General features: G+C 42.4%; 4 protein-coding genes across 6 annotated transcripts; 1 reads left to right on the forward strand and 3 right to left on the reverse strand.

The window, feature by feature from the left end:
* Positions 1 to 23,305: 23,305 nt before the first annotated feature.
* LOC135522607 (phenylalanine--tRNA ligase, mitochondrial-like) lies at positions 23,306 to 148,429 on the reverse strand. 2 transcript variants are annotated; one of them, XM_064949034.1, is made up of 8 exons: positions 148,383 to 148,429; positions 142,154 to 142,275; positions 113,286 to 113,951; positions 112,831 to 112,993; positions 112,462 to 112,593; positions 86,261 to 86,421; positions 71,482 to 71,633; positions 23,306 to 24,287 (listed from the first exon to the last, which is right to left on the reverse strand). In XM_064949034.1, the coding sequence occupies exons 3-8, from the start codon at positions 113,931 to 113,933 to the stop codon at positions 24,149 to 24,151; spliced, it is 1,395 nt and encodes a 464-aa protein (XP_064805106.1). In that variant the 5' UTR covers positions 113,934 to 113,951; positions 142,154 to 142,275; positions 148,383 to 148,429; the 3' UTR covers positions 23,306 to 24,148. The 2 variants fall into 2 exon arrangements, with proteins under 2 accessions (XP_064805106.1, XP_064805105.1); XM_064949033.1 differs by lacking the exon at positions 148,383 to 148,429 and adding an exon at positions 148,098 to 148,125.
* A 183-nt stretch (positions 148,430 to 148,612) lies between these two features.
* LOC135522608 (LYR motif-containing protein 4B) lies at positions 148,613 to 205,908 on the forward strand. Its single transcript, XM_064949035.1, has 3 exons — positions 148,613 to 148,734; positions 167,019 to 167,139; positions 205,108 to 205,908. Exons 1-3 carry the CDS (start codon positions 148,652 to 148,654, stop codon positions 205,156 to 205,158), a joined length of 255 nt encoding a protein of 84 aa, XP_064805107.1. The 5' UTR covers positions 148,613 to 148,651; the 3' UTR covers positions 205,159 to 205,908.
* A 7,150-nt stretch (positions 205,909 to 213,058) lies between these two features.
* LOC135523157 (protein phosphatase 1 regulatory subunit 3G-like) lies at positions 213,059 to 214,264 on the reverse strand. Its single transcript, XM_064949881.1, has one exon. It carries the CDS (start codon positions 214,123 to 214,125, stop codon positions 213,280 to 213,282), a length of 846 nt encoding a protein of 281 aa, XP_064805953.1. The 5' UTR covers positions 214,126 to 214,264; the 3' UTR covers positions 213,059 to 213,279.
* Positions 214,265 to 217,557: 3,293 nt separating this feature from the next.
* Positions 217,558 to 233,307, reverse strand: LOC135522609 (cytochrome b5-like). 2 transcript variants are annotated; one of them, XM_064949036.1, is made up of 5 exons: positions 233,060 to 233,306; positions 224,509 to 224,637; positions 221,412 to 221,441; positions 221,131 to 221,153; positions 217,558 to 220,738 (listed from the first exon to the last, which is right to left on the reverse strand). In XM_064949036.1, exons 1-5 carry the CDS (start codon positions 233,192 to 233,194, stop codon positions 220,657 to 220,659), a joined length of 399 nt encoding a protein of 132 aa, XP_064805108.1. In that variant the 5' UTR covers positions 233,195 to 233,306; the 3' UTR covers positions 217,558 to 220,656. The 2 variants fall into 2 exon arrangements, with proteins under 2 accessions (XP_064805108.1, XP_064805109.1); XM_064949037.1 differs by lacking the exon at positions 217,558 to 220,738 and adding an exon at positions 220,748 to 220,864 and having other exon boundaries at positions 233,060 to 233,307.
* Between the last annotated feature and the right edge of the window lie 55,051 nt (positions 233,308 to 288,358).

Here is a 288,358-nt window from a genome sequence, read left to right on the forward strand (position 1 = left end):
ACAGAGAGGATGAGAGAGGTAGAAGCAGAGAGAGGGAAGCAGCACTAATTGCCTGGGCTCTGGGGGTTCCCGGGCATTTGAATCTGCCACGGATCACCTGCACCCTAGGAGATAAATCACAGTCACGCCACAACCTCGGCACTGCCGGCTAGGAACACCGGAGAGGGAGCAGGGGGACAGGAGGTCAGCACTGCAGCCCTCGGCAGCTATGCAGTTTGTGTGTGTGTGTTTGTCTGTGTAAGAGAGAGTGTGTGTGTGTCAAAAGGATAACTATGTAAGCCTGTGGGTTTGCATTGGCAGCTTTCAAATATGTTGCTTGCTTGCATAGTAGAGGGGTCGTCATGACATGCTTAATAAAACCAACAAGCTCTCCCTTGAAACCCCTATGACTTTCTAATGCCCTATGTGAAATGTAAAGTAGTACCCTACTCTGGGCACAATCAATGGGTCTTTCTACAATAACATCCCCTTCCAACCTCATAGGACCTGTGTCTGGCACTAAGGCTGCTAGACTGCTACCATTGCTCATCTATTTTCAATCTCTTCTTCCTTTCTCTCACCATTCTTAAGGGAATAAGATGTGGGGAGGCTTTTTCAAGTCTGTTGCATCAGCCGCGCACCATGGAAAAACGTCTTCATCGGTATTGGTTAGAAGAGTGCTTTGCTGAGAAACGAGACTTTAGATGCTCCAAGGCAGAACACACTGCCATGTGAAGTGTAATGCTGCTGCCTTCTAAAAATACATGCCCTGAATTGTTAAATGAACACGTGGAAAGCCCCCCATGGGATCACTGAACCGAGAACCCACTGCAGCACGTTCGCACTGGTGTCGCCAGCTCGCGGTCAGCGTTCCTCGTTTTTACGTGGTGGCGCGCTGTAATATTTCATTCTATGGTGGTGCGAAAGAGCTCTCTGGTGATGTATTCCACTGTAAGCTAGCCTCTGTGATTGACGATTCTGCAGAGACGGCGATGAGAGGGGGTGTGAGGAAGAAACACTAAGAAGTGAACCCGATTATTACTCACAGTATTGTCTCTGTAGGCTACTGAAGAATTCATACAAAGCATTCCTTTCTATTCCAACTGTCCGTCTATTTGAACCCCCTCTATTGTCATGCCCTTATCTGTTTCACCTGTCCTTGTGCTTGTCTCCACCCCCCTCCAAGTAACGCCCATCTTCCCCATTATCCCCTTTGTACTTTACCCGTGTTCTCTGTTTGTCTGTTGCCAGTCTGTCTTGTTTGTCAAGTCAACCAGCATTTTGCCTCAGCTCCTGCGTTTTCCCAATCTCTCTTTTTCTCGCCCTCCTGGTTTTGACCCTTGTCTGTCCTGGCTCTGAGCCCGCCTGCCTGACCACTCTGCCTGCCGTCCTGTACCTTTGCCCCTACTCTGGATTACCGACCTCTGCAGGATCTGACCCTGAGCCTGCCTGCCATCCTGTACCGTTGCCCCACTACTCTGGATTATCGACCCCTGCCTGCCTTGACCTGTCGTCTCCAGCCGACCACGTACGCAGACTCAACCCCCAGAGATGTCTGTATTGCGGTACTGCGGGACAATATGTGTCTACCCGTCCCTTCAAGAGGCCTAGCTCATTTGTAAGAATCAGTACTCTGGTGGGTCTTTAGGACAATTTTGCTTCTCCCCTTACTCACCCCCTTTCCATGCCACCCTGCAGAGAGGGGACCAGTCCAAGTCTCTCCAGATACTCATCGACTCGGGGGCCGATATGAGTCTTATGGACGTTACCCTGGCGTCCAAGCTGGGTATCCTCACTCAACCTCTCTCAATTCCCATGGATGTTAGAGCGCTGGATGGGCGCTCTATAGGCCGGGTCACCCACCATACCATCCCCATCAACCTACGAGTGTCAGTGAACCACAGCGAGACAATCCACTTCCTGAAAATTGAGTCTCCGCAGGTTCCAGTGGTATTGGGAATCTCTTGGCTCCAGCGACACAATCCCTCGATTGACTGGTCTACTGGTGCCATCGGGGGCTGGGGCCCGTTGTGCCACACTCATTGCCTGAAATCAGCTCTGCCTGCCCTAGGATGTCTTCCTGGGGGCTTGAAAATTGCCCCGGACCTCTCCGCCAGCCCGGGGGAGTACCAGGATCTCCGGAGGGGTTCAGTAAGGCCCGGGCCACTTCGCTTCCGCAGCACCGACTGGTTTCCAAGAAGGTCAAGCCAGATGTGCTGGTACGCCACTATAGCCCCGCGGCTACAGCCCCTGAAGCCGAGACCTTTCCCCCCCGCTACAAGAATATTAGCCCCTCTGCTGTTCGTCCTCCGTTGCCCCATACCCTCCGCATACTTCCTACCTTTCCTGTGTCAATAATTAAAACCATGTCTCACAGCCCTTTGTCTCCTGTTTCCAGGCCCACCCCTCTCCCCCGTCTCATCGACGGCCAATTGGCGTACAGGGTGAGATGTCGGGGCATGTGATTCCAGTACGTGTTTGAGTGGGAGGGTTATGGCCCGGAGGGAAGGTGCTGGGTCTCTGATCTGTTCACCTGTCCTTGTGCTTGTCTCCACCCCCCTCCAGGTTTCGCCCATCTTCCCCATTATCCCCTGGGTACTTATATCTGTGTTCTCTATTTATCTGTTGCCAGTTTGTCAAGTCAAACAGCATTTTGTCTCAGCTCCTGCTTTTTCCCCAGTCTCTTTTGCTCGCCCTCCTGGTTTTGACCCTTGCAGGCCTGACACTGAGCCCGCATACCTGACCACTCTGCCTGCCCCTGAGCCTGCCCGCCGTCCTGTACCTTTGCCCCACTACTCTGGATGATCGACTCCTGCCTGCCTTGACCTGTCGTTTGCCTGCCCCTGTTGCTGTAATACATATTGTCACTTCAACACAGTCTGCATTTGGGTCTTACCTGAAACCTGATGCTATAGGATATCATATCCGAGAACAATATGGTATAGATATCAACTAGCTGGTGTGACCTCTGAAAGATATAGGTCTCTCACATGCAGCGAGGATATGTTAAATTATATCCAGGATATACAATGCAATAAAATATGTAAAGAGATATCCTTTTAGGTTGCATATTAAGCATCCTAAAAAATCTGATGAAATTCAAAACAACATTTGGGTAACACATACCTCATGCTTTCTTTATGAATGCTGTGCAGCCTTCTGTGGATCCACTCCATCCTCCATATTTTGAATAGAAATGAGACAGACATTAATTATGGTGAGTGAAAAGTTCCTATTACCATGCTCACATAAGTTTGCAGTAATGTTCAAGATAGAACCCTAATCGTATCATTACATTTTGATCATGATATTGAAGGCCATGAGTCGTATTGCTGCTGCATGACATAGATTTCAGATTATGCACAGATATGTTAATATATCTAATACTGTTCCTCGAGCCAAATTAAATCATACAGAAAATGGATATCAAAAGTGTACACTTGTCTGGCAGCGAAACAGTTCATTCAGCCTCATTTACTGCCTTTAAAAAAAACATAGCTGAAATAGCTGACTTGCTTAAACAAATGCGGTCTCTACTGACAATTGAGATGTACAAACTGTGGAATAAGGGGACAACAAGTGGATAAGAGGCAATTCGTAATTTTGATTAAGACAATAAAGATTGAGCTAGGAAGGACATAGTCAATATAATTATTTGTACAGCACTTTTGAAGTGACAGAATTCAGAACATGGGCCATTATTATAGAACCGTAGGATAAATAAAGGGGGCATATAAGCACACAATGAAACTCTTTTACAATATTCAATGATGACATTTCTCTAAAAACTAGAGAGGCTACATGAGGCAGAGGCTACATGTGCACCACCAAGTCTGAACAGTAGGCTAAGTTATTAGGTGAAAAGGGACCAAATTATTAGGGTGAGGCACATGGGCTACTCACAGCTTCCTATACAACATACGCTTAGTATCACTTTCTTAGCTACAGTATACATATCTCCATGGCATATTACATCATTTCTGCAGCAGCGTACAAGCCATTTTTGGACTCACCTTGTGCTGTGCTCACTTGAACAGGAAGGTGACACAATGTTCCTTCGTAGACAAATTTTGTCATCAAACATTGTCATCAAAGTCTGGCATTCCCTGGATTTATGGTACTTACAAGACAACTGGGAACTCTGAAAAATACAAGGTTGAATCATGACATCAGTGATCTTCAGATCAAAGCTTTAGAAAGATGCCAGAGTTCCCGACTTAGAATTCCAAGTTGGATCTCCGTTCAAAGCGTATTTTCCCAGTCTGAGCAATTTTTTTGTTGTTCCAAGTTGTGGTGAACTCACTGAAGTCTGAGATTTTCAGTTATTTTGAACATGGCAGTAGTCGTGCTGTATTGACAGCATGGCCAATGTTGAATGTTTATCCTTTAAAGAATGGAAAAGAGACCCTTAAACCCAGACTTGGACCACACACCCAGTCCACTGAATAGTAGGCTAGTGATTGCTTTGCAATGCTTGCAGTAAGCCACAGACTCCTTCCAAACCAATCATTATTGAATTTGTGACTTCCAACATGTTGTGTAATGCAGGGGCACAACCTTCACTGGGGATGGGAGACATGTCCCACCCACATTCTGAAATTGCATTTTTGATACAAAACAAAAAAAACTGTGTGCTTTAGGAACATGCGGATGCCTCCGAGCGGTTAGGTGGGATTTTTGGAATGTTTATCCAACTGGATTAAAAAATCAAATAAATAAATGAGTGATGTCCCACCCACTTCTAAAACCAAAGTTGCTCACCTGGTGTAATGTTAATGTCCAATGGCCGATGAGCCCCGATACATTTTATGTATAATTTCTCTTCATACTTTCTCTTCATATGACAAGGATTGAAAAGGATTTGCCAGTAGATTGTTGACTTGATCCATGACGATGACTGCTAGCTTGCTAGCTAAGATTTTGAAAGTACAATGTTTACGTGATCAGTCCAATTAAAGCTATGGTAGATACAATGTGATTTGACTTCATTTTATCTGTGTCCAATGACCTTGAGCCTTCTTTTCGAGCTCTCCCTGTAGATTTTTGCAGCGACGTAGTGTCCCCATGAGGGACAGAATACTGAGCCAATCACAGCACAACTGGAGAACATAATCAACCCCTACGCTCCGCATTTTCCACTGGCTGGCCCACCACCACAGATTGGGGCTCCATAGGACGGATCACAATTGGCCCAGCGTCATCCAAGTTTGGCCGGTGTAGGCCATCACTGTAAATAAGAATTTATTCTGAACAGACTTGCCTAGTTAAATAAAGGTTCAATTAAAAAAATATGTTGAAGCGTAATTCATCATTCCGGAGAAAGCATTTACACTGCTCCAGAATCCAATGGCGGTGAGCTTTACACCACTCCAGCCGACACCTCGCATTGCGCATGGTGATCTTAGGCTTGTGTGTGGCTGCTCGGCCATGGAAACCCATTTCAGGAAGCTCCCAATGAACAGTTCTTGTGCTGACATTCCTTCCAGAGGCAGTTTGGAACTCTGTAGTGAGTGTTGCAACCGAGGACAGATTTCTTTTACACGCTACGGGGCTGAGCCATTGTTGCTCCTTGACATTTCCACTTCACAATAACAGCACTTACAGTTGACCAGGGCAGCTTTACCAGGGCAGAAATTTGACAAACTGACTTGTTGGAAAGGTGGCATCCTATGACGGTGCCATGTTAAAAGTCACTGAGCTCTTCAGTAAGGCCATTCTACTGCCAATGTTTGTCTACGGAGATTGCATTGCTTTGTGCTCGATTTTATACACCTGTCAGCAATGGATGTGGCAGAAATAGATGAATCCACTAATTTGAAGGGGTGTCCACATACTTTGTATTTACTGCATGGTGTATCAGCGTAGATGGCACTCTTTTGCTCAGTGCTGAGATGTATTATAGGTAATGAATGTGTAGGGGACTTCTGTGAATGCTACAAACTTTGTGGTGCAGCAGAAAGATCAGCATAACCCAAATCCAGAGGTTGTGAGTTCAAATCCAAGGTGGGGTCATATTGAAAAGTCAGTAGTTAGTGATCATGTAAAATGTAATCATATTGTCATTGATTCAAGAGTTTCACATTTTTAATACACCTTTTATCTCAACAGCGTACCTTAAATCTAGAGTCCTTAATTGAAACAATAAGAAAGCAGTCACCCTGCCTGTGTTTTGATGAAAAGCGGCGGGATGGGCCTGGAGAAACGTAACCACTCTCAAATTCAAAGACAGAGCTATGGATACTATGGACGGACCATCCATGAAAGTTTTAACCATGTTTTTAGGCTATTAGTTTGTTTACATTTACATTTTTTACAAACATTGAAGTAAAACAAGCTTGTATTTTGGGTTCTGATCAGGTATGATAGTTGAACTAAGCTCACGAGGCATTTATAAGTTAGATTCCTCAAGCGTCAATGGGTAAATATCATTAATTGATCTCCCAAAATGGATGTAGCAACTAAGGATTCCAGCTTTAAAACCCCCATAGCATTTCAGTACTTCCCTTACCAAAAAAAGTTATGTGTTCACATGTATTCAATATAGAGTTTACATGTTAACACCCCCATTTCAAGTGTGAGGAGAATAACATGTTTTTACCTCACGTGAAAATAAAACTCTCACATGTGGAATTGCATTTTCACATGTGAAAAACGTGAAAATCAAATATGCACTATCACGTGAAAAACGTTCAAATGTTGTCACGTGTAAGTTCATGGTATCACATTGAAATTTCCCATCCCCATTGTCAAAGTTATTTCACATGAGATCATATTTTCACGTGCTCAAATGTTTTCACATGTATAGATTCATGTTATCACATTGCTTTTACAGGTTGTACCTTTTAATCACGTTAACTTCACATAAGATCACGTGAAATTCATGTTGTTTTTCCGTAAGGGGCACCCGTCTACAAATAAAGCCCCAACTCAGGCACACAGTGTTTTCAATGCAATCAAAGCTATTCCAATATTTGTGTAATACTTAGAAAAAAGGATCTTTACCCATTTCAATCGCAAAGAGTTAGCGCTAGAGAACACAAATTAACACCCCATCCCCATACCCCCCCCCCCCCCGACTGCTATCTGTTCTGGTTTGAGGAGAGCTTTGAGTTGATCGCATTTGAGCCACATGGGACATGCATCAACACATCTCCCCAATGCCTCCAAACCAAGAGGAAGAGGGAGTCCGGAAAACACAAAAGCCAGCTCTGTTAAAAGTCATGGAAACCTGAATATTACAGTATTGATTAATAATAGTCTAGTCATTTTTTAAATACATGTCATTAAATATACTGAACAAACATATACAAGCAACATGTAAAGAGTTGGTCTCACGATCCCAGAAATGTTACATATGCATAAAAAGCTTATTTCTCTCAAATGTTGTGCACAAATGTGTTTATATCCCTGTTAGTGACCATTTCTCCTTTGCCAAGATAATCCATCCACCTGACAGATGTGGCATATCAAGAAGCTGATTATTACAGGTACACCTTGTGCTGGTAACAATACAAGGCTACTCTAAAATGTGCAGTTTTATCACACAACACAATGCCACAGATGTCTCAAGTTGAGGGAGCATGCTGACTGCAGGAATGTCAACCAGAGCTGTTGCCAGATAATTGTATCTTAATTTCTCTACCATAAGCCGCCTCCAACATTGTTTTAGAGAATTTGGCAGTGCGTCCAACCGGCCTCACAAACACAGACCATGTGTATGGCGTCATGTGAGCGAGCGGTTCGCTGATGTCAATGTTTTGAACAGAGTGCCCCATGGTGGCGGTGAGGTTATGGTATGGGAAGGCATAAACTTAGGACAACAAACACAATTGCATTTTAGGGATGGCAATTTGAATGCACAGAGATACCATAACAAGATCCTGAGGCCCATTGTCGTGCCATTAATTCGCCTCCATCATCTCATGTTTGAGCATGATAATGCACAGCCTTATGTCGCAAGGATCTGTACACAATTCTTGGAAGCTTAAAATGCCCAAGTTCTTCCTTGGCCTGCATACTTACCAGACAGGACACCCATTTAGCATGTTTGGGATGCTCTGGATCGAGGTGTACGACATCGTGTTCCAGTTCCCGCCAATACTCAGAAACTTTGCACAGTCATTGAAAAGGAATGGGACAACATTCCACAAGCAACAGCTTGAACAACTATGCGAAGGAAATGTGTCACGCTGCATGAGGCAAATAGTGGTCACACCAGATACTGACTGGTTTTCTGATCTACGCCTCTACCTTAAAAAAAAGTATCTGTGACCAACAGATGTATTCCCAGTCATATGAAATCCATAGATTAAGGCCTAATTATTTTATTTCAATAGACTGATTTTCTTATATGATCTGTAACGTTGCGTTTATATTTTTGTTCAGTACACTTGATTTAGAATTGGAAGATGTTCCCAAATACATTTAAATCAATAAAACTAATAGAGTATTTATTTATTGCTTCCAAAATGCCCAAAAGCCACCGCAACTCAAGAATGACCCTTCATGCATCATCTTAACAATGCCTCTCTACCCAGCACACAGGTGTAGCCCTGGTTATCATGTTATCATTGGTTATCATTGGTTATCATGTTAATGTCTTTCAGAATCGGCTGACACGAATGCTGTTATTAACCCATACCTTGCCTGCACCAGACCTCCCTCCTGGGTGTATAGTAGATAGATATCGGGATACACATCATGATATGTTGTCATTACGTGATAGAAACAGATGAATGGGACGAAAGGAGAAACACGAGACAAATGATGAGTTGATGTTGTGTGCTTCGTGACAGTTGGAAGATGCATTGTCTGATGCATTGGATTTCTGGGTGGGATGTTTGGCAGGGCTCTGTCTGTTTGAGCATGCCAACCTCTGAAGTGTGCGTCCGCCCTAGGACAACAATCAACCAATTATAAAGGTCCTTGATCGGGTGAATATTTATTAAGCACCGTCCTGCTATAAATAGAAGCACAAGGTCTGCAATATTGTAAGCTCACTGAATGTATATGTTCTACTGTGGAAGTCAAGGTACGTTTTAAATATTACACATACTGAGCAATACAATAGGCATGGTCTCCTAGGCTGGCATTCTGCAGATCAATCTGTTTTCATTCAAGAAAGTTGCACTAAGATGTAAAGATACGGGGATGGCACATTTAATGGCACATTTAAAGGAATAGTTTGTGAGATGTTTTCATACCTCAAATAACTACAGGGGTGGTTTCTATACTGCATCTCTACCAATAATGTCTATAGTAAACGTGTATACAGTTCAATAGATGGTTCAACTCTGTCCCTTAAATGATTCATTGGCTGTCCCCATACGAGAACCCTTTGAAAAACAATTTTTGTTTGCAGGTAGAACCCTTTTGTGTTCCATGTAGAACTCAAAAGTGTTCTACCTGGAAGCAAAAAGGGTTCTTCAAAAGGGCAGAACAGCTATGTCCGGTTTGACGAGGGGTGGTGGTGTGTGTCTATTTGTCAATAATAGCTGGTACGCGATGTCTAATATTAAGGAAGTCTCGAGGTATTGCTCGCCTGAGGTAGAGTACCTCATGATAAGCTGTAGACCACACTATCTGCCAAGAGAGTTTTTATCTAGATTTTTCGTAGCCATCTATTTACCACCACAAACTGATGCTGGCACTAAAACCGCACTCAACGAGCTGTATAAGGCCATAAAAGCAAACATGAAAATGCTCATCCAACAGCGGCACTCCTAGTGGCCGGGGACGTTAATGCATGCAAACTTCAATCCGTTTTACCTCATTTCTACCAGCATGTCACGTGCAATCAGAGAAAAAAAAAACTCTAGACCACCTTTATTCCACACACAGGCTAAAGGCTAGAGCTGCCGCTTCAAGGAGCGGGACACTAATCCGGACATTTATAAGAAATACAGCTACGCCCTCAGACGAACCATCAAACAGGCAAAGCGTCAATACAGGACTAAGATTGAATCCTAGTACACCGGCTCTGTTGCTCGTCGGTTATGGCAGGGCTTGCAAACTATTACGGACTACAAAGGGAAACCCAGCCACGAGCTGCCCAGTGAAGCGAGCCTACCAGATGGGCTAAATGCCTTTTATGCTCGCTTTGAGAAAAGCAACACTGAAACATGCATGAGAGCACCAGCTGTTCCGGATGACTGTGTGTTCACACTCTCCGGAGCCGATGTGAGCAAGACCTTTAAACAGGTCAACATTCACAAGGACGCGGGTCCAGACGGATTTCCAGAACGTGTACTCAGAGCATGCACGGACCAACTGGCAAGTGTCTTCACTGACCTTTTCAACCTCTCATTGACTGAGTCTATAATACCTGTGCCCAAGAAAGCGAAGGTAACCTGACTAACGTCGGTAGCCATGAAGTGCTTTGAAAGGCTGTTCATGGCTCACATCAACACCATCATCCCGGAAACCCTAGACCCACTCCTATTCGCATACTGCCCCAACAGATCCACAAATTACGCGATCTCAATCACACTCCACATTGCCCTTACCACCTGGACAAAAGGAACACCGATTTGAGAATGATGTTCATTGACTACAGCTCAGCATTAAACATCATAGTGCCCACAAAGCTCATCACTAAGATAAGGACCCTGGGACTAAACAACCTCCCTCTGCAACTATATCCTGGACTTCCTGACCTCCCCCAGGTGGTAAGGGTAGGCAACAAAACATCTGTCATGCTGATCCTCAACACGAGTGCCCCTCAGAGCTCGTGCTTAGTCCCATCCTGTATTCCATGTTCACCTATGACTGTGTGGCCAAGCACGAATCCAACACCATCATTAAGATTGCTGACAACACAACGGTGGTAGGCCTGATCACCGACAACGATGAGACAGCCTATAGGGAGGAGGTCAGATACATGGCAGTGTGGTGCCAGGACAACAACCTCTCCCTCAATGTGAGAAAGACAAAGGAGATAATCGTGGACTACAGGACAAGCAGGGCCGAACACACCCCTGTTCACATCGATGAGGCTGTACTGGAGCGGATCGAGAGTTTCAAGTTCCTTGGTGCCCACATCACCAACAAACAATTATGGTCCAAACAAACCAAGAAAGCCGTGAAGAGGGCACGAAAATGACTTTTCCCCATCAATTGCCGTAAAAAATTTGGCATGGTTCCCCTGATCCAATTTGCGAGGTGGTCTAAGGCATGGCATCTCAATGCAAGAGGCGTCACCACAGTCCTTGGTTCGAATCCAGGCTGTATCACATCTGGCCATGATTTGGAGTCCCATAGGGCGGCACACAATTGGCCCAGCATCGTCCAGGTTTGGTCAGGGTAGGCCATAATTGTAAATAAGAATTTGTTCTTAACTGACTTGCCTAGTTAAATAAAGGCACTATCAAGAGCATCCTGACTGGTTGCATCACTGCCTGGTATTGCAACTGCTCAGCATCCGACCGTAAGGCACAACAGAGAGTTGTGTGTACAGCCCAGTACATCACTGGGGCCAAGCTTCCTGCCATCCAGGACCTACAGTGCCTTGCAAAAGTATTCATCCCCCTTGGCGTTTTTCCTATTTTGTTGCATTATAACCTGTAATTTAAATACATTTTTATTTGGATTTAATGTAATAGACATACACAAAATAGTCCAAATTGGTGAAATGAAATTACAAAAACTTGTTTAAAAAATGTCTAAAAACACCCCCCGGAAAAGTGGTGCGTGCATATGTATTCACCCCCTTTGCTATGAAGCCCCTAAATAAGATCTGGTGCAACCAATTACATTCAGAAGCCACATAATTTGTTAAATAAAGTCCATCTGTGTGCAATCTAAGTGTCACATGATCTGTCACATGATCTCAGTATATATATACACCTGTTCTGAAAGGCCCCAGAGTCTGCAACACCACTAAGCAAGGCGCACCACCAAGCAAGCAGCACCATGAAGACCAAGGAGCTCTCCAAACACGTCACGGACAAAGTTGTGGAGAAGTACAGATCGGGGTTGGGTTATAAAAACATATCCAAAACTGTGAACATTCCACAGAGCACCATTAAATCCATTCTTAAAAAATTGAAGGAATATGGCACCAGAACAAACCTGCCAAGAGAGGGCCGCCCACCAACACTTACGGACCAGGCATGGAGGGCATTAATCAGAGAGGAAACAAAAGACCATAGATAACCCTGAAGGAGCTGCAAAACTATACAGCGGAGATTGGAGTATCTGTCCATTTTAAGCCGTACACTCCACAGAGCTGGGCTTTATGGAAGAGTGTCCAGAAAATGCCATTGCTTTAAGAAAAAAAAAAGCAAACGCGTTAGGTGTTCGCCAAAAGGCATATGTGGGAGACTCCCCAAACATTTGGAAGAAGGTACTCTGGTCAGGTGAGACTAAAATGAAGCTTTTTGGCCACCAATGAAAAGTTATGCAAAGTTATGCAATAGTTGTGAATAGTTATGTACGCTCAAGTTGTCTTATAATCAAATAAATCAAATGATACAACCCCCCCCCCAAAAAATCTATTTTAATTCCAGGTTGTAAGGCAACAAAATAGGAAAAATGCCAAGGGGGGTGACTACTTTCGCAAGCCACTGTATTTTCTAGGCGGTGTCAGAGGAAGGCCCAAAACAAGACTCCAGTCACCCTAATCATAGAATGTTCTCTCTGCTACCACACGGCAAGCAGTACCGGAGCACCAAGTCTTGGTCCAAAAGGCTCCTTAACAGCTTCTACCCACAAGCCAAATAACAATTAATCAAATGGCTACCCAGACTATTTACATTGACCCCCCCCATTTGTTTTTACACTGCTGCTACTCACAGTTTATTATCTATGCATAGTCACTTTACCCCTATCTACATGTAAAAATTACCTTGACTAATCTGTACCCTCGCAAATGGACTCGGTACCCTGTATATAGCCTCGTTATTGTGTTACTTTTTATTTTATTTTTTACTTAAATATTTTATTAAGTCTATTTCTTGAACTGCATTGTTGGTTAAGTAAGCATTTCATGGTATTGTTGTATCCGGTGCATGTGACAAATAAAATGTAATTTGAAAAGGCTTCTCCTATGGGAACAGCCGAAGAACCCTTTTGGAACCGTATTCTCTAAGAGTTTAGGGTATGTTACGTATCCTGCCATGCCTGCTAATATGATCAACACATGCAAATGGCTCTGAGATACAAATAATATTACCACACAGATTATTCATGTAACGTTAGCTAGCTAGCCAGCGAGCCTGCTAGCGTTAGCTAGCTAGCTAATAGTACACTTTGAACTTGAAATGAAAACAACCTTCTGACAAAATTGGAAACGTGTAATATTTGAAAATCTAGCTAGTTAGACTCTCTTACCCATATACATGGATGGACGTTTTTCCCTCTGTCAGAAATGCCATGGTTCCCTTAGTTTGAAGATGTAATCCGGAGACAGGTGTTTTATAACAATCTTCTGTGTTCTCTTTTCAACTCCGTCTGCATATTTGCAATCAAACAGCAGAACTTTCCTTAGCAAGCAAACTCTAATTCTACTGATTTCAAAACCCGGTCTTCCAGAAAGTGGAGCACAACACTTATGCAGCTTTACTACATGATATCTTTAAAAAAAGCTGCGTTAAAAAGGATTACCTCACATTCTGATCAGCTCATATTATAGACAGAAGCGAGCTACATGGCAGACCAATCCGAACTCATCTCTTGACATGTCCAGCCCACTCATTATCTTAGCCAACCATGGCTAGCGGGAAGGTTGCTGCCTTTTTCCAGGCTAAACCAACTAGGCTCATAATTTAACAATTGTATTCGTATTTACAGATGGCATACACGTTTGTTATTAAGGAACATGAAAGTTCACAATATTCCAGGAGGCATTTCTAACAACAACAAAAAAGTTTATGTTCAAATGGCGCTCCTGTGAAATAATGACCCACGACATACAGTGCCTTGCGAATGTATTCGGCCCCCTTGAACTTTGCAACCTTTTGCCACATTTCAGGCTTCAAACATAAAGATATAAAACTGTATTTCTTTGTGAAGAATCAACAACAAGTGGGACACAATCATGAAGTGGAACGACATTTATTGGATATTTCAAACTTTTTTAACAAATCAAAAACTGAAAAATTGGGCGTGCAAAATTATTCAGCCCCCTTAAGTTAATACTTTGTAGCGCCACCTTTTGCTGCGATTACAGCTGTAAGTTGCTTGGGGTATGTCTCTATCAGTTTTGCAAAACAGCTCAAGCTCAGTGAGGTTGGATGGAGAGCATTTGTGAACAGCAGTTTTCAGTTCTTTCCACAGATTCTCGATTGGATTCAGTTCTGGACTTTGACTTGGCCATTCTAACACCTGGATATGTTTATTTTTGAACCATTCCATTGTAGATTTTGCTTTATGTTTTGGATCATTGTCTTGTTGGAAGACAAATCTCCATCCCAGTCTCAGGTCTTTTGCAGACTCCATCAGGTTTTCTTTTAGAATGGACCTGTATTTGGCTCCATCCATCTTCCCATCAATTTTAACCATCTTCCCTGTCCCTGCTGAAGAAAAGCAGGCCCAAACCATGATGCTGCCACCACCATGTTTGACAGTGGGGATGGTGTGTTCAGAGTGATGAGCTGTGTTGCTTTTACGCCAAACATAACATTTTGCATTGTTGCCAAAAAGTTAAATTTTGGTTTCATCTGACCAGAGCACCTTCTTCCACATGTTTGGTGTGTCTCCCAGGTAGCTTGTGGCAAACTTTCAACGACACTTTTTATGGATATCTTTAAGAAATGTCTTTCTTCTTGCCACTCTTCTATAAAGGCCAGATTTGTGCAATATACAACTGATTGTTGTCCTATGGACAGAGTCTCCCACCTCAGCTGTAGATCTCTGCAGTTCATCCAGAGTGATCATGGGCCTCTTGGCTGCATCTCTGATCAGTCTTCTCCTTGTATGAGCTGAAAGTTTAGAGGGACGGCCAGGTCTTGGTAGATTTGCAGTGGTCTGATACTCCTTCCATTTCAATATTATCGCTTGCACAGTGCTCCTTGGGATGTTTAAAGCTTGGGAAATCTTCTTGTATCCAAATCCGGCTTTAAACTTCTTCACAACAGTATCTCGGACCTGCCTGGTGTGTACCTTGTTCTTCATGATGCTCTCTGCGCTTTTAACGGACCTCTGAGACTATCACAGTGCAGGTGCATTTATACGGAGACTTGATTACACACAGGTGGATTGTATTTATCATCATTATTCATTTAGGTCAACATTGGATTATTCAGAGATCCTCACTGAACTTCTGGAGAGAGTTTGCTGCACTGAAAGTAAAGTGGCTGAATAATTTTGCACGCCCAATTTTTCAGTTTTTGATTTGTTAAAAAAGTTTGAAATATCCAATAAATGTCGTTCCACTTCATGATTGTGTCCCACTTGTTGTTGATTCTTCACAAAAAAATAGTTTTATATCTTTATGTTTGAAGCCTGAAATGTGGCAAAAGGTCGCAAAGTTCAAGGGGGCCGAATACTTTCTCAAGGCACTGTATGCCTAGTTTCCTGAAACAAGTCACATATGAACAACACAAGCCTTCATCTAAATGGGAGAGGATTTGCTAAACAAGATTGATGACTCACAAATGACTGAGACTGCACACACTGATTGTTGCAACTGTCACTCCAACAAACTGCTTCCAACAGTTTAATTCTGCTTTAGAGTTATCAATGTCAACTTACCCGACAAGGGAAATCTCATTCATTTCGAGGGCTCTGATTGGGTGAGACTGGAAGAGGACACATTGACATGGATTGAATAGATGAGGTGCAGAAATATCAGGGTTAAATGTTCATGGAGTACTTGACAGAATTCACGAGTCATTAAGCATACCAGTACAATTATTTGAAATCCCAGTTTAAGCTGTTACTGTATTGTACTGTACCTGATGTTTACATGTAACTAAGAAAATATGTGGGAACAATGGATACTTTCTGGTACCTATTCTAAAGAGAACCGACGCGGTCTCCCAAAAGCTTGGCTGTTGCGTAAAACCCGCAAATTCAGACAAACATAAGGCTGTAAAGCCGAAACATCTGTGTACGTTATCCCTGATGCAGTTAAAAATTTCAAACATTGAATAATGAAGCTTTATGCAACACACTTTTTTTAGTGTGAACCCATTACACCTCTTTGTTTGTCTACTTTTTAGTACTTATCTCAAATAATTTATTTGATAACCACGTAGTAGTACAAAACAGTACATAGTGACGCTTGTGTCAATAAATCTCAAAGAAATCATTTAATTACTATGCTATTATTATGCAATTATTGCGACTTTCAGCATTGCGTATTGCTCTTAATTTTGCAGTATTTTGTTTTTGTATGTACGATTTTTTACATTATTGGCTCAGGAAATGTTTTGTGTCATTACTTACAGTCGGGAAGAACTATTGGATATTAGAGTGGTGGTAACTGCATTACGACCAGGAATACTACTTCCCTGGAGCAGATCCTTTGGTCACTATCCCCAGAGCAATTGAACTTATTCCAGAGGGCGACTCAACAAATCGACGGCGGAGGAGAGGTGCTCAAGGCGGCGTGCTGGTTCGACTTGTGAGGAGCGCACACCACCCACCGCTTCCGAGTATATTACTCGCTAATGTTCAGTCTTTGGATAACAAAGTTGATGAGCTTAGAGCAAGGATTTCTTTCCAGAGAGACATTGTGACCTACTTTGTGTCATGGAAACGTGGCTCTCTCGGGATACTCTGTCAGAGTCCGTAAAGCCAGCAAGATTCTCAGTACATCGCACAGACAGGAATAAATATCTCTCCGGGAAGCAGAATGGTGGAGGGGTGTGTTTCATGATTAACGACTCATGGTGTAATTCTAGGAACATACAGGAACTCAAGTGCTTTTGTTCACCCGACCTAGAATACCTCACAATCAAATAACGATCATATTATCTCCCAATAGAATTCTCCTCCGTCATTGCCACGGCCGTTTACATCCCCCCTCAAGCTGATACCACAATGGCTCTCAAAGAACTTCACTGGACTTTATGCAAACTGGAAACCACATATCCTGAGGCTGCATTTATTGTAGCTGGGGATTTTAACAAAGCAAATTTGAGGACTAGGCTGCTGAAGTTCTATCAACATATCGGCTGTACTACTCGCCCTGCTAAGACTCTCAACCATTGCTTTTCAAACTTCCGGAATGCTGACAAAGCCCTCCCCCTCCCTCCTTTTGGCAAATCTGACCACAACTCTTTTCCCCTTCCTATAGGCATAATATCAAACAGGAAGTACCCGTGCTAAGAACTATTCAACACTGGTCTGACCAACCGGAATTCAAGCTCTAGGATTGTTTTGATCACGTGGACTAGGATATGTTCCGGGTAGCTTGTGAAAATAATGTAGACGCATACACAGATACGGTGACTGAGTTTATGAGGAAGTGTATAGGAGATGTAGTACCCACAGAGAGTATTAAAACCTACACTAATCAGAAACTGTGGATAGATGGTAGCATACGCACGAAACTGAAAGTGCGAACCACCACATTTAACCATGGCAAGGTGACTGGGAATATGACAGACTATAAACAGTGTAGTTAAGGCTACCAAGGACTGTGGGCTCTCCTTATCCATGGCCGATGTGAGTAAAACATTTAAACGTGTTAACCCTCGCAAGGCTGTCAGCCCAGAAGACATCCCTAGCCGTGTCCTCAGAGCATGAACAGACCAGCTGGCTGGTGTGTTTACAGGCATATTCAATCTCGCCCTATCCCAGTCTGCTGTCCCCACATGCTTCAAGATGGCCACCATTGTTCCTGTACCCAAGAAGGCAAAGGTAAATGAACTTAATGACTATCGCCCCGTAGCACTCACTTCCGTCATCATGAAGTTCTTTGTGAGGATAGCAAAGGATCATATCACCTCTACCTTACCTGCCACGATAGACCCACTTCAATTTGCTTACCGTCCCAATAGATCCACAGACGATGCAATCGCCATCGCTCTGCACACAGCCCTATCCCATCTGGACAAGAGGAATAACTATGTAACAATGCTGTTCATTGACTATAGCTCAGCATTCAACACAATAGTACCCTCCAAGCTCAACATTAAGCTCGAGGCCTTAGGTCTGAATCCTGCCCTGTGCAACTGGGTCCTGGTGGTGAAGGTAGGAAACTTCACTTCCACTCAGCTGATCCTCAACACTGGTTCACACACAAAGGTGCAATCAATCAGCCCCCACCTGTTATACCTGTTCACTCATGACTGTGTGGCCAAGCACGCCCTCAACTCAATCATCAAGGTTGCCCACAATTTTTCCAACAATTGTTTACAAACAGATTATTTCAGACATAATTCACTGTATCATGATTCCAGTGGGTCAGAAGTTTACATACACTAAGTTGACTGTGCCTTTAAAGAGCTTGAAAAATTAAAACAAATGATGTCATGGCTTTAGAAGCTTCTGAATTTGAGCCAAGTGGAGGTGCACCTGTGGATGTATTTCAAGGCCTACCTTCAAACTCAGTGCCTCTTTGCTTGACATCATGGGAAAATCAAAATAAATCTATCAAGACCTTAGAAAAACAATTGTAGACCTCCACAAGTCTGGTTCATCCTTGGGAGCAATTTCCAAATGCCTGAAGGTACTACATTCATCTGTACAAACAATAGTATGCAAGTATAAACACAATAGGACCACGCAGCTGTCATACAGCCCAGGAAGGAGACGAGGTTCTGTCTCCTAGAGATGAACGTATTTTGGTGAAAAGTGCAAATCAATCTCAGAACAACAGCAAAGGACTTTTGAAGATGCTGGAGGAAACAGGTACAAAAGTGTCTATATCCACAGTAAAACGAGTCCTATATCGACATAACCTGAAAGGCCACTCAGGAAGGAAGAAGCCACTGCTCCAAAACCGCCATAAAAAAGCCAGACTACGGTTTGCAACTGCACATGGGGACAAAGATCATACTTTTTGGAGAAATGTCCTTTGGTCCGATGAAACAAAAATACAACTGTTTGGCCATAATGACCAACGTTATGTTTGGAGGAAAAAAAGGGGGAGGCTTGCAAACCGAAGAACACCATCCTAACCGTGAAGCACGGGGGTGGCAGCATCATGTTGTGGGGGTGCTTTACTGCAGGAGGGACTGGTGCACTTCACAAAATACATGGTATCATGACGAAGGAAAATTATTTGGATATATTGAAGCAACATCTCAAGACATCAGTCAGGAAGTTAAAGCTTGGTCGCAAATGGGTCTTCCAAATGGACATTGACCCCAAGCATACTTTCAAAGTTGTGGCAAAATGGCTTAAGGACAACAAAGTCAAGATATTGGAGTGGCCATCACAAAGCCCCGACCTCAATCATATGGAAAATATGTGGGCAGAACTGAAAAAGCATGTGCAAGCAAGGAGGCCTGCAAACCTGACTCAGTTACACCAGCTCTGTCAGGAGGAATGGGACAAAATTTACCCATCCTATTGTGAGCAGCTTGTGGAAGGCTATCGAAACGTTTGACCCAAGTTAAACAATTTAAAGGCAATATTACCAAATACTAATTGACTGTATGTCAGCTAAATATATTTGGCTAAGGTGTATGTACATTTCCTTCTTCAACTGTATGTATATAGTCTTAATTCATTCCTACTTAGATTTGTGTGTATTGGGAATATGTTGTGTAATTTGTTAGATATTACTGCACTGTCAGAACTAGAAGCACAAGCATTTCACTGCACCCGCAATAACATCTGCTAAACACATGTATGTGACCAATAACATTTGATTTGATTTACTGATTTAAGTAACAACCTGATTTAAGTAAAGTCACTACCTGGTAAATAGCGGGCTTTAAAATAATGGGTTATTGAAATATCTATAAAACAGTACTGTCCGCAGGATACCTACCACAGACTATTTACTATTTACCACTGATAAATCCACGATAATTGAGAATTTCAATAAGCATTTTTCTACGGCTGGCCATGCTTTCCACCTTGCTACCCCTACACCGGTCAACTGCCCTGCACTCCCCACAGCAACTTGCCCAAGCCTCCCCGATTTCTCCTTCACCCAAATCCAGATAGCTGATGTTCTGAAAAAGCTGCAAAATCTGGACCCCTACAAATCAGCTGGGCTAGACAATCTGGACCCTCTCTTTCTAAAATGACCTGACGAAATTGTCGCAACACCTTTCACTTGCCTGTTCAACCTCTCTTTCATATCAGTCTGAGATTCCCAAAGATTGGAGAGCTGCCGCATACACTCAAAAAGTGTATGTTTTGAGTAAAACAAGCCTATATTTTGGGTTCTGATGGAGTATGGCAGTTGAACTAAGTTCATGAGGCATTTATAATTTACATTCTTCAAGAATCAACAGTTATACATCATTCATTTAAAAGTTGTTTTTTTTTTACCAATCATAGATTGCCCCTTCATGGAATGACACAGTCCACTTTTTATTTTGGAATTCATGCAGGACATTCTTCAGATGACTTCCCGAAAGAAATCAGTGGCAATTAAAAGTACATGTCACAATATGTCGATAAGCTCCCCCATGAAATCCTGTCATCATAAACTACTGATTTCTGCCTTTGCCCAGAGGCAGTTACGCACCGCATTATATCTCAGTCTTTTCCCTAAAGAAAACGATAGATAGTTGTTTACTGTTTTGCCCATCCCCCCAAGCTAATTTCCCCCAATTGATCTGGGCCCTTGTCAGTGGAGTTTGTCTGGGTCTGGGGGTGCTATTGATCTAGCCTGCACCACCACCACACTCAGAGGAAACTAGCAATTGAAGACTATTTCCAAAATGCTCTATCTACTCATTTTTCACATTTTTTCATCAGACATTTTTGCTTATGGGAACCTTCACGTGTGTATAAAATGTTACTGTTATCAGAAAAGCAATTCAATATTAGGAAACTGTTCTTAATGTTTTCTAAAATCTGTGTATATCCACTGTTTAGCTGGAATGGAATGTTTGAATCCTGTATATTTTACTGTGATAGGCACAGACCATTATTCCTTCTCCACTAAACTTTACTATGCATTCGGCGAGGTAGCGTTCTCCTTGGCATCCGCCAAATCCAGATTCGTCCGGACTGCCAGATGGTGAAATGTGATTCATCACTCCAGAGAAGGCATTTCTGCTGCTCCAGATGCTTGGCATTGTGCATGGTGACCTTAAGCTTGTGTGTAGCTGCTCGGCCATGGAAACCCATTTTATGAAGCTCCCGACGAACAGTTCTTGTGGTGACGCTGCTTCCAAAGGCAGTTTGGAACTTGGTGGTGAGTGTTGCAACCGAGGACAGACAATTTTTATGCGCTTCAGCACTTGGCAGTCACGTTCTGTGTACTTGTGTGGCCTACCACTTCGTAGCTGAGCCATTGTTCCTTCTAGACGTTTCCACTTCACAATAACAGCACTTACAGTTGAACGGAGCAGCACTACTTGGGTAGAAATTTGAAGAACTGACTTGTTGGAAAGGTGGCATTCTATGACAGTGGCACGTTGAAAGGCACTGAGCTCTTCAGTAAGGCCCTTCTACTGCCAATGTTTGTCTATGGAGATTGCATGGCTGTGTGCTCAATTTTATACACAACAGGTTTGGCTGAAAAAGCCGAATCCACTAATTTGAAGGGGTGTCCATATACTTTTGTATATATAGTGTGATTGTCTCACCTCACTATCTTAAGATGAATGCACTTTCTGTAAGTTGCTTTGGATAAGAGCATCTGCTAAATGACTGAAATGTCAAATTGACATGTTTTACATACAGATCACATATTACTGTATTGAATAATTTAACAACTTTACAAAAAATGTTGTTGTTTGTTATATGTTATATTTGACAGTGTAAAACCTAGCAGTACTGCTTATTTCTATGAGAGTGAGGCGGATATAAAACATTTAAGAAAACAACATGATTATTGTTTCTCTGAAATGAAACCATCAAATGACAAATTTTAAACAAATAAATATCTGTCATTGAACAACCCCATGCAATGATTAGATAGTGAAAAACACACCAATCTCTTTCATAATTTCTTTAAAACAAAATATAACCTGAAAATAGATATATAGCTTTTTGGAATGAAACATTGCAATTTAGCTAATTAGCAACTTTGCAACTACTTACTACATTTTAGCTACTTAGCATGTTAGCTGACCCTTACCCTAATTCCTAATCCTAACCTTAACCCCCAACCTTAACCCCTAGCTGAGCTAATGTTAGCCACCTAGCTAAAGTTAGTCACAACAAAATGAAATTCGTAACATATCATACAAAGTGGATGATGGGACATCCACAAATTAACTACATACCATACGGAATGTTACATATCATACTAAAATGGAGGGAGCCACTCATCACGTCACAATTTAATTTTCTCTGTTCCTCTCCAGCCAATTCAAAAGAAAAGCAAACAGAAACATTGTCATAAAGAACGGGCCCTTTCTTTGACAGCTCTATTCTGTTGGGTCAGTTTGTCAATCTAGTGCTCTGTATACCCAACGGCAGCAGTGAAACAAGAGAATCCCGAGGATTCTATTGACAAGAGATTGGAGCCAGGGGCTGATGAAGTGTTAATGTTTCTAATGACTTCTTAATGAAGAGGCTTTACAGCACATCAAATAAATATGGGACACAGTCTCATCTGGTATTCACACAGGTTCTTCCAGTCATAAATAGAATAGCGGGCGTAATAGACCGAGTGCAAATGCATAAATACTCTGTTAACAAGACTGATGAGGGCAGAGGTTGGTCCAAAAACCTTGGTGCTCAATCTGCGGTATAACATCATTACTGCAACTCCTCAAATATATGTGTGTGCTCTGCTCAGAAAGAACGATCGCCAGGACTTTAACCAAACGTCACGGTTGATTTGAAATCACCTGTTACGCAAAAGGACATAAAGAACACTCTTTGTACTTTCACCCAGCACTGAGACAATAGTGGGTTTTATTACAATGCTTCTCAGGTAGTGTACCAACACATCCCCTCCTCACTCCTAATAACACATCTTTTGTGAAAATATTACAAATACAAATGTCGATTGAATCATCAACAGGACTGTATTGTGTTTGTTCGTCGGCCTCTCTCGCCAGGCTGGTAAGAAGCCAATGGCATGTAAGGCTTTCCGTGACGTCCATATTAAATCAAACACATTCCACCTCTGGTGATGCGACGCGACGCTGTGAATTGTCTTATTTAAGAGCATCAGCCACTTCACATGAAAGGTTCCTGGAGGCTCTAATGATAAGAGTTGCTTGGTACTGAGGTGGAGTAGAGCCTAGAGTGGATGTGTCGCTTTGTTCAGAAGAATCATTGAATATAAACAATGTCACATAGCCGACACTTTTATTCAAAGAAATGTACAGTACAATGAGAGCATCCATTTTTATTATGTGATCAATGCAGGAATTGAACTACCTTGGCATTGCTAGAGCAGTGCTCTTACAAACTCTACCACTATCTAACAGTCACATTGAAGGACACTTTCAAGGAGGTCTAGTTGTTACCTATAGTCTCGTACCACACCTCTCCTCAGGGACAGCCATCCGTTCCATGTATTTTAACTAACTAACTAACTAACTAACTAACTAACTACACCTGATTCAACTTGACAACTAATGATCAAGCCCTTGACTACTTGAATCAGGTGAGTTAGCTCAGGGCTACAGCAGGAAAATAGTCTTGCAGCAACAGGAAATATGAATTATTATGGTGATTATAATTTCTGGACCTTTCCGTTAGGGGTTTATACATTTTTCGTTGGGGCAAATCAAGTCTGACATTTTAAAGTGGAAATTAAAAACTTCAGAAAAGTTTTTAAACTTTGAATACACTACAAAATTCTCAACAACAAAAGGGTAATCAAATTAAGATCCTACGTCTGTAGGTACTACAACCACTTGCATTATTGTTGTACTACCAAGAGGAACCCCAGGAATGGTCCGTAGGATTCCCCTCGTGTCTCTATGAGAGCCGAGAATAGAGTCAGCCGAAGTCCGTCCGCTTGAAATGTGTAAGTCATGGTTATGTTCAGAAGGACACACAGTGACAAAATTATTGCAAAAGGGAAATTTGAGTTTGGGTAGTGCTTTTCCATTTTGCAAGGTTTTAAACCGATTTTTCCTGTTTACCGCCTACTGAGCATGAACCAGGGTAGGGTGCGGCGGAGGGGGTCTCAGTACCTCCCCTTCACGCCCAGTTCCTGCTCGGCGGTGTGCTCGATGGCGGCGTGGAGAACACGCACCTCCTCCTGGGTCAGGGTCCTCTCCATGTGGCGGTAGGTGATGCGGTAACAGTGGCTGTGCTTCTGCGTCCTGTGGGGAGAGAAGAAGAGAGACAGGGGTTAGGAGGACCGAGAGGGATCAAAAGAGGGTGCTGGTCACAATGGATTTAAAAAAAGAAAAAGAAATGTCCCTTTTTCATGACCCGGTCTTTCAAAGATAATTCGCAAAAATCCAAATAACTTCACAGATCTTCATTGTAAAGGGTTAAATACTGTTTCCCATGCTTGTTCAATGAATCATAAACAATTAATGAACATGCACCTGTGGAACGGGTGTTAATACCCTAACAGCTTACAGATGGTAGGTAATTAAGGTCACAGTTATGAAAATTTAGGACACGAAAGAAGCCTTTTTACTGACTCTGAAAAACACCAAAAGAAAGATGCCCAGGATCCCTGCTCATCTGTGTGAACGTGCCTTAGGCATGCTGCAAGGAGGTATGAGGACTGCAGATGTGGCCAGGGAAATAAATTGCAATGTCCATACTGTGAGACGCCCAAGACAGCGCTACAGGGAGACAGGACGGACAGCTGATTATTCTCACAGTGGCAGACCACGTGTAACAACACCTGCACAGAATCGATACATCTGAACATCACACCTGTGGGAAAGGTATAGGATGGCAACGACAACTGCCCTAGTTACACCAGGAACGCACAATCCCTCCATCAGTGCTCAGACTGTCCGTAACAGGCTGAGAGAGGCTGGTCTGAGGGATTGTAGGCCTGTTGTAAGGTAGGTCCTCACCATACATCACCAGCAACAACGTCGCCTATGAGCACAAACCCACTGTCGCTGGACCAGACAGGAGTGGCAAAAAGTGCTTTTTACTGATAAGTCGCAGTTTTGTCTCACCAGGGGTGATGGTCGGATTCGCATTTACCGTCGAAGGAATGAGCGTTACACCGAGGCCTGTGATCTGGAGCGGGATCGACTTGGAGGTGGAGGGTCCGTCATGGTCTGGGGCGGTGTGTCACAGCATCACCGGACTGAGCTTGTTGTCATTGCAGACAATCTCAACGCTGGGCATGACAGGGAAGACATCCTCCTCTCTCATGTGGTACCCTTCCTGCAGACTCATCCTGACATGACCCTCCAGCATGACAATGTCACCAGCCAAACTGCTCATTCTGTGCGTGATTTCCTGCAAGACAAGAATGTCAGTGTTCTGCCATGGCCAGCCAAGAGCCCGGATCTCAATCCCATTGAGCACGTCTGGGACCTGTTGTGTCGGAGGGTGAGGGCTAGGGCCATTCCCCCCAGAAATATCCGGGAACTTGCAGGTGCCTTGGTGGAAGTGTGGGGTAACATCTCACAGGAAGAATGGGCAAATCTGATGCAGTCCATGAGGAGGAGATGCACTGCAGTACTTAATGCAGCTGGTGGCTACACCAGATACTAACTGTTACTTTGATTTTGACCCCCCTTTGTTCAGGGACACATTATTCCATTTCTGTTAGTCACATGTCTGTGGAACTTGTTCAGTTTATGTCTCAGTTGTTGAATCTTATTATGTTCATACAAATATTTACACATGTTAAGTTTGCTGAAAATAAACACAGTTGACAGTGAGAGGACGTTTATATTTTTGGAGACTAATGAACACAAAAGGTATGTATGACCTCTCTAGTGAGATCCACATGGGCAATCCCAATTAGATCAGACAATATTCATGTTGTCTACAATATTTGTCACATCCCTCCATTCCTAAGGGATATAGAAAGACATTAGGCGAGATATTAGAGCCTACAGTAGTCAAGATAATGGATTATGCATGCACACACCCAAACGCACGTGCCCACACACGCACACATAGTCCCTGTCTCTCTAGGGGACAGTAATGAGGATCTTCAAAGTACAGCGAAGGATGAACATGCACAACGGTAGTATCCGCCACATAAAGCAGTTCGAAAGCTAAGCGTGGCCCTTTTGTCATCTCCATATTGCGGTGCTCATTGAAACCAACGGCTGAGATTTGTATTGTGCCACAAAGCACCTGGCTAAGACAAAATGTCTGAGAGAAGACTTGTGAAAGACAGAGCCTTGGGATTCCATAGCCCAAACCCCATGGGATCCCTGATAAAATCAAAGTCGGCTTCATACCAGCAGACTCCCACTGTCAGGGGGACACATCTGGTGTCTACTGTTGCAGAGATAATAATTCAAACAAGAGAAGTGGTGACAAAAATCACGCAGCGGTATTAGTTCCGCAAACACTGAGGCAGGCTGTGGCGACTGACATCAGAAAGTGTCGACTGTGTTCTGATAACTCCTAATTTCAAGCACATTCCTCACCGGTCCTATTTTCTGTATACACATCACAATATGGGGGTGCATTTTTATAAAACAGTGCAGACGGCTGCTGCAAATGACTGGGAAAACAGAGGCGAACTGTTTTCCCTGACAATGGAGATATCCACCGGAAATGAGAAGCCGCAATTACGACGAGGCGGTGGCGACGCTCAGGCCGAGTTTAGCCACGTTTAATCAGGAAATCCTTTAGGGCCATAAATGGGAGCTCCGCTCTTGCCTTTCATTTCTCTCCAGCTCCGGTAGACAGGAGAATAGATTACATTTCTCCAGCTTTACAGTGTTCTATATGGTGGCGGGGGCTGTGCCATAGGTGTCGGTTTCTTCCCTCCTCTACTCTCTGAAAGGGCAACCTTGTTTTACAGAAAACCACTACTCGTGGGCTGCCACGCTAAGAATAGCTGCAGCCCAGCCCGAGAAAGTGTGATCTCTGGGTAACCTTGTCGGGAGGTGACTGACAGATGAGAAAATATAATTTAGAGCGCATGGCGTGGAAAGAGATAATTGGTTTATTGGACCGACATCCTCGTTAAAGAGAAAAAAAGAGGAGAAAATAAAAATCACACTCTCAGTTAGAGAGCTATTGTGCGCAGCTTCGTAAATACCAGCCCTGACAAATTTATTCCACCACTGATTGCAAATGGGACATTGCATGGCGCTCACACGCAGCTATGTCATTCTATACTTTTTGGGGACCAATCAAAATCCTATTTTCCCTTACTCTTAACCCTAAACCTAACCTTAACTCCACGCCCCCCCCCCCACTACAGCCAAAACCAGCTAATGAGAAAAATGTTTTTTTGAACTTGCACAATGTTCTTCTCTGTATGACAATACATACTGTAGACATGCCAATGATGAGCTAATGGAATTTGCTCCTAACCAGAACTGTGTATTAATGAATAGAGTGCAGACCATAACTATCTGTACAGGAGGGGAGGGGACATTTTCTGAGGCGATTCCGACTTGATAATGGAGAAATTAATTATTCAACGTCCGAGCCCATCAAAAATAATCAATGATTGGCCATGACACCCCGTTAGAAATGGCATTTGTTGTCTCCATTGTCTCCATCCACAGCAGTTGGTTCATGCATAGCTTCCCTCGTTTCCCTCTCTCTCTCTCTCTCTCTCTCTCTCTCTCTCTCCCCACTCCTCCCCCGTCTGTCTTAGCAAAAAGAGTATCTGACATTTCCGCAGAACGCACAGTTGTTCAATAATTCAGTGCGCAGAAGAAGAACAGTGATCCAAACACAAAAAACAATCACTATTTATTGTAGAAGTCTCCATTTTATTGCCCTGCAGAATTTGGTTTACATTCAGCCAGTCGGCTGTTGGTTATTCACACTGGCTTCTTCCAAAGGGACAAAAATAGAGCTGTCCAGGAGCATAGAGGATTTGGCCTCCAAGGCCGGCAGGGCAGATGTGAGAAAACTATCTAACAAAGATAAGGGTGCTGTAATCGGGAATGTACAGGATGTTCAGAAAGAGTTATGTCGTGAAGCAAAGCGAGCTTTGTTGTGGCGGGACAATCGAGTCAGACAGCTGACAACGTCAAAACAAAATGTTGAATAAAATGTGTGGTCAAACAAATACAGTTCTCCTGACACATGTTGTGATTTTGTTGATTACATGTTGTGTACCTCTCCAGGCCACACTTTTCAGGAGTGAGTAGACCTATTTTCAGTGAGTGAAGAGGGTATCCAACAGACCGCTTCACAAAACTGGTTGTGATGTGGTTGTAATCATGACCTCATTATAACCTATTTGGTAAAGGGCTAGGACTTGTTGTGTATCTACAGTCACGAGTGACGGAGCAATGAGATCAGTGATGCTTAGGGGGATGTTTGGAGGAGTTGGACTGGGAGATGGGTCAGTGGCTGGCTGAGGGAAGAGAAGCTGAGAGGAGGAGAGAAGCCCAACACACAGGAAGCAGGAAGTCCACTCTAATAGGTCCCAGTCAGAGAGAAGACTGCTTAGCCTGGGACACTTTCTCTCTCTCACTTTGTCTTTTATGCTCTCCAACACTGACTGACTGACAGACTGTTTGACTGACACACACACACTGCTCCAACATAGACCCGGTGCCAGGATAAAGTGACTAAGGGGGCAGTTGAAATTGGCGTGGGGGATACATTTTTGGGGGTTCTTGCATTGGAATTATATTGAATTCTGCTTATATAATCACGCTATACCAATATAAACAAAGTTCAAATACCGAGACTCCAAGATCATTGAGGGCTTTTAAAATCTGTAGCTTTTCTCTGCTGCGCTGTATTAGCATAATGGACAGCGCGCTACAGCTAGGCGGTTTGGGTAATGAATATAGGCTACAAACAGCCTACGTGAATCTAGCCGTACACACAACTATCTTACCAAAATAATGCAAATCAAATGCTAAATGTAGTAACCTAGTTATTCATGCATGCAAACAAAAATACTGAATAGCAGTTTGGCTTAGATAACCAGCACAACTGAATGCGAATAAACGCAACAGAACAAAACAGTGGTACCAAGTAGGGCCTAGGGTTCTTTCATTGGAATTATATTGAATTCTGCTTATATCAGGTTATACCATAATAAACACAAACGTTTAAAAAAATGCTTTTGACCAAGAATTTACAGGATCAACGGCACAAAATCTCACTGCGCTCCATCAGCACCATGGACAACACCCTGCATACTAAAGCCAGATTTTGATAAAAACTAACCAGCTAGATAGTGGTGGTGCATCAGTGCCACTGGCACTGCACTGTGCCCAAATGGCTTCAAAATTGCTGTCGCACCTCAGCACCACATTGACTCCAGTGTAAAGATCCGTTGCTTTTGCCTGGAGTAATTTGTTTGGAGGATCGAGAAGACTGACGATTCTGTGCATTTATTTTGTATTTATTTCACCTTTATTTTACCAGGTAGGCTAGTTGAGAACAAGTTCTCATTTACAACTGCGACCTGACCAAGATAAAGCAAAGCAGTGAGACAGAAACAACACAGAGTTACACATGGAATAAACAAGAGTACAGTCAACAACACAGAAAAAAGTCTATAGTCTATATACAGTGTGTGCAAATGGCATGAGGTGGTAAGGCAATAAATAGGCCATAGTAGCAAAGTAATTACAATTTAGCAGATTAACACTGGAGTGATAAATGAGCAGATGATGATGAGCAGATGATGGTGTGTAAGTAGTGACACTGGTGTGCAAAAGAGCAGCAAAGTAAATACAAACAATATGGGGGTGAGGTAGGTAGATTGGGTGTGCTATTTACAGATGGACTATGTACAGCTGCAAGAGACCGGTTAGCTGCTCAGATAGCTGATGTTTAAAGTTAGTGAGGGAAATGAAAGTCTCCAGCTTCAGCGATTTTTGCAATTTGTTCCAGTCACTGGCAGCAGAAAACTGGAAGGAAAGGCGGCCAAAGGGGGTTTTGGCTTTGGGGATGACCAGTGAGATATACCTGCTGGAGCACGTGCTACGGGTGGGTGTTGTTATTCTGACCAGTGAGTTGAGAAAAGGCGGAGCTTTAGCATAGCCTTATAGATGACCTGGAGCCAGTGGGTCTGGCGACGAATATGTAGTGAGGGCCAGCTGACTAGAGCATACAGTTCGCAGTGGTGGGTGGTATAAGGCGCTTCGGTAACTAGTGTTGTATGGCATTGAAGCTCATTTGGAGGTTAGTTAACACAGTATCCAAAGAAGGGCCAGATGTATACAGAATGGCGTCGCTTGCGCAGAGGTGGATCAGGGAATCACCCGAAGCAAGAGCGACATCTTTGATATATACAGAGAAAAATGTCGCCGCGAGAATTGAACCCTGTGGTACCACCATAGAGACTGCCAGAGGTCCGGACAACATGCCCTCCGATTTGACACACTGAACTGTGTCTGAGAAGTAGTTGGTGAACCAGGCGAGGCAGTCATTTGAGAAACAAAGGCTATTGAGTCTGCCGATAAGAATACGGTGATTGACAGAGTCGAAAGCCTTGGCCAAGTCGATGAAGACGGCTGCACAGTACTGTCTTTTATCAATGGCGGTTATGATATCGTTTAGTACCTCGTGTGTGGCTGAGGTGCACCAGTGAACAGCTCAGAAACCGGATTGCACAGCAGAGAAGGTATGGTGGGATTCGAAATGGTCAGTGATCTGTTTATTAACTTGGCTTTCAAAGACTAGATTGGTGGCTGTAAACTTAAAGCCGGGGTCCGTCACTGCCTTCAGCAACCCTGTAGCCTCGAGTCTTACTTCTGTGTTGTAGGAACTTGTGTTTTTTCCCTTTTTTATGGAAACCCAAAAGGAGTTATTCCCGCCCGCCCAGTGGCTTTCCATAGCCCCCTGAACACCGCCAAAGTTTACATGACAGGTTGGCGTAAAATAAATCAGTATCTCCGCTCTGCTGTGTCATCCTGTCAATCAGTTCAACTTTTTAGCAAAGGACAAATCTAAAAACTGAGGGAGCAAAAGTTTGAACTTAGCCCCCTAAATTCCTTTTAATCCCCTCGTGTAGCCGGGTAACACCTATATGAGAATGCTGTTCATTGACCACAGTTCAGCATTCAACACTATTCTCTCCTAGCTCAACACCAAGCTCAGAGCCCTGGGTCTGTACAACACCCTCTGCAAAAGGATCCCGGACTTCCTGATGGGCAGACTATAGGCTGTGGGAATTGGCAGCAACACCTCCTCCACACAGGCTCCTAAAACAGCCCCCCCCCCCAGGGGTGTGTCCTCAGCCCTTTGCTGTACTACCTGTTCACCCAGGACTGCTTGGTTTTGCACGACAACAACTCCATCAAGTTTGCTGACAATACCACGGTTGTATGCCTAATAACAAACAACGACGAGTCAGCCTATAGGGAGGGGAAATGGGGTACATCTAATCAGTTGTACAACTGAATGCCTTCAACTGAAATGTGTTTTCCGCATTTAACCCAACCCCTCTGAGTCAGAGAGGTGCGGGGGCCTGCCTTAATCGACATCCACATCTTCAGCGCCCGGGAACAGTAGGTTAACTACCTTGATCAAGGGCAGAACGACAGATTTGTACCTTGTCAGCTCTGGGATTCGATCCAGCAAACTTTCGGTTACTGGTCCAACGCTCTAACCACTAGGTGGTAAGTGAATTGGCATTGTGGTGCTAGTACAACAACCACTCCCTCAACATCAAAAAAACAAGAAGCAGAGGACTTCAAGAAGCAGATGCAACATGCCCCGATCCACATCAACGGAACTGCAGTAGAGTCAGCTGTTTTTAGTTCCTCGGCATCCACGTCACCGAGGACTTGACATGGACCAACTTGTCAAGAGAACGCAACAGCACCTCTCTACATCCTAAGGCGGCTGACGAAATTCGGCATGCCACCCAGGGTCCCCAGACTCCTTAACACGAACTGGACTGATCACATGCTCTGATTCTCTGCACCTTAACACACATGCAGTCACTCACGCACGTACACACCCACACAGACATACAAACATTCACACACACATTCCAACTGCTGCTACCAGACTCTTATTATGATCGCTAAATACTGCACAATAGAAACACTACAAAACACACGTAAATATTGGACTGTAAATTGTATTCCAGTCCAATATATTATACTTACTCTAAAAAGTCTATTCTAATGAGCCATTCACTTTGTTTGTATTCTTATATTTTATTATTTCTTTCTTTCGAGAAGGAACCTGCAAGTAAGCATTTTGTTGGATGGTGTATACCATTGTAAACCCATACAAAGGACTAATAAAAATAAAACTTGAAAACACACACACACACACACACACACACACACACACACACACACACACACACAGACAGGTTACAAAGCATGTAGAGGTCTATCATTTTTTATCATAGGTACACTTCAACTGTGAGAGACGGAATCTAAAACATAAATCCAGAAAATCAAATATACTGTACAGCTATTCAAATTGAGAGCACAGACAAGTTGATTTCCCACCTCCAAACAATTTGTATTTGTTTTAATGTGATTGCAAGTCATCTCATACTAAACATCCTATATTTTCAAGTAATTAATCTAGTCAGGATGGACGTTATCTTATACGCACCAAAGTAATTGAGAAACAATCTGAGTAATTGCAGTCCACAGGAATCTGAACATCCTCTGCATTTGCATACATTTCCATGAATTAATTTGTCATTTCAGTTAGTATTTTTTTCTTAACGCTTTCTTTTCTTTTCTCTTCTCTCCTTGATACTTATGTAACTGGAGGGATACATCTAAGCCATCCTACATTTACCTGTCACAAGTCTTATAAAAAGCATTGATTTTCATGTGGTGCTTGTTGCTTCAGGCCAGGGGATGGGCAGCGAAAAGATGAGTGTAGCGTTTCATTCATGAGAGGGAAACGGAGGAAGGCTGCTTGCTGGGACAACCCCCCCCCCCCCCCGATGGCTGGCATTCAAGATGAGATTCAAGATGAGATTCTGAGAGGAGAGAGGAGCAGACCAGGGACTCTCTCCATGCCATGCTAATGATGCCAAGCAGTAACCAACAAGGCACTGGGATAGTAAAGCGATGCTGGTTCAGGTTTTTTGCACCACTAAAGTGTTTAGGCTTCCTTTGCTTCCTCTGAGATCCTCTGGTATAACACATTGACCAAATATGATAGCAATTAGAGGGTATAGGAGTTGCTACACTGGATAGTGGAAAACGCCTCGGCCGTTCAAGAGAAAATCGCTATTTCTTTTCACTTCAATGACAGGCTCTCCAAGACAGATACTGCTTTGTCATTCACAAATTATGGTTTTGCAATCCAACAAGGTTTTTCATTGTTAAAGGCTGAGGGGGTAGTTCTGACATTGTTGAGGGCTGTCTTCTTGTCTTGGTTGTGAGAGTGAATAAGCGTTGCTATCTATAGTCACACACATAGCCACCCCAATAGTACATGCGATTTCCAAACTAGTGATTTACTGAATAAAAGAGATGACATCACAGTCTGGAAAAGAACACACAAAACTCATAAATTAATTAGACCCAACAGACAGGTAGGGTTACAAAACAACTCGTCTTTGTCTGATGGCAATGCAACAGTTAGTACATTCATCTTAAGATAGCTAGGTGAGATATCACAGTCATAATAAGTACATCCCCAGTAAGGAAGTTATCAGAAATGTCAATGCTAGTAGGAAAATGTAACTGCAAGATATTATTTGTATTATTATTATTTGTTTTTGGAAGGGAGGGCAGGGATTCTGCTGTTCTAGCATCAGGGGGAAGCTGGTTCCACCATTGGGGTGCCAGGAGAGAGAAGAGCTTTGACTGGGCTGAGTGGAGGCTGACCTCCCGTAAGGTTGGGACAGACAAAAGACCAGACGAGGCAGAACAGAGTGCTTGGGTTGGAATGTAGGGTTTTAGCATAGCCTGAAAGTATGGAGGGGCAGTTCCATTTGGTGTGCCGTAGGCAAGTACCATGGTCTTGCAGTGGACGCGAGCTTCAACTGAACGTCAATGGAATGTACGGAGGAGCGGGTTGACACGTGAACTTGGGAAGGTTGAAGAAAGGTCATACTCTACGGATGTTGTAGAGCATGAACCTGCAAGAGCGACTCACTGTTTTGATGTTTGTAGAGAACGACAGGGTGTTGTCCAGGGTCACGCCAAGGTTATTTGCACTCTGGCAGGGGCCACCGTGGAGTTTGTCTTGAAGCCGGGAGGCCTTCCATGGGAGGAAGAACAGCAACGTTGTGTCGAGGTTGTGGTTGAGGTGGTGGGCTGACATCCAAGCTTAGATACCATATCTGTCAGGCACGCAGAGATGCGTGCCACGACCTGGACGTCAGATGGGGAGGGAATGACAAAAGTAGTTGAGTGCCATCTGCATAGCAATGACAGGAGAGACCATGAGAGGATATGACGGAGCCGAGTGACTTGGTGGATAGAGAAAAGAGGAGAAGGCCTAGAACCGAGCCCTTGGAGACACCAGCAGTAAGAGCATGTGTTGCGGACACAGCTCCTCTCCAAGCCACCTGGTAGGAGCGACCTGCCAGGTAAGATGCAATCCAGGAGTGAGCAGCGCCTGAGACGCCCAGCCCTGAGAGGTTGGAGAGGAGGATCTGATGGTTCACGGTGTCAAAGTAAGCTTTGGCAGAGAAGGAGAGCCTCCGCAACACAGAGGACAGCAGTCTCAGTTGAGGGACCCTTCCTGAAGCCTGACTGTTTAGGATCAAGAAGATCGTTCTGAGAGAGTCAGAGACAGAGACAGCACACTAAGGTGGTCAGAGACAGCACACTGAAGTGTTTTGGAAAGAAAAGAAAGAATGCATACTGGTTTGTAGTTATTGACATCAGAGGAGTAGAGTGTTGGTTTCTTGAGGAGGGGAGCGACTCTGGCCATCTTGAAGTCAGAGGGGACACAGCTAGTGGTCAGGGTTGAGTTGATGAGAGAAGTGAGGAATGGGAGAAGCTCCCCAGAGATAGTCTGGAGAAGTGAAGAGGGGATGAGGTCGAGTGGACAGGTTGCAGATTTTCATCTGGCGAGAAAGGGGAGAAAGAGGTCAAGGCATAGGGTAGTTCTGTGCAAGTGGGACCAGTGAACTCAGTAGACAGTGAATGAGGAGCAGATGTCATCAACAGTTTTTTTTAAAGTGGTTGACAAAGTTGTCCATAGGGAGGGAGGAGGTGGAGGGAGAAGGTGGAAAATAGTTTCCCAGGGTTGGAGGCAGAGGCTTTGAATTTCGAGTGATATAAAGTGGCTCCAGCAGCGGATACAGAAAAAGAGAAGGCAGAGAGTGGAAGGATGATAGGTCCTCCGGAAGTTTAGTTTTTCTCCATTTTCACTCAACTGCAAGGGGAGGGTCAAGCCGGCTGGGAGGAGAAGGGACAGTGGGAATGAAAGGAGGCAGAAAGGGAGGAAAATTTATCAGAAGGGAGAAATTATAGGATAGATGGGGAGAGAGTAGGGAGAGAGAAAGAGTGAAGATTGCGACGGTGCATGACCATCTGGGTAGGGGCTGAGTGGGTAGGGTTTGAGAAGAGAAGAGAAAAGTAGTGATCAGAGACCTGGAGGGGGTTGCAGTGGGATTAGTAGGCAAACGTAGGTAAAGATAGTAGGTAAAGATGAGGTCAAGCGTATTGCCTGCCTTGTGAGTGGGAGGGGGCTGGGTAAGGGTGAGGTCAAAAGAGGACAGAAGGGGAAAGAAAGGTGTAAATAATCAAAGTCCGGTGTCGGGAGGTTGAAGTCACCCAGTATGATGAGTGGTGAGCCATCGTTGGGAAATAATCTTATTAAGGTGTCAAGCTCATTAAGGAACTTTTCAAGGGCACCTGGTGGGTGCATAGGTGACAATGTTAAGTTTGAGAGGACAACTGACAGTGACAGCATGGAATTCAAATGAGAAGAAGTACCATTTAGGAGAAATTAGTATCCCTGTGCCACCACCGTGACGGACAGATGCTCTCGGACTATGAGAGAGCAGCTGGAGTAGCAGTGTTCTCTGTGGTAATCCATACTATGAATGTGCATTGTTGCTATCAGTCTTGCCTTACCTGCATGCCTTTCAAATTGACAATAAAAAAGATTTTGTTAAGCCTTGATGTGTCATACTGTAAATTAAGGTAGGAGGTTTCATCAGAAAATCACCAAGCCTTGACTAAAAAAGTGTTGAAACACTGAATCTCATTTAGACATGAACCAGGCGGAACCACCTGGTGCACCAGTCGCTCACATTCCCTGTTAAGTTCAACAGTATCTCTCCCCTATCTGCACTCATGCCCCAGATCTCCAAGACAATGAGTGAAAAATACACATCCCACATGTCAAATTAATGTGCCTAATTAGAGATAAATAAATAAAGAATGAAAGAGGGAGAGTGAAGCGAGAAAGAAAAAGAGGGAGAGCGACAGATAAAAAAGAGAGGGAGAAAGCGAAAGAGAGAGAGAGAGAGAGAGAGAGAAAGAGATCCTCTCACTATGAGAAGAAGAAACTTTTCAAAGGCCCCAAATTAAAATTCAAGCTCAGAAGTCTCCCGGTGGAACAGCAGCGATTTGAATTATTAAGATCTCTGTCACAAATGAGGGGGAACACATTTTGGTGGTGGGCCCATATAAAGAAGGGGTCCCGTAGCGCCAGGCATGCAAGAGGCTGTATGATTATGATCAACGTTCCATAAATGCATCACTGATTGGAACAGAGGGGTAGTGGATTGACGTCAAAGCTAGCTTAACACTGACAAGGTCTCTGTAGAGGGATACACAATTGAAGATGTTGATGTATTTTCATAAACATGTTTACCTACTCAGCTGATGTACAGTGCCTTCAGAAAGCATTCATACCCCTGGACTTATTCTGCATTTTGTTGTTACAGCCTGCATTAAAAATGAATTAAATATATACTTTTTAAAATTATATTTATATTTCAGACAATACCCTATGATACAGTGAAAACATGTTTTTAGAGATTTCAGCAAATGTGTTAAAAATTCTATACAGAAACATTGCATTTACATAAGTATTCACAGCATTGAGCCAATTCATTTTAGAATCACATTTGGAAGCTTTTACAGCTGTGATTCTTTCTGGGTAAGTCTCTAAGAGCTTTGCACACCTGAATTGTACAATATATTAAAGAAGCAATAACACTGGCCTTCTTTAGACTAGTTGAGTATCTGGCCAGTTTGCTCTGTTCTCAGAACAAGAATAGACTGACAAGATTCAGAAGAAAATTATTTGTTTCTGACCATTTTGATCCTGTAATTGAACCCACAAATGCTGATGCTCCAGATATTCAACTAGTCGAAAGAAGGCCAGTTTTTATTGCTTCTTTAAATCAGGACAACCATTTTCAGCTGTGCTAACATAATTGCAAAAGAGTTTTCTAATAATCAATTAGCCTTTTAAAATTATAAACTTGGATTAGCTAACACAACATGCCATTGGAACACAGGAGTGATGGTGGCTGATAATGGGTCTCTGTATGCCTATGTAGATATTCCATAAAAGACTGTCGTTTCCAGCTACAATAGTCATTTACAACATTAACAATGTCTACACTGTATTTCTGATTAATTCGATGTTATTTTAAATGGACAGAAAATGTGCTTTTCTTTCAAAAACAAGGACATTTCTAAGTGACCCCAAACTTTTGAACGGTAGTGTATATTTTTTTAAATTCTTCTTTTTGATCATAGCTAGACAGCCATTTTCAAGTCAAAACTGTAACTAGGCCACTCAGGAACATTTAATGTCACATCAGTTAGTAATTCAATTGTATATTTGGCCTTGTGTTTTAGGTTATTGTCCTGCTGAAAGGTGAATTTGTCTCCCAGTGTCCCTTGGAAAGCAGACTGAACCAGGTTTAGCTCTATTCCATTTATTTTTATTTAAAAAACTCCCATGCCGATGACAAGCATACCATTACATGATGCTTGAAAATATGAAGAGCGGTACTCAGTGGGGTGTTGTGTTGGATTTGCCCCAAACGTAATGTTTTGTATTCAGGAAATAAAGTTAATTTCTTTGCCACATTTTTTACAGTTTATTTTAGTGCATTATTGCAAACAGGATGCATGTTCTGCCCTGAGCGGTTTCATTCTTCTCCGGCAACTGAGTTAGGAAGGGCGTCTGAATCTTTGTAGTGACTGGGTGTATTGATACACCAGCCAAAGTATAATGAATAACTTCGCCATGCTCAAAGGGATATGCAATGCCTGCTTTGTTTAATGTTTTACCCATCTACCAAAACCAATCTGCCCTTTTTATGAGGCATTTTGAAAACCTCCCTGGTCTTTGAATCTGTGTTTGAAATTCACTGCTCGACTGAGGGACCTTACAGATAATTGTATATGTGGGGTACAGAGACGAGGTAGTCATTCAAAAATCATGTTAAATAAACACTATTGCAACACAGTGTGAGTTAATACAACTTATTATGTGACTTGTTAAGCACATTTGTATTCCTGGACTTATTTAGGGTTGCCACAACAAATTGGTTGAATACTTATTGACTCAAGACATTTCAGCTTTTAATTTTTTATGAATTTGTAAAAAATTCTAAAAACCTAATTCCACATTGACATTATGGGGTATTGTGTGTAAGCCAGTGACACAACATGTTAAATTCAGACTGTAAAACACAACAAATTGGGGAAAGATTCCACAGTTGTGAATATTTTCTGAAGGCACTGTATGTATGTGTGTGCGTGTCCCAATAGAATCGGAACACACAAATTTCAGGTCTGCTGTGTGCAAACTTGAACATTGTGAAAATTCTGTCCAACTTCTAGCATACATTTGTTACAGTTTTAAGAGCGGTCATGTAGGGTACAGTGGCTTTTTGATCATAACATAGGCCTACCAGAGTGGCCTACCATGAAAAACAAGAAAATGCATCCCATAACATTTTAACATGGAAACAGATGTTTTATCATTCAGCCTACAGTAGCAGCCAAAGTGTGGTGTTCAATGTAGGCCTACATTCCATGAGACCTTTGGAAAAAAAACATGCAGGGCTCGACATTAACCTGTTTATTCACTTGTCCTTCAGACAAGGAGGTAACTGAAAATGATGTGCTGTTTGATGCAAGAAACCACTTTACAAAATGCATTATTATTCCCATACCATTATTACAGATAATTAGACAAATTATGCTACCCTCTTGCCTATTGGCTACTTAGCTTATTCAAGCCTGTCTCAAAATACAACACTGCCCCTTGAAGACAAAAAAAGGTCCCTACCTGACTTCCTTTTCAAAGATATCTAGAAACGTATATATTCCCCAACTGCTGACTACAAATTATCTATAACTGGGCTAATAACTCACTAACTAGCAAAGGATATGAACAAAATGTGCACACATGGCTACATGCAGCTCTTGCTTTGATCTCAAAACAAGCACTTCTACTCACGACCGCTCATACTGTGAAATATGCCTCTATATAAAAAAATTGGCCAAAACGCTAATAATGACAACAACCATGCAAGCCTATAGATACACTTTCCTACTCATTTATTACTTCTGCAGCGCTTGTTGTAGGGCTGGGTGGAAATAGGAAGAATGCACATTTTATGGCTTATAAATGTGTTGAATAGTGCTGAGTAAGAACTTAAACCTGAATTCACTCATAAAAACAGAAGCTTTTTGCTATATTCATTGACAGTCTCTCTCTAGTCATGGTTTTAAACATTTTGAAATCTCACAGTATCAACTTTGCTGTAGCTTTCTTTTATGCCTGCTACGTTACTGCAGACACGGTCATCTGAGCCATGCGATTGGCCAGCGGTAAGTGCACTTGATTTGCTCTCTGGGCCCACATGGAAGGCAGGGTTTGTACCTTAAACATTAAACCGTTAAAATGGCAACAGTTAGCTAACCTGGCGTGCAAGGCAGCTGAATCAGGTGCCTTGCACCTAAAAAAATTAAAAATAGGAACAAAGCTTTATCATTGTTTTTTTTACAGAAAGGTTTGACGTTCAACTAGGAATGCCTTGGAGATCGACCAGTTGGTGACCACTGCTCTAGAAAATTGCATATAGTTCAATCTTGTGGGCTGATATTTCTGTGCAGCAGTCCTAGGTTCCTGCGTGGCTTAGAGGGAACATTGCTGTGACCCACTAGAATCACATGACACCATTGTGATGATGACATTTCTTTGAAATAATGACCAGATAAAGACCTAACGATGTAAACACTGTTTTAATGACAAAATACTATAATTCTAGTGCTGTCAGCAATCACATGTATTCCATCTCATGTGTTGGTTATGTGGGGGTGTGAGGATTAGGCGGTTTTATTTATTTCACCAGTTCCTCCAGTGATCAAAAGTTGGAAAGAGAGCAGTCACCAACGTTACAACGTAGTGTACAAACTACGGGAGGAAAGTTCAGATGCGTATAAAAGGATCTTAAATTCATTGTTCTTTCTTTTATTTGTTCCTAACTAATAACAGAGACCATGGTCTCTCTCTCTCTCTCTCTCCCCCCCTCTCTCTTTCCCTCCCTCTCTCCCCCTCATAAAATACCTGGTAATGATTGTAAATGTTTCGGAATTTCTCAGACATTTCTTCATTACTGTAACTCAACTAAAGTCTTTTGCATATTGCTATTTATCTTATGGAGTCAGATAAACATTTCAAAAGGCTAATTGCTTAGTCTTATTACAAGTCGCATGTGAGGTATTTATAATATCATATATACATGTCAAATATTACTGCCTACCACACACACATCCACTATTTACCCACACTCAGGTGGATATGGCTTGTTTCATGGGGTCTGGTCTTGGTCTTGGCCTGGATCTCCAGAGTTCCCATCTTGACTTCATCTCTGGTTGGCCTTGAGGAAACGACCAAACGATTCAGACTGCTAGTCTATAGCTAGCTACTGCTATGACAGCCATGTGATGGTAGCTCGAGTAATAAAGCATGTCTACTTTTCTCACCACAGTTACCAAGAACATACTGAAACGTTGTGTGCCAATGTTTACCAGACATGAAGACGTTAACTACCTTTAAGATGCCATCGGTACATGGGGCACTGCTCCGGCACTGTAAATAACTCGAGGCTTGGGTTCGCCGTGGGAGGAGGGCTCCACTGCAGGGATTTTTTTTCTCGATATATGCCTTGACGACCTGAACCTCCGGTGGGGCCTGGAGACCCCGGCTCGGAATATATGAGTAATAAATACTCCCTCCCCTAGAAGCGAGGCCCTGGCCAGTGAGATATTGACAGTTTGGGATAAACCCTGCATGGGCAGCTGGACGGAGCGGCGAGCCTGAGCTCAGTAATAACGTGGCCCTTACTGTCGTCATCATGACAGGCTCCCAAGAAAACGCTTAGGGGGAGAGCGACAGCTGAGATGAATCACTCCATGTTGTACATTACAGCATGGCAGGTGGATTGGGCATTGCTTCTGAGTGCGTTTGCAGCCAGAGTGTGAGTGTGTGAGTAGGTCAGTGAGGGGTTACAAGACATTACGCTTCTCTCTCCATCTGATTGAATTCCCCTGCTAGAGACCGAGACACATCCTTTTCCTCCCACCGTAACGTGAGCAGGCTACACAGACCTAGCCTAAACCCACAAAGGCCCTCTGCTGTACTCTGCATCCACTCCCTTCTCCTTACCTAGACTACAGGGTTCAGTTCTATCAAACTAGATAACTAACTATGCATTGATCATATATGCTGCTAAAGAAAAGCCATCTGCTTTATTGGAATGCTTATGAAAGAATATAGTTGGAGCACTTATCTAGACATCTCTTCTCTAACCATTAGCAATGATAAATCGGCACTCACATACTACAAGTAATAGCCAATGCAAATTATTATTATTATATCCATTACCGATTTAATTGTCCGTAATTGTCACACTGTTGCTTGTTTTGTCAGCTCTGTTGTCTTCAGTTTGCCAAGGATTCTAGATGAACTTCTCATTGGTTCCTTTATTCACAGATCTAAAACCACATTACTACTAATCAGATTGGAGGGAAACTGATACTTCTGTTCATTGTCCATAGTCTTTTTTCTTCTTTCCATAGTAATTTTTCTTCTTGCATGAGTTGTAAATGCCTATTGATAGAGCATCTGATACAGTATAATAGGCATATTACCATGTAGCAATAACCTCTTAAAACTTTGTTTATGAAACCTTCACTGGGAATTGCAAAAAAGTTCGATCAATTGCTTTAATCAACAATATTATACTGTATGTTCAACTTCTAAAAGGTACTATGTTGCTCGTGTTAGTCTGAAGTAAGTGAGATGATTTTGGCATGCTAGTTGGGTCATGCTAACAGAGATCCTACCATTCCTAGTGTTTTGTTCTCAACAAGTAACGAGTGCTAAGCTGTGTTAACTGCTACAGGTTTAGTTTTTTTCCAACAAAATGGGGGCTCGTCTGGGATTTTGGTTACCATTAGTATGGTAATCGCTCTAGTCACCTACTCTGAAGCTCTAGTGTACCCAGATATTTGAGTGTTCAAAATACACTCCTTGCTTTGAAACAACAAAAGCTCAGCTGTGTGATCAACCCAGTCGATATCACATGAATGAGCTCAATGTTTCCATGGATTTTAACTGTTTGTTTCAGTTTGCCATCAGATGCATGGATCTCAGTGGCATGGCATAATATATCAGATGCTTGGATCCTGGTGGCATGGCATAATATACAAATATGAAGGGCAAAAGATGTGCTTATCTATGCAGGCTATGAATGCTCCAGGCAAAATGAGAAATAACCAAAAATAGACCAATAGTTATGTTAATGCATCAGTATAGCAATGCTTATGCTACTGAATAACACATGAATAAAACATGTTTGTCTTAATATATTCTAAGGTCCTGGCGGAAAACAAACCAATCACAAAGAAGAGAGCCCGAGGCGGGAATCTAAATCGATGTTTCACCGGACCCCACATTACCAAAGATGTGGCTGCCCGCGTGGGTGCCCAATGGTAAGAGAGGAGGGTATCCACATTGCTGCATGCTCAATAATTAATTGTTTATGCAAGGTGCATCGGAGTGATGGTGACAGCTTTAATCTATTTCAACCTGGGTGTTGGGAGTACTTGAAGTTGGTGAAATATTCAAGGGAAAAGGGGGGCCAGTGGAGTCAAGTATTTCTCACCATGATGGGCTCTCTAGCTATAGCTTGTGTGCTTCAGATGGAAATCACAAAATCTTGTCAATTACACATCAAAAAGCTGGACAGTGAGATGACATTTGGGGTTGACACAGCTGACGAATTTCTGAAAAGCTGGAGCTGTCATTACACTACCGTTGTCGGATCTAATATTTTGTGGGTGACCGTATAATTTCTCTCATTTCTTTAACAATTATTCTAGGATTGATTGTGAAAATGACCTGTCAACGTCAGTCAACTGCTAGTCCTGATGACATTTGCTCGACGCATTTTGTGAGCATACTCCAGAAGACACATTTTTTTATTGAAAAATCCTCTCAGGTGATGCACCACTGCCCTAGTACTACTGTACATTAGCTCAAAAACAGGCAATCACATCTGTGTACTGTGTAATCCCTAAAGGTATTGTAAACTACAACCATACACTCCCTGAACTTACAGTACAGTAGCGACAGGTGCTTAAGTGTAATTATATTTCTATGGTTCCAACATCAAGGCCAACGTCCCATCGCTTCCCAACAGCAGCCCAGCGGGGATAATGAGTCATTAGGCCAAGTTCACTGGGTTTGTGAACGCATTTGACATTAGCCTGAGCGATTTACCCAGAGATTAACCCTGCTCATTCCCATTATTTCATTGAATTATTTATGCCTTTTTTTAATAGCTGCCAATTCCTGACTCGCATTTCCTCCTAAATTGTTTGTTAAATGTTCTACTTGACCTTCATTGGAAGATAGAGGCGAGATAAAACATTACGCATTCTTTCTTTTAAAACACCACAACTTGCATGAAATCAACATGGGATTGCAGGCCGGCTATCTACTCACTGTCCATTCCCCCAGTGGAGACAACTATATGTAGACTGAAATAGAGTCCCCTAGCCTCTACTGACAACCATCATTCAGGTCAGTGAGACTGTCAAGCATTGTATTGCTCCCAAGATGCAGGCAACAGTGACGTGGCAGCAAGCAGCATCAGCAGTCACCGGCATAAATGTTTAATTCGGCTGTGGCATTCCAGCAGATCAACAATGGCCGACGACTTGAGCATAGATTTATGGGCGATTGCCGAGACAGGGGTGGACCCTGTGCCGTTATTGAGGTCAGGTTTTCACAGTCCGGGTGTTGGAGGAGCCGTGATTGCTTTTGGGCTTGTAAACCCAATGATATCCCCAGTGGTTTTTGCATAAACAGACGAGAGAGCAATCAAACTGAGGCTTTCCAATCCGGCCCACAATTTGAGTATCCAAATTACCCAGCGGGTCAATCATTTCATTTGGCGAGACTGGCATGGCTCACTAATAATGGTTGAATATTTTCCCAGTATTTTACAAATGTTCTATCCCAAGAATAAATCACTTTTCTCCCAGGTAACCCGCTATTTCCCAGAAGTGTCATTCAAAAGCACAATAAAGAGTAAAAATGTCAGGATTTGATTAGAGCTTTGATCAGCATGAAAATTCTAATCTGAGCCTGGTGAGCCATATTTTAAATACATTAAAGACATTTTATGATCCCAAGCCCAAAAAAGCCCAAATGATTGTGCCGTTATACAATACATATGATATACAGTAGGTTACTGTACATTACGCATGACAGAAAAACATAAAAGCCCATAGATGAACCTAGCTACAGTATATGCTCTCTTAGATAAATAAATTAAACTAGTTCCAGTAGGCTAATATTTTTGAGTGTGAACTGTATTACTGTACTGTATTATATGGACTGGAATTACGCACATTGCTCCAACCATGATGAAGCAGAAGAGAACATGCGATTCTAATGCAGCACATACAGCCTACAGAGTTACAAGTATAGGCTAGCAAAATTGATTTTAATTTGGAAATATAATAGGGCCTATTTGTATAATTAGTAGGCTGATGCATATGGGTCAAAGATGTATAAGGATTTCAAAGTAGCAAAAAAAAACAGCAATTACAAATCCCTAAAATACTTTAAATGTTCATTGGAGTGTCACCTATGCCCTTATATTAGTTATATTCAAGAAAAAAGCCAATAAATCATTTTTATTGTGAAACATATGAATGTACCCAAGCAAAATGTCATTCAGTATAACACGGTTTATTATTATTTTAAAATGTGTATTTATCATAATCACAAGGTTATATATCCATGCTTAGACTGGCAGAAATATAACTACCCAGAAAAAATGACATTATTTTATTTTGAATCCCACATATATGATGTGTCACAGGTGGAACATAAAATTTGTTGAAAGTTTTTACAAAACTTCCAGCCTTTCACTGAAAAAAATGCAGAAATCTATGAAAATATCTTTCACTTCATCCTTTGAGATTTGTTTTTGTCTCTCTGTGAGTCAATAAAACAAAGTTATTGTATTTTAATAAAATGCTGGCGTTATACTGTATGACAATATTTTTTTACCCTGAATGACACATATCACTACGGCCCAGAAATATTGATTAAATGTGATTCCTTCAGCAATAACAATAATGATCCTATGAACTATTATTAGTAGCAGCAATAGTAATTTTCCTTTAGCAATTTTTTAAGTTAAAAAAAAATAGGATAAGATGTTTAAAATGTGCAGGCTAGCTGACCTTGGATTGCTTCCATACTAGAGCAAGAGAGAGAAATTACCTATACGCCACACACAAAGAACATGGGTTTTACTATGCAAAATAGTTTAACTGACACATGAGGTACAATATAATTCACGTAGCATTAAATCAGCATTGAACATTTCAAACAAAGCATTCATTAAAAAACATTCCAAAAACGTGAAAAAAACTGTAGTTTTGCTTCATCACGAAACAGTGGATATATTTCTCAGGCATTTGAAAGAAAACACATAAAAAATAATTCCACCAACAACAAAACAAAACATTTCTGAACATCAGAATATTAACCAAATCCATTGTATGAACATCAAATGGAACTCATCAACGTTCTCAAACAGAATTCATCATTCAATATCTTTACAACATGGATTTCTTTTCTATTTTTTTATTTTAATTTCTAGATTGCTTGTGTATGTTGTTTTCTTGTGTAGGCCTATGTAGTATTCTGTAGCCTAACTGGTGTGTAACTTGGAATTTGGAGTAATAAAGCTCTGTAAACTTTTCCCAGTCAGAGTTGCAGTTTTGAATTCCTTCGTTTTGGAGTAAACGGCTCTGGTTCGGATATTACTGCTTGGACATCAGACTTGAAGTAGTATGTGATGTCCTTAACTTGGGGTCATTCAGCATAATGGGTGACACTGGTTTAACATGAAACTTTTGTTGTGCTGAAGGACAAAGGCGTGATACTGAAGGACGGATTTCATACATAAACCTATTTAACAGTTCTTTGGGCACCTGTATAAAGTGAGGACCTTGACCTATACAGATTATCCTTACTTTTCAAATTTAATATAGCTTTTTATAAAATAATAACATGAAAAGTATGTTTTCTGTGTTGTACTGAAGGACATCCGTTTTTGTTATTAGAGTGAAAAGGTGAAATCATCAAATATTTCAGAGAGATTTACTCACCACCTCTAACATTGTTAGAGGGTCTTCAATTGGGCTCCCTTGTGATGTCACACAGTGCTTTAAAATGGCTTTTTAACCTTTGATATACTGAATGACATTGATGAAGCGCAAAAGTCTGGACAAAAGTTATTCAAGTGATACATTATGTCGTCCATTATTCTATATATTGTTGCAAACCCTAACACAATTATGCCATGGGTGTTAATTTATATTTTTGGGATGAATTTCTAAATCTTAAAAACACTTTTGTCATTAAAATTTTAACATGGGCAGTACCACTGAAGAACATTGACACTTTAGAGCTCAATAACTTTCTTAATTTAACCTTTTTGGGATAGGGGGCAGCATTTTCACTTTTGGATGAATAGCATGCCCAGAGTGAACTGCCTCCTACGCTGTCCCAGATGCTAATATATGCATATTATTATTAGTATTGGATAGAAAACACTCTGAAGTTTCTAAAACTGTTGAAAAATCCAACCAGGAAGTGGGAAATCCGAGTTATGTAATTTTTCAAAGCTTGGCTTACTGAATATACAGTGCCTATGGGGTCAAGTTGCACTTCCTACGGCTTCCACTAGATGACAACCGTCTTTAGAAACTTGTTTCAGGCTTCTGCTATAAAGGAGGGGGGAATGGGAGCTCAATGAGTCATAGGTCTGAAAGAGTGTCTCAGGCTTGTGACGCGCGCTCCCGACAGAGTTAGCTCTTGTTACAGTGCTTTTCTTCAGACAATGAAATTCTCCCCGGCTGGAACCTTATTGATGATTTATGTTAAAAACATCCTAAAGATTGATTCCATACATTGTTTGACTTGTTTCTACAACCTGTAATGGAACTTGTTGAGTTTTGTGTGTCGAGTTTTTGAAGTGCTCGCGCTTCATGAAGATGGCTGAACACGCTAGCAACAAGTGGCTATTTGGACATAATGGACTTTAAGGAACAAATCAATCATTTATTGTCGAACTGGGATTCCTGGGAGTGCCTTCTAATGAAGATCAAAGGTAAGTGAATATTTATAGTGTTATTTCTAACTTCTGTTGACTTCAACATGATGGATAATTCTTTGGCTGGATTGGGCTCTGAGCGCCGTACTCAGATTATGCTTTTTCCGTAAAGTTTTTAAAAATCTGACACAGCGGTTGCATTAAGGAGAAGTCTACCTTTAATTCTGTGAATAACACTTGTATCTTTTATCAATGTTTATTATAAGTATTTCTGCAAAATCACTGGATGTTTTGGAATCAAAACATTACTGCACATAACACGCCAATGTAAACTGAGATTTTTGGATATAAATATGCACATTATAGAACAAAACATACATGTATTGTGTAACATTATGTCCTATGAGTGTCATCTGATGAAGATCATCAAAGGTTAGTGATTCATTTGATCAATATTTCTGCTTTTTGTGACTCGTATCTTTGGCTGGAAAAATGGCTGTGTTTTTTTTGACTTGGCTGTAAAGCATTTTTGAAATCGGACACGATGGGTAGATTAACAAGAAGTTTATCTTTCATTTGCTGTATTGGACTTTAACGTGTGAAAGTTACATATTTCAAAAAAATATTTTTGAATTTTGCGCACTGCCTTTTCAGCGGAATGTTGCCAAGGGTTTTCGCTAGCGGAACGCCTGCCCTAGAAAGGTTTTAATAGTTTTCAACACAAATATTTCTGGGTCAAAAGGGTAAGAGTTGAGTTAAATATGTATAAATATAATATTAATTATCTTTTTACGTTAAATGAATGGCCTTCGGACACCACATTTACATCTCGTCTTTGACCCATATATTCCTTTCATAATGTTTTCACGAATGTTATTAGCCTACCTCCACTTTCTCTATTGTTGCTTTCAACAGTTGTCCTTATCTTAAATCATTCTTATGACATCCTTGGATAATATAGGACTAGAATTAGATGCAGAAGGCTTTCACTTCTCTTCACGAAGATTGAATGGTTATGGGTCTGAATAAATAACTTACATCCTACCTGGAGCTCTATTGGCTGCTGGAAAACATTTAACATTCAGCAAAAAAAGAGTGTCCCTCTTCGAATAGTGTATTGGTATAAGAACTGCTATTCTATTCTAGCTTTTCCTGCATGGGACTCCAAGAGCTAAGGAGCATTTTTTAAGGAGAGGCCAGTGGAGCACATGCGCAAGACACATAGGCTATAATTTAGAAGCACATTATGCGTAACCCATCATGAATTATCTAAATATAAGGCTAATACTGCATTGAAAGTATTACCTGAAAGAGGTAGGCCTGGACATCTATAAATAGGGATATACAGTGGGGAGAACAAGTATTTGATACACTGCCGATTTTGCAGGTTTCCCTACTTACAAAGCATGTAGAAGTCTGTAAGTTTCATCATAGGTACACTTCAACTGTGAGAGACGGAATCTAAAACATAAATCCAAAAAATCACATTGTATGATTTCTAAGTAATTAATTTGCATTTTATTGCATGACATAAGAATTTGATCACCTTCCAACCAGTAAGAATTCCGGCTCTCACAGACCTGTTAGTTTTTCTATAAGAAGCCCTCCTGTTCTCCACTCATTACCTGTATTAACTTGCACCCGTATAAAAGACACCTGTCCACACACTCAAACAGACTCCAACCTCTCCACAATGGCCAAGACCAGAGAGCTGTGTAAGGACATCAGGGTTAAATTGTAGACCTGCACAAGGCAGGGATGGGCTACAGGACAATAGGCAAGCAGCTTGGTGAGAAGGCAACAACGGTTGGAGCAATTAAGAAAATGGAGGAAGTTCAAGATGACGGTCAATCACCCTCGGTCTGTGGCTCCATGCAAGATCTCAACTCATGGGGCATCAATGATCATGAGGAAGGTGAGGGATCAGCCCAGAACTACACGGCAGGACCTGGTCAATGACCTGAAGAGAGCTGGGACCACAGTCTCAAAGAAAACCATTAGTAACACAGTATGCCGTCATATATTAAAATCCTGCAGCGCACGCAAGGTCCCCCTGCTCAAGCCAGCGCATGTCCAGGCCCGTCTGAAGTTTGCCAATGACCATCTGGATGATCCAGAGGAGGAATGGGAGAAGGTCATGTGGTCTGATGAGACAACAATAGAGCGTTTTGGTCTAAACTCCACTCGCCGTGTTAGGAGGAAGAAGAGGGATGAGTACAACCCCAAGAACACCATCCCAACCGTGAAGCATGGAGGTGGAAACATTATTATTTGGGGATGCTTTTCTGCAAAGGGGACAGGACGACTGCACCGTTTTGAGGGGAGGATGGATGGGGCCATGTATCGCGAGATCTTGGCCAACAACCTCCTTCCCTCAGTAAGAGCATTGAAGATGGGTCGTGGTTGGGTCTTCCAGCATGACAACGACCCAAAACACACAGCCAGGGCAACTAAGTAGTGGCTCCGTAAGAAGCATCTCAAGGTCCTGGAGTGGCCTAGCCAGTCTCCAGACTTGAACCCAATAGAAAATCTTTGGAAGGAGATGAAAGTCCGTATTGCCCAGCGACAGCCCCAAAACCTGAAGGATCTGGAGAAGTTCTGTATGGAGGAGTGGGCCAAAATCCCTGCTGCAGTGTGTGCAAACCTGGTCAAGAACTACAGGAAACATATGATCTCTGTAATTGCAAACACAGGTTTCTGTACCAAATATTAAGTTCTGCTTTTCTGACATATCAAATACTTATGTCATGCAATAAAATGAAAATTAATTACTTAAAAATCATACAATGTTATTTTCTGGATTTTTGTTTTAGATTCCGTCTCTCACAGTTGAAGTGTACCTATGATAAAAATTACAGACCACTGCATGCTTTGTAAGTAGGAAAACCTGCAAAATCGGCAGTGTATCAAATATACTATTATTATCTATTTTGAAAGCAATTTGAAAGGAGTTTATGGCGAGACAAAGACTACGAGAGTGTGCTCGCTGCGAGAGAGTGCTCTTGCGTGCACTGATTTAAAGCAATGATATTTGAGTGATAAGCGGTTTTAAAACTCTGCAGCAGCAATTAGAAGTTTTAAAAATCCTTACAATTAGAACACAAGGTGACCCCTGAATGCCAGATGGAGATGGGTAAATTAGACACACATATGGGTCTTTATATTACTGTAGCATAGGCTATGCTGCAGCAAATGTAGGCCTATCTGTCACAATAAAAAAAGTTACCATGATGAGATGATAGGTCTACATGCATTGTGAACTGAGCTCCATACAGAGATGGGCTATCTGTCCCCACCCTGTGCGTTGATTCGTAATGCAGAGGCCGTAGAGAAGCCATATTTAGACATTGCAAATCATTTAACAGTTAAATTTCACACCATGCTGTTCTCATATAAATCATTTATTGTAATTTACCGGTTTCTCGCAGTTATTTATCCTGGGAAAAGGGAGTGGTTTTGGACAGTTCCCACCATTCAACCCTACTTCTAAGCTCACAGAGCCATACGTTTCCATGTAATGAAAGTGGTGTCTACAGCACAAACAAGCAGAGGACAGTGTACATAATCATATTTGTTTACGATGAGACATACAACTACTCATACAAGAGTAGAGATACTCACACAAGCTGTAAAGCATGTAACACGAGTCATCATGCTAGTTCAGTTACCAGTACAGGTTAAGTCTTAAAAAAAAAAAAATGTTAGAAGTGGGGGGGAAAGGACAGCCATCATGTCAAATGTAAATCGAACCGGTGTTAATTTCCTACAGTACCACTTGGCCAGAGATGATCAATATCTAAATACTGGTTGATGAGGAAGCTTCAAAATACAAAATGGCTACTACAGTAGCACTGCATACAGAGGTATGCCTTAAGCCAGCCTGACCCTGGCCTCTTGCCAATGCAGAAGTCCAGAAAACCAAGCTCTTTCTAATTAGTGAGCCAGAGTAGCACATTTATGCTGCACTTTCCACTACCTAGTGCCCTGGGGGAGACAGCATGGGGCGCCAGGACTGCACGGTCTGAAACGTTTAACAGTCTCCGAGGCCGTGGATAAGGCCTGGTACTGGCGGCCACAGAAGCATACAGAAGCATTCTACATCTGACTGTAATTTTGAATGTCCTGTGACATGCTAAACACAGGCCTACTCTCATGGAGAGCCACGGGTAAACAAAAGTCCTCAGCTGTAATCTATCCTGTTATGGCAAGATGAACCATCAATCAAGTCTTCACATTTACATGGCAGATGCAAAACTTAATTCGTCTCACTCAGATATCCCTTTAAGACTTTCAAATCTGGATTGCACAGTCTTCCTGGTTTGCAAATGTAATATTAAATATTACATGTACAAGTGTTACATGGCTTAGCGTGACTGACTTTACATCCCTCAGTGGAAGCTTTCCTCTCTGGGCAAATAGTTGGCTGGATGGATCAAGCTCGGTTTGAGCTCCAGTGAGAAACTTGAGTGTGCTAAAATCGGGACTTGGCTTTGTAAAGTACTGTGTGTGTCAGTGCACAGACTGATGCACACGCATCATTGACATGGTAATAGTGTCACAGTGCGTCACAGCATTGCAGTCGGACATTCTAAGTGAGGTTGCGTACAGCATAACAAATACGGATGACTAAGGACAAGAATGAATGTCCCTCTGTAATAACGACACAAGCATGTACTTACAGTGTCCTGGGAAGAGGATCATCTGGGGGAGAGGGAGCATGATCAGAAAATAAAGTCTTAGATCAAATGTTGACGAGGGAATTGACACAAGAGTGCCGAGTTGCTGATGTGTTAGGACTTTGGTTCAATTTGTAATGAAACAATAGGCTAGTTCCGGTTCTCCTAGCTGATTAACTGCCCAATGATATAATTCAAGCCATGACACTGCTCACAAGTGGATACAATGTTCACATGTGTTGGGTGTTTCACCTCTGGTTGACATTGAGGTAGGCAGAATAACACGTTTACAAGCTAAACATTCTGTAATAAGCGTTCTGTATTAGAGAGGTATTACTTTTGTTAGAACAGAACATTTTTCAAACTCTCTGCAGGTTAAATGTGGTAGGATAGTACCTGGCTAGCATCCTTGCTTAGAAACTAAGCAGTGACTGAAAATGTCAGCAGATCTGAAATACTGGTACAACAGGTGCTTTATGCCCTATAATGCCCCTTAGCAGGCCAATATTCCCCAAATATAAAAAAAACACTTATCCATCACCACTTGTATTGCAGAAGACCGAGGAAAAGTCCATTACAGCAAACCAACAGACAAGCATGGTGTGTCAAAGGGTTCTGGCCTTTATAATCACTTAACTCTGACAAACAGTCTGCAAATGCAATTAGAAGCAAACTAACAAGCTATCCTCCTTGCTTGTCATCATATGCCATGGAGTGAGGCATCTCTCTCTAATTATAAGAGGAATCTGGGGGGCAGGGAGGTGCACGATAGGGTTTACAGAGAGGGTGTGGGTGTGGTAGAAGAGCTAAGGGAGGCATAAGAGGGGTGCGGCCCCTATTTACCATCAGCCCCATTGCCTGCACGCAACCTTATTGCCACAAAGACGGCCTCATCGTTACTGTAAAATGGAAAGGGTATTGTCTTCCCGCTTATGTCCACATGGTTCCAAGACCACGGCCACACCTCTCCCTCCCCAATGAAATTAATTGAAACGCTTCTTCCGCGAGCTCCCGGGTAATTTGAGCATATTATGCTGTGGATGGCTACTTGGGAGGAGGTAATCAATAGCTTTAATGCTGGGTTAAGTTAATCCACATTGTGCATTAGAGCGCCTATTCATAAATAGATTTGTGCTAAAAGGACTTGGATCCTGAAACTGGGAAGCAGCAGGTTATGAGAAGGAAACAAAAAGCAGATACCAAAGTGGGGCTTCGTTTTTTTGTTCTTGTTGCATGTATCCTGCACTCAAGCCTCCACACAAGTCCATTACGTGCTATTTGGTAGGACAAAGCGATTGGTTTCCGTTGCCTGCCTCTCCCGAGCCTCAACCCGACATCTCCATTGACAAGGGAGTCGTGGTCCAATATCCATCATTGAGATATTACTATTTTTAGTATCGCCATACTCCTTAGCCACTGCTTCACAAAACAATATAGATCAGCTTACAGTGAAAGCTACACAACAAAACATTCAAGACAGTGTCAAGCAGTTGTACCGCTAGCTTACGGAGAGTTATGGGGCTTGAAGGCGGGTGGATCCGCAGCAGTGGTTCCTATTTACACACACACACACACACACACCCCTGTGGCTCAGTGGCACTGGCGTCTCGGTTAGCTGACTGAGGCGGCCCTGTTTGCGCCCAGAGGGGCTATGAGCTGTTATGAGGAGCCATAAACTGTATTGCATGCTCACAACAAGTTTAATAATCCTCTGCTACCTGTATGCACTGACGAAGGCCAATAGAAGAAGCTGGGATGTACTAGATGGGATGTACTATAAATTCGTTATCTAAATGCACTTCATAGAAGGTGTTATAATAGAAGATAACATTTGCTAAAAAAAAAGTGCGGGGGCCCCAAGGGCAATAGGCAGCACAACTGTACCAAGTGAAAATACTGACTTTGGTTGTGTATTAAATGGATTGTACACTCTTTGAAGCTAGAGCTCATTTCCGACCTGGGGTGTTGTTTCATTCAAACAACTTTTACGTTTGTTAGCTTGTTATCGGTGAAAAACAATTAAAGCTAAAACAATATACATTAACTATCCCTTAAAAAGAGTTGGGTCTATTGTGTTGCTGGTATGTTTTTCATTGGCTGCCTTCAGGGGAAATAAATAGAACTCTGCCAAGCACGATTGAGAATTCACATTTGAATAGGAAATTGCTTTTTTCAATTACAATGAAAGTTTGCTCGAGTGTGGTGTATGACAAAAAGATCCTATAACGGGAATTTGCATTTCCTGCGTGTATTACTCGCTTGTTTTGTTTGGGGGCTGAGGACAATCAGGTGCGCGTCCATGTTTTCCTTTGCAAATTGCTTTCTCCGTCCAGATCTAGCTTACAAACAATTCTCCATAATGAAACAAAATCCTCTTTAATGAAAGCCAGAGACTGCTAAATGATAACAGGTACGAGACAATGCACCCCTGTCACCGAGTGATTGAGTGAGAGAAAAGCCCAAATCACGGTGCAATCAATCTGTCAGCGAGGTATCCCCTCAACAAACACATGCACGCACGCACACACAACTCCCTCCATTGCCCCCCTGAGCGAAAGACGAGGGTTACAGGAACATAACAATGCTGAAAAGGTCAATGTAGCGTCAGCAAGCCTAAATAATGTTGTGAACTCATCCTGACCCATTTCTGTAACTTTAATCTTCTTTCTGTCTGTCTCCAGATTTCCCCTCATTTTTCAATCTATAGGTGCGAAAGAGCTCCATCTCCCATATAGTCTTTTCCATTAGCAAAGGCTGTCGGCTAATCAGCTGGTTAGACTCATTTTCAGCCAGCTCATTTTCCACTTCATATTAACTAGGCTACTTTTCATTTCAAAGTTTCAATTCGCTAGTTCATCGAGCCCTCTCCTACTAGAACAAACATTAGTATGCATCTTCTACCATCTCGTGATGGTCAGTCACAAAGCGAGTGATGACAGGGAAACGCAGCAGAGAGGAAGAGGTGAAGCGAGACAAAGTTTCACTCGCCAAAATCTGTCCCAAAATAAGCCTAATGCGTTTCTATGGGCTTATTTTGGACCTTAGAAAACTATTGGGTCAGTGACACATTTGTGTTTTTTTTGGCTCTGGACTCTAGCATTTTGGATTTCAAATGACACAATGACTACGAGGTTAAAGTACAGACTGTCAGCTTTCACTTGAGGGTATTTTAATCCATCCCAGTTGACCTGTTTAGAAATTAAAGCACTTTATGTACACAACCAAAAGTGGGACAAATTCACTTATCTGTATTAAAGTAGACAAAAGTAGCACGCAATGATTACATCAAGCTGGTTGACTACAACATTGTTGGATGTATTTGCTGTTTGTTTTGGTTGTGTTTCAGATTATTTTGTGCCGAAAAGAAATGAATGGCAAATAATGAAGTGTCATTTTGCAGTCACATATTTATTTATTTACATTTTTTTACTCCCTTTTTTTCCCTCTCCAATTTCATGATATCCAATTGGTAGTTACAGTCTTGTCACATCGCTGCAACTCCCATACAGTCTTGGGAGAGGCGACAGTCAAGAGCCATGCGTCCTCCGAAACACGACCCTTCCAAGCCGCACTCCTTCTTGACACACTGCTCGCTTAACCCGGAAGCCAGCCGCACCAATGTGTCAGAGGAAGCACTGTACGACTGGCGACCGTGTCAGCGTGCATGCGCCCAGTCTGCCACAAGGAGTAGCTAGAGCTCGATGGGACAAGGACATCCCGGCCAGCCAAACCCTCCCCTAACCCAGACGACGCTGGGCCAATTGTGCGCCGCCTCATGGGTCTCCCGGTCCAACCCGGATCTGTAGTGATGTCTCAAGCACTGCGATACAGTGCCTTAGACCGCTGCGCCACTCTGGAGGCCCGTGGAGTCACTTTTATTGTAAATAAGAATAGAATATGATTCTAAAGACTTCTACATTAATGTGGATACTACCTTGATTACAGATAATCCTGAATTAATCGTTAATAATGATAAGTGATGAAGTTAAAGACGCACAAATATCATACCCAAGACATGCTAACCTCTCACCATTACAATAACAGGGGAGGTATACTTCTTACTCATCATTACTCACAATTTAATGAGAATGATCCGAAAATCATGGTAGCATCCACATTAAATGTAGATAGGGCTTAGAAACATATTATATTTTTGTTTACAATAAAAGTGGCTCTGTTCATTTGGCTCCCTAATTTGCATAAGCTACTGGGGCTTTTTGGCGATTATCTGCAGATAAATTATGAAAACATTCGATGAAGAATCATCACTGCAGGAAAAATACTGTAGGTAGTGGAGAGCCTCATTCTGGTCCAAATATTATAGGGCACTCATGGAATCCAGGCATTAAGTATATTGAAAATGTATTCATTTGCCCAAATTCATCATAAAACAAGAACAGAATGTATATCAGTGATTAGTATTTCCTTCAAATTTCCAAAGAGGCAACGAGAATGCAACCGTCTGTGCGGTGTGACTTTAGCGATGATACTAATGAAACCAGTCTTCCTGCAGCTGTCCCAAAAACCATCTCAATTAAATGTTAACAACAAAGTAGTCTATGCTTACCTGCCAGAATGACATCACGATTATTTCCATCAATTCAGTGACTATTTATTAAACAAATTCTACCATCATCTGCATAGCCGTGGGAAGTAGGAGTGCTGAGGGTGCTGCGGCACCCACTGAAAAATTGTAATAAAATATACATACAGTACCAGTTAAAAGTTTGGATGCCCCTACTCATTTTGTTTTACCTTTATTTAACTAGGCAAGTCAGTTAAGAACAATTTCTTATTTTCAATGACGGCCTAGGAACAATGGGTTAACTGTTCAGGGGCAGAACGACAGATTTGTACCTTGTCAGCTCGTGGGTTTGAACTTGCAACCTTCAGGTTACTAGTCCAACGCTCTAACCACTAGGCTATCCTGCCGCCCCGGGTTTTTCTTTATTGTTTTACTATTTTCTACATCGTAGAATAATACTGAAGACATCAAAACTATGAAATAAAACTATGAAATAACACATGTAGTAACCAGAGAAGTGTTAAATCAAAATATATTTTATATCTGATTAAAGTAGCCACCCTTTGCCTTGACAGCTTTGCACACTCTTGGCATTCTCTAAACCAGCTTCATGAGGTAGTCATCTGGAATGCATTTCATATAACAGGTGTGCCTTGTTAAAAGTTAATTTGTGGAATTTTTTTCCTTCTTAATGCGTTTGAGCCAATCAGTTATGTTGTGACAAGGTAGGGGTGGTATGCAGAAGATAACCCTATTTGGTAAAATACCACACCCATATTATGGCAAGAACAGCTCCCATAAGCAAAGAGAAACGACAGTCCATAATTGCCTTAAGACATAAAGGTCAGTCAATCCAAAAAATGTCAAGAACTTTCTTCAAGTACAGTCGCATAAACCATCAAGCACTATGATAAAACTGGCTCTCATGAGGACCGCCACAGGAAAGAAGACCCCCAAAAAAACACTACTAAAGGACACCAATAAGATGAAGAGACTTGCTTGGGCCAAGAAAAAAGAAACACAAGCAATGGACATTAGACCCGTGGAAAATTGTCCTTTGGTCTGATGAGTCCAAATTTGAGATTTTTCATTCCAACTGCCATGTCTTTGTGAGAAGCAGAGTAGGTAAAAGGATGATCTCCGCATGTGTAGTTCCCACTGCGAAGCATGGAGGAGGAAGTGTGATGGTGAGGGGGTGCTTTACTGGTGACTCTGTCAGTGATTTATTTTGAATTCAAGACACACTTAAACAGCAGGGCTACAGCGGGATCTTGCAGCGATACGCCATCCCATCTGGTTTGCGCTTAGTGGGTCTATCATTTGTTTTTCACCAGGACAATGACCCAACACACCAGGTTGTGTAAGGCCTATTTGACCAAGAAGGAGAGTGATGGAGTGCTGCATCAGATGACCTGGCCTGCACAATCACCCGACCTCAACACAATTGAGATGGTTTGGGATGAGTTGGACCACAGAGTGAAGGAAAAGCAGCCAACAAGTGCTCAGCATATTTGGGAACTCCTTCATGACTGTTGGAAATGCATTCCAGGTGAAGCTGGTTGAGATAATGACAAGAGTGTGCAAAGCGCTCATCAAGGCAAAGGGTGGCTACTTTGAGAAATCTAAAATATATTTAGATTTGTTGAACACTTTTTTGTTTACTACATGATTCCATGTGTTATTTCATAGTTTTGTTGACTTCACTATTATTCCACAATGTAGAAAATAGTAAAAAAATAAAAATAAAATAAACTTGAATGAGTAAGTGTTTCCAAACTTTTGACTGGTACTGTATATATGCATTAAAACAAATATTCACAAAAGTAGTGCACTGGGCCTTTAATAGTCCTATATTAGCAAAGCAATAGCCTTCTGCAGAGCGGGCAAAACATTTCTTTCCACCCTCCCCCAGTGTACCCCGACCCCCACCTACTTCCTGCATCTATGATCACATGCAGGGGTGCAACTATCACTGGGGACGGGGGAACATGTCCAGCCCACATTCTGAAATTGCATTGTTGTCCGGCCCAGTTGAATAATTGGAATGTAATACAAGGCAACGGTGTGCTTTAGGACTATGCGGACACCTCCTAGTGGTCGTGTAGGCTGTTTGAAGTGTTTATCCGACTAGATATGTCCCCCCAGTTCAAAAAACTAAGTTGAGCCCCTTATCACATGTGCACTAAAAAAAAACACCACTAAACAACAGCTTGTAGCTACTGTAGATGCACACTTGAATTAGGGGCAACTACACCAAAAACGTCTACATTTCTCAGAATTATTCCAAACTTCAAAAATAGTCTCCTGATGTGATTTAAGCATTGTTGTTGACTTAGAAAAACAGATAAAGTTGATGTTCTATTTAAAAAACTGACTTAAAGAGCGAAAAAAACAGGGAAAAACAGAAACCCGAAGATGAAAAAACAAATATCTAGATAATGTAGGCTATTTACTTAATTTTCTGTTTTAATAAAATATATAATTTTAAGAACTAACATCATTCTGGCAATTCTTATCTTTCAGTAAAACTGTAAATAAGACTTCAATCTCAAGAGAAAACAGGTTAAATGTAAAAAAAAAAGGTTTACTGATCTCTTCCTTAGAAAACAGTTCTGATCATATAGGCTTAGATCAACACAAAACCCAAAACAATTAACAATACACGGAATTCATACATTTTCAGTAATTTATATTGTAATTTAATGTCGTTCTACACAATACATTTTTCCAATCTGGGAGGGAAATAATGAATAATTTGCTGTGTATTTCAGATGGGATCAAGGCATTAGAATGTACCAATAAAGCTCTTTCGGCAAAAAATGTCAAACCCGGGGGTGCCTGGCTGGCTACTTTTTCTATTAGACTTGCTACTTGTGAAAGACAATGCTATATACACACCTCCGGTTCTTCGTATCTTTCACCTCTTCTGATATTTGGTTTATTCTGCTCCATCTTCATTGGAAACACGTTTGTATGTGGGAAGAAAGTGTGTGTGGTGTGTGTGGGGACAAAGTGTATGAATTAATCTCCTCTTCCTGTCCATCATCCTCTCCTCCATTTATTCCTCTTCTCCCACACATTAGCTGTGACCTTTGAGTTTCTTATAGAGTTCTCTCTAACCACCTCTCTGCCTCCCACTCTGTAATTGAACTGGCATAGACATAGGTCTCTTTCGTGTAATGAAGTAATTACCCATTGAACTGGCATAGACATAGATCTCTTTCATGTAATGGAGTAATTACCTTGTGCTCTCCCCTTTTCCTCTCCACTCAGCTGCTCTCCCTTTCTGTTCTCTCCTCCCTGCTCCCCTCCTCGTCTCACCTGTCCCCCCCCCCTCCCTACGCCGGTCGCTTCTTTCCCCTCCTCTCTTCCCTTTCCCTCCCCTCTCCCTCCTTCTCTTCTCCTCTCCTGCTATAGAACTGTCACTCATGATGTGATCTTTGGCCTTTGGACAGTAGACTGCTTTACAAGGCAGGGGACAGTGATGGGTTTATTCAGCTCACTGTCTTCAGAGGATGTAAGGTCGAGGGGGACAGCTGTGGAACTGTGTATGCGTTTGTGTTTCTGTGCGCACACGCCTGGGAATGTTGTTTGTAATGATGATTGCTAAGCAGGGTTATCCCGCAGTCGGTTTTGTTTTCTCTGATGTGGAGAGGGCGAGGCGGCCCCCACAGCCCTCTGTTTATAAGAGCAGAGTAAAGAGTGACATTTAACTTGACCTTCTGCTGGCTACATAAGCCTACTTGACGACCAGCCACTGGCTAGCACTGAAACAGCAAGTGCCAAATTCAACCAGGAAGACTGACCTGTAGATGTCATTACTCTTGTTGACTAGCAACCCGTGAGCACTAACGTGAAGGTTTCAAACAGCCGCTCACTTACGTGCTCTCGGTTGCTGATAAACCCAATATTCAATTGGTTACCTCCAACCCCAGAAAGATGGGGCCAAATGCAACACTTTTTGGTTTTCCATTTCAACACAGCTTCTCAAACTCACTAAGGCCCTTGTGGTTGATGATACACCAAAGATATTAATACACAAAGTCACAAATACACACACGCACACAATCACAAGTCCTGCATTTCAAAAGATCATTCCATGATCCCTCAGGGGGGAGGGGAAATAGATATTCCAGCCTGGCCTCTCGCTTGCCTGCCTTGCCACTGCTCTAATTACTGCATTGATCCAGTTGGCTCTGGCCCTCTCCCCCTCCTTCTCTCCTGACCTGACCGAAGTTCTCCACTGTGACACATCGAAAACAAGGCCCCACGTCATTTCTTAGAAGCAAGCTAAGCGAGAAGCCCTTGTGTAGTAAGGAGTCATGAAAAATAAAATGTGTCCCTTTGCTCAGCAGACAACTGAATCAATTGGCGTGTTTTTGAAACGCTACCTAATAGAAGTGCTTCCCTCGCGGAGTTATTTCACTGGGACGAGGTTAATGGCCGATAGGATAAAAGTCTAAAGTAATGGAGGAAGAAATGCCTTTAGAGTAAAATGTGGCGGGTGGTGGCTGTAGATTGCTCCCATTTATCCTCTTCCAGGGCCCAAAACTAATTACAGAGGCCCCATTTACTCCCCGTACACATCACCCAACCGCATCTTCTGCTAATTAGCAAACACTAAAATTATGGGAAAATTCTGTCGATACCTCCCTTGGATTGTGCCGCTAACCCAGTGAATCAAATCAAATGTATTTATAAAGCCCTTTATACATCAGCAGGTGTCACAAAGTGCTCCTACAGAAACCCAGCCTAAAACCCCAAACAGCAAGCAATGCAGATGTGAATCTCTTTTGCGTCTGTGTCAACCATTCATTTAATTTCCGTGCTATTTGTCAAGGTTTGCGCTCGATTTCCTGTGTGTAAGGCACTTGACATACAAACAAATAAAACAATCACTCGTGGGGGGGGGGGGGGGGGGACATGCTAACTGTGTATATTCAGGCTTCAGTCAAGGTAAACAAATAGTACCCCTGTCTGGGACTAAGATTACTTTCAGATTTTGTTCATTCGGTTGTCGGTGTCACGTTCTGACCATAGTTCTGTTATTTTATTCTTTGTTTTAGTATGGTCAGGGTGTGAGTTGGGGTGGGCAGTCTGTCTTTCTATGTTGGTTTTTGTGTTCAGCCTAGTATGGTTCTCAATCAGAGGCAGGTGTCGTTAGTTGTCTTTGATTGAGGATCATACTTAGGGAGCCTGGGTTTCACTGTTGGTTTGTGGGCGTTTGTTTCCGTGTGAGTGTTTGTCGCCGCACGGTACTGTTTCGGTTTTCGTCACATCGTCTATTGTTTTGTATTTCAGTGTTCAGTTCGTTTTTAATAAATCGTCATGAACACTTACCATGTTGCATCTTGGTCCGATCCTTACTCCTCTACAGACGAAGAAGAAATCTGCCTTTACAGTCGGTCCCCAAGTTAGTTTCCCTATACAATTCCCTATCCTTTTGCCTGCCCATGTCTTGGAACCATCTCACTGTCCTGTCGTGTTCATTGTTCCTTTCATGGGGAGTTCCACTAGAAATCCAAAGTGTCTTTTATTGGGCAACATGCCTAGTCAATAGTCATATTTTTAAGCCTGGCACTGCCATTTCATTGACCCCATGTGGCTGGAGAACAAATCATTCTCCTCGTTCGTTAAGCCAGGAGAGTGGCGGCAACTGGCGGCCAGCGAGAGAGCAAAAGCGAGGACTTGCGGTTAACAAGCACTTTGGCATGTTACATGAAGGAGCACCGGTTTTCATCAGATGGCACAGTACTTCACCAGGGGATAAATCGCCACGGCTAAACTCTCAGGGATCCACTACTAAAGACTGCGACTCGGCACCAAGAGCAATGATTCACCAACAAGCATTTCAAGGGGGCTCTTGTCCAACGGTGGTCTTCATCATAAAAACAACTTTACATGAGCGGTTGGGGATGGGAATGGGATGATTCATAAATGCTGGACCAAGGACAAGAAGCACCTGCCTCGCAGTGCTTAGGAGGACGAGGTTGTTCCGTGGTACGCATGACTTTCCAAACAAATGGCATCTTTCAAAATGGCTGACATCTGTCCCTGAGGCTGTAGACAGAGAGTTCTTGTCCGTATTCTTTATGACAGCTTGGGGGCTTGTGGGGGGGGGGGTGAATTTGATGATTTGGTCAATGTCTTGATGAAATAATAAGAGGGGACAGTGTAGAGGCAGCAATAATTGATGAGTGTCGGTCGTCTAAAGGATCTCGGAGAACTGTCCGACCTTCTGCTCTTAGTCAAAGACGGCCGGGACTCTGCCAGTTTGAGTGGAGCGGTGTCGTTCAACCAATGGGTCGGACGTTCCTAATCAACAATGCTTAGGTGTAACGTTGACGAACAGCGGCTATGACAGGCTGAAACCACAGACTGCTCTCTTTCCAAGTTCGCTTTCTCTCTCTCCCAATCCCTCTCTTGCTCTCCTTCCCTGTCTCTCTCTTTCTTTCTCCAAATTGACAGCTCCATTTGAAGCCTCCCACCCTGACAGAATGGTGCTTACTGTTGAAAACCAACTTGAAGCTGTCTGCCGGGAAAAAGCTCACCTGTGTCTGCAGCGATTAACCGAGGATGCCTGAGCACCGCCAGAGGAAATTAAACCAGCCTTAACTTAACCAAACAAGGGCAAGAACCATAGCAGATGAACTGGCTTATTGGTTATGATGACTAAATGGCACTCTGCCACACATATCAAACTGATCATAGAATAGCATGCATGTAGAGAGAAAACCTACTATGAGGATTTACAGTGCACCACCTTCCCTTCGTCTGTCAAAGGGTCACTATTACAGTGTATTGCAACTGTAGGCTCACCTACAATATGTCAGGAGGCACAACACTATACTGGAAAAGCCTGCATGGAACCAAAACAGTGCAGTGCATTGTGGCAGAACTGTCAGCCTGAGGGGCTCTTCCCCCGTTACCCCCACTCTCAATTACACCCAGATTACCCAGCTGCTCCAGGCTGCTTGGCAGCACCTACAGCATGAATCTGGCCGAGCTCCCATTATGCTCACTTCAGCCTGGTAATGCCATAAAGCACTCTTGTTAGCAAACTGAGGAATACGGTGCACTGTGCGCTAACGCTGTGGGCTAAAAAATACCTAATAACTTGGAATACTGTGTACAAATGGGATATCATGAAGACGTTGGGATTCTATTATGTACAGAAGAGAATGGAGACAGGGATTGTCTTCTTTTCTTTTAATGATTTTAAAGTGTGGAACATTCATTTCATATGGATCCGCCTAAAATCAGATAAATGTAATGTTATGTCAATTAAATGTTATACCTGACAGATCATTTGACGGTAAATGTAATTTCCCTTTTACATATATTTTTTCACCCAATCTACCTGGAACTACCTGGATAATACACATTGTTACAGCATGTGTTTTGGCAAACACTATACCATCCGCAATAGGACTGTAATATGCAGTCTATATGCATATTATTTTCTAACATCTTACATTTGTGAGTGACAAATCATGTGTGATGTAGGGTAATGCACTGTACCGTATTGAAGTGTGCATATTAAACAACGATACATTATTCAAAGGCGTTTCCTGCAGTAGCTCCATTAAACTCAGTCCACTCTCTCTTCTTCCCTTGTCTCACTGCCTCTGCCAGCTCCCTCCTATCACTCTATACTGTCGCTCCCAGGATACCCCCCCCCCACACATTTCCCTCTCTCTGTTATCCCCTTCTCTCTCCCACCCTAGAATTTTCCCTCTCTCTACCAGTTCCTTCTCTCTCTCTCTCTCTAGCACACACAATCCCCACCCCCCGTCTCTCCATCTTCCTCTCTGGTCTCTGTCTTTCTCGCTCTCTCCCACTCTGCCTGCTCTACTATGGCTCGGGGCCGTGCTCGGCATTAGCCTGCTGCTTCGCCTTCTGGAAAGATCCCGGGAGGTTTCCAACAAAGAAGGCTGATTTTTAACAAGTCTGGCTCTCTTCAGCAACCCACTGCCGAAGACGGCCATTTGTCAAACGCACACACACACCTCTCTCTCTCTCTCCATTTATCTCTAAACGTTTCACTGATCCTGGGACACAACACTCTGCATAGCACTCCTCTCTCTCCCTCACACACACACACACACACACACACACACACACACACACACACACACACACACACACACACACACACACACACACACTTCCTCCATGTTCCTGTTGTCTACATATCTCACCTTCCACCCCCTCTCCCCATCTGTTTCTTTCTTCCTGCGCGTGCCAGCAGTAATTGTTAATTTGATCCAAAAGATGGTGGCCGGGTGCTCCCTATTCTGCCTAAGCTGAGAGGGGAGATGTGTACGCCTTGTGAGGGACAGACTGAGGGCTCAGGCCAGGTGTGGAGGAGGTGAGATAGGCTTCAGGTCAGACAGTGTTAACGTTAGCCTCTGAGGACACAAGGCTAGTCTACTATATACACTATACTACTATATACACTAGCATGTACTGTACTATACTAGTATATTAATATGTACTGTATTATACTGCTATATACTATACTATACATTCAGCAGAAGCTTTTCAAATTATATTGGCCATTCTGGTGCCATTTTATGACAGTGGCTTTCAAAAAAATACCTCGCATATTTATAGTTTACAACAAGCAGTGTTGTGGTGGTTTTGTACATACACAGGGATGCACACACACGCACATGATCACACGCACGCGCATACACACACTCTTCCTCATGAACGTCTCACATGGAAAGCATGCCTATGCGAGAAGAGCATGCAGTACAACACAGAGACCAGACGACAGCCTCTCCTCGAAAATACAAACCAGCAAGGGGGGGGGGGGGGGGGGATCAATTGGACTTGCCCCTTCATAAGGTTGTAGAGTTGTAACATATACTGCTCGTTACATAGTGACACCTTTGTAGTGACATGGTAATACAGTTAAGCGGATAAACTATTTTACCATGTCACTTCAAAGATGTTACTATGTAACTACATGTTAATACAATGTTACCAACTGACGGTGCCACTCACTAACTTAGATTATGCTGGTTACTGCCTTCTCTGAGAGGCTGTAACACAGCCTCTGCTGCAGGGCAACATCATCGATGCGGGGCTCAGTGTTACAACTTTCCCACCTCCCTCCCCGCTCGCCCGCATGCCGTTGACTTTCTGTCCAAGCTGCTTGATTGACAGCACCGTTGACTTTACAAATGAATCCGTCCCGATTACATCTGACAGCGTTACGGACCAATAAATGCAGATTTGTGTTCCATTATAGTGCCTATCAGCTTTGATTTGGAGCGCCACGTCCGAGGAATACTAGTGCAGGCCAGTAAAACGTGACTACAGTACGACGCAAAGGCATTCAAATGGAATTCTCCACTTTGAGCTGAGGATTCCACTTTGTAGTGACATTCCCGCCAATGCAACTTGTATTTCGCCACATCGAAATCTTGAGAAAGATGGAATGGTTTGTTTGAATGCCGGGTTCTGTACATCACCTGGAGGAGCTTCTGCAGTGATGTGACAGTTAAAGGCTGCGAGAAAAATCTTTTGATAATAATGGTTAACAATTAATATTTAACTAATAGTATGTGGGGTCGACCAGCCTCATTATTGTAATAATTATTGAATAAAGATGATTGTTTAAAGAAATGACAAAGTCTTCCTCACTTGGCCCTTAATGGAAAAAACACATACTTTTACATGTGAAAATCACCCAAAGATATTTTTCGCAAGATTTCACAGCAAACAAAAATGTGTCATTTCCCATAACGTCACACAAGTTGCAGTTTTTTGAACCTACATATTTTACACACTTTGACATAAATTATTACATTGTGTATGTTTATACAGTGGAAAGAAAAAGTATGTGAATCTTTTTTGAATTACCTGGATTTCTGCACAAATTGGTCATCAAAGTTTATGTGTTCTTCATTTAGGTCACAACAATAGACAGTATAGTCTCCTTAAACTAATAACACACAAACAATTATACATTTTCATGTCTTTATTGAACACACTGTGTAAACATTCACAGTAACTGGTTGACACTCCTTTGGCAGCAATAACCTCAACCAAAATGTTTTCTGTAGTTGCGGATCAGACCTGCACAACGGTCAGGAGGAATTCCTCTATACAAAACTGTTTTAGTTCAGCAATATTCTTGGGATGGCTGGTGTGAACCACTCTCGAGGTCATGCCACAGCATCCCAATCGGGTCAGGACTCTGACCGGGCCACTCCAGAAGGTGTATTTTCTTCTGTTGAAGCCATTGTTGATTTACTTCTGTGTTTTGGGTTGTTGTCCTGTTGCGTCACCCAACTTCTGTTGAGCTTCAATTGGTGGATAGACAGCCTTACATTCTACTGCAAAATATCTTGATAAACTTGGGAATTGATAGCAAGCTGTCCAGGCCCTGAGGCAGCAAAGCAGCCCCAAACCATGACGCTCCCTCCACCATACTTCAAAGTTGGGATGAGGTTTTGATGTTGGTGTGCTGTGCCTTTTTTTCTCCACACATAGTGTTGTGTGTTCCTTCCAAACAACTCAACTTTAGTTTCATCTGTCCACAGAACATTTTGCCAGTAGCGTTGTGGAACATTCAGACATGCTTCAGACATGCAGCAAATGTTTTATTTGGACAGTGGTGGCTTCTTCCATGGTGTCCTTCCATGAACACTATTCTTGTTTAGTGTTTTACGTATCGTAGAGTCGTCAACAGAGATGTTAGCATATCCCAGAGATTTCTGTAAGTCTCTAGCTGACACTCTAGGATTCTTCTTAACCTCATTGAGCATTCTGCACTGTGCTCTTGCAGTCATCTTTGCAGGATGGCCACTCCTAGGGAGAGTAGCAACAGTACTGAACTTTCTCCATTTATAGACAATTTGTCTTTCCGTGGACTGATGAACATCAAGGCTTTTAGAGATACCTTTGTAACCCTTTCCAAGTCAACAATTCTTATTTCTTAGGTCTTCTGAGATGTATTCTGTTCAAGGCATGGTTGACATCAGGCAATGCTTCTTGTGAATAGCAAACTTAAATTTTGTGAGTGTTTTTTATAGGGCAAGGCAGCTCTAACTAACATCTCCAATCTCGTCTCATTGTTCACTCCAGGTTAGCTGAGTCCTGACTCCAATTAGCTTTTGGGAAGTCATTAGCCTAGGGGTTCACATACTTTTTCCAACCTACACTGTGAATGTTTAAATTATGTATTCAATATAGACAAGAAAAATACAATAATTTGTGTGTTATTAGTTTAAGCACACTATGTTTGTCTATTGATGAAGATCAGATCAAATTTGATGACCAATTTATGCAGAAATCCAGGTAATTCAAAAGGGTTCAAATATTTTTTCTTGCCACTGTCATTATATTCAACTTGTTCTCACTTGGGATTTGAACTCACAACCTCATGGTTCATGGCATTCCGATCTTCCTACTATGACACCATGTTTGTGGACTTGAAAGTAAAATCTCAGCTTGATTAAAAATACACTCAAGAAAAACAATTATATTTATCATAGTGATTCAGGAGTAACATTACTCACGTGAAAATCGAACTTGCAGTTCTACTCGTGAATTACGTTCCGATGTGGTCACGTGTAGTTTCTGGTTATGACATGTTGAAATTTAGCATTCATGTTTTCACGTGCTCAAAACGCTTTCACGTGCAGTTTCACATTCTCACATGTTGCTTTTACATGTTGTCACGTTATCACGTAAACTTCACATAAGACCATGTGATCTCATCCTCTTTCTGTCGAGCCTGCGGAAAGTGATCAAATTGCAACCTAGTGTTACGAGTAACACTTGACATCAGTGTTCTTATTGCTGTGCATTTGCTCTTGCAAGTAGAGAGTAACAGGTAGTACAATTACAGCACAGAAGTAACCCTAACTCTAAGTACAACGCAACAATAACTAATTACAATACATGTTGCACTACAATGACTGTGATTTCACCTACTTTAGCTGAATTCACCGATTGTAAGTTGCTCTGGATAAGAGTGCCTGCTAAATAAATTCTGCTAAATGAATTCTTGATTGGTGGCGCCGTGCCCGCTTTTCCCAGGACACAGTGTACATCAAGGGGGAAACACAAGTCTCAGAATACTCCTCCCTGCTTGCGCAGGTTATATATAAATGGCGTACAGACAGAGACAGAAGGGTACGGTCGCCCTCATCAGGAGCAGCTTGCATAATTCCATGAGTCAGCGTTGATGCTAAGCAAAAAAAACAACAACAAAAAAAAAACAATTAGCCAGCCATCTTGTTCATAAAAGTGGCATTCGCAGGGAGGACAGTCTGTAACGTAGCTGGGGTTTAAATGGAGCTTGATATCCCGCGGCAGTAATCGTAAAGTTCGTTGTCTAAGGGAGGCTGCGTAACAATGTGAGCTCGGCCCACCTCAGCTCATCTCTCTCTGGGTAAAAAAAAAGTGTCTCTGGTGAAACTGCGGCACAAATGATCCCAAAATGCTCATGACCTTGAGGACAATCATTGTCACAATAAGCCATCTCAAATTCACAAAAACACATACACCTAAAAAGACAGGAAAGACAACATTTACATATTGTGAATCAGACAATTGTGATACTGTTCTTTTTCACAGTACACACACACACACACACACACACACACACACACACACACACACACACACACACACACACACACACACACACACGTTCGCCCTAATGAAGGGTAGGGAAAAGGTCGCTACTTAAAAAAAGATTAAAAGCAGGGACAGCGATTAATGCGCACAGGTCATTTTACACACCACGGGCCCCTTTCTTCACCATTAAACACACTACACACACTCTCTGTTCGGTAAACCACTAGGATGCGGGGCGGGCATAAGTCCTGCGCCAAGCTGTGTCCACTGCCTGCCCTTTACGCCCTGTATTTAAAAAATTAGACGTCAACGCTGAGGCTCAGGGGTGAACGCTAAGAACAGGATAGTGAGGGAAAAGGAAACAGCTTTGTCACTACAGAGAGGGAGGGTCCCTCAAGGGTGAATCTCAATAAGGAATAAAGTGACTTCCTCTCCTCGTCTCCTTTCCTTGAGCTGCACTGACCTGTGAAAGGGGTGGATTGGTGAAGCAAAGACATCTGCCATGTTGCTTTCAACCATACTGTGTTTTCAGGTTTTATGTAAATTTCAAATGTAAAGACGGGGACGAGCAAGGCAATGCCCTACTAAAAATGTGTTACTGAAACGCATCGACACACATTGTCTGCAACTCTAAATCCTTGATAGGAATGCGATGGAAGTAGTAATCTATTAGCCAGGGCAAAGCTAATCAGTCTCTGTGATTGATCTGTCACTAGGCCATTCCTTGTTTGTTCCTGTCGTTGCTGGGATTAGTCCAAAAGGTTCTGTTTGTTAATTGTGTGTGTGTGTGTGTGTGTGTGTGTGTGTGTGTGCGCGTGAGAGAGAAAGATAATTATGTGTGTGTATGACAGAAAGAGATAGAAATGGAGAGAGAGAGACAGAGAGAGAGAGAGTGGGAGTAGGTGTGAGCGTGAGTGCAAGACAAACAGAGCGAGCCTCATGTCGCCGATGTGAATCGGGTCAAATGAAGATGTGCCATTAACAAACATTGACCCTCGGTCCTTCCTTGTCATTCGACTAAGGGCTCCAATCAACGGAGCAAACAGCACTCGGCTCAGTCGGGCTCCATTATCTTGCATAATAAGGAGCTGTCAGAGTAGAAAAGATAAGCTAGACGCGGAGACATATCCACTATCAAACACCAAACAATCCAATCCCGAGCCCCTCTGATGAATAGAGCATCGCTTAACCTTTTCTCTCCGAGCCCATTTGTCAAGCAGTGGAATAGATCTTACCTCACCCCTAATAGCAAACAACACCGTACAAACCAAATGAAGAGCATTCACCACATCGTTGTATCATTAACATTAGCCAGTAAATTGTTTAACCTGTTAGTTACATTTGAACTAATATGTAATGTATATAGTCACAACATTGTTACACCCAGTGTTAAGTATTTTTTTGTCTCTCACGACAAGCATATTTTTAAGGGGGGCATGAGGGGAAGGGGCAATTGTCTAGGGGGGAGGGGGGGCTGGAAACTGAAAACCTGATTATGGTGGTAGCAATTCAGTGAACAACTAAATAAGTCACACACCAACTTTTCGGTTGTAATGCCCTTATCAGAGTGAGGCAATATGCCCATCCTTGTTCAGTCGTGGCACCCTAGGTATGCCGTTTGAGTACCACTGCTATATCTTCTTGAGGGCGTGATGTCTTACTTTGGATGTGTGGTGGGTGAGAGCAGTGTTTTGAGGACCCCCTGCAATTGCACTTATTTGATCTAAGCCGGTATAAGCACACCTGATTCAACTGCTCAACTAATCATCAAGCACTTGAATCAGGTGTAAGTCAGGTAGTTAAAATCAGATGTGCTAGTTAATACTTTGAAACACTTAAGATTAACCAGTGTCGTATTAACTAGGAACCAAACGGATGTAAACGGACTGAAACGGGGAGGGACTACCTTAACCTTTCCAATAGGAAACACTTGTTTTCCATTACAAAACATTTTGCAAGTGTGCACTAATGAATACGACCCAGGTGTGCTAGCACTAGGAAACACTGTGTTGAGTTCTACAGCTCTGTGTCTTGTGAAGAACATGGAGCCTTACTTTGGATGTTTGAACTGGTCAACCAGGGTGACCTTCTCCACCAAGTCTCCTCCGATGCTCCTCACCAGGTCATAGAAGTCGTTCTCTGTGTAGCCCTCGGCCGGTAGCCAGAAGGAGATGTCGTTGATCAGAGGTGGGTACTTACTGAGGGGCTTGAGGAGGGGAGGAGGAGAGGGAAGCGGGATGGGGAGGAGAGGAGATGGAAGCAGAGAGGAAAGGGGAGAGAACTTTTAGAACAAAGACTAACAATGAGAGACAGCAATGCACGCTTTGCCTGATATGGAGGTCCTGGATGGCAGGGAGCTTGGGCCCAGAGATGTACTGGGCTGTCCACATCACCCTCTGTGGCGCTTTGCTGTCGAGGGTGGTGCATTTGCAATACCAATCGGTGATGCAGCCAGTCAAGATGCTCTCGATGGTGCAGTTGTAGAACTTTTTGAGGATCAAATCTTTTCAACCTCCTGAGGGGGAAAAGGCGCTATTGTGCCCTCTTCAAATCAAATCAAATTGTATTTGTCACATGCGTCGAATACAACGGGTCTTACAGTGAAATGCTTACTTACAAGCCCTTAACTACCAAAGCAGTTTCCAAAAAATAACCTCCCCCCCACAAAACAAAATACAAAATAAAAGTAACAAATAATTAAAGAGCAGCAGTAAATTAGCAGTAGTGAGGCTCTATACAGGGGGTACCGGTACAGAGTCAATGTGTGGGTGTGGCAACACAGTCATCGGTTAACAGGGAGTACAGGAGGGGACTAAGCACACACCCCTGAGGGGACCAGGGTCAGCATGGCAGAGGTGTTGTTGCCTACCCTCACCACCTGGGGCCAGCCCGTCAGGAAGTCCAGGATCCAATGGCAGAGGGAGATGTTCAGTCCCAGTATTCCCAGCTTGGTGATGAGCTTGGAGGGGACTGTGTTGAATGTTGAGCTGTAGTCGATGAACAGCATTCTCACATAGTTATTTACACTCTTGTCCAGGTGGGAGAGGGCAATGTGAAGAGCAATTGAGATTGCGTCATCTTTGGATCTGTTGGGGCGGTATACGAATTGGAGTGTGTCCAGGGTGTCTGGGATGATAATGTAGATGCGTGTCATGACCAGCCTGGTACGTCTATGTGTGCACAGGTGTGCGCTCCCTCAACTTTTAAGAACAAATTATTATTTACAATGATGGTCTACCCGGACAACACTGGGCCAATTGTGCACCGCCCTATGGGACTCCCAATCACGGCCGGATGTGATACAGCCGGGATTCGAACTAGGTACTGTAGTGACGCCTCTTGCACTGAGATGCAGTGCCTTAGACCACTGCGCCACTCGGGAGCATTATCAGGACAGAGAAACCAATGGTCACATGGAGCACTCCAAACAAAAGCCAATGAAAACATTTACAAATCTCACAATTGATGCTTAGTTTATGGTGCTGTCCAGAAGCCAAAAGCAGAATCCTAGTCAAATTAGCAACCCAATCTAGTTGTTGCATCTTTAGACCCCCCCCACTTTTACATGTTCTAACAGATTTTCCTCTCTGTCACATTTGGAACAGCAATCGGGTGGGCTATTTATAATGGTGTTTTCCCAGGTGCTCTGTTTAGAATGGTGTTTTCCTGCTAATTGCATTTTGGCAAATTTTGGCACAACATCATGGCCTTGGGAATCCTCTGTCACTCTTCAGTCCACTGACACAGGGGAAATATGAGACTAATTATACACTCCGTGAATCCCAAATTGAACTAGCCCCTCCTCCCTAGGCACATCTGTAGAGGGCACTTCTGTAAATCTGAAGAGATTGGATACTGTAGGTGTAAGCAATATGGAACATTTCCACAAAGCTTATCTGAAGGCAAGGTGACGCAAGTACCATATTGCTTATACCTATCTTATCCCTTCAGATCTACACGAGTGCCAACGCATTGATTTGGGATTTAGCATAAACCGCTTTTCTCCCTCAAAACACATACAGTAAATTGTATGTCTTTGGTACTACTGAAAATTACAAAATCTTTTAGTAGAGGTTTTCACCCAAAGCAACTTCCATCTAACGCATAAAAATAAGTTGAAATTGACCAAAGTATTTGGTCTCCACAATTCTTTATTTCACTGTTAATATTACAGAACCTTCGTCTTTGATTCAGAACTTAATATAATATAATTAATATATCATTTAAAAACAGAAATGGAATTGAAAAACTATTGACACCCCAGACTTAATATTTGGTAGCACAGTCTTTGGTCAAGTGCTTCCTATAGCCATCGATTTATTTTTTATTTATTTTCCCTTTATTTAACTAGGCAAGTCAGTTAAGAACAAATTCTTATTTTCAATGACGGCCTAGGAACAGTGGGTTAACTGCCTGTTCAGGGGCAGAACGACAGATTTGAGCTTCCTGCAACTCTGTACTGGCAGTTTGGACCACACTTCTTATGCAAACTGCTCCAGTTCTCCCAGATTTGAAGGGTGCCTTCGCCCAACTGCTCTTTTCAGATCTCTCCACAAATGTTCAATGGAATTTAGATCTGGACACTTCAGAACAGTCCAGCGTTTTGTCTTGAACCCTTCCCAGGTGCTTTTTGAAGTGTGTTTGGGGTCAATGTCCTGCTGGAAGACCCATGACCTTCGACAGAGACCCAGCTTTCTGACACTGGGTCCGACATTGCGCTCCAAAATGCCTTGGTATTCTCCTGATTTCATGACGCCATGCACATGTTCAAGGCACCCAGTGCCCGAGACAGCAAAGCTACCCCAAAACATCACTGAACCTCCATGTTTGAGTGTAGGGAAGGTGTTGTTTTCTTTGAAGAATTCCATTTGTTTTCTGTTGACATAGAAAAGGTGTGCTTAATCAAAAAAAACTCTACATTTAGCATAGGATTTTGTCATGTTCAGGTGCGCTTTGGCAAATTGCAGTCGGGCTTTCTTATGTCGCTCTCTCAGCAGTGGGGTCCTCCTGGGTCTCCTACCATATAATCCCCTTTCATTGAGTTGGCGACAGATGGTGCGAGTTGAAATTGTCGTACCTTGTGTCAGAAAGTCAGCTTGAATCTGTGTAGCAGTTGATCGAGGTGCGTTCTCCACCATTCACACGGTCCCTTGCTGCAATCTTCCATCAGGTTCTCAGGGAGGTTGGCTACAGTGCAATAGGTCTTAAACTTCTTGATAACATTACGTACGGTGGAAACAGGAACACCAAGGTCTCTGGAGATGGACTTGTAGCCTTGAGATTGTCCAGGCTCGGCTACAATCTTGTGTCTGACCTCAGATAGTTCTCTGGTTTTCTTTCTTTTCTCCATACTCATTGCGGTACACACCGTCACACAAAACAGGAGAATGAGTCGTTTTCTTTATTAAATTAGTGATTTTTATATTGCAGACACCAAGATCAATTAATTAATCTTAATGGTTGTACAGTCGTCTCAAATAAAACTGAAGGACCTCGGCGTTACTCTGGACCCTGATCTCTCTTTTGAAGAACATATCAAGACTGTTTCAAGGACAGCTTTTTTCCATCTACGTAACATTGCAAAAATCTGAAACTTTCTGTCCAAAAATGATGCAGACAAATTAATCCATGCTTTTGTCACTTCTAGGTTAGACTACTGCAATGCTCTACTTTCCGGCTACCCGGATAAAGCACTAAATAAACTTCAGTTAGTGCTAAATACGGCTGCTAGAATCCTGACTAGAACCAAAAATTTGATCATATTACTCCAGTGCTAGCCTCCCTACACTGGCTTCCTGTCAAAGCAAGGGCTGATTTCAAGGTTTTACTGCTAACCTACAAAGCATTACATGGGCTTGCTCCTACCTATCTCTCTGATTTGGTCCTGCCGTACATACCTACACGTACGCTACGGTCACAAGACGCAGGCCACCTAATTGTCCCTAGAATTTCTAAGCAAACAGCTGGAGGCAGGGCTTTCTCCTATAGAGCTCCATTTTTATGGAGCGGTCTGCCTACCCATGTCAGAGACGCAAACTCGATCTCAACCTTTAAGTCTTTACTGAAGACTCATCTCTTCAGTGGGTCTTATGATTGAGTGTAGTCTGGCCCAGGAGTGGGAAGGTGAACGGAAAGGCTCTGGAGCAACGAACTGCCCTTGCTGTCTCTGCCTGGCCGGTTCCCCTCTTTCCACTGGGATTCTCTGCCTCTAACCCTATTACAGGGGCTGAGTCACTGGCTTGCTGGGGCTCTCTCATGCCGTCCCTGGAAGGGGTGCGTCACCTGAGTGGGTTGATTCACTGATGTGGTCATCCTGTCTGGGTTGGTGCCCCCCCCTTGGGTTGTGCCATGGCGGAGATCTTTGTGGGCTATACTCAGCCTTGTCTCAGGATGGTAAGTTGGTGGTTGAAGATATCCCTCTAGTGGTGTGTGGGGGTTACATCCTTCCTGTTTGGCCCTGTCCGGGGGTGTCCTCGCATGGGGCCACAGTGTCTCCTGACCCCTCCTGTCTCAGCCTCCAGTATTTATGCTGCAGTAGTTTGTGTCGGGGGGCTGGGTCAGTTTGTTATATCTGGAGTACTTCTCCTGTCCAATTCGGTGTCCTGTGTGAATCTAAGTGTACGTTCTCAAATTCTCTCCTCCTTCTCTCTCTCTTTCTCTCTCTCGGAGGACCTGAGCCCTAGGACCATGCCCCAGGACTACCTGACATGATGACTCCTTGCTGTCCCCAGTCCACCTGGCGGTGCTGCAGCTCCAGTTTCAACTGTTCTGCCTTATTATTATTCGAACATGCTGGTCATTTATGAACATTAGAACATCTTGGCCATGTTCTGTTATAATCTCCATCCGGCACAGCCAGAAGAGGACTGGCCACCCCACATAGCCTGGTTCCTCTCTAGGTTTCTTCCTAGGTTTTGGCCTTTCTAGGGAGTTTTTCCTAACCACCGTGCTTCTACACCTGTATTGCTTGCTGTTTGGGGTTTTAGTCTGGGTTTCTGTACAGCACTTTGAGATATCAGCTGATGTACGAAGGGCTATATAAATAAATTTGATTTGATTTTGATTTGATCAATTCCCAAGTATTTGGGCAGTTTCTCCCATTCTTCTCTGCAGATCCTCTCAAGCTCTGTCAGGTTGGATGGGGAGCATTGCTTTGCACAGCTATTTTCAGGTCTCTCCAGAGATGTATTTGGTATTTTATTAGGAACCTCATTAGCTGTTGCAAAAGCAGCAGCGACTGTTCCTGGGGTCCACACAAAACATAAAACAGACTGACATAATACAGAACATCATTAGACAAGAATAGAACTACATACATTTTTAAAAAGGCACACGTAGCCTACATATCAATGCATACACACAAACTATCAAGGTCAAATAGGGGAGAGGCGTTGTGCCGCGAGGTGTTGCTTTCTCTGTTTTTTGAAACCAGGTTTGCTGTTTATTTGAGCAATATGAGATGGAGAGGAGTTCAATGAAATATGGGCTCTATATAATACTGTACATTTTCTTGAATATGTTCTGAATTTGGGGACTATGACAAGACTCCTAGTGGCATGTCTGGTGGGATAAGTGTGTGTGTGTCAGAGCTGTGTGTAAGTTGACTATGCAAACAATTTGGGATTTTCAACACATTAATATTCTTATAAAAAGAAGAAGTGATGCAGTCAGTCTCTCCTCAACTCTTAGCAAAGAGAAACTGGCATGTATAGTATTTATATCAGCCCTCCGACTACAATTAAGAGCAAAACGTGTCGCTCTATTCTGCGCCAGCGGCTGTTCTGGGCCAGCCGCTCTGGCTGGGCCACTCAAGGGTATTCAGAGACTTGTCCCGAAGCCACTCCTGCTTTGTCTTGGCTGTGTGCTTAGTGTCATTGTCCTGTTGGAAGATGAACCTTCTCCCGAGGTCCTGAGCGCTCTGGAGCAGGTTATCATCAAGGATCTCTCTGTACTTTGAGCCGTTCATCTTCTCCTCCATCCTGACTCGTCTCCCAGTCCCTGCCGCTGAAAAACCCAACAGCATGATGTGGCAGCATGATGCAGCATGATGCTGCCACCACCATGCTTCACCGTAGGGATGGTGCCAGTTTTCTTCCAGACGTGATGCTCGGCATTCAGGCCAAAGATTTGAATCTTGTTTCTCATGCATGGCCTGAGAGTCTTAATGAGGTTGGGAGATTGGGAACTTAAATGGACGAGCTAAAGCCAACTTCATAAAATTCCTAGGTGACTAGTAGTATTAGCGAGAAAAAAATAAAACTATATTTTTTATTTTAACAGGACAAATCTGAGGGGGCATGTGCCCCTATGCCCCCTATGAGCATGACGCCTCTGCTTATGAGCATGACTCTTTATGGAACCTTAAAAAAGGTTCTATATAGCACCAAAAAGGTATCCGCTATGGATACAAGCCAAAGAACCCTTATTTGGCGCTAAAAAAATTAAACATTTTTGTGTGTAGGTGTTGAACAAACCTACCGAGGACAATGAAACAAAGTAGTAAAAATAAAAACATACGAGAAATAAAACGCGTACATTCACGTGTTTTTTAATTTCTTGTGTGTTTTTATTTATCTGACCTAGCATTGAATCCATGCTTTAAGATCCTATTCTGGATTTTATTACCAGTGATATTGAACACTGCATTATACAAAACAGTTTGTAAATCAGCATTTCACTGTGCTTTTTACATCTATTGTATCCTGTGCACGCAACAAGTCAACTTTGATTTGATGTGAAAGTCTCATCATGTACCAGTCCAATTAATGATGTGCAATTATCTGCACAGTAAGCACATTCTAATAGGCCCCAACTCTGACCCCCCCAAAAATCTATCAATCCCGGCTAGCTAAAAAGCCATTAAGCTATCTCAGTTTCTGGCCAAATCCTCCAACAACAACGGCTCCCATTAAGTCATTACAGCTGGGCAGCAATAATGACTCGGAGGATCAAAACTATTGATTCAGTCCTTCTCCTTTCTCTGTCTCATTCAGGATGTTTGAAGGAGTACTCGTTAATTTGAGAAAAAAAAAAAAAAAAAAACAGCCATTTGGTTTGCTATAAAGCGCAGGGATGGAGCTGGAGAAGTGAAACCACATTTACATGTGTAGATTTAACAATATTTTGAGGCTAAACATTGTATGTTAACAACATAATTTAGATGCAATAGCGTAAAACAATTTTTGGGGGGTTATTTGATGGGGATAATACAGTTGAAGTCGGAACTCAGTTTTTCACAATTCCTGACGTTTAATCCTAGTAAAAATGATCGGTCAGTTAGGATCACCACTTTACATTAAGAATGTGAAATAATAGTAGAGAGAATGACTAATTTCAGCTTTATGTCTTTCATCACATTCCCAGTGGGTCAGAAGTTTATATGCACTCAATTTGCATTTGGTAGCATTGCCTTTAAATTGATTAACTAGGGTCAAACGTTTCGGGTAGAATTCCACAAGCTTCCCACAATAAGTTGGGTGAATTTTGGCCCATTCCTCCTGATAGAACTGGTGTAACTGAGTCAGGTTTGTGGGCCTCCTTGCTCACACACGATTTTTCAGTTCTGCCCACACATTTTCTATAGGATTGAGGTCAGGGCTTTGTGATGGCCACGCCAATACCTTGACTTTGTTGTCCTTAAGCAATTTTGCCACAACTTTGGAAGTATGTGTCATGTCTTGTTATGTCTGTTCCTGTCCTTTCTCTTCACTCTGTCTCTCTCTGCTGGTCTTTTTAGGTTACCTTCTCTGTCTCTCATTCTTCAGCTGTTCTACATCTCCCCTAACTAGCTCATTCACTCTTTCACACCTGTTCTCTCTTCCCCCTCTGATTAGGTCTCTATTTCTCTCTCTGTTCCTGCTACTTTCAGTGTCTGATTCTTGTTTGTGTTTTTGATGCCTGAAGCAAGCTGTCGTCTCGTTTGCTTCCACCTTGTCCTATCCTGTCGGAGTCTGCCTGGCAGGTGCATCCTGCACTATACTACGTTCTTTTTGTTCCATTGTCAACGTTGGAAGAGGATTTATGCCATTCCTGTTTTTCATTAAAGAACTCTGTTTTCTGTTAAAACCGCTTTTGGGTCTTCACTCAAGTACATAACAGAAGAATCAGAACAAGAATGGACCCAGCGGCTCCGGACCCTTTTCACTCCGCCGTCGAGATCCAGGGAGCGATGCTAGGCAGACACGAGGAGGAATTGTCTGCTGCTCGACATGCCGTTGAGACCCTGGCCGTCCAAGTCTCCGACCTCACAAGACAGGTTCACCAACTCCACCTCGATCCACCGCCCACTTCCAGGGTTTCCGAGTCTCCGGAGCCCAGGATCAACAACCCGCCCTGTTACTCTGGGGAGCCCACTGAGTGCCGCTCATTCCTCACTCAGTGTGATGTGGTGTTCTCTCTCCAGCCCAACACTTACTCCAGGAGCGCAGCCCGCATCACCTACGTCATTTCTCTCCTTACCGGACGGGCGCGTGAGTGGGGCACGGCAATCTGGGAGGCGAGGGCTGAGTGTATTAACCAGTTTCAGGACTTTAAGGAGGAGATGATACGGGTTTTTGACCGTTCTGTTTTTGGGGAGGAGGCTTCCAGGGCCCTGTCTTCCCTATGTCAGGGGAATCGATCCATAACGGATTATTCTATTGAGTTTCGCACTCTCGCTGCCTCTAGTGACTGGAACGAGCCGGCTTTGCTTGCTCGTTTTCTGGAGGGTCTCCTCGTCGAGGTTAAGGATGAGATCCTCTCCCGGGAGGTTCCTTCCAGTCTGGACTCCTTAATAGCCCTCGCTATTCGCATAGAGCGACGGTTTGATCTTCGTCGCCGAGCTCGTGGAAAGGAGCTCGCGTTCTCCATTGCTCCCCTCTCCACATCACTGCCACCTGCCGCATCACTGCCACCCTCCTCCGCCGGCTCGGATGCTGAGCCTATGCAGCTGGGGGTATCCGCATCTCGGCCAAGGAGAAGGAACGGAGAATCACCAATCGCCTCTGTCTCTACTGCGGCTCCGCTGGTCATTTTGTCACCTCATGTCCAGTAAAAGCCAGAGCTCATCAGTAAGGGGAGGGCTACTGGTGAGCGCAACTACTCAGGCCTCTCCTTCTGGATCACGCACTACCTTTCCGGTCCATCTCCGCTGGCCCGGTTCATCTGCTTCCTGCAGTGCCTTGATAGACTCTGGGGCGGAGGGCTGTTTTATGGACGAGACCTGGGCTCGGGAACATGACATTCCTCTCAGACAGTTAGGGGAGCCCACGGCCTTGTTCGCTTTAGATGGTAGTTCTCTCCCCAAGATTCAGCGTGAGACGCTGCCTTTAACCCTCACTGTCTCTGGTAATCATAGCGAAACCATTTATTTTTTAATTTTTCGTTCACCTTTTACACCTGTTGTTTTGGGTCATCCCTGGCTAGTGCACCATAACCCTTCTATTAATTGGTCTAGTAATACTATCCTATCCTGGAATGTTTCTTGTCATGTGACCTGTTTAATGTCTGCTATCCCTCCTGTTTCCTCTGTCTCTTCTTCACAGGAGGAGCCTGGCGATTTGACAGGGGTGCCGGAGGAGTATCACGATCTGCGCACGGTGTTCAGTCGTTCCAAGGCCACTTCTCTCCCTCCACACCGGTCGTATGACTGTAGTATTGATCTCCTTCCGGGAACTACTCCCCCCCGGGGTAGATTATACTCTCTGTCGGCTCCCGAACGTAAGGCTCTCGAGGATTATTTGTCGGTTTCGCTCGACGCCGGTACCATAGTCTCCTCCTCCTCTCCCGCCGGAGCGGGGTTTTTTTTGTTCAGAAGAAGGACGGGTCCCTGCGCCCATGCGTGGATTATCGAGGGCTGAATGACATAACAGTTAAGAATCGTTATCCGCTTCCTCTTATGTCTTCAGCCTTCGAGATCCTGCAGGGAGCCAGGTTTTTCACCAAATTGGACCTTCGTAACGCCTACCATCTCGTGCGCATCAGGGAGGGGGACGAGTGGAAGACTGCGTTTAACACTCCGTTAGGGCACTTTGAATACCGGGTTCTTCCTTTCGGCCTCGTTAACGCTCCAGCTGTCTTTCAGGCACTAGTTAACGACGTCCTGAGAGACATGCTGAACATTTTTGTTTTCGTTTACATGGACGATATCCTGATTTTTTCACCGTCTCTCTCGATTCATGTTCAGCACGTGCGACGCGTCCTCCAGCGCCTTTTGGAGAACTGTCTTTATGTGAAGGCTGAGAAGTGCACTTTTCATGCCGCCTCTGTCCCTTTTCTCGGTTCCGTTATTTCCGCTGAGGGCATTAAGATGGATCCCGCTAAGGTCCAGGCTGTCATTGATTGGCCCGTTCCTAAGTCACGCGTCGAGCTGCAGCGCTTTCTGGGCTTCGCTAATTTCTATCGTCGTTTCATCCGTAATTTCGGTCAGGTGGCAGCTCCCCTCACAGCCCTTACTTCTGTTAAGACGTGCTTTAAGTGGTCCGTTTCCGCCCAGGGAGCTTTTGATCTTCTTAAGAATCGTTTTACATCCGCACCTATTCTTGTTACACCTGACATCTCTAGTCAGTTTGTTGTTGAGGTTGACGCGTCAGAGGTGGGCGTGGGAGCCATTCTTTCTCAGCGCTCTCTGACGGCAAGGTCCATCCTTGCGCGTTTTTCTCTCATCGCTTATCGCCGTCAGAACGTAACTATGATGTTGGTAATCGCGAACTGCTCGCCATCCGCTTAGCCCTAGGCGAATGGCGACAGTGGTTGGAGGGCGACCGTTCCTTTTGTCGTTTGGACTGACCATAGGAACCTTGAGTACATCCGTTCAGCCAAACGACTTAATGCGCGTCAGGCTCGTTGGGCTCTGTTTTTCGCTCGTTTCGAGTTTGTTATTTCTTATCGTCCGGGCTCAAAGAACACCAAGCCTGATGCTTTATCTCGTCTCTTCAGTTCTTCTGAGGTCTCCACCGACCCCGAGGGGATTCTCCCTGAAGGGCGTGTTGTCGGGTTGACTGTCTGGGGAATTGAGAGGCAGGTAAAGCAAGCACTCGCTCACACTCCGTCGCCGCGAGCTTGTCCTAGGAACCTTCTGTTCGTTCCCGTTCCTACTCGTCCGGCCGTTCTTCAGTGAGCCCACTCTGCCAAGTTAGCCGGCCACCCCGGCGTTCGGGGTACGCTCGCTTCCATTCGCCAGCGTTTCTGGTGGCCCACTCGGGAACGTGACGCGCGTCGATTTGTCGCCGCTTGTTCGGTCTGCGCGCAGACTAAATCTGGGAACTCTCCTCCTGCCGGCCGTCTCAGACCGCTTCCCATTCCCTCTCGACCGTGGTCTCACATCGCTTTAGATTTCATCACCGGACTGCCTTCATCAGCGGGGAAGATTCTTACGGTTGTCGATAGATTCTCTAAGGCGGCTCATTTCATTCCTCTCGCTAAGCTCCCTTCTGCTAAGGAGACGGCTCAGATCATTATCGAGAATGTTTTCCGAATTCATGGCCTTCCGTCTGACGTCGTTTCCGACAGAGGCCCGCAGTTCACGTCTCAATTTTGGAGGGAGTTTTGCCGTTTGATTGGGGCTTCCGTCAGTCTCTCGTCCGGCTTTCATCCCCAGTCTAACGGTCAAGCCGAACGGGCCAATCAGACTGTTGGTCGCATTTTACGCAGTCTTTCTTTTCGTAACCCTGCGTCTTGGTCAGAACAGCTCCCCTGGGCAGAGTACGCCCACAACTCGCTTCCCTCGTCTGCTACCGGTCTATCTCCTTTTCAGAGTAGCCTCGGGTACCAGCCTCCGCTGTTCTCATCTCAGCTCGCCGAGTCCTGCGTCCCCTCCGCTCAGGCTTTTGTCCAGCGTTGCGAGCGCACCTGGAAGGGGGTCAGGTCGGCACTTTGCCGTAATAGGGCGCAGACTGTGAGGGCCGCTAATAGCGTAGGACCAAGAGTCCTAGATATTGTTGCGGTCAGAGAGTATGGCTCTCCACTCAGAACCTTCCCCTTAAGACAGCTTCTCGCAAGTTGGCGCCGCGGTTCATTGGTCCGTTCCGTATTTCCCAGGTCATTAATCCTGTCGCAGTGCGACTTCTTCTCCCGCGCTATCTTCGTCGCGTTCACCCGGTCTTCCACGTCTCCTGTGTTAAGCCCGTTCTTCGCGCCCCCGCTCGTCCCCCCCCCCATCCTTGTCGAGGCGCACCCATCTACAGGGTTCGTAAGATTTTGGACATGCGCCCTCGGGGCCGTGGTCATCAGTACCTAGTGGATTGGGAGGGGTACGGTCCTGAGGAGAGGAGTTGGGTTCCCTCTCGGGACGTGCTGGACCGTTCGCTGATCGATGATTTCCTCCGTTGCCGCCAGGTTTCCTCCTCGAGTGCGCCAGGAGGCGCTCGGTGAGTGGGGGGTACTGTCATGTCTTGTTATGTCTGTTCCTGTCCTTTCTCTTCACTCTGTCTCTCTCTGCTGGTCTTTTTAGGTTACCTTCTCTGTCTCTCATTCTTCAGCTGTTCTACATCTCCCCTAACTAGCTCATTCACTCTTTCACACCTGTTCTCTCTTCCCCCTCTGATTAGGTCTCTATTTCTCTCTCTGTTCCTGCTACTTTCAGTGTCTGATTCTTGTTTGTGTTTTTGATGCCTGAAGCAAGCTGTCGTCTCGTTTGCTTCCACCTTGTCCTATCCTGTCGGAGTCTGCCTGGCAGGTGCATCCTGCACTATACTACGTTCTTTTTGTTCCATTGTCAACGTTGGAAGAGGATTTATGCCATTCCTGTTTTTCATTAAAGAACTCTGTTTTCTGTTAAAACCGCTTTTGGGTCTTCACTCAAGTACATAACAGTATGCTTGGGTCATTGTCCATTTGGAAGACCCATTTGCGACCAAGCTTTAACTTCCTGACTGATGTCTTGAGATGTTGCTTCAACATATCCACATAATTGTCCTCCCTCATGATGCCATCTATTTTGTGAAGGGCACCAGTCCCTCCTGCAGCAAAGCACCCCCACAACATGACGCTGCCACCCCCGTGCTTCACAGTTGGGATGGTGTTCTTCGGCCCGCAAGCCTCCCCCTTTTCCTCCAAACATAACGATGGCCATTATGGCCAAACAGTTGTATTGTTGTTTCATCAGACCAGAGGACATTTCTCCAAAAAGTACAAACTATGTCCCCATGTGCAGTTGCAAACCATAGTCTGGCTGTTTCATGGCGCTTTTGGAGCAGTGGCTTCTTCCTTGCTGAGCGGCCTTTCAGGTTAAGTTGATATAGGACTCGTTTTACTGTGGATATAGATACTTTTGTACCCGTTTCCTCCAGAATCTTCACAAGGTCCTTAGCTGTTTTTCTGGGATTGATTTGCACTTTTTGCACCAAAGTACGTTCATCTCTAGGAGACAGAACACGTCTCCTTCCTCAGCAGAATGACGGCTGCGTGGTCCTATGGTGTATATACTTGCGTACTATTGTTTGGACAGATCAACGTGGTACCTTCAGGTGTTTGGAAATTGATCCCAAGGATGAACCAGACTTGTGGAGGTCTACAATTTATTTTCTGAGGTCTTGGCTGATTTTAATTGATTTTCCCATGACGTCAAGCAAAGAGGCACTGAGTTTGAAGGTAGGACTTGAAATACATCCACAGGCACACCACCAATGGACTCAAATGATGCCAATTAGCCTATCAGAAGCTTCTAAAGCCATGACATCATTTTCTGGAATTTTCCAAGCTGTTTAAAAGACACAGTCAACTTGGTGTATGTAAACTTGTGATACAGTGAATTATAAGTGAAATAACCTGTCTGTAAACAATTGTTGGAAAAATGACTCGTGTCATGCACAAAGTAGATGTCCTAACCGACTTCCCAAAACTATATAGTTTGTTAACAATAAATGTGTAGAGTGGTTGAAAAACGAGTTTTAATGACAACCTAAGTGTATGTAAACTTCCGACTTCAACTGTAGTTAAGCCAAGCACATGATGCCTTGAGCTGAGATTCGGGATAAGGTTTAAGAAGCTTTTACATGCAGTTGCCACTCCTTGTGGCAAAAACACATTTTCTGAAAAGACTTAAAGGGACTAGTAAGTTTGTTTGTTATTGTTTTTGGTCCAGGAGCTAAAATGGAAAACAAATCCTGCACACTATGCTTGCAAAGTATTTCTTATTTATGCTAACGTTTTCTAATGTTTCATTATACCTTCTTCATTAAAACAATGGCTGCTTGATATGGTCCGGGAGCATCATAATGGCTTTTGGTTGAAACCAGAGCAATGTATTACGAGAGTTTGGCCAGGTTTTAGAACGGACACCAAGTTAGTAGCCCATTTATTCTAGAAATGTTAGTGATGTAACGTTGGTGCCAACAAATTGCATGGATGCTTTCCCTGGACATCTTCAAAGGTTTTGAAAAATATCAGAAATAAACAGCACAACGCAGAAGCATCAACTATCACCGAGCAACCACTAAGGGGGAGAAAGTGGCGCTCTCGGAACATTCAGACAGAACCCCCATTGGCCTAACTCTCAATATACGACTCTTTATCTATCTTTGCCATTGATCTCTTGGGCAGCACCATTTATTGTAGTCAATTGAAAGTAGTACATTTATTTTTCTTCTACTTCTATGAGTTTATTGGGTTTATTGTTCATAAACAAACTGAAAAGATGCATGGAATGTGTAGTCTGAACAAGCCAAGGTTGGTGAACTACTGCCATCTGCAGTTCTGGAAAGTTTGCTCAGGAGTATAAATCATTGTCTGTTCCTCTCTGAAGTCTCCCCCAGTTGCCTACCTTAAAATGGGCTTTGAAACCTCAACAGCCAAACTCTGCATTAAAAGTGAATAATAGTGGTTGAAAAATAGAATAAATATAACCTAGAGCTTTACTTGGAAGGTGACTGGGTCGTTGATGCTGGGCAGGCAAAACTGCTTCAGGAAGCGGTCGTCCTGGCTCCAGAAGAGGCGGATGTCAGGGATCCCGTACAGCACCATGGCCAGGCGCTCCAGGCCCAGTCCAAATGCCCAGCCCATCTTGTTACTCACTCCCGCTGGAAAAAGGACACAATAGGAGATTAGAGCAGCTGTTCCCAGAACTTTTTGTAGTGGGGGAGGTTTGGTTATTCAACCACTAATTGGCCGACATGGGTTCACTTACTTGAATTCCATTTTTTTTGGTGAGTCAAATGCACTGCTTCTCTAGAGAGAAATTAAATAATTAATGAGTAAAATCTGACAAATCAAGTCAAGAACTATGTGGAACGCTGAGCTGAAGGGTAGTTTTCATTAAGCCAATATTCAACCTAGTTCAGCGCAGAAATGTGTTAATTAACCAGAATGACTATAATCTATTGCACCATTTTCCCCCAGCTCATAGACAGGAAGAGGCGGACACCCGAAGGGCGCAGCGGTCTAAGGAACTGTATCGCAGTGCTAGAGGCGTCACTACAGACCTGGGTTCGATCCCAGACTGTGTCGCAACCGGTCATGATCGGGAGTCCCACAGGGAGGCGCACAATTGGCCCAGCGTGGTCCGGGTTAGGGGAGGGTTTGGCCGGACGGGCTTTACTTGGCTCATCGCGCTTTAGCGACTCCTTGTGGTGGGCCGGGCACCAGCAGACTGGCTTCAGTTGTCAGTTGAACAGTGTTACCTCCGACACATTGGTGCGGCTGGCTTCCGGGTTATGCGGGCAGTTAAGAAGTAAGAAAGAATGTAAGAGGCGATCATTATATACAGATCGCTTGACAGATACACTTTTACGCCTGCTACGCTAGGTGAGATACACACAGACTGCATGAGAGAGGAATGTACACAACACAATGATGAGAGGGAGAGACAGTTTGTGAAAGTATACCTTAACAACTTTGAACAACTAGTAAAATAATTTTGTCAAACAGCTCTGCAGCATACTTAGAAACGCTAGCTAAAAATTATGACTAAAGACTGTACAGCAACATTCCCCAAACTTGATCCTTGGGACGCCAAGCGGTGCACCTTTTGGTGTTTGCCCTAACACCACACAGCTGATTCAAATTATCACAGATTGAAGATTAGTGGATTATTTGAACAGCTGTGTAGTGCTAGGGCAAAAAGCAACACGTGCACCCCCTGCTGTCCCGAGGACAGAGTTTGGGAAACCCTGCAGTACAGTATGGGGAACACAAAATGTTAGATGGCCTGGCCGGTTGACTGATACTGCCTGAGCAGAGATGAGATGATTACTTCAAGGAGTTAAAAATAATAAACTAATCAAATGAAAACTAAGTAATATACACAACTGAAATATTTCATGATTTCATAGTAATTTCCGGTTTTTCTATTGATGTCTACCAAATGTGGACCTGATAGAGACATATGGAATATTTTAAATAGCAATTGGCAATTGAATGTTTTGGGAATTTACATTTAAAAGCTCTAAAATCATTTGCAACGTAATCATTTCATAATCCATTTCATGTTTGAAAATAATTTGCGAAAGAGAAACCGACCTCAAACAGCACTAATCACTCAGCACTCCCTGTGATCCAACAATTATACGACACAGACATAACGAGGCACAAAGTATCAATATCTGAAGTGTTTCGAGCTAATAATCTAGAGAAAATGAGTTCAACTCCAGCCTACACATTTGTATTGCAGAACAAACTATTCAAGGGCTTAATGAATAGTTCTTTATGAGACCCCAGGACATGACTTGAGAAGCCCTGAAGGAACTGGACTAGCAACCAGGTGTTTTCAGGTACAATTCTGGACAGGAAACTGTATCATCTAGTGCATCACCTTAATGGAATGTCAATAAATCAATAACAAGTTGTTTTGATGTCGACTGTTCTTAGAAACCAATTAACATCACAGGCCAACTTAAGCAGCGAACCAACTGTTTTCCAAAATAATAAAATCAGCAAAGACTAGATAACTTATTGTGTATTTACTCATCTTATATATTTACATTAGAGAAACATCCTTTAAAAAAATACAATGGTGCCCTGGGTGAGGATAAATCATTACAGCATTCAGATATGCATTAAAAAAAAACTAAATGTGGTTGCAACACGACCACGGACCCTTCGCCTCAATCACGTTCGGCAGAGCTAACATTCTGTGATTCTCAAACAGAGAATCTGAACTCGTCCAATAGGAATGCTCATATTGTGTATTGTCCTTCATCTAAATATCTCGGCAACCAGTTAGGCTAAATGACCGCAATAGGTTTTTTGACCTGCAATCACATTTCCACAATCGTGTCAATGGTAGAGGGCAGCAGCTGTCTTGTGAGTGACAGGGGATGACTCTAGTTCAGCAGTGAAATCTGTCGCAGGACAGGGCAGGATAGGGGTGTTAGCTTAACTCTGGTTGTAATAATTATTTGCTTGGTGACCCTCGTGACCCATAGATAGATGAAGGGGGTGCAAACGGCAAAGCTCCTCGTTTCTACTCCGATCTCGTACTTTTCCCTCGACTGCGGCGGGATTCTGCTTTATATGGTAATGAGCGAGGGGGAGCATGGCGGGTCAACGCTGACTGAGAAACACACGACTAAATCGTAACTTCATAAGGAGGAATCAAATCAGCCTCTCTCCCTTCCTCCCTCATATACAACGTGAAGGCATTTACATGTAATGAGAATCACAGTCATGGCTAAAAAAAAAATATATTTTTTGTCTCTTTGTGACTGATTTCTACCTCAATCTCGTAGCTACTCCCGTTCGCACACAGTACATATGTAGTCGTGTATTGCTGCAGTGCAATGTACAGGTGTTTAAAAATAATCATTGTGCTCACTGATCCGGGAGTGATAAAATATAAAAGAGGGGCATACAAAAATCGTGACAGCCGCTTGTGTGTGTGGCAGAGTTGAGCTGGCAGTCTTTGGCAGAGAGCGCTAACGCTGCCCACGGTTGCCAAGGATGTCCACAAAAGGATGGCACGATGACATAGAGCACTCAGCTATGACCTCAGCTGAAATACAAGGGGAACAGGGCTGGAGGGGAGCGGGGTGTGTCTTACGAGGCCCAGCCCTCACTCCCCCCCTCACACGCCACCTGCTGTGACACCATCCCCTTTCTCTTAGCCAGTCACAGCGGGTGAGAGGGGTTGTGTTTGTGGTGATGAGAGCGTGGTGTCTGACAGCGCACCCACCTTGTGGTGATATCAGTAGCTGCTGTGGCATCACCGCCTCATCTCCTTTCATCCATTAATTTCTCCATCCTTTAAAAAAATTACAAAAATCTGGGCCACATCGTCTCCCCCCCCCAAAAAAAAACATCACGCCTCTCCAATCTCTCGTCCGCTGTTCTCTCCAATTCTTCTCCCTCGCTCACATTGTTTTACCTCCTCTCCTTTCCTTCCCTGCGGTTCTGCCTCTACATAAATGTTTTTCTTTCTCTAGTCCCATTTCCTGCATCACTTCTTTTGTCTCTCCATTCATTTTCAAACATTTCGTCTCTCACTGAAGCCCAATTTACCCACAACCTCTTCTTCTTCTTCTTCTTCATAAATCCCACTGGCGGTCACGCAACCCATGTTAGTGGGAACAATGGGTAAAACTTTACTTAAAAGTTTCCTGTTAAGTAACGATATAAACATTACAACGTTAATATAATGTTGTTACATAGTGTTTGGAAACTAGATTATAATTGCATAGTGGAGGTGAGTGGTTTCTGTAATTACCCAAGTTTAATATTAGGGACTGTCCCTTAACAGCGACAACTACCACCTCCAATTCAATGCATTTCCAAACCTACAGTATCTGGGTTACTTTGACAAGACAGTACAGAGACCAAGTGAAAATGTATTCACTTAATAAATAATTGGCTTAGATAACATCATTGATCAACAAACCTGATTTACAGGGACAAACAGATCATATTAAACAGTGTTGTTGGAGCAAGACACATGCTGGTCACGCATAATACCATGATTCACCTACCAGGATATTACACATCTATTTAAGAGAGACCTATCCCAAGAAAGCACTGATTAAGGAAAGGGAATGCCTTCAACTGAAATGTGTCTTCCGCATTTAACCCAACCCCTCTGAATCGGAGTGTAGCTGTCAGATTTAAAAAAAACAAGCATGTTCAGGAGGTACCTGTGGCAGTTATGGCATGACCACCCTCAACTCTACCCATAGGACAGTAGGAGATATGGGAAGTGTGTATGTGGGTCTACCAGTCAAATCTTCACACACACACACACACACACACACACACACACACACACACACACACTTACCCCCCTACTGGGTGCGTTTATCCTTGTTTTCTATTCCTCTGGAGAGAAGCAGCACCATCTTTCCTACCATGGATCCATATGTGCATGGCAGCAGAAATGTCAGTTATGGATTAATGCCCCATGTTTCACCATGTGAAATGTTACCTGCAGATTTCAAGGGAGAAGTCGGATTGGGTGATCTAATTGCACTCTTCTAAATTCTGCCTGATAGTGGTAATTACATCTTTCATAATCTCGACTCATTAATGACTCACTGCTGGCTTGGAAAACAGTTAATTTAATACAAATTACCATACAAAGTACGAAACACAACACAGCATGATCAAGAAAGACATACTGGGCCTCCTGAGTGGTGCAGTGGTCTAAGGCACTGCATCACAGTGCTAGCTGTGCCACTAGAGATCCTGGTTCGAGTCCAGGCTCTGTCGCAGCCGGCCGGGAGACCCATGGGGCGGTGCACAATTGGCCCAGCAATGTCCGGGTTAGGGGAGGGTTTGGCCGGCAGGGATTTTCTTGTCCCATTGCGCACTAGCGACTCCTGTGGCAGGCAGGCCGGGCGCAGCGCACGCTGACACGGCCACCAGTTGTTTGTGTGTCAAGAAGCAGTGCGGCTTGGCTGGGTTGTGTTTCAGAGGACGCACGGCTCTCGGCATTCGCCTCTCCCGAGTCCGTACAGGAATCACTGCCTCTCACTCACGCAGCGATGGGACAAGACTGTAACTACCAATTTGATACCACGAAATTGGGGACATACCACCACATGAATGTAGTAGACATGGATACATTTACAATGGCGTGCTGATTTTATTATGTTAAAGCTGAAATATGTAACTTTTTGGACCACCCGACCAAATACGCATAGAAATTCACAGCGGTTTAGATGTGTAGCGGGGTGCGTAATTGGCGGCAGAGAAGACAGGAGCAGGAGAGCAGAACTGGGTGATAACCGGAGATTTATTAGGAAAAACAAGATAAATAGGCACAAAAATAACCCGTCGTGCACTCAAGTGGAACGTGCACAAGCACTATAATAAACAATCCCACACAAAGACATGGGGGGAACAGAGGGTTAAACACACAACAAGTAATTGAGGGAATTGAAACCAGGTGTGAGGAAAAACAAGACAATACACATGGAAAATGAAAAGTGGATTGATGATGGCTAGAGGACCGGCGACGCCGACCGCCGCCCGAACAAGGTGAGGACCAGACTTCGGGCCAAGCTTGTAGTACTCAAAATGGCCCCACATAGCTTCCAGAAAACAGTCACTTTCAAACTATGGATTTCGTGGTTGAGGTAAGATATTTATTCTGCAGGTATGAACAACACATTTACAAACCAGCCCAAAAAAGAAGATTTAAAAAAATACTGACGCAGTTGCCAAAATTCCAGGAAGTCTCTTGTAACGAAAATACCACTCAAAAAATATATATTTTGGTGTTAGTTTCATTAGTCCTCTGTTGATACAGTCCCACAATCTGTAGCATGGGCTCCTGAGTGGCGCAGTGGTGTAAGGCACTGCATCTCAGTGCTAGAGGCGTCACTACAGACTCGATTCCAAGCTGTATCACAACCGGCCGTGACTGGGAGTCCCATAGGGCTGCACACAAGAGTACAGGCATCGGTGTAATGCACATTCCTTCAATGATAAATGCAAATCCGACCATCACCCCTGGTGAGACAAAACCGCGAATTGTCAGTGAAGAGCACTTTTTGCCAGTCCTGTCAGGTCCAGCGACGGTGGGTTTGTGCCTATAGGCAACGTTGTTTCTGGTGATGTCTGGTGAGGACCTGCCTTACAACAGGCTTACAAGCCCTCAGTCCAGCCTCTCTTAGCCTGTTGCGGACAGTCTGTACACTGATGGAGGGATTGTGCATTCCTAGTGTAACTCGGGCAGTTGATGTTGCCATATTGTACCTGTCCCGCAGGTGTGATGTTCAGATCTACCGATCCCGTGCAGGTATTGTTACACGTGGTCTGCCACTGCGAGGATAATCAGCTGTCCGTCCCGTCTCCCTGTAGCGCTGTCTTAGGCGTCTCACAGTATGGACATTGCAATGTATTGCCATGGCTGTAGTCCTCATGCCTTCTTGCAGTATGCCTAAGGCACGTTCATGCAGATGAGCAGGGACCCTGGGCATCTTTCTTTTGGTGCTTTTCAGTGGAAAGGCCTCTTTAGTGTTTTAAGGTTTCATAACTGTGACCTTAATTGCCTACCGTCTGTTAGTTGTTAGTGGCTTAACGACCGTTCCACTGGTGCATGTTCATTAATTGTTTATGGTTCATTGAACAAGCATGGGAAAAAGTGTTTAAAACCTTTACAATGAAGATCTCTGAAGTTATTTGGATTTTTATGAATTATCTTTGAAAGACTGTCCTGAAAATGGACGTTTCTTTTTTGGCTGAGTTTATGAGCTAATTTTGTCTGAAGTCAGAGGACTTTGACTCCAAAGTTTCCTTTAGACAATGAAAGAGAATATTCAATATTCATTATTCATGATGGGGAAAACAACAAGGCTTAACCTCCTTTAAACTCCAAATCAAAGACTAAGCTGTGTCTAGTTCCAGTTTAGGAAATTTCCTCTCTTCACTCCCCTGCCATTGGAATCAAATTCTTTTCAATTGCTTTTCCACGCTCCACATCTGTCATGCCCTGACCTTAGTATTCTTTGTTTTCTTTATTATTTTGGTTAGGTCAGGGTGTGACATGGGTGATGTATGTGTTTTTGTTCCTGTCTAGGTGTTATGTATGTCTACGGGTGTTTACTAGTCTAGGTGTTATGTATGTCTGTCTATGGTTGCCTAGATTGGTTCTCAATTAGAGGTAGCTGTTTATCGTTGTCTCTGATTGGGAACCATATTTAGGCAGCCATATTCGTTGGGTATTTTGTGGGTTATTGTCTATGGTGAGTTGCCTGTGTCTGCACGTGTTTATATATAGCGTCGCTTTTGTATAGTTTGTTTAGTGTTTCTTCGTTAATAAATAGAAGAATGTATTCAGATCACGCTGCGCCTTGGTCTCGTCCATTCAACGAACGTGACAATATCAGATGATTTGTGGATGTATTCGCAAAGATTTTTTTCTTCCAGTCTTCCAAATGAAAAAACAAAACTGCAAAACAAGAAGATTTGTCACAGGTCAAGACATCACTGACCACATTCGAGCCTTTGCAAATACAGTGGTGCAACTCCTATTTATTACTATCCACCCAAATTACAAATGCTCATATTCTTCCCATACTTTGTAACTCTATGGACAGACTGCAATCCACCTTTCGGTAGGTTAAAAAAACCCACTGTCACTAGCCGCTAACTTCCGCATTTACGAACTATCCCTTCATTCACTCAGTGAAATTAGCGTGTCGGGTTATTAATTAAGCCATTACGTCTCAATTAGCTTAACATGGCTGATCAGGGATGGCTGTTAGGTCCCCCCAGGCTGCGGCTGCCAGGGGATGCAGGGCCCATGCTCTCACAGTGACATGTTCATCAACACTCCCTCACTACTCCATATCAGGAAGTCAATTCACAAACAGATTCGTATGGAGCAACAACAACAACAATTCCTCTATGAACATAACACAGCTATTAACTCAGTCTGTCTGGTCTGTTTGACATGTCATTATTTTGTCATCTTTGTATAATTGAGGTTGTAGAGTGCATCTACTCAGGATATTGATCCAGTATGTGGATTCTGGATAGCGCAGAGAAAAATGTTTTTGTCAGGTTCCCTTACTTGTATGCAGAAGTGAGAAAAGGGTGATATCAGTATTTTCTAATCAGCACACTATTTACAACTGGGAAACTAGGCAAGCCCGGCTCATTATTCAACACAAAGCTACAGTTAAGGATGTGCGAGGAAAAAGAGCAGTCGCTGAACACACCGAGAACAGAAATATTGATGAGGGTTAAAACTCCCTTTCCGTTGGAGTGCTGTGAGAGGTAGCCACGTCATATCCACACCCTCACCTTACAAAAGGTTCAATGCAGCCGATTGTTATCTCAATATCAAATCAATTCTGGGTAACAATTAAGTACCGTACTGAGATTGTTTAAACAAAATTAAACAAAAAAATAGGTTCTTTGCAAAGAGCAATTTCTATGCAAGAATTTTGCTTGGACTGTTTGGGAGTAGGGAGGGGGAAAACTGTAAACTAGCTGTTTTTTGGAACTCTTTCATATTGGTCTATAAACAAATTAACTCACACAACAGGCTGAAATGTCAGGCGGTCTATTCAAACGTCTCTCACACTAAAAAGGGCATTATCCTAATTTTCACCATTTCACAGCATTACTCCAACCACACTGCCTGCCCTTCCAGGACACCTACAGCACCTGGTGTCACAAGAAGGTCCAGAAAATCATCAAGGACCTTAGCCATCCCAGCCACTGCCTGTTCACACTGATACCATCTAGAAGGCGGAGACAGTACTGGTGCATCAAAACTGGGACCGAGAGATAGAAGCTGTTTTCCCATCTCCAGGCCAGAAGACTGTTAAAAAGTCACCACTAGCCAGCCATCACCTGGTACTCTACCCTGCACCTTAGAGACAGCTGCCCTATGTACATCATCATTGAACACTGGTCACTTTAATAATGTTTACATTTGGTTTTACCCACTTCATATGTATATACTGTATTTTAGTCATGGCTCATCCTATATAACTACTGCTGTACACACCTTTTCTATTCACACTTACTTATTTTGGGGTATGTGTGTATTGTTTTGTGTTGTAAAGTATTACTGCAAAAATGTGTACGTGTCCAGTAACTTTTGATTCGATTTCATTCCTAGTGTGGACATATATATATAAAACACATAAAAATCACATTTTTGACTGCACCGGGTCTTTAAGTCATGTAGTCAGCCTGGAATGCAACCGTTGGCTTGTAAGTGCAAACAGCTGACCCTCATGAACTCATTAAGGGTGTGGCTAGCAGCTCAATCAGCCACCATTCCATTATCAGCTGCTATTTCCCTCACTCAGAGAGGACTGGAGGCAGTGAGCAGGTAGCTGACACAAAAGGCTCTGCATGAGAAACATAGCCTAGCTTGGTCTGTGGCAGCATCTCCCCAGATGCTGCCACAACGTCTAGACCCCGAATCCTGTATTTTGTCTTGTATTCGCCTTGGTGTAAAAAAAAAGCTGTTTCCTCTGCAATCAGTATGAATTACAATACCTACTTGAACTAAACCCCTCCCCCCCTAGATGTGGCATAATATCTAGCACTGGCTTAAGAGTATCCGTATATCACTTTGATGGAGATGAAGAATCTTAGGATGCAACTTGCCAAACATTGTGAATTAATATACAATTTAAATTCAGAAAGTCTAATACGAGAATGGAAAAATCCCCATTACTTCAATGGGTCTTTAAAATGTGACCCAATGCTGATATTATATGATTATTTAGGCATTCAATAACATTTCCTTTTGGAGTTTATCCCCAGTGGAACAATTGAATAACCCCTTAACCGAACCCCCTCTCTTGCTAGAAGAACACTTGTGATAGTCATCCTGTAAAGTTGTTGTGAGATTATCTTGCCCCGTCCAATCCTCTCCTCCGTGTCACAATATCGATCCCCTTTATCTTTTCTCACTGAACCCTCACGAACGAATCACTCTACATGTTTATGTCTACCTTCTGCTCAGTCTCCCAGGGAGAGAGAGAGAGAGAGAGAGAGAGAGAGCGGGTAATTAACAGATTGTTAATTCAATTAGGTTATTTCATTCAACATCTTGGTTTTGTTGATTTATAAATCTGAAGCTCGGGGTCAACTTGTTTCTGCACATTTGCATGCGACTTAAATTAATATAAATTAATATAAACCATAAACAAGTCTTGATTATTTGATCATAACAAACACTGCTCCTCTGTTTCGTATTATGACCAAAAAATATCATTGTTTTAATTGATGTTGAGATGTCTTAATAAAGAGCTGCCCAACCCTGTTCCTGGAGAGTTACCCTCCTGAAGGTTTTTGCTCCAACCCCAGTAGTAACTAACCTGACTCAGTTTATCAATCCGCTAATTATTAGAATCAGGTGCACTAGATTAGGGTTGGAGAGAAAACCTTCAGGATGGTATCACTCCAGGAACAGGGTTGGCCAGGCCTGTCTTTATACCTTGAGATTGAAGTTGAAATAATTTTAGAGTAAAGCTGAAACTTCAAGAATAAAGTCACTCACAACAGGCTTGGCCAGTGGCTAATTTTACAATAGAATTTTCATATATTTTCATCTATCTCCTAAATGAGACAGAATCGGTTTACCTCTGAAATACAATTGGATGAAGATGGGAGAGATTGACATCATCATCATCATTATAATGTACGTGGAACAACAACTACATGGGACACAGTGATTGACTTTCACTTTGATTGCAATCCTGATTGATTTCCTTTCGGGCTGCAGTGGTGGTACTTGGAGCGGTGGGTTGTAAAACCACCAACATTACTGCACCAAGTAAATGTTAAAGGGACATTACAACCACTGCTTCATAGACACATAATGAATGGTAGTAATGGCTAATGACCAATAGTACTGATCTGAATACTTCCTGCCCCATTCTGATCACCACAACACCAACACATTTAAAAAGTGGTTTAACAAAGTTGAGGGACATATATTTCCAGAATAGTCTGAGATGAGCCAGTGGAAAGGGGGGAAACTAGTGTGTAAATAAACAATCTAAAGTTCCTTTACTCTCCTTGACTTTATACTATCATCTGTGCTGCTGCTGATGTTAAAGAACTGAAAAAGGTATAAAATACAGTCAGAGTCTCTACGTCAATTGTGTTTGAGCTTTTGGTGGGACAGGATTGGAGGGCAAGAGGGGACTTGTTATTAGGGCTCCTATGTGCATAACTCTACATATATGAGATATTTACTCCACAAATGCCCTTTCCAAGCTCCCCTACGGGCCAACTTTTCCTCTGGGCGCAAAGTAACACATGGCTTGGTGGATATTGTTTTAGCTTGATGGGATTTGATAACCAGCTCAGCCTCAATATATTTAGCATGATTCAAATACTACCCAGCTGGCTCAATTTGGCACATGAAGTCTTGACTATGTAATTTCCTGGTTGTGTACAGGTTTCTATGGTTGTGAAGACAATTTCTTTTGGAACATTTTGTGGTTGTGACAACAGGGAAATAAGTCATTTTGGAAGTTTTTCAGGTTGCTAAAAAGATTAAAACATTAAACAGCCCATATACAACCTGACCATGATGTCAGAAAACATGTCATAATGGCGGCATTGTAATCAGTTTGGCCCGCTGGGCACAGTTTATCGCTGTATCATTGAATTCTCACTCTATATCATCTCGCTATCTTTGCCCTCACCTGGGCTTCCGGCAAAATGTCTACGGCCATGTCCCTTCCAGTTGCTGCTGCAGACTTGGTGGAACAACAACACATTTCCCTGCAGAAAAGGCTTTTTACAAATCCCCTAAAATGGATTAACACAGTGACAGCTCTTGTCCCATATCCCCCCTCATTAACGAAAGCCTGGACAAAGGAACAAGCTGCGACGGGCCCGTAGCCGAAAGTGAGCAAGGGAAAAGTGTAGTTGCTGTGGTGTCGTCGCTCCTCCGTTTCTCCTCCTCCTTGTATTTGTTCGCCACCAGTGTTAGAATTTGCATCCTTGTCTCTCACACTCCCACGTGGCTTCCCCGCCCACCGCATCGTGGGGAAAACAAATTAGCATTCATAAACCGATCAATTAATAATGCCATGACAACCACAACACCAGCGGTTTGGCGGACAACAGGCATGCGAGGCCCCCGCACATCTCTTACTCCAGCTTGGTAAAACCACAATGCACAACTGCTGTGTACTCGTTAATATAATTGCTGCACTCATGGATGCATTTGCATGTCTTCATTATGTTGCGTTCCTATCTCGTAGCAAACAAAGTGTTAGTGAAACACACTAACACAGTTTCACTTAGACACACACATCTCCATCACAGTTCGAAGCAGGCTATATGTCTGAATGACTGTCAGATGATACGACACGTTACCATGCAGCAGCACACTGTGCCTTATCAGTGTCTTCTCTTTCTATAGATTCTACCCCTCCCTCCCCCAACTCTCCACATAACAAGCAGTCTTTCCCTGGCTCACCAGTTTCAAAACACAAGTATTTGTTTGCTGAGCAGAGCCTCGTGACTGACACAATTTTTTACAAACAACTTTCTACAAGCCGAGAGCTTGTCTCCTTTCCCAGAGTGCTTTGTTCCCTGTCTGTCGATTCCCTCTGGGATGGACAAGGCCCCATGCTCGTGAGGGGTGCCAGACGCCATCGTTCCTTCAAATGAGCCTCACATCACAAATCTTACTCCATTGAATGCCGAGTCAGCGAAGGACACACACACACACACACACACACACACACACACACACACACACACACACACACACACACACACACACACACACACACACACACACACCTCTCTCTCTTAAAAAACACTCTCTCTCACACACACACACACACAGAAAAAGCAGACAGACAATTTAATGAATGCGTCGTTAAATAACAACAAGTAGGGCAAACTGTGGCAACACGATTTGAAACTGAAAAATAAAATCAGCGTTTATCAATGGAATAGCTCAGGTACCAGTTTTACTTGGTTCCAAAACGTTCTCTCCCGGTTTGTGCCTATATACCTGGCAACCACGCTTGGTCTTCTCAGTCAAAAGGGCTAAACAAATGGATGACCCATTTGTGACCAAACTTCATGACTGATGCCTTGAGATGTTGCTTCAATACAACATAATTGTGCTATTTTGTGAAGTGCACCAGCCCTCCTGCAGCAAAGCACCCCCACAACATGATGCTGCCACACCTGTGGTTCATGGTTGGGATGGTGTTCTTTGACTTGCAAGCCTCCCCCTTTTCCTCCAAACATAACGATGGTCATTATGGCCAAACAGTTGTATTTTTGTTTCATCAGACCAGAGTGCATTTCACCAAAAATTACGATCTTTGTCCCCATGTCCAGTTTCAAACCGTAGTCTGGCTTTTTTATGGAGGGTTTGGAGCAGTGGCTTCTTCCTTGCTGAGCAGCCTTTCAGGTTATGTCGATATAGGACTTGTTTTACTGTGGATATAGATACTTTTGGACCCGTTTCCTCCAGCATCGTCACAAGGTCCTTTGCTGTTGTTCTGGGATTGATTCGCACTTTTTGCACCAAAGTACGATCATCTCTAGGAGACAGAACTCGCCTCCTTCCTGAGCGTTATGACAGCTGCATGGTCCCATGGCGTTTATACTAGCATATTGTTTGTACAGATGAACGCTTTGCCTTCAGGCGTTTGGAAATTGCTCCAAAGGATGAACCAGACTTGTGGAGGTCTACAATTATTTTTCTGAAGTCTTAGCTGATTTCTTTTGACTTTCCCATGATGTCAAGCAGAGACACTGAGTTTGAAGGTAGGACTTGAAATATATCCACAAGTACACCCCCAGTTGACTCAAATTATGTCAAATAGCTTATCAGAAGCTAAAGCCATGACATCATTTTCTGGAATTTTCCAAGCTTTTAAAGGCAGTCAACTTAGTGTATGTAAACTTCTGACCCACTGGAATTGTGATACAGTGAATTAATCTGTCTGTAAACAACTGTTGGAAAAATAATTTGTGTCATACACAAAGTAGACATCCTAACAGACTTGCCAAACTTTTAATTTGTTAATTTAAAAGAAATTTGAGGAGTGGTCGAAAAATGAGTTTTAATGACTCCGACCTAAGTGTATGTAAACTTATGACTTATCTGTATATCCCAAAATATTATGGCAGTTGAATCATGATTACGATTGGCTGAGAAACGCTGCCTGCCCGTCTGTCTCGTCCCGACACGTTCATTACATTACTATGGGATAGCAGGAGATCAAATTTGAATATTGAAACATGTTGCAAATGTCGGAGAGACAGACAGCAAGGTTTATACACATCTCCGCTGTTGAAAACTGAATGTTAGTCTAAAAGAAACGAGATAATGTCTTAATGCTTTTTATAGTGGAGATGAAGTTCATGAGGCAATGAGGCAATGGATTGCACAGTCAGATGGAACTGAGTAAATAGGCATTTGAATGTCATAGATTTAGCCAGCGTCAACTTGTGGAATAAACACAGGCAGGAATGCGGTTTTAACCCATCAGCATTCAAGGTTATACCCACCCATTGTATAATACTCAATAGAAGTCTGTGGCGCTGCTCCGTGACAGAACAACGCTAACTTCAAACGTCAACTGACAAGCTAACTAGTGGCTGCAGGTTAATGAGTGAAAACATGGGCTATTTCTAAATTAAATCGTCTGAATACAAAACTAAATAGAGACTAAATTTAGATTTATTTACAAATTTAGCAGACTGAATTTCAATATCCACCCTCCGAAGACAATCTGTTCCTGTTTCCATTTTGTATTTCTGAATCTTTCCCTTTAAAACGCCATAGAAACAGCCCCTCTCAACGTAGATTGATTGTGATTATAGGCAATGAAAGCCAATGATCTGGAGGTGAAAATGACAAAGGTATCAAGTTGATTTTGATTGGTCCAACCAGCGGAGATGCTTCCAAAATGGTCCAACCTCAATCCCAAATATGGAAGAGACACAACCAAGAGCAGTGTAGTCTAAGCTAGCAACGGCCACAGCAAATTAACGCTCTTATGACATCAACACTATCAAGTACAAGTATAGTTAAGGTTATAATAGAGAACAATGTAATTTACAATAACATAGGGCAAAGAAAACTACGTTTGACATTCATTTTGTAGCTCTTTCTTGAATTGCCCCCTTTTTCTCTACATTGTAGAGAGGTGACCACTCCTGGCTAGCGTTTCCATCCCGGAGCAAGCACCAATTAGTCTGAAGCTAGCCCGGCCAGGGCTCCTGTGCTACCACCGAAGCCACTTCTGGGCTACAATATCCGGACCCCTTCCACTGCCGGTACGGGGCACGGAACCCCACCGATCCTCTGTGACTGGAATACCGACATAATCTGCCTGAGGATTCCAACAGGCCCATCAGGCGCGACGCCGGCTGAAGGCCCATTCTGCAAACCTGCTAGCTACCTAGAGATACTTGGAACCATACTAATTCCACGACTGGTCTATCAACGTCACCGCACGAAGAGGCAAAAACAGACTTACCCCCATCGCAACGTCCACTAAAGGCTAACTTGCTAGCCCCGGTCTGCTAAATGCTAGCTTGCCTTGCTCCGGTCAGCTAACTACTAGCCCCTGCTGACTGCTTGCTTGCTGACCTGGTCTGCTAACTGCTAGCTTGCCAGCCCCAGTCAGCTAACTGCTAGCTTGTTTAGCCACGGCCTACTAACGGTTAGCGTGTTAGCATCGGCCTGCTAACTGTCTGAATCGCCGTGTCTCCAGTCAGCCCAACCACTCACTGGACCCATTTGTTCACTTGGCTACGCATGCCTCTCTCTAATATCAATACGCCTCGTCCATTACAGGCCTGGTTAGTGATTACTGTCTTATTTCACTGTAGCGCCTCTAGCCCTGCTCACGATGTTAGCCATGCTCAGTATGTTAGCCCTGCTCAGTATGTTGATCCCTGTACGGGGATCGCAGCCATAAGAGGTTTAACCAACCATGTTGTCCCACCTCCTACATATGCAATGACATCACCTGGTTTAAACTTCTCTAGAGACTATATCTCTCTCATCATTACTCAATGCCTAGGTTTACCTCCGATGTACTCACATCCTACCTTACCTTTGTCTGTACACTATGCCTTGAATCTATGCTATCGTGCCCAGAAACCTGCTCCTTTTACTCTCTGTTCCGAACGTGCTAGACGGCCAGTTTGTATAGCATTTAGCCGTACTCTTATCCTACTTCTCCTCTGTTCCTCTGGTGATGTAGAGGTTAATCCAGGTCCTGCAGAGCCTAGCTCCACTCCCACTCCCAGGTGCTCTCATTTGTTGACTTCTGTAATCGTAAAAGACTTGGTTTCATGCATTTTAACATTGGAAGCCTACTCCCTACGTTTGTTTTACTCACTGCTTTAGCACACTCTGCCAACCCGGATGTCTTAGCCATGTCTGAATCCTGGCTAAGGAAAACCACCAAAAACCCTGAAATCTCTATCGCTAACTATAACATTTTCCGCCAAGATAGAACTGCCAAAGGGGGTGGTGTTACAATCTACTGCAAAGATAGCATGCAGAGTTGTTCTGTATTACTATCCAAGTCTGTACCCCAACAATTCAAACTTGTACTTCTAAAAATGCACGTTTCCAGAAACACGTCTCTCACTGTTGCCGCTAGCTATAGACCTTCCTCTGCCCCCAGCTGTGCCCTCAATACCATATGTGAATTGATTGCCCCCCACCTATCTTCTGAGCTCGTGCTACTAGGTGACATAAACTGGGACATGCGTAACACCCCGGCCATCCTACAATCCAAGCTTGATGCCCTCAATCTCACACAACTTATCAATGAACCTATCAGGTACAACTCTAAATCCGTAAACACGGGCACCCTCATAGATGTCATCCTAACTAACTCGCCCTCCAAATACACCTCTGCTGTTTTCAATCAAGATCTCAGCGATCACTGCCTCATTGCCTGCATCCGTAATGGGTCTGCGACCAAACGACCACCCCTCATCACTGTCAAACACTCCCTAAAACACTTCTGCGAGCAGGCATTTCTAATTGACCTGGCCGGGGTATCCTGGAATGACATTGACCTCATCCCGTCAGTATGAGGTCTTCCTCACCTTCTTAAATAAGCATGCCCCATTCAAAAAAATGTAGAACTAGGAATAGATATAGTCCAGCACAAAAACATCCTGTGGCATTCTGCATTAGCATCTAATAGCCCCCTTGATAAGCAAAGTTTCAGGGACGTTAGGAACAAATATACACAGGAAAGCTAAGGCTAGCTATTTCAAACAGAAATTTACATCCTATAGTACTAACTCAAAAAAAGTTCTGGGACACTTTAAAGTCCATGGAGCTCCTCCCAGCTGCCCAATGCTCTGATGCTAGGAAACACCGTCACCACTGATAAATCCACTATAATTGAGAATTTCAATAAGCATTTCTCTACGGCTGGCCATGCTTTCCACCTGGCTACCCCTATCCCGGTCACCTGCCCGGCACTCTCCACAGCAAACCGCCAAAGCCCCCACCATTTCTCCGCTCGCCCGTCCAGCATCACTACTCTGGGGGCTCGGACTTAGAATACGTGGACAACTACAAATACTTAGGTGTCTGGTTAGACTGTAGACCCACATTAAGCATCTCCAATCCAAAATAAAATCTAGAATTGGCTTCCTATATCGCAACAAAGCATCCTTCACCCATGCTGCCAAACATACCCTCGTAAAACTGACCATCCTAACGATCCTCGACTTCGGTGATGTCATCTATAAAATAGCCTCCAACACTCAACTCAACAAACTGGATGCAGTCTATCACAGTGCCATCCGTTGTCACCAAAGACCCATACATTACCCACCATTGCGACCTGTACGCTCTCGCTGGTTGGCCCTCGCTTCATACTCGTCGCCAAACCCACTGGCTATAGGTCATCTACAAGTCTCCATAGCAGTACCCACTCGTAGCACGTGCTCCAGCAGGAATATGTCACCGGTCACCCCCAAAGCCAATTTCTCATGTAGTCGTCTTTCCTTCCAGTTCTCTGCTGCCAATGACTGGAACGAACTGCAAAAATCTCTGAAGCTGGAGACTCATATCTCCCTCACTAGCTTTAAGCACCAGCTGTCAGAGCAGCTCACAGATCACTGCACCTGTACATAGCCCATCTGTAAACAGCCCATCTATCTACCTACCTCATCCCCAAACTGTATTTATTTATCTTGCTCCTTTGCACCCCAGTATCTCTCCTTGCACATTCATCTTTTGCACATCTACCATTCCAGTGTTTAATTGCTATATTGTAATTACTTCGCCACCATGGCCTATTTATTGCCTTAACTCCCTTATCTTACCTCATTTGCACTCACTGTATATAGACTTTTTGTTTTCTTTTGTTCTACTGTATTATTGACTCTGTTTTGTTTATTCCATGTGTAACTCTGTTGTTGTATGTGTCGAACTGCTATGCTTAATCTTGGCCAGGTCACAGTTGCAAATGAGAACTTGTTCTCAACTAGCCTACCTGGTTAAATAAAGGTGAAAAAATAAAATAAAAAATTGTACAGCATTGAGTGAACGCCTTACAATATTCTTATGGCTGTAATGAATTATTCACCACAAAAGTCCTGTACACTTTGTTGTGTTAGGCTTTGAACAACATCCACAACGGTCACGATTCCCACTCAGTTTCAATCTGTTGTTGAACTTCGTTCTTCAAATTGATCAATCACAGTAAGGTGAGTTTTAAAAGCAAAATGTTTTAACGACAAGTGTTTGATATGATTTTCGATTGCATTGATGTCAGACTTAGAGGGACAATAGAGCCCTGAGTACCAGGACATTAGCGACCTGATGGTATGTAGCGAGTTGGGTACTACCAATGCATGTGCACAAGAGGACATTTCCGTGGCGGTAATACAGTCACCGCAACAGCGCCATGCCTGGAAACTACAACCATACCCCGTTCAAAGGCTCTTAAATCGTTTGTCTTGCCTATTCACCCTCTGAATGACACAGACACAATCCATGTCTCAATTGTCTCAACGCTTAAAAATCCTTATTTAACAAGTGACATCAATAAGTGATCATAGACTATCCAGGTAAAAGCTAAGTCATGGAAAGAGCAGGTGTTCATAATGTTTTGTACACTCAGTGTATGACGTATTTGCAAAGGTGACCTAAGGCAGTGCATCAATCCAGTGTGTTAATTAGGCTACACTGACTCTCCACTTTCCCCTGTCAATGACATCCTCTCGCCCTCTCTCGGTCCCTCTTCCTCTCCTTTTGTCTGGGTCTTTTTGGCCCATGCGAAGGCAAGCTGGCTCAAATGGAACGCTGCACAAACTACTGTTTTTTTGCAGGCCCTGCAGACTCAGGGGACAGGGAGTGGTAGCTGGCGTGTGTGTGTGCGTGGACCAGCTGTCTCCACCCTCTGTCCCACTAGTGATTGCCTGCAGTGGGACCACTGGGACTGGGGCTAGAGGAGGGGAAGGTGAGGGGAGGGAAGAGGGCCACCTGCCAATTGCTTTGGGGTGAGGGGCCAGAGAGTAGGAGGAGTTACCACCTTAACAAAACATGAGGGGTCACAGCATTAACTGGTTTCTCTCTCTCCCTCCTCCTCTCCCCCCATACACCCTCTCTTTATCCCCCTTTATCTCTCTCCCTTAGTCTACAGCTATTCTGGTTTGTATACTGCAGTCTCTCTCTTTGTCTCTAGATAGAGATACTGATACCTGCTTTTACCAAGATATCAATTGTTGTGATCAACCCTGCCTTCCCTTTCTCAATCTCCATCTTTTCCTAATCACACATCAGCAGTGTTTTCTTTCCCTATCCCTTTTTTCCCTGGGTCCTTTTCCTACGAGGGGGAACTGGCATTAATAATCAAAGAAAAGAAAGGCGTCAGTCAGAGGCCAGGGGGGCGTGGGGTTTAGGGACTGATTAAAATCTTCAACTTGTAAAATAAATAGGAAAAAAAAGGCCATATCTGACAGAAGGTGGTGTAATGAGAATGTAGACATCGAGAGGGGACGGGTCAGAATTGGCACATGATTTATTCAGTGTATAAGGGGAAGGGAGGTGGATTAAGACTTTAGGTGCCACCTGAACCAATGCCCCTCCCCACACCAGCCTATCCCCACGCCTCTCTGCTGTCCCTTGGGAGCTTGTGGCCCTCTGGCACAGGGACTTGAAGGGACGCTAATTGTCAGCCGAACACAATTTTAAATCACATTGGTGGGGTCTACTGTGCCCTCCGGGGCGTGACTAAACTGAGGCGGGGGGGTTCGGGGTAGGGGGGGGGTGACACGTGCCGTCATTAACACCGGGTCCCATATGCGATGGTCAGGTTCTGGGGAGGCCCCTCAGTAGCGCCCCCTCTCCATCACACACACCCTTGCCCACCCTTCAGCTCCCTGTGGAATCAAAGCGTGCCAAGGGATTACACACCGGCGCTCTAATGAATATCTAAGTGGGACCGCCAGCACTAATGGAGACTGGAGACCTCCTCTCCCCCGCATCACTTCCTTCACCCCTCCATCCTCCTTTGATCTGTCCCTTAACCCCAAGCCTGTGGTACACCCCGTCCATGCTCAGAATATGGCTCGTCATGCTTTAAACCCCCCCCCCCGCCGGCAACCCGGCTGCTGGTCCCGTCTGGAGAGAGAACCCCACACATTTAATACTCTCTCTGTATCTTTCCCTCATCCTCTCTGCCATCTTTTTCTTATTGTCTCATTGTTCCTAAGGGAAAGGGTGCATTAGTGAGGGTGGGTGGGTGGGTGTGTGTGTGTATGTGGGGGGGAATGAATGAAGAGTTGCCTTGGTAACAGAAGGCACACTGATCTGCCGCAGTGAAGACATGGGGGGGGGGGACAGAGTTGAGAGAGTAAGAATAAGCATGAGCGGGGAGCTAGTCTGTGAGAGTGTGGGTGTGTGTATCTGTGTGTGTTAGAGTGGGAGGGAGAGAGAGAGTGGCAGGGTGTGGTTAACAAAGTCCCTGCAGTGAAGAGTGAGAGGGAAATGTGGAAATAAAATACAAGTGTGGGTCTGTGTGTGCATATGTGGGCACATGTGGTTTAGTGTGTAGTTTGACAAAGTCATTGAAGAACAACCCTCTCCCGCGGATTAATGTCAAGAGCATTGCAGCAGAGCAATGTTCTTGACAGGGCAGCGGGACACTTCCATTGATATGCAATCAACCCCCACTCCAGTGTGAACTGGTCCCATTAAAGTGACACACACACACACACACACACACACACACACACACACACACACACACACACACACACACACACACACACACACACAGGTGTGTAGCGTAGCAACATCATATGTCACCCCAGTTTTGCATGCCTATTTATTTCTCCAGTGTTAGTGCCTGCAGGTAAGAAGGACAAGGGTTACAGAACCATAAAACAATCTCAATTGTAGTTCTTGCTACAGATCATAGTCTCCGCCTGGCAACAGCCACATGAACGGTGTTGACAGTAGCACCATCAATGGTCAACGCACAAAGGGTCTCAGGTACAGTATCAACTGGTCAGCCAACTGGGTCGTGTTCCAAAGCCACAAAATGGAAGAAAACGTTCCAGAACAGAGAGAAATGAGGACGTACTTGGCTTGGGCGGTATACCGTATACCATCAACACCGTTGAAACTATTTCTTTGACGTTTTTCTTATACATTTTGATATTTGTAGATACTGATGTAAATATTTGCAGTCAACTTGTGCAATACGTCAGGAGATGAAGCAGATCGCATCCTTCATTTCACCTGTCACATTATGAAGCTGACCATAGCTCCTCAGAACAGTTGAGCCAGTCACGTGTTTGTTTGTAAAAAAGCGGGAGCAGGTGAGTCTAAAAAAAGCAGGTGAGTCTAACTGTGAATTCACAGAAGTCACATTTTTTTCTTCTTCAATATATTGATCAGGGATGTGCAACTATAGTTTTGCTTCACATAAAATACTGTACATTAGTGCAATATTCGGCTGAAAAAAGCTTCGTTGTCATCGGATGACAACAGAAGTGTTTGCGTGTGCACTACAGTAGGGTGGCTTTCACACTATCGTGCCAACCCGAACAGTCTTTTGACGCCTTCTGTATATTTCACTGAAGCAAAAGCGTAAGACTACTGATTCAGAGATTCCGTACTATTCCCTCTTCTCGAATGGCTTCAGTAAAAAGTCTAGGGGTGGATGGCTGGCTGGCTGGGAGCTATTGCTGCAGTGTGAGGGGGACATTCCAGGTCCTCTCCCCTGGAACGAGCCTTTGTTTGGGCCGCTGAACCAGCTCCCCTCCCCTGGGGCCCAATAGAGTGTCTTCCTGCCTCACACTCCCCAAATGGGACACTCCCACCACCCCCAAGCTCACCTCTGGCTCTGCCCCCAGTTGCACAACACTGCCATCTGCTGGTGAAGGCAGGAAGTGTGACTGCACTGCAGAATGGCAAAGGACGGAGGAGAAAGGTTTGACCCCAACGACCTTAGCCACAACAGCAAAGGGCCCTCGGTTGGGGGAGAGAGCAAACACTAGAGCTAAACTGGAGTCATGTTGTTTTGGTGTCCATTTAATGTATTATTGATTTCTAGATAAGTGGGATATTTATTGAGGCGCATCAGCACACATATTTGTTCAAGGGCAAAACAGCAAGAGCTATCTCTTAAGTATACAATTATCTAAAGAGTACCGTCTGTTGCTCGCTTGTGTGTACCCTCCGTATGTATTTAGACAGTGAAGCTAAAATGTTACATTTGGCTTTATACTCCAGAATTTTGAATATTTTACCTTTTAGAAATAGCATTGCACTGGGCCTCTTTAAAATAATAACACCATACACACATACAATTAGCATAAGGGCTCTCCATTTGCACTCTGGGAGAGCAATTTGTGAAAATCACCCTGATATGAACATGTCATAATGTTTCACGAATAGGGTTTTAAAGTAGTCAAAAGTGTAGTATTTGGTCCCATACTCCGAGCACACAATGACTACATGAAGCTTGTGACTACACACTTGTTGGATGCATTTGCAATTAGTTTTGGTTGTGTTTTGTGTTGTTTTTTTGCCCAATAGGAACTGAATGGTGAATAATGACTGCAGTACTTTTCTTTCAAAGTGTGTAGATCAGATGTTTGTGAACACTTCTAAATTCATCCTGATAATGCATTGCTAAAGACTAATCATGAATTAATTATGAATAATGATGATTGAAAAAGTTGCAAAAGCTGAACCCCCCCCCCCCAAAAACATGCCAACCTCTCACCATTACCAATAATGGGGAGGATAGTATATATATATACTGGAGGCCACGCACGCCTCCAACTCAATCATCAAGTTTGCGGACGACACAACAGTGGTAGGCTTGATTACCAACAACGACGAGACGGCCTACAGGGAGGAGGTGAGGGCCCTCGGAGTGTGGTGTCAGGAAAATAACCTCACACTCAACGTCAACAAAACTAAGGAGATGATTGTGGACTTCAGGAAACAGCAGAGGGAACACCCCCCTATCCACATCGATGGAACAGTAGTGGAGAGAGTAGCAAGTTTTAAGTTCCTCGGCATACACATCACAGACAAACTGAATTGGTCCACTCACACAGACAGCATCGTGAAGAAGGCGCAGCAGCGCCTCTTCAACCTCAGGAGGCTGAAGAAATTCGGCTTGTCACCAAAAGCACTCACAATCTTCTACAGATGCACAATCGAGAGCATCCTGGCGGGCTGTATCATCGCCTGGTACGGCAACTGCTCTGCCCTCAGCCGTAAGGCTCTCCAGAGGGTAGTGAGGTCTGCACAACGCATCACCGGGGGCAAACTACCTGCCCTCCAGGACACCTACACCACCCGATGTTACAGGAAGGCCATAAAGATCATCAAGGACATCAACCACCCGAGCCACTGCCTGTTCACCCCGCTATCATCCAGAAGGCGAGGTCAGTACAGGTGCATCAAAGCTGGGACCGAGAGACTGAAAAACAGCTTCTATCTCAAGGCCATCAGACTGTTAAACAGCCACCACTAACATTGAGTGGCTGCTGCCAACACACTGACACTGACTCAACTCCAGCCACTTTAATAATGGGAATTGATGGGAAATGATGTAAATATATCACTAGCCACTTTAAACAATGCTACCTTATATAATGTTACTTACCCTACATTATTCATCTCATATGCATACGTATATACTGTACTCTATATCATCGACTGCATCCTTATGTAATACATTATCACTAGCCACTTTAACTATGCCACTTTGTTTACATACTCATCTCATATGTATATACTGTACTCGATACCATCTACTGTATCTTGCCTATGCTGCTCTGTACCATCACTCATTCATATATCCTTATGTATATATTCTTTATCCCCTTACACTGTGTATAAGACAGTAGTTTAGGAATTGTTAGTTAGATTACTTGTTGGTTATTACTGCATTGTCGGAACTAGAAGCACAAGCATTTCGCTACACTCGCATTAACATCTGCTAACCATGTGTATGTGACAAATAAAATTTGATTTGATTTGAGCACCAAGTCTAGGACCAAAAGGCTCCTTAACAGCTTCTACCCCCAAGCCACTGCCGAACAATTAATTAAAATGGCCACCCGACTATTACATTATTACATTGACACCCCCCCATTTGTTTTGTACACTGCTTCCACTCGCTATTTATTATCTATGCTCAATCACTTCACTTTACCTCGAACCTGTACCCCCGCACACTGACTCGGTACCCACTGTATATAGCCTCGTTATTGTTATGTAATTGTGTTACTTTAGTTTATTTGGTAAATAATTTCTTAACACTTCTTGAACTGCACTGTTGGTTAAGGGCTTGTAAGTAAGCATTTCATGGTAAGGTCTACACTTGTTGTATTCACAATCATCACAACTTCTCCTCCATGCTTCACGCTGGGAACTACACATGCAGAGATCATCCGCTCACCTACTCTGCGTCTCACAAAGTTGGAACCAAAAAACTCAAATTTGGACTCATCAGAGCAAAGGACAGATTTCCACCCATCTAAAGTCCATTGCTCGTGTTTCTTGGCCCAAGCAAGTCTCTTCTTCTTATTGGTGTTCTTTAGTATTGGTTTCTTGGCAGAAATTCGACCATGAAGGCCTGATTCACGCAGTCTCCTCTGGACAACTGATGTGACTGTTACTTGGACTCAGTGAGGCATTTATTTGGGCTGCAATTTCTGAGGCTGTAACTCTAATGACCTTATCCTTTGCAGCTGAGGTAACTCTGGCTCTTCCTTTCCTGTGGAGGTCCTCATGAGAGCCAGTTTCATCATAGAGCTTGATGGTTTTTGTGACTGCACTTGAAGAAACGTTCAAAGTTCTTGAAATGTTTCGGATTGACTGACCTTCATGTCTTGAAGTAATGATGGACTGTCATTTCTCTTTGCTTATTTGAGCTGTTCTTGCTATAATATAGACTTGGTATTTTACCAAATAGGGATATATTCTGTATACCAACCCTACTTTGTCACAATACAACTGATTGGCTCAAATGCATTAAGGACGGAAATTAAACAAATTAACTTTTGACAAGGCACACCTGTTCCGACCTGTTAATTGAAATGCATTCCAGGTGACTACCTCATTAAGCTGGTTAAGATAACGTCATCAGGGCTACTTTGAAGAATCTACAATATATTTTGGTTTGTTGAACACTTTTTTGGTTACTACATGGTTCCATGTGTTATTTCATAGTTTTGATGTCGTCACTATTATTCTACAATGTAGAAAATAGTAAAAAATAAAGAAAATGAGCAGGTGTCCAAACTTTGACTGGTACTGTATGTAAATAAGGTATTTCTGTTTCTTATTTTCAATACATTTGCAAAAATGTCTAAAAAAGTAGTTAAAAACTATTTAATCCATTTTAGAATAAGGCTGTAACGTAACAAAATGTGGAAAAGGGGAAGGGGTCTGAATACTTTCCGAATGCACTGTATTTGTATGTGTGAGTGTATGCAAATATACACACTTGGGCAAATACAAACGTATGTCTATGAAAGTGCATTTTCTTGTGAAAGCATGTTTGTGTTCATTTATACAGTAAGTGCATGTGTGTTTGGAAGAGTGAATGAGGGTGTGTCTGTGTTCATGCGTTCGTGTGTGAGTGTTTACGTGTGTGTGTGTGTGTGTGTGTGTGTGTGTGTGTGTGTGTATCTCTCTCAACAGATGTGCTTACCAGAGTGCACCAGCTCCTGCTCCATTACTCCACAGCCCAACACCTCCAGCCAGTCCTCCTGGAAACGCACCTCCATCTCAAAGGAGGGATGGGTAAAGGGGAAGTAACACTCCACCCAGCGGATCTCCAGCTCTGGCACAGAGAAGAGAGGATAATATGAAGGTAGATGGAGGAGAAGAAAGGACAGGTTGAGACAAAAAGGCGAGGGACTGATCCCAAAAGTATTAAAAAAAACATCCTTTCTTTCTAGAGACCATTGGCCTTAAAGGACTATGGGAGAATTTTAATTGCATTTCTTCTCTCTTTCTCAAGACCCATCGGAAGGTAAGATGTCCCTATCAACAAACTTGAACTTGGAATGTTGTTTACCTTCTCCAAACAGGTGTCTGACCATACGGTCGAGGGTCTGTTTCAGATCAAACTCCACCAGCTTAACCGCCTCCAGAGTGTGTGTCTCCTGCTTCTGAGGGGTCCGGTGCCCCCCGCTCTCAAAGAGAGACAGGTCCTCTCCACTCGACACCTTGGCAAACAACTTGGGGGGTAAAAAGGTGAGTTACTGTATGTGAATCTAAGATGACTTATCAATGTCTTTACAGCACTCAACACAGCATATTTAAAATCGATAAAACAGAAGATATTGCCGCTGCGTAACAAGGGCCCACTGTATTCATCACACTTTGTGAGTCCTACTCTTTGACCTTGTTGTGACACTACAGAAAAGGCCTTGACCTTGTGGTTAGGAGTAGAAACTAAATCTATAACACTGGAGCTTCTCATGGCAGTGTTGAGTATAGTACTTTAACTCCACAACCATTTATACTGACCTCGTGGTTGGAGAAGAGGCGTACCCCCTCCATCTGATGGAACACGGGGTAGTGGCTGGCGTCGATCTCGTCCCTTCGGTACACGTCACCCGCCAGCAGGAAGGCGTCCAGCCCCGAGCACACCAGCTCCCTCTGGTGGGCGGACGTGTGAGCTCGCAGCATGGTGCCCCGGTTGAGGTAGTAGTTGTCGCCTCGCTTCCGGCTGGGGTGGTCGGGCGGGATGAGCAGGCTGTCAAAGTTCTGCTCCGTCGTCACCACCGGACTGAGGTTGTCGTGGACCGAGAAAAGCGGGTTGCCAGAGCGCATGATGTAGGCACGGTAGAAGTGGGCTTTGATTCGCTCTTTGATGAGCCAGATAGGATGGTGGGCTTGGTTGTGCAGGTTGCAGCCCACCTTGGCCAGGATCTTGCTGGTCACGTTGGTAAAGTCATCACGAGGGTAGGAGTAGCCCATAACTTTGACCGTTGTATCTTGGCCAACCAGGGGCTGAGAGGAAGGGACATCAGTGGTCAGGTGACAGGAGGAGGGGAAGAGTCTGGGGGCTGTGGTTGGCCTGCCATTGGCTAGGAGGCAGCAAAGCAGCCTATGATGTGCTAGGGGCTTGAGGATAGGGAGGAAGAGGGGAAGGATCCTGCAGTGCAGCCTCATGGTACCTGCTCCATGGACCTATAGAAGACAGGGACATGTGTCAGTTCTGGCGGCCTTTCAAATTCCATAGCAACAAAGTGACACAGGGACTCCAATTTCTCACTTTAAAATGTATGTCAAACAAAAACAAAATGGTTACAAAGTTAAATAACCAAATGGTTACAAAGTAAAAAACCATGCACAATGACGACTTAACAATTTCCACAGAACATTTTATAAAAACATTACATGACAATATAATTGAAACACTTGAGTATATGAAGAATACAAAGTATATTGAAAGCAGGCCCTTCCATACAGGTGTGGTTACTGAGTTAATTAAACAATTAACAACCCATCATGCTATAGGGTCACGTATATAAATGCTGGGATGTACGTACATATCCCAACCAGAAGCCCTGGATTATAGGCAATATCCGCATCGAGCTAATCCGGACGCTTATAAGAAGTCCCGCTATACCCTCAAACGAACCATCAAACAGGCAAAGCGTCAATACAGGATTAAGATTGAATCCTACTACACCGGCTGACGCTCGTAGGATGTGGCAGGGCTTGCAAACTATTTCGGACTACAAAGAGAAACCCAGCCACGAGCTGCCCAGTGATGTGAGCCTACCAGATGAGCTAAATGTCTTTTATGCTCAATTCAAAGCAAGCAACATTAAAGCATGCATAAGAGCACCAGCTGTTCCGGGCAACTGTGTGATCACACTCTCCGTAGCCGATGTGAGCAAGACCTATAAAGCTGTGGTGCCAGATGGCATGTATAGATCAAGAGGTAAGTGTCTTCACTGACATTTTCAACCTCTCCCTGACAAGTGTCTGTAATATCTATATGTTTCAAACAGACCACCATAGTCCCTGTGCCAAAGAGTGAGAAGGTAACCTGCCTAAATGATTACTGCCCCGTAGCACTCACGTCGGTAGCCATGAAATGCATTGAAAGGCTGGTCATGGCTCACAACACCATTACGCTGGAAACACTAGACCCACTCCAATTTTGCATACCGCGCCAACAGATCCACAGATGACGCAATCTCAATCGCACTCCAAACTGCCCATTCCCACCAGGACAAAAGCAATACCTATGTGAGAATGCTGTTCATAGTGCCCACAAAGCTCATCACTAAGCTAAGGACCCTGGGACTAAACACCTCCCTCTGCAACTGGATCCTTGGACTTCCTGACGGGCCGCCCCCAAGTGATAACACACCTGCCACGTTGATCCTCAACAATGTTGTTGGGGTGCGTAGTCCACTCCTGTACTCCCTGTTCACCCACGATTGCGTGGCAAAGCACGACTCCAAAACCATCATTAAGTTTGCAGATGAGACAACAGTGCTAGACCTGATCACCGACAACGATGAGAAAGCCTTTATGGGAGGAGGTCAGAGACCTGGCAGTGTGGTGTCAGGACAACACTCTCCCTCAATGTGAGCAAGACAATGGAGCTGATCATGGACTATAGAAAAACATTTCATTGTGGGGGCTGTTTTGTAATACTTCAGTGCGGCTTTTGACATTCTCGATAATAGTCCACTACTGGAAAAACTGATGTGTTATGGCTTTACACCCCCTAATATATTGTGGATAAAGAGTTACCTTACTAACAGAACACAGAGGGTGTTCATTAATGGAAGCCTCGAACCAAATCCAGCTAGGACTCAGGAATAACCCATTCAACTGTCAAGGCCCCTTACTTTTTTCAATCTTTACTAATGACATCCCACTGGCTTTGAGCAATGACTCAACACTATACACGTCAGCTACCACAGCGACTGAAATGACTGCAACACTTAACAAAGAGCTACAGTTAGTTTCAGAATGGGTGGCAAGGAATAAGTTCATCTTTAATATTTAAAAACTAAAAGCATTGAATTTGGGAAAAATCTTTCACTAAACTCTAAACCTCAACTAAATACGATGTATTTCAATGTGGAAATTGAGCAAGTTGAGGAGACTAAACTGCTTGGAGTAGCCCTGGATTGTAAACTGTCATGGTCTAAACATATTGATACAACAGCAGCTAGGATGGGGAGAAGTCTGTCCATAATACAGTGCTTGTCTGCATTCTTAATAGCACTATCAACAAGACAGGTCCTAAAGGCCTTAGTTATGTCACACCTGGACTACTGTTCAGTCATCTGGTACACATTGGAGGAGAGATTGACTTCATCACTACTTGTATTTGTGAGAGGTAATGACATGTTCAATGCGCCAAGCTGTCTGTTTGAGTTACTAGCACACAGCTCGGACACCAATGCATACCCCACAAGACATGCCACCAGAGGACTCTTCACAGTCCCCAAGTCCAGAACAGACTATGGGAGTAGTACTACATAGAGCCATGACAACATGGAACTCCATTCCACAGCAAGTAACTCATGCCAGCAGTAAAATTTGATTTAAAAAACATATAAATAAACATTATGGAACAGGGGGGACTGTGAAGCAACACAAATATAGGCACAGACACATGCATACAAAACGCATGATAACATAGACACTATACGCACACACGCGTACACATGGTTTGTGTGTTGTAGATATGTGGTAGTAGAGTAGGGGCCTGAGGGCACGCACTTAATATGTTGTGAAATCTGTTGTGAATGTATTGTAACGTTTAAAAAATATATATATAACTGCCTTAATTTTGCTGGACCCCAGGAAGAGTAGCTGCTGTCTTGGCAGCAGCTAATGGGGATCCATAATAAATACAAATACATCCCGCCAAGAGATCCAGACACTTGTAGAATATATTCCATGGCGCATTGAAGCTGATCTGGTTGGTGGTGGCCCACTGTCCTATTGAAGACACTTTATGTGGGTTTTTCCTTTATTATGGCAGCTACCTGTACATTTTAAAGTGAAAAAAATCTGGTCTCAGTGTTTGTGGATTTGACCTATATCACAAATTTGTCTTGAAATTATAGTAGGGCAACGTCTAAAGAACATCTTGAAAATTTGTGCAATCCTTCAGTTGGTCTGATATAAAACCTACACAGAACCATACTACAACTGAAAATGCCTAGAGGGTTGAGAATTTAGTTTAGAAGTCCAAAGAAGAAGAAAAAAAAGACGCTGGACAGAATGTATTCATGTGGGATTGGATTGGTGCTCAAATTAACTTTATGGCCTTCTACATTAAATACTGTCTGTGTTTGAGGTTACGTGAGGCAAACAAATTAAAGGCTGAACACCCTGGCAAGAGGCTAGATGTCGACACAATGCGACCTCATCTAAAATATACACGCCACATAAAATTTATGAGCACAGCTATAATAATGGACTGCAGACAAGCAATGATTTATATGAGAACAAATTAATTTAAAAATCATCCCTGTGTCGCTCTTCCTTTCTCTTCCTCGTTCTTTCCCCTTGTGAACATTTGCCAGGCAGGTTTGCTTCAGCAGAGAAGACTGAATCGAAGCACCTGGGAGGATTGAGTTGTATTTATTTCTGGGCTAACAGTGCAGCTCTATTGGCGCCGCTCAAATATTTGCCCCTCCCCAGCTATTTTTCATGAGCTGAGGAGAACTGAGTTTTTTCTTCCACCTCCCTCTCACTGGCACAATATGGTGAAATAGACACGCACGCACATACACTGAGACTAAGGACACACACACACACACACACACACACACATTCACACACACACATACACACACACACACACACACACACACACGAGAGACTAAGGACAAAGGACGTTGCATTGCAGGGCATTGCAGCAAAGTGGATTACGGTTCTTAATCCGGAAAGCTTTTGCCAGTTTAAGGCTTGTGTTTTACAAGTCTAAATTGTAGGTTTTACAAGGTGAGTCCCACATATGTGCATAATTCACTAGGTGTATGCAAGAACATACAAATAAACTCCACCAAAACACACACACACACACACACGCAAAGTCTCAAATGGGGGCCCATGAAATAAATAATCCCCTTCGTTTTGGTTAATGGTAGGGAGAGAATGAGCCGCCTCGTCCACACAACACTTGACCTGCTTCTGATTCCAACCCCCACGTAGCACATCTACAAATCTAGTCAGTATTCAGCAGTGTCAGAGGGAGAGAGAGAGATTGAGGGTGAGGAGGGAAGGAGTCAGTGTGTGTGAGAGACAGCGTGTCAATGTGTGTAGGGGGAAGGAGGGATGTGTGAGAAGGAAAAAGTGTGTTAGAGTGAAAGCGAGAGAGAGGAGAGCAGGGTAGCAGAAGAAAGTCCACAAACACTGCATAATTCATGGTGAGGGGCACCACTTGATTCACATCACATTTCCCTACAGAGCTTTGAATAAGACCTAAAATAGCTTAGTCCCAGAACCTCGCAGATCAAGCCTTAAAATGCACTAACTTTCTCATTGCAAGAATGAATTAAAAGGACTTTGCTGCTGCTTGTACAGTACGGTATATGTTACACACTGACAGGCTGAGTTCTGTGACAGCAATCAAAACAAAGTAAATAATCCCTTTTTTCCCCCTACACGTTCTCATATATTTGTTTGATCGATGAGCATTTACTAAAAATGCTTGGTTTATGAATGCGTTGGGTGTCTATAGAATAGGTAGGTGTACATGCCAATGGGATTTTATTTGTGTGTGTACATACAGTACCTGTCAAAAGTTTAGACACACCTACTCATTCAAGGGTTTTTATTTTGACTATTTTCTACATTGTAGAATTATAGTGAAGACATCAAAACAAAGAAATAGCACATACTGTATGGAATCATGTAGTAACCAAAAAAAAAACAAGAAGTGTTAAATCCAAATATATTTTATATTTAAGATTCTTCAAAGTAGCCACCCTTTGTCTTGATGATGGCTTTGCATGTGTTTGGCATTCTCTCAACCAGCTTAATGAGGTAATGACCTGGAATGTATTTCAATTAACAAGTGTGCCTTGTTAAAAGTTCATTTGTGGAATTTCTTTCCTTCTTAATGCGTTTGAGCCAATCAGTTCTGATGTGACAAGGTAGGGTTGGTATACGGAAGATAGCCTTAATTGGTAAAAGACCAAGTCCATATTATGGAAAGAACAGCTCAAATAAGCAAAGAGAAACAACAGTCCATCATTACTTTAAGACATTCAGGTCAGAGTCACCCGGGAAAATTAACAACTTTGAACGTTATTCCAAGTGCAGTTACAAAAACCATCAAGCACTATGATGAAACTGGCTCTCATGAGGACAGGAAAGGAAAAGCCAGAATTACCTTTGCTGCAGAGGATAAGTTATTACTTTTCTATTTAACTAGGCAAGACAGTTCAGAACAAATTCTTATTTACAATGATTGCATACCAAAAGGCCTCCTGCAGGGACGGGGCTGGGATAAAAAAAACAAACTCTGAAATTGAAGCCCAAAAAAATACTTCCCAGATTTCAAGTAACAGACACATCTCAACATCAACTGTTCAGAGAAGTGAAACAGGCCTTCATGGTCACATTTCTGCATAGAAACCACTACAAAAGGACACCAATAAGAAGAAGAGACTTGCTTGGGCCAAGAAACATGAGCAATGGACATTAGACCTGTGGAAATATGTCCTTTGGTCTGATGAGTCCAAATTTGAGATTTTTGGTTCCAACTGCCGTGCCTTTGTGAGACGCAGAATAGGTAAACAGATGATCTCTGCATGTGTAGTTCCCACTGTGAAGCATGGAGGAGGAAGTGTGATGGTGTGGGGGTGCTTTGCTGGTGACACTGTCAGTGATTTATTTAGAATTCAAGGCACAATCAATCAGCATGTCTCTCTGGTCTGATGAAACCAAGATTTAACTATTTGGCCTGAATGCCAAGAGTCGCGTCTGGAGGAAACCTGGCACCATCCAAACGGTGAAGCATGGTGGTGGCAGCCTCATGCTGTGGGGATGTTTTTCAGCGACAGGGACTGGGAGACTAGCCAGTATCGAGATAGATGAATGGAGCAAAGTACAGAGAGATATTTGATGAAAACCTGCTCGAGAGCACTCAGGACCTCAGACTGGGGCGAAGGTTCCACTTCCAACAGGACAATGACACTAAGCCCACAGCCAAGACAACGCAGGAGTGGATTCGGGACAAGTCTCTGAATGTCCTTGATGTATTTGATACCATTCCACTTATTCCGCTCCAGCAATTACCACAAGCTCGTACTCATCAATTAAGATGCCACCAACCTCCTGTGAATGGAGACCCTGTACTGCTTTTTATCTTCGAGCCTCCCAAGTTTTAAAATACTTGTGGAGGAACAGGAAAACATGCAGCTGGACAGAGCATTCTCAAGCTGAAGAGCCTATCGGACACAAAGCGGGCCTCCAGGAAGAGGCCACTGAAGAGGTTATGCAGAGTGTGCCCGCGATCCTTGAAGCCCTGCGCTGAGTAAAGCACCATAACCATACTACACCAAAAGACGACCTCTGAAGTCAATGGCCTTCTCTAAAAAAATGACTACATTTGAGTTTACATTTATATTGGTGTTTTGGAACAGTTTACTAAAGAACACTGCGAAAGAGATGGGCTAACAAAATAAAGCAACAACTGAGTTTGCAGAGAGAGCGCGCAAGAGGAAGAGGTTTCATGACGGGGACACAGAGGGCGACCCAATTCCGGAAAGCAGAAGGTGCTTTGAAGTTGAGCGTGAAAAACCCAGCAGCGTTGCAGTACTTGTCACACTCAAACCGGTGCGCCTGGCACCTACTACGTACCATACCCTATTAAAAGGCTTTTAAATCTTTTGTGTTGCCTATTTACCCTCTCAATGGCACACATATACAATCCACGTCTCAATTGTCTCAAGACTTAAAAATCCTTATTGAACCGGTCTCCTACCCTTCATCTACATGGATTGAAGTGGATTTAACAAGTAACATCAATAAGGGATCATAGCTTTCAACTGAATTCACCTGGGTCAGTTAGTCATGGAATGAGCAGGTGTGGTTAATGTTTTGTATACTCAGTGTATACTCTTACATACTTGATGTTTTTGTAGGGCAGTTTGAGATTCGACTTTCCGACTTCAGAAAAATGGCACAACTGTTCTCTGTGCTCAACCCAAAGCGCTTTGAGCACCATGATGCAGAAAGGAATATGCTTGAGCTTTCACATTTCCAAGCCAGAGGAAGTTGTGGATGCATTCCTCTCTTTCTGCACAATGTATTCAAGAGTTAGCCACGGATCTCAACACTGATGCAGTCCTACCATTCCTCACTGCTAACGACATGCACCGAGCATATCCAAATCTGACAATTCTCCATAGAAAATCGACAAAACCATTCCCGTCAGCAGTGCCAAGCAAAGTTTTAGCCGCCCGAAGCTCATCAAGAGCTATTTGTGTGCATGCATGATGAATGAGGGCAGACTTTCCAACCTCCCTTTGCTTTGTATTGTGCGAGAGACATTGACAAAGTGGTTGGCAGGTTTGCCAGCATAAAGGAGGAGGATGACGTTCAAAAATGGGTACTTGATTTGTATATTCTTCACCTTTTGGGACTATAATTTTATTCTATGGAATGCATGAAGGAATAAACAAATGGACTAGACTGCATCAAACGACAAATTTGCTACATTGGCTGAGCAGAGACAACCTATTGAGTGAAACATCCTTTTTTATTGGTCTTTGGTTAATAAGATGAAAGCAGTCAAAATGTTATTACAGAACCTCTTGCTTATCACCTATCGGCAGAAATGTAGTATGATTCGCGGGCCGACTGGCAACATATTTTCTTTTTTGTGTGTCTTTCAAAACATGCATGATGCACTATTTGTAAAAATGTCCAAAAACATAATTTCACATTATGGGGTATCTCAATTGGATCCATTTTAAATTCAGGCTGTCATGCAACAAAATATGGAAAAAGTCTAGGGGTGTGAATATTTTCTGAAGGCACTTGAGTTCTACTGATTTTATCAAAATGTTGACAATGGAGTAGTCAACTGTTGCTTTATGTAAAGCAAAGGCCATGTTTAACACCTGCTTCATTCTGCAATAATACCTGTATTGCAGATAGCTAACAAAATAAATAAAAAAGCCTCTTAAAAGGAAGCTTGATGTCAGCAGTTTCAAATGTAGTTTTTCCTAAAAGTTTTTTCTCTATCAGTGTTTTTTCCTGAAAATTACTGGCTGAAAATACAATCTAGCAGTAGAGTGTATTAACGGCCATCAACAATACAGCTTGTTTGGAGGTGGGGGGGCTGGCAGGCTACATTTTCTATTTGGCTGGCCTATCCATGTGCTTGTGGAAAACACTGACGTGAGTGCACTTGCATCGAATGTGTGTGAGAGGGTGCTTGCGTTGTATGTGTGTGTCAGGCATATAGGTGGAATTGTGCAGAGGTGGCAGAGGCTGATAACTTGCTGACAGCAATCTCCCTGAGCCCTGAATGAAGAGGCTCAAATTCATATGGCCTGTCCACACCAGCTACAGCAGCTAAATGTCTGCTCTAGAACCAACACTTAAATACACTAACCAGCTAGAGTTAGCAACTATCATCAGCAGACAACACTTGTACAGTTGAAGTCGTAAATGTACATACACTTAGGTCAACAAACTATAGTTTTGGCAAGTCGGTTAGGACATCTACTTTGTGAATGTCATTTTTTCCAACAATTGTTTACAGACAGATTATTGCACTTATAATTCACTGTATCACAATTCCAATTGGTCAGACGTTTACATACACTTAAGTTGACTATGTCTTTAATCAGCTTGGAAAATTCCTGAAAATGATGTCACGACTTTATAAACTTCTAATAGGCTAATTGACATCATTTGAGGTGTACCTGTGGATTTATTTCAAGGCCCACCTTCAAACTCAGTGCCTCTTTGCTTGACATCATGGAAAATCTAAAAAAAATCAGCTAAGACCTTAGAAAATAAATGATAGACCTCCACAAGTCTGGTTCATCCTTGGGAGCAATTTCCAAACGCCTGAAGGAACCACGGTCATCTGTACAAACAATAGTAAGCAAGTATAAACAACATGGGACCACACAGCCGTCATATCGCTCAGGAAGGAGAGGCGTTCTGTCTCCTAGAGATGAATGTACTTTGGTGAGAAAAGTGCAAATCAATCACAGAACAACAGCAAAGGACCCTGTGAAGATGCTTGAGGAAAGAGGTACAAAAGTATCTATATCCACAGTAAAACAAGTCCTAAATCGACATAACCTGAAAGGCCGCTCAGCAAGGAAGAAGCCACTGCTCCAAAACAGCCATAAAAAAAGCCAGACTACAGTTTGCAACTGTAAATGGGGACAAAGATGGTACTTTTTGGAGAAATGTCCTCTGGTCTGATGAAACAACAATAGTTGTTTGGCCATAATAACTGTTTGGTCATAATGACCATCATTATGTTTGAAGGGAAAAGGGGGAAGCTTGCAAGCCGAAGAACACCATCCCAACCGTGAAGCATGGGGGTGGCTGCATCATGTTGTGGGGGTGCTTTGCTGAAGGAGGGACTGGTGCACTTCACAAAATAGATAGCATCATGAGGCAGAAAATTGTGTGGATATATTGAAGCAACATCTCAAGACATCAGTCAGGAAGTTTAAGCTTGGTCGCAAATGGGTCTTCCAAATGGACAATGACCCCAAGCATACTTCCAAAGTTGTGGACAACAAAGTCAAGGTATTGGAGTGGCCATCACAAAGCCTTGGCCTCAATCCTATAGAAAATATGTGGGCAGAACTGAAAACGCGTTTGGAGAAAGGAGGCCTATAAACCTGACTCAGTTACACCAGCTCTGTCAGGAAGAATGGGCCAAAATTCACCCAACTGATTGTGGGAAGCTTGTGGAAGGCTACTCGAAACGTTTGACCCAAGTTAAACAATTTAAAGGCAATGCTACCAAATGCTAATTGAGGGTTTGTAATCTTCTGACCCACTGGGAATGTGATGAAAGAAATAAAAGCTGTATTTAATAAATCACTTGACTATTATTTGGACATTTCACATTCTTAAAATAAAGTGGTGATCCTAGCTGACCTGAAACATGGCATTTTTACTAGGATTAAATGTCAGGAATTGTAAAAACTGAGTTTAAATGTATTTGGCTTAGGTGTATGTAAACTCCCGACATTAACTGTACACACTAACCAGCTAGTGTTATCGAGATAGCATCAGTAGCCACAACACACTTCGGGCCTGAATGCAAAAGTAAAAAGAAAATAAGCATTTGTTTGAAATGAAGACCGTAAATGTAAATTCTGGTAGAAAACTGTGCAAATAAGATGCACAATTTGTTTGTTTCCCTATTTTTTTTTTTTAATAACCATTTGGAGGAGGAGTGATGGAAATGGGTAATCCTTCATCGATACAGTACACTGTACAATCTTTGTTATTATCTGATTAATTTTGACATCGTTATCATTAAGATTACCTATACATTAATTGGTATCATATAATGTATTATGATTACATTCAGAGTATTGCATCTTTAACATGGAATACAGTGGGCAGTCAGTGTGATATTTGAAGTAACAAGGTTCTATAAAAAGGTACAAAAAAAATAAATAATATGGTTGGTGAGCTTTAAAACCTCTTGATACTCCCCATCCCGGATCCGGGATCGTGAATAAAGCCTCAGGCTCATTAGCATAACACAACGTTAACGATTTCTGAAAATCGCAAATAAAATGAAAATAATGCGCCTGCTCTCAAGCTTAGCCTTTTCTTAACAACACTGTCATCTCAGATTTTCAAAATATGCTTTTGAACCATAGCAAATCGGATGTTTTCAATGAGGAGACTCTCAGTTACATAGCAAATGTTCAGTTTTTCCTGAAAGAATCTTTGTGTCGGAGAAATCGCTCCGTTTTGTACATCACATTTGGCTACCGAAACGAACCGAAAATTCAGTCACCAAAACGTCAAACTTTTTCCAAATTAACTCCATAATATCGACCGAAACATGGCAAACGTTGTTTAGAATCAATCCTCAAGGTGTTTTTTCACATATCTATTCATTGATATGCAGTTCGTGGAAGCCTGCTTTCCCCTCAGAATCGCATGGAAAAATACCAGCAGCTGAAAATGACGCACCAATTTCGACGGAGGACACCGGGCGGACACCTGGAAATTGTAGTCTCTTATGGTCAATCTTCCAATGATATGCCTACAAATACGTCACAATGCTGCAGACACCTTGGAGAAACGACAGAAAGGGCAGGCTCATTCCTCTCGCATTCACAGCCATATAAGGAGACAATGGAAAACGGAGCCTCAAAAATCCTGCTGATTTCCTGGTTGCCGTTTCATCTTGGTTTTGCCTGTAGCTCCCATTCTAGGGCACCCACAGACAATATCTTTGCAGTTCTGGAAAATTCAGAGTGTTTTCTTTCCAAAGCTATCAATTATATGCATAGTCGAGCATCTTTTTGTGACAAAATATCTTGTTTAAAACGGGAACGTTTTTCATCCAAAAATGAAATTGCGCCCCCAGAGTTTCAAGAGGTTAAAGTCCTTCAGCAAGGAGGTGTCTGTTCAAGCCACAGCGCAGTGTGTGCGAGTTATAAAGTGTAAAGGTCACAAAGCTAATGGTCCCAAAATTAACTCCCAAAGCCGCAACACCCACTCTTTCCCCACTGGCTAAAATTCCATCTCTTTTCCCACTGCACCTTGGCGCCTCCACTCTGGACCCCCCCTATTTCTATGTGTGCCACTACCTCTTTTCAAACAGTCCCTCACACAAGCAGTCCATAACAACATCACAGCATCAGTAAGAAACTAGAACTTGGCTTAGCCGGTGGGAAAGTCGTTGTCCACTGCTCTTCCTTTAAAAAGGGGGGGGTTCAACTAAATTATTTTGATTTTTTTTTAATAAGTTTATACCAAAGATCATCAAACATTATTTGGTTAAAATTTTATTAGGCCTTACTGCTATTAGCCAATATAAACACATTGAATAATAACAGATCGTCCCCAAAAAACATCTAAAAGGAAGTTTGTTCTACAGTGCATTCGGAAAGTATTCAGACCCCTTGACTTTTTCCACATTTTGTTACGTCTGGATGAAAGTCCCCCCCCTCCCCTCATCAATCAACACACAATACCCCATAAAGACAAAACAAGTGCAGGTTATTAGACAAAAGGAAATAATCACGTTGACTTAAGTATTCAGACCCGTTACTCAGTACTTTGTTGAAGCACATTTTGCAGCGATTACAGCCTCGAGTCTTCTTGGGTATGATGCTACAAGCTTGGCACACCTGTATTTGGGAAATTCTTCACATTCTTCTCTGCATATCCTCTCAAGCTCTGTCAGGTTGGATGGGGAGCGTCGCTGCACAGCTATTTTCAGGTCTCTCCAGAGATGTTGAATCGGGTTCAAATCCTGGCTCTAGATGGGCAACTCAAGGTCATTCAGAGACTTGTCCCGAAGCCACTCCTGTGTTGTCTTGGCTGTGCGCTCCGGTTCGTTTTTGCTGTTGGGAGGTGAAACTTCTGAGGTCCTGAGCGCTCTGGAGCAGGTTTTCATCAAAGATCTCTCTGTACTTTGCTCCATTCATATTTCCCTCGATCCTGACTAGTCTCCCAGTCTCTGCCGCTGAAAAACAACCCTACAGCATGATGCTGCCACCAACATGCTTCACCGTAGGGATGGTGCCAGGTTTCCTCCAGACGTGATGTTTGGCATTCAGGCCAAAGAGTTCAACTTTGGTTTCATCAGACCAGACAATGTTGTTTCTCATAGTCAGAGTCCTTTAGGTGCCTTCTGGCATCTTGCCAATATCATAAATGCCTGATTGGTGGAGTGCTGCAGAGATGGTTGTTCTTCTGGAAGGTACTCCCATCTCAATAGAGGAACTCTGGAACTCTGTCAGAGTGACCATCGGGTTCTTGGTCACCTCCATGCCCAATGGCTCTTCTCTCCCGATTGCTCAGTTTGGCCAGACGGCCAGCTCTAGAAAGAGCCTTGGTGGATCCAAACTTCTTCCATTTCAGAATGATCGACGCCTCTGTGTTCTTGGGGACCTTCAATGCATCAGAAATGTTTTGGTACCCTTCCCCAGATCTGTGCCTCAAAACAATCCTGTCTCTGAGCTCTGCGGACAATTCCTTCAACCTCGTGCCTTGGTTTTTGCTTTGACATGCACTGTCAACTGCGGGACCTTATATAAACAGGTGTGTGCCTTTCCAAATCATGTCCAATCAAGTTGTAGAAACATCAAGGAAGATCAATGGAAACAGGATGCACTAGAGGTCAATTTCAAGTCTCATAGCAAAGGGTCTGAATACTTATGTAAATAATGTATTTGTTTAAAAAATATATAAATTAGGAAAAATTTATAAAAACCTGTGTTCACTTTGTCATTGTGGTGTATTGAGTGTAGATTGATGAGAAGAAAACAAATGTAATCCATTTTGAGGCTGTAATGTAACAAAATGTGGAAAAGGGGAAGGGGTCTGAATACATTGTATATCTGAGAATTATAAGACATTTCAGGAAACATGCTAAATACCTGCAAATAAAATAATATCTTATTTTTTGTCACTAAATAGTCTCCATTTATAATTCCATACATTTGTGGAACTGGTACCAGGGGACCTTCAGACAAGTCTTGAGGCCTGTGGGCATCCTAGAGCAAAACAGACCTGTACATATTAGCGTGTAGCCCAAACTGTTCAGACGCTAAAGACAGAAGTCAGATCAGCTGTACGGGCTTCAGATGAGACCAAAGACACTTGTGGGGGGCAAAACTGAGAAAATCATTGTGTTTGTTAGAGACACCTTTCCATAGAGGGGTCATAAAAGTTTGGACGTTACAGATGATTTTGTGAGATGACCGATGATAGGGATGTCTCATGGTCGGACAAACACCACTTTAGCTCTGTCACCTTTCACTGTAGAGGCGGAAGTGTGACATTGGCAGATGTGGTGAATTGAGACGCATCCAATGCAAAAACAGATATCTCTAGCTTAAAAGAACAGATATATATATATATATATATTATGCTAATTGGATTTATGTGGGGGCACAGACATTGACACTGTGGAGATATTATTAAGGCCCATGGTGCGTGGGGAAACACTGGAACTCAAAGCCCTTTTACTCCACTTGGCAGAAGGACTCACTGCTGCAGTCCCTTAATTGATGCCTTGGTTTAGAGAATCGAGCTGCGCTTTTCCCACATCATCGCAGAGGGAGGCTCTCGCAATCGCTCTCCATATGTCTGCTGAGAAAAATAACTGCGGGCAGACTCATTCAGGTGTGCAGCCACTACCAGTCACCTGACAAATAGGATGGAGATCAAAGGAGGTGGTGTTGATGGTGACGGTGGTGACGACAGCGATGGAGGTTATGATGATGATGGTTATGAAGACGACGATGGAATCTATGATGATGAGGAATATCTGATGACAAAGCTGACAATGATTGTGTGAACCCCAGACAGACAGGAAACCAGACAACGTCTGTGGGGGTGTTCTCATCCCTCCCTTCAGCGAGTTGGGGGATTAGGGAGATTCTGCCGACACAGATTCAGTCTAATCATAATGACAATGGTGACTTAAAAAAAAAGCAGTAGAAATACCAGTAGCAATGTCAACAATGCGGCAGAAGCCATGAAGAGGACAAAATAAAGAGGATTTTCAGATGACGGGATGACCTAAGTCACGTCCTCTGAACCTTCCCGTAGGCAACTCTTTACAACCACTCATCATCTCCTTGATGGTAGAGAGACTGACGTAATCAATCATCTTGTCATCAGGCATCAAGTGCTACGAAGGGGAGAATTAGAGGGAAGCAGGGAGGGAGAATGCAAACTGAAAAGGAGATGTAAAGAATAAAAAGGATAAATGAGAACATGACAGGTAGAGAATTGGGTAAGTGAGAGAGATGGTCTGAAAGATGGACGACAGAGCGAACAGAGTAAAACGAAAAAGGAGAGGGGGATGAGAAAAGCGCATCATGTGAAATGGAAACGTTTTGATACAGAGAAAGCGGGATACGGGACTAGAAGAGAGAAAGTCAGAGAGAGAGAGGGAAGAACAAGAGAGAATAATGAAGAGGAGACAGAATGATAGAAAGAGGGAGAGAAAATAAAGAGAAATATATATATATTTTTTAAATCACTCACAGAGGGTCGGTACAGAGAAAAAGCACCAGAGAGGAGGGAGATAAATGTGGTATTTATCGGCTGGCTGCATGCTCTCGTTTACACCCCGGCGCGCCACGGTAAGGCATGTGGGGGCACGCGGATGTGGCTTGTGACTGCAAGAGTAATTGATGGCGAGAATTACGTCGGCCTTTCCTGTGGATGTCTGCTCAATGAGCGGGACCCTGCCGCGGACCCAGCGGAGTCATGTTTCACACCAGCTCTCAGGCCCGGACAGCTATGCGGCTGCTGAAGCACCTACTCCATCACTCGGCACTAGCTGGCGAAAACACAACCGCCAGTGAGGAACCAAACTGTATGAAAGTAGTGCCAAAGCATGTCACTATAATTACAACCGGAGAAGAAGACTGATGAAATATATCTTCCTAATCAATACAGAAGAGCAAAGACCACTTAACATTCCCATCCAATTAGTTATTCATGTACTGGTTCGGGATGAGATGTTCTGGTTAGGGATGTGATTGGAAAACTACACAGTACAGACTGATCCACTCCACTCCAATATTAGTCCATCACGGCCCGTACGTCTAAAGGATCTTACAATATTATTATGTCTTAAATAAATCGAAAAGTAATCATATGCTTAACAGTGCTGGGAGTAATTTTTAGCAACATGGTTACTTCATTGCTAGGAAATCAAATCTGCTTCATGCACACAATTGATTACTTTGACCACTGAGGTGCCGGCTGGGGAGTCACTCATTGTAATACAAGGCTTTGATGCCGCTTCAAATCTTGGAGACATTTGGCAAATGTGTTCAGAATATTTGTGTTCAGAATGTCCTAGTGGGAGCGTGGTATCACTTCTAGGGCTGGAAGGGTATCAGGGCAGTAGTTTACAAGTTGGTTGTGTTCTTTGATTAAGGTGAAGGTCTTCCAACTGCGCTGTAATTTGTTTACACTGGTATGGAGTGCTTGAAGCGTCGCTTCTCCAGATAGTCTATTTTAGCCTGACACGGCTGGCATGGTCGCTGCACCATACGTCTGTTCCCATGGCTGCTTGGCTAATGCACAAGCATTTGGCTTGGCACAGACGTGGCAGAGTAGGCCTGCAGGGAACTAAAAACAGAAAGAGCCAACATGGGTGCAGGAAACACAGATAGGACTTGGTAACACTTTATCTTAAAGCACAATTCAAGCTGGTACTAACATAATATTAACCACGAAACTGGCCTGTATTAGCACTGGGTGCCAAAAGACCGCTCAAAGACTAACCTAACGTAGCAGGCGTAAAAGAAAACACCTGAGCGGAGTTCCCACATCAGGTTTTCAATGGAAAAAGAAGCTTGGTTGAATTTGTTGTATCCCTGAAAACCGGATGCATCCGGTTGATGGCAAATCCACTAAGGGTGTTCAAGGACTAACACATTTGGTAACTGAAGGTGACGCTCTCTGACAGGTCTCTTATTCATTCTTTGAACATACAGTATCTTATCAGTATTTCATTTCATGATTTGGGGCAATGCTGAGGGGATGGATAAACATCTGAACCACTAGAACTAGAACTACAATCCAGCACACTAGGTCCTGCCATGTACAGATATCAGATCAAGAATTTATACTGAACAAAAATATTAAGAAACGCAGCATGTAAAAAGTGTTGGTCCCATGTTGAGATGAAATAAAAAATCCCAAAAATGTTCAGTACAAAAGATAATCCATCCACCGGACAGGTGCGACATATTAAGAAGCTGATTAAACAGCATTATTATTACACGGGTGCACCTTGTTCTGGGGACAATAAAAAGCCACTCTAAAATGTGCAGTCTTGTCACACAACAACAATGCTACAGACGTCTCAAGTCTTGAGGGAGCGTGCAATTGGCATGCTGATTGCAGGAATGTCAACCAGAACTGTTGCCAGAGAATTGAATGTTAATTTCTCTCCAACGTCATTTTGGAGAATTTGGAAATACGTCCAACCGGCCTCACAACCGCAGAGTTTGACAAACTCTATGGAAAGGAGATGTCTCGCGCTACATGAGGAAAATGATGGTCACTCCAGATACTGACTGGTTTTCTGATCCACACCCCTATTTTCTTTTTAAAGGTATCTGTGACCAACATATGCATATGTGTTTTCCCAGTCACGTAAAATTCATAGATTAGGGCCTAATGAATTGATTTTAATTGACTGATTTCCTTATATGAACTGTAATGCAGTAAAATCTTTTAAAATGGTTGCATGTTGTGTTTATATTTTTGTTCAGTGTAGATCGGAAACAACGGAGGTCAAAATTACATTGCACAAAATGTAACGTCGTAAACAAAATCAAGTGCAAAGGCGATCCAATCAATTATGTGGTTCAGAGACTCGCTGGCACCTCGTAGTATTTGGAGGTTGGATTTCACCCTATAAAACTGGTACTCGGGGGACAGTGGCTATAAATCAGCAGCTGCAGTCCGTAGGGGTGGCAAACCATGGCATCATGCCATCCGCCGAGGGCCATGACAGGAATGAATAAGAGACAAAACACCACCCAAGGTCAATGAGGTAATAACTTGTCAATGAGACCATGGCACAGAATGACATGCGTCAAAACCCTGCTGCCCTTCAAAGTCGCTGACGTTGACAGAGACATTATACATGAAAAGTGTTCGATATTACAAAAGAAGTAGCACATAACTCAATGCTAGCTGATAAAAATATCAATGTAGTCAATGGTGCCATGGTGAGACACAGTGACAGAGTCTCACACTAGTATTTAGCTTACCTTACCAAAACAACTGTCTTTTGGTATGGGTTTCATTAGTCCATTGTTGATATGTCAGCAATCAAGTTGAAGAGATATAGCTTTCAAAATACTGAAATAGAAAAAATACCAAAATATCATTTTTGGGTGGAGTGTTCCTTTACCCTCAGCTAAATCCCTTTCTTACCTAGTACTGTTGCCACTACTACACTATTTTTTATTTCAAGTAAAAGTCAGAAATAACAAGGAAGCACTGCTTCTTCCCAACTCAGGTGGCATGTTGGTCGAGCGGGTTAGCCTTAAGCGGCTTTGGGAAAGCAAGAGCAAACTGCCCCATGGTTAATGCCTCCTCAGTGCACACACAGTGAGGACCGTGGTAGACACATGGATGGCGCTCCACCCATGCCATGGCGAGAACACTGCTTCCTGTTCACAATTGGCCCTACGTCGTCCGCGTTAGGGTTTGGCCATGGTAGGCCATCTTCGTAAATAAGAGAATTGTCCTTAACTGACTTGCCGAGTTAAATAAAGGGAGTTCAATGTCACTGTTTCTACGACCTTAACGCAAAGAGAATAAAGCATGTTTTGACTCGTGATATTAGATTAAACCTGCAATACCAGGGATAAAAATGCAATAAAAATGGCCTGTCTTTCCCCTGGAGAAGCGCAGCACACAGCAATTGTCTGAAGCCAGAGTGGGAGTTGTGAGCGACGACAGCACAAACAAGGTGCATTTTTACGGGTGGCAGAGAAATGTGTGGAGGCTGGACTCTTCACTCCCACCACATACATTCAACCCCACACCATCAAAGCCAGTCTCTATCCCACTGGCCCTCGGGGGGCCAAACATATTCTATTTGCATTGGCTCTATTTGTCCAGTCTCCATCAACCGGCAGATCTGATGAAATAACGCTAACATAACGTTAACACAACGGCCACAAAACAATTATCCAGTATGCTTACTACACACTTTCCATATGTGTGGTTCATATATGCAAAGTGCTGTGGAGCCTTTATAAGTGATGGACATTGAATGGTGGTGAGCAAGGTGAGGCCATGTTGCTCTAAGGTGATTGTGTACTGTAGTGGGAATAGAGATTACATTTCCCTGGAGCGTGTCATTGTGGAAGGAAATAGACTAGACTTCTTCCCCAAGACTGCATGTCAGGGTTGACAGAGGCAAACACAACTTGATTCCTCTAGGGACAAAACAAGTGAATTTAAAAAGGGCTGATTCACAAGGCGGCAGGCAGCTCTCCTTTTGAGAAGTCATTTGAGACTCTGCAGGCAGGGTTGGTTTGTAGTCTGCTGCTCAGGGACTATTCCAAGATTCTCAGCTCATTCAACTATGTCACGTACAAGATCAAAGTGTCAGGTAGTTGGTATTGAGGGTCCTCTGCAGGTTTTTTTGTGTGTGAGTTCTATATAAAAACACACAAGCATAAGACAGCACCTAGGCATTTGTTTTTGAATGGAAGTTATGAATTCAGGCGAAATTCTACTCTTAAGGGATATGGAGTAGGGAGGGCGTCCAATCATAAACCTATATGTTAACCAATGGGTGAAGTGAATTGTGTAGATAATCCTCTAAGAAAACCTATGGTCCAAACCTCATGTCTTAGATCATTAAAAAAAATCCTAAGAAAAAAGTTCTTGGAGTTTTTAACCCTTGTAGGATGGCCAAAATTACAGTGACTCAATAAATGGCCAGAGAAAAGAAGTTGTACAAAATAAGGAACATTGCACAGCATCACGTCAGCTATGCTGGATAATGTGCGCTTATAAATGCTACCTGACGGGCTCACTTTCCCGCTGAACTTTCATCCCCAAAGCGCATTTTCACCCACTCTGAGCAGAGTTGGTGGACACCCTATACTGAGCAATCAATTCAATCGAGCACTAATTTCAGTATTTAAAATGTGGGTACAGCACTTTTGGGGTACATTTCCAAATCCTTGCCTGGGAAGCTGACTGAGAAAACACACCAGTTGTGCCATCTGTGAAATACACTGATGGGTTGCATAGACAGAGGAAACACTAAAATAGCAGAAACAGTGAGGGAGATGAAGACCACCTGTGTTGGTGGAAGTGCGTGGGGTGTACTAATAGTAGCAGGGACCGGGATTGGAGGTGTGCAACAACCTTTCAGTGTCAGCATCCAGATGCAGGCGTCAGTGAATTGACGTGTCTGTGATGCCCAAGCCGACACGCCCACACGTTAATTCACTGACACCCGCATCTGCATGCTGTCACTGAAAGGTTGTTGCACACCGCCAACCCTAGAAATTTGAATTGATCACCGGTGAGAAAACATACAGCTTTCTGTTCAGAAATGAATCAAAAAGAGTGGAACAGACCGCCATTGCAAAGAAGGTTGGTATTACAAAGTTTAGGGCTTGGGCAAGTTCAGACACGCCCCACAGGGAGACAGGATATATTGAACTGCCCATTCATCACAGTGCATTGTCTTCAGCTACTGTCATGCAGTAAGATGTTGCGTGTGTGTACAACCCTGCACAAGTTCTAGAGTGAGGCTTTTCATGAGAACCCATCTGTCAATGGTCATGCTTAGGCTTTTTGTTTACTCATTTGGTCCCATTGCAAAAGACAGTTGCAGCCAAATATATTGCACTTTTCTTATAGGGAATTATAATTCTTCTAAAATAGGATGAAATTGAAAGAAAGAAACTTTTGGTCTCCGTCCCAAGTTCTAGCTCTGGGGTGTCCATGCCATGTTTGTTTTCTAAATAAAAAATTGTAATCTTAAGTTTACAAAAATGTAATTGATTCTGCAATGTTGAAAAATCCTATAACAAAGGTGGAGAATAAAAAAAAAAAAATCAATTTCAATTTATTTCAGAAGAAATAGGGAATTATTTAAGGAAAGTGCAAGGGCGCCAATATATTTGTCCGCAACTGTGTATGGAACATACTAGTGGTGGGAAAAGTACCCAATTGTCATACTTGAGTAAAAGTGAAGATACCTTAATAGACAATGACTCAAGTAAAAGTGAAAGTCACCCAGTAAAATACTACTCGAGTAAAAGTCTAAAAGTATTTGGTTTAAATATACTTAAGTAAATGTAATTGCTAAAATAAAATTATGTATCAGAAGTAAAAGTACAAGTAAACATCACTTCAAATTCCTTATACTAAGCAAATCAGACAGCACCGTGTTCTTGTTTTTAAAATGTACGCTCTTTACACCACTGGAACATACTGACAGCCTGCTTTTTAATGCAGAAAAATTGTTAACAATTCTCTGCAGGCTCTAACCAGCGACCGCTTAGCCAACATTTCAACTTCTTACTACAACAACCTTGAGAACCTTTTGTGTGAAAGACCCACTGAACACTACAACGGGAGCCCACACAGCACGGGGATCTGTATTACATCGCCTCTTTTTAATCAAAGTTGGAGCAAAGCTGCAGTTATCCGATGATTCCTTTTAACTCCAAATGCACTTTTCATGACATGAGGATATCTATCGGAAAAGAAAACCTGTCTTTGAAAAACAACCGTGCCCTTAAACTTAAAGTGCTACAGCTCATCCCTTAGTAAGACTCTGATCTTGTATGTGAGCGCTAAAACTTCTCCCTGAAATGAAATGGTGGAAACCAGAGTTTGTCTCCCAGGACTAGAACCCTGCATGGGCTTGGATTTTATGCCCGAGGCCTACCCATGCCTGCGACTTTCAGGGCCTATAGAGCCCCACAGTGGAGGGGTCATAATACCCATAAAACCTAGCGGTCCAACAGGAAAATGGTTCCAATCATTTTTCCACCATTCATTTGTCCATAGGGGATTTTAGAAACACTTCAAATAATGGCTGTGTTTCGTGTAGGCTTATCCTGGCGTGACATTTTGATAATCATGTAAATCTCTCCCGGACAAGGTGACTTTTATCAATATATGCAGCTCCATTTACGCTCAGATTCGAAAATGCTAATTAGCATCAAAGTAGACATCATGCAAAACTACAAATCCCTGCAAGCTCCTGCATATCATCTCTCGCTGACACCTTTGCGAACAGGTATTGTGTCAATTTGTTTATTTTGCACAAGACAGTTCATAGAATTATCTATTTAAAGAAAAGTTGGGAATTTATTAAATACTACATGTAGCTGACATTAGATAGTTAATCCAGAGATTCTTACCTTTGCCTCGATTCGTCAGTCTTGTCCAGATCATCATGGCATTTGTAGTTCTTTATGATTGCAACATTAGCATTTCATTTTGGGGGGAGGTAAATACAGCCGAATATATTGATAAAAGTCACTTTGTCTGAGAGAGATTTACACGGTTGTCAAAATGTCACGCCAGGGTAAGCGTACACGAAACGCAACCCTTTTTTTTAAGCGTTTCTAAAATTACCTATGGAAAAAATGAATGGTGGAACAACGATTGGAACCATTTCCCTGTTTGACCACGAGGTTATGGGTATTATGACTCACACTGTGGTACTCTATGACCTGTTTGGAAGCCAGTTGTCAAAAATGTCCTCAAACTTCATCACTCTCAAAGACGTTCAGGTCAGTCAAATTAAGTCTCAATCCATATCAATCAGGTTTAATCTCAACGTGAATCAGCTAAGACCAGAATTAAGCTATCCTAATATTTATAGGAGCTCCACTGTCATTTACCAGTTACCAAATTACAACAGGTCAGAGTGTGCAATGAGCTAGAATGGATGACTTGGCAAATCACAAAAGCCATTTGCTCAATTAATGGTTAACATGGTCTAATCTAAAAAAAAAGGTAGTAAGACAATTAAGAGTTGATGGTTTCATGAGAGCTTGAGCAGAAACCGTGACAGACAACATAGCATGATCCCTTTAAAGGCTGTAATAGATTGTTGAATCATGTATTTAAGCCAGGATACCATAAACTCTTAATTGTATTACTACCTTTTTCAGATTAGACCATGCTCTCTGGACTGTGCAAGTGTGTGTGTGGCTCTGTTTGCGGGCAAAGGTTTGGTGCTCAGGAAGAGCTTTACTGAGAAAAATGGGGTACACCGACCCGAGACGCCGCCATAGACCAGGGAGAGGAGAGACTTGCTCTTAAGATAATATTACATTTAAGTCATTTAGCATGGCGGTGGCCCGTTCCTGTAGGTTCATGCTCTACAACATCCGCAGAGTACGACCCTGCCTCACACAGGAAGCGGCGCAGGTCCTAATCCAGGCACTTGTCATCTCCCGTCTGGATTACTGCAACTCGCTGTTGGCTGGGCTCCCTGCCTGTGCCATTAAACCCCTACAACTCATCCAGAACGCCGCAGCCCGTCTGGTGTTCAACCTTCCCAAGTTCTCTCACGTCACCCCGCTCCTCCGCTCTCTCCACTGGCTTCCAGTTGAAGCTCGCATCCGCTACAAGACCATGGTGCTTGCCTACGGAGCTGTGAGGGGAACGGCACCGCAGTACCTCCAGGCTCTGATCAGGCCCTACACCCAAACAAGGGCACTGCGTTCATCCACCTCTGGCCTGCTCGCCTCCCTACCACTGAGGAAGTACAGTTCCCGCTCAGCCCAGTCAAAACTGTTCGCTGCTCTGGCCCCCCAATGGTGGAACAAACTCCCTCACGACGCCAGGACAGCGGAGTCAATCACCACCTTCCGGAGACACCTGAAACCCCACCTCTTCAAGGAATACCTAGGATAGGATAAGTAATCCTTCTCACCCCCCCCCTTAAATGATTTAGATGCACTATTGTAAAGTGGCTGTTCCACTGGATGTCAGAAGGTGAATTCACCAATTTGTAAGTCGCTCTGGATAAGAGTGTCTGCTAAATGACTTAAATGTAAATGTAATATAGCGACCGTAAATGATTACAAAAGCATGCTTCTGAGGAATTTGTTCCACATCCCAGGTAATATTAGGTGGGGAAGAAAAGTGTTGCTGTGGCCAAAACAGTAATGTCGCACGGCAACAGAACTGCAACAAACTAGTACAAAACAGGGAACAACCCAGTAGTGGTTTGCTAATTAAAATCTAATGTACTGCAGATGTTGTCTACCACAAGCCAGCAAAATAATACTTTGGAAATCCATTGATCCCTCTGAGAGCAAAACATTGGAAACTGTGCATAGTTTTAGGTTAAGTAACAGTTTGTGGTTTAGGTTCAAATTAAAAGCGAAAGGCCGTAGAACCACAACCTCTAGAGAGCTTGGCCGATCAGCGATCAAGACGTTGAAGCCTACTGCGATAGTATGAGAAGAGACAACGGAGTACATTTAGATTAGTTTAGGCCTACTTTACTGACTAAGGTTTTATTTTCTTCAACTCCTTTTACCACAACTCCCTGACGACCTTGGCAAAAATCAAGGTCCTATTCTCTTACATGTCTTTGCAGAGAATGGGAATTTGCATTACTCTCGATCATGGTGAGCGTCGACAAATTAGCTTAAAATGACTCAGGGATATGACGTAGATTCACAGAGTAAACAGCATAGTGGGTCAATTTCCGCAACAATCTAAGACCATTGAAGAGCAAAGGGTAGACGTCTCCGCTGTTATGGTCCCATACCTAACACGCTGTAACGGCGTGAAGCGAACCTGTGCACATGTGCAGATACTGCGTGTGACAGTGATAGCGAAGTCTCGCATCTTGTTCATCGCATTATCTGCAATGCTGCTTGTTTTATTTCGTTGGCTCCATATTCATGTTCTTAAAAGGTAGACTGTCCTTACTTGGAGTTGGACTGGGCAATTTGAGACACCCCCCCCCCCCCCTTGCCGCAGTGCATCTCTGGCAATTTCCAACAATTATCACAATGGCTAATTTATCTTGGTGACAGCCAAGCAAATTCTACAACCCTGCACACAAGGTCATTACCCGGGGATTGCCAGCTAATGTGTTTACATACGTCTTTCCAAACACTCCCCTCCCCAAAAAGTGATTAAGGTTCTCTGCAACACGGTTACACTCATGGGAATAGCACTCAAAACTGCCTACAGCCCTGTAAAACTGTAATGTACAAAGTATAATTACGTTAGTAGCCCAGGTCTATGGTCCCCATGATGAAAGAGATGTTGCATGGCCTCTGAGGCTTCTGCTACATCGAGGTCCCTTTGGATATGGATTGAAGTGGTAGCCATGGTCATAATGCATGGCTATTGGCTGCCTTCTAAAAACCAATACCCTTAGGTCATACCTAATTTCTAGGATATATCTCCAAAATGCTAATGCCTCACTATCGATTGCTGACAGGAGAGGGCATGTGTTGGTGCATGGTTGCTGAAATGTTGTTTTTAGTAAGCAGCCTAATAATGGTTTTTGCCAGGGGCTGATTTGTTTTGTTTTCCATTTTCCCTGGGAATGAAGTGGTTAGTCCCGTTTTAGCTGTTGTTTGAGTTTGTTTGCTTCCTTTCACAATGACCTCCCTTACCTGAAGGCACTGCGGGCAGGATGTATCAATCCTTATTTGGATGGATTGTATTTCTTCATAAGGAAGCCTATCTGGTTTGTTTTGTACTCTCTCTGTTATTTTTCATTTCCTTGCTTTCCCCCCTCTCATCATTGGACTGGGACAATCTGACTAGTGGCTATGATTTCTTAAAGTGAGGTCCCACGATTCCCAGGGAAAGACATGCTCTCCAGTGATCATCATGTGAGTGAAGATTTATTGGAGGGCAAGACGCTGCCTAATGGCCTGCCAAACAAATGTGGCGTAATAAACATCTCACTGGCAATCTCTTCTTCTCCTCCAATCGGGGCTGACATCAAGCTCATCTGACTGATGCACCGCCAAGGGGCAACGGAGTGAAGATGGACTTGTTCAATTTGTGGTAAGAGACTTGGGTGAACTAATAACCGGATCTCTCTCGGACCTCAAAATAGACTCTAGGCCAGGGCTCTCCAACACTGTAGGTTCTCTCCAACCCTAATCTAGTGCACCTGATTGTAACAATTAGCTGGTTGATGAACTGAAATCAGGTTTGTTACAACTGGGGTTGGAGTGTCCTGCTCTAGGCACTCCTGCTGTAAGCAGGTGAACTGCTTTAAAAAAAGGGAGAGTTCACTCTTTGTTCATGGACATTTTCCACTTAAACACCTTAGATAAGCCTTCATTTAATCTAAAACAGGATTTTAAAGATTGTTGGCTAGTTATTTAGTCATGCCCTGCAGTCACTTCAAATACAACAAAAAACTAGTTTCAAATGCACAGAAATAAACAATTACACAACTGAATAATGCAGCTTGTCTGTAATATTGCATTATATGTGTGCATAAATTATAACTGACCAATGTTGATATTTTGAAATAAATCTCACGATATTGTATTGGGAGAATAGAATTCCACCACAACCATTGTTGGCCTAACATTGGAGCAACTTTGTATTTGTGTTTACATAAAATGTTGTGCCTCTTCCTATCAATGTCCTTTTTGGGGATACTGGAAGTGTAAGAGCACTGAAGGGTCAAGTGAGTAAACTACACATTAAAAAAGGACAATATTTGTTTGCTATACATATTGATTTTTTTTAATAATACAGTGCATTCGGAAAGTGGTCAGACTCCTCGACTTTTTCTTTATTCAAAACAAAAACTATTTTTTCCTCATTAATCCACACAGAATACCCCACAACACTATTTTTTTTTATTTCAAATAAAAAACAGAAATGCCTAATTTACATAAGTATTCAGACCCTTTGCTATGAGACTCGAAATTGAGTTTAAGAAAATCCTGTTTCCATTAATCATCCTTGAGATGTTGCTACAACTTGATTAGAGTCCACCTGGAGTATATTCAATTGATTGGACATGATTTGGAAAGGCACACACACCGGTCTTTATAAAGGTCCCACAGTTGACAGTGCATGTCAGAGCAAAAACCAAGCCATGAGGTTGAAGGAATGGTCCGTAGAGCTCCGAGACAAGATTGTGTCGAGGCACAGATCTCGGGAAAGGTACCAAAACATTTCTGCAGCATTGAAAGTCCCCAAGAACACAGTGGCCTCCATCATTCTTAAATTGAAGAAGTTTGGAACCACCAAGACTCTTCCAAGAGCTGGTCACCTGGCCCAACTGAGCAATAGGGGAGAGGGCCTTGGTCAGGGAAGTGACCAAGAACCCGACGGTCATAGTGACAGAGCTCCAGAGTTCCTCTATGGAACCTTCCAGAAGGACAACCATCTCTGCAGCACTCCATCAATAAGGCCTTTATTGGTAGAGTGAACAGACGGAAGCCACTTCTCAGTAAAAGGCACATGACAACCCGTTTGGAGTTTCCAAAAGGAACCTAAAGACTCTCAGACCATGGGAAACAAGATTCTCTGGTCTGATGAAACCAAGATTGAACTCTTTGGCCTGAATGCTAAGCGTCACGTCTGGAGGAAACCTGGCACCATCCCTACAGTGAAGCATGCTGGTGGCAGCATCATGCTGTAGGAGACTAGTCAGGAGGGAAAGATGAACAGAGCTAAGTACACAGAGATCCTTGATAAAAACCTGCTACAGGGCGCTCAGGACCTCAGACTGGGGCGAAGGTTCACCTTCCAAAAGCACAACGACCCTAAGCAAACAGCCAATACAATGCAGGGGTGGCTTTTGGACAGATCTCTAAATGTCCTTGAGTGGCCCAGCCAGAGCACGGACGTGAACCCGATCTAACATCTCTGGAGAGACCTGATAATAGCTGTGCAGCGATGCTCCCCATCCAGCCTGACAGAACTTGAGAGGATCTGCAGAGAAGAATAGAAGAAACTCCCCAAATACAGGTGTGCCAAGCTGGTAGCGTCATATCCCAAAAGATTAGAGGCTGTAGTCGCTGCCAAATATGCTTCAACAAAGTACTAAGTAAAGGGTCTGGATACTTAAGTAAATGTGATACCTTAAAATATTTGATATGTCGGTTTGGGGTATTGTATGTAGATTGATGAGGGGGAAATATATTTTTAATCAATTTTAGAATGAGACTAACATAACAAAAAGTGGAAAAAGTCACAGGGTCTGAATACTTTCTGAATGCACTGTATACCGATTGATTCTAGGAGAACATAATATATACAACAAACACTTTGATCTTAATTCAACTATCTTAACCCATCAGAATCCCAAATAAGCATATTTTACCCCACTGTTTATAAACAATGTCATTGTAAACAAACACAGTATAGCCTAAAAAAATGGTTTAAACTAAACTTTAGGTCACGTCAATTGGTCAGTCCATCCATAACTCTGTCTATGAATTTGAGAGTGGTTACATTTCTCCAGCCCCATCCCTGAGCTCTTTACCAAAACAGAGGCAGGGTGACCGGCGACCGCTTTGTTTGAACTGCAGATTGCCCCTTTAAGTAATAAAATCATCATTGTGCATCAAGTCACAAGTAAAGTACAAGTAAAGTGCACCAAGTAAAAAAGGAAAACAACAAAACAACGACATCAATACAATGTTCAACACAGGCAAAACACCATGTCAGGTACCTACCTCTCCAGGGTGAATGGTACGGAAGACTTTGGGCTCACGATCTGTGGGATGAGAGGAGCGAGGAAGAGGGTATAGTTGTGTTTCAGTTCTGGTCACCCACTGGCCTGAATCCTTCCGGCTGCCTGCACATGAGACAAAAAATAAACAAACCGATGGATCAAAAGGCCTTGTTTTGTCAGGCGGAGCAGCGAGCGACCACCTCGGTGCTGGGGGGAGGAGACCATGGAGTCACTCCAAAGCCAAGCAACAAGTCCATAATATACTATGCAGGGGAGAGGAGTCAGGCCTAGCATCAGTTTGAGTTTTCAGTTGACTGATTTCACAGTGAGTTCAGCAGGTTAATATAACCATTAAAAGGCAACAAATACATCTTCTATTTTGGAATTAGGAAAACAACATTTCCTACCAATTTCTCTTTTCACTCCTTATTAATTTTACGAGGGAGTGGGATGACCATTTCTCGTGGCTTTTTAGAAAAGAAGCAGTCATTTCCACTCACATACCCAAACCACCCATCCACGCAAACTCCGACGGCGCCACATCTCTTGGTCCGAATCACTCACTAACCGCGAGACCCACCATGTCAGAGGGTAAGAGGGGCCCCATAGGAAATCAATAGGATGAGACTCCACTCCTGAATGACTCGTCTTCTGAAGTGGCTGCAGACCAGCCGTTATGGCTCTCCCATGCGGACAGACTCGATAAGGGGTGGCTTGAGTGATCATCGCTCCCGCTCCACACTAACTGGTGCTCAGCTAGTCAGTCAGCGAGCAAGCAAAGGTGCTACCTGGTACTGAAGAAGGAGAGAGTGGGAGTTTTGGGTGTGTAGTCACAGCAGGCACTCAGCTGCACCGAGTACTCCCATTGACAGGCCTGCTGGCTTTTTTCATATAACCTTTATTTAACTAGTCAAGTCAGTTAAGAAAGAAATTCTAATTTACAATGATGGCCTACCAGGGAACAGTGGGTTAACTACTTTGTTCAGGTGCAAAAGAACAGATTTTTACCTTGTCAGTTCGGGGATTCGATCCAGCGATCTACACCAAATTACTAATTTCCACCAGGTCTAATGTCCACTGCTCGTGTTTCTTGGCCCAAGCAAGTCTCTTCTTCTTATTGGTGTCCTTTCGAAGTTGTTTCTTTGCAGCCATTCAACCATCAATGGATGACAAAGTCGTTTAGCAGAAGGGTGATGTTGCATGAATGAGATATCAATTTCCCTTTATATATGTGGAGTGGCAAAAAAGGTATCCAAATGAAAATAGATATTTTATATGGAAACGTAACATTCAAAACAACCCCTTGTCGTGATACCTAATTGGTAGTTAGTCTTGTCCCATCGCTGCAACTCCTGTACGGACTTGGGAGAGGCGAAGGTCGAGAACCATGCTTTCCCCGAAATACAACCCCACCGAGCTTCTTGACACACAGCTCACTTAGCCAGGAAGCCAGCCGCACCAACATGTTGAAGGGAACATCGTCCAGCCACAAGGAGTCACTAGAGCGCGATGGGACAAGAACATCCCAGCTGGCCAAACCCTCCCTGGACGATTCTGGGCCAATTGTGGGCCCGGGATCGAACCCAGATCTGTAGTGACGCCTCTAGCACTGTGATGCAGTGCCTTAGATCGCTGCGCCACAAACATGAGTGTTTTTAATGAAACAACAATGCATGGAAATGACTACTGAAAATCAATAGCTAAAATATTTGTCATTGAGATCACAATACACATGTAAATTAAAAGAGTGAGTGATTTGGATGTTCGGTAGCATTATCAGTCATTGTTTTCTAGATTGCCTTTTTTCCCCTGCCTGACATCTGAACTCTGGGCTCTTATTTTCCCCCATTCTAATTGGACTTATGAATGATTAATACATTTACTCCATTGGCCCGTTCCACCACTGTGAAACAACAAGGTATAAATCATGAATGCAAAAATGTTTAGGTCTTCTTGCTGAATACCTAGGATTTATTTGTGAGGGAAAACCTGCATTGGTCAAGTTGAATAGAAGAGATGGACAGAACCCAGAAAGCCAACCAAGAGACTTGAGTATGCCACTTTTGTCAGTGTTACTTACACTCTGCGCTCGTAATTGATGCTACTGTCAATGTGATTTGAGGATTTATTTGGTGTCAAACCAAACAATGTGAGTTTCAAAGGCTTAAGCCTTGAGCCAATTAAGTTGTGATATGTCACTTAGTTAAAACAGGGTGATGCTTAGTCTATAGTCATGACAGCAGGATGGCTGGTTGCGTACTTTGAAGGAAGAATTTCTGTATGGATGTTGTTGAAGACAGCTGATATGCTCTGTTCCACCATGGATTCCAAGCTAAAATAAATAATTTTCCAAAAGTAAGAGCCACATCTGCTGTACTACTGGATGTATTGTGCATTAATTAATGTAGTCCATGGACTTAATATAAAAATAGGCCAATGTTGACTCATCTGGTCAGATCCAATGCAGTGTTTTCCAAGGGTACCATGTACTCCTTCTAACCTTACAGACACCGTATGTGTTAGCAGCCACCCTCTGTATGACTTTCACCATCAGAGCTAAAGCCAACAGCAAAAATACAACGGAGCAAGTGCATCTCATGACGTTTTCACATGCAAATAGAAGATGTATGTGCTATACATTCAGTGGCCATTTTATTAGGTACACCAATCGAGTACAAGGCCGAACCCCCATTGCCTTCAGAACGGCCTGAATTATTTGGGGCATGGAAGCTTTGCTCAATTGGTATCAAGGGACATGATGTGTGCCAGGAAAACATTCGAAACACCATTACACTACCGCCACCAGCCTGTAATGTTGACACCAGGCAGGATGGGGCCATGGAGTCATGCTGTTTACATCAAATCCTGACACTGCCATCAGCATGACGCAACAGGAACTGGTATTCGTTGGACTGGGCAATGTTTTTCCACTCCTCAATTGTCCAGTGATGTTTGATCGCGTACCCACTGGAGCCACAACTTCTTGTTTTTAGCTGATGGGAGTGGAATCCGGTGTGGTCGTCTGCTGTAATAATGCATCTGTGACAAGGTTCGATGAGTTGTGCATTCTGAGATGTCGTTCTGCACACCACTGTTGTACTGTGCGAATGATTTGCCTGTTAGCTTGCACGATTCTTGTCCTACTCAACAACCAGCTGCTTTCGCTCACAGGACTGCCGCTGATTTTACTTTTTTTATTGGTAAACCCTAGACACTGTCTGTGAAAAGCCCATGACGTTTTTGAGATACTGTAACATCCGCGCATGGCACCGATGAACATAGTACTCTCAAAGTAATTCGTTTTTCCCATTCTAATGTTCAACTGAACAGTATCTGAATGCATCGATGCCTGTCTGCCTGCTTTATATAGCAAGCCAAGGGGTGGAGTACCTAATAAACTGTCCATGTACTGTAAATGAGATACATGAATAGAAATGTGACATCGTTTGAAACAGAAACATTTTTTTTTCTATTTACATATAACTTACATAAGCTTTACGACGACAAACACATACAGTACAACAAAGTTAATTACCACTTCAGATACAGTTGAAGTCGGATGATTGCATACACTTAGGTTGGAGTCATTAAAAATTGTTTTTCAACCACTCCACAAATTTCTTGTTAACAAACTATAGTTTTGGCAAGTCGGTTAAGACATCTACTTTGTGCATGACACAAGTAATTTTTCCAACAATTGTTTACAGACAGATTATTTCACTTATAATTCGCTATACCATAATTCCAGTGGGTCAGAAGCATACATGCACAGTCAACATAGTGTTTTTAAACAGCTTGGAAAATTCCAGAAAATTATGTAATGGCTTTAGAAGCTTCTGATAGGCTAATTAATATAATTTGAGTCAATTGGAGGTGTACCTGTGCATGTATTTCAAGGCCTACCTTCAAACTCAGTGCGTCTTTGCTTGACATCAATGGGAAAATCAAAAGAAATCAGCCAAGACCTAAGAAAATAAATTGTAGACCTCCACAAGTCTGGATCAACCTTGGGAGCAATTTCAAAACGCCTAAAGGTACTACGTTCATCTGTAAAAACAATAGTATGCAAGTATAAACACCATGGGACCACACAGCCGTCATACCGCTCAGGAAGGAGACGTGTTCTGACTCCTAGAGATGAACGTACTTTGGTGCGAAATGTGCAAATCAATCCCAGAACAACAGCAAAGGACCTTGTGAAATGCTGGAGGAAACAGGTACAAAAGTATCTATATCCACACTAAAACGAGTCCTATATCAACATAACCTGAAGGGCCGCTTAGCAAGGAAGAAGCCACTGCTCCAAAACCACCATAAAAAAGCCGGACCACGATTTGCAACTGCACATGGGGACTTTTTGGAGAAATGTCCTCTGGTCTGATGAACCAAAAATAGAACTGTTTGGCCCTAATGACCAACGCTATGTTTGGAGGAAAAAGAGGGAGGCTTGCAAACCGAAGAACCACCATCCCAACTGGGAAGCGCGGGGGTGGCAGCATCATGAGGAAGGAAAATTATGTAGATATATTGAAGCAACATCCGTCAGAAAGTCAAAGCTTGGTCGCAAATGGGTCTTCCAAATGGACAATGACCCCAAGCATACTTCCAAAGTTGTGGAAAAATTGCTTAAGGACAACAGTCAAGGTGTTGGATTGGCCATCACAAAGCCCTGACCTCAAACCTATAAACATTTGTGGGAAGAACTGAAAAAGCGTGTGCGAGCAAGGAGGCCTGCCAACCTGACACATTTACACCAGCTCTGTCAAGATGAATGGGCCAAAATTCACCAAACCTATTGTGGGAAGCTTGTGGAAGGCTAGCCGAAACGTTTCACCCAAGTTAAACAATTTAAAGGCAATGCTACCAAATACTAATTGAGCGTATGTAAACTTCTGACTCACTGGGAATGTGATGAAATAAATAAAACTACTATTATTCTGACATTTCACATTCTTAAAATAAATTGGTGATCCTAACTGACCTAAGACAGTGAACTTTTACTAGGATCAAATCTCAGGAATTGTGAAACTGAGTTTAAATGTATTTGGCTATGGTGTATGTAATCATCCGACTTCAACTGTATGTGTACCGCTTAGATAGCTAATCAAATTGCTATATTCTTATAATTCAAGGGATAGCCTATTCATTAAATAGGCCTAGTTTAAATGACTTAACCTTAGACTGTGACAGTAAATGAACATGAGATATCAACAGCAGATTGCTTGGGGGTTATTTACATTTCTGACGAAGGCATGAAATGTATAGGCATGGGTCATGCGTTATGACTGGTGCCAATACAACATTGTCTTGTTGAATAACCAGTTCATGGGAAGGTCATGCGTGGCAGAGAGGAAGTGTAAGCCCTATAAAGTACGCCAAATTCATAATAAACATTTACATTAAAGCAGCAATCTGCAGATGAAACGATCAACTCCATCCCTGCCACTGTTTCTGTAAAAAGAAAATCGGTGGGTTGGGGCTGGAGAAATGTAACCACTCTAAAACTAAAAGACAGAGCTAGGGACTGACCAGCCATGAAATTAAAGATTTAACCATGTTTTGAGCCTATACAGCATTTGTTTACATGTACTATGTTTTCAAACATTGGAGTAAAACAAGATAATATCCGTGTTTCTGATGGGATAAGACAGTTGAACTAAGCTCACAAGGCATTGAAAGTTATATTCTTCAAGAATCAATGGGTACATATCATTAATTCGTCCAAAAATGGATGTAGTTAACTGCTAATTGCCCCTTTAAAAGACTATATCCAAATGTAAATGATTACTATCATGAATTTGTCGTACAATATAGGGCTAAGCAAGTGTGTGGTTATCTATTTCAAGAAAACCCATTCCTACTCTACAATACCAGCGTTACAGGTGATCGCTTGCTCTAGTAGGAAGATATGAATGTCTAAAAAGGTTTACAGTTGTCCACTTTACCTGTTCCTGACATGAACAGAAAATGCAATAACATAGACTGGAACTAACTCTAGAAAACGAGTTAGTCTCTTCGTTACAACGGTTTTCGTAAAGCTAACCGCAATGCTAACCATAGAAGCATAGCTATCTGGTTTATGATTGTGAATGGGGTGCCCTGGAAGGTTGAATCATTTGACAATGTACTAAAACTCAGACACGGCAGTGTTGGTCATTTACAAAGAAGAAATGTGTGTGGGGGAAAAAAAACAAGAACATTACAAAAAGCACAGCTGAACGTTAGCTCACCTTTTACCACTGTGGAACGGTGGATTATTTTGAGAAGACCGAAGATATGCCTGCAAAAATTAAGACATATTGACAGTTGTTTTGAAAAAAATGTGTATTATTACTCGTGAAATATAGCCATTTTCGTATCTTTATGATACTTTTTTACGGTCATCAATCTTATAGGTTTTCTAAAACTAAACTGAAAAGAGTGATTTTATACTGGCGCTCACTAACCACATTTAATCGAGGTCCTGAGCACGACCGAAGGTCGGAGCGTTTTTTGCAAGATGGCAGCGTCTACAGCCCAGGTGCTTTCTCTGTATCGCAAGCTTATGAAAGAAAGCAGTAAATTTCCCTCTTATAATTACAGGTAAAAGCTTTGCTGTTTCCTGTTGTGTGTTCTAGCTAGCGATATATATTGTTTAAATAGTCTCATTGCCGGTCAACCATCTGATAGATTGGGTTGTGTAGAAATGAAATTAGACTTAAACAGAACTGGCTTATATTAATAATGTGATTCAATTTCAAATCGTTTAGTCGGGGTTGGGCTGTTTAGCACCTTTAGCCATAACCTGGCTATAGTACTTCAAGAGTTTAGGCTGGTCTCATAGAATAGAGGTGAACAGAAACCACGTTTACATAAACGGTGTTTATGTAAGTAAATGCATCTCATATTTGTTGTCATATACGTCTTTGGTCATACTGTATTAAAAAGTGATGGTAATCGGAAGTTTTGGTAATTTTATAAATGCCGACAGATGATTTGTTGGTTCGACATGGTGACGTTTTTGTGTCGGTAAAATTCAGTATTCGAAAATGGCGGTGGAAACGCTGTTGTGTAAATATTGATGTCATAACCATAATATCGAAGTAAACTTGGAGTCGCGATTATATGGTGTGTGGTCCTCCACTACGACTCGGGAAACCATACAGTTTATTAGGCTACATGTGAAATAATTTGTTATAGGGTGTTTTTATTTTTTACAAGTGATCAGAAAGGGTCGCGGACTAGTCAATGCTAATCCCTAGTCAATAATGGCACCAAATCACCTGTCTGGAATCTTACATTCAACACGTTTTGTCCAATATCTCAAGATAGGGTGGTTTATATTGTTATTATATTTTTAGGGTTGATGTGAAACACAGATGATTCAAATAAAAGTCAAATGTACATAATTTGCGAATAAGGCAGTACAGAATACATAATTAGTCATTTAAGACTAACGTAAACTCGTACATCGCCTTGGTCCGTACAATTGCCCTTATTTTAGCGCCCCATAAACGTAATACTTCCAGATCAACTGTAATGTCAATACCATTGTAAAGCAAAAAATAAAATCTAAAATTTGGACTCATCAGACCAAAGGACAAATTCCCACCGGTCTAATGTTCATTGCTTGTGTTTCTTGGCACAAGTAAGTCTCTACTTCTTATTGGTGTCCTTTAGTTGTGGTTTCTTTGAAACAATTTGACGATGAAGGCCTGATTCATGCAGTGTCCTCTGATCAGTTGATGTTGAACTCTGAAGCATATATTTGGGTCACAATATGAGGTGCAGTTAACTCTAATGAGCTTATCCTTTGCAGCAGAGGTAACTCGGAGTCTTCCTTTCCTGTGACAGTCCTCGAGAGCCAGTTTCATCAATCACATGGTTTTTGCAATTGCACTTCAAGGAACTTATGAAATTCTTGAAGTTTTCTGCATTGACTGACCTTCATGTCTCAAAATAATGATGGGCTGTCATTTCTCTTTGCTTATTTGAGCTCTTCTTGCCATAATATGGACTTGGTCTTTTACCAAATCTTCTGTATACCACCCCTACCTTGTCACAACACAACTCATTGGCTCAAACGCATTAAGAAGGAAAGAAATTAAACCTTCAATAGTGAACATACTAGCAATATGCTGGCTGTTGATAGTCTGCAAAAAGAAAGCATTTGTCTTGGCTAGCCTACTGTAGCCATGTCTATATATTTTGGAACATGTCTTAAAGGGTGAGTGTCCTATTTTCATGTCCTCTCAATGATGTAGTTTCTAAATACAAAATGAATGCAGTTAATACAATGCAATTCTAAAGAATATAGTTATGTCTTGGATTTCAAAGTTATTTTACACAGCTTTTTTTTATAAAGTGCTTTTGGAAGGTATTCAGACCCCTTGACTTTTTCCACATTTTGTTACGTTACAGCCTTTTTCTAAAAATGATTTTTTATTTATTTAATCCATCTAAACACACTACCCCATAATGACAAAGAGAAAACAGCTTTGTATTCAGACCCTTTGCTATGAGACAAGTAGTTGAGCTCCGGTGTATCCTGTTTCCATTGACCATCCGTGAGATATTATACTACTTGATTGGAGACCAGCTGTTGTAAATTCAACTAATTGGACATGATTTGAAAAGGCACACTCCTGTCTATATAAGGTCACACAGTTGACAGTACATGTATATTGAAGGTCCCCAAGAATACAGTGGCCTCCATCATTCTTAAATTGACGACATTTAGGACCAAGGACTAACTAGAGCTGGCTGCCCGGCCAAACTGAGCAATCGGGGGGAGAAGGGCCTTGGTCAGGGACGTAACCAAGAACCCGATGGTCACTGTGACAGAGCTCTAGAGTTCCTCTTGGGAGATGGTTGTTCTTCTGGAAGGTTCTCCCATCTCTGCAGCTCTCCACCAATAAGGCCTTTATGGTAGAGTGGCCAGACTGAATTCATTCCTCAGTAAACCGGGATAAGATAGCTAGATAACTAGGCTAATTGAGGCTGCATGTGCATTCTTGTCCTCCACAGTTACAAACAACTCCATTCAGAATATAAAGTAGCAGCCTGTCTGTTGGCTCCTGGATGTTGTAGCCTATCCTTTAACTTTAAATTCTGTCTTACGTTGATATAAGTTAGATATATCCTAACTTTTGCCCCACACAGAGGCTCGATTACTGTGGGCTATTGTCACTTTGATTACTTATGATTGGCCAACAACAAGCTTACACGTGCCCCTCTCGTGAAATGAGAAGAGCAGCCGCATCAATGATAGGCCTACATTTCTGTCTCTACTGCAGCAGTCTCGTTCGGCTCTATATGGATCCTTATGGAAAAGACAGTTAAAATGACAATCACCTGAGACCCGTGAAATTCATATCAGATCTGACCTAGACCTATGACAATATTTTGGTCCCGGATCGTGTCTTGGGTATTCTGGGAAAGGTGGATCTGTGTGGACCTCTACAGCAAGCTCTTACAGGATTCTTTAACGGCCCAGTGCAGTCAAAATACATTGTTTCCTTTTTGATTTATTATGATTATTATTGTACATTTGATGATACTAACAGTAAAAGTGTGTACACATTTGATCTGTTTTATTTCCTGATAGTTGCTGGCTGTAAATGCAATCTAGCATTAGAATGTACCAGAGGCCACCAAAATAGTGCTAGTTTGTTTGGCAACTCATTCTTAACCAGGGTGGGGGCAAGCCCCCACGGAACTCCCTCAGCCCTGGGGAGCCTGGCTGGCTTCTTATTCAATTTAGCTGGCTACTCCATGTGCTTGTGGAAAACACTGTGGCTGGCAGGGAGCTCGGCCCCAGTGACGCACTGGGCCTTCTGCACCACTCTCTGTAGCACTTTGCCTCCCATGGTGGAGCTGTCACTGGCTGACCACCTTCACCCCATGTTGTGCTTCTGGCACTTCCCTCCCTGGAAAGACGTTGCGCATTTCTGCACTTCCATAAGACATACAAAAACTTGCTCAGTGAATCAGAGCACTTAATGTGACTTATTTTATTGTTTACTTACCAGGCAGAGTTACTGGAAGATGTGGAGAAACAACTGAATTTGGGGACCCTGAATCTCAATCCTTGTGATGATGCTTTATCGCATGTTCGCTGACTGTTAAGCGTTGTGCAAGGAGAACCGTTGAAATCAAGGTATGGGCCTCCCAAGTTGTAGCAATGAGACAAGCTCGAAAATTGGGGATAAATAAATAAGATCAAGGTTACGGTGGCCCTGTAGATCTCGGGTCAGATCAAAGTACATTTGATATTCACCCTGTTGCTTCACCCTATTTGCTTTGCTGAAAAGTATGGCCCATAATAACACCGCCAGCTTAGATGCCATGTCCAGAAACGTACATCTCTTGCCTACAACATATAGATCGGTGTAAGCATTATGAAGGGACATTCCACCTAACTATCAGAGCTTAAAGGAAAACTCCACTCTAAAACTATCTTTTGGGATTTGATTTTTATACACTGTTGATACAGTCCCAATATGCTTTGCATACCAACAAAGTTTTCAAGATATAGGATTTTCAAGGTGCAAAGGGTCACTTGCCACATGATGATGCATTATCATCATGATGTTGTAAAAATGTAAGTGACACTTTGCTTATGAAAGTCCAATATCTTGAAAACTTAACTACAGACATGAAAATAATTTTGGGATTGTTAACCTTTTCAAGCGTGTGTTCCAAATATCTCGAACGGTCACCCCAGCGTGAGTTGTTTTATGCACGTGATGTCAGAATGCACTCACTGTTCCAAAATGTGATTGTTACTGAACAAGACAGTTGACACACGCTGTCTGATAATTATCTATAGGCTGTTTGAACTTGTCAATTTCAAATTATTTTCTAACAACAGTTTGAATTTAGGTGTGTTCCGCCGCCTCATTAATTCACATAGAAGTAGCCCATTTCACTGTTGCGGACAATTTATGTTTGAGACTTTACTGAGGCAGACCAACTTCTCTCTTCAAGGAGAGCCCAAGCACTTCCCAGTGTTTCCGCAGATCAAGTATGCAGACATTTGCGCAGTCTTGCACGAACTGGCACATGTTCTGACTGGCACTCGCATTGCCTTCATTGTTGTTTTCCTCACAAATAATAACTTGTGTGCATTCCTATCAAAGTAAATGCCTTATTTTATGTATATCATGTTGTCGTTTCTACTGTAGCATACAGTATGTATGGAGCATAATGTATTTACAGTTTTATTCATGTTTTCAAGTACTGGTGACAATGCATTCGGATTATTATATTGATTAATGGACACCTATGATGTGTGTGTATAAAATACTTTTTTGAAGCTTGTGTTGATTATGATGAGCTAATGCTAAGCTATTTTCTAGCTACAGTGGGGCACAAAAGTATTTAGTCAGCCACCAATTGTGCAAGTTCTCCCACTTAAAAAGATGAGGCCTGTAATTTTCAACATAGGTACACTTCAACTATGACAGACAAAATGCGAGAGAAAAAATCCAGAAAATCACATTGTAGTATTTTTAATAAAATTATTTGCTAATTATGGTGGAAAATAAGTTTTTGGTCACATACAAACAAGCAAGATTTCTGGTTCTCACAGACCTGTAACGTCTTCTTTAAGAGGCTCCTCTGTCCTCCACTCATTACCTGTATTAATGACACCTGTTTGAACTTGTTATCAGTATAAAAAACACCTGTCCACAACCTCAAACAGTCACACTCCAAACTCCACTATGGCCAAGACCAAGGAGCTGTCAAAGAACACCAGAAACAAAATTGTAGACCTGCACCAGGCTGGGAAGACTGAATCTGCAAAAGGTAAGCAGCTTGGTTTGAAGAAATCAACTGTGGGAGCAATTATTAGGAAATGGAAGACATACAAGACCACTGATAATCTCCCTCGATATGGGGCTCAACGTAAGATCTCACCACGTGGGGTCAAAATGATCACAAGAACAGTGAGCAAAAATCCCAGAACCACACGGGGGGACCTAGTGAATTACCTGCAGAGAGCTGGGACCAAAGTAACAAAGCCTACCATCAGTAACACACTACGCTGCCCGGGACTCAAATCCTGCAGTGCCAGACGTGTCCCCCTGCTTAAGCCAGTACATGTCCAGGCCCGTCTGAAGTTTGCTAGAGAGCATTTGGATGATCCAGAAGAAGATTGGGAGAATGTCATATGGTCAGATGAAAACAAAATAGAGTTTTTTTGGTAAAATCTCAACTCGTCGTGTTTGGAGGACAAAGACTGCTAAGTTGTATCCAAAGAACACCATACCTAATGTGAAGCATGGGGGTGGAAACATCATGTTTTGGGGCTGTTTTTCTGCAATGGGACCAGGAGGACTGATCCATGTAAAGGAAAGAATGAATGGGGCCATGTATCGTGAGATTCTGAGTGAAAACCTCCTTCCATCAGCAAGGGCATTGAAGATGAAACGTGGCTGGGTCTTTCAGCATGACAATGATCCCAAACACACCGCCCGGGCAACGAAGGAGTGGCTTCGTAAGAAGCATTTCAAGGTCCTGGAGTGGCCAAGCCAGTCTCCAGATCTCAACCCCATAGAAAATCTTTGGAGGGAGTTGAAAGTCCATGTTGCCCAGCAACAGCCCCAAAACATCACTGCTCTCGAGGAGATCTGCGTGGAGGAATGGGCCAAAATACCAGCAACAGTGTGTGTGAACCTTGTGAAGACTTACAGAAAACGTTTGACCTCTGTCATTGCCAACAAAGGGTATATAACAAAGTATTGAGATAAAACTTTTGTTATTGACCAAATACTTATTTTCCACCGTAATTTGCAAATAAATTCATTAAAAATCCTACAATGTGATTTTCTGGATTTTCTTCTAATTTTGTCTGTCATAGTTGAAGTGTACCTATGATGAAAATTACAGGACTCGCTCATCTTTTTAAGTGGGAGAACCTGCGCAATTGGTGGCTGACTAAATACTTTTTTGCCCCACAGTATGTGTGGCGCCATGTTCACTCACCTTTCGGGTAAACTTTCAGAAGTGAATGAAGGGATGTGAATGATCGTAGACAACACACCCCCTTCAACTCTCAAACAGACAAAACTTATCTTGTCTTTTATCTTTGGTTGACGTGAAAAAACAAACATGGCACGCATAAGCTACCCATCGTCGGATTACTTCCGATATTATTGAAAGTGTTCTACTCAATTATTTCAATGAATGGTGAGCTCACCAGTGATGTGATTAATTGCAAATAGTAATTGCTATTAGCTAATCCATATTGTGGTTTCTGTCAGATGATAGTTAGCTAAATATGACCGCTTGTGTTACATCAATCTTTCCTCAGTTAGGGCTAGGACTAATGTTGCTTACATTTTCTGGTTTGGATGACTGTGTTATGCTGTCATTACTTCTGGGAATGTCTGTCTGAATATAGCATTGAAAAAATAAACTGGTCACACTCAGGACATAACTTTGGAAGGACTGTTCGTGCAAAAATATTTCTGTGAAAAAAGTGTGGCCAGCTCAAGCGCTGACTGTCGAGTCAATCGTAACGCGACTTTCTAAATAAGCATTCTAATCACACCGGTTTGAGCGCATGTTGCAGGGACCACTGTAGAATGATCACACCTGTTTATTGGCATGTGTCAATGGAGTAATGAGAAAATGCCAAAATAACTATATATTTTTTTGTTGAGGGGGGGGGTCTTTTTAAGTGGAGCTACCATATTTCATATTTTCAGTCCCTATATGGGAGGGGATGGGGCCAATCTTATTTGAGATACGGTCCTTTCCATTTCAGTAAGAGGGGCTGAGTGTGTTTACAGGTAAATAGTCTTTATTGCAGTTGCACTACACTGATTATCTCACAACGGCTTGAGAGGTCTTTAAAATCTCAACCACATTCATATAGGCTAGTCTTGTGCACCTAGATTTGCATCACAACTGCAATTATGAATTACCTTGCTTGCAACTTTCACTACTGCTCTGTGATCTAGCTTACAACTGGTCACCTTTGCAATTGTAGTAAGCCCACTTAGGCTATTATTCTCAATAAGTTAACGTTCAATAAGTTGTTTCTTTAGGTCTATTTATGCAAACTATAAGTAAGTCACTGAGAACATGTATCTTTGACAATGATAAAATAATTGTGAGGTAAGGACAGCCAGTGTTTCCACTCATTGTAGACCTGTTAGAATAATGTTGCATTGTGCAACAAAGCATGATGCTGTCTGTGGCACAGGACAGCCCTGATTAATAATTGAAGGCTTAAAGAGACACTTCTCTCACTCTGCTTAAAGTGAAACTGAGTGTTTTAACAACATATCTAAAAATCTGTTCATATACACCCCTTTTTTTTCTTTTTTTACATTTTCTGACAAGTGAGCACATGGTGACTTTAACATTTTAATACATTCATAGAATACATCATTCTCAAACATTCTAAGGCATTTGTGAAAATTCAATAGCAATATAGAGTGGGAAAATGGCTGTGTGCTTGGACAATTAATAGACACTGCCATAGATAAAAACCTAATAAAAACATCTGTTTTGTCCAGGACCGATGTCTATGCAGACCGTTGTGTCATAGCCAATCAGCGCTACAGTAGGCCTGTATGCAAATAAACTATTTATATCACACGGGCCTGTCATCATTCACATTGAACTGGGCTGTGGACTTTACAGGCAGTAGCAACAGCACTTCAGGTTATTAGATCGCATTCGGCAAATGTCACAATACATCTGAATGGATTTCTGTAAATATGTAATTACCACAGGAGTTCCCTTACATTTGTGAACTTCAGTCCTATTGATCAAACCATGAAAAAGTAGTCTCTCTGTTGCCTATGCACATCAACAAGATCAACAACTAATGCTAGCCAGAGCAAGATGAGCTAAAATATAACGAAGAAACTCTAGCTAGATAAACCCTCTCAAACTTTTCAGCTAGTTGGCTGTCGAAATTGTATTGTTAAACGATGGGGAATGGCAGCCTGCCCGACCTTCTGCAGCTTGCCTGCCAATGCATGCCTGTCCCAACCTACGTAACTGAATGGGAACTTGTCTCCCTGCCTGCCAAATACATTGCCTGTCTGCCAACAAAAAAAAGAGCAAAATAATTGTTGTCCAGCCTTTGCTGCTATGCTTGCAGATTTGCATAATATGCTACGACCTGAATCAAAAAGTTCTGAACTCCAAATGACAAATGTAGCTATAGGTTGTTGTAACGTTTAAACTTAAAACTTGTTTATCCGTTTTTGCATTGCATGGATCACCGGTGCAGTTGAATGCTGCATTGCTGTATGGTGTACTCAATATATTTTAGTTGAGTAGTCACCCTAGGCTACTGCTCAAATGTTGCTGTAATAGGCCTATATGTCTCTCCTTTGCATGGTGTTTTATTTTTTGGTTAATCATTGTCGAGCTTTAAAAACCAAGGCCAGACAGCAACATTTTAGTAGCTTAGCTACTGTGACCTGTCTGTACACTTTCCTTCTGCTGTCCGCTGCAAACAGAACAAAGAAGAGCAGCACAATTTTGAAGTTGAATTCACAGATGCAAGTGCATCATGCTGTAATTTCAGAAAGTAGATTACTTTACTGTTTGGTATTTTATTAGGATCCCCTTTAGCTATTGGAAAAGCAGCAAGCTACTTTTCCTGTGGTCCACACAGAACATGACAATACAGAACATTAATTGACAACAGCTCAAGGACAGAACAACATAAGTTTAAAAAAAAGGCACATGTAGACTACGTATCAATGCATAAACACAAACTATCTAGGTCAAATAGGGGAGAGGCGTTGTGCCGTGAGGTGTTGCTTTATCTGTTCTTTTGAAACCATGTTTGTTGTTTGTTTGAGGTATATGAGATGGATCGGAGTTTTATGCAATAATGGCTCTATACAATACTGTACGCTTTCTTGAATTTGTTCTGGATTTGGTGGACTGTGAAAAGACCCCAGGTGGCATGTCTGATGGGGTCAGTATGTCTCAGAGCAAATCAAATCAATCAATCCTAGAAGAACAGCAAAGGACCTTGTAAAGATACTGGAGGAAATGGGTACAAAAGTGTGTGTGTGTGGTATGTGTGTGTTATTTATATATATTACACACACAGTAAACCGAGTCCTATATCGACATAACCTGAAAGGCCGCTCAGCAAGGAAGAAGCCACTGCTCCAAAACCGCCATTAAAAAAGCCAGACTACGGTTTGAAACTGCACATGGGAACAATATCATACTTTTTGGAGAAATGTCCTCTGGTCTGATGAAACAAAAATAGAACTGTTTGGCCCTAATGACCATCGTTATGTTTGGAGGAAAAAGAGGGAGGCTTGCAAGCCGAAGAACACCATCCCAACCATGAAGCACAGGGGTGGCAGCATCATGTTGTGGGGGTGCTTTGCTGCAGGAGGGACTGGTGCACTTCACAAAATAGACGACATGAGGATGGAAAATTAAGCTGTAGCATTAGCAATGTCTTTCAAAAGGAGAAAACTCACAAATGCGTAAATTCTGGACATTTTTTAAAATCTGAAAGTAAGGAATCAGATTCTGACAGTGACAGCGAGGAGCTGCCATTGAGAACCCTGAATCTGAGGACCCCTTGTCCACTGACAAAGTCCCAGTTCCCTTTGAAGATGATTGAGGCAGACCGATAGTGGGTGAAGTACAGGAGTTCTGTGGTAGTTGGAAGGCTGCCAGCCATTTCACACCTCCTGGCCCTGCTGTTTGCTTTGATGAGTCCCAGTCTGGAGTGCAACACCCCTTGCAATTTCCATCTGAGGCAGAGTGCTTCAAGTTGTTTCTGACAAAGGAGCTGGTGGAAGACAGAGCAATCACTATGCCTTGGAGCTACAATAGAAGAGAGAGCCAGGAGTGAGGGGGAAACTCGCTGAATATGTGACGACCACAATTAGAGAAATGTATACCTTCCTGGCGACCGTCCTTCTCATGGGGATAGTAAAGAAGAACTCCTTAGGATCTGTGCTCCAATATTCTCTTATGTTTGCAACTCCCTTCTTTTCACAAGACTGCTTCCTAGTTCTGCTGCAATGACTGCATTTCAACAACAATGCTACTGCCATCCTAAATGACCCGTTATACAAACTAAGAAATGTCAACAGCTGGCAATAAAGTGGCATGACAAACGAGACATCATGTCCTATCCACTGTCTATACAGTAACCATGTCGGCCACGGCGAAAGTTGACCACCTGACGGAAGAGAGAGAAATCAAACCAGACTGTGTGCTTGACTATAATCTCAAATTGGGAGCAGTGGATAAGGCGGACATGATAAACAGCTTTGTGCAATGCACCCAGAAAATGACCAAGTGGAATAATAGATTATTAACTATGACTGCAATGCAGGCAACAGACGGAAAATGTGAACGTGTCTGCAGACTTGAACTGCACGAACAATTGGGAAGTGTTTGGGGAATTTTGTCTGGGTCAGAAATGTAAAAAAAAAAAATTGATTGGTCCGCAAAAGTAAAAATTTTGACTTATGTGGATGAATGAGGAACACACACACCTCAATTCAAACTTTTCTTAGAAAATAAAAAACATATTAGAAAATTATTTGAAATTGACAAGTTGAAAACCGCCTATGAATAAAAATAGGCTGCGTGCCTTGGTTTGAGGGCAGCGCTGATTAAATGTACTGTTGCGTAACAATCACATTCTGGAAAGGAGAGAACGTTCTAACATCACGTGCATAAAAAAAACTCACTGGGGCAACCGTTAAGAGATATTTGGAACTCACGCATTAAAGGGTTTCGGTGACTTCATTAGCTGTGGTTTCTGATGCTTATATGGTTGACTCATCCAGCGTTCATGGACAAGCATTATTTGTTTAATGCCAGTGGCAGGTCATTAGTAAAAAATTTAAAAGAGTAGAGTGCCTAGAGAGCTGCCCTGCGGTACACCACACTTTACATGTTTGACACGAGAGAAATGTCCATTAAAGAAAACCCATTGAGTTCTATTAGATTTCCATATCATTGATTCAGAGCTGAGGTTGAAAAGCCATAACACACATTCTTTTTCAACAACAGGTTATGGTCAATAATATTAAAGGTTGCACTGAAATCTAACAGTACTGCTCCCACAATTTTCTTCTTATCAATTTCTTTCAACCAATCATCAGTCATTTGTGTCAGTTGACTCGCTTGTGCGTCCTATTCGGCCCGCGGCCCTTGTGCTTGACACACACGCTAGCTCATTAGTCACGTTATGACTGACTTGTGATCATTGCCTTTCCTCGTTTGATTTTGACATTCCCAGCCTTAGTTAGTCATCCATTTTTGTTCAAAATATTTAGTCATTGAAACAAACAGTGCATCCCGAATGTGTAGCGACAGCAAACAATGTATCAGGCCAGCTGTGATTTACAACTTTATAGCAATGTTTTTTGGACTACAAGAACTCTATTGGTGAATTCTATTAATTATGCATTAAACTGCATCCATCTATTCTGCCAACAATGCCTTACTGTATGTCATGGAATTTTGAGTCAAATAGAACCCATTTTTAAAACCTATCTTTTTTGGGTTTTTTAGCATAAACTAGGAATTTTATAGATTTTACTTATGATTGTCCGTTTGTTTCATCTGCAAAGCAGTGAAGACGCTGTCGGTACTACTTTAAAGTGTGTTACGCCTGGTTAGGGATCGTGTAATAGACCTAAAGGTGCTGTTTTTTATTTTATTTTACCTTTACCTGTTTTACCTGTTTTAACTTCATGGTCAAAAAACTTAAGCCAAGTATATCCCCAGACAGTGCTTCAAATTGGCTGCCGCAATATCACTGCATTCACAGGCAAATGTGGAAAATAAACCAGAGGACGCATGAGAGGCTGCTTTTTGATTCTCACCACCGCTCATGCATTACCAATGGTGGAAACTCACTCCAGCCGATGCGTAAGCCATTTCAACGCTTTCAAATCCATGATGGGGAGTGTTGAAGTGCACAATTCTGGGGAAGGGGATGTCGGCGAGCCTTGTGAGAGCCATAGGGAAAGACTGTGTGAGGTGGGCAGAGAAGGAGCGAGTGGGAGAGGGAATAACATGAATGAATAGCAGATGTGCTGAAGTAAGAGAAAATATTAGAGAAAGGGGGTGGGGGGGAGCAGGAAAATCCAAGAGAGTCTCGGAGAGAAAGACTGAGAGGGAAGGTAAGACTGAGATGGGGAGAGATGAGATATTCTGTGAGGGAGAGATGTAGACTTTATTGCAGACACACTGCAGAATATGAACCTTATCAAAGCAATGGCGGACTGGCATAAGTAGGTCTTGCGTTATTTTGAACTTTTCCCCTGTGGCTTCCAGCGCTAACACTGTGCTAGTGTGGAGTCTGTGACGAGTCATGTGCAGCTGTGCGATGGCTCTTATTCATCAAGCAGACAGTCAAGAATTAAAACCTTGAAAAGACGTGGCTAAATAAGTGATCATGGAAAGCCACCCTTGTGCCACATGGAGTGTTATTCTCTGTGAAATCTCTACGCATCTGTCTGAGTTTCCCTGCAGACGTGTTTGAGGGATTTGAGTGCACCCATATTCAGTCATGTTTACAGCGAGAAGGGGGAGAACACATGTTTTCTCTTCAAACAGTACAGACTGATGTATGCCTTGTTTGGCTTTGTCAATTGTTATTGGTTCATATTTAGTAAGTCATTTCAAAGCAAATTTTTTCTCCTTGTTTTCTTTCTCATTCCTCATTAGGGGAGATGTATCTGGAGAACACTAATCACTGCTTCATACTGTAATGTGGAGCCTCCCCCCAATAGTGATGTTGGTTTTGTTGATTTTGTTTCCCAAATGGCCATTTCTGTCAACTCTAACATCAAGAATACTGCACATCGGTCTGAAAAAACTACAACAATGTTAATAATAAACCCTGCCATTTAGGTACCTACAGGACATTTGGAAAGTATTGACCCCTTCACATTTTGGTACGTTCCAGCCTTATTCTAAAATGGATTAAATCAAACATTTTCCTCATTAATCTACACAATATCCCATAATAACAGAGCAAAAACTTTTTTTTTTAAATATTTGCAAATGTAAGTATAAAAACACCTTGTTTACATAAGTATTCAGACCCTTTCCCATGAGACTAAATTTAGCTCATGTGCATCCTATCCCATTGATCATCCTTGATGTTTCTACAACTTGATGGGAGTCCACCTGTGGTAAATTAAATTGATTGGACATGATTTGGATAGGCACACACCTGTCTTTATAAGGTCCCACAGTTGACAGTGCATGTCAAAGCAAAAACCAAGCCATGAGGTTGAAGGAATTGTCCACAGAGCTCCGAGACAGGATTGTGTCAAGGCACAGTTCTGGGGAAGGATACCAAAACATTTCTGCAGCATTGAAGGTCTCCAAGAACACTGTCCTCCATCATTCTTAAATGGAACAATTTTGGAATCACCAAGACTTCCTAGATCTCGTCGCCCGGCCGAGCCGAGAAATCAGGGGAGAAGGGCCTTGGTCAGGGAGGTGACCAAGAACTCGATGGTCACTCTGACGGAGCTCCAGAGATTCTCTGTGGAGATGGGAGAATGTTCCAGAAGGACAACCATCTCTGCAGCACTCCACCAAAAAGGCCTTTATGGTAGCATGGCCAGCGGAAGCTACTCCTCAGTAAAAGGCACATGTCAGCCCGCTTGGAGTTTGTCAAAAGGTACTTAAAAGAACTCTCAGACCATGACAAAAACAAGATTCTCTGGTCTGATGAAACCAAGATTGAGCTCTTTGGCCTGAATGCCAAGCGTCACGTCTGGAGGAAACCTGGCACCATCCCTATGGTGAAGCATGACTGTGGCAGACTCATGCTTTGGGAATGTTTTTCAGTGGCAGGGACTGGGATACTAGTCTAGATAGAGGGAAAAATGAACATAGCAATGTACAGAGATCCTTGATGAAAACCCGCTCCAGTAAGCTTGAGACTGGAGCGAAGGTTCACCTTCCAATAGGACAACGACCCTAAGCACACATCCAAGACAGCGCAGGACTGGCTTCAGAACAAGTCTCTGAATGCCCTTGAGTGCCCCAGCCAGAGCCCGGACTTGAACCCGATCGAACATCTCTGGAGAGACCTGAAAATAGCTGTGCAGCAATGCTCCCCATCCAACCTGACAGAGGTTGAGAGGATCTGCAAAGAAGAATGTCAAACTCCCCAAATACTGGCGCGTCAAGCTTTCCCTCTATCCTGACTAGTCTCCCAGTCCCTGCCACTGAAAAACATCCCCACAACATGATGCTGCCACAATGCTTCACCATAGGGATGGCCAGAGAATCTCGTTTCTCATGGTTTGAGAGTCCTTAGGTCCCTTTTGGCAAACTCTAAGCAGGCTGTCATGTGCCTTTTTACTGAGTGGCTTCTGTCTGGCTACTCTACCATAAAGGCCTGATTGGTGGAGTGCTGCAGATATGGTTGTCCTTCTGGAACGTTCTCCACAGAGGAACTCTAGAGCTCTGTCAGAGTCACCATTAGGTTCTTGGTCACCCCCCTGACCAAGGCCCTTCTCCCCTGATTGCTCAGTGTAACTGGGCGCCCATCTCTAGGAAGAGTCTTTGTGGTCCCAAAATTCTTCAATTTAAATGAGGCACTGTGTTCTTGGGGAACTTCAATGCTGCAGACATTTTTTGGTAGACTTCCCCAGATATCTGCCTTGATGCAATCCTTTATCTTAGCTCTGTGGACAATTCCGTTAAACTCATGGCATGGTTTTTGCTCAGACATGCACTTTCAACTGTGGAACTTTTATATAGACAGTGTACATGATTTGGAAAGGCACAATCAATTGAATTTACCACAGGTCGACTCCAAGTTGTAGAAACATCTCAAGGATGATCAATGGAAACAGGATGGACCGGAGTTCAGGGGTCTGAATACTCATGTAAATTGTTTAATCAAACCTTTTTCTGATATCGGGACATAAAAACTACAATAATTAGCCTAGTGTGCATGTGCGGCCCGAGCTCGTTTTCCCCGTCTAAACTAGCTGGCTAGGAAGGTTGCGAGTTCAAACCCCCGAGCTGACAAGGTACAAATCTGTCGTTCTGCCCCTGAACAGGAAGTTAACCCACTGTTCCCAGGCCATCATTGAAAATAAGAATTTGTTCTTAACTGACTTGCCTGGTTAAATAAAGGTAAAATTAAATGAAATGTAACTAAGAAATTCGCTATAAATAAATATTTTTGTTGTTGAATAGTCTTGACTGGTTCGAGACCTGTCTTAAGACTACGGTGGGAAAGTATATCTTTGCTACTTAACGCGGATCCAAGTTCAGTTTTCAGATCCACTGGGGTCATTGGTGTAGGTTAGCGGCACGTTTCTGACTGGTCTTGGAACTGTGACAGCGGGCAGCCTCTTCCCACTTGGCTTGACAGGATATGTAGTGGTTTTGCCAACACAGTCAGATATTTATACACTCTTGTACCCTTATCCATTTTTTAACTGACTGTGTTTATTGATTAAATGAGACTTTATTACTATAATGAGTAATCAAGGAAAGTTTATTGACACGAGAAAATGTCATCTCTACAGAGAGCAATGACTACAATGGGTCCGTGGTGCTCCTCCTCACCCCTCTAAACTGAGTGTACAAAAGATGAAGACCACGTTCCTAATATTGAGTTGCACCCACCCTTTTTCCCCTCAGAACAGCCTCAATTCATCAGGGCATGGACTCTACAAGGTGGTGAAAGCGTTCCAAAAGGATGCTGGCCCATGTTGACTCCAATGCTTCCCAAAGTTGTGTCAAGTTGGCTGGTTGTCCTTCGGGTGGTGGAGCATTCTTAATACACATGGGAAATTGTTAAGCGTGGAAAAACCCAGCATCATTGTAGTTCTTGACACAAACTGGTATGCCTGGCACCTTCTATTATACCCTGTTCATAGGCACTTAAATCTGGTCCTGCCCATTCGCCCTCTTAATGGCACACATACACACAATCTATCTCAATTCTCAAGTCTTAAAAATCCTCCATTTAAACTGCCTCGTCCCCTTCATCTACACTGATTTTAAGTGGATTTATCAAGTGACATCAATAAGGGATCATAGCTTTCACCTGGTGAGTCTGTCACGGATAGAGCAGGTGTCCTTAATGTTTTGTTCGCTCAGTGTATAAACTGTCAGCTTAGCCTGGGGGGTGTGTTCCAGTGCGCTTTCCTGCCAAAAGCTGACACTCGCTGAATTTCACGCAGCCATTTGAATATGTTAAAGCTTTAAGGCCACATTCATGACCATGATAACTTTTTTTAATGTAACAATTGGGGCATTTTATTCAGTCAAAACTGGTATTCAGACATGTCTGTGGTCTGGGCCTAAAACTAAAGTATCCCTTTGGTGCAGGAAATTGTGTTTGCTTTAGGTTCTCAGCTAATCTGATGATTCACTTTTGATTGTGTGATCCAAGATTACTCACTTGGTAAAGGCATGAAGATGCATTTTCTTCTCTCTAGAACACACGTCATTCTTCCTTCCATAATCTGTCTTGAGCTCCCCGCTCTCCTGTCACAACTGAACGGCAGATGGGGTGATTGCTTCTCCGGCTGTCGTAAAAGGCCCCATCCTCGTATTCTTTTGATTACTCAATTATTCCCACACCATGGACAAAGTGCACACTGTGTAGACTAATTGACCAGCAGTCTTAAGCAGACTTCGCAGTGTGCTTCAAGCTGGTCTGTATGGCATATCAACAAGGCTTGGTAGGTTACTTTCTAAATGTAATTCGTTACACATTACCAGTGAACTTGTAACATAATTTTTGGCTTACGCAAACTAAGTAACTTAATCTGAGCGTTTCAATCACTGCTTATAGCCATTGACGAGAGAGGCTATCGATTTAGTTGGGCCTAGCGATTTTGCAAAAATATGCCTACGAGGATGTTATAAGAATTACGTTAAAGTACCATTTTATTATGAATCATGTCATTGATGTACTCCAGAGAAAAAGGTTTTGCTTTTGTCCTGTTGTGTTATGTTGGTGGTTTGCCATTAGAAGGCTTTGGGCTATTTTTTCCGAAATATGTCTTGGTGACCTGAAAATAGAATAGCTTGATTGGTCATGTTTAAAAATTCAACTATATATATATGTATATAAATGGAGATTCCCATCAGTCTAGGAGAACAACCGCTCTGCTACTTTTTCTTCAGTGGGTAACCAACGCTTTCTTCTTTTGTCAGAACCGTACTGTTAATTATTATTTTTTCAACCAGTTTTTGAAGAACTTCCCTCCCTATACACTTACTCATACTCTTTCGCACTCGCTTGTTCACTTCATACTCATCCTCCGCCTTGTGTTTTGGGAAAAAAAAGATGGGTCCTGGCTGTCAATAAGGAGCTGCTTGTCAGTTCATCTCTCAGCACAGGAGCCTCCCTGGGTGCCAGGATGCCAATTTGATCTTCGCATAACACTTCCTGCCCACTTCACACAGGGCTTCGGCTGCCAGATAAAAGCTAACAGCCACTCGTTTCCAGCCTCTCGCTTTCCAGCGAATGGAGAACCCCATTATCCGCAACCCCTTAACTAGAAGGCTGAATCACACGGCACAGCCCTTCGGCTAACAGTGGTTTCTCTAATCCAATTGCAGGGTGGGGGTATTTCCCTCCATCGGTATAAATGAGTCTTGTAAATGGGGTTCTTGGATTTTTATGTAGCAGACTGAATACTTTGTGGTGCGTTGAATTGGATTGGGCCGGGGTTTCCACATTTTCATTGTGTTACGATGCATCGTTAACGTGTGCCGTTAAATTAGGATTTTCCTCACTTTGACAAGTGCCACGTTAATCGATTGCTTCATTTGTTATTGATGTGTATACTGAATGCCGTATATGTTTTCCTCCAGAGTTTTATGGGTATGTTGATAAGTGTAGAATTTGTGTTTTCATTCAGGACGTACGCCTTGCGCCGGGTGCAAGATGCCTTCAGGGCAAACCGGAGTGTAGAAGACCCTAAGATGGTGGAGCAGCTCTTAAACCAGGGCAGGGACAACCTAGACATGATCCGGAGACAGGTAGGCCTACCACAAACACACGCACACACACACTGGTTCATGTAAGAACAAAGTTATTCCAGCAAGGACTTAAGTATTTTGATGCTCACAGCAAAATCTTATTTTTCCACCACAATCATTTCTCCAAAGAAATGTTTTCCATTAATCGTCCAACTTAACCAAAATATCACCTGGCCGGGATACCTCGGAGTCTGTACTATAGTTTCTAAGGACAGTGGGTGGTTATTTTTTTTCCCCATCCTCTTAGTTGCTCATTCCCCCAGATACATGTTAGTTGAGCACCTGCTTAGTGTCCACCTGTCGACTCTCGCACGGCGCCAGAGTGCTAATCACCACTGATGCCCTGCTGTTGGCCGCTTTGTTCCCATAATGCACCTCCAACCGCCCATCCCATCTCAGGGGACCATGGGGAAGACTCCAGCCCTCGCTCTCTCTTGGTCCCTGTCTTTCTTGGTCTCTTTATTCAGCTATGTCTGTCTCTATCTCTCAATCTCAAGTTTCTCTCTGTTTCTGAGTGTATGATTTCCACGTCATTCTCTTGGGCACCGTCCTCTAACACCTATTCTCGGTTCCCCAAGGCTCTATGTTTTGTGCTGATAACCAGCAGAAATGTATGACTTGGTCAATGACTTATAAAGAAGGCAATTGGCAAAACACAGTAATGTATGCATTGAGATGCATGCAGCTCGTCTCATGATAGACACAAATATTCCGATGTATATATTGTTTATATGGGCTCATCCTACAGGCCTATTCAATGAGAATATAGAATAAAAACAAATACAATTATGCAACATTGCTCTACATCTCACGAGCGTTCTTCGACGTCTAGAGGTAATGTCAAGAGAGACGAGTACCACTAAGATAGTTAGTGTGTTTATGTGAAGCTGTGTGGGTGGCACTGCTCTGCAACTGAGCCGGTGCTAAGCAGCAGAATAGAGCAGCTGCGCGTGTGTGTTTGCATATCCCAGCAGATGCGAAACAGCCTTATGTAGAGGATAAGACCCACGTCTCCCACACACACACACACACACACACCACATGCATATTGATGCTCGAATATACACCCGTATTATATACACACCAAGCGTGTCTTGACAACTTCAACCTTGTGTGCCCAAGCAAGTATAGCACTTTTGGCACACAGAATATTCTTGGCTCTCTGCCTCTCTCTCCAGCGGACACAACAATGTGAGTGCCAACACAGGCGGGCATGAGTGGAACAAGGAGGCGGGTAGTGTGGGGGGGGCACTGCACTGTCACACTATGCCCACCCACCCCCCAACCACACACACACACACGCAAGCCCTCTTGCATACACATGACGCCTTACAGAACCTGTGGATTATGTTGTGTGTTTGAAAATGACAGATGGGTGTCTTTACCACATGCAGTATGTATACGTGGTGCGTTGCTGATGGTACAAGGTTGACTAAACCATTCACTTGCTCACCACGTATTCTCTAGTCCCTGTATACGCAGCCCTCTCCCGCTTCAAAAGAAGAAGCTAGCTCTTTATTCATCCATTTGCCCCAAAATGTGTTATTTGCCGTCAGACAGTATCCAACATGGCACACGCACACAGAACAGATAGGAGCATTAAGTGCCTTGCTGAAGGGTGCAATCACATATTTCCTCGTCAGCCCTGGGACTTGAGCAGGCAACTCTTGGGTTACTCACTCGGCTAGCCGCACAACCCACCGTGTTTATCTTGCTTTGACATTTTAGCTTCTTTTATTTTCAATAGCAGCTGTGGGTTGCGTGTTTAAAAAAAAAATACAGTGCCTTGCGAAAGTATTCGGCCCCCTTGAACTTTGCGACCTTTTGCCACATTTCAGGCTTCAAACATAAAGATATGAAACTGTATTTTTTTGTGAAGAATCAACAACAAGTGGGACACAATCATGAAGTGGAACGGCATTTATTGGATATTTCAAACTTTTTTAACAAATCAAAAACTGAAAAATTGGGCGTGCAAAATGATTCAGCCCCTTTAAGTTAATACTTTGTAGCGCCACTTTTTGCTGCGATTACAGCTGTAAGTCGCTTGGGGTATGTCTCTCAGTTTTGCACATCGAGAGACTGACATTTTTTCCCATTCCTCCTTGCAAAACAGCTCGAGCTCAGTGAGGTTGGATGGAGAGCATTTGTGAACAGCAATTTTTAGTTCTTTCCACAGATTCTCAATTGGATTCAGGTCTGGACTTTGACTTGGCCATTCTAACACCTGGATATGTTTATTTTTGAACCATTCCATTGTAGATTTTGCTTTATGTTTTGGATCATTGTCTTGTTGGAAGACAAATCTCCGTCCCAGTCTCAGGTCTTTTGCAGACTCCATCATGTTTTCTTCCAGAATGGTCCTGTATTTGGCTCCATCCATCTTCCCATCAATTTTAACCATCTTCCCTGTCCCTGCTGAAGAAAGGCAGGCCCAAACCATGATGCTGCCATCATCATGTTTGACAGTGGGGATGGTGTGTTCATTGTGATGAGCTGTGTTGCTTTTACGCCAAACATAACGTTTTGCATTGTTGCCAAAAAGTTCAATTTTGGTTTCATCTGACCAGAGCACCTTCTTCCACATGTTTGGTGTGTCTCCCAGGTGGCTTGTGGCAAACTTTAAACGACACTTTTTATGGATGTCTTTTAAGAAATGGCTTTCTTCTTGCCACTTCCATAAAGGCCAGATTTGTGCAATATACGACTGATTGTTGTCCTATGGACAGAGTCTCCCACCTCAGCTGTAGATCTCTGCAGTTCATCCAGAGTGATCATGGGCCTCTTGGCTGCATCTCTGATCAGTCTTCTCCTTGTATGAGCTGAAAGTTTAGAGGGACAGCCAGGTCTTGGTAGATTTGCAGTGGTCTGATACTCCTTCCATTTCAATATTATCGCTTGCACAGTGCTCCTTGGGATGTTTAAAGCTTGGGAAATCTTTTTGTATCCAAATCCGGCTTTAAACTTCTTCACAACAGTATCTCGGACCTGCCTGGTGTGTTCCTTGTTCTTCATGATGCTCTCTGCGCTTTTAACGGACCTCTGAGACTATCACAGTGCAGGTGCATTTATATGGAGACTTGATTACACACAGGTGGATTGTATTTATCATCATTAGTCATTTAGGTCAACATTGGATCATTCAGAGATTCTCACTGAACTTCTGAAGAGAGTTTGCTGCACTGAAATTAAAGGGGCTGAATAATTATGCACGCCCAATTTTTCAGTTTTTGATTTGTTAAAAAAGTTTGAAATATCCAATAAATGTCGTTCCACTTCATGATTGTGTCCCACTTGTTGTTGATTTTTCACAAAAAAATACAGTTTTATATCTTTGTTTGAAGCCTGAAATGTGGCAAAAGGTCGCAAAGTTCAAGGGGGCCGAATACTTTCACAAGGCACTGTATATTTATTATCGTTCTGTTGCCTGCTCCACCAGGATCCCTACTCCTACACACGGTTACGAAAAAAGCCTGATGGGGCATGAATGTTAATCCAGAGCCCTACCCTTGCGTATGAAGTTGAGGCCCTACCCTATCCAGGCTCAATTGCTTCTGCCAAATTTAAGACCCAACCTGAAATCAGAAATATATTCCTCTGCTAATAAATCCACCCTGAATGCTGCTTGCTCTGCATGTGATTTGATAATGGTGGCTCTGAATAGTATTGTCAGGATTTGATGCCAGATTTTCCTTGGCAAAAATGAACACAAAGCAGATGGAACTCTATGGTCCTTTTTGAAACCTACTTTTGGAAAATATTGTGTGCTATATCTTGAAAAAATATAAAAATGTGACTGGTTGACAACATAATGCATTTTTTTTTCAACATTAAAACTGCTTTCCTCAAGAAATTTAATCCAGTTCATGTTTTGCTTTCTTACTTCCTAGTAACGCGTTACTGTTATCGTGCCAACACGAGCTCTGAGTCTGAGTATCCATAGCAACGGCTCCACTTGGGTTGCTATGCTCAATGACTAGACATGACAGAGCAGTTAGCTACTTTTTGTAACTCTAAACTCCGACAAAATTCAAGCAACATAATTATATATAAATCTCTCCTGTTTTATATAAGCACTTCTGACACCATGTTATGATCTTAGTCATATGACTGTACTGTGCAGCATAGCAGGAGCAAATGGGTCAGCTTCAAAATGTTTGTCAAATTAGTGATGCCCTGCCCCTACCCTAGTTATTGATAAAAACCAGGCACTACCCGGCTCTAAACGATGTATAATGTCAGGGCTCAGGTCGGGTTGCAGAGCTCTAGGATATATACATTATTAATATGCCCCCTCTCTCAAAATACACTTTAGTTAGGGGGTTGCATCAAGAAGCATCAAATCATTGGCTTCAGGTTCAGTAATAGCTCTCACAGCACTAGAATCCCATTCCTATAACGGCGTGCTTGGCAGTGTCCCCACCCCGGATTTGAATTTTAATGTGGAATGTGAGGTAGGCAGCCTAATGAATGTCAGATAATTTTGGCTCACACTAACATTTTTTTGCCTACTCCTCCCTTTCCCCCATTTTAGAAACAATGTCATTGAAGAGCACCTCGCCTAAAAACAGTATATACCCAGCCACAAGCAACAAAGGCATGTTTATTGTATAGCCAGGGCTGCAACCATTTTGTCGCATTTTGCTGCCATTTGTGCGAGAACATTTAAAAAATATATATATATTATTATTGGCCGCATCAGTGCGAGCTGCAAATTCTAAACTCTGCAAAATAAGGAACCATACTTTTTTCAGGACCCTGTCTTTCAAAGATGATTTGTAAAAATCCAAATCATCACATATCCTTAAACACGGTTTCCCATGCTTGTTCAATGAACCATAAACAATTAATGAATATGCACCTGTGGAACGATCGTTAAGACACTAACAGCTTACAGATGGTAGGCCATTAAGGTCACAGTTATGAAAACTTAGGACACTAAAGAGGCCTTTCTACTGACTCTGAAAAACACCAAAAGAAAGAGTCTTAGGGTCCCTGTTCATCTGCGTGAACGTGCCTTAGGCATGCTGCAAAGAGGCATGAGGACTGCAGATGTGGTCGGGGCAATAAATTGCAATGTCCGTACTGTGAGACGCCTAAGACGGCACTACAGGACGGACAGCTGATCATCCTCGCAGTGGCAGACCACGTGTAACAACACCTCCACAAGATCGGTACAACCCTGAACATCACAGCTGCGGGACAGGTATAGGATGACAACAACAACTGCCCTAGTTACACCAGGAACGCACAATCCCTCCATCAGTGCTCAGACTGTCCGCAATAGGCTGAGAGAGGCTGGACTGAGGGCTTGTAGGCCTGTTGTAAGGCAGGTTCTCACCAGATATCACCCGGAAACAACGTCGCCAATGGGCAAAAACACACTGTCGCTGGACCAGACAGGACTGGAAAAAGTGCTCTTCACTGACGAGTTGCGGTTTTGCCTCACCAGGGTTGATGGTCGTATTCGCTTTTATCTTCGAAGGAATGAGCGTTACACCGAGGCCTGTACTCTTGAGCGGGATCGATTTGTAGGTGGAGGGTCCGTCATGATCTGGGGCGGTGCGTCACAGCATCATCGGACTGAGCTTGTCATTGCAGGCAATCTCAACTCTGTGCTTTACAGGGAAGACATCCTTCCCCCTCATGTTGCGAGGGCTAGGGCCATTCCCTCCCCAGAAATGTCCAGGAACTTGCAGGTGCCTTGGTGGAAGAGTGGGATAACATCTCACAGCAAGAACTGGCAAATCTGGTGCAGTCCATGAGGAGGAGATGCACTGCAGTACTTCATGCTGCTGCTGGCCACACCAGATACTGGCTGTTACCCCCCCCTATGTTCAGGGCCACATTCCATTTCTGTTAGTCACGTCTGTCGAACTTGATCAGTTTGTCTGTTGAATCATATGTTCACACAAATATTTACACATGTTAAGTTTGCTGAAAATAAACGCAGTTGACAGTGAGGGGACGTTTCTTTTTTTGCTGAGTTTAGTTGGTCACCTCAGTCAACAAAAAATATTTTTGGGTGTGGCTTAAACAATGATTTTGTCAGATGTTTTTTTTTTTTTTTTGTATTTTCAGCACAGAACATTTATACGAAATGGATGAGCATGCACAATTTTCAGGGACTCGTTTTGTCTAGTGAGCACTACTTTCAAAATTTCTGGATTAAATTATTCAAAACATGCATTGATTTGATTTCTGCCATGAAAGTATCTGCCCTCAACCTGACAGTGCCTATTTTAGCTAGTGGCTGTGATGAGCGAGCCTTTTTCTCTCCCTCTTCCCAATGTGCGCTCTGAGTATATGGAGAGAGAATGCATTCTGATTGTACAACATTTCAAAGTGCAATTGCGGGGGAAAATACTGCTTTGGAAGCAAGTATACTGTTCTTAGTTGAAGAGAGGGGGGCCTCTGCTTTTTCTAGGTATCTAATGTATTGCTGAACTCTCATTATTGAGTGAAATTTCACCAATTTATAACCTACGTTTCTGGCATGACTTTGAGATACGGAGCCGAGGTTGGCCATTTGTGGTGAGTGCATTCTATCAAACCCCCTGGAAAGATTTGCTCAGCTGTATTTCCAAAAGCTGAATGAGTTTCTCTCGGGGCTACACCCATCTGTAAATCTGCACTACATGAAGGGGGCCAGCTTCAATAGGAGAGGGCGATATAACTTCCCATGATAATCCAAATAGAGCCATAGTGTATAGGGGAAAGACGGGCTCTAAATCAGCCGGGCATTTCAGGACGATGCCCTCGGGAAGACCCATTTCACCTCTCAGTGGAGCTCAGACCTGTGTTCAAAAACTATTTGATATCTTTAAAATACTTTGAGCATTTTATTTTTTTTCTAGCCTTCCTGGATTGCTCGATGGGTGGGGTTTGCAGTTTTGGGACTATCCTGTTGATCCATTTAAGCCTGGCATGCTCAATCAAGCACAGACAAAGTATTTGAAATGACTTCAAACAGCATTGGAACCCTGTATGGTGTTACGCACAGATAGGAGTGTAGGAGTTGACAATCTAATGTTAGCATATTCTAATATTGCCATTATTGCTATAATGTAGTCCTTTTCCATAGCAATTTACACTTTTCAAATTCTGTGTCCCTATGTTCCCATCAATTTAGCCATTTGAGCAACTGTAGTGGTAGTTTGTTACATCACAGACATACGTCTGGCATCTGCTTACCAGTCATGGTTAGCTAATCTTTCCTATGGGGCTGGGCTATGGGGGTTTGAAATGTCCCTTGCCTCATGCGAGTCATGTCAGTTACTTGTCTTTCTGCTAGACACCCCTGTTCTAAATGTCCTTTCTTCCATTATCTCTGCCCTTTCTTGGTCCTTTGCTGCAGTAAAGATGTAAGTCGGCTTGTATGTAACTATGATGGATTGCACCTGCAGGATGGTATTTATGTAGGGAACCGCAGGATGATCTTGCCAAAACGAATGTGGCCTTTCTGTTAATGGGAGATCAAATGAAAAAAAGATCCCTTTGTACAAATGCCATTGGTTCTGCTTGAGCGTGTGTGCTTTTTGTTCGCTCTTTTCTATTTCTCTCTCTGTGTGTGTTTGCCTCCATGTGCCCGCGTCCTTGCCAGACATCGTCTGTCAGCCCGTATCGGATCCTTGAGAAATTATATTGCCAGCGAGTGACAATTCTATGATCATGACTTCTATTGCATTCTTGTTTGGTATAAACTATGGATGTGAATTACCTATCCAATGTTCCCGCTAATATTATACCCTGCAGGGCAATCCAGCACAAATGGCTGCTGCTAATGCCACTTGATGTCAAAGTATTTCAACCATTCTGAGGCAATGAAGATGAAAGGTCAGTTTAGTGAATTATATCTGACATGTACTGTGCAGCGACACAAGGCTATGTTGCAGGGCCCAACTAGCCCGCAGGAGGTTTGATTTGTTATGTGTTAAAAAAATACTTCAGTTTTCTCTTGAACATCTAAAACTAGATCGAAAGTAACTCGTCACACTGCACTTATGTTTCATCAGAACTACAAACATGGCTCATTGGAAGTCAGAAGGCAGAGTGCAGCAGGGATTGAGGGATACATGAGTCTGCCATGTACAGAACCAACTGTTTTGTTTTCCTTATCAGGTTTCTCTTAGGTCACTGGTGGAGAAATATTACAGCATCCATCTTTGGAGACCTTGAATATATTACAGTATAACATGTCCTCATCCAACCTTCTCATAGATTGCCAAGCTCTAGATGAAAGAGATGTATTTTGGAAGACAACTTGCATCTCGTTATCTTCATAATGAGCACACAACGTTTTTGTGTGTGTGTGTGCCTTGAACAGAGTGACTGGCATAACCCCGTAAACACATTAACACATCCGTAGGAGGTGAAACCATAAGTCTCCATCACTCCTGATTCAGAGCTAAACGAGCTTTAAATGGCTGTACTTTCACTCTCACTGAGTGGGAAAACAGGGGAGGTGGGGGTTCGGGAGGCAGGCATGTATTCAGAGGATACCTGGATGTCCGCTTTGAGTCATTACCCTTGCTGCCTCGTTGCTCTGGTCGCCTCCCCGGGTCAGATAACCACCCACATTGTCACATTCACACACAACAGTACTGTGTCCTGTGACTGCAATTGAAGATGCTATAACGTTACAAGAGGGGAGCGAGAGAGAGTGTGCATTAGTGGTGCTTAGATAAAGGTGGGAGGGGGGGGTGATTGCTGAGGCGAAGGAGAGACTGGTGCTGTACTGGGAGAAAAAGGAACTGAATGTAAAAGTGCTTGGACAAATGGCAGATAACACGTTTGAAGGGATCAGTTGTTTTAGCAAGCAAGGTGCAAATTCAAATTTTGATCACTGTTATTTGCGTGATTTGTAGATCAGTGATGCTGCACACTAATTGCAATGCAGTTGATCTCAAACATGCACAATATAATGTGTCTCGTAACGAATGGTCAGATGTGGGGTTGTCTTGACCTGATATGCTATTGGTCGCTATGTTCCTTCCCTAACTCCACAACCGAGTCCTGGACTTTGCAATAAAGGTTCGGTGAAGTAAAAAAAAATGTGGCTCACACAACCACTTTTCCATCCAGGTACTTAGAGGAACCCAATGAAAGTTGACCACATTGATCCACCCGTGTTTCTCCTTTTCTTTTTTTTACATAGAGTTTTAACAGCTGGATCTGGACTGCTATCCTCTTAGCCAAGAATGCCTCTGAGCACCTGTGAGGCTATAAAGTGCTCAATAAAAGTGTAATTGTTTGCGGAGAGCCTGGCAGGGGCTGCCAAATACCACTGTGCCAAATATACTGCTGAGCAGGATGGGGGGAGGTAGCTGTATTCCTCCTGAGCTTCCATCACTGAACGTTGCATTCTATTCACCTCCATCTTCTCACCTATATTCCTCCTCTGGCTTCTTCGTCCTCATAACGCTTCTCTCTCCCTTTCTTTTCATCCAGCCACAGAGCTGGATTTTGAATAGTACGTTGTCTCTTACCGTGAATCTGCGTATTAAACGTAATATTTTCTAAACGTTTCTCTTGTTGCTCTTGCAGGCCCACCTTCTCACTAAAATACCGGTCTTCCTGACCGAGGCTACACCTACTGGTTAGGAGGAGTAGTGAAGGTATTTTCTTTGTTCTCTAATGAATGATCTCTTCGGAAGGGTGTGTGTGTGTGTGTGTGTGTGTGTGTGTGTGTGTGTGTGTGTGTGTGAGAGAGGAATTTTGTGTTGGTACCAAAGGAGTACGAATTATTTTATCTTTGAGACAGCACAGGCCTTAACATTAAGCAAAGGAAAAATCAACCAATTCAAAAAGCTGTAGTTGTAGCCTGTAAAAACCCAACCAATAAGATATTACTGCTAAACCCAACCGTGTAGATTAGAATATCACCTTCTACAACTTCACCTATTATGACGTCACGTCTCTGTGACATCAGGCTTTGTAGCATAAAACTCAGTATAGAGTTAGCTGCGATAGTCTGATGGCCTGTTATTACACAGTAGCGGTACCCGGGCGGTAAATCATTGGAAATTAATATTCCCCTGTCATTTATTCCAATGCAAAATCCACAGCTGGTGTGCATGGCCAAGTGCCAATGCCATTTAGCAAACTCCAGGCATTTACATTTGTTGGATGAAATGAAAATGGAGCTCTTTGGCCATGCAGTGGTGGGTTTTGCATCAAAAGAAACATGCATGAGCAGGAAACAGTAGGAGGATTATTTAAGATACTGTTTGAAGAGGTAGGTTTTCAGATATTTTCAGAGGATGAGCCGGGACTCTGATGTCCTAGCTCCAGGGGAAAGCTGGTTCCACCATTGTGATGCCTGGAAAGGGAAGAGCTTGGTCTGGGTTGAGCAGGAGCTGCCCTTCTGTAAAGGTGAGGGGGCCAAGAGACCTGAGGTGATAGAACTTGTGCTCGGCTTGGGGTGTAGGGTTGGAGCATAGCCTAAAGGTAGGGAGGGGCAGTTCCTTTTGCTGTTACGTAGGTAAGCACTGGGGTATTGTAGTGGACGCCAGCTTCGACTGTAAGCCAGTACAGTGTTCGGTGGAGCGGGGTGACGAGAGAACTTGGGAAGATTGAAAACCAGGCGGGCTGCAGCATTCTGAATAAGTTACAGGGGTTTGATTGCGCAAGCGGGGAGCCCAGCTAACAGCGTGTTGTTGTAGTCCAGACAGGAGAGATAAGTGTCTGGATTAGGACTTGCACCGCTTCCTGTGTGATGTAGAGTCATACTCTACGGATGTTGTCGAGCATGAATCTGCAGGAGTGTGTCACTGCTTTGATGTTTGCAAAGAACGACAGGATGTTGTCCAGGGACACGTCAAGGTTATTTGTACCCTGGGAGGGTGACACTGTGGAGGAAGAGCAGCTTGGTCTTGTCGACATTGAGCTTGAGGTGGTGGGACGACATAAGTTGAGATATCTGCCCACCTGGGTGTCAGAAGGGGGAAGGAGAGAAGTAGTGGAATGTCATCTACAAACCAATGATGGGAGAAACCATGTGAGGATATGATGAAGCCGAGTGACTTTATGCATAGAGAGAAGAGGAGAGACCCTAGAACCGAGCCCTGGGGTTACCAGTAGTGAGTGTGGTGCAGACACAGATCCTGTCCACATCACCTGGTAGGAGCAGCCTACAAGGGTAGGATGCAATCCAAGAGTGTGCAGAGCCTGAGATGCCCAGCCCTGAGAGGGTGGAGAGAAGGAGCTGACTGATCTAGGAGGATGGGAACAGAGGAGAGAGAGTCAGCTTTGACAGTGCGGAGAGCCTCCGTGACATAGAAGAGCAGTCTCGGTTTAATGGCCTATCTTGAAGCCTGATTAGTTAGGGTTAAGAAGATGTTTCTGAGAGGGATAACGAGGAGGTTGATCAGAGACCGCACGTTCAAGTGTTTTGGAAAGAAGGATACAGGTCTGTAGTTTATGACGTCAGATAAGTTGAGTGTTGGTTTCTCGAGTAGGGGAGCGACTCGGGCCATTTTGAAGTCAGAGGGGACGCAGCCTGTGGTCAGGAATGAGGTAAGTGAGGAATGGGAGAAGGTCTCCAGAGATGGCCAAGAGGAGGGGATGGGGTCGAGCTGGCAGGTTGTTGGGCGACCAAACCTCACTAGTTGCAGGATGTCATCTGGAGAAAGGGGACAAAGAGGTCAAGGCATAGCGTAGTTCTGTGTGCGTGAGACTCCGTAGGCTGAGTGAATGAGTACTGGATGTCATCAACTTTCTTTTCAAAGTGGTTGATAAGTCATCCGCAGAGAGGGAGGCGGTGGAGGAGAAGGTGGAAAAGAGTTGCCTAGGGTTAGAGGCAGAAGATTGAAATTTAGTGGTAGAAAGTGGATTTAGCAGCAGATACAGAGGAAGAGAACATAGAGTGAAAGGATGATAGGTCCTCCGGAAGTTTAGTTTTACTCCATTTTCACTCAGTTGCTTGTGGGCCAAGCCGGTTGGAGGAAAGGGAGACAGAAAAGGGAAAAAAGTTGTGATCAGAGACCTGGAGGGGGGTTCCAGTGAGGCCAGTAGGTGAGCAGCTTCTAGTAAAGATGAGGTCAAGCTTATTGCCTGCCCTGTGAGTTGGAGGGGATTGGGAAAGGGAGAGGTCAAAAGAGGCAAGGAGGGGAAAGGCAGAAGTCGGGAGGAACAAAGAGCGGTGAACCATCATCGGGAAACGAGCTTATCAAGTTGTCAAGTTCATTGAGGAACTCTCCAAGGGCACCTGGTGGGTGATATGACAAGGTTGAGCTTGAGTGGACAAGTAACAGTGACAGCATGGAATTCAAATGAGGAGATAGACAGGTGAGAAAAGAGAATCTCCACTTAGGAGAGATGAGTACATCTGTGCCATCACCACGATGACCAGATACTACCTCTTGGATGAGCTCTTGCATGAGGCAGAAATAATGCGTTGCGACTCGAGTTTCCGCATCAGCTGGAAGACTGTACTTTTCGGTCACTGTCAGTGGAGGAAAGGGAGAGTGGAGGGATTTGCTGCTCTCCCTCCGCTAAGACTGACCACCAGATGCATGCTCCATCAGCCAAGAAAAATAAAAAGCAAATTATTTCAATGTATGCTCACTTAGCTGTGCTTCACAAGTAATAAAACAACGGATCTATTACCAGTGTGATCATATAGCCTAGATACTTTTTATTTATTTTTATATATACACTGCTCAAAAAAATAAAGGGAACACTACAATAACACATCCTAGGTCTGAATGAATGAAATATTCTTATTAAATACTTTTTTCTTTACATAGTTGAATGTGCTGACAACAATCACACATTAATTATCAATGGAAATCAAATTTATCAACCCATGGAGGTCTGGATTTGGAGGCACACTCAAAATTAAAGTGGAAAATCACACTACAGGCTGATCCAACTTTGATGTAATGTCCTTAAAACAAGTCAAAATTAGGCTCAGTAGTGTGTGTGGCCTCCACGTGCCTGTATGACCTGGGCATGCTCCTGATGAGGTGGCGGATGGTCTCCTGAGGGATCTCCTCCCAGACCTGGACTAAAGCATCCGCCAACTCCTGGACAGTCTGTGGTGCAATGTGGCGTTGGTGGATGGAGCGAGACATGATGTCCCAGATGTGCTCAATTCGATTCAGGTCTGGGGAACGGGCGGGCCAGTCCATAGCATCAATGACACACTTCAGCCACATGAGGTCTAGCATTGTCTAGCATTAGGAGGAACCCAGGGCCAACCGCACCAGCATATGGTCTCACAAGGGGTCTGAGGATCTCATCTCAGTACCTAATGGCAGTCAGGCTACCTCTGGCGAGCACATGGAGGGCTGTGCGACCCCCCCCCCACCCCCAAAGAAATGCTACCCCACACCATGACTGACCCACCACCAAACCAGTCATGCTGGAGGATGTTGCAGACAGCAGAATGTTCTCCACGGCGTCTCCAGACTCTGTCACATCTGTCACGTGCTCAGTGTGAACTTGCTTTCATCTGTGAAGAGCACAGGGTGCCAGTGGCGAATTTGCCAATCTTGGTGGTCTCTGGCAAATGCCAAACGTCCTGCACGGTGTTGGGCTGTAACCACAACCCCCACCTGTGGATGTCGGGCTCTCATATCACCCTCATGGAGTCTCTGACCATTTGAGCAGACACATGCACATTTTGTGGCCTGCTGGAGGTCATTTTGCAGGGCTCTGGCAGTGCTCCTCCTGCTCCTCCTTACACAAAGGCAGAGGTAGCGGTCCTGCTGCTGGGTTGTTGCCCTCCTACGGCCTTCTCCACATCTCCTGATGTACTGGTCTGTCTCCTGGTAGCGCCTCCATGCTCTGGACACTACGCTGACAGACACAGCAAACCTTCTTGCCACATCTCGCATTGATATGTAGATGCCCTTGTTTTGAGATCAAATCAAGAGCCCCGTGCAGCAACGTGTGCACATTTTGTTCATTGATTTTGCAAGTTAGTGAATTATTATCCCAGTTATAGATCATTTGTAGTCAGCAATAGGGGAGGGATTGCTTGTGACGTGGTGTTTTTTTTGTGTTTTTTTCTCCATATATTTGCAAGCCTTAAATGCACATAATTACAATGACACACTGATGCGTTTCAGGCGGCGTTCATTTTGTGGGCCTACTAGACATGTTTTGAATCACAATAATTATGCTATCGGTGTTAGCGTAGCTTCCCAGTAATAACTCTGCAATGGGCCTTACAACGTCCTTAGTTCTGTGTGATTGGACTGTGTTCGGAGTGAGTGATATCGGCACCTGAGGGTCTCGGTAAGAAAACCAATAGTGATTCCCTGCTGAACATTTTTAAAACGGCAGCAACATGTATGACCTAACCTCGATACACACTTCATCACCCTATACGGTTATCAAGACCTTCCTTTATCTGGGCCCAAATAGAATGTGTTACAAGAATATTTAGTGGATTGGACAGCTATTAGTTCCCTTATGGAAAGCTATTTAGGCTGGGCTACTGTTGATAACGAGTGTGCCAGTGAATGAGCTAGGCCAAGCAGTAGTTAATGCCGTATATTATACAGCCTAATACGCCATAAAAGTGAATGATTGTGCTTCTCGGAATTCCATCTACCTGAATACAAATGGACCCATCTGAGTGGAGTGAAATTCCAATGGAATTGACTTCCATGAAGTGTGCTACGGTATATCCATCACTCTAGACAGGGGTGGCTAAATTGGTTGGCTCGATACATTTATTGGTCATGGTTTCAATCCCGTTGGACTGGCTCTTGTCCACATTTATTTTTTGGTCTCCTTTCCTCTTTTCCAATAAAACACAGTTTTAATGTTTCTCATCCATTGACCCAGAGCCTGTTGTTCCCCACACTGATACAAGATTGCAAGTGGAGAAGCACGGAGCAGTTTCGGAATATATTTTTTTACTTGTGTCCTTCTCAAAAGCCTAAAATGTACATTTGGTCACAGGGTGGCAGAATTATGATTCGGAATGAAACCCAGGGTGTTTGTTGTCGACCAAGGATAACAATTTGGCTTGAGCATATTGGACGGCTAGTGCTCTGTTTTACTGCGGTCGGTTGAACACTGCCAGCGTGTGTTGCCGTGGGCCGGCACGTCGCATATGGACCCCCGCCGTGACATGGCACCAGAGGAGAAACTGAGTCACGCATTTCTTCCTCCCTCGCAGCTTGCAACACCTTAGAATCTTCAAATGCAACACCTTATCCATGAGTCACCATTGATTTACTCTCTACCTGTCTATCTGTTCTACCCTCCGATATGCCGATCTGTTTTATCTGCTCTGTCTATCTATTCTAATAATACGTACATTTTATGCCCAGATATGTCACCCTACTCTAATATCACATTGCATACCGACTTCTCAAACTTCTGTACCGAGTATTGTAACACTATTTAATGATATTTTAAACCTAGATCTAGGCTAGAGTTACCCCAAATATTATCATGCTTCTTATTAAGTGAAATGTGCATTTGTGCTGATAAGTTGGGCAGCCCCCCCAAAGTGAATCTTCTTATCAACTGTATGCATGATTTGCCATGTGTTGTCTTAGGAATTCAGCATTCTCTGTGTTGGTCTTCCCAACCCGCATTGTTACATCTCTGAGAAGCAGAGGTTACATCATATAGGTTTGATATCTGATTGGAGGTTAACTTTACAGTAATACTATTTTTCAACAACTCAGATTTTGAATACAAACAACTCGATGCTTATAAAGGGGTCTTAGATTTATTGTTCTTGCTCTTTATTTGTTCCAAATTTGCTGTGGTGTGATTTTCTCTCTCCACCCCATGGATGGACTTTTGGGGCACGGCCTTTCACGCTATGATTTATCTCAATTCAATTTAAGGGCTTTATTGGCCTGAGAAAAATGTTTACATTGCCAAAGCAAGTGAAATGGATAATAAACAAAAGCTAAATAAACAATCTTAACAGTAAACATTACTCATAAAAGTTCCAAAATAATAAATACGTTTCACATGTCATTATGTCTATATACAGTGTTGTCATGATGTGCAAGTAGTTCAAGTACAAAAGGGAAAAATAAACTACAATGGTGTTTTTTCTTCACTGGTTGCCCTTTTCTTGTTGCAACAGGTCACAAATCTTGCTGCTGTGATAGCACACTATGGTATTTTATCCAATAGATATGGGAGTTATCAAAATGAGATTTTATTTTTTCAAATTCTTTGTGGGTCTGTGTAATCTGAGGGATATATGTGTCTCTAATATGGTCATACATTTGGCAGGAGGTTAAGAAGTGCAGCGCAGTTAACACCTCATTTTGAGGACTTGTATGTGAATCCATAAAATGTTTTATTAAATACACTTGTATTTACAATTCCATCCTCAGACATTTCTTCATTCATTCATTACTGTAACTCAACTATAGTCTCTAGCATATTGCTAATTTATCTTTCTGGTAGAGGTCAACCAATCATGATTTTTCAACACGGATAGCGATTATTGGAGGACCAAAAAAAGCCGATACCGATTTTAATTGCCATTAAAAAAAAGTATTTAGTCAGCCACATATTGTGCAGGTTCTCCCACTTAAAATGATGAGAGGCCTGTCATTTTCATCATAGGTACACTTCCACTATGACAGACAAAATGAGGGAAAAAAATCCAGAAAATCACATTGTAGGATTTTTAATGAATTTATTTGCAAATTATGGTGGAAAATATAAGTATTTTGTCTATATATATATGTATGTATGTATGTATATAATTTTTTATTTTACCCCCTTTTCTCATCGCTACAACTTCCGTACGGGCTCGGGAGAGACGAAGGTTGAAAGTCATGCGTCCTCCGATACAAAACCCAACCAAGCCACACTGCTTCTTAACACAGCGCGCATCCAACCCGGAAGCCAGCCGCATCAATGTGTCGGAGGAAACACCGTGCACCTGGCAGCCTTGGCTAGCGCGCAATGCGGAATGCGCTAATTGTGCGTCGCCCCACTGACCTCCCGGTCGCGGCCGGTTGCGACAGAGCCTGGGCGCGAACCCAGAGTCTCTGGTGGCACAGCTGGCACTGCAGTACAGCGCCCTTAACCACTGTGCCACCCGGGAGGCCTAACCAGCTACATTTCTGTTACTGGCCCAATGCTCTTAACGGCTAGGCTACCTGCCGCCCATAGATTCTACAAATGTCTGGAACACTATTGGAGGGATGCAACACCAATTTTAACTTTGTCTTTTGTAGTTTTGTGATATCAGAATTTTTACTTTCATGCCATGTTTAGTATAACTATACTCGATACGGCAACTATACTCGATACCAGAATGATACCACAACAAGAAAAAATCCATATTAGCTTAAGTCACAGAATGGCATTTGAGCCAGACAAACTCAGTTACTGTTCTGTTCTATCATTGGGCATCTTTATCATTGCATTTGACATTTGATGTATGCATTAATGAATCAATTGTAGAATCATACAATTATTTTCATTCAATTTGTTTTTACCAGTCTAACTACATAATGTAATGGTAAAAATATATTAGAATGGCAAATCTCTATTGATAAACTGGGTAAATCAAGATGGATATAGCTAAATGCATGTTCAATAGGAGAGTTATTGAGCTTGTTTTTGCTGATTTCACCTGGCTACAGATGGCAATATATTTTCCTTCATGTTTCCCTTCCATATAGCTCGTGCTATAAGGAGACATTGGCTGCGCTGATAGACAATTCCTCACCTCGCTTTCTCTCGCTCTCTCTCGTTTTCGCTCGCTCTCTCTTCCTTGTTCCACCTCCCTCCTCCTCTCTCCCACTTATCTTGCGCTCTTCTCAAGAGCTGATGTGATATCAGATGGCCATTTGTCTCTGGAGAGAACTAGTTGCCTACGTCTAGCCTGGCCTTGCTGTATAGGCCTTGTCTGCCAGTGGCCCCTAAGTACATATTGATTACGCCACTTACTTGGAGCGCCATCCCTTTAAGTGCTTGGTCCCCTGGAATTCGATCCCAGCTGAGAGTCCAGATCTCTCACTGCAGCAAAACTCCCAAGAAAGACCGACTAAGAAAGACCGTGGGAGAAAAATGAGAGCGTAGCTGGGCTAGCTATTTTTACCCAGCACTTTTTGCTATGCTATGCTGTGTGGTGGACAGAAGTGAAAGATCAGAGCTAGTCTGTGAACAGTGGTTCCCGGGGGAATTCCACACACGGCACTACTGGGTTGTCGTCATCTCTTCAACATCCCCAATTAGAGCGTGTGTTCTCATTGAGGTATGAGCCAGAGACCACTCGGTTCTCCACATACACAAAGTGTACAAAACATTAGAAACACGTGAAAGCTATGAACCCTTATTGCTGTCACCTGTTAAATCCACAAGTTAAAGGCTGTAATCGCTGCCGAAGGTACTGAGTAAAGGGTACTGAGTAAAGGGTCTGAATACTTATGCAAATAAGGTATTTCTGTTTTTTATTTTTAATACATTTGCAAAAATGTCTAAACTGTTTTCGCTTGCTCCTATTTGTTCGCTTTGGGTTACTGTGTGAAGATTGAGTATTTTTTTAAATGTCATCAATTTTAGAATAAGGCTATAACGTAACAAAATGTGGAAAAAGTCAAGGAGTGTGAATACTTCCCGAATGCGCAGTATACCTCATCATTATCTGGGTGTGTTCATACCGGGCAAGAGCTAATCGGATAAGGTGACTTTATTCTAATTATGCATAATTGTATCTCATTAGTTCCCGTCGTTTGATCAGGCAAAGCTAATTGGGCCACAGCTTTTGTGTGTGTGTGTGTGTGGCCTGTTGAGGCTGCCTGTTGAGGCTCACATCGCCCAATTAGACGTCACTCAGACCAGCTAGCTTGTTTAGCTTAGCATCCCTAACTTTTCATGTACATTTTTTTTGGTTGTGATGCCAAATCGTTCGGGAGGAAAAAACATGAAACATGGCCACTAACTGAAAGGTGATCGCCCTTTTTTTCCATGGGGCTGTGGATTAGGTCATTAATACAATCTGCTTTATCACTGCGGCGCTGTGAGCGACGTTGCGGGGGGAATTTAACAGATTCATGTGGCGTACTGCACATCTCGTTAAAAGTTGCTTCAACAGGGGACATACAAAAAAAACACCCTCCATTTTGCCAAACCCCATTGCACTGACAGGCTTTTCGTTTCAGGGGAGAGCTTCCTTCCATATATGTGTAGTCTGGACACGGAACCACCGCTAGCCAGATCTACGTCCCAAATAGCACTCTTCCCTTTACAGTGCACTACATTGGAGCAGGGCCCATAGGACACTATAGATGGAATGGGTTGCCATTAAGGACGCAGCCCAGGTCTTGTAGCTTGAGGCTTTCCAGAGAAAAGCCTTGATTCAGTTTATAAGCCGTGATGCAATAATACCAAACATTAGGAACCAGGTAGCACAGGACGACCCAGGTATTGAATTACACAGGAGGCTGCTGTGATCTGGGCACCGCCATAACAAATCAGGACAAGCCCTCTATTGCTTTCTCAATCTCCTTCTGCCTTTCTCAGACAAAACAAATATTGTTCGCCATTAAGTCACAATGACGGCTGAATCCCTAACACACTCACTGAACAGGGCCACCACTTTGTTGGGGCGTCATAACTCGTCCAACTGAAGGTCGGGATGGAGTCGGCGCTCCCGGGGGGGGGGGGGCAGACCTGAGGACGTGACCTCGTGTTGACCACACAGTCTCACTGAAACTGCCATTGACTTGGACGAAGAGGAAGAAATTGTCATCATTCTTTCATATGCATTGGAACGATCATAATGTATACATAGTGTATGTTTATGACCAGAAAATGTATAGTGTAACCCTGCTCTGACTTCCTAGCATAATTTAAAAAGTTGACATTTTCGGCTCAAAATCCAACCGGAATCACCCTACGTTTCACTATTTATTTTCACTAGGATTCAGAGGCTAGAGGTTTTACGCATAACATCAGTACAAATTGTCCCAAATTGTTCAAATTAGTGTGAAAATTGTCTAAAATAAATGAGTTAATTGATTTTCTTTCAGCATCCAAGTAAACCATAAGGCTTATACATCCTAGATTTCTATTAAGTGAAATTAGGTCTACCAGTCATGCTTTTTTGTAGTGTGTAATAGGCTTGGACGATATACCGGTGTATTTGCAAATGGCCACAAGATGTTTTATTTTGGAGGTTTTATTTATACATTTGAATATTTACCTACAATCAACTTGTGCAATATTTGAGGAGATAAAGAAGATCGGGTTCTTCATTTCACCTGTCACAATTTTACATTATGAAGCTTACCGGTAGTCCCCAGTCATGTGGTGTTTGTTTACAAGCACACGACAACGAGTGACCGGAGCCTTGTGAGTCACTCACTGTTGTGCAGCCAGGTGATCTAGTTACAGTATGGAATTCATAACTAAATGTCTGCTAGCTAGATATCTTAGAACTATTAACTTAACTGTCTAAAATGTTCTGAGTGCTCTGCAGTTGTACATTTGGTTTGCTAATTTAGTAGCTAGCTAAGTGGTTAGCATCTTCCAAAATCAGGTTTTGCTTGGTAACAGCAGAGAATCCCCCTCCTGGGGTCAAGAGGCTTGCTGTCTAATACTTGTTTTGTGCATGCAGCAAACTGTGAGTAGCATTTTTTAGTTACTTGTATAACTTTATAAGCTGGGATGTCTGTCCTGTAAATACTTAAGGTCAGCGACTGGATGAAATGTATATGCAATGCGCTCGTTAGCATTTAGTTAGCATTCTCTATGAGATTTGACATGTACTTGTTAGCATTGCTAACCTTCAAATTAGAAGATCAGTGGGGTTTGAAAATAGCGTCCCTTGTGTTCAGTGCTGGTATTACTGAATATCCCAGTATGACAGTCTGGAAGCCTAGTGTGTAAGTCACTGTTGTATACTGAATTCAAGAGAGCAGCATAGACTCTAGCTATTTAATCTGCAAATGTCAGAGGGTGATTGGTGGATCAATGGGAGGCTTTTCCCTCTGCCGTATAAGCATCGGCTTCTTTGTGTGTGTGTGTGTGTGTGTGTGTGTGTGTGTGTGTGTGTTTTTTACTATTTTCTACATTGCAGAATAATAGTGAAGACATCAAAACTATGAAATAACACACATGGAATCATGCAGTAACCAAAAATGTGAGATTATTCAAAGTAGACACCATTTGCCTTGATGACAGCTTTGCGCATTCTTGGCATTCTCTCAACCAGCTTCATGAGGTAATCGCCTGAAATGCATTTCAATGAACAGATGTGCCTTGTTAAAAGTTAATTTGTGGAATTTCTTCCCTTAATGCGTTTGAGCCAATCAGTTGTTGTGACAAGGTAGGGCTGGTATACATTAAGATAGCCCTATTTGGTAAAAGACCAATACCATATTAAATTATGGCGAGAAAAGCTCAAACTTCATTAGTTACCAGCCTCAGAAATTGCAGTGCAAATTAATGCTTCAGAGTTCAAGTAACAGACACATCTCAACATCAACTGTTCAGAGGAGACTGTGTGAATCAGGCCTTCATGTTGGTAAAAGACCAATACCATATTATATTATGGCGAGAAAAGCTCAAACTTCATTAGTTACCAGCCTCAGAAATTGCAGTGCAAATTAATGCTTCAGAGTTCAAGTAACAGACACATCTCAACATCAACTGTTCAAAGGAGACTGTGTGAATCAGGCCTTCATGGTCGTATTCACTACTGAAGGACAACAATAAGAAGAAAACTTGCTTGTGACAAGAAACACAAGCAATGGACATTAGACTGGTGGAAATCTGTCCTTTGGTCTGATGTGTCCAAATTTGAAATCTTTGGTTCCAACTGCCTTGTCTTTGAGACTCAGAGTGGTGAATGGATTATCTCCGCGTGTGGTCCCCGCCGTGAAGCATGGAGGTGGTGTGATGGTTTGGGGGTGCTTTGCTGCTGACACGGTCTGCGATTTATTTAGAAAATCAAGGCACACTTACCCAGCTTGGCTACCACAGCATTCTGCAACGATATGCCATCCCATCTGGTTTGCGCTTAATGGGACTGTCATTTGTTTTCCAGCAGGACAATAACCCAACACACCTACAGGTTGTGTAAGGGCTATTTGACCAAGAAGGAGAGTGATGGAGTGCTGCATCAGATGACCTGGCCTCAACAATCACCCGACTTCAACCCAATTATGTGGTTTGGAATGAGTTGGACCGCAGAGTGAAAGAAAAGTAGCCAACAAGTGCTCTGCATATGTGGGAACTCCTTCAAGAATGTTGTAAAAGCATTCCAGGTGAAGCTTGTTGAGAGAATGTCAAGAGTGTGAAAAACTGTCATCAAAGCAAAGGGTGGCTACTTTGAAGAATCTCAAATATAAAATCTTTTGATTTGTTTAACACTTTTTTGGTTGCATCATGATTCCATATGTGTTATTTCATATTTTGATGTGTTCACTATTATCGTACAATGTAGAAAATTATTCAAAATAAAGAAAAACCCTTGACTGAGTAGGTGTGTCTAAACTTGACTGGTACTGTACATGTACTGAAATCATCCATCACTACATCCTCTGCTTCCCCTACATTTCAGAACTTTTTGTCAAGAAGATACAGTAACTAATGTAGGGGAGTGGATGGCAGCCATTTTGTGTGCAGTAGAGCTGCAATGCGCTAATGGAAACCTATGAGGGGCAGTGTTACCCGGGGGACAATGAAGGCATCTCTCTCCCCCAGTTTCAAGGGCATGCCTCCACAGTCGATAGTGCCTACAGTAACTGTAGATGAGGGCTGTAATCAAAGATCCCAAAAGCCCACTCCTGGGACGCAGGAGTTAGATAAAAGAAGTGCTGCGTGTGGTGATGATGATCCTCCCCTCTCCTCTTTTGTGGCTCCTGTCCCCCGGTGCTCCAACAAGGAACTCTGGTAGGATCTTGTTGCACTGGCTACTGTAAAGGTGTTGTGCTGCAGAGTTGTGAAAATACTTTGTGGCGTGTGTGTGCACCACAAAGCGTGTGAGAGTGTGTTTTTGAGATATATATATATAAATGGTAAAGATCGGGACTAAGTTACCAGCCTCAGCCAGTAATTTTTTTACTTACAAAAACAAACACAGTATACCTCAACTGGCAGCTTCATTAAATACTACCCACAAAACACCAGTCTCAACGTCAACAGTGAAAGGGTGACTCCGGGATCCTGGCCTTCTAGGCAGAGTTGCAAAGAAAAATCCATATCTCAGACTGGCCAATAAAAAGAAAAGATTAAGATGGGCAAAATAACACACACTAGACAGAAGAACTCTGCCTAAAAGGCCAGCATCCTCGAGTCACCTCTTCAATGTTGACGTTGAGGCTGGTGTTTTGCGGGTACTATTTAATGAAGCTGCCAGTTGTGAGGTGTCTGTTTCTCCAACTAGACACTCTAATGTACTTGTCCTCTTGCTCAATTGTGCACCGGGGCCTCCCAGTGCCAGTTTGCTGTGTTCTGTGAAGGGACGAGTACACAGCGTTGTACGACGTCTTCAGTTTGTTGGCAATTTCTTGCATGGAATAGCCTTCATTTCTCAGAACAAGAATAGACTGATGCGTCTATTGTTTCTGGCCATTTTGAACCTGAAATCGAACCCACAAATGCTGATATTCCAGATACTCAACTAGTCTAAAGAAGGCCAGTTTTATTGCTTCTTTAATCAGAATTTCAGTTTTCAGCTGGGCTAACGTAATTGCAAAAAGGTTTTCTAATGATCAGTTAGCCTTTAAAATTACTTGGATTAGCTAACACAACGTGCCATTGGAACACAGGAGTGATGGTTGCTGATAATGGGCCTCTGTACACGTATGTAGATATTCCATAAAAAAATCTGCCGTTTCCAGCTACAATAGTCATTTACAACATTAACCATGTCTACACTGTATTTCTGATCATTTTGATATTTTAATGGACAAAATGTGCTTTTCTTTAAAAAACAAGGACATTTCCAAGTGACACCAAACTTTCGAATGGTAGAGTGTGTGTGTGTGTGTGCGCGTGCACACACACACACAACAGGCCAAGGTAGGAGAGTCAGACACACGCACATGCAACAACATCACTCCCACTTATTTCTGTATTGGAGTATTTGGTTCTGTGGGTCGGGCTGATTGGGCACCAGCATCCTCTTCCCGAATCCTTGTCACGATGGCTGCAGAAGCTGGGGTCCTTGGAATATTTTGCCTCCTCTGGATTTTAGGTCTTACCAATGCCTTTCCCAGCTTGTCGAGAAACAACCGTATCTGGAGCTTCCCTCTGTTCCAATCTGGGTTCAACGCCATCAAGATTACATTTTGTATGCCAAGATGTTGAAGCGTAGGGTTCTAATTTTGCAGCCATGTCTAGTCACCAGCTTGTCTAAATTGTCCACCCCTCCTTTTGTGGCATTGTAATCCATTAGGATTTCATTAGGATTTCAGTTTTGTTTTTTATGTTCCTAGCCACAGATTCTCCTATCCCTATGCGGCATACTCATGAGTACCACATTTTTGCCTGCCATTGACACGTAGGACACTAGAAACTTGTTGGCCGTGAACACAAATGTAGAGGAATTGTTAGGCCTGTTCCATGTATTCAATAGCTGAGGTGGAAGCTCTGGCTTTTTTGTTTTTTCATTCCTTCTATCGTCAGCTTCCTCTTGAGAAGCTCCTCTAAGTAAAAAAAAGTTAGCGCATGTGGTGTTGTGGCCACAGTGTCACTGTGTCACATCCAGAGCAACCCGCATCCCTTAGTTCTTCTCAGGGGCTCCTCCATCTGGCTTCCCCGTATACACTTGCAAGTTCCACGCATATGATGAAGCAGCATCACAGGCAGCCCAAATCTTGATTCTATATTTTGCGGGTTTAAACGGTATGTACTGCCTGAAGGGGCAGCGGCCCCTAAATGGCATAAGCTGCTCATTAACAGTAACATTGGGCCCAGGGTTGTAAAACAGGGGAAGGCGGTCCACCCACTTGTCCCACACTAACCTGATTGCTGGTAGCCTAGTGGTTAAGGGCGAGAGGTAGCCTAGTGGTTAGAGCGTTGGGCCAGTAAACTAAAGGTTGCTGGATTGAATCCCTGAACTGACAAGGTAAAAAGCTGTTGTTACGCACTTGAGCAAGGCAGTTAACCCACTGTTCCTGTTCAAAATAAGGCTGTCTTTCCTGCACATGAGTAACCGCCATCTGCGTCAGCCCTGGTTGCATCCTTATCACATTCGGAGCAATGCGGGGTGGCTCATTCCTTTGGCAAGAAGACCATTCAATTTCAATTTGACATTCATATTTCTCCTCCTGAAGGCTGCTGATGAGCTGTTTGCTGACGGGCTGGTCCTGGGACTGGCTGCTGACTGGCTGGTCCAGGGGCTGGCTGAGGGTCACTCATCCTCTTCTTCCAACTCACAGTCAGACTCCGAATTGACAGACATTTTTGGAAAATTCGTCTTCCAAAGTGGAAGGCGCTCCTTCCACACTAGCTCTCTGAAAAAATGATTTCTAAGGCCCTATGAGCAGAGATGATTTTTGCCATACTGATTGATTGTGGTAAGGAGTCACACATGCAAAGCTACTTATTTGTTGTGTCCCTCCCCCAATTTGCACCTAGCTGGGGTAGAGCGTGGGGAAATGCTGATTTACATTTTTTTTACATAAAGTATTGTAATAACATTGTGCAGGTTCTTGCAAGACATTGTATAGTTTCACACACTACAAAGGGTAAAGAGTGCAAGAAAAGTGGGAGACAGGCAGGAAGACAGAGGTTATTGGTGCTGTGTTGAAACAGCAGGCCCAGGGAAGAGGAAGGCACACAGCAAACCTTTTTAGTTTAATTTTTACTTGTTTTCTCTTGCACACTTTTCCACACTTTTTTATTACCCTTGGTCCAGTGGACCTGAACACCACATATGTAATATAAATGTGTAGGGGGGTTGCACAGTGTGCACTCAATGAAAATGTGTTATTTTACACGTTCTTCACAGAAAATGAGCCAAGGCCAACGAGTCTCAGGTTGAACAAATAATTCATTGTATTATTTTTCTTTTAGTAAACATTGAAAATGGGTCCCACAGACCCGAACACCTCAGAAGGGTTCAAAAGTAGCTTTACCTTCAGACTTGATTCTACTATGAATTCTGCATGTAAGGTTTTTAAATGACTACTCTCCCATTCAGCATATTACCTTTTTAGAGTCCCTAGTTATATTTAACATTTTAGTCATTTAGCAGGCGCTCTTATCCAGAGCAACTTACAGTAATGACTGCATCCCTTGCTATACTTTTTTTTTTCTACCTGTCCCCGTGGGAATCAAACCCACAACCATGGATATGCAAGCGCCATGTTTTACTATCTGAGCCACACGGGGCCCATACTTGAAACCATAATGCCTTCTTTATGACAAACATTCATACCACAGCTCTATATTAAAATCCCTCTGGTAAAAGTACAATCTATGCTCTTCTAGGTTTTTGTGTATCGTTACTGTAAGATGGAACAATACCATTCACACACCAATACCATCCAGATAGATGGATACTGTTCCCTCTATGTATTTGGAGAGTGAAGATCTGTACTATATCAATTTGGATTTAAGATCAAATGATCAGATGATCAAATGAACCTGTGGCAACTGTAAAGAATGGCACCTTTTTTATTTGAGGGCAGGCGTTGAGGAGGGAGTGTCTCTTATAGAGGGTGATGAGTCATTCCTAGTCGATCATAGCTGACCACATCACCTTTTGGAGCTTCCTGTCAAAAGGGGGAATCCCTCTTCAGGAGAAAGTCCTCGGTGCTCCCCTCCCTCATACCTCCGTCTGACTTCTGCCTCCCTCCTTCAAATCCCACCCTCACACACACCCCCTATCCATGCCTGACATCCAAGACTTGTATCTCGCAATATCTATCAGTATCTTCTCCTCTCATAATAGGATTTGTCTCTGTTCTATCTGCCGAGACCACAACAGTCTTGTTTTAAAGTTACACTGAAGAATGCTGCAAATAAGAACTTTTCTTTGTGGAGTTTGTGCACGTCCGTATGGTGAGATGATCTCAGGGCTCGGTACAGAAGGGTTGTGTGAAAGACCGGGAAGCCCACGTTAACCTTTGCACTTTAAGTTACGTTTGTCTTTGTCTCAAGCTGTGTTTCCCCCATTTATTCCTACCGAGACTTGAGGGAACACTTTTTCAATTTGTCGCTGTGTGTTAGGTTTGGTGTGCGCTTGCGAGTGTGTGAACACAGAGAGAAAGGGGTGCGTCTGTGTGTACTCAAAGGTTCTGTGTCTTCAGTGTCCCTACCTCACACACTGTTTATTTCATGATCATACGTGATCATGGCATGTGTGTTGTGCAATCGCATCACAGGGACGTCTTTAAAGGTATTGTATGTGTGTGTTCAGTTTGCTTAGCTCAGCACACTGTGTGTGTGTGCATATGTTGGGAATCTGCAGTGTGATATCCTTGCTATGAGCCGCCTGCTTGCTACATCCGCAACAATTAACATGCAAGTTAATTGTTGCGGCTACATTCCCTGCCCGTCCCCTCCACCACCACAGTCCACACAGCCCTGTCGGTGGAGAGTGTGTGTGTGTATTGCAGGCGCGGGATGCATCTCACATACTGGTGTACACCCACAAAACGAAAGATGTGTGTGTCAGAGAATGAGACGGACGGAAAGAATGTGAACGACAGAATGAAATGGTAAAAAACCGACACAGACTGGGTCAGGTTAAGTGGGTAGCGGCTTCCCTCTTGTGGTACTGCTGAAAAATGACAACTTCGATCGCACTTATTGAGGGGCCTACAATTCCAGACCTATTTTTAAAACCAAAGAACCAATGACCAGACTAACCCTCTTTTTATATAAATAAAATATTAACTTATTTACAGTTGAAGTCTTTAGTTTACATACAGTTAGGTTGGAGTCATAAAACTTGTTTTTTTCAACCACTCCACAAATGTCTTGTTAACAAACTATAGTTTTGGCAAGTCGGTTAGGACATCTACTTTGTGCATGACACAAGTCATTATTCCAACAATTGTTTACAGACAGATTATTTTATTTATAAGTCACTGTATCACAATTCCAGTGGGTCAAAGGTTTACATACATTAAGTTGACTGCCTTTAAACAGCTTGGAAAATTCCAGAAAATGGTGCCATGGCTTTAGAAGTGTCTGATAGGCTAATTAATATAATTTGAGTCAATTGGTGGTGTACCTGTGGATGTATTTCAAGGCCTACCTTCAAACTCAGTGCCTCTTTACTTGACATCATGGGAAAATCAAAAGAAATCAGCCAAGACCACGGAAAGAAAATTGTAGCCCTCCACAGATCTGGTTCATCCCTGGGGCAATTTCCAAATGTCTGAAGGTAGCACGTTCATCTGTACAAACAATAGCACGAAAGTATAAACACCATGGGACCATGTAACCATCATACCGCTAAGGAAGGAGATGCGTTTTGTCTCCTAGAGATAAACGTACTTTGATGCGAAACGTGCAAATCAATCCCAGAACAACAGCAAAGGACCTTGTGAAGATGCTGGAGGAAACAGGTAAGAAAGGATCTTTATCCACAGTAAAACGAGTTCTGCTCAGCAATGAAGAAGCCACTGCTCCAAAACCGCCATTACAAAAACCGATTACGGTTTGCAACTGCACATGGAGACAAAGATTGTACTTTTTGGAACAATGTCCTCTGGTCTGATGAAACAAAAATAGAACTCTTTGGCCCAAATGACCAACATGTTTGGAGGAAAAAGGGGGAGGCTTGCAAGCCGAAGAACACCATCCCAACGGGGGTGGCAGCATCATGTTGTGGGGGTGCTTTGCTGCAGGAGGGACTGGTGCACTTCACAAAATAGATGGCATCATGAGTAAGGGAAGTTATGTGGATATATTGAAGCAACATCTCAAGACATCAGTCAGGAAGCTAAAGCTTGGTCGCGAATGAGTCTTCCAAATGGACAATGACCCCAAGCATACTTCCAAAGTGGTGGCAAAATGGCTTAAGGACAACAAAGTCAAGGTATTGGAATGGCCATGACAAAGCCCTGACCGCAATCTTATAGAAAATGTGTGGGCAGAACTGAAAAGGCGTGTGAGCAAGGAGGCCTACAAACCTGACTCAGTTACACCAGGAGGAATGGGCCAAAATTCACCCAACTTATTGTGGAAGGCTATCCAAAACGTTTGACCCAAGTAAAACAATTTATAGGCAATGCTACCAAATACTAATTGAGTGTATGTAAACATCTGACCCACTGGGAATGCGATGACAGATATTAAGCTGAAATAAATCATTCTCTCTACTATTATTCTGACATTTCACATTCTTAAAATAAAGTGATGATCCTAACTGACCTAAAGACAGGAATTGTGAAAAACGGAGTTTAAGGCATATGTAAACTTGTGACTTCAACTGTATGTGTATATTTGATTTAATCAGGTCCCATTGAGAGATTGATCTCTTTTTCAATGGGTCCACTGTATACATCAAACACGCATGTTTAAAAAGGCACTGACAACGTGTGTGTGTGTGGGGGTGTGTGTGTGTGTGTGTGTGTGTGTGTGTGTGTGTGTGATGTCGGAGTCTAGCAAGTCTCTTGGCATGACATGTCTTGCCAATTCCATTCTTCAGCACAACCGCCTCCCCTGACTTATAACACCTTTTAGCTGTTAGTTGTCGGCGTGCCAGATACTGAGCCTTGACACATTTTGTAGATTTTTACTTACTACTTCTTCACATAGGCTTCGTCTTGGAATGGTGGCGCTTTGCTACCGGAGGGAATAAAAGATATCCAATGGGTCGAAGAAGAAAACAATGAAGATTGCATTATTGTCTATAGTCACAGGACACAGAGATGTCGTTTTGCTTTATCCCACAAAGAGGTTGAAGAAACGGGTTAGTGCAGAGCCCGCCTGATCCGTGTTAAGGGTAAAGTGCCTTGCTCCCAAGGCACAACAGCATGATATCATGTCATTGTAGAATGCTTTGCCACCAGATGTTAGTCATGCAAGAAACTAATTTAAAAAGAAACATTATCACAGCGACTCACCTCTTTCTAAAGATCTAATTTAACTGTACTGTATACTGTGCATTCAGAAAGTATTCAGACCCTTAATTTTTCAATTTTACTGTAACATAATAATTTAATAATTATTTATTTATTAAGAAGGAAAGAAATTCCACAAATGAACTGAAGGCACATGAAATGCATTCCAGGTGACTACCTCATGAAGCTGGTTGAGAGAATGCCTAGAGTACATGTATGCAAAGTTGTTATCAAAGCAAAGGGTGGCTACTTTGAAGAATCTCAAATATATTTTGATTCAACACCTTTTGTTGTTGAGTTACTCCATATTTCATAGTTTTGATTTCTTCACTATTATTCTGCAATGTAGAAAATAGTTTGTTTTAATATAAAACCTGGAATGAGTAGGTGTCCAAACATTTGTGTGTGTGTATCTCTACCCTTTTTATTTAGAATTGAATGTAAAATCTTATTTTCTTGTCTTACTATTCTTTCTATTTTCCATAGCAAAATAGACTAAATTCACAAAGTAGACTAAATTCTTCGCTACTTTAGAACCCGCTTTATTTTTTTGAAATTTGTATTTAAAGTTTTATTTCATCACGGAATCATACGAAAAGGAGGGGGAGACTATAGCTTGAAAAATTATTTTCCTACATTCGGACTGTTTTCCTCAAGAAAATAAGTCGGTTTCCTTTCCAGCTGAGTATCGCGATACTGCTATCGCGACAATTTCCCAACCCATACCATGTAGGGAGCCATGGAGAACAGGCACACCGAAGTGTTTATTCCACTAATTGAGGTGTGTATTAAAGGCACTGGACTATTAGGGGCAGAGTGTCAGAATCTAGAGGCAACCCTGGACAGGTTGGGAGGAGGAGACAAATAGAATGTCGGCAAGGCACAGAAGTCTGAGAGCCCCATTCCAAAACAACCAAGGGCATCCCTTCCTTCCTTCCTTTAGGAGAGCAATACTGTACAAACCTTCTCAACTTTCCAACTTTGTTAGATGAAGGAATTGGTAGCATAGTGGGGGAGGGAACAATGTATTTTTAAGGTCTTTGAATGGGGCTGAAGGTTGTTTTTTGTGGTATTTTCCAACGTTGGGTGATTGCGCTTTTGAGAACCATCTCCCCCCACAGTTTTCCCTATCTGATACATGGCCAGCTGTTTGCATGTCTTTGAATTCTGCTGGAAACATCTGGCTTCTCACCAGCTGTGAGGAGAATAAATATAGAAGAAGCACTAGAAGGTTGGGAAACAGGTGAATTTAACAAGATAAAGAGTCCCCACGCCTCATCCTAGCCTTAAACACTCCTGTTCTTCAACTCCATGGGGTGGGTAGCAGCATCTGGTACCCACTATATATTTGCTGAAGGACAAGGGCATGCCCATCACAGGTGTTCCCCTGGGGTGCCAGCCACCCAATGCCTTGCTGATGTCAGGGAAAAATAAATCTGCAGTACTACTCCACATTGGCCCCAGGTGCAAGCAGAACTGGCACACTTAGAGGACATGAGGTTGGTAGACTGTATGGATGGCACAGAGCAATGGTAGGAGCATAGAGCAGGGCTGGCGTTATGGTTGGGCCTTAGGGGGCCTGGCCCACCATACTGTACCTCCTTGCCCATCCAACTAAAATACATTGATAATTTATTTGGCCAAGGCTCGGGCCAACAGAAAATGCCTAATCAATCTCAGTTAAAGCATCCGAGCGAGTGAAACCACACACCTCTGTCTCAGTATGTGTAGACCATGCGTAGTTTCTGATGCTGTCTGGACCAAAATAGTATGGCATGTACGTATTTTTATTTAAGTACTTCACACCACTGATTTTACATGTACTGTAGGCCAACGTATTTTACAGGGTTTGCGCTATAATGATCAATGTCATGACTAGGACGGTTGCGGTCATGACATTTTGGCAGCTGGTGATCACGGTAACTGACCGTTAATTAACATAAACACATTTAGCATCTCCTGGCTTCCACGCATAGCCTACAAGCCACTGATGCAGACGTTTTGGAATATCTACATTTTAAAAAGTCTAAATCCATCACAATAAATGGTATGAAGAAAATGTATTCTATTTCATAAGAACAGAATAGCATACTCAGTTGTCCTTATGTTAAGCACTGATCTGACTATGCCATATGGCTGTGGGCTACACTTGTTCATTTAGCAGCCAAGATTTGGTTAGAATTCTGTGGCATTATTTTATAGTATGAAGAATACAATTGAACATAGCTGAATAAAATATCAATTATATTTTCTCCATGGGATTTGAGGGAGTCCGGACATGCAGCTATTCTGTGTTGAACGGTTAACAAAAAAATGTACTCCTATATGCTTAATTTGGAGTTATTTATGTGAAGTTAGTTACAAATGTTGGGCTATATGTTTTGCTACATTGTAAGGCTGAATGATGCGACTAATGATGATTTGAAAAAAGTTGAATGAACGGCATGAGCTCTGCTTTGTTTTTTTGCGCAGGCTGTACACACTTCATCAGTCTCTCATTCAATTTTACAAGAACTTGATAATGCATCAAATATCTCGACTGCATCCGCTTTGTGTGGCCATAACGCACCCTAAAAGAATCCATTCCTTTTGCGGCTAGTGGCCGTTGTGCCCTTGGGTTGAATATAATAATTATAATTCCCTTCTCCTGGCTGCGTGCTGAAGCACCTCACTCACATGACTCTCCATCACGTGATCTACCGTAGAAAAAATGCTTATTGTAGATTTATGTGGTGACAGTGTTTCCTAGCCTCAGTGCAGTGGGCAGCTGGGAGGAGGTGCTCTTATTCTCCATGGACTTTAGTGTCCCAGAACTTTTTTGAGTTTGTGCTACAGGATGCAAATTTCTGTTTGGAAAAAACTAGCCTTTGCTTTCCTAATTGCCTGTGTATATTGGTTCCTAACTTCCTTGAAAAGTTGCATATCGCGGGGGCTATGTGATGCTAGTGCAGTACGCCACAGGATGTTTTTGTGCTGGTCAAGGGCAGTCAAGTCTGGAGTGTACCAAGGCTATATCTGTTCATAATTCATTTTTTTTAATGGGGCATGCTTAAGATGGTGAGGAAAGCACTTTTAAAGAATAACCAGGCATCCTCTACTGATGGAATGAGGTCAATATCCTTCCAGGATACCCGGGCCAGTTTGATTAGAAAGGCCTGCTCGCTGAAGTGTTTTAGGGAGCGTTTGACAGTGATGATAGGTGGTTGGTTGACCGCGGACCCATTACGGACGCAGATAATGAGACAGTGATGACCGAGATCCTGGTTGAAGACAGCAAGGTGTATTTAGAGGGCAGGTTGCCCAGGATGATATCTGAGTGTGCCCGTCATTACGGATTTAGGGTTGAACCTGGTAGGTTCCTTGATAATGTGTGTGAGATTGAGGGCGTCAAGCTTCGATTGTAGGATGGCCGGGGTGTTAATCATATCCCGGTTTAGGTCACCAAACAGTAAAAACTCTGAAGATAATGGGGGGGGCAATTAATTCACATATGGTGTCCAGGCCACAGCTGGGAGCTGTGTGAAAATCAATATTCCAAACATAGCCTGGGACAGTTGTGGGATGCGATAGATTATTGCAACCACTAGCATCAAAAAACCTGTTTTAAGCAATGAGCCTGATGCAACGTATGAGAGCATTTTAACTTAAAAATGTTGATACACTATTAGGCTATTTCTTCACATTATAAGCTCGGCAATGCACACACGGCAGTAGGCTATTAGCGCGAATGTTCCAATAGCAGGAAAACACAATTCTCAAAAGTGACCACAAATGCGATTTATGCATTATGCTAAAGGTGCATTTTTATGGTGAAAATTATCTTACTCAAACTTGAAACTCACACACTGCGTATGTACAGTGCCTTCGGAACGTATTCAGGTCCTTTGACTTTTTCCACATTTTGTTACGTTATTCTAAAATGGATATAAAAAAATATATAAAAAATCCCTCATCAATCTACACACAATACCCTATAATGACAAAGTAAAAACCATATATTTTTTTTTATTTTAGCAAATTTATTAAATAGAACACATACTTTATTTACATAAGTATTCGGACTCTTTGCTATGAGACTCGAAAATTGAGCTCTGGTGCATCCTGTTTACTTTGATCATCCTTGATGTTTCTACAACTTGGAGTCCACTTGTGGTAAATTCAATTGGTTGGACATGATTTGGAGAGGCAGAAACTTGTCTATATATCCCACAGTTGACAGTCCATGTCGGAGCTAAAACCAAGCCTTGAGGTCGAAGGAATTGTCCGAGCCCCGAGACTGGATTGTGTCGGCACAGATCAGGGGAAAGGTACCAACAAATATCTGCAGCATTGAAGGTCCACAAGAACACAGTTACCTCCATCATTCTTAAATGGAAGAACTTTGGACCCACCAAGACTCTTCCTGGAGCTGGCCGCCCAGCCAAACTGAGCAATCAGGGGAGAAGAGGCGTGACTAAATGGTCACGCTGAATTTAACTGTCTAATGACTCTTGACCGCCGGTGTGGTGTTAATACGGTCACAGTGACAGCCCAAGTCATGACACAGGCACAATGAAAGAGCCATAAGCTATAATATAATCATGTTATTATACCAGAATCCAATTGGTAGCATATTACATGGAAAATTCATGATTAATGTATCATTTACAATGTAATGTGTTTACTGGTGATTTCACCATTTTTATTTAGTCAACACATTCACAAATTGTGGCTGTGATCAGTTTTTAGGTTTGGGTTGATTTGAGTTTTATAGCTAGTAAGCAGCCCAAGCAAACATAATTGTGCATATCTTTCTTCACCCATCATCAACAATCTCTGTAATCCTCCTCCATGCCATTCACCTTCTGATTTTTGTCTCCGTATTCTAGCGAAGCGACATCATATAGAGTTGGAAAACCAGACCCAGCAATGATTGACTTTCCTCCGTATGTTTTGGTTTTGCTTGACTGGAACTAATGACCGGTGGAACTATGTTTCATAAACGGAAGAATTTCAAGCAAACATCTGCTCCTCACCGAATTGGGTAATGGCAGCGGAAGCCACGTGCAATTTGCATCAAGTTCTAGCGCTCCGCTGGCAGGGTTCTTGCCGCTCACCTTCCCACAATCCACCGCGCTTTGCTCCACGTTCCCCCATTGAAAATGAATGGGGTCGGAACGTCGTCTGACACATTCAGAAGTGGGGAAAACCCTACACAGCCTACTACAAAATAGCCTATAGAATGGCGCACAGAATACAATCCAAACCAGTATCCTGTTGAAAAGGCTTGGTCTTTGTACAGTTGGACAGGCAACAATGTCTTTCCCAAATACTTTAATGTCCAGGCAGAAAGCAAGACCACCAAAATAACACCAAGGCCTTTGGCATCACTTTTGTTTGTTATAAGCTAGGTAAAGGGAAAGGAGTACACTGCAATATTCCGTGCTTTTTAAAATCCAGCAATATTAACTGGTACAAACTGTAACGCAGTAATGAAGAAGATGGCAAAAAAACAAAAACAGGTGCCTGTTGCGCAGCTCTGGTAGGTTTATAAACCTGCTAAGGTAATGTAGCTCTGCACCTTTTAAACCAGCCATAAGCAGGTGCAAACTAACACAGGCCTTTAACAGGCCTTGTTGGTTTATATATCCACGTCCAGTAGATGGCTGTGCTCCCTGTTCTGGCTGTGGCAGCCGTAGGGGGTTCTGACGGATGGCTTGTGTCAACAGAACACAGGCATATTTACACAGGGGCGGGGGCTCTGCGAAATGGATCTTAATGCTCCTCTTTGCTGAGCCATCCCTTTGAGAAATGAACAGTCACAGCCTGAGCCGACCTTGCATATGTTCGCTCATTTCTCTGTCATTACTGCCTTTCCCGTGAAGGCAGCAAGTTGCCCGCACTTTACTAGACTGGCTTTTAAGATGGCTTCCTTGACTCACTTTGAGGCATCTTTTAATGTTGAAACCATATATTGGATTTAGCCCCAGTGTCAGTCAGTGTTTGGGGAAGGGGATACCTAGTAATTTGCACAACTGAATGCATTCAACCGAAATGTTTTTAACGCATTTAATCAGAGAGGAGGTCTGAATCAGAGAGGTGTGGAGGGCTGCCTTATTCGACGTCCATGTCATCGGCGCCTTGCTTAAAAGGCAGATCTCTCCTCTTTACAGGCTTGGGGAATTGAACCAGCGACCTTTGGGTTACTGGCCCAACGCTCTTAACCTCTAGGCTACTTGCATGAGAAGAGGGAGGAATGAGCAGCTTTGGTTCTGTTGATACAGCAGGTTAGGGTGTGTTTGTGTGTGCGTGCATGTATGTGAACTCAGCAAAAAAAGAGACGTGCCTTTTTCAGGACCCTGTCTTTCAAAGATAATTCGTAAATATCCAAATAACTTCACAGATCTTCATTGTAAAGGGTTTTAAGGTCACAGTTATGAAAACTTAGGACACTATAAAATAGGCCTTTCTACTGACTCTGAAAAACACCAAAAGAAAGATGCCCAGGGTCCCTGCTCATCTTTGTGATCGTGCCTTAGGCATGCTGCAAGGCATGGGCAATAAATTGCAATGTCTGTACTGTGAGACGCCTAAGACAGGGAGACAGGACAGACATCTGATCGTCCTTGCAGCGGCAGACCGCTTGTAACAACACCTGCACAGGACCAGTACAGCCGAACATCACACCTGCGGGACAGGTACAGGATGGCAACAACTGCCCGAGTTACACCAGGAACGCACAATCCCTCCATCAGTGTTCAGACTGTCCGCAATAGGCTGAGAGTGGCTGGACTGAGGGCTTGTAGGCCTGTTGTCTAGTGAGGACCTGCCTTACATCACCGGCAACAACGTCGCCTATGGACACAAACCCACCGTCGCTAGACCAGACAGGACTGGCAAAAAGTGCTCTTCACTGACGAGTCACGGTTTTGTCTCACCGGGGGTGATGGTCGGATTCGCATTTATCGTCGAAGGAATGAGCGTTACGCCGAGGCCTGTACTCTGGAGCGGAATCGAGGTGGAGGGTCCGTCATGGTCTGGGGCAGTGTGTCACAGCAGCATCGGACTGAGCTTGTTGTCATTGCAGGCGTTACAGGGAAGACATCCTCCTTCCTCATGTGGTACCCTTCCTGCAGGCTCATCCTGACATGACCCTCCAGCATGACAATGCCACCAGCCATACTGCTCATTCTGTGCGTGATTTCCTGCAAGACAGGAATGTCCGTGTTCTGCCATGGCCAGTGAAGAGCCCGGATGTCAATCCCATTGAGCACGTCTGGGACCTGTTGGATCGGAGGGTGAGGGCTAGGGCCATTCCCCCCTCCGCCCTTTGTTATATTTACACATGTTAAGTTTTCTGAAAATAAGTGACAGTGAGATGACGTTTCTTTTTTAGCTGAGTTTGTGCTTGTATATACCGTATGTGTATTGAGTGCTGATAAGTTAAAAGCTGTGAATAACTTAAGATGTGGGAATTGTGAGTCATCGCTTGATGTTTGAAGTAGCAGGTGACTGTCAAGAATATGTGCAAATATACAAAGATACCCATAGCAAGGGAAAAGTATGCATTTTAATCTGAGCTGTTGAACTGGTACCACTGTTAAACAGATTGTGCACTCATGAGAAGTCCTGACTCTCTCGATTCCAATTTCACTGCGGACTGTCAGAATAGGTCACCAGACTTTGATACTGTAGGTCAATGTTGTAACTTGCTGTATTGATGAACTGAGCTTTGCTCCCACAGTTCAGTATGGATTTGACAGACATCATCTGCCTACAGTATTCATCTGAACCACTAAAATGGTGTGAGGAAATCTCAACAACTAAGTGTTATTTTCACGCAAATGCTCCCTATATAGTGATGTTTATTTACAAAATCAATCAGTTTTGCAACACATTCGTTGTGATAGCCAACACAACTTACCCTAACAATGTTTATGGACAACATATCAAATAATGGAATTCCGGTGAACTTCCCTTTTAAGTAATTTATTTTCTCCTTTTTCCACAGGTTGCCATAGGCAAGATGTACCCGACCCAGAAGACTATTGTTGAGGGGTAGGGTTCGAAGAGAAACCACCGTTGGGCATTGATGCATTGATGGAGTGTCTCAGAACGAGAGGAAACGATGCCCAAGAGACCATGGGAGACAGAGCACTGAACCTCAACCTCACTTTCCCTTTCACACAGAAGCTTTATTTTCCGACGCCCTCATTGGATGGATAGGGGGAAAGCCTATGGGTTGGGCCTACTTTGTCCGACATCAAATTGTTCTTTATCTCTAGACCAGTGTTCCCAACCCTCCACATTTTTGTTCTAGCCCTGCACTGATACACATTATTCAACTAGACAGGGGCTTGCTGATGTAGTTGATCATGTTAATGTGTCAGTGCAGCCCTAAAACAAAAATGTGGACTATCTAGCGTTCCCCACGAGAGGGTTGGGAAACACTGCCCTAAACATTTTGTGATGGACTGTCGTAGATCTGAAAGCATCAGATAGGCATTAAATATTGCTCACACCTTTATATATATATATATAGTGGGAAGAGACAAGGGGATGGTTGATTTCCGACTTGGCAACTGTGCAGCGTTGACGACGTAACGATTGTCCTTGGTCCCTATATACTGTACCCTCTTCACCATACTAAAATAATGAGCTTCTTTTGTGAGCTGTAAGAGTTGTAGCAGTGCAACGGTGTACACACGGTCTTGATTCGCTGTTATATTTTTCTATTGTGTGTTGTATATATGATTTATCGTCATGTAAGATGATGTATAAACAGATTAAAGATATGCGGATCTGAATCGCATTATTGTCTCCATACTCTTTAGTCATGACTCAGTTGGTAGAGCATGGCACTTGCAATGCCAGGGGTCATGGGTTAGATTCCTGCTGATATGCCCCCCATACATCAAATATATGCATGCATGACTGTAAGTTGCTTTAGGGAAAGGGGTATACCTAGTTAGTTGTATAACTGAATGCCTTCAACTGACGTGTCTTCTGCATTTAACCCAACTCTGAATCAGAGAGGTGTGGGGTATTGCCTTAATCAACATCCACGTCTTCGGGGAACAGTGGGTTAACTGCCTCGCTCCTCTTTATGACACTATTATTCTGTTATGACAAATCAAATCAAATTTTATTTGTCACATACACATGGTTAGCAGATGTTAATGCGAGTGTAGCGAAATGCTTGTGCTTCTAGTTCCGACAATGCAGTAATAACCAACAAGTAATCTAGCTAACAATTCCTAAACTACTGTCTTATACACAGTGTAAGGGGATAAAGAATATGTACATAAGGATATATGAATGAGTGATGGTACAGAGCAGCATAGGCAAGATACAGTAGATGGTATCAAGTACAGTATATACATATGAGATGAGTATGTAAACAAAGTGGCATAGTTAAAGTGGCTAGTGATACATGTATTACATAAGGATGCAGTCGATGATATAGAGTACAGTATATACGTATGCATATGAGATGAATAATGTAGGGTAAGTAACATTATATAAGGTAGCATTGTTTAAAGTGGCTAGTGATATATTTACATCATTTCCCATCAATTCCCATTATTAAAGTGGCTGGAGTTGAGTCAGTGTCAGTGTGTTGGCAGCAGCCACTCAATGTTAGTGGTGGCTGTTTAACAGTCTGATGGCCTTGAGATAGAAGCTGTTTTTCAGTCTCTCGGTCCCAGCTTTGATGCACCTGTACTGACCTCGCCTTCTGGATGATAGCGGGGTGAACAGGCAGTGGCTCGGGTGGTTGATGTCCTTGATGATCTTTATGGCCTTCCTGTAACATCGGGTGGTGTAGGTGTCCTGGAGGGCAGGTAGTTTGCCCCCGGTGATGCGTTGTGCAGACCTCACTACCCTACGGTTGAGGGCAGAGCAGTTGCCGTACCAGGCGGTGATACAGCCCGCCAGGATGCTCTCGATTGTGCATCTGTAGAAGTTTGTGAGTGCTTTTGGTGACAAGCCGAATTTCTTCAGCCTCCTGAGGTTGAAGTGGTGCTGCTGCGCCTTCTTCACGATGCTGTCTGTGTGAGTGGACCAATTCAGTTTGTCTGTGATGTGTATGCTGAGGAACTTAAAACTTGCTACTCTCTCCACTACTGTTCCATCGATGTGGATAGGGGGGTGTTCCCTCTGCTGTTTCCTGAAGTCCACAATCATCTCCTTAGTTTTGTTGACGTTGAGTGTGAGGTTATTTTCCTGACACCACACTCCGAGGGCCCTCACCTCCTCCCTGTAGGCCGTCTCGTCGTTGTTGGTAATCAAGCCTACCACTGTTGTGTCATCCGCAAACTTGATGATTGAGTTGGAGGCGTGCGTGGCCACGCAGTCGTGGGTGAACAGGGAGTACAGGAGAGGGCTCAGAACGCACCCTTGTGGGGCCCCAGTGTTGAGGAGGAGATGTTGTTACCTACCCTCACCACCTGGGGGCGGCCCGTCAGGAAGTCCAGTACCCAGTTGCACAGGGCGGGGTCGAGACCCAGGGTCTCGAGCTTGATGACGAGCTTGGAGGGTACTATGGTGTTGAATGCCGAGCTGTAATCGATGAACAGCATTCTCACATAGGTATTCCTCTTGTCCAGATGGGTTAGGGCAGTGTGCAGTGTGGTTGAGATTGCATCGTCTGTGGACCTATTTGAGCGGTAAGCAAATTGGAGTGGGTCTAGGGTGTCAGGTAGGGTGGAGGTGATATGGTCCTTGACTAGTCTCTCAAAGCACTTCATGATGACGGAAGTGAGTGCTACGGGGCGGTAGTCGTTTAGCTCAGTTACCTTAGCTTTCTTGGGAACAGGAACAATGGTGGCCCTCTTGAAGCATGTGGGAACAGCAGACTGGCATAGGGATTGATTGAATATGTCCGTAAACACACCAGCCAGCTGGTCTGCGCATGCTCTGAGGGCGCGGCTGGGGATGCCGTCTGGGCCTGCAGCCTTGCGAGGGTTAACACGTTTAAATGTTTTACTCACCTCGGCTGCAGTGAAGGAGAGACCGCATTTTTCCGTTGCAGGCAGTGTCAGTGGCACTGTATTGTCCTCAAAGCAGGCAAAAAAGTTATTTAGTCTGCCTGGGAGCAAGACATCCTGGTCCGTGACTGGGCTGGATTTCTTCCTGTAGTCCGTGATTGACTGTAGACCCTGCCACATGCCTCTTGTGTCTGAGCCGTTGAATTGGGATTCTACTTTGTCTCTGTACTGACGCTTAGCTTGTTTGATAGCCTTACGGAGGGAATAGCTGCATTGTTTGTATTCAGTCATGTTACCAGACACCTTGCCCTGATTGAAAGCAGTGGTTCGCGCTTTCAGTTTCACGCGAATGCTGCCATCAATCCAAGGTTTCTGGTTAGGGAATGTTTTAATCGTTGCTATGGGAACGACATCTTCAACGCACGTTCTAATGAACTCGCACACCGAATCAGCGTATTCGTCAATGTTGTTATTTGACGCAATACGAAACATGTCCCAGTCCACGTGATGGAAGCAGTCTTGGAGTGTGGAGTCAGCTTAGTCGGACCAGCGTTGGACAGACCTCAGCGTGACAAGTCTTACAATGCATTAAAGCTGCATCATAAGGCATTATACCTGCATCATAAGGCATTATACCTGGAGGCAAATAATGGAAATGGATGATGTTACACATGATTTGAAGAAGGCAGTGAATTGGAGTTGGGTGAGAGGGTGAATGTATCCCTTTTGTTGGTTTTAGATAAGCAGTGACTTAGTAGTAGATGGAGACTGGTATAAAGATTCTATTAACACACAAGGATCAAAGTTGAAAGCTCCCGCATATGTCATCTCCAAATATCTTATCTGCTTCTGATCAGTGTTTTAGGGTGATCAACAAAAGCTGTTTTGAAGCACATGAACATCAAGGTAGGAGACCTGGATTCAAATATGGTTTAAATACTTTCTGTGCTTGATTGAGCTTGCCTTGCTTAATGGACCAATATAATAGTACCAAATGTCAAGTACTGACCATTTGGCATTCCAGGCAGGCTGCAGTGAACACTCAACGTATTTTAAAGATTTCAGATAGTGATGCTTCCTGGGTTCAAATTCTAAGAAAACTGGGACTGATTTACATTTGAATAATAAGAGGATACTTGATAATGGCATTTTAGTCATTATCAACATGTCATGTACTGTTTAAGAAAAGGAGCATTCCACATTTAAATCATTTTGTCCATTCCATTGGTTCATATACAGTTAAAGTCGGAGGTTTAACATACACCGTAGCCAAATATATTTAAACTCAGTTTTTCACAATTCCTGACATTAATCCATGTAAAAACTCCCTGTCTTAGGTTAGTTAAGATCACCACTTTCAAGAATGTGAAATGTCAGAATAATAGTAGAGAGAACTATTTATTTAATCTTTTATTTCTTTCATCACATTCCCAGTGGGTCAGAAGTTTACATACACTCAATTAGTATTTGGTAGCATTGCCTATAAATTGTTTAACTTGAGTCAAACGTTTCGGCTAGCCTTCCACAAGCTTCCCACAATAGGTTTGGTGAATTTTGGCCCATTCTTCTTGACAGAGCTGGTGTTACTGAGTCAGGTTTGTAGGCCTCCTTGCTCGCACACGCTTTTTCAGTTCTACCCACAAATTTTCTATGGGATTGAGGTCAGGGCTTTGTGATGGCCACTCCAATACCTCGACTTGGTTGGCCTTAAGCCATTTTGCAACAACTTTGGAAGTATTCTTGGGGTCATTGTTAATTTGGAAGACCCATTTGCAACCAAGCTTTAACTTCCTGACTGATGTCTTGAGATGTTGCTTCAATATATCCACATCATTTTCCATCCTCACGATGCCATCTATTTTGTGAAGTGCACCGGTCCCTCCTGCTGCAAAGCACCCCCACAACATGATGCTGCCACCCCTGTGCTTCACGGTTGAGATGGTGTTCTTCGGCTTGCAAGCTTCCCCCGTTTTCCTCCAAACATAACGATGGTCATTATGGCCAAACAATTCGATTTTTGTTTCATCAGACCAGAGGACATTTCTCCAAAAAGTATGATCTTTGTCCCCATGTGCAGTTGCAAACCATAGTCTGTTTTTTATGGCTGTTTTGGAGCAGTGGCTTATTCCTTGCTGAGCGGTCTTTCAAGTTGTCAATATAGGGCTTGTTTTGCTGTGGATAAAGATACTTTTGTACCTGTTTCCTCCAGCATCTTCACAAGGGCTTTTGCTGCTGTCCTGGGATTGATTTTCACTTTTCACACCAAAATACGTTCATCTCTAGGAGACAGAACGCGTCTCGTTCCTGAGCGGTATGATGGCTGCGTGGTCCCATGGTGTTTATACGTGCTACCTATTGTTTGTACAGATGACCGTGGTTCCTTCAGCCGTTTGGAAATTGCTCCCAAGGATGAACCAGATTTTTTTAAGGTCTTGGCTGATTTCTTTTGCCTTTCCCATGGTGTCAAGCAAAGAGGCACTGAGTTTGAAGGTAGGCCTTGAAATACATCCACAGGTACACCTCCAATAGGCTAATTGACATAATTTGAGTCAATCAGAAGCTTCTAAAGCCATGACGTTTTCTGGAATTTTCCAAGTTGTTTAAAGGCACGGTCAACTTAGTGTATGTAAACTTCTGACACACTGGAATAAGTGAAATAATCTGTCTGTAAACAATTGTTGGAAAAATTACTTGTGCCATGCACAAAGAAGATGTCCTAAAAGACTTGCCAAAACTATAGTTTGTTAACAAGAAATTTGTGGAGTGGTTGAAAAATGGGTTTTAATGACTCCAACAACTGTATGTAAATGTCCGACTTCAACTGTATTCAATAGCCTAATTGATGTCATAGTGCATGAATCGCAGGATTAAAACAACATCACGTGTTGCACTGTTACATCAACATACAGTACCATTTAAGATTGAGACAAACTTTGCAATTTCACATTGTCTATAGTCTGTACATTCAGTTCAGTAGGCCAAGGTCTAAGACTGGACAGTTACATGAACGAGTACATGAACATGCTGTGCGGACTCCAGACCTGAGTTCAAATACTATTTGAAATGTTTTAATTTCATATTTGAACACTGGTCTATGTGGTTGTTGTCCAGAGAGATTCTTATCACTGCAGAGCTTCAGCCTGGAAACCAGCCATTCTCTGTTGACAGAGTAAACTCCACATGATTTGCTGATTTGCCTCTTGAACTTTGGTCAGGGGACAGGTACGGTATGGGACAACAACCCTGACAACCACCAAGTACTACTGCACTATAGGGTACATGACAGGCCAAACAAGGGAAGTGACATCACTGGCATGAGTAGTGTGCTGCTCACATACCCACCCGCAGTATTCCAAACACACTGGGAACGTTCTGACTGTAGAGAAAGTAGTGGAGTTTTGATAAGGTGATGTCATCATAGAGATTCTATGTAATTATGTGGATGTCAAATAAGTTTTCCATTAAATGTAATACAGAATAATGTAATTGGCCTATGTATGACTTAATAGCTAAGTAGATGTGTAATATATGCTTTATAATATGATATGCAGTTGACGTAAAGCATGACCAAGTTCCACCCCCAAACATGTAGAATATATACAATTCAGTCATAGCTGTAATGCCAACAGGCACTGTGTCATGCTAACACATAGAGCTCTGTTCTCATGAATTGAAGGAAACCAGTGCTCTCCAGAGGATGGTAAATACTCAATGTGCCACGAACCTGCTGCCTCTTAGAACATTTTATTGAAATCAAAAGAGTATTGGTTGTGTATACAGATCTGCAGATGTTATACCAGGTGCAGCAAAATGATTGTTACTAGCTCCAACAGTAGAATAAAAAACATGAGCTAGCACACACCCAGAAAAATGATTTTGTGTGGAGATGCTGACTGATGGCGAATTAACTATAAACTAGCTCCAACAGTGCAGCAGAATGTCTCGCAAATACAATACAAATACACAAATCATCAAAAAATATATAATCAAGAATTGACGAGTCCAATTAACAGTCCAGTGTAGATATTCACTGTTCAAGATCTTACAAGCCTTTCACTGTGTAGCCATCCACACCAATATAACAGATTGCTCATTAAATCTTTCCTTGGTGTCCATGGGAGTACAAACAATAATTAATATGGTTTGTGGCAGAGAACTCTGGCAGATTTAGCTTCTCACATGATTTTATAACTAGGATAAGTCCCACATTTTCAAACTGCAATATTCTGGGCCCTGAATCAAAGGCTATGACTGAAATGGTACACTACTTAAGATCAGCCATTCCCTTTAGTGCAATGCTTTTGACCAGAGATCAAAAACATTGCACTATAGGTCAAAAGTAGTGCACTCTTTTAAGAAATAGGCTGCCACAAGTTTAGCATGATATTTTACCGTTGTTTCACATAGGATTAGGTGGTGCACACGTATCAGTTGACTATATGAAGTACAGTGTCTGGCGCTTATAAGTATGACGATGTGTACAGTGCCAAGGACATTGTACATTTAAGGATGTTTACATCATGTATTCTATCCTTTTCTTTTAGCACTAAATTGATTATTTGATTCAGTCATTAGCGGAGTGCACTGTACTGCAATTGTTAATATGGCCGAGAACATTCACAATGGTGAAACTGATTAACACAATTCATAAAAATATCTGAATTCATAAGTCATTACAATTCACAACTCAGCACAAGTAGGATAGCGCTCCTGATCAGATTACATGATATGCAAATATTATGTAGAACAGGTGACATCCCCTTTGATTATGGGTATTTGTACTGTAATGTCTCTTAAAATACTTAATTGGCAGTCTTTTAGTATGGTCTTGGGTCTGTGCAGTCCCCACTGGCAGTGGAGCTGATAAATGTTCATCAGTCATTCACAGATCCTAATGGCAATTCTTGTGTTATTAAATGCTGATCCAGAAGAGGTCAGAATGCTCAACTGGACAGATGTAAACTTGGCAACTCCATGTTTTACTTTAAAAAAAGGATGGATCAGAGTGGTTCCCTTTTTTGGTTCAAAGTCAGCACATCAATCTTCAGTAGGCCTTAATAAGTCATAATCATTATGTAAAGGGGAAAAATATTACATTTATTGAAAAGTATATATCAATCCACGTGATAGAGAACAACTTCCTAAGAACACTTGTTGAACGACACCAACTTTACGAACGTGCATAAGAGCGCGTTTTAAGTGGCGTGAAATGCCGCGCTCTCGTAGTTTACCATGCCTGTACAGTGATACTTCAAGGTATAGTTTTGTCCATTGTTGTTATCCCAAAACTCGCCCTGGTCATTCCTGATGTACACCGCAAAGTGCACCGAGGAAGTTGGGTCTCGGAACGGAGGTGTGTACAAGGTAAAGGTATAACGCTCACCGACAATATTGTCATCCACAGGCATGGGTATCGCCTGCGCGTCCACAGAAGACAGCCACTCGTTGAACGTGTACCTCACACCAACTTCCCTCGTGCAACAACTTTGAATATTTGTCCGAATCTGCCCACGGACGTCAAACCGGGTGATGGTCACCTTCTCCAGGTTGACGTGGCGCTGCAATACCGTGGTCTCAAAATGTTCAGACTCAACGGGCATCTTGAAAGTTGGGACGAGACGGTCCATGGTCAAGGTGGATTGAAAGTTTATGCACAGGTCCCCAATCGGATACTCTCGGTCCTGTTGTTGAGGGGGAAAGCTCTGCAGTCTTGAAAATACCTTGGAAGGGATTTGCGGTTCTTCTGTTGTGCTGAAGTGCTTCACACTTGCCAAATCAAGCCCCATGGAGTCTGCGAACTTCACCCGTTTTCGGCCGTTATTGGCTATTTCTTCAAAAAGCGTAGCCTGCTTTGGGTACGCGGGCAGGGATTTTGCTCTTCGCCTGTCTTTCATATACATTTCTGGCGGTTCCAATATGCCATCTTTCAACTCCTCATCATGACCATTCTCCGTTGGCTCTTCGTCAATTCCCGATATCATGGTTTTACCTGGATTCGGAAAACATTGTTTGGAATCAGACAGGAGGCCTGAATCAGACATATTGGCAATGCGTCCGTTATGAATAAACACCGGAATAGTTCCAATGATGAAGTTTACATTCCCGTGGAACCTCTCAGTTAGTGTGATACGCCCATTTAAAAGCTCATCGTCCAATTCTGCCTGTTTCTGTGTTCAGCATCAGTCTTTGGAAAGTTAATGCAATTTCATTTCACGTCATTGCAACGTAATAGAGAGAACAATTCGATGTGGTAAAATAAGGAGGCGATGGAATGATGACGTTCCATTTACCAACTAGGCTTGCATTTAACTAATCTGATCTAACAAAGTGGATATTCGTCAAAATCCGTCATGATTTATGTATTGTAACAGGCCCACAATGTGCTTTTATTTTTTTCACCTTTATTTAACCAGGTAGGCAAGTTGAGAACAAGTTCTCATTTACAATTGCGAGCTGGCCAAGATAAAGCAAAGCAGTTCGACACATACAACGACACAGAGTTACACATGGAGTAAAACAAACATACAGTCAATAATATAGTACCTTACCTAAGTCCGATTTGGATAGAGTTGGCTGTTTTCAAGTTTAGAAGAAGTGACTGCAGTTTGTATAAGCTAACATGCATACATTTTTGATGGTAGTAGTCAAAGTCGTTTTGTAATGCAGTTGATTGGTAAGGATGACATAAACCTGCTTTGGGGTTGACATCCATACAAGCATTATGCTCCGTTTTGTACCTCAACATAGTGTGAAATACACATAAACAATAGCCTAAATGTGGGTTAATTTTGCTGGGGGTAATGAGGAGATTCAGGATTTCCCCCCATTGCCCTTTCCCCCACATATTTCCATGGCAATTCCATTGTTTTTTTGTAGGCAGTAACTCTGCAATGACTTGGCCAAAGCCTATGGGGAAATTAATGGTGTTTTTGTCTGTTTTTTTAAATATTATTTATAAACACCAAGAAAGAAGGTTTGTGGTAACACAGGTTTAGGAGATCTTACACATTTTGTTCTATTCATGTGCTTGTTTTGATTGGATAAGTGCTTAAAAATGCATATTAAGTTATGTTAGGTGATGAAGATTATCTCATACAACAAAACCTAATGTAACTTTGTACATTTTTAAGCATTTATCCATTCAAAACAAGCACATAATTCCTCAAGGTTATCTAATTGAACAAAACTTATAAGATCTCCTAAGCCTGCGTTAACCTCAGACTTTATTTTCAGCATTTCCCAGAACCCCATACATTTCCCCCATAGGAATGGATGAACGAACCAGAGGGAACTCATTTCTGTTGTTTAGGACTATAAGCTGGCGAGCTCTATTCAAGCTTACGACCAGCTCACCTGCAGACATTTTGTGAATTTTAAAGCACTTATCCAATCAAAACATGCACATAAAGTTAATAAATGCTTCATAATTCATAAAGGCCATGTTAACGGACTGATATATCATAGAACAAAACGTATAAGATCTCCTAAGCTTACAAACAGCTCACCTGCACAGCACGCTGGAGCGTGTGCTAAAGAGGCATTAGGGTATTGGGCTATAAAGTCATCAAATTATTCATTATCAAAATTGTCTTTATTCAATATTAACAAATTCACGTTTTAATGCCAACATCTACATGTAGTTTGGTGACAATATAATACTGTAGGCTATTTTTGAATCAGAAAATAAATAGACCCACATTCGAGACCCTTTCAAACCCTTGATATGAAGATAACCTAGTAACCTAGATAGAATAGGCCTATACTTGTTTGTTGCTCAAGAATGATCATTACTGTGATTTCAGCCACAAAAACAACAACATTGCATTGATAAGTGATAGCCTTCTGTGTTTCCAGTTGCATCACAGTAGACAAAACCGGTCACAAAATCCATATAGGTCTTCTGCACAGACTTCATGCCATGACATTTGGTTCACTTTGTTGGATTGTTCACCATATTTGGCCAAGCAAGTGGTAATATCTGTTAACATCAACAGCATCTCGATAGTCAAATCACACATTTCATTAAAATGCCTATATTGTTAATCTCTGTGTAGATGATATCACATCACATGTTTCATCCAGAATATGAAAATGACAAGTTTCCTCCTCAGGGGAACAGTGGGTTAACTGCCTTGTTCAAGGGCAGAACAGATGTTTTACCTCGTCAGCTTGGGGATTTGATCCACCAACCGTTTGGTTACTGGCCCAACACTCTAATCACTAGGCTACCTGCAGCCCCACAAATAGGTAAGAACTACTGACACAAACAACCAAAGCTTCCCTGATGACATGCAAAGTCCTAGATGTGGGCTTTATACCACATTTTAATAATGGCCACTTTAATAATGGAACACAAGTCCCTTCACTAATGTTTACATATCGCTTTACTCATCTCATATGTATATACCATTCAACTGTATTTTAGTCAATGCCACGCCAACATTACTCATCCTAATATTTATATATCTCTTAATTCCATTATTTTACTTGTATATGTGTGTATTGTTGTGAATTGTCAGATACTACTGCACTGTTGGAACTAGGAACACAAGTATTTTGCTACCGCAATAACATTGCTAAATGTGTGTGACCAATACAATTTTTCCACTAGATGGTGCTCTATAACTATTCTACAAAGCCACAGACAATTTATATAATGGGAATGCACAGAGGTGGGTTTTGCAAAAGTAATACCCAATCAAAGTATGATAATAAAGTTAGAGGAATGTGACAAATTAGCATAGTTTTGATGGTTTAATACCCACTGTTTCTCTGTGGACCAAAGCTCAATTGTTGATATATGATCAAATAAACTACTTTAAACACATTTTTTTGAATTATTTTATTGAAAAAACAAAAATGGAAGATGTCAAATTACTTTTGAGCAGCTGTAGAACATTCAGTGGTGAGTCCCCCTGCCTTCTAACACCCTAGCAGTTTAAAAGCAGGGACAACCATGATATTTTACCATTTAAAAACACAAACATTGTACTGGTCATATGGGGTCAACTTAATCCCGATTAAAATGGCTCCCAACGTGTGAGTCTCGACACAGCAGTCACTTAAAATCAGTGCAAGAATGTGGCCTATGGAACATTGAGACCAGTGGGTTAACAGTTTTGCATACTGGGTTTTGGGACCATTCGGTTCACAGTTTTGCATATGTTAAAATGCAAAGGTAAGATGTGAAGCACATAAGATATTATAGGCTGCTTTTATAAGCAGGAATGTGAGCTGGAATGTGAAGCTAACTGAAGCCGGTAAGCTTTAGAAAACACTGAGAAGATCTAGCTTGCTTCATAGAATACCGCTAAGATTTCAACCCAATTGAACACTTATGGGAGATTCCGGAGCGGCGCCCGAGACAGCGTTTCCACCACAAATAACAAAGTACCAAATTATGGGTGGTGTCGCATCCCTCAGAGCTCCAGCTGTTCTGGCTCATGGTAGCCCAATGCCATATTAAAAACACCTTGTTTTTTTCCTTTATTTTGGCAGTTACCTGTATTTCAATTTTACATTCTCAATACATGAATCTACATGACTAAAATCTCCATATGTAAATAAGTATTTTATTTATATATACACAGTCATGTGAAAAAGTAAGTATAACCCCTGGAAAGTGGTCTTAAAAAATACATACATAACCAGTCAAAAGTTTTGGACAGACCTACTCATGCCAGGGTTTTTATTTATTTTTACTATTTTCTACATTGTAGAATAATAGTGAAGACATCAAAACTATGAAATTACACATATGGAATTATGTAGTAACCCCCAAAAAAGGGTTAAACAAATGAAAATATAGGTTATATTTCAGATTCTTCAAAGTAGCCACCCTTTGCCTTGACAGCTTTGCACAATCTTGGCATTCTCTCAACCAGCTTCATGAGGTAGTCACCTATAATGCGTTTAAATTAACAGGTGTGCCTTGTTAAAAGTAAAAAAATATATATATATTTCCTTAATGAATTTGAGCCAATCAGTGTTGTGACAAGGTAGGGGTGGTATACAGAAGTTAGGCTTATTTGGTAAAAGACCAAGTCGATATTATGGCAAGAACAGCTCAAATAAGCAAAGAGAAATGACAGTCCACCATCACTTTAAGACATGAAGGTCAGGCAATCTGGAAAATGTCAAGAGAAAATGTCAATAACTTTTAAGGTTTCTTCAAGTGCAGTCGCAAAAACTATCAAGCGCTATGATGAAACTGGCTCTCATGAGGATCACCACTGGAATGGAAGACCAAGATTTACCTCTGCTGAGCATAAGTTCATTAGAGTTACAGCCTCAGAAATTGCAGCCCAAATAAATGCTTCAGAATTCAAGTAACAGACACATCACAACATCAACTGTTCAGAGGAGACTGCGTGAATCAGGCCTTCAGGTCAAATTTCTGCAAAGAAACCACTACTAAAGGACACCAATAAGAAGAGACTTGCTTTGGCCAAGAAACACGAGCAATGGCCAATAGATCGGTGGAAATCTGTCCATCGGTCTGATGAGTCCAAATTTGACATGTTTGGTTCCAACCTCCGTGTCTTTGTGAGACGCACAGTAGGTGAACGGATGATCTCCGCATTTGTGGTTCCCACCGTGAAGCATAGAGAAGGTGTGATGGTGCTTTGCTGGTTACACGGTCAGTGATTTATTTATAATTCAAGGTACACTTAACCAGCATGGCTACCACAGAATTCTGCAAGTGATACGCCATCCCATCTGGTTTGCGCTTAATGGGACTATAATTTGTTTTTCAACAGGACAATGACCCAACACAACTCCAGGCTGTGTAAGGGTTATATAACAAAGAAGGAGAGTGATGGAGTGCTGCATCAGATGACCTGGCCTCCACAATCCCCCGACCTCAACCCAATGGAGGTGGTTTGGGATGAGTTGGACTGCAAAGTGAAGGAAAAGCAGCGAACAAGTGCTCAGCATGTGGGAACTCCTTCAATACTGTTAGAAAAGCATTCCAGGTGAAGCTGGTTGAGAGAATGCCAAGAGTGTGCAAAGCTGTCATCAAGGCAAAGGGTGGCTACTTTGAAGAATCTAAAATGTATTTTGATTTGTTTAACACTTTTTTGGTTACTACATGATTCCATAGTTTTGATGTCTTCACTATTATTCTACAATGTAGAAAATAGTAAAAATGAAGAATGAGTAGGTGTGTCCAAACCTTTGACTGGTAATGTAAATATGGCTATTTGAGCTAAAATCCAACTACATTCATTGATAAAGGTAACCCAATCTAACAAATCACATAAAATTAACACTTTGAATATGTTATGCAATTAAAATAAACAAAAATCAAATTTCCTTATGCGGAAAAGATTGTGCACCCCTACCTTTACCATCACATAAAATTGCTAAAATTTGAATCAGGTGCACCAGAACCGGTGGAAATTATTAGAAAATCATTAGAGTGTAACTTGGGTGGGTCCAGCCTTCCAAAAAGATTAGAAACTTGGTCTGGTTTGGTCTTAACCAATTCAGCCCAAGAACTGACCGAAATATGCTCATAGAAGTCTCTAAGATCCCCAAGGTAACGTCAAGGGATCTTACAGGCCTCTCTTGCCACGATTAATGTCGAAGTGCATGAGTCAACTGTCAGTGCACAAACTTGGTCTACATGGGAGGTCAGGAAGAAAGAAGCCTCTTCTCTCAAAAAAGAAAATCAAGACACGACTGACATTTGCCAGACAACACTTGGGTAAAGACCAAAACTACTTGAACAATGTGCTCTGGAAAGATGAGTCAAAGTTGGAGTTGCAATGCCAGAAACTATGTTTGACGAAAATGAAACACTGCCTTTGAACAGAAGAACCTCTTACCGACTGTAAAGCATGGGTTTGGTAGCATTATGGTTTGGGGCTAATTATGGAATGGCTGAGTCAAGGCTCAGATCTCAATTCTGTCGAAATGCTGTGGGGGGACTTGAAGCAGGCCGTGCATGCAATAAAGCCCTCGAACATGGCACAGTTGAAGCAGTACTGTAAAGACGAGTGTGCAAAAAAGATTCCCAGTCGATGTAAGAGACTGATAGACAGTTACAAAAAAATGACTACATTATTTCAGCCAAAAGGGGGCAACACCAGCTATTGAAGCTAGGGGTGTACTTGTTTTTTCAGCACTGGAATTGCATTTCTGTACATTTTTATGAATAAATGATTGCAAAGTAATCATTCAGTGTCATTGGTTAAACTAGGTTACCTTTATCTGTCAATAGTGTTAAAGTGAAGATTACATATCCATTTGTCCATATATGTTAAAAAATATATTTTAAAAATCCAGGCGGTGTACTTACTTTTTCACGACTGTATATATCAATATGTAAATCAGGAGAGGAAAATGAAGGTTAACACAATAATATGCCTTCATTGACATGATGCCGAGCGATTGGATGAAAAACATTAAATCAATCCTGTGTACTATAGTACTGCATATGAGGTGTACAAATCCCAAAAGGCAGCGATGGTTTCTCAGGGATCAAACGCAGGCTCTGTAGCTGTCATTCTGAAGCCAGTTATATTGATTGACATTTGATTTGCAAAGGTGACGAACGGATGGCGCAGTCACTTCTCCGATGTGTACATTTGGTACATCACAGTGACGACAGCCGCAGCCAAACCAGGGATCAACCAGTTTGTCCACCAACTGTTGAGGAGTGAGGAACAAGAGCTCACATACAATACATCAGTAAAACCGTCAGCTGAAAGGGTACAGAAGGTGATAAAACGCAAATGTCATAGAAAAAAGCAATGTTGGTTCCCCATTAGATCACTGCAACAAATAGAAGATATACTTTATTCATCCAGACGGTAATTTGTCATCTGCTATTCCCCAAACCCTCTGGTATACACACAAACATTAGGTTGGAGAAGCTGGAGCAGAGAATTCTAAACAAACATGAGGAAGCACATTTGCTTACATAAACACAAGCATCTGAAGCATCCATTACTCACGCAGATGCAAACTTGCAAGATTAAATTGTAAATTGATTTAAAACAAAAAAACTGGAAAAAAAAGCATCAGGGGTGCCTACATACCTAGAGGTTTCCTTGAGTGGTTCCTGCAAGAAAATAAAAAAAGTCCACAAATATTTACATGTATGTCTCAGTATCTTTGAGTAGGCCTATCTTTATGATACATTGTAAATGTTTCATATGTGCTGTACATGTCAACTACAGGTGTTTTCAAAATGGCTCTTGAGTAAGGCAGCTTTCTGTCGAAACCTAACACCTTTGTATGTGTGCTGGAATATGAGTAGCGTAAATTGTCACATTTGAGATACAGTTGCCTGATATCCACATGAATTTGTTTTACTTACTGAAGGTTTGTCAATCTTCAGTCGGTCATCCTACACGATTGAGTGAGGGAGATAGAAGAAGAGGGAGAGTGGGAGGAAAAGAGAAAGGTTGTTTATTATGCTATGAGAGTTGGCAGGTATTCAACAAATATAGGACCAGGCATTCCTTCCCCTTTAGATTACACTAGATGTGTAAGAAGCCTGAGAACTAAATTATTTCTATCCTCAGCAGAAAAGCAGTCTACCAAAACAAACTAGACAGATTTTTTTGCAATTAAGTGTCACATCAGCCAACTGAAACCAGAATGATTAATTAATCATACCATTGCCATGATGTAGCCTACCCATGTTATGCTGTGAAATCTAACATTTCACACTCGGAGGTGTCTATTTTAGCAGAACTATGGGACCACTGAAACTTCCTACATAATATCATGGTTATCTGCATTCAATCAAGATGACATCCAGAGAATAAAAGGGTAGCCAATGGCATTCAATGAAGACAACAGGGCAGAAAACACAATCACAATACCCTACACTGTTGTGTTCAGCCAATCTACTCCACTCACAGTGCCAGACTTGTCTTGAGCAGCGCCTCACACTCAATAGGTCACAGGAAGACCAACCAGGTCACCCGTGATACAAGTCAGTATTCAAAGTTCATCCATGTCTGAGGAAATTGGGATATGATGTGGAAACCGGCCACTAGGGGGTAACAGTCTTACCTTCAAGTAGGTTTCAATTTTGCTCGGGCGTTGAGGACGGTGATGGCAGAGGGGTGTAAGCATCTGCCTCTGATTCCAAAGGTTGCAAGCTCGTATCCAGCAATAGAAATTTGTTTGACATTTTTGTTTTTAAGCCCATCCCAAACCTTAACCATAACCTTAAAAATGTGGCCTACATTTAACCTTAAAAACACTTTGAAAGTTTATGTTTGATAAAAATAAATGAGTGTCTAATTCTGACGTGAGACTGTGAGCTGGCACTGTGCAAGGGCCTGTGCGGTCGCTGTCGAATAGTAACTTTATGGTTGTCTATGGTGTTTTGTTTTTATCTGTATTCTAACAATCTAGTCCCACGCTTCTAAAGAGAGATGAATTGTGCCTGCTTGCCCTGCTAACTCTGAAATAAAATACAACTTATAAATTACTTGTTCCTCTGGGATTAATTAAAACAAACACTACCAATAGAATAGAGGACTGGGCATGCCCCCATTTTCATCGAGAGCTTCAAGTTCCTTGGTGTCCACATCACCAACAAACTAACATGGTCCAAGCACACCAAGACAATCATGAAGAGGGTGCAACAAAACCTATTCCCCCTCAGGAGACTAAAAAGATCTACGCGAATCCAGCCTTATTGAAGCACCCCCAGATCGTCACCGATCCTCCTCCAAATTTCACAGCGGGTGCGAGACACCGTGACTTGTAGGCCTCTCCAGGTCTCACACTCACTATGAAATTTGGTGGAGGGTCACTGATGATCTGGTGGTGCTTCAGCTAATGCTTCTTTGCATTATTCGAGATCTTTTTTGTTATTTTGACCAGTTGTCATTTTCTGCAAATAAAAGCTCTAAATGAAAATATTTGAGATTTGGGAGAATATAGAATAAACCAAAATATGTCATTTTACCCAACCGCATACCTGTAAATAGTAAAACCAAAGAAACTGATAATTTTGCAGTGGTCTCTTAATTTTTTCCAGAGCTGTACACTCAGTTTATTAGTTACACCCATTCAGTACTGGTTTGGACCCCCCTTTCCCTCCAGAACAGCCTGAATTGTTCAGGGCATTGATTCTACAAGTTGTTGGAAACGTTGGTCCATGCTGACGCAATGGCATCATGCAGTTGCTGCAGATCGGACGGGGGTACATTCATGCTGCGACCAGCCCATTTCCATCTCAATGTTTTCCCACTCCTCTATTGTCCAGTGTTGGTGATTGCGTGCCCACTGGAGACGCCTTTTCTTGTCTTTAGCTGATAGGAGTGAAACCCTGTGTGGTTGTCTGCTGCAATAGTCCATCCGTGACAAGGACAAGTTGTGCCTTTCGAGATGCCGTTCCGCGCCATTATTTTCCTGTTTGTATCCTGCCTGTTAGAGTTCACGATTCTTGCCATTCTTCGACCTCTTTCTTGTTTTTGCCCACAGGACTGGATGTTTTTTTGTTTGTCGCACTATTCTCAGTAAACCCTAGAATGGTGCATGAAAAGTCCAGGATGTCAGCCGTTTCTGAGATATTGGATCCGGCCCGCCTGGCACCAACGAACATACCACGCTCAAAGTTGCTTAGGTCACTCATTTTGCCCATTCTAACGTTAAATCGAACACTAACTGAATGCCTCGATGCCGGTCTGCCTGCTTTATATAGCAAGACACAACCATGTAAACTATCCAGTGAGTGTATTATCGATGGCTTACATCAAATTGGGGCGGCAGGGTAGCCTAGTGGTTAGAGCGTTGGACTGGTAACCGAAAGGATGCAAGTTCAAACCCCGGGCTGACAAGGTACAAATATGTCGTTCTGCCCCTGAACAGGCAGTTAACCCACTGTTCCTAGGCCGTCATTGAAAATAAGAATTTGTTCTTAACTGACTTGCCTAGTAAAATAAAGGTAAAAAAAATTTTGGGGGGTGGAATATTGGCTGTATGGTTCATAAATTATAGTATATTTATTTTCCTTATCTCATGACAATTTGATGAAACCGCAAATCTTTCAGGCAAACAATGTTTCCTTTTGCTCATGGCTGTTGGAAGGTGTACCCCGTGGTGGTACAGTGGTGTACCCAGTGGTGTAGTGGAGGGTAACTGTACGTGAAACACGAGCTACGCATAATTTTTATTTTGCTCGCGTTTACCCCCACCTTTAGTGTAAAAATGCATTGAAAAGTTTAGGGAGTGTTACTTTACTCACCGGGAACAGCAATTAGTGCTTACCCACCTATTTTCTTTACTACTACAACATCACTGTATATACTCCTTTCTGTCCAATGAGGTAATTTCTGATGATTTATGGGCCAGGCCCCTTTTGGCTCAAGAGCACCCCCAGAGGCAAACGTTTTCTTATAGACTATAAATACAATAAAAAAACAGGTCTAAGGTACGGAAGGAGTGCTTACTGGATGCAGTTCACCAATGACCATGTTGGCAGCCATCTCCCTGGCATCTAAGGAGTGTCCGACATCTTCAAAGCTCTCTGTGGCATCGCCGCCGGCCTGCTCTCTCAAGACCTCCTCTCCACCTGGGTGCTGTAATATACAAGTCAGAATCAATCAATTTAGGCTTAATAAATCGCATTCTAGGTGTCCATTCCCATTGTTTTGCACTAAACCTTGATGCTAAGCTGTAGCTATATAGACAAAACCACATCTTGGATCAGTGGTTCTCTGTGTTCAGACTAGGGCAGGGATTCTCAAACTTTGTCACTCAAGCCCCCCTTCCAGCATTGGGGAAGATGTCATGCCTGCGCCACATCAACTTCTATGGGCACAAGCACTGTTCACACCCGTCTTGTTGGCAGAGGAAAAAAAGTTGTTCGCGTATTTCCTGTAATTCTGAACATTTTTACAGAGAAAATGTTAAAGCAAATTTTCTTGCAATTCTATACATTTTGCCATGTCCAATGAGTATTCATATGATATTTGACTGACTAAAACGTTACAACTAGCCCATGTCAGCTATAAAACATTAGCTGACATGGGCTAGTTGATCTGAACATTTCTGAGAAGTTATAAATAGCTCAGGTATGCAATGACTGACATGAGAGGAAAACTGATGATGCACTTCCTAATTTCGAAATTGCACCTAAGGCTGTTACGGTGACCGTATTACCGCCAGACACGAGTCATGACCGCAGTCAAATTCCAGGTGAACGTTTAGTCACGGTAAATAGGCTTCTCCAAGCTCTGATGCTGCTGATGGTCATTAGTACCAAACTTGCTGGTAGCCTGGTACTTGGCACTCTATTGTCCTTCTAATATCAATGCAAATGTATTTGAAAAATCTAACCAAACACTCCATGATGTTGCACATCTTTTCTATAGGCTATGCAACTGTGTGAGAGAACAGAATTTTGATGGCCTCTCTAGGATCCCATCAGCTTTATATGGCTAGGCCTACGATATTTGTTATCAACTTTCCTAATGTTAAGCACATTGCATCAACTTACAACAGGAGTATAGCCTACCAGGCTGGCATGAAAATGAACCAAATCAAAACTAATTTCACATATTATTTAGTATATGTAAAGACAATATTAAATAAATAATTATCTGATGGGTGACAATATTAGCCCATCACAGTTGAATGATGCACACCTCATGTAGCCTAGCCCATAGGCCTATATGCTTTGATAAGGTTTGTATCACAACTAAAATGGCCAAATAACTTACAACCAGTGTAGAGTCTAACTGGTATACATAGGCAGCATGTGAGTTTAAAGTTTGGGGAAGATAATTTGCACCATAAAAATGCACCTTTATAATAGAGCATTAAATACATCAATCACATTTGTGGTCACTTTTCAGAACAGTCACACTTATAGCTTACTGCGATGTGTGCATTGCTGAGCTTATAATGTGAAGAAATAAACTATTAGGCAAACAACATTTTAAGCTAAACATTCTGATCTGTTGCATCAGCCTCATTGATTTTAAAATGTTTTTTTGATGAGTGGTTGTATTCATTTGGGATCTATAGCATCCCACAACTGTCCCAGTGTATGTTTGGAATATTTATTGACCAATAGAATAGCTCAAGTTTTGTACTATGGGGGATAGTAGATTGACATAGGCTAGTGGTTTTGCGGTTTATTAGGCCTACTCATCTTGTTGGCTGACGAAATGTAGGCTAAATGTGGACAGTTCTTCTAACATCTTCAATATGCGCCTCGGAATTCGATAAGAGGGACGCGTGCAGTTGCCTCCACGATGTGTCCGTCTTCACTTGTAGCCTACTTAGCTGATATGCCTGTGAAAAGGACCCCATCAAGTGACGGGCATTGGCTAATAAGAATTGAGAATTCTGAGAAAGCCACGTGAGTGAGGTTTTTTGGAGCTCGGCAGCCATGAGAAGAGAATTACAATTACTATATTCAGCCCAAGGGCACAACGGCCACAAAAGGCATTTTTCGGGGGCATTATGGCCACACAAGGGGGATGCCGCTAGGAAATTCAAGGCATGGTGAGAATATTATCAAATGCTTGTCAAAATTGTGAATGAGACTGATGAAGTGTGCGCAGCCTGCACAAGAAACAAAACAGAGCGCATGCCTTTCATGCAACTTTTTTCAAATCATTAGTCGAATCAGTCGGCCTTAGAATGCATTAAAAATGTAAACACATAGCCCAACATTTGTATCACAACTAAATTAAGGAGGAGCTGTTTCTTTGTTAACTGCTCAACACAGAATAGCCGTATGTGTGCACTTCTTTGGAAATCGTGAGGATATTTTCTCCATTCTCTTTTATTCAGCTATGTTCAATTGTATTCTACATACAACTACAAATAAAGCCACGGAATTCTAAGCAAATCTTGTCTGCTTAATGAACTAGTGTAGCCCACAGCCATACGGCAAAGCCATATCAGGGCCCAACATAAGGACAACTCAAAGTATGCTATTCTCTTCTTCTGAAATAGACTATTTTCTTTAGACCCTTCTAAAATAAATAATGGATTTATTGTGATGTGTAGACTATATTAAATGGATTTATTTGACTTTGTAAAATGAAGATGTTCCAAAGGTCTGCATCAGTGGCTTGTAGGCTGTGTGGAAGCCAGGAGAATGTGTCATGGTCAATTACTGAGAGACCGGCGGTTATTTTCTTGACAATCACCGGCTGACAAAATTCCATGACTACCACAGCCCTAATTGCACCTTGTGCACTCTACTAAGACAACTTTCAAGAGTAAGAGTAAGTTGGGGGGCGCACAGTTTGGGAACCACTGGACTAGGGTGTCCACAACATTAGGTAAATCTGTAATTTTAGTATCCAAGTTTAAATCATATTTAAATCCTCTTTCAGCAAAACCTATTCTGCTAGTTACATGCGTTATTCAAGACACAGAGGTATAGCATTTTTTGTATAATATTATAGAAACTTGTGAAAAAATCTTGAACACACACCTATATTTGGAGACTGGAAACAAGTGGAAACCAATGGAACAGTAAGAATTGACATGCTTGACCTATTGAGTGTTATTGGCCTAAATAAGAAATCCACAAATTTCCCTATAAACTCGTGTAAGGTAGCCTCGTGGAAACACAACTGAATGCTATTATTTACCCTACTCAAATTGAACAATGTAGAATAGTACTTCATTGCTCTTCACTACTTGGCTTCCAATCCCCAGAAACAAACACACACCATATTTTGGGGGAACACAAGGTCAGCAACAGCATAGCTCTGGAGAAGCCCTGGAGAAGTTAAGGAGAAGCCCTGGAGAAGTTCCATTTCTTGCTCAAGGGTAAAACAGTAGTGGATATGGTCTGAAACCAGAAGCCTTCCAATTGTCAGTTCAGTTCCTACTCTTCATCACCCAAACTGGGACTTTAACCAGCGACCTTCTGGCTAATGGTCTTCCTTCATCACCTCTGAGCTACTTACCCTGTACTATCTGATTGAAAGATTAAATTAATCTGTAACCAGGACAATGTGTGAACTCGGATAGGAATTGTGACTTGCCAGGTTTTGGGGATATTCAGTGTCCACGATTGAACCCAGTCTTTCAAAGGACGGATCAGAAAGCTTGCGGACTGCTTTACTTGTCTAATTGTGATACTATTTTATCTGCCCTTATCTTATTGTCCATAGACTACAATGTAATAACAATAAACTAGGCCATCCAAAGTGCAAAGAAACCCAGGAGAGAAAATATATCAAATTGTATTTGTCACATACACATGGTTAGCAGATGTTAATGCAAGTGTGGTGAAATGCTTGTGCTTCTAGTTCCAACCATGCAGTAATATCTAACATGTAATCTAACCTAACAATTTCACAACAACTACCTCATACACACAAGTGTAAAGGAATGAATAAGAATATGTACATAAAAATATATGAATGATGGCCGAACGGCAAAGGCAAGATGCAGTAGATGGTATAGAGTACAGTATATACATATGAGATGAGTAGGGTACGTAAACATTATAAAGTGGCATTGTTTAAAGTGGCTAGTGTTACATTACAGACATTTTTCCATTATTAAAGTGGCTAGAATTGAGTCATTATGTTGGCAGCAGCCACTCAACAGTCTGATGGCCTTGAGAACTTTCCACTCTCTCCACTACTGTCCCTTCAATGTGGATAGGGGGCTGCGCTCTCTGCTGTTTCCTGAAGTCCACGACAATCTCCTTTATTTTGTTGACATTGAGTTTGAGGTCACTTTCCTGACACCACACTCCGAAGGCCCTCACCTCCTCCCTGTAGGCCGTCTCGTCGTTGTTGGTAATCAAGCCTACCACTGTAGTGTCATCTGCAAACTTGATAATTGAGTTGGAGGCGTGCATGGCCACACAGTCGTGGGTCAATAAGGAGTACAGGAGAGGGCTGGGAATGCACCCTTGTGGGGCCCCAGTGTTGAGGATCAGCGGGGTGGCGATGTTGTTACCTACCCTCACCACCTGGGGGGCGGCCCGTCAGGAAGTCCAAGACCCAGTTGCACAAGGCGGGGTAAACAACCTAGAACCTAGCTAGGTAAACAATGAACCTAGCTAGGTAAACAACATGTAAGATCACACACATGTTAGTTGGCTGGCTCGTTAGCTGATGGGTGCTAGTTAAACCACAATGAACAGTGCCAAATCATGTCATTACTACCCTGCATAAATCTGCTGGGAGCTGACCAACCAAGTTCAATGTTAGCTAGCTAACATTAGGTTCTAACTTGCAAAGCTAATGGATTGGGGATATGAATAACACCACCATACACACAACGTTAGCTAGGGAGCCAGCCAGCTAATATTAGCTAGCTAACAGTACACTTTAGATTAATACATGTAACTAGCTAGCTCGGTAAACAATGAACCTAGCTAGGTAAACACCATGTAATATCACACACACACACACACACACACACACACACACACACACACACACACACACACACACACACACACACACACACACACACACACACACACACACACACACACACACACACACACACACACGTCACAACATTAGCTAAAGTTAGCTAGGGAGCCAGGCAGCTAACGCTAGCTAACAGTGCACGTTAGCTAGAGATATGTAGCTAGTTAGGTAAACAATGAACCTAGCCAGGTAAACATGTAATATCACACACATCACGAGCCAGCCAGCTAACGTTAGCTAGTTAAACAACAATGGATAATAACGTTATACACATCGCGTTAGCTAGGGAGCCAGCCAGCTAACATTAGCTTGCTAGCTAACAGTACACTTGAGCTTGAAATTAAACAACTCTTTCAAAATTAGTGTAATATCTAAAAATGGAGCTAGCTAGACTATCTTACCCGTATACATCATCATGCATGATGGACGGGTCTCCCTGTTAGGGAACCATGCCACAAATGCCCTTAGTTTGAAGACGTAATCCGGAAACAGGTGTTTTCTCCATCTCCTTAGCGGTCATACTCTAATTCCACTGATTTCAAAACTTGATCCTCCAGAAAGTGGAGAGCAACACTTATGCAGCTACATTTAAAAAAGCTGCATTCGACAGGATTAACACAGACTGAGCTCAAACAGACAGAAGCCTTCTATTTGGCAGACCAATCCAAACTCCTCTCTCGGCATGTCCAGCCCACTAATTATCTCAGCCAAACATGGCTAGTGGGAAGTTTGCTTACTTTTTCTGTGGTTTACCAAGAAGGCTCGAAGTTTAACAATTTTATTCGTATTTACAGATGAAATACAAGTGTGTTATTAATGGACATGAATGTTCACATGTTCCAGAAGGCATTTCTGCTAAAGAAAAATTATAAAAAATAATTTAAAAAAACAACATGCAAATGGCTATCCTGTGAAGTCGTGACTTGCGACATAAGCCTAGTACCTGAAACGGGGAAATGAGAGGCAATTTAGCATTTAGGATTCTTTATCTGTAATGGTTATGATAAATAATCCATTGTTGCATGCGGTTGGCATATTGATAAATGCGCAAAAAAAATAAAAAATCCCAGTGAGGGCAGCTTACTCAAAAAAGAAAATCATGGGAGTACTCAAACAGTCACTAAAGTTCAAATGCCCATCTCCAATTGCAATTTGACATTTATTGCGATTAGATACTGGGATTTTATTGCAATTCAATGTTCCAAACATATTGCTCACCATATGTCTGCTGCAGAGGGCCAAGAGAAAACAAGTTGATCAGTCATGGAAATATAAGTGCTGAAAACAAAATAGCTCCTTATTTAAAAAGAAGATGGAGAACAAGCTATGAATGAAAAAAAATACTGGAGTTTTGATGCAACTGAAACAAAAATAATATTGCAATATTGTCAAAACGATACATTGTCGTCGTCGTCGCCCCCCCCCCCCCCATCACTATTGTACCAACCTGCACCCAGGTGTAGACATAACATGTACATGTAAATCTGTGACACTCAGATTAGTATGATCCGCTATGTTACGTTTTGTTTGGTATAGATTAAATTTGTGAATGTCCATCATCCATTTCATATGATACATGTTACAAATTACAATTCAAATGATACGAATTGCAAATCGTACAATACGTTACAAATTTGCCAGACGTCAAATATGTTACAATGTACAATTTGTTAGGTGGCCAACGTTAGCTAGGCTAGGGTTTGGGATAAATTGAAGGTTGTGGGTTAATGTAAGGGTTAGCTAACATGCTAAGTAGTTGCAAAGTAGCTAAAAAGTAGTAGTTGCAAAGTTGCTAATTAGCCTAGCAAAAAAATATTTCATGATGTGATTTGAAACACGCAACCTTTTGGTTGCTAGACAATCGCATTATATGCTAACCTATCCTCCCCGACCAAACTCTTTCGTTTTTGGCGTAACCCTTGTAAGTCTAAACCCTTAGATCATGGAATTGTTTTAAGATTGTCATAAAATGTATAACTTAGCCTCTTGATTTAGAATTTTAGGCATATACATTTTTTTTTAATGAAACACATCAAATAACATTCATATAAATGACAAAACTAAGAGATAGAAGACGTAGGATTTTTTTTTTATACCAATGTTTGGTCACCTTACTTTGGCACATTTTACCCACCATGCACATACTTACATTTTTTTTTTTTTTACAGCCTGGTACTGGGTTGCCTTTAGATGACTCTCCTGAAGCTTGTGTGTATTGTAGCAGAACAACCGACACCTTTGTGTTCATGGGAGTCTGACCTTTCGATATTGGTGACATATTAGTTTGTAGTTCATATGGGTCGGGTTTTACAGACAATTTCTTGACAACTTTCTTGTCCGGATCCTCTCATGTGTAGAAAAAGGCTGTGGAAAGAGGGTTTCAACTGCAGCCTAGAGGCCTTCATGGGTCCAAAAAGTTGGACCTAGGGCTTTCCCATCTGGGCCGATATGCATAAATATATATTTTTTTAAATATAGAGACAGGTTCCGAACAGACCCAAGGACAACTACACTCGTTCCGTATAGACCTGGTCGGGTCCAGACTCGGTCCAAGTGAGAGAAGCAGAAAAGTCCAATTTTAAGCTACTTTATTATCCAGAGCTGATAAAGCATGAGGGAGAGGAGGTAGCAGGGACCGTGATGTCTGTGTAGGCTACAGGAATGTGTGTGAGTGAACAAGGAGAGACAGCAACCAACCAAGCTTACTCGCACTATAGTAGAATAATAGCTGCTATAACTATGTCATTTATCATCCAATATGACTTCGTAGTACCTGTCTTGACTGTATAAAACCAGGAGAAGCTAGTTAAATTAGCTAGCAAGGCTAATTGAGTCTGCATGCACTTTATTGTCCTACTCAGTTACAAACAACTCCATTCAGAATATAAAGTAGCAGCCTAGTTGTTGGCTCTTGGTCATTGTAGCCTATCCTTCTCCTTTAACTATGAATTCCATCTTCCTCCATTGATTAGATGTCTCCTAACCTTTGCCCTACACGGAGGCTTTACAACAAGCGACACGCACAATTCATGAAAATCAAAGAGTAGCAGCATAAATTATGCCATTTCTCTCCCTCTCTCTCTCTAATGCACCAGCCTTACGTAACCATACCAAACATAACATAGGCTATCACACTAATTTGACTGATTATGTTTACTTTGTTACGAGTCGTTCGAGGCCAGGCTGATACTTTTTTTGTTTTACTCTAAAATTCGTGCGTCGTTCTCCCTATCCTCACATAATGAAAATGTATTTATTGACTTCGCACACAATAGTACGAAATGTTGCCATGGATAATTACCTGTTGGCTATGGCTATTATGGATAGGCATATATTAAGTCAAATGTGATGGGCTGTAACATTGGGGGCTGCAGGTAGCCTAGTGGTTAGAGCGTTTGGACAGTAACCGAAAATTAGCTGGATCGAATCCCCGAACTGACAAGGTAAAAATCTGTCATTCTGCAACTGAACAACGCAGTCCCCCTATAGATCGTCATTGTAAATAAAATGTTGACTTACCTAGTTTAAATAAAGGTTTAAAAAAACATGAACTATTCGTGTAGCACAATTTTCTCACCTCCTCCAAAAATGTGGTGACATCGTAGACTTTATGGTTGATTATAATCCATGTACTCTTGAATGTATTTCGTTCCTCGATTTCCGACAATCGGTAGTATTTTACAGTGTGTCCGTTCTCGTCTTTATCATCCATTTATATTTTCAATAAATATATCTGATATGAATGTGAATCCAGAATGTTACAACTATCAAATGATTCGAAGTAAGAACAGAGTTCAGAGTTTTATTGTAGGTCATGGTGCGTATCAGGAACCGCCCATAGATTTGCCCATGATTGCGGTGATTGGTTATTTTTATATTTATTTTTCATTCGGAGGCTCTCTTATTGGTGTAACCCATGTCAGTCTGTCCCTGAAGAGAAAACTCATTCATGATAATGAGTAGGCGAAAGTTCATAAAAGTTCATCTCGAGGACCTATGTCTTACGCAATAAAACAGATAGGCATGCCTTTCTACCTGTGCATTGTGTAGGCCCATTGCATTATTACCCAAAAATATGCTAACAAATAACGAAATGGGAAGAGAAAAAAAATAATAAGAAAAAATATATATATATAAGGATATGGGGGACGTGCGGCTCTAACTATTTGTTCTTTGGGCTACTCTATATTCTAATGTAAAACAATAAATACATACCAAGCAGTATACTGTAGGATTTATGGGCTTCAGTAAATGCTATTGATTGATTATACATTGGTTGGGTGATTAAACATCCACACCAGCAAATCCAATATTTCGAGCTGAAAGATGATGGCCAAAGTTTACACATGATGTAGCACAAAAGTTTAAGTCAGTACGTCATCTTTAGTCAAAGTATGATACACTATATACACAAAGATATGTGGACACCTCTTCAAATTAATGGCTTTGGCAATTTAAGCCACAACCGTTGCTGACAGTGTACTAAAGAGCTCAGTGACTTTCAACTTGGCACCATTATAGGATGCCACTTTTCCAACAAGTCAGTTTGTCAAATGTATGTCCTGCTAGAGCTGCCTGGTCAACTGTAAGTGCCGTTATTGTGAAGTGGAAATGTCTAGGAGCAACAACGGCTCAGCTGCAAAGTGGTAGTCCACACAGGCTCACAAAAAGGGACCGCCAAGTGCTGAAGTGCGTATGCAAAATACACATATGTATGGTCATATTCTTTATATTTTATTTTGTTTGTAATTTTATGGGGCCATCCCTTGTTGAATTTTCTAGGCCTCCTAGGAATTAGCATTTAAAATATTGTGTATTAGTACTGCCACTAGGGGGCGCTGTGACGTCAAATGGGAGCATTAGTGAGATTGTGAGTTCTTGGAGATTTCTTCTTCAATCTTGGAGAATATCTACTACTGAACACCACTAACATTTCTCCCTCTCATCATTTTATCCTGTTATTTCAGGTATGTAGCCCCAGAAAGCTGTACAGACAATGCCTTCATCAAACAACACTGTTTCACAAAGAATCAGTGACATGGCAGGAGATGTTTTGAAACAATTACTGCTTCCCATACAAGCCAACAGATGTGGCGGGCCTAGCACAGCTACTGGTATATATCAGTTACGTTTATGGAGGGTCAATTAAGGAAGACATCCTCTGCTGCAAACCACTGGAAACCAGGACAACATGAGAGGATATTTTTAAAGTACTGGACAGCTTTGTGATATCAAATGGACTTGGTCAAGATGTGTTGCTATCTGTACTGATGGCGCAAAGCCATGACAGGGAGACAGTGGAGCGGTAATGCGCGTGCAAGCAGTTGCTCCCAATGCCACTTGGGTACACTGCAGCATCCACGAGAGGCTCTTGCTGCCAATGGAATGCCTGACAACTTGAAATATGTTTTGGACACTACAATGAACATTTTTTACTTTGTTAAAACTCAATACTTTGTTGAAACTCTCGTGCATTTTCTGCATTATGCAATGATATGGGCAGCGACCATGTAAAGCTTTTACAACATACAGAAGTGTGCTGGTTATCAAGGGGCAAAGTATTGACATGTCTTTTTAAATTTAGAGACAAGCTTAACATTTTCTTTCCTGACCATAATATTCACTTGTCTGACCGCTTGCATGACACCGAGTTTCTCAGACAACTGGCTTATCTGCGTGATGTTTTTTCTCGCCTGAATGATCTGAATCATTGAGGCTATGATTAAGAAGTTTGAGCTCTTTTCTGTCTGCATTAACAAGGACAACACACAGGTCTTTCCATCATTGTAGGATTTTTTGTGTGCAAATGAACTCAAGCTTACGGACAATGCCAAATGTGATATAGCGAAGCACCTGAGTGAGCTGGGTGCGCGAGTACGCAGGTACTTTCCTGAAACGGACGACAGATACAACTGGATTCGTTATCCCTTTCATGCCTTGCCTCCAGTCCACTTACCGATATTTGAACAAGAGAGCCTCATCGAAATTGCAACAAGCAGTTCTGTGAAAATGTAATTTCATCAGAAGCTACAGCCAGATTTCTGGATAGGGCTGCGCTTAGAGTTTCTTGCCTTGGCAAATCGCGCTGTTAAGACACTGATGCCCTTTGCAGCCACGTTCCTATGTGAGAGGGGATTCTCAGCCCTCACTAGCATGAACTAAATACAGGCACAGACTGTGTGTGGAAAATGATTTAAGACAGAGACTCTCTCCAATACAATCTAACATTGCAGAGTTATGTGCATCCTTTCAAGCACACCCTTCTCATTAAACTGTGGTGAGTTATTCACAATTGTTGATGAACAAATTAGGTTTAATATGTAAGATGGCTAAATAAAGACAAATTATTGATTCTTATAATATTATTATTTGTGCCCTGGTCCTATAAGAGCTCTTTGTCACTTCCCACGAGCCGGGTTATGACAAAAACTCACACTCATTCTTATGTTTAATAAATGTATCGTATAGTGTGTGTGGCAGACTTACAATGATGGCAAAAAAAAAACATTTCCGAGTGCGCTGACCCTGGTGCTAGAGGGGGTACGCAGCTGGAGGTTGAATGTTTGAAGGGGTACGGGACTATAAAATGTTTGGGAACCACTGAGCTAGAGGATAGAGGTATAGCTCAGCTACTGTTTATACAATATGTTGTTGTTTATGTCTAAACAAGGTGACTCAAACGTCAAGTAAGACAATCATACGGTCCAAAATGTGTACCTACACACAGTGTATCAGGATTTAGCTACAAAACACAGCGGCATCAGAAGGGAGTTGAGACTCCACTCTGATAACACTGTGTCTGATGAAGCATTGCCGGGGCATGTGATAAAAATAACAAGCAATGCGAGTGAGAGACAGCGTAGATTGGGCCAAATTTCACGTCATAAGACGCCAATGCCCAGCTCGAAGCTTATGAAGTCAAAGTTGAGCAAAATACTGAGCTAAAGAGCAAAAACAAAACTATCCACCAACTGAGTGCTCAAGTCGAGGCCCTAAGAAATGTTATTGAATCCTTGAAGCAGCCCAAAACACCAGAACATTTGTGTCAATGTGCTTCCAGTAAGCCAGCGTTTCAAAGAAGAGAGACCATACAGATGTTCAAGATGTGTAGAGAGGCGCAATGGAATGCCACCATTTCTTAGCATGTGGAGAAGAGGAACACCAAGCTGTGGATTGTCTGAAAAAACTGAAGTGTTCGGGAAACGGGGTCTGGTCATTGCAGGAGGACAGCCAGTGGCCAGCCTAAACCAACAGTCCCAGCCTGATGCAGTTCACGCACCCAATCAAGATCAAGTCAACTGCACAGTTTCATCACATATTATTCAGCCATCACAAGTCAAAGTAGTCCAGCTCGTTGGAAAAAAAATACATACTCAAGTGTTACATCAATGGCTATTCTGTAAACATTCTGCTATACACGGGTGCGCAAGTGAGTATTCTGGACCACAAATGGAAGGAAAAAGACTTACCTGATCAAAAAGTCAGACCGCTGACCAAACTCATGGGAACAAAGCCCGTTGATGTCATGGCTGTCAATGGAGATGCTATGCCTTTCAATGGTTGGGTCGAGGTGAGGATGGACCTCCTGGGAAACGGTGATCCAGATCTGTCAATACAGGTACCGTTTCTGGTCACATGACACTAGAGAGACCACTCCTAGGGTTCAATGTCATCCAAGAGCTGATAAGGGGACAACATAGTGGAGCACAGGTGCTGCTTACAATAGCCAGCCTGCTTGGTGCAGCTCTGGAGTTCCAGGGAGAACAAGCTAATGCAATAGTAAGTGTCATACAGACCCAGAACACTGACGATGACCATGCTGAGGTGAAAGTAGGGTTCCAGGATGTTGTCATCTGCCAAGGCCAAGTTGCTCATGTCAAGTGTAAGGTGCCAGTCAGTTTTAATTTATCCAACCAAGTTGTTCTGTTTGAACCACATGAAGTGAGCGCACAGCTGGAGCAGCTTGATGTTGGTGAAAGCCCTTCAACGCCACGGAGTGAAGCTGAGACCAAAAAAGTATGAACCGTCCCGGAGAGAAGGCAGGTACATGAGACGTCTGGTCTCTTGCAGATGGAGTTCAGATTGACTCTAAGGTCCAGGAGGCCATCTTTGTCTTGAGAGACAAAAAGCCCGGTACTGTTGGGGATGTTGCAAACTACTCAGATTCTTAAGTTACTACCGCACTTACTTACAGGACTTCTCAAGAATATTCGAAGCCAATCTACAAACTACTCAAAGTAAAACATGGTACAGCCATCAGGGAAACCGTGGTAAGAGAAAGGAAAATGTGCTCAGTTGTCATCCAGGATGCAGTGGAATGAACCGAGGCACACCACAGCACCCCTGGGAGACTGATAGACACATAAGCCAGTCCGCCTGTCTTAGCCTACCCCCACTTTGACTTGCCCTTCACACTGCATTAGCTTGGAGCTGTCCTTTACCAACGCCAAAACGGGAAGCTGAGGGTGTGGATCAAGAACCCTCTCTTCAGCCAAGAAGAATTACAACCTTCTCTCTTGCAAACTCAAGTTTCTTGCCTTGAAGTGGTCTGTGTGTGAAAAGTTTATTTTACGCCCCTTACTTTACCATCTACACGGATACAATCCCCTGACATACGTCATGAGCACTGCAAAGCTAAATGCAGTAGGCCACAGATGGGTTGGGGAACTGTCAGACTTTAGGTTTGACATCAAGTACAAACCAGACAAAGTCAATATAGACACAGACACACTATCCCATTTGCCCCTTGGCATAGACCACTTGTCAGGTGAAGCTGTTCGTGCAACATGGCAAGGGAAACAGGCAGCACAGGGAAAAGATATAGCTGCCTTGCACCTGTCACTAGACTATGTAGAGGAACAGTACACTCATGAACCCCTGCCAACTATCGACCATGGCAAGCTAGAAAAAGCAAAAGAGACGATCAAGCTATTAGAGAACTATTGATACTAAAAGAAACAAACAGTGAGGCAAGACAAGGAGTAAGTGCCACTACCAAGAAACTGATGCATGAATGGGGGAAAACTACACATTGACAATGGAGTCCTGTAGTGGAAAACCAGTCAAAGACACCAGCGAGTCTTAGTCTTAACAATCCAGTACAAGCAGATGGCGTTGAAACATCTTCATGATGATATGGGTCATGTTGGAACAGAGAGAGTCCTCAGTCTGGCACGAGAAAGGTTCTATTGGCCATTTATGAAGAGAGACCTTGAGGAATATGTAACCAGAAGCTGCCGCTGAATCAACCAAAAGAAGCTAGTCACACATGTAGCAGCACCGACGGGCAGCATCACCACAAGTTCACAACCTCGAGTTAGTCTCTATTGACTACATGCATCTGAAGGCCAGCAGAGGAGGCTTCGAGTATATACTGGTTGTAATAGACCATTTCACAAGATTTGCACAAGCGTATCCGACCAGAAGAACAGCAGCCGAAAATATATTCAATGACTTCACCCCAAGGTTTGGATACCCCAAGTTACACCATGATCAAGGTTGAACGTTTGAGAATGAACTCTTTAAAACATTGCAGCAAATGACAGGAGAGGGTCACTCAAAGACATCTCCCTATCACCCTCAGGGTAACCCGGCCGAAAGATTCAATTGGACCCTACTTCAGATGCTGAGAACGCTTGAGGTAAAGAAGGACAGGTGGAAAGAGCATCTTCCACAAGTTGTACATGCCTACAAATGCACTAGACATGAAGCGACTGGATACTCACCTTTCTACTTACTGTATGGTCGCCACCCGCGCCTACCTGTAGACTTGCTGTTTGGCCTAGCAACAGGAGAGTCACGTACACCTAGAAGTTATGCTGAAAAGTGGGATGAATTTTGTTCGAGAACAGCAAACAGGCAAGTACAAAAGAGAAGAAAGTACTATGTCTGCCGCTTGAGGGGAGAGGTTCTGCAACCCGGCGACAGTCCTCATACGAAACTTGAGCGAGAGAGGTGGTCCTGGAAAGTTAAGGTCATACTGGGAAAGGACAATATATGTAGTAAAAAAGTGAGTGAGAACCCGGTGTACAAAGTCTGTCCAGAGACCGGTGGGAACAAGATCCGTCCGTACCTTACATCGGAATCTTCTGCACCTAGTCAATGACTTACCTGTAGATTTACTGCTGCAGTCCGCACAGACGAACCCACCTAAAGAGAAAAGGGGAAAAAGAGGAAATGAAAGAGAGAGAGAGATGACCTAAAACAGTGATACAACAGACTCAGACGAAGAAAGCTCAGGAGCACATTACTGGCTGAAAATATCTGCAAGAAAAGAGCAAAGAACAGACAATGTGAGACTTACCTGTGATCCTCAGAGAAATCCAGCCCGTGTAGGACCCCCACAAGACACAGTACCTAACTGAGTTGTTGCAACCGAAAGAGAAATCCGAAGACCAGAAGACTCTGAAGGAGAACAAGAAGAGGAATACTTACCTGCTGAACCAGTACGGTCAGATACAGAAGAGGAAAATGGACGAAGAACACCGGTAGGAGAGAAAAGACACATTGTGAACCCCTCACTAGTTATTAACACTCCGGTTGAACAGGAGACCCACACGTGAGAGAAGGCCTGCACAGATACTCACTTAACGGACGCTGGGTCAGCCATCCTACCAGCCACACACCGCAATCAACACTGTTGAGGTTAATGGGGTACCATCTACGACAGTCTGGGGAATTACACCTTAACACATTGCACAGCCCTACCTTAACCCACACTAGTGCTTTACCATATTCCCACTTACGTGTATTAGGAAAACAAGGAAGAATCTAAAGTGAAGCACTTATCCTTGAGATGTAAATAAGTATAATTTTCTAGACCTCCTAGGTATTTGCATTTAAATTCATGTTTATGAGTACTGCCATTATGGGGAGCATTAGTGAGATGGATGGAAGCATTAGTGAGATCGTGAGGTCTTGGAAGTTTCTTCTTCAATCTTAGAGAATGCTAACTACTAACGTTTCTCTGTCTCATCATTTTATCCTGTAAATTCAGGTATTTAATGTGCAAAAGTGTAATATAACTCTCAAAATATTGAGGTAACACGGTTAATTATATAGTCCGTGAATTTGGTGACATTTGAAAGCAATTGGAGGGAGTTTTAATCAAGTGAAAAACTTGTTGGTATTTTCCCCATTGTAAGTAATGGAGGTTGGCTAAATTGTAGGTAAGAGAGGGGATTAAGATTATGTCCAAACTTTTCAAACTTTTTTTAACAACGTTTTAGCTCCTATTTGTTTTGTTTTCAATGAACGGTGGCTCAGTTTAGTTCAGGTAATATATGTAAATATGCGATGTGGTGATAAATTGTGTTAATATTGGTACAAAAATAACATTTAACAGTTCACTAGCTTGATGCTAACCGAATTTAGCTTTGCTGGACACTAGCTAGCTCTAGGCTAGTTGGTTTTGGTTAATGTTAGTTTACATGTTGGTGGTTTATAGTGTAACGGTTGTAGCATTGTTTAGCGCAGGCCTTACATACTGGATATTGGAATACAGAATAGGAAGATTTAATACTAACATTAAAATAGACTTGTAATGTATAATTGATTTTGACAAGATCAAGAAAAAGATGAAGAAAATAGAATATTTTAATACATCTTGGAGAATGCCTACTACTGAATACCAATAACATTAATCTGTCTCATAATTTTATCTTGTTAAATCAGGTGTATTATCTGCTGACCACGTCTCAGTCCGAGCCGTGTAACACGTAGTGCGTAAAAATGTTCTGTTCTCGTTTGCAACACACTACCGAGTTCCAAACTGCTGCTGGAAGCAACGTCAGCACAAGAACTGTTCGTCGGGAGCTTCATGAAATAGGTTATCGTGGCAGAGCGGCCACACACAAACCTAATATCACCATGCACAATGCCAAGCGTTGACTGGAGTGGTGTAAAGCTCGCCGCCATTAGACTCTGGAGCAGTGGAGACGCATTCTCTGGAGTGATGAATCACGCTTCACCATCTGGCAGTCCGACGGACAAATCTGGGTTTGGTGGATGCCAGGAGAATGCTACCTGCATGAATGCATAATGCAAACTGTAAAGTTTGGTGGAGGAAGAATAATGGTCTGGGGCTGTTTTTCATGGATCGGGCTAGGCCCCTTAGTTCCAGTGAAGGGAAATCTTAGCACTACAGCAAACATTGACATTCTAGGCAACTCTGTGCTTCCAAGTTTGTGGCAACAGTTTGGGGAAGGCCCTTTCCTGTTTCAGCATGACAATGCCACAGTGCACAAAGTGAGGTCCATACAGAAATGGTTTGTTGAGATCAGTGTGAAAGAATTTGACTGGCCTGCACAGAGTCCTGATCTCAACCCCATCAAACACCTTTGGGATGAATTGGATTGGTGACTGAGAGCCAGGCCTAAATGCCCAACATCTGTGCCTGACCTCGCTAATGCTGTTGTGGCTGAGTGGAAGCAAGTCCCGCAGCAATGTTCCAACATCTATTGGAAAACCTTCCCAGATGAGTGGAGGCTGTTATAGCAGCAAATGGGGGACCAATTCCATATTAATGCTCATGATTTTGGAATGAGATGTCCGACGAGCGGGTGTTCACAAACTGTTGGTCATGTAGAGTATATTTGAGCTTGAAGTGACAAAACTTACCTGCCCACTTTGTGCAAATCCTTGTGAATCTGATGTATTTTCGTATGATATGACATTCAAATCGATTTCAACTTATGTTTTGTTTCAGGACTGGGTTTTATGTGAATGTTATCACCCACCAGCATGGCATTGTTTATTAATTAGAAACAGCTGCAGAGTCATTCCTCCCTGAGACTGAGATGAACCAGACAGTCGTTTGTCCACCACTGCCTGAGCCATGGAGCAAATACAAATAGGGGGTTCAAATTTATGTTTTTGCACCTCCACATTTTTTTTACCCGAAAATAATCATAATCCATTGGATGATCTGTACGTTAGATAGTTTGTATTACAAACATACATACCACACACATACAGTATCAGTCAAATGTTTGGACACACCTACTCATTCAAGGGGTTTTTCTTTATTTTGCTATTTTCTACAATGTTAAATAATAGTGAAGACATCAAAACTATGGAATATCACATAGGGAATCATGTAGTAACCAAAAAAGTGTTAAACACACCAAGCACTCCATCACTCTCAAATAAAAATAGCCCTTACACAGCCTGGAGGTGTGTTGGGTCATTGTCCTGTTGAAATTATAGTCCCACTAAGCACAAACGATGGCGTATCGCTGCAGAATGCTGTGGTAGCCATGCTGGGTGTAAGCATTGAATTCCAAATAAATCACAGCCAAAGCACCCCCACACCATCACACCTCCTCCTCCATGCTTCACAGTGGGAACCACACATGCAGAGATTATCCGTTCACCGACTATGCACAGCGGTTGGAACCAAAAATGTCAAATTTGGACTCAGACCAAATCAGACCAAAGGACAGATTTCCACCGTTCTAATGTCCATTGCTCATGTTTCTTGGCCCAAGCAGATCTCTTATTTTTATTGGTGTCATTTAGTAGGGGTCTTTGAAGCAATTCGACCATGAAGGCCTGATTCACACAGTCTCATTTGAACAATTGATGTTGAGATATGTCTGTTATTTGAACTCTGAAGAATTTATTTAGGCTGCAATCTGAGGTGCAGTTAACTATAATGAACTTATCCTCTGCAGCAGAGGTAACTCTGGGTCTTCTTTTCCTGTGGTGGTCCTCATGAGAGCCTGTTTCATCATAGCGCTTGATGGTTTTTGCGACAGCACTTGAAGAAACTTTCAAAGTTCTTGAATGGTTCTGCATTGACTGACTTTCATGCTTGAAGTAATGATGGACTGTCTTTTCTCTTTGCTTATTTGAGCTGTTCCTGCCATAATATGGACATGGTCTTTTACCAAATTGAGCCATTTTATGTATACCAACCCTACCTTGTCACAACACAACTGATTGGCTCAAACTCATTAAGGAGGAAATAAATTCCAAAAATTAACTTAACAAGCAACACCTGTTCATTTCAATGCATTCCAGGTGACTACCTCATGAAGCTGGTTGAGAGAATACCAAGAGTGTGCAAAGCTGTCATCAAGGCAAAGGGTGGCTACTTTGAAGAATCTCAAATATAAAATACATTTTGATTTTTTTTAACACTTTTTTTGGTTACTACATGATTCTATGTGTTATTTGTAGTTTTGGTGTCTTCACTATTATTCTACAATGTAGAAAATAGTCAAAATAAATGAATGAGTAGATGTGTCCAAACCTTTGGCTGGTACTGTATATATATCTGACCTTTTTATAAATGTTATAATTGTGTGATATATGATCGCATTTTGCAAACCCGCTCCCCCCCATCTCCCAAAGATGAACTGTTATGACCACTAAAGTTTTGCTTCACTACACGCTCAAGTGTCTATCCAGATGATGAAAAGGCAGAAAAACAAAAGGAAATTAAAGGAACTTATAGTTAGTTACATGTCATTTGCAGCATCCATGATCATGAGCAAAGTCATTGTAGCCTATCATTTCACTTCCCCTGTGAGAACCATGAGCACAGCTTGATTGGCTGCTGTCCCACAACAGAAACCAGAAGCCTACCCAGTGAGCAAAATTACATTGAGAATACGTCTTCTAGATGTTTTTTCCAGATATCCGGTGCATTTTAGGTGCTGAATGAAAGGTGAAAATACTTCTTTTTATGGACATCAAAAACATGTATTTTCCATATGTTGAAATGATGTAACTTACAGATGTGGACAATATGTATTTTTCAGTCATTGATTCTAAGGGCAAATTTCAACTGCACATACATTCTCAATGAAAATAATTATTTTTCAAGCCTTTTAATATAGGAAAGAGGAGCCAACGGAGGATTGGAACAGAATATGTATTATTGATCCCATCTGTCACATGCACTTATCCTAGCTGTTTCAAAAACAATTATGTTCAAAGAATAAACCAACAGACCACTTCAACTACAATAACATTCATAGTAACAGCTTTTTTCTTGCTATGACTGTGATATGTTGTTGTTAATCTACCTTAGTTGAATGCAGGGACTGTAAATTGCTCTGGATAAGAGTGTCTGCTGAATGACCAAAATGTAAAAACACTTGCAAAGCATGTTGGGTATTATTATAATAATTACCTCCAAACAAGTACACATTTGGTCGGTGCAGACCAGATCCAAATCTGAACGAATCATAGTATGGTATGGTATAGGACAGTAGAGTTTTATTCAGTAGAGTACAGTAGAATTCAGTAAAGTACGGTACAGTACAGTAGTTTATTTCAGTAGAGTACAGTAGAGTAAAGTACATTACAGTATAGTTGAATTCAGTAGAGTACAGTACAGTTGAATTCAGTGGAGTACAGTACAGTTTAGTTCCGTAGATTACATTAAAGTAGGGTACAATACTTTACTTTTTTTTACTGTACTCTACTGTGCTCTACTATATTGCACTGTACTATACTATACTCTTCTTTACTTTCTTTACTTTTACTTCTTTGCTGTACTGTGCTGTCCAAACTTGTGAAACACAGATGTCTATGATTGCTTCAGATCTGGTCCAGTCCACCTCGGTTCAAATCTGAACCAATTATAGACGTCTTTGGGCCAAATATTGTCTGGTCCGGATGTCTGTGGATGTTGAAACCAAAGCCTGTTCAGACGGGACAAAATCTGAACCAAACATAGACATCTATGTTTGGGCCAAATAAAGGCCTGTCCAGACCGGACCAAAAATAAAAATAAATTAAAAGGAGTCAAAAAGATGTCGCAATCGGTAAATGCTTGGTGGGTACCTACCAAAGATTGCACTGTGTCCATTACAATGTAGAAAAATGCATATCAGCTCTCAGAGCTTCAACTGATTATTTTAAACTATTTCTACGGAGATTTGCAGCTACAATTTATGAAAGATGACAAAACTCTGGAGATAGGCCAGTGGTTTCCATCTCTGGCAAAGTCATCCCTAAATCGATGCTTATGACAAATCCAGCTCCAGAACTATGCATAGAGTCAGCTGGGTAATATTTTGAATACTGTAGTTGAAAAAAACTCAGCAACAACAGATAACATTAGCTAGCTAGATAAGGTTAGAAAGAAAGCTAGCTAGCTACCAAGATAGATACAGTGGGGCAAAAAAAGTATTTAGTCAGCCACCAATTGTGCAAGTTGTCCCACTTAAAAAGATGAGAGAGGCCTGTAATTTTCATCATAGGTACACTTCAACTATGACAGACAAAATTAGAAAAAAAATCACATTGTAGGATTTTTAATGAATTTATTTGCAAATTATGGTGGAAAATAAGTATTTGGTCACCTACAAACAAGCAAGATTTCTGGCTCTCACAGATCTGTAACTTCTTCTTTAAGAGGCTCCTCTGTCCTCCACTCATTACCTGTATAAATGGCACCTGTTTGAACTTGTTATCAGTATAAAAGACACCTGTCCACAACCTCAAACAGTCACACTCCAAACTCCACTATGGCCAAGACCAAAGAGCTGTCAAAGGACACCAGAAACAAAATTGTAGACCTGCACCAGGCTGGGAAGACTGAATCTGCAATAGGTAAGCAGCTTGGTTTGAAGAAATCAACTGTGGGAGCTAATTATTAGGAGACATACAAGACCACTGATAATCTCCCTCGATCTGGGGCTCCATGCAAGATCTCTCCCCGTGGGTTCAAAATGATCACAAGAACGGTGAGCAAAAATCCCAGAACCACACGGGGGGACCTAGTGAATGACCTGCAGAGAGCTGGGACCAAAGTAACAAAGCCTACCATCAGTAACACACTACGCCGCCAGGGACTCAAATCCTGCAGTGCCAGACATGTCCCCCTGCTTAAGCCAGTACATGTCCAGGCCCGTCTGAAGTTTGCTAGAGAGCATTTGGATGATTCAGAAGAAGATTGGGAGAATGTCATATGGTCAGATAAAACCAAAATATAACTTTTTGGTAAAAACTCAACTCGTCGTGTTTGGAGGACAAAGAATGCTGAGTTGCATCCAAAGAACACCATACCCACTGTGAAGCATGGGGTGAAAACATCATGCTTTGGGGCTGTTTTTCTGCAAAGGGACCAGGACGACTGATCCATGTAAAGGAAAGAATGAATGGGGCCATGTATCATGAGATTTTGAGTGAAAACCTCCTTCCATCAGCAAGGGCATTGAAGATGAAACGTGGCTGGGTCTTTCAGCATGACAATGATCTCAAACACACCGCCCAGGCAACGAAGGAGTGGCTTCGTAAGAAGCATTTCAAGGTCCTGGAGTGGCCTAGCCAGTCTCCAGATCTCAACCCCATAGAAAATCTTTGGAGGGAGTTGAAAGTCCATGTTGCCCAGCAACAGCCCCAAAACATCACTGCTCTAGAGGAGATCTGCATGAAGGAATGGGCCAAAATACCAGCAACAGTGTGTGAAAACCTTTTGAAGACTTACAGAAAACATTTGACCTCTGTCATTGCCAACAACGGGTATATAACAAAGTATTGAGATAAACTTTTGTTATTGACCAAATACTTATTTTCCACCATAATTTGCAAATAAATTCATTAAAAATCCTACATTGTGATTTTCTGGATTTTGTTTCTCATTTTGTCTGTCATAGTTGAAGTGTACCTATGATGAAAATTACAGGCCTCTCTCATCTTTTTAAGTGGGAGAACTTGCACAATTGGTGGCTGACTAAATACTTTTTTGCCCCACTGTAAGATTAGCATGCTAGCTAAACGGACAGCCGTCAGAGCCCTATTTGTTGACGTTTATCAACTCCAAATGGAAATTCCCACACCCTTGTTTTTATTCTTCTTCGGTGGGGTTTTAGGGCGGACTTCAACCTGAAACATTGTGTATTGCCACTTGCTTCTGGATGCAGAAAAGGAAAAGGGAAAACTAAAACTTTTAACTCCCTCTTTATGTTCGAAAAACATCATAAACAAAAAAACGTAATCCTCAGTCATTAAAATTCACTCAGAGACCTACACGAATCAGGGGACCTGAGAGAACAGACTGCTCCAGCCAGTATTCTGTGCAGCTCTTCGCCTGTGATATCATTCAATCCTAAGAAGCCTTCAGTTGCAGATATGATGATATCAATCTTTCTTGAATTCTTATCAACTCCAAAAGTGCAGTTTTTTAACATATCAATAAATACCAAAAAGTCATTTTTTCACTATGACTCTGAAATCTTAATGTTTTAATGTTTGTTGAAACGGTTAAAGAGCGGTAACATTTAAAATGTCAGTAGTTGTGTGGCAAATGTATGCTAATAACCACTGTTTATGGTTTATAAAGGTTTTTAAGAATGTGAAGTGAGAACGTTGGTTTGGTGTCTCTTGGTCAAACAGTTCTCGAGTTAATGTTGGTGAATTATGTTATCCTAATTTATGCAAATATGAATTGATATAGTATATAAGGTTTTAAGAATTTAGAAACACACTGGACAGCTCTTACCCTGGCAATCTCTTCCTCCTTCAACCTAACAGGTGTTACACAGGATTTAGCTAGTTAAAATAAAGTGTATTTCTATGTAATGACTTATTACTCATTACCAAGTGAAAATATCTTCAAACAAAAGATGAGCTTCAACTTTAGTCAACTTTTTTGCAACCTGTAAAAATGGCTTAAATTTCTTACAAAGTAATATGTTTTATTTTACAATAACATAATTCTGTAGCCTAGATCATCGTTTCCCAACTCCAGTCTTAGAGTATCAACAACAGTACACATGTTTGTTGTAGCCCCGGACAAAGACATCTGTTTCAACTCATAGAGGGCTTGATGATTAGTTGACATATTGAGTCAGGTGTGTTTGTCCGGGATTCAATAAAAATGTGTACTATTTGGTGTACTCTAGGACTGGAGTTGGAAACGCTGGCCGAGATAGCTAAATTAGAAAAACGGGATTGCCCTTTTCTTCCCTTTTTTAACAACTGTCTCTGTCTTCATCTGTTTCTTTCTTGTAAGCATTTGCTCATCCGGGAGTCTGACCTCTTGTAGGAATCTGTGATTATACATGATTTCATGATTTCTATAGTTTAGGCATATAGCTAGGACGCCCTAGCGATCTAGTTATTTGTTGTGTTATCCCACAAGCAATAATAGTGCTTGCTAACACTAATAAGTAAGCTCGTGTTTAGCTACATTCAAAAGGAACTAGCGTTACTCAGTGTGTTGACACAAACAGCTAGTTAGCTAGCGAGTTGCGACTAAAGAATAATTTCCAAGGTTAGAAAACTAGCTAGCTACCTAGCATGGTAGCTAATCCCAAATAACTCAACTGTTTGCATGGAAAGTATATTGTGTAGATGGTAACTAGCTAGCTAGCTAGCCTAGTTGGTAGGCAGAACAAAAATGCCAGCTAACATTTGCTAGCTAGCTACAGTTAGCCAATACTAGGCTAGCTAGCAAACTACCTATGCTAAATCGTCGAGCAGAATTATATATCCAAAAATGCTAAACCAATTGCATGGAAAACCTACTTTCTGTCTCCCGTGTTGATGCTTTTGACCTAAATTACAACAGTTTGTTTCTTTCACAGCAATCATTCATGTCTGGATTTTGCGAACTGACCTTCTTCCTGACATAATGTCAGTATCAATTCTTGGGATAGATAAATAATTGCACCAATGCATCACATCCAAAAGTGAGAATGTTCTTGAACCATGAAAACCCTTTCAAGGTTACATGATGGACTAAGTCTTCTGATAATTTAAGGGCATTTATAAACCATTATTCAACCAAGCTCAATAGGTTCATAATGTAGCGACCCGCACAGACAGCTGTGTGTTATGTGTTAGGCTAGGAGGCGGTTGTGTTGTACTGACCAGTACCCGGTGTTCGCGGGGTCCGACATGTCAATCAACCTGCTATCTGCCAATCACGGGAATGCCTGGAATGTTCTGATGCCGGGCATCCTGGTGGTTGGCGGAGTGGCGTGGAGGGGGAATGGGCAGGGGGGTGGGGTGGGCATTGGAAGTTAAGACCAGGTTCAGCCTTTATTCTCTCTCTCTTACGTCTGGGCTTCCCAAGAGAAGGTCACGATTGGCTTGTGGGTTATCTGTCATCTTTTGGCGTGTGCTACGGCCCAAACAGTAGCCTGTGTAAAGTTGGTTTAATAAACCGTCAATTCGCAAACTCAAGCCTCTGTCTGGACAATTGTTCATTTATGATCTAGTCAGGTCATTACAATAATTTGGCAATTATCTCATGATTTTAACCATAACTGTTTATTTATGTGTCTACATTTTTGTTATTGATGGTTAAAGTAATTGACCCATTGTCAAATGTACAATTAAATTATGTTAAAAATATATATATATTTTTTTATGTGGTCATCAGATTCCATAGCATTTTATTGCAGAGTTATGTCAATGAGGTGCTCGGTTTTCAATTGGCCAACACTGAAATATGGTAAGGTCCGTGCTATCTGGAATTCATGGGACCGAGAAGTTGTCCCATTGAAGTTGTCATTTGAAACTGTTAAGGTTATGGTTAGGTTTAGGTAAGGGTAGGGGTTAAGGCTACGCTTCGAACACCCCGACAGCGTCATTGCATTTTGGTACACCTGAATAACATTAATTTCCAATGAAACGTTGCATTTGCCTTGCAGCATTGTGTTGCAGAGGCGGTTGCAGTGCGTTCAGTGTGGTGCATATGTTGGATTTATCAAATGTATGCATCAAACTGTATGCATAGATGGCTTGACAGAAATGGTAGCAGAAGGTGAATTTTGAACTTTTGTTGCATACATATCCAGATGATGCTGTGTGCTATTTTGCGCAATGACACTGTCGGTGTGTTCGAAGCGTTAGGGTTACGCTTTAGGGTAACGATTCGAACACACTGGTAAGACTCAATGATTAATGTTTGTGAATTAAATTCACTTGTTTGACTAAATAATTGCCAAAGGCCGAGTGCAGTCAAAAACATGATTTTCTGTGTTTTATATACTGAACAAAAATATAAACGCAGCATGCAACAATTTCAACAAGTTCATATAAGGACATTTGTCAAATGAAATAAATTAATTATGCCTTTATCTATGGATTTCACATGACTAGGAATACAGATATGTGACCGACCTGCTCAAATCAGTCTTATTTAGAAAATTGTGCAAGTGTTTTTTTTTTTTACATTGGATAAACGTAGAGACTCAGAGCTACAAAATGGTAAATCATACACTGCATTTTTGAGGAACAATGGGAAAGTAATTCTGCTTAACTCACGTTTGAGAAAATGGTCTTTGAATGTTTTGATACCTACTGGAGAGTTCTCCTTTGTCTACACCCATTCAGCATTGTTCATACCCTCTGAAGACAGCCCCACTCATAGGTCATGTGCTAAACAGTGAGTATTGTAGTAAATTAAAAGTAGTAGCCTACAATAAGGAACAATTCCAGGTAAACAGAAAGTGCACAGATAAAAATATTAGATGACTCTTAGCCAGACACACTTGTCTAAAATGATGGGTCATGTTGGACTAGTAACCGGAAGGTTGCAAGTTCAAATCCCTGAGCTGACAAGGTACAAATCTGTCGCTCTGCCTCTGAACAGGCAGTTAACCCACTGTTCCTAGGTCAATAAAATATACAGTATGTACAAAAACAATATCAGTGATAGATGAGGTAGTTACAGTTGAAGTCGGAAGTTTACATATACCTTAGCCAAAGTTTTTCACAATTCCTAACATTTAATCCTAGTAAACTTTCAGTTAGGATCAACACTTTATTTTAAGAATGTGAAATGTCGGGGCCTCCCGGGTGGCGCTGTGCCACCAGAAACCCTGGGTTTGCGCCCAGGCTCTGTCGCAACCGGCTGCGACCGGAAGGTCCGTTTGGCCGGTAGGGATATCCTTGTTTCATCGCGCACCAGCGACTCCTGTGGCAAGCCAGGCGCAGTGCACGCTAACCAAGGTTGCCAGGTGCACGGTGTTTCGTCTGACAAATTGGTGCGGCTGGCTTCAGGGTTGGATGCGCAGTGCGGCTTGGTTGGGTTTTGTATCGGAGGACACATGACTTTCAACCTTCTCCCGAGCCCGTATGGGAGTTGTAGCAATGAGACAAGATAGTAGCTACAAACAATTGGATACCACGAAATTGGGGGGGGGGGAGTAAAATAAAAAAGGAATGTGAAATGTCAGAATAATAGTAGAGTGATTTATTTCATATTAACTTTTTTTCATCACATTCCCAGTGGGTCAGCAGTTTACATACACTCAATTAGTATTTGGTAGTCTTTGTCTTTGTCTTTAAATAGTTTAACTTGGGTCAAACGTTTCAAGTAGCCTTCCACAAGCTTCACACAATAAGTTGGGTGAATTTTGGCCCATTCCTCCTGACAGAGCTGGTGTAACTGAGTCAGGTTTGTAGGTCTCCTTGCTCGCACACGCTTTTTCAGTTCTGCCCACAAATTCTCTATAGGCTGGAGGTCAGGGCTTTCTCATGGCCACTCCAATACCTTGACTTTGTTGTCCTTAAGCCATTTTGCCACAACTTTGGAAGTATGCTTGGGGTCATTGTTCAAATGGAAGACCCATTTGCGACCAAGCTTTAACTTCCTGACTGATGTCTTGAGATGTTGCTTCAATATATCCACGTAATTTTCTGTCCTCATGATGCCATCTATTTTGGGAAGTGCACCAGTTCCTCCTGCAGCAAAGCAACCCCACACAATGATGCTGCCAACCCTGTTCTTCACGGTTGGGAGGGTGTGCTTCGGCTTGCAGGCCTCCCCCTTTTAGCTCCAAACATAACAGTGGTCATTATGGCCAAACAGTTCTATTTCTCCAGTTCTCCAAAAAGTACGATCTTTGTCCCCATGTGCAGTTGCAACCCGTAGTCTTTTCAGGTTATGTCGATATCGGACTCGTTTTACTGTGGATGTAGATACTTTTGTACCTGTTTCCTCTAGCATCTTCATAAGGTCCTTTGCTGTTGTTCTGGGATTGATTTGCACTTTTCTCACCAAAGTACATTCATCTTTAGGAGACGGAACGCCTTTCCTTCCTGAGCGGTATGATGGCTGCGTGGTACAATGGTGTTTATACTTGCATACTTTTGTTTGTACAGATAAACGTGGTACCTTCAGGTGTTTGGAAATTGCTCCCAAGGATGAACCAGACTTGTGGAGGTCGACAATTCTTTTCTTAGGTCTTGGCTGATTTCTTTTGATTTTCCCATGATGTCAAGCAGGCACTGAGTTTGAAGGTAGTTTGAAGGTAGGCCTTGAAATACATCCACAGGTACACCTTCAATTGACTCAAATGATGTCAATTAGCCTATCAGATGCTTTTAAAGCCATGTCATAATTTTCTGGAATTTTCCAAGCTTTTTAAAGGCACAGTCAACTTAGCTTATGTAAATGTCTGACCCACTGGAATTGTGATACAGTGAATTATAAGTGAAATAATCTGTCTGTAAACAATTATTGGAAAAATTACTTGTGTCATGCACAAGGTAGATGTCCTAACCAACTTGCCAAAACTATAGTTAGTGAACAAGAAATTTGTGGAGTGTTTGAAAAACGTGTTTTAACCTCTCTGAACAACCCATACCGTATCCGGGATAATTGTCACCAGCAACGCTGAATAGCATCGTGCCACAGTCAAATAATATTACTAGAAAATATTCATATTCATGAAATCACAAGTGCAATATTGTAAAACACAGCTTAGCCTTTTGTTAATCCACCTGTTGTCTCAGATTTTGAAATTACGCTTTACAGCGAAAGCAATACAAGCGTTTGTGTAAGTTTATCGATCGCCCGACAAAACAATAAGTACACCTAGCATCAGGTAACTTGGTCACGAAAATCAGAAAAGCAATCAAATTAATCGTTTACCTTTGATGATCTTCGGATGTTTTCACTCACAAGACTCCCAGTTAGACAACAAATGTTCCTTTTGTTCCATAAAGATATTTTTTATACCCATATATCTCTGTTAGTTTGGTGCGTTATGCTCAGGAATCCACCGGAAAGAGCGGTCACGACGACGTAGACAAAAATTCCAAATTATGTCCATAATGTCCACAGAAACATGTCAGATGTTTTTTATAATCAACCCTCAGAGTGTTTTTCAAATATCTATTCGATAATATATCAACCGGGACAGTTGGCTTTTCACTAGGACCGGGAGTAACAATGGCCGCCTTTCTCTTTTGCGCACAATTCACACTGAGAACCCCCACCTATCCACTTACGCAATGTGGTCGTTCACGCTCATTCTTCAAAATAAAAGCCTGAAACTATGTCTGAAGACTGTTGACACCATGAGGAAGCGATAGGAAGAGGAATCTGGTTGATATCCCTTTAAATGGAGCAATGGGAGGCTATGGAACATGGAGTTTTCAAAATAGCAGCCACTTCCTGGTTTGATTTTTCTCAGGGTTTCACCTGCAATATCAGTTCTGTTATACTCACAGACAATATTTTGACAGTTTTGGAAATTTAAGAGTGTTTTCTATTTTAAGCTGTCAATTATATGCATATTCTAGCATCTGGTCCTGAGAAATATCCATTTTCTTTGGGAGGTTAATGACTCCAACGTAAATGTATGTAAACTTCCATCTTCAACTGTATAAGCTGTTGATATAAAGCTTCCTTCCGTCTGTTATGTGTAGCATGAAGAAGGGTCAGATAATCAACATCAGCCACCAACTGCCTCCCCGAGAGCCCATCCATTGCTAAGCTGATGTCCAAAATCACTGGAGCTACAGCCTGGTCCCACATCTGTTTTGTCAACTCCTATCATCACTATCATGACAATGGACATAGGAGTTGGCAAGACAGAACAGATCTGAGACCAGTCTAGAATCATAAGGGTTGCCTAAAGCTGCTGTGAAGAGACATCACATACTGTATGTCATAACTAAGAGTTTTTTCTGACCACGTTACCTGACTTGGAATAGCTCTGGATCCTAGTTAAAGGTCATGATTCCAGGTCTGGTCACCATGTGTCACAAAAAAACCTGACTCATTCCCTAATAGGTCACCTAACTGTCTAGGCATGACGGCTGCTTGCTAGCTTACCTCAGTGATATGTAGTGTCACAACCATGTTGAGTTAGTTGACTGACATAACTGTAAATGATTTCTGTTAAGTCAACAGCAGTGCTAACTCACATCTCTGTAACACACACACACACACACACACGGACTACTCTAGGGAAATGTTGTTTTAATGGCAACCACAGGACCGAACTCTGTTCAACCACATGAGATCTCATTGCTCACATTCATGTCTGTCAACATCTGTCAGCAACTAAACATGGACATGGCCGTGTGTGTGCGTGTATGTGTGGACTTGGCCTGTCAAAATGACAGTACAACAGACAAATGCTGGCTAAAAACAAGCCAGCAGATTTCACACCCACTCTGCCTAACAATTTACTCCACCATAATTTTGTTAATTAAGGACCCGTTAGAGCTGTTAAAGCTCCAACTCAGCAGTGGAGAAGGTGGAAAGTTAAGTTCGTCGATGTACATATCACCGACAAACTGAAATGTCACAGGAAGGCAAAAAAATATCAAAGGACAATAACCACCTGAGCCACTACCTGTTCACCCCGCGAGGTCAGTACAAGCTGGTACAGAGAGATTGAAAAACAGCTTCTATGTCAAGGCCATCAGACTGTTAATCAGCCACCACTGGCACAGAGAGGCAATTTCCTACCTCGAGACTTGACATCATTGGCCACTTTAATAAATGGAACACTAGTCACTTTAATAATACCACTTTAAGAATGCTTACATAAATCACATTACTCATCTCATATGTATATACCCTATATTGTATCCTTCACTAACTATTCTTTACTATCTATTGCATCTTAGCCGCTCTGTCACTGCTCATCCATATATTTTATACTTATATATTCTCATCCCATTCCTTTACTAGATTGTGTGTATTCGTTTTTGTTGTGGAATTTGTTAGATATTATGTTTTGTTGTGAAATTGCTAGATATTACCTGTTAGATACTGATGCACTGCCAGATCTAGAAGCATAAGCATTTCGCTACACTCACAATAACATCTGCTAACCATGTGTATGTGACCAATAAAATGTTATTTGATTTGATTGCGAGTGAATCCATGAGTTTACCAGTCAAATTGTCAGGGTTAGAGGTTCCAAGCCCTTTCTGTTAATTGTTTTCTACAACACCTTGCTTGTTTCTTCACTTTGTTAACAGTCTATGTTATTGCAGAAATGGACTCATCTGCACGAATGCCCAGCTGTCCCGTCTTCAGTCATCTGTTCGTAAAATATTTCTCACAAAATGCCATTCGTTGATATTCCAGTAGTACACAATGCTCCTTAAAGTCTCAAAATGGTCCCTAGAGCATATCAATGGTTAAACAATAAGCACACAGTACAGACGATGTTTAAGAAAATATATTCAACATTTTATCTCAACATTTTCATCCACCTCTGGCCTGCTCGCCTCCCTACCACTGAGGAAGTACAGTTCCCGCTCAGCCCAGTCAAAACTGTTCGCTGCTCTGGCCCCCCAATGGTGGAACAAACTCCCTCACGACGCCAGGACAGCGGAGTCAATCACCACCTTCCGGAGACACCTGAAACCCCACCTCTTTAAGGAATACCTAGGATAGGATAAAGTAATCCTTCTCACCCCCCCCCCCTTAAATGATTTAGATGCACTATTGTAAAGTGGCTGTTCCACTGGATGTCATAAGGTGAATTCACCAATTTGTAAGTCGCTCTGGATAAGAGCGTCTGCCAAATGACTTAAATGTAATGTAATGTAATGTTATTGCAAAACAGTCACGCTGTTGTAATAGACTTTTTCAATGCTAAGAAATAATTTTTTGTCCAAAAAGTATTTAGACCCCTTGACTTTTTCCACATTTTGTTACATTCCGGCCTTATTCTAAAAGTCATGAAATAAAATACAAATCTTAGGACTCTACACATAATACCCCATAATGACAAAGCGAAAAAAGGTTTAGACATTTTTGCAAATTTATTGAAAATAAAAACAGAAATGCCTTATTTGCATTAGTAGTCAGACCCTTTGCTATGAGACTTGAAATTGAGCTCAGGTGTATCCTGTTTCCATTGATCACGCTTAAGATGTTTCTACAACTTGGAGTCCATCCTTGGGCATGATTTGGAAAGGCACACACCTGTCTTCATAAGTTCCCACAGTTGACAGTGCATGTCAGAGTAAAAACAAAGCAATGATGTCGAAGGAATTGTTCATAGAGCTCCGAGAGAGGATTGTGTCGAGGCACAGATCTGGGTAAGGGTACCAAAACAATTCTGCAGCATTGAAGGTCCCCAGGGGGAGAAGGGCTTGGTTAGCGAGGTGACAGACTGGTCAAGAAGTGACCAAGAACCCGACGGTCATAGTGACAGAGCTCCAGAGTTCCTCTGCGGAGATCTCTGCAGCACTCCACCAATCAGGCCTTTATGGGAGAGTGGTCAGACTGAAGCCACTCCTCAGTAAAAGGCACATGACAGGCAGCTTGGAATTTGCCAAAAGGCACCTAAAGACTCTCAGACCATGAGAAACAAGATTCTCTGGTCTGATGAAACCAATATAGAACTCTTTGGCCTGAATGCCAAATGTCACATCTGGAAAAAACCTGTCACCATCCCTACGGTGAAGCATGATGTTGGCAGCCTCACTTTGGGGGTGGCAAATAAAATCCTTCCTAGGCATTCCGTCCTGTCTCAAGAGATTCTTTGGTGTACAAGTAGAATCTGTCCACAAGAGATTAAGAGCAGTTCATATACTGCTTAAGAGGTAATACAAAAACATCTGACTACATTAATTTGCTGAACTATCACATCACTTTTTAATAGTTACTACCTTTAAAGGTCCAGTAGAGGTGCTGCCAAACAAAGCGATGTGTGAAAATGGTTTGCGGTTAAAAGACACCCAGATCTGTGAGGATTACCCAAGACACTCAGAGGACGGCTTCTCCCAAGATTTTTAAGACCAGGAAAAGGAACCACCCAGGTTCCCCAACAAGAGAGGGAGAGGATGCGAAAGAGGCCAACAGGGAGGGGGAGGAAGAAATCAAGACTATCCAACCACACGGAGCAGGACCAGAACAAGGCTGTCATCAACATTTCTGGGGAACCCCTTTCTGATGATTGTGTAAGGTTCTTGTCTAAAGGACTGTCACTTGCCCCTACATGCTCAACTATAGAATTCAATACAAAGATTGACCTATTTAGTTTCTACAGAAATCTACATCTGAAGGCCTGGTACAAGCAAGACACCTCTCCAACTACAGACACCAGTGTTTCAGGTCTGGTAGTTTCTGTGCCCTCAAAATACACCTTTTAAGCCCATTGTCCAGAATGCCACACTAAATTTGCCAAGAAGGTGAATTTTGATGTGGAGAATCTGTTTAAGGGTAAAATTGACTCTAACCAAACACGACATAACTTTTTTAAGACAGAGAGGGATGCAGTTGAATTGTTGTCTAAAAATCGACAGATTTTGGTTAAAAAAGCAGACAAAGGAGACTACAGTAATGTGGAGTAAATATAAATATGTGACAGAAGCCTACCCTAAATTAGACAATGATGAATTCTACCAACCTCTTACCTTCAAAGCTACAGAAGACCTAAAAACTGAATTGAAAGGGATCCTCACAGGAGCTAAGTTTGACGCCTACATCTCAGACAGTGGATTCTTATTATCTTCTTCCAAAAGTCCACAAGCATCTTGAGAACCCCCCCAGGCAGACCAGTTAGTAGTGGTAATGAAAGTCTGACAGAACCCATCTCCAAATATATGTCATGTCCTGACCATAGAAAGCCTTTGTTTTCTATGGTAGAGTAGGTCAGGGCGTGACTGGGGGTGGTGTTCTAGTTTATTATTTCTATGTGTATTCTATGTTTTCTTTATTTCTTTGTTGGCCGGGTATGGTTCCCAATCAGAGGCAGCTGTCTATCTTTGTCTCTGATTGGGGATCATACTTAGGCAGCTTTTTCCCACCTGTTGTTTGTGGGATCTTGATTTTTGTATTGTTGCGTTGAGCCCTACAAGGATGTACGTTTGTTTATTTATTTGTATTGATTTGTTGCTGGTTCACATTTAAATGAATATGATGAACCTAAACCACGCTGCGCCTTGGTCTACTCATTTTGACGAGCGTTACAATATATTGATGACTTTATTAAGCCTTTTCTGCCATCACTCCCAGCCTGTCTTCAAGACACCACAGATGTGTTGAACAAAATTAAGGATTTGAACCACGTAGGTACAGATTAATTTCTTGAGTACCTGGCCGGAGACTGAGATGTCTCATTGCCTGAATGGACTCTAAAGAGTGGACTAATAACATATGTCTTTCAGGACCGTATCTTTAAACATGTCAAAGGATGTGCCATAGGAGGTTGCTACAGCCTTTCCTACGCTGGTTTGTACTCAGGTAAATGGGAAAATGACTTAATTTTGAATCCTTCTAAAAACCAGTTCTTTGACCGGATTATATGGTGGGGACGCTATATTGAATGTTTGCCTGTTCTGGCTCAGAAGATTAACTTATTTCCTTCTACCAATACCTTTAACAGCATTAACCCTAACATCAAACTAACTATGGAGCAAAGATACCATTAATTTTTTTGTACCTTGACATCAGTAAAGATGACAAAGGTTGCTTGCACACATCAATCCTTAGGAATCCTGCAGATGGGAATACCATTCTGAGGGCAGACGGCTTCCACCCCAAAAGGCTAAAAGAGAACATTCCATATGGTCAATTCCATTACAGTGCTCAGGTCCTGAAAGATGCAGGTTTTAGGGGTGGACGACTTGACAAAGATACATTTTAGTGAAGGGCATCACTTTGTGATGTACCAGAGAGGGTGTACTTTCTTAGAAAATAATAGCACTGAAGCAGAGAACATTAAAATTGTCATTAAAAATATTTGGAGAATCATCCAAAGTGATGCGCTACTACTCCAACTCTTCCCAGAGCCACCAGTCATCAAGCTTTAAGAAACGTCTTACCCTAAATGACATTAGTCCACAGCTACCTTCCTGGTGACTCTCAAAAATACTTGGCTAGACCACAAACCCAGGGGCTCTTTTAAATGGAATACAGCACAGAAAATGTATTTTGTTGACACAGCTTCTAAAACGGAGTATCAAGTCAAGCATTTCCTGAACTGCAACACCACCCATGTCATCTACATACAGATTGGAATGTCCACAGTGCAAGTTGTTCTAAATTGGACGGACAACTAGACGCCTTCAAGGCAGCGAGAGGAACACAAGTACGCCGTTCGGGTAGACATTAAAGACTGCCCCATGCAAGGCACTACAAGTCCTTACACCACGGCGACCCTGCCTCCTTACAAGCTATGGGTAATGATCATGTCCCGGCCTCAATCAGAAAAGGGGACCGTCTTAAACAGCTAAACCAAAGGGAACGTTTTGGGGTTTACAAACTACAGGCCACTAAGTATCCTGGTTTAAATTAAGATATAGATTTCTCACCTTTCCTGTAGGGTCGTGAGAGGTCCCTTTGCTGTCATGTAGTGGACATATTGCTCTATTGCCCTCAGCTATGTTTAGACTGCTGTGGTTCATGTTTGCTGTGATCTAGTGTACTATAAAATTGATGGCTCTAATTATTACCACCTTGCCCAGTCAAATTCAAGGTTAGAACTACTTTTCTAGGGGTTCTGATGCTTCTAGTCTTGATTTGCATTTTGATAACATATCTACAATATTTCACGTTTTAATGTGTATAATAGTCGTTGTCTAATGAATTATGTAACCACCCCCTCTTCAATTCAGGGTTGATTAGAGAAAGCTGTTCGAAAGAGGACCTTTTATTATATCTTTGTACTCTCTGACAAAGGCCATGCAGCCAAAACGCGTCAGGGTTTTTAATCTTTGTTACCATTGAACATGCCATACAAATAAAGGCATTTAATTCATTATATGAAGAGTGCTTTGGTCCTCCTTTCTTTTTGATAACTGAAGCACTGGAAGCATTTAAAGCTTATACATGTAACATGTCTACCTGCAAATTATATGTAACATTTATACCCCAATCAAATATCAGTAGTATATGAAAACCCGTCTAGTCCGGTAAGCTGTTGTGTAAAACATCTCCCTGTTTTATGATTCGTTTGCGAGTTTGACAACATTAACAAAACATTCACATTACAACTCTTCCTCAAATCTTTGCAACAGTTGTTTCACAACAGTTTTTGTGAATGAAATGGTCTATATAGAGTATTTCATTTGACATCCTGCGTTGTGTGCTTATTATTTTACCATTGATATGTTCTAGGCTATGCTGAGTTATTAGGAAGCACCAGGCAATGCTGGAATGTCTACTAATGGCATATGCATATTTGTGAGAAATTACACTGGTCATTCAAAAGACAAAGTATTTATAGAGTATAAATAGCGCACACTTTATACCAGGCCCTGTAAAAATACTTATCTAATGATTAGTAATAAAAGGATTAATAAACAATTTACTTATCCATTCTAAATGCTTTATTTGTAAAGTGTCAGCAAAATAATATTTTTGTAAAGGTTATGACGGTTATTTTATTTTCATGACAGTCTCATCTATAACCATCAGTTGACTATTGTATGTCAGCCTTGGACAAGAGTTTTCACTGGCCCGTTGGGTTGGGACGGTGGATAGAACACATGGATGAGACTGCTGGCTGATATTAAAGCTCAACAAGTGTTCGTCTGTCATCATATATGTGAGTGGTTAAAGGCCCAATGCAGCCATTTTTATATCAATATAAAATTATTTCTGGATTACAGTAACCTTACAGTAATAGACTAAAATGTGCAAAAATAGCTTTTTCAGCAAAAAACTATTTCTCAAGCATGAATTTAGCTAGGACTGTCTGGGAATAGTCTGAGTGGGGAGGGGATCACTGACAATGAACTCTTGTTGGCAGAGAGGTTTGGAACTCTATTGGTCTGTTAACAAATTTGCCACATGATGTCACGATGGAAAGCCAAAACTCCCATCCATGCAAACCTGCTGATTAGAAGGTCCTTTGTAGATAGTTGCTTGTTGAAAATACAATCTGTAATGAATACTCAGGGAGAAAAAGGTGTAGATTCATGCACAGCACGCGGCAGGTGTTTATTTCACCTTCACAGAAGGCAGGAATCGTGATCACAGGCAGACAATGGTCATACACAGGTAGGCAAACAGACAGGTGAATCAAAACTAGGACTGAAGGCTATAACTGGTTTCTCACAAACGAGCTAGGAAAAGGCTTAAGAGAGTCAAAACGAACAATAGCTCACAAAGACACAAACGGAATGAACTGAATTAAATAAGGAGCTGATGAGACCAGGTGAGTAGTAACTAACACAAGTGAAATCAATAAACAAAAATAAAAGACATGGCTACATTCAAGAACACAAAGAAACAAGGCTACGTCCAGGAACACAACAAAACAGAACACAAGGTTGACCAAGAAAATAAATACAGAACCTTACACTGTCAGGAAATGACACTGATCAAAGTTGTTCACACTTTTACAGTGTTAATTTCATCAGCTGTTGTACAATATGATATAAGACACAGGAGAAAAACACATTTTTGGCTGCACTGGGCCTTTAACACCCAGAGTAGGGTCATGTTGAGGGTTAACCTTAGGTCACAAACAAAAACTCTCCCTGCTCTCTCTCCTACACACCCCCTCTGTTTGACACTGTTAGCTTACACACACATAAACTCCCTTTTTCAGGACCCTGTCTTTTAAAACCTCTCTGGGGTATGGTAGGGACGGTAGGGTCCCACCTCGACAACAGCCAATGGAATTGCAGGGCGCCAAATTCAAAACAACATGAATCCCATAATTAAAATTCCTCAAACATACAAGTATTTTACACCATTTTAAAGATACACCTGTTGTAAATCAAGCCACAGTGTCCGAAAAAGGCTTTACGACGAAAGCACACCAAATGATTATGTTAGGTCAGTACCTAGTCACAGAAAAACACAGCTATTTTTCCAGCCATAAGAGAGGAATCACAAAAAGCAGAAATAGAGATAAAATGAATCACTAACCTTTGATGATCAGATGACACACATAGGACTTCATGTTATACAATACATTTATGATTTGTTCGATAAAGTTCATATTTATATCCAAAAATCTCAGTTTACATTGGCACGTTACGTTCAGTAATGTTTTGCTTCCAAAACATCCGGTGATTTTGCAGAGAGCCACATCAATTTACAGAAACACTCATCATAAATGTTGATGAAAAAACAAGTGTTATGCGTGGAACGTTAGATGAACTTCTCCTTAATGCAACCGCTGTCAGATTTCAAAAAAGCTTTACCGAAAAAGCACACCATGCAATAATCTGAGTACAGCACTCAGACAACAAAACATGCCATACAGATATCCGCTATGTTGTGGAGTCAACAGAAGTCCGAAATAGCATTATAAATATTCACTTACCTTTGATGATCTTCATCAGAATGCACTCCCAGGAATCCCAGTTCCATAATAAATGTTTGATTTGTTCGATAAAGTCCATCATTTATTTCCAAATACCTCCTTTTTGTTTGCATGTTTAGTACACAATCTAAACTCACGAGGCGCGGGCAAGTCCACGCGAAAGTTCAGATGAAAAGTCATATTACAGTTCGTAGAAACATGTCAAACGAAGTATAGAATCAATCTTTAGGATGTTTTTATCATAAATCCTCAATAATGTTTCAACCGGAGAATTCCTTTGTCTGTAGAAATGCAATGGAACGCAAGATAGCTCTCACGTGAGCGCGCGTGATCAGCTCATGGCACTCTGCCAGACCCCTGATTTCAATCAGCTCTCATTCCCCCCTCCTTCACAGTAGAAGCCTCAAACAATGTCCTAAAGAATGTTGACATCTAGTGGAAGACTTAGGAAGTGCAATATGACCCCATAGACACTGTATGTTCGATAGGCAATGACTTGAAAAACTACAAACCTCAGATTTACCACTTCCTGGTTGGATTTTTTCTAAGGTTTCTGCCAGCCATAAGAGTTCTGTTATACTCACAGATATCCTTCAAACAGTTTTCGAAACTTCAGAGTGTTTTCTATCCAAATCTAGTAATAATATGCATATATTAGCAACTGAAGATAATTCATAAAAATCCAAATAACTTCACAGATCATCATTGTAAAGGGTTTAAACACTGTTTCCCATGCTTGTCCAATGTACCACAAACAATTAATGAACATGCACCTGTGGAACGGTCATTAAGACACTAACAGCTTAGGCAATTAAGACGGTAGGCAATTAAGGTCACAGTTATGAAAACTTAGGACACTGAAGATGCCTTTCTACTGACTCTGAAAAAACACCAAAAGAAAGATGCCCAGGGTCCTGCTATAACTGACACGTCACCTATGAGCACAAACCCAGCCTTGCTGGACCAGACAGGACTGGCATAAAGTGCTCTTCATTGACGAGTCGCGGTTTTGTCTCACCAGGGGTGATGGTCGTGAAGCACAGAACGTTACAGTCTCTGATGTCCCTCTGGAATGCAACCCTTGCTCGGATTTAATCAACCTTGTTGTCAAGAGACTGGACATTGGCAAGAAGAATGCTAGGAAGTGGGGCACGATGTGCCCATCTCCGTAGTCTGACCAGAAGACCGCCTCGTTTCCCTCTTTTTCGGAGTCGTTTTTTTGGGTCGCTGCATGCGATCCATTCCGTTGTCCTGTTTGTAAGGCAGAACACAGGATCCGCGTCGCGAAAAACATATTCTTGGTCGTACTGACGGTGAGTTGACGCTGATCTTATATACAGTAGTTCTTCTCGACTGTATGTAATGAAACCTAAGATGACCTGGGGTACTAATGTAAGAAATAACACGTAAAAAAAACAAAAAACTGCATAGTTTCCTAGGAACGCGAAGCGAGGCGGCCATCTCTGTCGGCGCCGGAAGTACAATATAAGACAGGAATATCAGTGTTCTGCTATTGCCAGCAAAGAGCCCGCATCTCAATCCCATTGAGCATGTCCGGGAACTTGCAGGTGCCTTGGTGGAAGAGTGGGGTAACATCTCACAGCAAGAACTGGCATATCTGGTGCAGTCCATGAGGAGGAGATGCACTGCAATACTTGATGCAGCTTGTGGCCACACCAGATACTGACTGTTACTTTTGATTTTTTTCCACTCCTTTGTTCAGGGACACATTATTCCATTTCTGCTAGTCACATGTCTGTGGAACTTGTTCAGTTTATGTTTCAGTTGTTGAATCTTGTTATGTTCATACAAATATTTACACATGTTAAGTTTGCTGAAAATAAATGCAATTGACAGTGAGAAAATGACGAGGAAAAAGGAATCAAGTGCAGCATGTACTTCAAACTGGTTGGAGAAAGGCTGTTCACGTGTCCTTTTATACCCGTGGTATGGATTGGGGAACATCTGAGGCTTCTGCCTTTGTCCCACCCATTGAATGCTATGTTGTTATGCAGTCACTTTAATGTCTACTAATTCAACTATTATTAACATAGGCTACAGCTATTGCTTGCATGTAATTGCTTGTAACCAGCATGTGTCCCTTGATAGGCTGTAAAATGAAACAGTAGTGGAAAGAGGGAGAGAGAAAATAACAATATGGTGTAATATGGGTCACATTTGGTTACATATGCTGCTCTTTAAATCAGTGTTCACTCTCTGTTTAAATTAATACACGTTGCAGACATTTCAAGTAAAAGGACAATTACATCGTTACAAACCATGTAGTAAAACAAGCTTAGAGTATATTTTGGCTTCTGATAGCATTGATCTAAGCTCTTGAGACATTGATAAGTTCAATTCAAGAATCAATTTCTTCAATTAATTTATAAGCCCAAAAATGGATTGCTCCTTTAAAGTGAGTTCCATGCAGACAGCGGAGTTGGTCCGTTTCTTAACTAGTCAACTGAGGTACCCTCTGAGCAGTATCCGGACTGAGCCGGTGTAGCACTGTCCCAGAGTCAACCGCCAGGGGGTGCTCAGATCCTTCCTGTCCCACCTGAGGGATAGCCTTCAGGCAGTCTGGATTTCCAGCCCCCGTGACCAGCAAGTCCTGCTACCACATCGCCACACACAGGTACACAACTCTCGACTGTCAATGATACGACGTATGCCATTTTCACATGTGAACACACATACTGGTACTATGTTTTGCCTCTCATATGTTTATCTTGAATTTCAAATTACACACACAAGATTTGTAAGTGTTAGAAATAAAATAAAATAAAATAAAAAACAAAATAAAAGCGTCACATTTCTCAAGATCCGAAAAAGTATTCAACATATTCTTCTCATCCCCTGCCTGTCAGAGAGGAGCTGTGATGATAATGTCTGGGTCTTCCCAACAGTATGTGAGATACAAGCAGACAGTGAGAGAAGGCGCTGGTTCCCTCCTCTGTCCTCCCACTATTTCTGGTGATTTATTAGTACAACATGGGTGAATAATACAAGGCATATTAAATCCTTGAGTTTCCAAGTTCAAACAATGGCAAAGCCATTAGGTCATATCCTCTGTGGATCGTATTCATTAGTGCACGTGTAGCAAAACGTTCTACAAAGGAAGATGTTTTGCCACAAAAACGAGTGTTTCTTATTGGACAACTTCAGGGTATTTCCTCTCTGTTTAAATCTATTTTCTTCAATTAGATTCCCAGTGAATATGACCCTCGTTTGTTATGGCCCACAGATGGCGGAAGTGGTGGAAGCGCTGGCTGCCAAAGTGAACAGAGTTTATTTGTACTGGACCTGTAACGCGATGGTGATATTAAAGTTTGACAAACGAGGTGGGAGCTTGATTGAAAAAGCAGTATGTTTCAGCGGACACAGACGTCAGTCCATTTTATGCCAGCAAGAAGTTAACACATTCACAGTTTTTAATGAAGAAGTTAATGAATAAATAGGACTCACACTCTCACAGTAATCACTCATTTTACAGGAGTAATACATTTATAGGTACAAGTTGAAGTCGGAAGTTTACTTATTTACTTACTGACTTCAAATTTTTGTTGAAGTGTCATGTACACATTTAAGGTGGTGTTTAAATACAAAACAAAATTGACAATACAACTTTCATAACAGTTACATACAAATAAAATAAAAAATAACAATAATTATAATAAATAAGGAAGTTTACATGCATTTAGGTTGGAGTCATTAAAAATTGTTTTTCAACCACTCCACAAATTTCTTGTTAACAAACTATAGTTTTGGCAAATCGGTTAGGACATCTACTTTGTTCATAACACAAGTCATTCTTCCAACAATTGTTTACAGGCAGAATAATTCACTTAAATTTCCCCGTGTCACAATTCCAGTGGTCAGATGTTTACATACACTAAATTGACTGTGCCTTTAAACAGCTTGGAAAATTACAGAAAATTATGTCATGGCTTTAGAAACTTCTGATTGGCTAATTGACATAATTTGAGTCAATTGGAGGTGTACCTGTGGATGTATTTCAAGGACTACCTTCAAACTCAGTGCCTCTTTAATTGACATGGGAAAATAAAAAGAAATCAGCCAAGACCTCAGAAAAAAATGGTTCATCCTTGGGAGCAATTTTCAAAATGCCTGAAGGTAACACGTTCATCTGTACAAACAATAGCACGCAAGTATAAACACCATTTGACCACTCAGCCGTCATACCGCTCAGGACAGAGAAGTGTTCTGTCTCCTAGAGATGAAAAGTGCAAATCAATCCCATAACAACAGCAAAGGACCTTGTGAAGATGCTATAGGAAACAGGTACAAAAGTATCTATATCCACAGTAAAATGAGTCCTATATCGACATAACCTGAAAGGCCGCTCAGCAAGGTAGAAGCCACTGCTCCAAAACCGCCTTATATAGCCAGACTACGGTTTGCAACTGCACATGGGGACAAAGATCGTACTTTTTGAAGAAATGTCCTCTGGTCTGATGAAACAAAAATACAGCTGTTTGGCCTTAATGACCATCATTATGTTTGGAGGAAAAAGGGGAACCACGGGCGTGGCAATGTCATGTTGTGGTTGTTCTTTGCTGCAGGAGGGACTGGTGCCCTTCATAAAATAGATTGCATCATGAGGTAGGGAAAATATGTGGATATATTGAAGCAACATCTCAAGACATCAGTCAGGAAGATAAAGCTTGGTCGCAAATGGGTCGTCCAAATGGACAATGACCCCAAGCATACTTCCAAAGTTGTGGCAAAATGGCTTAAGGACAACAAAGTCAAGGTATTGGAGTGGCCATCACAAAGCCCTGACCTCAATCCTATAGAAAATGTGTGGGCAGAACTGAAAAAGTGTGTGCGAGCAAGGAGGCCTACAAACCTGACTCAGTTACACAAGTAATGTCAGGAGGAATGGGCCAAAATTCACCCAACTTATTGTGGGAAGCTTGTGGAAGGCTACCTGAAACGTTCGACCCAAGTTAACCAATTTATAGGCAATGCTACCAAATATAAAATTAAGTGTATGTAAACTTCTGACCCACTGGGAATGTCACGAATTAAATGAAAACTGAAATAATTCTCTCTATACTTATTCTGACATTTCACATTCTTAAAATAAAGTGGTGATCCTAACTGACCTAAGACATGGAATTAAATGTCAGGAATTATGAAAAACTCAGCTTAAATGTACTTGGCTTGTCATGTTCGTTGTAAAGAGGAGACCAAGGTGCAGCATGACAAGCTGAACAAACTATCAAAACAACAAAATGAAACGTGAAGCTAATATGCGTAGTGCAGACAGACCTAAACATATATGGGAGGGTCTGTGTGGGCATCTAACTTTGGTGGCGGCTCTGGCTCTGGACGCCGCCCCTTTTCTTTACATTGAGCCCTCCGACCTTGTAGCACTGACCCGTGGAGCGTCGCCGGAGGCTAATTACTGCTGATCATCGCTGGAGACCCCGGGCTGGGGACCGTCACTGGAGACCCCGGGCTTGGGACCATCACTTCATGGATCATCACCGGAGGCCCCGGGCTGGGGATCGTCGCTGGAGACCCCGGGCTGGGGACCGTCGCTTGAGACCCTGGGCTGTGGCCCGTCGTGGGAGGTTCCGGACTGTGGCCCGTCGTGGGAGGTTCCGGATTGTGGCCCGTCGTGGGAGGTTCCGGACTGTGGCCTGTCGCCGGGAGGTTCCGGACTGTGGCCCGTCATCGGGAGGTTCCCGGACTGTGGCCCGTCGTGGGAGGTTCCGGACTGTAGCCCGTCGTGGGAGGTTCCGGACTGTGGCCCGTCGCCGGGAGGTTCCGGACTGGGTACTGTCGCGGGACGCTCTGGACTGGGTACTGTCGCCGGACGCTCTGCACTGGTTACTGTCGCCGGACGCTTTGGACTGCCGAAGCGCACTATAGGCCTAGTGCATGGTGCCGGCACTGGTGGTACCGGGCTGAGGACACGCACCTCAGGGCAAGTGCGAGGAGCAGGTACAGGGCATACTGGACCCTGGAGGGCCTGGTGCCGTCACTGGTGGTACTGGGCTGGTGACACACACTTCAGGGCGAGTGCAGGGAGGAGGAACAGGACATACTGGACTGTGGAGGCGTACTGGAGATCTGGAGTGTAGAGCTGACACAACCCGTCCTGGCTGGATGTTAATTTTCGGACTGTGGCACAGGACGTACTGGGATGTGTAGAGTCACCGGAGACACAGTAAGCAAAGCCGGCGCAGGATATTCTGGTACACTGGAGACCAGAAGCGCTGAGCCGGCACCCCTCCTTCCTGGCTGGATGCCCATTCCAGAGCTGGAATAGAGTGCACTGGGCTAGTATAGCACACTGGAGACACCATGGATTCTACAGCATACCACTGTGCCTGACCAGTAACACGCTCTGCACAGTAAGCACGAGGAGTTGGCTCAGGTCTCCTACCTGACTCAGCCAATGTCCTCGTGTGCCCCCCCCCACCAAAACAATCTTGGGGCTGCCTCTCGGGCTTCCGTGCTAGCCGTGTACCTTCATATCGTCACCGTTCCTCTATTCTTCGGTATTTCTCCTCGTAGTTTCACTGTTCCGCTTTCGCTGCCTCTCTTTCCTCCTCAGAAAGGCGATACTCCCACGGCTGCGTCCAGGGTCCTGCCCCTTCCAATATTTCCTCCCAGGTCCATCTCCCCATTAAATGCTGCTCCTCCTTTTCACGCTGCTTGGTCCCGTTCTGGTGGGTAATTCTGTCACGTTCATAGTGAGGAGACCAAGGCACAGTGTGATTTGAATGCATTCTTCTTTTATTAACGAAGAACATTAAACAAACTAACAAAAATAACAACCCAAACGTGTCGCTATTAACAACGAGTGCTGAAACAGGCAACTAAACATAGACCGTAACCCACAAAATACCCAAGGAATATGGCTACCTAAATATGTTCCCCAATCAGAGACAACAATAAACAGCTGCTTCTGATTGAGAACCATTCTAGGCAACCATAGACATATAAACCCCTAGACATACAAAACCCCTAGACATACAAAACCCCCTCGACAATAAAAAACTAAACAAACCACCCTTGTCACACCCTGACCTAACCAAAATAATAAAGAAAACAAAGACAACTAAGGTCAGGGCGTGACATGGCCCTGACAAGGTGTATGTAAACTTCCGACTTCAACTGTACCTCAATTATGGAATGATTAATTTTGTACATTTTATAGTATTTAATTTAGCTGGTGCAGATCTGGGCAATATTTAATACCTTTTCAAAGTGCCCTGCTGCAGTACAGGTAACAAAATAAAGGAAACACCAACATAAACGATCTAAATAGGGTGTTTTGGCCACCACATGCCGCCAGAAGAGCTTCAATGTGCCTTGGCATAGATTCTACAAGTGTCCAGTACTTTATTGAAGTGATGCGGCACCATTCTTACACAAGAAATCAACGTGTTTCGTTGATGGTGGTGGAAATGCTGTCTCAGGAGGCGCACCAGAATCTCCCATAAATGTTCAATTGGGTTGAGATCTGGTGACTGAGACACACACTCACGTAGAATTAGTGCTGCCACTTTGACTGATTAGTTTTCGGGCTCGGGCACATAGACACTAAATTGACATATTGACTTAATGGCAGCATTGCAATGAAGACCCAGGAACCTGCAGGCTACCCCTGGATTTCTTAAAGTATCTGTCCAGTGTTCCAGATTTTTTATAAAATATGATCTAAAATGTATTACAATATGAATGAAATAGATGTCCTTCCAAAAAAATGATAATGAATCGTTTCTCTATGCCCCTGCTTGGCCTGCTAGGAAACAACAGAGTGGTCTGGGCATGTATTGGGCATATACTGGTAAAAACAAGTGAGACACTCATACACTTGGATACACAGTATGCCCGGCTCTACTTTTAAAAATAGATTTTTACTGTACAATTACTTTAACATGCAACTAACGGAAGGTTTACAAGGAGCTCCGAGCTAAAATAACGCTGGTTGCAATGAACAAACTACGGAACAAAACTAGTAGACCAGCTGATCTGACGGTGTTATTTGTCATGCCGGCTTTATAATAGACAGCGGAAATGGCATGGGAAATGGTAATAGTCTGCATTCACTACTTCCGGCCCATTAAAATAACATCCTGTTAGGACAAACGATGGAAGATAGACGGAAGAATATGACATATTACAAGCAAAATGAAATGATTCGACTGGAAATGTAGTCTATGTCAATTACGATGATTTATCCAAAGTGTTGATTTCCAGACAATAACTTATGCCTGCATCAAGTGATATGGAATGCAGCAACATGTGTGATAGAAAACATGAATATCATTATAAAATTAAGAATCTGTTTGGTTAAGATATCGACTTCCAAATGATATGAAATTACTCTCCCTACCAAATTTCTTTCCAATTCAGAATGTTTTTTCTTCAGTAGAGTGCAATATGCCACAGAGTGTTATCCATTGTTCTACAAATAAATAATCTCCATTATCCACACAGCATAGGAAATGCTACTCATAATAGCTTAAACACGATAAACATTTGTGCAACTTTGAATAACTTTATTAGAATGCAATATAATTTCATTCAAAATACAACACAATCACAGTTTAGTTTCAAATGTCAAATATGTAGCCTACTGTTCAGGAACATTTCCTTTCCCCTTCTTGATAAGAAATTACCATATTTTTTTAGGACAAGTAAGGTCATTAATGGATTTGTCACGACTTCTCCCGAAGTCGATGCCTCTCCTTATTCGGGAGGTGCTCGGCGGTCGACGTCGCCGGTCTTCTAGCCATCGCCGATCAATTCTTCATTTTCCATTTGTCTTGTCTTGTTTTTTCCACACACCTGGTTTTCATTTCCCTCCTTATGTGTTGTGTATTTAACCCTCTGTTTCCCTCATGTCTTCATGTGGTATTGTTTATTCTGTTTCATGTTATGTGCATGTTAGTCTGTTGCGCTGGGTTGTGTTAACCCAAATTGTAATTTTGTGTTTATTTTTGCCTGTGCTTTTGGTTCGCCAAAATAAAAGGCTCTGTTGGCTACCCAATATCTGCTCTCCTGCACCTGACTCCCTTACAGCCAATTACGCATACCTGACAGGATTACATCAATTGAAAATGAAAAATGTATCGTATACCATGAAAGTATCCAAAAGGGCCACTAGATATAACTTGTGATAAATTACATAAAATACTTGAAAGTTACAAATATTCTGGCAGTTTGCTGGGAAACTTAGAATGTTTCCAGTAATATACCCTCCCTTTGCAACCCTAATCAGGACTAAAAGATAACCCCCGACATCCGTGTTATGGAGTGGTAAATCGGTGGTGGATGAAGGTTGCCAGTGAGATCAGCTGTTCCAGTGATTTTAGCACGTATTGATGGTTTAATGAGAGCTCAGTTGGCGATACCCTAGTGGCCATCAGTGGTTGCCATTGGCTCAATATACTTTAGGGAGGGCCAGATGAAATCTACAGGGTTATTAATCTCCAAAATGACTTCACAGTTACTGCGTAGTTAATTACTACAGAAGTAATTTATCGTTTGTACCTGCATTGGGTTTGGTTTTATTTGAATTAATTACACAGGTTAGATAATCTATGGAAGTCCGAATTTAGTTACTCTTTTAAAAAACACCCATTGGAGACAGGAAATTTGCTTACATCTCCACACAATCTACAGAAAGTCCATTTTCTCTGTACAATAAAGAATACTAGCAATCGCAACCCATAATGTAAGGAAAACACACATGTAAGAAATGTCTCGACGTTTGAGGTGCTCCCCCTCATAAAAAGGTGAATGTTTTTCACTACTGTGTCTGATGAAATCACTCTCAACTCTTGTAGGCTTCCTTACTCTCCAAACTCTCCAGACGTTCCTTATCTGTCGATTCAAGAGCTATAATTGGAACCTCAAGTAAGCAAAGTAAGCATCCGGAAGATAACATTATACAAAGATTAAAGTATACCTGTCAGGAGATTCTCTACCACCTCAGATTCTTTGTCGACTTATAGTAGGATGAATAGGATGTAAAACGTGCTTCATGAAATACATTTGATTGATTGATTGATTGTCTGTCCGAACGTGTCCTGTTTGCTACTCAGCTTTTGAAGACCCTGCAGGCCTGGCTGAAGAGCATCGGAGTGGTGGTACGACTCCAAGGACAGAAAAGTGGAGCTGGTGTCAAAGGTCATGCGTTGCCTGAGTGAATCTTGAGTGGTGAGGGCCACCTTCCAGACAGACACAGCGACGGGTCACATTACACTCTGCAACATCACTGAGAACGAGCCGGTTTTAAGATAGTTGATAGTGAGCTTTGCATTGCTATCATCAGGTTTCACCATGGTTTCAGGTTTCACACTATGGTGTTCTTGTCATGGAGTTAGTAAGATGTTTCTGGCATTGAGTTTCAGGTAAGAAAATATGCTTTTAACTAATATATTTAGTTTTTATGAATCCCCATTGCTTGCTTTTCTTATTGTTCAGTACATCATTTTATGTAGTGTGTCTGAGCTTTATTCCAGAAAAGGTAAAAGCTAATGTTTGTTAGTGGAGTTTTCATTTGCAGAGTTGTAATGCTTAGTCAGGATTTATTCAGATCCTTTGAAATTGCGCATACACATTGACTGCCATAATAAAACAAAGATGTTGTTTTACATTAAATAGACAGAAGGATTCCCCATCATATGTCGCATTGCACTTTCTGCTTTCTGCAAAGTGAATGTTCTCTGACCAGACCTGAGATCCATTACAATCAAAGACTTTGAGTATTTGCTTTAACGTGCATGAAGTGCCAGGTGAGTGGGGTTTGCACTTTGAGGACATTTCTATTGGTTCCATTGCAACAGGCAAGCTCAATAAAGCACAAATAAAGCATTTGAAATGATATCAAATAGAATTTGAACTCAGCTCTGCCATTGTCCACATTGAAGTGTGCTATGTTTACTGAGCCAGCAAGGCAACTCACGTATTCTGTTCAATGCCTCTCTCAAAGACAGAATTCTAGAGTGTGACGGCTGCTGTGACAGCAGAAAAGTGTGGTCTAACTAAGTATGATGGAAAGCGCTGCGATGGTTGTTTGAGCCAGCTGTAATGATACCCTCAGTTTGGATTGACGGCAGCAGAAAAATAAGCATTTGAGTGAAATGTAAATGAAGGATGCCAACTTTGATGGCAAGCGTCAGAAGCCAAACTGCATCACTTTCAAAGAGGACACTTTAAGCTCTTTCTTTATGGTTTATTCAGACAAAAGTTTAATGATCCGTACAAATCTGACAGCTATGCATTTAGTTAGGGTTCACAACATGGCAAGATTCTACTTTTCTTTCAAGGTTTTTTAAAGCCATTATTTTGGAGGGCTGGTGTTTCAATACATCAAAGTTTTTAATGTGAAACAGACTGGATTCATTTTTCCTCTTCCCTTTCTTGTCTTTAAGGGTGACTGTTAGTTATTAGAGTATATGGCCCCATGCATCATGGCTCTTTTATGGATGCATGTGCTCTTTGTGACAGTAACGTGATATTACTTTGATAATTAGCCTGCTAGTCATTACCAGCAGTACTGTAGTTGTGTTTCAATCTTATTCTTAATCAATCCATTAGTCCAACATATCTTTTGTCAAATATGGGTTGCATATCTAATTTCCAATGCCTACGGGTACACAAAATGCAATGGGGTGTGATTGGAGGCCAAAATCACATCAAGCCCAATAGTCTTAAAGGTCCAAGCAGCCATTTTTATCTCAATATCAAATCATTTCTGGGTAACGATTAAGTATCTTATTGTGATTGTTGTCAATGAGATGGTCAAAAAGAAACAAATATAGCTTCTTAGTAAAGAACAATTTATCAAGCAAGAACTTTGATAGGACTGTCTGGGGAGAACTGAATACTAGCTATTTACATTTTAGTCATTTCGCAGACACTTTTATCCCAGAGCAATTAGGGTTAAGTGCCTTGTTCAAGGGCACATTGGTATATTTTTCACCAAGTCTGCTCAGGGATTCAAACCAGCAAACTGTTCCAGTGCTCTTAACCGCTAGGCTACCCGCCACCCTGCTGTTACTAGCAGAGAGGTTGTAAATCTCTTTCTTATTGGTCTAATAATGAATTTACTGCATGGTAATGTCACCAGGCACCCCAAAACTCCATCCCACCAAAACAGGCTGACATGTTCAAACAAGATCGTACACTAAAAGTGAATTATTGTACTTTTCACAATTTCACAGTATTATTCAAAATTCATACTGTGGGAATATACACTGCTCAAAAAAATAACGGGAACACTTAAACAACACAATGTAACTCCAAGTCAATCACACTTCTGTGAAATCAAACTGTCCACTTAGGAAGCAACACTGATTGACAATAAATTTCACATGCTGTTGTGCAAATGGAATAGACAACAGGTGGAAATTATAGGCAATTAGCAAGACACCCCCAATAAAGGAGTGGTTCTGCAGGTGGTGACCACAGACCACATCTCAGTTCCTATGCTTCCTGGCTGATGTTTTGGTCAATTTTGAATGCTGGCGGTGCTTTCACTCTAGTGGTAGCATGAGACGGGGTCTACAATCCACACAAGTGGCCCAGGTAGTGCAGCTCATCCAGGATGGCACATCAATGTGAGCTGTGGCAAGAAGGTTTGCTGTGTCTGTCAGCGTAGTGTCCAGAGCATGGAGGCGCTACCAGGAGACAGGCCAGTACATCAGGAGACGTGGAGGAGGCCGTAGGAGGGCAACAACCCAGCAGCAGAACCGCTACCTCCGCCTTTGTGCAAGGAGGAGCAGGAGGAGCACTGCCAGAGTCCTGAAAAATGACCTCCAGCAGGCCACAAATGTGCATGTGTCTGCTCAAACGGTCAGAAACAGACTCAACGAGGGTGGTATGAGGGCCCGACGTCCACAGGTAGGGGTTGTGCTTACAGCCCAACACCGTGCAGGACGTTTGACATTTGCCAGAGAACACCAAGATTGGCAATTCACCACTGGCGCCCTGTGCTCTTCACAGATGAAAACAGGTTCACACTGAGCACATGTGACAGACGCGACAGAGTCTGGAGATGCCGTGGATAACATTCTGCTGCCTGCAACATCTTCCAGCATGATCGGTTTGGCGGTGGGTCAATCATGGTGAGGGGTGGCATTTCTTTGAGGGGGTCGCACAGCCCTCCATGTGCTTGCCAGAGGTAGCCTGACTGCCATTAGGTACCGAGATGAGATCCACAGACCCCTTGTGAGACCATATGCTGGTGCGATTGGCCCTGGGTTCCTCCTAATGCAAGACAATACTAGACCTCATGTGGCTGGAGTGTGTCAGCAGTTCCTGCAAGAGGAAGGCATTGATGCTATGGACTGGCCCGCCCGTTCCCCAGACCTGAATCCAATTGAGCACATCTGGGACATCATGTCTCGCTCCATCCACCAACGCCACGTTGCACCACAGACTGTCCAGGAGTTGGCGGATGCTTTAGTCCAGGTCTGGGAGGAGATACCTCAGGAGACCATCTGCCACCTCATCAGGAGCATGCCCAGGCATTGTAGGGAGGTCATACAGGTACATGGAGGCTACACACACTACTGAGCCTCATTTTGACTTTACATTACATCAAAGTTGGATCAGCCTGTAGTGTGATTTTCCACTTTAATTTTGAGTGTGACTCCAAATCCAGACCTCCATGGGTTGATAAATTTGATTTCCATTGATCATTTTTGTGTGATTTTGTTGTCAGCACATTCAACTATGTAAAGAAAAAAGTATTTAATAAGAATCTTTCATTCATTCAGATCTAGGATGTGTTATTTTAGTGTTCCCTTTAATTTTTAGCAGTGTATATTAAAGACAGGAAATTACATTTTTGATTGCACTGGGCCTTTTAACAAAGCTGAGATCTACTTTGAAGTCCAAACTCTATGAATACAGGTCCAATCAGTTATTGATATTGACGTGGTGGCGTTGCAGAAAGATCGCAATGAGATTATGAATTCATATCCCAGGTAAGATCATGTTGATTAATAATTACTGTATAAATAAGCATACAAAGTGTGTCAAATATGTAGGTTGCAAACACTGCGACTGTGTGATGTTCTGGGTACATCCTTTTTATTTTATTTAACGTTTATTTAACTAGGCAAGTCAGTTAAGAACAAATTCTTATTTACAATGACAGCCTACCCCAGCCAAACCCGGATGGTGCTGGGCCAATTATATGCAGCACTACGGGACTCTCAATCACGTCCGGATGTGAAACAGCCTAGATTTGAACCGGGTACTGTAGTGAAGCCTCTTGCACTGAGATGCAGTGCCTTAGACTGCTGCGCTGCACTTTTGTTTGCAGGGAATTACCTGTGAAATGTCATGTGAAAGATATCCACGTGAAACTTCCTATAAAGTGTTCCAAAACCACATGGATAGAATCACACGATTTCAAATGTGGAAGGTTATTTTTGATCACGTGAAAATCCACGTGAAACTTCATGTGAAATATCATCCCGTGAAGTGTTCCAAAACTGCATGGTTTCACATAATTCCACAAAATAGAAGCGTGAACATTTCACATGTGAAATCATGTAATTTCCATATGTAAAATCATGTGGATTTTTCCATAAGGGACTACTTTGTTTAATGTTTACCTGTATATGCTTGGAGAAAAACAAGGACATGTCGACGTCAATGTTTTCACAACAAGGTCTTTCTCAAGACCAGTCTCAATGAAAAGTGCACTGTTTTCATTGAGACTGGTCTTGAGAAAGGCCTTGTTGTTTTTCTATATATCCCCAGGGGAATCGCATCCATTGTGTAGTGCATATATTTCTTATTTCTACCCATATACTGTATGCTGCCATTTCTATCCAGGCATTGATTTGAGCATAACTCACTCGGACAGCTCAGTAAGCTTTCTCTCACGGGTGGTTTTCCATGTGGTGGGAACTGCTAATCAGTTTCGAAGCAGTCGAGCTGCTCTCTTCTTAGCTGACACAGTTAGCAGGATATGATCCTCATGCTTCCTGCATGTCAGTATGGGTAACACCACCACAGGAAGATAAGCATTACCACACTTTAGTCAGGCTGTGTTAGCGCTGTAGCAGGTGTCAGCTGGCTTCGTTCACCCACCCCACTCCATCCAAATACATCTGATTAACCCTTTCTCTGACCCCCGAGTCTAGATGCAAGCTGGTAACAACAAGGTGGTCTTATGGGATACACAGTCACCCCTGATGAATTTTTTCCAAAATGTGTCACCCAAAACATTCCCCCCTCACGGGTTGATCAATAATGTTGGAAGTCTTTTACTGATCCGGTCTCTCTTGCAATATAGATTTGTATCTAAATGACAATACATTTTATTAATAAAGGTTCAACAAAAACTAAGTAGTGACCATAACACTCACTGCATTTCTGTGGCTCTTGAACAAAAGGGTTGGACTTGAGACGATCATGAGGTTGTACTCAATGGGCCGTAGAGGGGAAAAGAATAGGTGGAGAAGTCTAGCCTAACAAAAAGGACTCGAGTGTAACAAGCGGATGGATGTGAAACAGCCTGGATTTGAATCAGGTACTGTAGTGAAGCCTCTTGCACTGAGATGCAGTGCCTTAGACTGTCCATTAAAACTGTTGCGCTCCCATGGTTTATGATGGGAATTTTACAGTTATATTTTTGGGGAGAGAGCAGTTCATGTAATGTATTAGTTTTTGTTGTGTTAGCTGGAGAATCCATTTCTACACTGCCATGGGAAGGTAGTTGGATGTTGATAGAGAAAGGCCAGCTGCATAGGCTATGGAAATATTTTTCTGGTTTCAAAAATAAATCCCTCAACGAAAAATCACTGCCAAAACTGGCACTTATTTTGTTTTCTTAGGACTCAAATTATTGATGAAAAAAGATTTGTTACAGAATATTAATATAATATTGTGACCTAAAAATTCAGGTTTCCATAGACAAACGTAACAATATTACTGTCATGATGGATTAATGTTTGTATTCTGGGCTTTTCATTTGGGTCCATACAGTACATATACTAACCAAGTATCTGTTTTGCATTTACATCCTGCAACACTACATTTCTCAAACAAATTATGTAAGGAAAGACCGTTGCCAGTTTACCACCTTTTTCAATTACGTTCTTGTATCATCGCTTCCCAATGGGCTCGGGAGAGCCTAAGGTCGATTCCTGCGTCCTCCAAAAAATGACCCGTCATACCACGCTCCTTAACCTGGAAGCAAGCTGCACCAATGTGTCAGAGGAAACACTGTTCAACTGACAACCAAAGTGAGCCTGCAGGTGCCTGGCCCACCACAAGGAGTTGCTGGAGTGCAATGAGCCAAGTAAAGCCCCCCTGGACAAACCCTCCCCTAATCTGGACAATTGTGTGCCGCCCTATGGGACTTCCAGTCAAGGCCAGTTGTGACACAGCCTGGGATTGAACCCAGATATGTGGTGATGCCTCAAGCACTGCGATGCAGTGCCTTAGACTGCTGTGCCACTTGTGAGGCCCAAATGTTGCCAAATCTGATTGTACAATAGCAAATTGGGGTTTTATGGCCCAAGACACTGTGACGAAGAATCATCTATGGCCTTTAGAAATATTCCAGACTATTATGATACTGTTCCCTCTTAAGTAATGTGTCCAAATTCATTTTACGTTAAGGTTTGGATTCAATCGAAATCACAAAGGTCTTGCTCCTCAGCTCACAAAATGATTCATGTGCCGTAAGTATTTCCATGATTTGTCTCATGGGTATATTTGCATTGTTCATTCAAGAGGTGGTTATGTCAATTCAACTTTAAAATACATTTCAATTCCATACAGGTGAAATTATTTTACTCCTCTGCCCTCCCATGAATTACAAACATGTTAGTGCGCCCCGATCCTGACTTACATTTCACTACATCTGGTCGGCTTGTCTTTAGGTGATCACTCCCTCTCCTAAACCATCCTCGCTGTACTTTCAATGGAGATGGCTCAGCTAAATATTGGGGGCGTAGCCAAGAGATACTTCCCCTAATCGTGTTATTTCCCCTGTGTGACATTCTTTGCTTCCTGACCTGGCTTTCCTCACCGGGGGACGAAGACCGCCCTGCCTCCCAAAATAAAACAGTTCCCACCATGGATGGGAATCTGTCCTTCATGGATACATGCTATCACTTGGAAACATCTGACTGTACTGTAAAGGGACAACATTTTTACTGAGAAACGGATATGGAAGATGTCTCGGGAAGCAAGGCATCATCGCGAGACAGCCTCACACCCTCTCTGATGTCTCAATGCCAGCTCACGGTTTACAAAGGCTTGGAACAGATCATCTCAAATGCTTGAAGGGACTACTCACAGCTGTAGATGAGGCGCTGTCATAAATGTGACCAGTGGGATTTGGCGGACGCTCAGGGCAAATAATCTGAGAGCTGAAAAGATAGTAGAGAAAGAGCACATTTCATAACACAACCTCTTTGAAGTCCTCTTCAAGCAGTTCTGCTTTATAAGCTAAACTTTTCACCTCAATCTAATCTAACATACTTGTCCCCTGAATGTACGGTCATTGGGACAGACATTACTGGTATTCATAATAATTTGCATTTCTGTATTTTCCTGAAGGGTTCGAACTATGATGATAAGGATGACCGACACAGTACCGTTCAGAATACATGTTGTGACTTAGTATGTGACATTATTGGATATGGCCTGTTATCTACTTTGGAGACTACTACTGGGTTTCACGTTACTTGATCTAAATACCTTTAACCGAACTTGAGAGCCAAAACCTGGACTCTTGGCTGCATCCAAATCTCTTTAAAGACATGCTATGGAACTTTGGCTACTGCTAAGTATTTTTAAAATGTCCCGATTTGGGCTGGATGTGTCAATGTGTAGTTCATACATGTATGATCTATGAGCACAATTACTGTTTAACTTCAATTAGCAACAGAATTCCTAGTTTGAAAGCGACAGTTTTTATGGATGCTGTGCTGTGCCATTGTCCTAAATTTCACCCCACATGGGCCAGCCCACCTAGCAATTTCAGTTCAACCATTGAGCTTCAGCCCCTCGCCATATGAGTGACAGCTAGCAAGAGGCACACAAATAATATTGAGAGAGAGAGAGAGCAATGATGTGGTGCACAAATCTGCACGTATGTAACGTAGTACTTAATTTTCGAGGGACAACTTTTGGCTCGTGAGCACTACTGAGCACTCCTAAACTCAAAGCATTATATTGAATGCATGCTATTTATTTTAAGTTCCCATGAAGCTGTCACCACGCCAGACACCACATGGCCACTTTTGTTTTTGTGAGATGGCAACTAGATTGTTGCAATCCAAGGCTGATATTAATCGGAATATCCTTGTTAACCCTGATTGCCACCACAATGAAAAGGCTTTATACAAGTTGGTAAACAGAAGGATTGTGGGAAATCCTCTAATTGAGTAGAGCTTCAGAATCAAGGAGATGACTGGACAGGTGGGGACAGGCATGGAGCTTCTGCAAACTTAATCCAGCCCCTGGGGAGAGATCAGCCAGGTGTTGAAATAGACCTGCCTCAACACAGGTGCAAAACATTGTCAAGGAACTGAAGAATTTGACACTGCTGTAACTAAACACAAGAAATCGGATGAACTTTGGAGGAAATGACAACATTGTTCATTTTAAGAGTGTGCAGATGGAGATAGGACTTAGCTCTCTCTTTCTTTAGCAAGTAGTGCACAGCCTTCCTGCAAGATCTGAAGAAACAATGGTCCTTTTTTTGTAGGTCACTAGCATTCAACATACTCAGGCACGGGCCCATGTGGTTGTACATTTTTTATTTTTATGACAACTTTATTGTCTTCAAATGAGGTTAATGATAATAAATGAGGATGATACATACTGTATAACAAATGTATCAAATGAACACAATATCTATCAAGCTTTTTCCCTTTTTTTATTTGACTTTACAAAGGTTACACAGAGAAAGGACTCATTCATTTGGTGTGTAGCTGACCTAGAAAGTAAAAAAGGTACTGGCAAGCACACAAAAGTTTCACTCTGTCTGAGCTCACGGAGTCCAACTCCTGCCTTTGTTGGGTGACATTTCTCACACGTCGCTCCAATGGGTTGCCCTGGAAACGTACTGTGTTCACCGTTTTTGTGAGGCCAAGCTGTCCCTTTGGAGAAATCAGTTTATACTGAACAAAAAAATATCCTCAAATTGCAACCGTTTCAAAGATTTTACTGAGTTACTGTTCATATAAGGAAATCAGTCAATTTAAATAAATGTGTTAGGCCCTAATCTATGGATGTCACATGACGGGGCAGAGGCACAGCCATGGGTGAGCCTGGGAGAGCATAGGCCTAACCACTTGGGAGCCAGGCCCACCCACTGGGGAGCCAGACCCAGCCAATAGGAATGAGTTTTTCCCCACAAAAAGACTTTATTACAGACAGAAATACTCCTCAGTTTCATCAACTGTTCGGGTGGCTGGTCTCAGACGATCCCGCAGATGAAGAAACCGGATGTGGAGGTCCTGGGCTGGCTTGGTTATACGTGGTCTGCGGTTGTGAGGCCGGTTGGACTGCCAAATTCTCTAAAACGACATTTATGTTAGAGAAATTAACATGAAATTCTCTGGGAACAGCTCTGTTGGACATTCCTGCAGTCAGCATGCCAATTACACGATCCCTCAAAACCTGAGACATCTGTGGCATTGTATTGTTTGACAAAACTGCACATTTTAGAGTGGCCTTTTATTGTCTCCAGCACAAGTTGCAACTGTGTAATGTGTAATGATCATGCTGTTTAAGAAGCTTCTTGATATGCCACACCTGTCAGGTGGATGGATCATCTTGGCAAAGGAGAAATGCTCACTAACAGGGATGTAAACAAATTTGTGTACAACATTTGTGAGAAATAACGTTGTTGTGCTTATGAAACATTTCTGGGATCTTTAATTTCCACTCATGAAACATGGGACCAACACTTAAATTTCAATTTTTTTTGTTCAGTGTAGATAGAGTCTTCAACCTACTTCTCCCTGTGATGATAGTCAATGCCCTTTATCTCTGACATTGAACATTGGTGCATACGGTGCGCGTTATCGGAGCAGTGAACATGGCCTCTTTCTTATCTATATTGGAATGTCAGTAGAGATTGCCCAGATAGCCATCTAAGGTGTGTGTCTCTGTTAACAGGCTTTTTGAGGTTCTTCTGTGCTGAGTACCCCATAATTTGGTGGCGTTCGACTACACCTTAATTAAATTCCATTTAGAAATGCCTTCGTAAAGTATTCACACCCCTTTACTTTTTCCCCAATTTGTTGTGTTACAAAACGGGATTAGACTGGATTTACTTGTCATTTCTTTGGTCAACAATCTACACAAAATACTCTGTGATGTCAAAGTGGAAGAAAAACAAATGTAAAATGTAAAAAAAACACTCATATCTTGTCACGGTTTTCATATGGTGAAGGAGAGTCGGACCAAACTGCAGCGTGTCTATTGTGATCCATGTTTAATAAAACAAACGTAACACGAATCAATACAAAACACTACAAAACAAATAAACGAAAATGAAAAACGAAACAGCCTAAACTGGTGTCAACTAACACAGCACAAGTACATCAAGACACTAAGGACAATCACCCACGGCAAACTCAAAGAATATGGCTGCCTAAATATGGTTCCCAATCAGAGACAACGATAAGCACCTGCCTCTGATTGAGAACCACTCCAGACAGCCATATTCTTTGAGTTTGCCGTGGGTGATTGTCCTTAGTGTCTTGATGTCCTTGTGCTGTGTTAGTTGACACCAGTTTAGGCTGTTTCGGTTTTCATTTTCGTTTATTTGGGGGGGGGGGGTTCTGGCACACCCTGGTCTAAGTATTTTGTGTTTTTCTTCATGTATTGGGTCAGGCCAGGGTGTGGCATGGAGTTTTTGTATTGTGGTGTGTTTTGTCTTGGGGTTTTGGTGTGTATGTAACGACGTTCTTCGTTTGTCCAAAGAGAGTCGGACCGAAATGCAGCGTGTTTGTTACTCATGTTTATTAGTGAAAACAAATAACGAAACTATACATGAAATAACGAATAAATACAAAACGGAATGTGAAACCTATTACAGCCTGACTGGTGAAACTAACACAGAGACAGGGACAATCACCCACGAAATACAAAGCGAAACCCAGGCTACCTAAATACGGTTCCCAATCAGAGACAACGAGAATCACCTGACTCTGATTGAGAACCGCCTCAGGCAGCCAAACCTATGAAACACACACCCCTAATCAGCTACAATCCCAATAACTAAAAAACCCCACTAAATACAACAAACAATAAACCCATGTCACACCCTGGCCTGACCAACTAATTAACTAAAACACAAAATACTAAGACCAAGGCGTGACAGTGTATGTATTTGGGATTGTAGCTAGTGGGGTTATCTGGCAAAGTCTATGGCTGTCTGAAGTGGTTCTCAATCAGAGGCAGGTGATTATCGTTGTCTCTGATTGGGAACCATATTTAGGCAGCCATATTCTTTGAGTTTGCCGTGGGTGATTGTCCTTAGTGTCTTGATGTACTTGTGCTGTGTTAGTTGACACCAGTTTAGGCTGTTTCAGTTTTCGTTTATTTGTTTTGTAGTGTTTTGTATTGATTCGTGTTACGTTTGTTTTATTACACATGGATCACAATAGACACGCTGCAGTTTGGTCCGACTCTCCTTCACCATATGAAAACCGTGACATATCTTGATTATATAAGTATATAGCCCCCTGAGTCAATACATGTTAGAATCACCTTTGGCAGAAATTACAGCTGTAAGTCTTTCTGAACCGGGTCTTCCTCTAGGATTTTGCCTATGCTTAGCTTTTTCTGTTTATTTTTATCATAAAACAACTCCCTTGCTGATGACAAGCATACCCATAACGATGCAGCCACCACCATGCTTGAAAATATGAGGTGGTACACAGTGATGTGTTGTGTTGGATTTGCCCCAAACATAACACTTTGTATTCAGGACATAAAGTTCATTTATTTGCCACATTTTTTGCAGCTTTACTTAAGCCCCTTATTGCAAATAGGATGCATGTTTTGGAATATTTGTATTCTGTACAGGCTTCCTTGTTTTCCCTCTGTCAATTAGGTTAGTATTGTGGAGTAACTACAATGTTGTTGATCCATTCTTAGTTTTCTCCAATCACAGCCATTAAACTCTGCAACTGTTTTAAAGTCACCATTTGCCTCATGGTGAAATCCCTGAGTGGTTTCCTTCCTCTCCAGCAACTGAGTTAGGAAGGACGTCTGTATCTTTGTAGTGACGGGGTGTATTGATACACCATCCAAAGTGTAGTTAATAACTTCACCATGCTCAAAGGGATATTCGATGTCAGTTTTTTTATCTTCTATTTTTTTACCCATCTACCAGTAGGCGCCCTTCTTTGCGAGCCATTGGGAAACCTCTGGTCTTTGTGGTTGAATCTGTGTTTGAAATGCACTGCTCGACTGAGGGACCTTACATATAATTTTAATGTGTGGGGTACAGAGATGAGGCTGTAATTAAAATATCATGTTAAACAATATTATTGTTCACTCCTGAAGACATTTAGGCCTGCCATAACAAAGGAGTTGAATACAATACACTGACTCAAGACATTTCAGCTTTTCTTTTTCAATTAATTTGAAAACATTTGCGAAAAACACCATTCCACTTATAGGGCATTGTGTCTAGGCCAGTGGCAAAAAATATATTGAAACCATTTTAAATGAGGTAAATGTTGTTGTTTTTTTAAGTCAAGGGGTGTGAATACTTTCTGAAGGCACTGCATAGCTCATTGGGTTAATATTTTTATTTTATTAAAACCTCTTAAGGATCGGAACCTTTAAATTATTTTTGTTGCCTAAAATGACATACCCAAATCTAACTACCTGTAGCTCAGGACCTGAAGCAAGGATATACATATTCTTGATACCATTTGAAAGGAAACACTTAGATCCTTAGATCTACCACATTAGATCTGGTAAAAGATCCTACAAAGACAAAAACATATTTTTTTTCATCAACTTTGAAATGCAAGAGAAACGCCACAATGTACTATTGCAGTTTAAGCGCAATGTAGATTTTGGCCACTAGACTGCAGCAATGTATGTGCAAAGTTTTAGACTGATCCAACCATTGTATTACTGTTCAAAATGTTGTATCAAGTCTTCCCAAATGCGCCTAATTGGTTTATTGATACATTTTCAAGTGCATAACTGTGCACTCTCCTCAAACAATAGCATGGTATTAGCTACTGTACATTGGACAGTGCAGTTAGATTAACAATAATGTAAGCTTTCTGCCCATATCATATATGTCTATGTCCTGGAAAATGTTCTTGTTACTTAAAAAGTCATGCTAATCACATTGGCGCACATTAGCTCAACTGTCCACCGATCCCGTAGAGGTTTTTAACCTTCATTTAACTAGGCAAGTCAGTTAAGAATAAATTCTTATTTACAATGACGGCTTACACCGGTCAAACCTGGACGATCATTGGCCAATTGTGCACCGCCCTATGGGACCCCCAATCACACCCAGTTGTGATACAGCCTGGGTCTGTAGTGACACCTCAAGCACTGCGATGCGGTGCCTTAGACTGCTGTGCCACTCTGGAGCCCCAATCACCTGGCCAACAGTGAGTGACATGATCACAATGGACAGCGTTGGCAGTTGTGAGGAGTGTCAACATCTGTGACAAGTTAGAGAAGTGTATCCATGGATCCCATGGATAATGTTTCATGTTCCACTGCTTTTCCCATCCATACTATGCCAATGAGGTGATGTATAATTTGTGTACGCCTCTCCTCTCCTCCTCATATCCTGTACTGCACCACAGACAGACTGGCTGGCCGGTGGCAACGGAAGTGGGTTAGTCAATGAGGTCCAATATTTTCAACTTTATAGGCAAGTATTCAGGTCTACTCATTACATGAGTGTTTTCCATTGTTCCACCTACAGTAGCATAATGAGCATAATAAGATTTATAAACATTGGAAGGCATTTTTTCTATGAACATGTTATGAACTTGCATTTGCATCTGGGAAGCCTACATCTGGGAAACCTACTGTAACAGCCACTGTTTGGGATCCATGGATATTGTTCTCTAACTTGTCACAGATGTTGACGCTCCTCACAACTGCCAACGCTGTTCACAGTCACTCACTTTTGGCCAGGTGATTCCCACCATGGCAGGAGGCCAGTGAACTTTCCAGACCTAACCCTGGGAAAATGCATGGAAGCTCGTGGTAACAGACTCTCAGACATTTCCCAAGAAAGTTGTGAGTTCTGTGGTTCCTGCTTTCCATTGAAATTCGAACATGCTGGTATGTGGATGGTAAATGTCCCCATTGAGAGGGTTGTTGGTCAGTGATACAGGTCATTGGTTATTTGTAGTCTGGGTTAGTACTGCAATTCCTTGGCCTCCATATTGTCACATTTTGCAGGAACACTTCGTATAAGTACATTTCAGCTTAGGACCCTGTTGTGCAATCACAAAATATTGTTTACTGAGATGCCACATAATTGCATTGACCCTTTGATGTGAGCATGATCCCTTTGTAGTACAGAACATGTATAATTTGTGGGATTCCACTCAAACACAACAGCAGTGTGTTTTCCCATGAAACACTGGATATTATGCCTTGCTTGGGAAAATGGACTGAATCTACACCTGATTTCATGTGAAATTCCATGTTTTGCAAATGTGAAATTGGATTTCATGTGAAATTCCACTTGAAATCATGAGAAACCTTGTGTTTTTTGTACAATTTACATGTGATGATATTTCACAAGGAGTTTCATGTGGATTTTCACATGATCACATAACCGTTCATATGTGAATTCAAATGTTCACGTGAAAATTTTTCACATGAGATTTCACAGGTGATGCCCAGCGAACAAAAATGAGTTGTTAGGATACACACACCAACAGTGCTTTTAACAAAGTGTTTTCAAGTTACATATTTGTCACTATTATATGGTGTATGTTTATACTGTAATTATTATTCACAATTTTGTGCTCACCTGGGATTTGAACTTACAACTTATTGGTTCAAGGTATTCCGATGTTCCTGCCATGCCACCATGTCTGTGTTGATGACTGATTTCACTTGTATTCCTGCACTTTGGACTTAGGTAAAGTAAATAGCTGCTTTGTTAAAAATACACAGAAGAAAAACAATTACATTTATCATAATGATTCAGGAGTATCGTTAAAACTGAATAATATGCCCCACCAACATTAGACAACTATACAGAAAACCCTTCAAATTGCTGAAATAAGTTAATTAAATCTATGATGAGAGAATAGTCAGATCAACTGATAACAAAAATAGAAGTGCAGATGGCATTATTTTTGCTAAGTGCAGAGATGTATTGTAGCTAATGAATGTGTAGAGGAATGCGACAGACTTGGCAACACAACAGAAAGGTCAGC

The sequence above is a fragment of the Oncorhynchus masou genome, chromosome 30 (genome assembly GCF_036934945.1).
Source record: "Oncorhynchus masou masou isolate Uvic2021 chromosome 30, UVic_Omas_1.1, whole genome shotgun sequence".
NCBI classification, from domain to species: domain Eukaryota; kingdom Metazoa; phylum Chordata; class Actinopteri; order Salmoniformes; family Salmonidae; genus Oncorhynchus; species Oncorhynchus masou.

What these genes read in the sequence shown, in the direction of transcription:
- LOC135522607 (XM_064949033.1), bottom strand. An exon ending in GTACCATTCACCCTGGAGAG is followed by an intron (nt 113,952 to 142,153) that starts GTAGGTACCTGA and finishes TGTCTTCTATAG; the next exon opens with GTCCATGGAGCAGGTACCAT. An exon ending in CAGACACCTGTTTGGAGAAG is followed by an intron (nt 112,594 to 112,830) that starts GTAAACAACATT and finishes TCTCTGTGCCAG; the next exon opens with AGCTGGAGATCCGCTGGGTG.
- LOC135523157 (XM_064949881.1), bottom strand. Translation starts at nt 214,125, where the DNA reads ATGTCTGATTCAGGCCTCCTGTCTGATTCCAAACAATGTTTTCCGAAT.
- LOC135522608 (XM_064949035.1), top strand. Translation starts at nt 148,652, where the DNA reads ATGGCAGCGTCTACAGCCCAGGTGCTTTCTCTGTATCGCAAGCTTATG. An exon ending in TTTCCCTCTTATAATTACAG is followed by an intron (nt 148,735 to 167,018) that starts GTAAAAGCTTTG and finishes GTTTTCATTCAG; the next exon opens with GACGTACGCCTTGCGCCGGG. An exon ending in TAGACATGATCCGGAGACAG is followed by an intron (nt 167,140 to 205,107) that starts GTAGGCCTACCA and finishes CTTTTTCCACAG; the next exon opens with GTTGCCATAGGCAAGATGTA.
- LOC135522609 (XM_064949036.1), bottom strand. Translation starts at nt 233,194, where the DNA reads ATGGATGATAAAGACGAGAACGGACACACTGTAAAATACTACCGATTG. An exon ending in TCATTGGTGAACTGCATCCA is followed by an intron (nt 221,442 to 224,508) that starts GTAAGCACTCCT and finishes TCAATCGTGTAG; the next exon opens with GATGACCGACTGAAGATTGA. An exon ending in TGAAGATTGACAAACCTTCA is followed by an intron (nt 221,154 to 221,411) that starts GTAAGTAAAACA and finishes ATTTTCTTGCAG; the next exon opens with GAACCACTCAAGGAAACCTC.